Genomic DNA, 241,953 nt, shown 5'->3' on the forward strand with positions numbered 1-241,953 from the left:
CCTGAGTGACCGGGATAGCTGCTGATTTATCTCCCTGCCCCCCTGTCTCTGTCTGCTGCCCAACCGTATCTAGCAATGCGCGATAAGCATATGCCAAGGCCCAGCTCACTGCAATGATCTTTTTCTCCTTAGGGTCATCCTGGTACTTCTCTTTCAGATATTTCCCCACCTCAGCTGGGTTCTGAATTTGTTCATGGGGAAAGTCCCAGACTATAGGCTCAGAGAATTCCTTCAGGATTTGGCCCATATTCTCCCATTTCCCACACCACTTAGGATTTTCCACACCTGGGTCTATTCCTGAGTCAGGGATCTCATCAGCCCGTCTAGAAATCTCAGCCCTCATTCTAGAGATGCAGCAGACTATGTAGAGGAAGCTTACCAGATTGAGTACCAGAAAGATGGTCTCTTTAACATTCAGGGGAAACTGAACATCCTCCAATAGTGATGTAACAGATTCAGAAGAGAAGAAGGAAAGCAAAGGCTGAAAAGCCTCACCCCCTGCTCCTCCTCTAACCAACTGGATGCATAACCATAACCATGAACCATTCACACCTGGAGCAGACCCCAACATGTTTATAAACTTCTTACAAGCTATTACCACCAAGCCCAGCAGGATAGCTATTCTGGTCACTGCCCCTCTGCTGTAAAAGCTACGTATTAGGGACAATACAAGAGCTATTTCTGGATAAGAAAATAAACCCAGGGACCATAGAGGTATAAAGATCTCAAAAAACCCTAGGGACCAGAAATGCAGGCAAGCCTTCACCCCAATAGACATTATAAATTCAAAAAGCATGTCTATTAACTGCTTTATACTAACACAGAATAATGGTAACCAAAATACACTCAAAACAGGGTTTTTCCACTCTCTCTCGAGCCCCACGTTGGGCGCCAAAATTTGTCCTAGTTTAGGGCAAATTTGGGAGAGAATCCCCAAAAAGGGCTTCTCCAAAAAACAAACCCACACGCCCCTCCCCCAACCGGTTCAGGAAGAATTCCTCGGAGAGAAGTGGAAAGAACCTGTTTATTTTATAAGCACAGCACCCCCCAGCACACACAATGAACAGTACCGGATGACACCACTCTTCCACTGCTCTGACAAAGATGACAAATTCAGAAAAGTCTCTCCTGGGGGTTTGCTCTGTTATCAGTCCCTCCGGCGCTGAGGCAGCTGCTGCAGTCACAAGGTGTAAACTCACTCGCTCCGTGTTCCAAATCCCAGTCCGGAGTAGTTGACAGGTCCAACGGGGTGGGGGGAACAGTCCAGAAAGGAATTTGGACTGTTTAGCTAAATTAACTAATGGCGGGGGGGAAAAGAAAGCAAGAGCAAGCAAAGCAGAAGCGAAGCAGAAGCAAGAGCGAAAGCAAAAAGCAGGGGCAAAAAGCAAAAAGCAGCAACATGCACTGGTGCTATCTGGATGTCCCGCCGAGTGGCTGATAAGAGGCCAAAACAAAACCTTCACTCCACCAGTCTTAAAGGCACAGAACATAATATCCAGCATAAATTACACACACACGAATGGGGATAACAGTCACCCTAGGACAGCCTGGCAAGGACAGAATCCCAGTAAGCACACTGTGTCCAGACATGCAGAGAGAGCCAAGGATGCCCTGGCACGCCATCTTCCCTATCCCCTGGGAATTTTTTATATTTAATTAGAAGAGAGTTAAGGAGAAAGACAAGTGCATGTGTAGGAGTAAACCATCACCCGGGCAGCTGATTTCCTCCATGCAGGAGGCAGAAGCAAAGGAACATTTAATCCTGCTGTCTGAGCATGGCCAAATTGAGATCTACAGGGACTTCTCTGTGCAAATGCTGTATGGCAACAAACAGCCTGGGTAACAGGATAAGCTTTATCTGAACAATCAGCCACTTCAGTGCAGCCTTCCAGGGCCACTCGAACTGGCCAGCAAGGGGTCGCCTGGGGACAACTCCTCCAGCCTGGTAGGAGAGTCAAGAAAAGGAACTGCTGCAGAGCAGCCTGGGATGTGGCTGGATTTGGGCAACATTGCTAAAAATCCTCAGAGAGACCCCCCTTTGCTTAGAAAGTGCCCTGTTACCTCCCTGCCTTGCCAAAGCCCTTCTGCTGCCGCTCCAGGGCGCGAGGCTGAGGCTCCCTGCTCCCTGCCATCAGCCCAGCAGCCAGGGGCCCTCAGCACAGCAGCCCTGGCACCCCGAGCAGGGCAGGGCCCAGCCTCCCTGCCGGCGACCCGCCTGCCTTCTGAGAGCTCCTGTGAGCACAGGGATATTAATGATGCTGCCTTTTGATATGCAAACAGAGTGCTCATTACGCCTCTGCCCCACATCCTCTGAGCGCTTAATTAAAGAGTGTGCAGCAGGCAGAAAATTATCGTCGCCTGCAAAATAAACCAGCACCACTCGGATGGCTTCGCTCTCCCCCTCCAAAGCACGTGCAGCCAGCCCTGGCAGCAGCAGCACGGATGGACAGGTGGATCCACGTTGCCTGATGCTCAGGCGGGTGAATCCCGAGCTCCTGCGCCTGCACAGCCATAACCTGCAGTGTGGGAAGCTGCTGCCAGGCCACAGTGGCTGCGCTGGAATCAGACAGGTTCAGGGCAGCTGTGGCATATGGGACAAACACAAAGCTCTGGGACCACAAAGGCACCAGTGCCACCTGCCAGCACCATGCTGCTCTTTGTCCAAGTTCTCCCAGGCTCTAGGTGAGCAGAAGAGATCCAATTCCATCAGCTCAGGGGAGGAAGGCCTTCCCCAGACCCTGCCTGGATGCTCACCACTGGAAGCAGAGATGGGAACAGGTTATTTTAGTGCTGAGCTTCATGGTGTCTCTGTGTTCCCAGGGAGACCTGGACTCACCACTGCCCTTTGCAGGGAGGACAGTGATGTCCAGGTGTCCGTGATGGTGAGCCCTGGGGAGCTGCTGCTGCTGCAGCCCAGCAGCAAGGCAAGGTTAGGAGGGCTGATGTGCAAAAAGCCGGTGCTTTGACCCATGCCACTGCTCTGCTGAGGGAAGGGGCTCTTCCCAGGCCCATCCCCCCGATTAATCTCACCATGCTCCAGAGTCTTGTCTTGCAAACAGTCATCAGCTTTTTAGGGCTCTGAATCCAGTCTTTGCAGAAAGAAGCAAGTGCCTGCAGCAACCGAAACAGCTCAAAGGGAAGGGTGGGAGTCAGAGCCCACAATTTCCTTCTGCTCCAACTAAACGAGCAATCAAATTAACCTGATAGTGAGCTGAGGGAGACTGCCCTGACCCACTTTCCCTCCCAGGTGGGTTCACGTTTAACCCAAGAGGGCACTGGTCACGGTGGCCCCCAGGGGCTCCCTGTCCCCACTTTGCTGGACCAGAACCTCAGCCGTGACTATCCATCAGAGGATGATGCTTGAAAGTCTGGATTCCAGCACATGGCTTTCCTCCCTCCAGGTGAATAAGAGAGGGGAACAGAGGACAGCAATTTACTCTTGTGTGGGTTTGGGCACATTTTGGGTGTCCCCCTGTCTTGTGGCAAATCTTCCGTATCTGAGCAGGGATCTGCTTGGAGAAAAAGCACTGCCCTTAGCCAGAAGGACACATTGCTTTTTTCCCTTGCCATTTTCTGGGATACAGACTGCATTTGTTGATGCTGTTGGGAAACAGAGATTACTGCAGAAATTAGTAACTCCCACTCACTCCTCTCATAGAGCTGGTTAGAAATGACAGAAGCAGCAGGTGCCCTGTGGACAGTAATGGACTCACTGTATCCCTTTCCACCCAAAAAACACTGCCTGGTTTTTTGGGAAATGGAGAACTTCCTGAAGGCAGGCTTAGGAGCTGCCTGATGCTTTGGAGAAAGATCACTGCTTTGTTCTTTTGCCCATCAATATAAAAGCAAACCCCAATCATGCTGTACGCACTTGCACAACCCAAGTTGTGCTACATGGGCACAAGCATCACTTCTCCCTGGCCTCCCAGGACAGGCTGTGACTGCTGCTTGCCTGAGAAGGTGCTTCAGATACCCACCTGTTTGCTCCTTCTCTTCCCTTGTTCCAAGGCAGAGGTGTTTCTGTGCCCTGGGAAGGAGGCCCTCTCCATGGCAGGATGTTGCTCTCTGCAGCTGGAGCAGCTCAGCGCTGTGGGACAGACTGACCCCAGTGTCTTCCACACATCCAGCAAGGACGTGCTGCGAGTGGGATCTAAGCAGCCCCTCATGTACCTCAACTGCTCCCAGTTGTTCCTGTAGCCTTTCTCCCACACCTCCAGCCTTTGGGGACCTTGCTGCAACTCGGAAGGGCCATAACTCCCACGTCAGCAGCTCTGCACAGCTCCAGGGAATGCACTGCCCCTGCCCTTCAGCCTCCCTCCCGCTCCTCCCGCAAGCAGTGCAATCCATCTCCTCATCTCAGGACTTGCCCTGCCATCCATCACTGACTGCCTGAGCACATTATCCTTCACTTCTCCAGACAGCGGTCGAGGAAGGCAGCTGGCACCAAGGAGCTCCTCTGCTGAACCCCAGGCACGCTCACGCCTTGGCCCTGTGGGGCTGTGCTGCAGGGCTGCAGCTCTGCTGGTTCGAACTCTCCAAAGACCAACAAAGTCCGTGGAGCTGCCTGGCACTGTGGGCACCACCTGTGATCCTTGGAGATGGAAGTTGTGCCAGATGGGACGTCCTGAATACCACCACTGTGGACCACAGCCAGCCAAACCCTCCATGTCCTGGCTAGTCCCCCCAGGGCTGCAGTATGGGTTATGTGCTGCCAGGAGGGAGCTCAGTGCCCTCTCTTTGAGGGAGGGTGACAGGGAGGCTGGGAGTGCCCAGCAGCCCAGAGCACAGACGGGGGCACAGGCATGTCAGAGAGGATGGGGCCAGTTTTTGCCCAGCACTTGAATGATTTTGCCCAAGACCATAAAATTTCAGAGGCAGAAGCCTATTCCTTACTCTGGTATTTCTCCCTGATGCCACTTCATTGAGTTTCCCTTACATTCTTTGACTTTTCCACTCCTCCATGCAGGGGCTTTTGCCTGCAGCACCCCTGCATTCCAGGGTCTGCACTCCTTGTGCTGCTCCCCTGTAAACCCTCCCGACAGCCAGGCACAGCCTTCCTACACATGCCACAGCTGCCCTCCTGAGCCCCCCACCCACCAATCCCTCCTTCCCTCCCTGCCAGAGCAGTTCTAGCCCCTTCGTGCGCTCTGGGGGGAGCAGTGGGCAAACATGAGAAACATAACAGCCCTGACTGATCTAGCAGAGAAATGACAGCAGGGAAATCCCAGTGCTTCCACCTCTGAGATTTCCACAATAACACCTCCTGTGGCAGGGATGTCTCCATGGGGGCATTGCTGTTCCAGGGCTCCTAGGGATTTGACCCAATCTGACCTGGTATCACAGATGTGGTAAACAGAGGAAAAAAACATTTTGAAAGGCTAAAAAGAATCACAGCTTCTGGTGGTATATTACAGACATCAAAACACCAATTCTGACAAATATGTGGTTTAATGTGAGGCAGTAGTAATAGGTGCTACAAATTTAAATACCTCACTGCACACTCAGTACACGCAGCACTTTGGATTAATATGCATTTAGTACAACGCACCAGTATATATTTGTATTGAATTGCTGCACTTCTGTGTGCATGCTAATATGAAATGGCAACATTCAAATGCCAGCGCTTAATCTGGAGCTTTCAAAGACCCTAATGCAATGTTTTGGAGAAGCACCCAATGACCAGAGGGTGGTCAGGCCCTGCTGGCTCACGTTGGTGGGTCCTTCAAGTTTGGAAGAGCAGGAAAGGACAAACAGTCTTGGTTCTCAGATAATGCTTTTTGGGGTGACTTGACATGGACACATCCCAAGGGACAGGCTCACCCACGCCCTCTCTGAGCAGCTCCCTCCTGGGGACAGATGTCTCAGCTCCTGCTGCTCAGCCACCAGCCCTGGCTGGCACTGAGCTCCAAGGTGCCAGTGAGTCACCGGCATGACGTGGAGAATGGAGTCCTCTAGGGATGTCACATTCTCCTTGCTGCCCCTCTGCCCCCAGCAGCCTGGGGAGAGGCCATGCCATGGGCAACCCCACAGCCTGCAGCTCTCTGGCTGGTGCTTGATTCCCTGAGGACTTTTGTCCAGGCTCATGTGAAAGACTTACACTTCTTTCCCAGGGACCATTCTGCAGCCTTGGACCCGGGATTACCAGGCAGCTTCCCACCCACTTTCACTTCTTTCTCTCTAGCTTCATCCCTTTTCTCCCTCCTCCCTTGGGTATTTGCTACCCTGGCTCCATCTCTTAAGCAGACACAAGGCTCCTTTGCTCTCTCCATTCCAGCTTTCCAGCCGGTTCTCCTGCCTTTAAACAAACTGTCCCAGTCTGTTTCAGCCTCTGTCAGCCACCCTGGGCTGGACACGGTACCCCAGGGTGCTGTTGGGGTTCTCTAGGGGCACAGACTGCCCATTCAGTGCCTCAGCCATGCCAAAAACATGCCCAACCTCAAATCCTACTCTCAGTTCCAACCTGCAGTCCTGTAGGGATCCATCATTCTTCCATCCCTAGCAAGACAATGAAACATGACCATCAAGCTTTCCCTTCTCATGCCTCAACCTACCCTTCCCCTGGCAGGTGGATGCCCAGGTCCCTCACACACTTCACAGCCCTGGAAACTGGGTCTGGTGCCACTATTTAAGGAGAAAAATCCCACAAATATCATGGCATCCTCCATCCTTGGAGTTTTGCAAGACCTGACTGGATAATGCCATGAGCAGCCCAGTCTGGCCCCATAGCTGATCCTGATTTGAGGAGGAGGTAGGACTTGAAACCCCCTGAAGTCCCTGTGAGTTTTCTTCTGGCCCTAAGCCCCTGCCCACACAAACTTGAGAGGTGGTCCCAGACCTTTCCCAAGCTGCAAGGGGCTAAACTTTGCTCAGGTTGGTGGCAGCATCTTCTTTGAAGTTGTCCCCTCACAGCCAGAAGCTCCCTCCTCCAAGGTCCCCCTGCTTCACAGGCCCTTTCCAACCTTCCCCTTTTCTGACTCCCTGAGGGACCCCCGTCTCCCTGGCAGTGCAAGGCTCCCACCATGGTGCTGAGTGAGAGCTGCCTTGTCAGAGATGGGAGGCACACATTGCCGGCTGGGGGAGCTGAATAAAATGAGCAGAAAATGTGTTGAAGCCTTTTCCACTTTTTTATGGCTGACAAATTAGTTTTACATTAAGTTTTTTATGTGCTTGGCTTGTTGGCTCTGCTTGGAGCATGGTAGGAGCAGGCAGCGCAGGGGGAGAGGGGACAGCAGTGGGGGCAGCAGGGACAGGTGGCATCGTGCTGCAGCAGATGGTGCCTGTGCATGTTGGATGCAACCCCACTGTCAGATGGCTCAGGCTGCCCCAGCTCCAGGAGAAAGCAATGAGCCTTCTCACCTGTTCTCCCAGGGCTTTGGGGACTACTGCCTCGGGCCAGGAGGAAGAGGGCACAGACTTCCAGGGGGGACTGGGCAATACACAAACCCACTCAGGTCCAGTCAGACACCTGGTTTTGTCCCTTCCCCTGGTAGCCACTCATGAGCCTTTGAGAGCAGGGCATTGTCCCAGTTCCACCTCTTCATCTGGCAAAGAGGGTGGGTACAGTCCATCCCCAGCGAGTGCCTGAAATCCCTGCTTCACTCTCCTCTTCCTCTCCAACTGCTACAGGAAGTCAGAAGAAACCTTGACTCTGCAAGCACCATGATGGTCTCTGATTCCATCCTTAGGAAGCCACAGGAGGGTTCCCTTGGTCCTGGAATAGCAGCAGGCAGGTGAAAGCCACAATGCAATGAGATGGAACCCAATGAATTCTTGGGAAAGGGCAGTCTCATCAAACCCAAAATATCACCCCTCAGTTTCCATCGAATTGCTGCCAGCTCTGGACCAGTTCTAGAGGGGGTGGCTCATAGATGAGGCACAGCCAGCTCAGAGGAGGCTGTTTAAACTACAGCAGACCCCGAGCTGCTGTAGTTTACACTGGGGAATAAATCCAAGCCTTTCATCTATCCATCCTCAGGGGTTTTAAGTGTCTCCTTGCTTGCAGGGGTTAGAAAAGCGAGTGTTTTCAAAGGGAAGCGAAGGGATAGCAAAAAAAAGCCTCCACAGCTGGGAGCAAAGAGCAGCTTTTGTGGAAGTCACGCAAAGAGAGAAATCAATACAGCTCTAAAACAGGCATGACAAAAGAACAAGTGGAAAAATCAAGTGGCCCACCAAATCAAACTGGAAGGTCCAAGCAAGGAGCTTCACAGCTGCCTGGCACAACAGGAGAAGCTACTGAGGAAGAACAAAGATAGAGTAAGAGCTCAAAATATGTGGGGCAACAAAATGGCTCAAGACATCACACTTCCAGTATCAAGCCTCCACGAGTTCTGCTGTGGAGCTCAAGGCAGTGCTCTCTGCAGAGATTTCCTGGACCTGTCTGGGGAGCCAGCAAGGCCCTGTGCCTCAGCTGACCTCTTGTGCTGGTGCCTCCTGCTCCATGTGTGACCCTTCCTTCTTTCTGACTTCACTGCATGCTATCAAAGCACGCTCCTCAGGGAAGGATCAGGCCCTGAGACAGTCCTGAGATTGTTGCTGGCTGCTGTGAGAACAGTGCACAAACACAATGTACCCTGTCATTCACTTTTGCAGCCATGTACCTTTTTCATCGGCACCCCCTGGAGGGGCCAGGCTGGAGGTGTCCCAGCCCAGGGACCCCGCTCATTGCTTTGGCCTGCGAGGACCCAAGACATCCTCTTGCCCTCCTCCGGGGCACCAGGCAGCGTGCCTGCCCTAGACAGCGTCCTTGCCTGCTCCTGTCACGGCACTGGGTCAGCAGCCTGGGAATTGGTTCCAGTGTTATGCCTGGAGGAGAAGCAGCACCAAGATGCAGACTCAGCACAAGAGGTGTCCTGTGGGGAAAAAGGCTGCTTCCCTGTTCCCCCTCCAGCACAGCCAAAAGCATGGGCAAGCCCTGAGCAAGGGCAGGGAAGCAGGAAGCAGCAGGAGGTCTTAGGGAGCTGGGTGAACTTGGAAGGCACCTCCTGAACCTGTATCATAGAGCTAATCCAGGATTTTGATGCTCAGGTAGTGACAGCAGTAGCCACAGGCACACAAGTAGAAGTCTCAAGTGAAAACTCCCATGGACCCCAGGCAGGCTGTGCCCCATGCCGCAGTGCTGTAGCCTCTTTGGCTGCCTGGTGCCCAACCTAAGCTCCCACATGGCCTTCATGGTCCCATGGGACCATCCAGAACTCCTTACTGGCATCTTGAGCAAAGCCCTGACCTTCCACCCTCTTCCCCAGCCTGTCTTGCAGGGGAAGCCCAATTATCAAGCAGCCTGCGGGCCCAGGAAGGGAGCGAGCCGTGAGAGCAGTGGGGGCGGCAGGGCGGGAGATGGCCCCGGCCCGGCTGCCCCGGCTGCCCGGCTGGAGACGGGGCTGCTGCGGCTCCCTGAGAGGGTTCACTGTGGGCAGGGCTGGAGCAGGGACGCTGGTGCATGGAGGGGCTGGGTGCCGCTGGCAGCCCCGAGCTCGCAGAGCACCTTGAGAGGGCTGCTTTGAATCGCTGCCTACAGCCAGGAGCTGCAGCGGGATGAGGCACCTGGCATGCGCTTCTGCGGCTCCCAAATGAGAGCAGCCTCGGCTCTGCCCCTCCTGCCCCGGGCCCTGCCGGTCCCGCCACCCTGGCACAGCATCCCGTCTCTTTGAGCTCTCCAGACGTGACTTGCTGCTCCTGCCCAGCCCCTCCATGTGAAGCTGCAACTCTGCTCAGCAAGGCCACCACCACTGCAGTGCTCCTCAAAGCAGCTGATGGGATACAGCTGGGTGCATCCAGCCTGGCTGGGGAGGGAACAGTGGCAGGACGCCAGCTCTCGCTGGCCCTTGGAGTTCCTGCAGCCACCAGTAAACACACGTGAGGCCCCTGCAGCCACCAGTACACACAGGGATCAGAGGAAGGAAGGGCGCCTGCTTGGGGAAGCTGGCCCCAAGGCTTCCGGCACCTGCAGCCAAGGGAGGCCAGGCTGGGACGTACCTCGCAGGGTGCCAGAGGCGAGTCCCCCAGCTCTCCCACCCTACACTCATGAGAGGTGTGTCACAGGAAAAATTACTTCCACAGTGACCTGGCTGCATGACCTGTCAGACTTTAAACAGCATTTTCCCTCTGAGCCCTGGAGCCAGGTCCTGGGCCAGGACACACGGGCAGTGTTTCAGCGATTGGGGTTTCAGGGCAGGGTGAAGCAGCAGCTCCCCACCTTTGCCAGCACAGACCCAGTGGAAAGCAGGTTCATCCCTTTCCCTCCCAGGGCAGCCCTGCACACTAGCAAGGAGCAGTGCACTGCCAGTGAGGAAACCTTTTCAGGCTCGTGGATGCCATGGGGTTTTGGGGAGGGGGCATGGAGCTGGTACCCAACACTGCATAGGGGATTCAGAGCACACACTGCTGCACCCTCTGAGCAGCAGCTGGAGGAGGCAGGGTCCCCTTGGGGACCCATCTGCCCTTAGAGAGACAGGCAGCTGCTTGGGCTAAGCTTGCAGGGGCAATGTCACCAGCTCTTGAGCAATGTCACCAACTCATGTGCATCCCGGTTACATGCAGGCTCCCACAGAGGCTTTGTGAACTTGAGGCAGTTTAGGATGAAATGAGAGACTCCACTGATGCTAAGGTAATTTAAGGTTCTGTGGAAGTGAGACAACCACATGAGAAGGGCTGGGGAGGTGGAGGGGATGCTGTGCATGCCGGGGCCATGGGTCACACCCGGCTCTCCAGCAGAGACACAGCTCTGGGATGCTCCAGTACTGCTGCCCTGGGCACTCTGCCTGAGACAGTGCTTGTCTCTTGGGGTCAGGGCTGAGGACACAGCAGGTCCCATCACCTCCTGCTGCTGCATGGCCAGGCCAGCAGCCCCTTCCTGGGCAAGCACCCTGATCCCTTATGGCAGACATGCCCTCACCAGTGGAATCCCTGAGCTGGAATAGAGGCAAAACTATCTCAGGACAGAACTGTAGCCCTCCAGTCAGACTTTTCTCTAGTCTCAAGTACTGCAGACAGGATGTAGCAGCCTCCACACTTTCCCTGGGGACTGGCCAGTTCCTCTCAGGGTGTCTCTGCTCTGTGGGGATCCCTATCAAATGTGGTGGTCATGGTCGTACCAACCTCACAGCAACTTAAAAACCCCCAAAGCACTGCAAGTAACAAACAGCACCACATACAATCTGAGACCTTGCATCCTTTTTTTCCAAAATGGGAAAATAATCTGACCCAAAATGCCTGAATGCTGAGACAGACCTGTTCTAAGATCCAGCAGAGCCTATACCTTCCTCTCAGGCCAGCATCCCAGCCTTGGCAGTTCGCAAGGAGGGGCTCTCATTTCCCCCTACACACAGGACACAAGGCATCCAGGCCTAGCAGGTGGCAGGCTGTTCCCTGTCTTAGTCCTTGCAGAGTCTTTTAATGGAAATACTAAGGTTGGTATGGATGCTAGACAAATGCAAACTCGTGTGTATGAACTGGGGGAAAAGCAGAACCGGGGCTAAAAGAAGGGCTGTATTAATAAGCAAGGATGCATTTCTACCTAGTCAAGCAGAGCACCACCAATCCCAGGTCTGATAAGCCTCAGGACAAATGCTGTGTTAGCAGAAGACAGCAGCATGTTATTACTTCCTGTTAACCCAGTAGGAACATAGTTGCAAAAGACAACTTTGAACAGACAGACAATATCTGTCCAAAAATCTAGTTCAGGATTTCCTAGCAAGAGAAATGCAGGAATCATAGGGGGGACCCAGCAACCAGCATTCCCTGTCCTCTGGGTCACAGAGATCCTGGAGATCCCTTGGGGACACATATCTTGGTGTTTGTACATAAGAGAAGATGAATGGGGAAACACATTAGAGATTTTGTATAATAAAGTCACCTTCCCCTCGGTAAGACCTTGCTGTCTTGCACCATGATTGAATGATCCCCGCTCTTCAGTCTCTGACAGGAATTTTCAGGACATGTGAGTGTGTGAATGTGGAGCACCTTACCCTGGCATGGCACGAAGGCAGCACTCGTGGCTGGCTTTGACAGCCCTGTCATTTGTTCTGGGATCAAAGCAACCCATGTACCTGATGGCACCAAGTGTTTCTGAGAGATAGTTTCTGAGGGTTTTTTCTACCTCTGTGAGGAAGCTGGGAAGGCTCTGTGGGGCTGTCAGGGAGGCAGCAGCCCAGGACTGGTTAGGAAGGGGTGTAGGTTGTCAAAAAGACAAACTGCTCTTTAACCAGGCTTTCAATCTCCAGTCTTCACTGACACTTTCACAAATCCCCGTTTTTCAGTACAGTGAAATATGGAGTGTCTTGGTAAATTCCCACCCAGCCTCTCTGCAGATTCATACTATGTGAATGAATTGTGTTAAAAACACCAGAAGCAGCACTAAAGTTACTACTGTATTTCTAACTCCCAAGGAAATGGGACTACAAAAGATACAAGCTGAGTAAAAGCGTTGACTTGGATACAGCATGATTTATGGGGCATATTTAACACCGTGAAGGCTGAAGCACACCTTTAAAGAGAAGAAAACAAAAATACAAAGATATGTGTAAGTCCAATACGGCATTTGATACTGGCTTGGGGTCTCCAGCAGTAGACGATTTTCCTCTTGACCTCAGCCTCAAGGGAGGTGGGAACAGGCCTGGGAGGGATGACCTAGGGGCTGAGCAAAGCTGGGGGAGAGCTGCACTATGTCCCATTTATGTTATTTTCTGTGCTAGGAGTAAGGCAGACCCCAGGAGCTTATACAGTTTTACCTTTTCCAGGGAGGTTTCTCAGGAGCAAGATGGGATGCTAGGGGGATGACCAGCCCAGGCTGTTATGGGTCACAGTGTGCTAAGCAGGTGTGCTGAGCCAAGGCAGGATCCTTAGCTGAGTTAGCACAGCTGCTCTCACCGTCAGTCCTGGGATGCTCTCTGTGCTTGTGGGTATGTGCTTTCAAACAGACATCAGGCAGGCTGGAGAGACCAGCAAGAATCATTAAAAGCCCAGAAAACTCTGCTTCAGTATGAGAGATAAAGAAGTTTAGTCTATTTAACTTCTCAGAGAGAAGGTTAAGAGGTGCCTTGATCATGATCTATTAATACCTACACAGGAGAAATAGTTCAGATAGTAGATAGCTCTTTAATCTAATAGACAAAGGCATAATGTGATCCAGTGGCTGGAAGCCAAAACTCAATGTCTCCAGCCTAGAAATAAGGGGAATGTTTCACCATCAGGCACATCAAGCTCTGGAACAACTCACTCACAGCAGCAAAGGCAGCTCTCCTGAGACAAAGGTGTGCCCATGCTGAAAGGTCTGGTGCAGGAATTACTGGGTACAAGGCTGTAGCCTGTCACCCACAGGGCAAGGCTGAGCAGCCACCATGACTATTTGCACAGAAAATCTGGGACTTTACAAATGAGTGGTTGATTGAGTTTATTTTTGTATAGAGGAGGAGAATCTCTCCCACCATGCCTGCCCAGCAATTTAAAACTGATCTGTAGCCACGATTCTGTGAGTATGCCAAAGTGACTGCATAACATTGAGCCAGTTACTTTTGTCCTCATCCATTTCCTTTACCTTATGTGTTATATTGACTTCCTGTGGCTCTTGGGAGGGCAAACTGAAGAAGAAGAGGGAGTGAAAGGCAGGGGTAAATAAACACATCCTTGGGACATTGCCACTCCTGCACACACAGAATTTATAAGCTGCTCAAGAGAAGGGATTATAGCATGAGCTGTTTATCTCCCCTTCTGAACTACAGAAGCATGATAAGTGTCAAGTATTTTGTTAAAGCTTCTACATGAAGGCCAATGAGAAAGAACATTTTCTGAAAGTCAGGTGTCCCCAAAATATTCCAGTCTCTATCCCTTAAGATCAAGGTATCCAAAACATCACTCTGCGAGAAATCTCGGCTGGCGCTCCTGCGGGGCATAGGAACGATTTCAGTAACCCCGTCGGGCTCTGGCAGACTTTAGAAACTCCTCGGAGGGAGGTTTGCACCCTCCAGCCCTTCAAAGGGAGCCACAGGGCGGGGAGAAGGCAGCGGCAGCCCCGCTCCGCCGCAGCCCTCCCGCGGCTCCCAGCCTGCTGCAGTGCCCCGGCCGCGGCCGCGCTGCTGCCGGGCGGCCGCCAGCGAGCCAACAGCAGCTCCTCCTGTGCCTCACACCTCCCCATCCTCCGGGGACGGCAGCAAAGTTTTTACCTTCTCGGCCCTTCCAGAGAGGCGCTTCCTTCCAGCATGGAAAGCCTGATCCAGGCGGGAGGGCTCCTGCGCTGCTGCCGGAGCGGCTGCTGGCACTGCAGCCCAGGGACAGCCTCCCCTCCTCCGGCAGAACAAACCCGTAGCACGCAGGTGGGCTTACAAACACTACACTGCCATCTGACACGGACTTGCAAAATGCCGTGCTTAAGCACACAAATAATGTTTTCTATTAGTTTGCCTTTAAATTTACGTGCCTTAATGAATTGCTCTTCATGTTACGGACGCTTTGCAGGATATACGGGGTATGTAACGTGGCCAGGTTACTGACGGAATCATAACTTTTCTCCCGACTGCATTTGGAGTGATTAGAACAGTAACCTTCATATCACCTTAACAGCCACGTTGATATTTTATTACATATATTCCCAAACATGTTGTTAAGGTAGGTTTTTTTGACCTTTAGAGAAGAAAATACAAACCCTTTACAGAAATCTGTTGCTGAAGAGCATGGAAAACGGGTATTTTCAAACTGCATTTTGGCTCAGATGAAAATTTACAAGGTGAGTTTACTTGACTCACCAAGTCACCAGCAGTCTCTCTGCTCTCCTGCCTGGAGCCACACAGGGGAAAAATGATGCCTTTTAAACAGAACCAAATTTTCTTGATGAGGGTAAGGTACAGCCACAGCAGTCCTTCCCTCTGAAAACAAACTGACCACAAACACATACCACAGAGCCTAATTAATATTTTAATGCTTAACAGTCAGAGATAGAGAGCTGTAAATATGTACTAACAAACAGCATCTTTCTAGATTAACACTTAAAATACCAGGGCAGCATCAGAAAACACGATCATGCCCAGCTGAAATCCGCAGAAGCATCTGTTTCTCCTTCAACTCTGGTTTTATTCCTCTTTTTTTTGCACTATTCTCTCAAATTGCTTTCTTTCATATGAGACAGCCTCTACAGCACCTGTGGGTACGAGTCCAAGTATCTCTGGACTGTTCCAAGTCATGGGACACCCTGGATTTCTGCAGATGAATTTTAGAGCAGTCTCAGTGATGTGTAAGAGAGGAACAAACCCTGACTCCTTGGAAAGACTGGGAAGCACGCAGGTCTTGTATTCTTACTGCGAGCCCCTTGATTTCTTCCTGGCACTGGTCCCTGGATTGGTTTATACCCCCTTTGGCCAAACTCCTTGAAATCCTGCCATTCCTGCACTTCCATTGCCTTGGCCCCAGTGGGAGTGGAGCACAGCCATGGCTGTGGGCCAGCTGGATGCCTGCTCGCAGCTGCTCCCCACCGCTCGCTGGAGGTGCCAGCTAAGTGGGAGCACAGGTCAGGTGCATGCCATGGGCACCTGGAGCTGTCCAGGGCCTGTAAGCCACACAGGGTGGCACTTGGGGCCATTGCACAGATACCAGGTGGGCTACGCCATGGCAAATGAATCAGCAGGAAGGGGATGGCCTGAGCCAGCACATCACCTGAGAAGCACCAGCAACAGAAACCCCAGGGCCACCGGCTTGTTTCCAGCAGCAGCTGGTGGCATGGCTCCTTCCCAGCTCCAGGAAGAGTCAGACAGGCAGGAGCCTCAGTCCTTGTCCTTTGCAAGGCGTAGGAAAACAAGCGAGAGAGAGTGGCTTCAGGGCTTTCTCATTCAAAACAGGGATACACCAATGCAACAGCACTGTATGGTGAATGCTACAATGGGGAGCTGTTGCTATGGTGAGGGAAATAATATTTAAGCACCAACTGTTTATAAATATAAAATCCCTACAAAGTTTTCTAAAATTAGATTAAGAGGGCTAGGGCTGTCAGGATATTGTAAAAAACTTGAGAAATACCAGTATTTTTGGACACACAAGATCTGAGTACTCCTAAAACAGCAAATGTAAGTCCAAAATGCTAAACAACAAACGTGACAATCTGCCGTTGTTCTTCCTGAGTTTTAAAGGCAATCTCATAGCTCTGAACTCACTGTCGCAGCCTGGCAGGCCTCTGAGAGTGGAAGGCGAGCCCAGTGTTCCCAGGGATTTATTCTTCTCTTGACTCAAGCGCAGCGCAGAGACTTGGGCCCCACTGCTACTCATAGCCTGCTCTCTGCCAAGTGTAGTTCCGAGCGGCTGCTGAACATGCTCGGGTCCTGTGATCCCACAGTTACGTGTTGCAAATCCGAGAGTCAGAGAAAAAAATTTGGAAACCCCTGAGCTGGGAAGGCAGCTCCTTGCAGAGCTCAAGATTTTTCAGAAGATGCATGTTGCTCATGTGGGTGTAAGAAGAAAACTGCTGTGCCCAGTGCCCAGGCAGCTCCAAACATGCCTCAAATAAAACAGGGATATAAAAAATGAATATCCGTTGTTGCATCCCCAGGATCATAACCTGTCTTTTGCTGGCAGCTGCCATTTCAGCAGAGCTGCAGTTAAACTGCTAAAAATGCAGTTTAGTTGGCAAGCGCTAGGTAAGAGGGAAACATTCGAAAGTTGCCAAGAGTAAATGTCTGACCTGTTTCTAGGGGTCGAACAGAAGCAGAAGGAGGAATGTGACTGTCAGAACGCAGCCACTTCAGCTGCTCTGACACACTCCCATGTTTCTTTTCTCTGTCCATCCTGTCCCACCTTCCAAGGTGGGATGGACGGTGGGAAGGTGCCCTCACCTGCCAGTATTTTTGCACTGGCACCACTGAGGATGGTTTTGGACCCTGCTTGTAGCGGTGAGCCCTGATTTAGGCGGCACAGGGAGGATTCCTGGCGTTGGAGAATCAGTCCCCATGACAATATTTTTTTTGATGAGCAAAGGCCACGGGAAAACGAGGGGATGAATGTGCACCATCATCACTACTAAGTCCGGCAGGGCTCGAGGGGCCGCTGGTGCCCCAGCAGCGGGGCGAGAGGACGGTGTGAGTGACCCGCTGCCCTGCGTCCAGCCGGTCCGCAGAGATCCCCTGTCCCTACCAGCACCCAGCCTGGGGGTCACATCTCACGGGGGGAGCCTCACCGGGCCCCCTCCCGCCCCAGCGACGGGAGGGGCTCTGGCCGCTCCGGCCGGGCGCCTTGGAGAGGTAAATAAGGAAAGGGGAGTTTCCTGCCCGGCAAAGCCGGGGAGCCCGGCGGCCGGGCTGGGGTGTGCGGGCGGCGCGGCGCGGCGCGGGCAGCACGGGGCGGCGCGGAGCGGAGCGGAGGCTCTGCCGGAGCCGATGCCGGTGCCTGGCGCTGTGCTGCGTGTGCCCGTGCGCGCTGCCGGCCGGAGGGAGGAAGGGAGGGAGGAAGGGAGGGAGGGAAGCGGCGCAGCCCCCTCGCCGCCCGCCCCTCGCCCGGCGCGGCGCGGAGGGCGTGGAGAGGCGGCCCCGCTCGGCGGGTGCCCGCTCGGGCAGGGCAAGGCAGGGCGGCAGCGCGGGCAGGGCTGAGCCCCCGCAGCGCCGCCCGCTGAGCTCCGCCGGCTGCCGCCCCCGGGCCGGGCCGGGCTGGGCCGGGCTCGGCGTCCCCCGCCCCAGGATCCGCGGCCGGGGATGCTGGGGACAGCCCGCCGGGGCGTTCCGCCAGGTAAGGGGCGCCGGGGGTGGGGGGAGAGCGGCGCAGAGCGGCGGGGGTGCCCGGGGGTGGCGGGCTGGGGCTCTCTCGTAACCCTTTCCGCGCCACCAACTTTCCAAGGCAGAGAGACGTCATCCGCAGCGGCGGGAAGGACTTTTCCCGCTGGTGCCCAGCCTGGCTGCGGCGGGACCCCGGCCCGGGCTGCGAGCGCCCATGGGGAGCCGCCGCCCGGGGCTGCCTTAGCGGCGGGGGCACAGCAGCCCTGGCCCCAGACCCCCGGGGGAACGAGCTGCCGCGAAACTTGGGCTGCTGTTGGGCGAGGAGCTGCGCCTGGAGCAAGTGAGTAAGTCCCCGGTGGCACAGGGAGGCCAGATGCCCTGCCCGGCCGCGTAGCCGCGCCAGCCGGCGGAGCAAATGCCCCGGCGTTTGCTGTCAGACCTCCAGGCGGTCTTAGAAACCTGCCGTGAGGGCTCAGGCTGACGAGGAGACCTCGCAGAGCGGGGTGCAAGCACGCCATAGCATGGAGCGATCCTACGGGAAAGCTGTGCGGTTCGAGATTTGGGCTCTTGACGCGGCGGTAGGTTAGGGACGTTGCAAAAAGAGTGTTTTGAGGTGGTGAATGAGCGCGTTCATCCCAAAAGAGCCTTCCCAGCTCCTGGCAGGGAGTGCTCTGCGAGTGAGCAGGCACCAGCAGGCTGGTGGATGGCTCAGGGGAAGGCGGAGAGCACAAAACCCCCTGTATTTGGTTTACCGAGGCGTTCGCATCCTCGGGAAGAGGTAGATGCAGTTCAGCGGATGAGGGATAAACAGGCACAGGTGGATGTTGCGATAAGAAAACTCTGGGACCGGCTGGGGTTGGCATTACTTGGTAGTGATTAATTAACTGAAAATGTGTATGCTGTGTGCCAGTAGGAAAGAGACTGATTCCCTGTTGAAAGACCTGCGATTGTTTAAGTGCTGATCAAAGCGGGCAGTAATCTTCTGGTGTTAAAGGATCTGTCGGTCCCTCTGAAATGCAGAGGGAAAGAACAGAGATAGGGGAACAGGGGACATGCCAGGTGGCTTTGAGCACAGGAGTCCTGTGCCTTACCGTAAGAAAAGTGCTGCAGGAGGTGATGAATGCAAAAGCAGAATGAGTCTGGGGGCACGAAGCACCTCCACTTGGCACACGGTGAGGCACCAGAGGAAGGTGGCGGGCACAAGTCCCAGTTGGCATTTGGAGCTGTGACTGTAGGGAAGCTCTAATCCTGTACGGCTGAAGAGGAGGCAAGGCTGAAAATTCATTTCCACCACGTCAGGATCTCATGTTGGTGGGGCTTGCTGAGCGGGAGGCTTGGGGGCAGAGACCAGCCCTGCTCACGTGTCTGTGATGGTGCCCAGAGTCAAGTAGGGGATAGGGGACAGCTCAGTGCTGCTTTTTCTCAGTGGTCTCTCTTTCCTGTGGGGAGTGGTGGGGTGCAGCGAGCCAGCGCCCAGGCTGGGTGGCCATAGGTGTGTTTGGTGTCCGCCAGCCTTTGCAGAGCCAACAGCATGACTAAGCCACTGCGACCAAATGGGTGCTTGCACCCCACCAGAAGCCTGTTTTTTCTGCCTCAGTGGCCACAACGTTGTACAGGATGAACTCTTTGCTCAATGGGAGAACACTGGGATGTGTTAGGGCCTTTGCCAGTGGGTCGCTGGCTGAGAGTTGTTTTGCAAACCCGTGACTTAACTTTTGTGCCTGGGTGGTGATGTGGGGAGGAGTGGGGCTGCAGAAGGGAGCTGCTGGCTGGGTAGGAAGGCACCACAGGGTGCTGGCTGCCACTTGTCCCCTCCAGCATCCCTCAACCAGCCGTACTGCTCTGGGCAGGGCATGCAGGGCTGTTACATGCTGGGCAGGGGACAGAGGCGCAGGTGCAGGGCTGAGCAGGCGCTGAAGTTGGTGCTATGAACTCTCTGGGTGACTAGGCATGCATGAGTCTCTGGGTGGGGGAAGGGAAAGGGGAAAGAGGGGTTGTCTGCCATGAGTCACATTTTGGGATGTGTCCCCTGGTGAGCCTGCTGCAGTCTCACTTGTGTCAGGAGGGGGTTTTGCCTTATAACTCATGGCCTTGTGCAGGGTGTGCCGTGTGCTCCTCTGTGCCAGTGTGCCTGTGCCCAGCGTGCAGGCAGGTGGGCAGGCAGCCCTGCCCACTCCCGCAGTCATCCACCCCTCTCCCTGGCACTGAGACCCCGGCCCGGAGCTTCTCAGGCGATCACTGCTCACAGTTGTGTTTTCCAGCTGGTCCCAAAGTCCTGAGTCACTCTGCCGTTTCCATGGAAACAGCCTTGCTGGCGGGAATCGGTTTTGGGGGTAGAGGGTGCCGGTAGCTGGACTGGCACCAGGCAGGCCTGCGGGAAGAACTGGCAAGGCTCAGGCACTGCTCCAGTGTGCCAGGGCTTTTGCAAAGGCTGGAGCAGGCACCTCTGTCGCACAGACCCTCACACCTTCTTCAGCTCTCTTTTCCCTTCCTTCCTGCCATGGGGAAGCAGAGAGGTTTTCCTGACAGTGGAAAGGGAGCTCAGGATGAGCCCAGCCAGGCTGAGGATACAGCTTCTGGGGAGCTGTTGAGAGATGGGGACAGCCTGGAAGGCAACCAAAAAGAGCAGGGTTCTTTTTGACTGCCCTGTGAGAGAGCCTTCAGAGCAGCAGTAGCAGTAACTGCAAGGGCTCCTGCCTCAAGCTGCCATCACCTCTGAGTTGCCTGAACACGGCCACCTCCGGGGAGCAAGGGAACCCGCAGGGAAGGCTTGGGGCAGGAGTCAAGGCAGCTGCCCATGTGGAGATGCTGTGGGAGCACCCCACGAGGACGAGAGTGCCACAGTGCCGTGAGGCACTGCCCTGTCTAACACCTAGCTGCTTTTGGAGCAGAGGAGACCTGTGAGTGGTACCGACCCCTGCAACTTCCCCACGGACTCCAGCCTGCCTGGCAGCGCCTGAACTCAGCTGCCAGTGCAGCCTTCAGTGCCACGGCCTGGCTGCATGACTCCAAAAGCAGGTAATTCCCATCAAACCTAGGAAGACCATGCCCAGAAGAGGAGCCCCCGGTCCCGGTCCCTGCTGCACGATGGCTGGCCGGCCGCATTCACTGCTCCCAGCACCGCACCGGTGACTCACAGATGCCATTCAGCTTAATTCATCACCTCCGATCTCCCCGGCACTCCGGGGCTGTCTTGCTGGCTTCTTGCCTGCTCATCTCCCTCAGAGCAGTGCTGGGAGTCAGCGGAGGAGGAGGAGGAGGAGGAGGAGGAGGAAGGCAGGTGATTACGCGTCCGTCCGCTGCTGTTGGCAGGTGCACAGGGTGGGGGAGGTTGCGCTGCCTGTGCCCATCCTTTCCCTTCCTCTAGGCTCAAGGCTGCGGGAAGTGGGGCAGGGGAGAGGAAAGGCTCAGCACCTTCCTCTTCTAACAGACAATGCTCCTGTCCCTGTGCCAGGCCCTGGCTGGCCTCTTGCTGCACTTAGAGCCGTTTGCCGGATGCTGTGTATCCCTTGTGGACAGCCTGGTCCCAGTGCGACTGCAGGCAGCTGCACAGAAATGCAGGCAAGGCAGCAGAGTGCTGTCTGTCATGCCGTGTCCACAAGGGGGTTAGGGTTGGGAAAGGGGCAGTGGTGGCCCCAGCACAGTCCCAAAAGAGCCCATGTGCCTTGTGGCAGGCCCCTTGCAGCACCACAGTGCCAGGGGCTGGAAGGTGTGAGTGATGTACCCCCACCCCATGTTCTGTCTCATAGTCCCAAGTGCCTGGAGGGACACACTGAGCTCGGCTCCCACCCTTGGGCTGCATTTGCTCATCATCTTTGGTGGAGCTGAGCTGGAGACAGAGCAGAGGGTGATTTTGACTGAGAACACTTCCAGCACAGAAACATCTAGGAGGCCAGTGTATTGGATGACTCCCATGGTCTGGGGCTGAGGAGCCAAAACGATCCATGCCTCACACAGGACTCTTAGATGCAGCTCCATGTGGGCATGGCCCTCTCTCAGCTGCTGTCTGAGCTGCTGGCCCTGGCTATCAGGCCAATTTAAGAACAAGGTTCCTCAGGGCAGGAATGGGAGTGTGAGCAGCTGTCCTGCTGTGCCTGTGTGCAGGACACATCCTCCTGGGGCAGGTTGGCTGCAGCCACTGCTCAGCCGGCCCCTCCGAGCCTTGTGGAGCCCGGCACAGCTCCTCCTTGGCAGGTGGTCACACCAGCCTGGCTCTGTCTGATGGATGAACAAGAAAGGCAGTGGGAGTAAAAGTGTTCCTCAGTTGTCCTGGCAGCTCCCAGGTGCTATGTGATTTTGCTGCCCCAGGAGCTCCTCCAGAGCACCCAGCTGCCAGTGGCCACTGTCCCTGGAGTCCAGGGCTGGATTGAGCAGGAACTGCAGCCCCTCAGGGACAGACAGTGATGGGAGGAGGCAGAAGAGCCAGCTGGGAGGTGAGAGGAGGCTCTGGCTGGCTTTAAAGGCCACAGATGAGACATCAGGGAGGGAAGCCTTCTCTCAAAACCTTCCCCTCCCTGGTTGCAGCTCAGCAGATGGGCAGGACACATGTCAAGGGGCAGCAAAGGCTGAAGCTGGGCAGTGGTTTAGCACTTGCTCAGCCAAGGAGGTGAATCAATGCCCCGTTTTTTCCCCTCTGCCACTTGGGACATTGCAAAGGGGAATGGGTCAGTGTGGGTGGAGAACCTGAAATGCTCACAGCCAGTGAGTGATCTGGTGGGAATTGGGACCAAGAAGGCATCTGGTCTCTGGTTTGCCTTTTCTGGGGAGCCGGTAGCAGGTTTCTGCTATAACCAGGACAATCTGAGTCTCATCTGCTCCGGCATCCCTCAGCAATGAAGCAAAGAGTAGGGGTTGAGTGGTGTGTGAGGGATGCAGTGTGGTTGGCCATGACTAGAGAGCAGGAAAGCATTCCCACTACAGCTCCACTTAGGGAGCATGCAGAAGATACCTGGGCCAGGAGATGCCGGCAGGGACTCTCCTGTCCTGTTCTGCCTTACTAGACCTGGAAAAACACTTTATCCAAGGGAGAGAATATCCCATGTGGACAGTGGGGCTGAGTTTCCCCATTGCAGGGTGGGTAACCCAAATCCAGCAGCAGCAACAGCCAAGCATCTCTGACTTCAGTCCTCCAGCCATGGGCCACAATCCTTGGTAGGCAGCAGTCCAGGTGAAAGCAACCTGTATTCAAAGTGTCCTTTTGGGTCTAAAGCACAGCTCTTAGTGCACAGACACAGGGAGTGCTGGTGGGCAGCTGCATGCAACAGCTGTGCCAGCCCCCCTGTCCTGAGGTCCTGCTCTAAACCTGTGCTCCCAGTGAGAGGTCTCTCGAGTTGATAGTTCCTGAAGCTTCCTGCCTCCACAAATCAGCTGGGGCAATGAGTAAACAACAAAAATATTAGTTTTAAAAAAGCAAGGCTTTTTTACTCACCTTTTTTGCTCACTCTGAGCTGCCCTCCTGGTGTCACTTGCTGGCTGACAGGATCTCCCCAGGGTGTGGAACATATTGAGGACATGGGAACAACACATCGTGGCAGCTGCTATGGGCTCTGCAGGGACCACACCAGGAACACTGCGCTGTCCCAAGCCCATCAGGGATTTCAATGTGCTCTGGGTTCTAGCAGCCCTCACATGCTGAAATCCATCGCTGGAGCACTGGTCTCCCTCAGAGACCTTGTTCCAGCAGCAACAGCACTGGCTCTGACAGTCCCGCCCACAGTGACCTGGTGCTGGGGCTGAGCAGGGGACCAGGCACTCACTATGAGCTTGGGGCCAGCATGTTGTTCTCCCTGGGGACCCACAGAGAGCAGGCAAGAGGAAGCAATGGCAGTGATGATACAGTGGGCTCTGCTGGGCGAGCAGCAGAGATACTTGGGTCTTGTCCCCTTAGTTTGCTGGAGGTGGATGGGCAGGTGAATGTACCACACTGTGGGAGGAGAGACATGGAAGGAAGATGGGCAAGGGAAAATGGGTGCAGGGGAGCTTCAAAACCATTGCTCATACTGGTGTGTCTTCCACATACAGGTGTTTTAGCTTGTTTGGAGTTTCTGGGATGCATCCTCTATGTTCCATCTCCCAGCCCCACCGATCCCCCAAGAGCAATAGTATGTGGATATGAAATGCCTGTGCTTTGGAGAGCAGCAGGCAGTCCATGAACATTATTTGGTTAGTGAACAGGGGGAATACTGAAGCACCACCACAGTTACATCCCCTCCCAGCAATGTGGCAGCTCCCCAGGCATGACAGGTCCTCCCCCCTCATCATGGTCCCATACAACAGTCCTGCTCAGTTTCCCCTACCCTTGCCTGTGTTGCAGCAGCAAGGCAAGGCTAGCACTACTGAGGTTGCTCTTTGCAACTACAGCCCCACTCTTCCTTGCACCCATCCCTGACGCCAAGTGCTACTGCCCTGGTTGGCAATAGAGTATGGAAGAGATGCAGTTTCGCATGCTTCCTCCTTTGTAGTATTGTTTTTCCCCTCTGGTGCTCAGAATAGGAGAGCCCTGAATCCCGGAGCGGAGCAGGATCTTACCAGCCCCATGAGCTCATTGCTGAGGGCACAGCTCTGGCTGCACTTGTCCCCAGAGGCTGACAGACCGAGATGGCTGTTGGACCTCTGTGCAAAGAGGTTTGCAGCTCCAGGAGAGACACTGCCACTCTCCCAGGCAGGAGGTTGCTGGCCTGGATGGGCCATGCCTTATCCTGACAGCTGAACAGAATGGATGGAGACATGATAGCACCATCCCCTGACCTTTCCCTGCCACAGCTCCTGCACTGGCTTTCCAAGTGACAAGTGACTCACAAGGCAGCTGGGGAAGAGAGTTCGCAGCAGCTGGATGGAGACAGACGGTGTTACCACCAGGTTCTAACATCCCCTGCCTGGGTTGCAGTACATGGGGTGAGCTATGGGCCACAAGATTTATGTACACTCACCACCTGGAAGGAACAGGGCTGAAGTGCTGGCTGAACATGTTTCTCCAGGCTTGCCAGCCTCTGCCTTTTATTTTTCTTGTCTGAAATGGGGTTCGACAGTGTGTGACTGGGATTCACATGGTTATGACTGATGGACGTACATTAGGAGGGCATTTGTTGGTACCTGCATTAGTTGGATACTTGGCAGTCCATGCTCAACCTGTGAATTCTCTGTTGGGTTGCAGACACCAAGACGACCTGCGAAGAAGCTCCATGAAGGTGACCAGCCATGCAATGTTCCTGGAAGGCTGTACTCCTCCTAGCCTTGGCATCCATTGCAATCCAGTACACAGCAATCCGGACCTTCACTGCCAAGTCCTTCCATAGCTGCCCTATCCCTAATCCTGTGAACTGCAGCCTGAGCCAGGACACTGATGTGGCTGACAGGCTGTGTGATGAGAATCCCACTTTCCCATACAACCTCTCCAGGAAGACTCATGTTCTCATCCTTGCTACCACCCGCAGCGGCTCCTCATTTGTCGGGCAGCTGTTCAACCAGCACTTCGATGTCTTCTATTTATTTGAGCCCCTCTACCATGTCCAGTACACCCTGATCCCAAAGCTGACCCAGAGCAAGAGTACGACAGACAGACGGGTCATGCTGGGCGCCAGCCGAGACCTGCTGAGGAGCCTGTATGACTGCGACCTCTACTTCCTGGAGAACTACATCAAGCCCCAGCCTATCAACCACACCACCGACCGCCTCTTCCGCAGGGGAGCCAGCAAGGCCCTGTGCTCACCACCTGTATGTGAGTCCCTGGGAGCTGTGGATCTCCACTTGGAGGAAGGAGACTGCGTGAAGAAGTGTGGGACCTTGAACCTGACGCTGGCCACTGAGTCCTGCAGAGAGCACGGCCATGTGGCCATCAAAACCGTACGGGTGCCCGAGGTCAGTGACCTCCGGGCCCTGGTGGAGGACCCGCGGCTGAACCTGAAGGTCATCCAGCTGGTGAGGGACCCCCGGGGGATCCTGGCATCCCGGAGTGAGACCTTCCGAGACACCTACAGGCTGTGGAGGATCTGGGATGGCACTGGCAGGAAGCCATACAACCTGGATGTGACCCAGCTCACCACAGTGTGCGAGGACTTCTGGAACTCTGTGTCCACCGGCCTCAACCGGCCACCATGGCTCAAGGGCAAGTACATGCTGGTGCGGTACGAAGACCTGGCCAGGAACCCCATGAAAAAGACTGAGGAGATCTATGATTTTCTGGGCATCCCCATGGACAGCAACGTCGAGCGCTGGATACAGAACAACACCCGAGGAGACAGGTCCTCCTCCAAACACAAGTACGGGACTGTGCGCAACTCGGCGGCGACGGCGGAGAAGTGGCGCTTCCGTCTGTCCTACGAGATCGTGGCGTTCACCCAGCACGCCTGCCAACAGGTGCTGGCGCAGCTCGGCTACAAAACTGCTGGCTCTGAGGAGGAGCTGAAGAACCTCTCCATCAGCCTGGTGGAGGAGAGAGACTTCCTGCCCTTCTCCTAAGGCAGCTCCAACGGGCCTGGTTTTGATGCGTGCTGTTTCTAACTGATGCCTTATTTTATTTTCTTTCCTTTTGTTTCCCCCTTTTTCTCTCTCTCGTCTTTTTCTCTCCAAAATTTGCACTAAACCTTGAGCGGGAATCTCAAAGGCCGAGTCCAGGGGAAGTGACTGCTGCCCCTCAATACATTTTGGATGCCAGGAGGAGTTGGGTCTCTCCAATCAAGAGCTAGAACTCTGGATGGGTAACAATGTTTACAAAACACACAAAATGTATAAAGCAACCTTCAAGCTTTCCAAACCGAAGGGTGTCTGGGGTACTGTACTTTTGCACTGTTTACTTTTACAATGTAAGAGGTAAATATAAATATAATTTATGAATGGTGTCATCCCCTCCAGAATAACTCCCCCTGCCCCCAATGAACACGTTAGACTGGAAGCTGAAAGTGGAACAACCTCCTCATTTTTGATCTCAGTCCGACATGTCTGTCTGTTTAAGTCCTGTTATTGGGCTGGGCAGTTGGTCAGCTGCTCCTACATGGTTGTTTGGTAACACCTGTGATATTTCTTTGTGCCAAAAACCCACTAAAAGGAAGAAAAAAGAAAAAAAAAGGGAAAAAAGCGATTGGGTCATTTGGTAAAAGCCCAACACATTTAATGCTTTATTTCTGTGTTTTCTGTAAATAAAAGTGCAATAAAACTGACCTGGGGGTGAACTTCAACTGAAAGACCTCAGCAAGTATACTGGGGTGGATGCATCACCAGGCAAACAGCAGCATCTCCTGGTTTGCCCAACTCCTGCGAGGCGGGAGCGAGGCTGGGAGTGGGTAGGACAAGGCTAGGGGAGGAGACACCACAGCCCCCAGGGTGGCAGGGAGCTGCAGCTGCCTCCAGGCCTGTGCATGTTTGCATCTGAAGTGTGTCAAAATGCAAGCAGTTAAGCCAAAAGCAAGAACCCATGGTTATTTACTGACCTGAAAACTTGTTGGTTTGCATGGGGGCCTGAGACTTGCTGGAGTGCCTGACTCCAGAGTGCTAATGGCACCAGCAGAGTGAACCCATTCCCATGAGGCTGACCCCCACCATGTCTGACAGTGCTGATGCCAGTGCTGGCATGGCCTACCCTGGAGGACAGGGAAGGTGCTCTGGTGCAGGTCATGAAACTGCCAGAATGGAAATGAACGAACAAGATGATCCTGGCAATACACAACTATTCCTTCATGAGCTGCCTGCTGCCTGCAAGACACCTGGGCCTGGGCAGGTGTCACGGCTGTAGCTGGCATGCAGCTGCCAGATAAATATGGCCATGTTCTAGGCTGGCTGAGTTTGGAGGTCTGATATGGCCACATTTATCTGGAGGTCTGATATGGCCACATTTATCTAGCATGCCAGCTGCAACCATGACAGGCAGGTCAGAAAGCTGCTGAATGGGGGACCCAGGCATGCAGGGCAGGAACACTGAAAGCCTTACACATGACACTGCTGGTCTACTTGATCCCCATCTTATGAAACAGCTGGCCAGCTCCTCCAACCCAGCTGGCACAGTCCCAACAGTTGAGCCCTCAAGACACGTCCTGCAGACCACAAGCAGCTGCAGATGGGAAGCCACTGGGGCCAGTCTCCTGGGTAGAGAGGACAAAAGTGGCCCAGAAGTTTTACAGTTGCTCCTGGAGCCAGGCAGGGCAGTGACTCACAAAGAGATGAGACCACAACTTGTGACATTACTCACAGCTGCACACTCCCAGCTTTGAGCCCGCTCCCGGCCCAGAGGTGTCTGAGCCACCCACAGCCCACCTACCTGGGCAGGTCTTCTCTCCAAAGGTCTCTTCTGAGCTCTGCTGCCCACCAGCTTTTGCTCCACTCTTTCTTGGGAGAAGACTGGGTGCTGCAGTTGTACACAGGGGGATGGGGCACACTGCCTGAGACAGGACAAAGCTGTAACTATAGATGATTTTGCACCATCCTTTTACCCCTAAAAGACCTCTGGAGGAGCAGCTTGTTAGTGGTGTTCTGCGACTTGGCTTAATGCGGCAAACCAGCTGGGCTGCAGGAAAGGTGAGAAGCTGTGAAGTACCTGAGAGCTTCTCAGGGCTCATGGCTCCAGCACCTGTACTTCACCTGTGCTGTCTGCAAGGCTACATGGATGGTTCCAGCTCTGGGAGGAGGAATGGGGGAATAGCCTGCACTTGCTGCGGGATGGGCATTTTACTCATCTCCCTCCCCACAGCGGGCATAGGGGCAGCCCCTGGAAGAGACCACGTCCCCAGGTGTCTTCACCTACCTGTCACTGCCAAACCTGCTCCTGCCACCAGCTTGGTGCCTCCCAAGCCCCACTGCCTGGCTGAGTCTGCAAGCGAGGACTGAGGAACGGGGCAGGTGGCAGAGGTGGCTGCAGACAGCCTTACTGGTGCACTGTGTGCTGCTCTTCCCAAGCAGCTGGCAGCAAATTGCCAACCAAATAAATGGCTTGATTGCCCTGTTATTAGTTACTAAATTAATCCTTTTGTCAGCACTTAACAAATGCTGAGCTGTTGGCTCCTGGCCTCGACCCAGTAAAAGGGACACCCTGTCTTATGGCTGATCCAGCCCTGCCCAGCCACTGGCCTGCAATCCTCCCTGAGGGCTGTGCATTCCCAGGAGCACTACGTGGCTCTGCCCTGGGTTAAGTGCCCGTGGAGCAGATGAGGTGCCTGGAGATGCTGGCTGTGCCCCCCAGCACCAACACTGCCAGCCAGCCAGCAGAGGGTCAGGCTGCTCCACGGGGGCTCGTTGCAGCCCTGGGGAGGGATGTCAAACCCCCATCTGTGCAGAAGGAGCAGGCTGCTGTGAGGAGAATTTGCTTCCTCAGTTGGGAAAAGCAGCTATGCAAACCTGCCTGAAGGAACAGCGGCTATAGAGGCAAAATTTCCCATCTTCAGCTGCTGAGATCCCACTTTCAGGGCTAGGCCAGCTGTCCCCAGCCTGAAAGCCCTCTTATGCACTGGTCTTTAAACCAACACAAAAAATTGAGTTTAGAAGTCTTATCCAAACTGTTCTTACCATTCCAATCAGGAAAGGTGCCTGCAGCAAAATGGCTTTTGAACCACACTTGAAAGCTATGTCCTAGTTTAAGCAGGGACGGAGATTCTGCCTTGCTTGGTGCCTCATCTAGAGCCCTTAGGGGAGAGATCTAATTTCCCAAGGAATCTCTAACATCTTCCTTCAATTGTGCTTCCACTCCTCATTTCCCCCCACCAGGAACAAGAGCCAGCATAATCACGGTTTTTATCCTCAAATTTTACTGTAATTAAAATACAGAGATGCAGAATATTCCCAGAAACACACTGCAAAACAAACCAAGCAAACAAATTCAGTAGGAAACCAATTACAGACAATGAAATGATAAAGAACAAAAGTGTTCTCTGGAGCCCAGCACAGTGCATAGGACCGCGTGGCCAGAGTTTTGAGTTGCCAAAGGCCTCCTCAGCTCCTACAGAAGCAGAGTTGGGCCCTGGCTCTGCGGCTCTCTCTAACAATCTCCATATTCCCACTCATGCTGTTGTTTTTACAAGGATGACTTTGCAATGGAGACACGGAAATGACCCACCCACAGGGATAAGAGCCAACAAGGGAACCCAGAGAAAAAAAAAACAGGTTAAGATTTTCCACACACAAAACACAAGGGGACAGAGAGGGGTGGAAGACATGCACTTCTCTCCCAGCCAGGGGAGCTGCGGGGGCAATCACCCTCTGCCCTCCCAGACACTGCGAGTGTGGATGTTTCATGAAGGTCTCACCAAAAGCTTTGGGGAGCTCTATCCACGGGCAAGACCAAAAGCTAAGGGAGATATAAAAAAAGTAAAGGATAATGAGATTAAGGTCAGGGAAAAGGGAGGAGAAGATGCACCTGTGGCTCTCCTTTCAGCCAGGACATGTTTGTCAGGCACAGGGAACAGCCAGGCAAGGTGGGACACAGGGCTGCGAACATGGCCACATCCCACCTCCACTGTGGGGGAGACCCAGCCCCATCATGGGGAGATCATGACAAAAGCCTGGGGGAGATTTGGGAAGGGTGGGTGATAAGAAGGGAGCTGACCTGATGCTTCAACCATCCACTGATCTACCTAAATGCAAATTGCTAGCAATCATCATTACTATGGAAGTAGGGCACAAGCCAGGCATATGCCACCACCACACACCAAAACCTACATTGACTCACTCCCCTTTCTGTGCCCTTCCCTAGGACAAACCCCATTGCACTCATCTTCTGATTTAAAGCCTGTCCTAAGAAACAAATTCTTTCCATGCTCCTTGTTTTCTTGTTCCATCACTCAACTCCTCTTGTCACACCACTCTCTCCTCATCTTCTGTGTATCAACTCCCTTTAATCCTTCCCTCTACCCCGATGTCACCCCCTCCTATTTCGTACCAAGCCACCCCATCCAGTAGCCATGGGATTTATGCACAACACAGTTTCTGTCCTTTGTACCACGAATGGGCAGTGAGAGAAGGGCTGCACTGGTGGCCCAGGTGGCTGGAGGAGGAAAGATAGGGCATCTGACAAGAGCCAACAACTTCCCCATCCAATCCAGATCCACTGTCCTGCAACCAAAGCTGTCAGAAGACATCTTTACTTTTAGACTGGGAAGACTGACCCTGTTTTCCCTCTGCTCTGGCACCAAAAATGCCCACAAAAGCAGGCTGGGACTGGGTCACCATGGTGAACTGAGCAGGCCTAGCACAGACTTTCTTAAAGCCTTAGAGTCCTGGAGAGTCACTTATTCCTGAATGCCTGTTTAGCAGTGTGAGGCCTTGTTTTTGGAGTAGAATTAATCTTCTACCCCTGCCTGCTAATTTGATCTCTTTCTGCTCATGGTCCCTGAGCTGTGCTATAGCTAGGCTGTAAGAGCAGCAATTTAGGCTGTGAGTTCTCCTCCCCAGCTCATCTCTTCTTCTCCAGGCCATCCTGCATGGAAATGGCACTTCCAGACAAATGATAGGCTTTACTCTATTCCGTGCAAGGATGCACAGAAGAGAAGAAATAAAAATATGGGAAACCCTCAGGGCCCCAGTGGCCTTCCTTACATCACCTTTATCCCATTTGCCATGCCTGCTGTGTACATACAGGGCCTGCAGACAACAGCTTGGGCAGGAGGTACTGCCTCCCCCAGCAAGAGACTGTGTGAGACACTATTTAGCCTGAAGCACAATCAGCCTCCCACCACCCACCCAGGGCTGGCTGCTGAAGGCTCTTACATTCTATCTTCTCCTGTCCAAGACCTAGGAGAGACATTGAGGAAGAAGATTCTTCTGTCCCAATTGGCCAGAAGCTATCTTTCTCAGAGGGTTGGTGACAACACGGCTGGTTACACACAAGCAGCTTTCAGCTTTGGGGCTAGAGCTCGCTTCAGATGCAGTCTGTGATCTGGAATAAGAGATGAGTTGTGCTCAGGGAGAGCAGTGAGCAGAAATCCACGTGGTACAAACCGTCCTCTGGCTTTCCAGGGCATTCGAGACAAAGGGAGAACAGACAAGACTTCTTCTGGCCTTGACAACTGCCACGAGCATCCCAGCAAAGTACAGGCACACATCAAGGCCTGATCTTTCTGTGAAGCCACTGCCTTCAGAGACAAAACCGGCATGTCAGGGTCAACTTGGCCTCCACCAGAACAAAGGACACAAAGTGAGGAAATGCACACACCTACCAAATGCTGCTTCCTCTTCAGAAACAAAAATGTAAGTCAAACCTTTCTCATGCTATCAAGAGTAGCAAACTGTGGAGATCAGCAGCTTCTTACCACTGCAAACAGCAGGGCTACCTAGCAAAGGGTATGGAGAGTGACTAACACCAGCATGATTATCAGGGGGACACAGCAACATACATCCTAAACTGTGGATTTAATAAAGGTCAGAACGAAAACTGCATCACAAGCTCAAGAACATTCAGCAAAAATGGTGGCGGGGGTGTGTGTGTTATACTTAAATATTCCCTGATGTCTAAGTCCTAAGCACAAGAGAGCAGTCAGGAAGTGCAACGACCTCCAAGGGGAAATGAAGATCAAGAAAGTTGGCTTCAATGTCCAAAAGATAGGGCTGAGAGAAAACAAACAGCACAGACAGGAGAAAGGGGATTTTTCACATTCCTTTGGTTTCAATAAACTATGCTCTTGGGCAACAGAGGGCAAAACATCCTCTAAAACGTGATTTTTCTTTTGACCAGGACCCTATATAAAAACTATATGCTGACAGTGCCAAAGATGACTGTGTGAACTCCTTTGTGGCAGTGGCACAGGTTTGTTTCCCTGGCTGAAGACATGCCTGTGGACTTACACGTACACACGCACGCTAACACAGATGCATGTTTATAAAATACACAAGCACAAGCACTGCTTCACTTGCCTATGCATCCAACACCTACAGACCTAGGCAAATCACCTGCCAAAGCCAGGAGCAGCAGAGTTAATGGTGGAGCCTGTGGCTTTCCTCATCCCAAGAATTACAGGGGACCTTGGAGGGAGTGGTGAGAGCACGTTTGCGTTTGTATGTGTGGGTACAATGCCACATGGCCCCTGAGCATCATGGGCCAGGCTGAGGATGGCTGTGACTCCCAGATGGATGCAGGTGTCTGGGTTTCTGCGGCACTACGACTATGGGTGGGCTACTTAGTGCAACATGGTCCTTTAGAGGAGCCGGGCTGGGGCCGCAGGAGCAGCGTGCAGAAGAGGAGTTGCTGGTGCCCTGTGCAGGCTAACTGCTGTTGGAGCACGCTCAGCCCCTTGGGAAGTGTTCTCCCACATGGTGCAGCCCACTCACACCCAGGCCTCCACTCCCAGGGTGCTGAGTCGTGGGGAGAGCAAGACTCTCAGCTTCCCCTCCATCCCTGCAGCAGAATTTGGATGGCATTTGGGAACACACTTGCTCCTGGTTACTAGTGACGTCTGTGGTGTGAGTGTGGCCAAGAGACAAAATGCCCTTGTTGCAGAGTGGGAAACTGGAAGGACTTCAAGGGTCAAACAGAAGGCCTGGTCTCTCTGTGGAACATCACCGCCTGTACTGCAGTATCACAGAGGCCTGGCAAGTGTCAGTGTCTGCTCCTTCCCCAGATGGGAACACACAGCAGCTTTCATATTCTTCCCGCTCACCAAGAAAATCTGTGTAGAAGTTGATGGTCTGGGATGTATCATGCTCTGGTGTGGCATCACCCCAGAGCTGCTCTGCTGAGGGTTGAGGGTTCCCTCTCTGAAGGGTTCAATTCAGCTGGGGAGTAAGTGACTGGGAGCAGCTTGTGGGGATGGGCCCTGCAAAGGAAAGGTAAGAGGTGCAGGGCAGGAGGGAGGCTTCCCCCTCTTCACAGTTTATCTCCTTTGTGTCACTGGGTCTTCTGCAGTTCTCTGCCAGGCACACCTCCCAAACACACCTTCCAGAGGGAAGGGGTGTTTCAGAGGCTGTCTTCCCAGCTGAAGTTGAATTTGACTACACAACCCACACTTCAAGCCAGGCATAATTCCCCCCCATCCCTTGTTACTCCCTTCACTTCCAGGCAGATGGAGCCTGATGCCTTCTCCCGTCCCTCCATGCTTACAAGAACAAGAAGGCAGGAAGGAAACTACAAGACAGAGACAACCGTGCCTTTAAAGTCCTCAGAGTGAAGATGGTTCCCAGTAGGTGATGGGAGTGAAAGGCATTGACAGCGGCTCTGTGAGCTCTGAGCTAGGCAGGCGGTGCTGAGCGGGCTGCAGCCAGAGTCTGCTCGGGTGCTCGACCCTCCCTGAAGCGGCTGGTTCCAACTCAGAGAGGTGCTGGGTAGGGGGACAGTATGGGCAGGTTGATCTTTTGGAAGGGAGCCGTGACAGGGATTAGTCAGCCTTGTCTTTCTTCTTTGCAGCGAACGGGACTTTGCTGGCGACCGCGCTGCCCACAGCTCCGACGCCGCCGGTCACTGCTGAGACGCTGCCCTTCACCAGTCCAACGCCAGCAGCGGGGACACTGGTCACAGCTGTTTTGGTGAGCTCCAGACTCTTGCTGCCCACCCAGGCAACTCCTCCCAGTGTGGCCCCCACAGCTCCCCGGGTGATACTGAATAGGCCTCCTGTCACTCTCCAGATGACTCCTGCCTGCTGCTGTGGGTGGTCCTTGCTGGCATCTGTGAGGAGAGAGAGAAAGAGAATGTTAGAAGTGGTCATGCTTGAGACTTCCTGGGCACCCCTTCCAGCTGAGGATGGTTGTCCTGGCACATGGCACATTCTTTTATGTGCACAATGCCTTGCCTTGCAGCCCTAGACTTCTTGGTGCCTGAAGGAGAAACCAAGGCAATCCCAGGCCTATGGCAGAGCAGGAAAGGACTTTGAGAGGGTAAGAGTGGGAACAGAATTGCATGTGTGACAGAGAAGGGAAAAAGGCAGGTCAGTTACAGCCCCAAACTTGCAAGCCTTTGTGCTGCAGTGCAAAGCAAATCCCACTTTGCAAGAGATATAATTCCCCTCCCATGCGTGTTGGCTAATGTCAGTAAATCACAAAGACTAATGCTAGCACAGGAGACGAGAACTACAGACAGCAGCAGCTGATGTTTGTGTGGCCTGCAGGTCCTCAGAAGCATCTGTTTGGAAGCAGGTCTGGGCTCGTGTCAGATGTGGAACTGAAGCACAGCACAGACTTATCTGCGAGAGTGGTAATTGAGTGAGCAGAGATAGCAAACTGCAGTAAAGATACAGTGACAGAAACGTCACCTCGGGTTGTACAAGCCCTCCAGAGATCCCAGCTATGTATTTAATAGTGTTAAGACAGTGCTTAAGTTACTACACTGTGTCACTGCTGGTTTACCTGTGCCAGCTGGATCAAGGCCAGCATGATATACCCACCCAAGCTGCCATCACACCTGCCCACAACACTGCAGATATAATGTTCACAGCTCAACCACTTCTTGGGAAATGGTTGACTCTGAACTGCTTCTCACGGGATTAAAACCTGACAACTCTCCTGCTGGCCTGCACACAACCCTCTCCCTCTGCATCAGCTAACAAAGTGTGCAGGCAGCAAAGCAAGAGCAGCTCTTTTCATGGGCCAAGGTATTTGGATACTCTGACTTCTGATTCACTGCCAGTTCTGTCCATGAGATGAGTTATTAATAATTGAAAAACACAATAAAGCAATCCCAGCAGGAAAAAAAAGGAGTGTGTTCACCCTGAAATCCACGGGGAGCTGGTGTCGAAAGTTTGCAGATCCAACTATGAGAATTCATTGTCTGCTTTTATTATTCCACTGTAACTTGTGCTGTGTTTAAACACAAGTGACAGCACCCACAAAAGTAGAGGTGGTGGGCAGGTGATATCAAATCCATTGAAGTTTCCATTCTGGGATGGTGATTCAGTTCAGAAAGTGGCCAGTCCACCCAACCTGTTAATCTTCCTAATTCTCCAGCATGAAATAATGCCTCTCACCTCTTAGTGTAAGAAAATAGCTTTAGCTGGGGTAATGAATATTGTATTTCCTGCTCTGTTCCAAAGACAGCAAAGTGGTGAATATTTGTGCTTCTGCAACTGCAGATGGTGCTAAGCGGGAATAATTTTTAGATGGACAACAAATCGTGTCATAGGAGCAGAAAACCTAAATGTTTATAGGCTCTGTTGCCCCTCCCTCAATGATTCACAAAGTGAGCATCAGCAAAAAAATGCAGACAAAAAAGGTAAAAAAAAAAGGCAGAAAATGAGTTAGGTCTGTAAAAAGCTAAATAGTAGTTACTTGAGAATGATGCTGGCACATATTCGGTTATCCAACAGTTTTGTTAGATCTTTTCCTGAAGGATGGAAGCTCCCATGGCTTTATTCACTGGAGCATCTTGTTAGGTGGAGAGGACTACAGAAAGATATTGCTGCCTGTTCAATCACTGCAGTTTTGTTATATTTGCATAAAGTGATAGCAGACTCCAATTTTTTGTGAAAGCATCCAGATCCTACTTATCACAGCCCAGCAGAAGGGGCTGAAATATTCCCCATTAGCCTAAGAGGAATCCTAATACAACACCAAGGGTCTCCATGTCAGAAAAACATGGGAGTAGCAATGTTGGGGCCCTGCTGTGATCACCATGGCAAGGGTGCCATGCCTTTTCAAGCCATAGTGTTTGTGGAGCTGTAGACTCTTTGACTCTCTCAATCCTAACCCTAAATCAGAATCTTGGTGTGATGATCCTTCCCTAGGTATTTTTGTCCTGGATTTCTCTAAAATTCTGCAGAGTTTGGAGTTTTCTTGGATTCACACATTTTCCTCATAGCTTTTCCCAGTCTGAACAGAGGTCTCCCTTGGGCAGGGAGTCTGATATTCACTGGCTGTGATGACTTGGAATAAGCCTTAAATTGCACATCTATCTGATAACATGGACTGAAATATGGAGAAGGGCCAGTACAGAGTTTCCAGTGTACAGTTCTACCCAGTACACAGCCTATTCTTTACCTATTCCTCAACAGTTTCTCAAGAGGTTTTCTTTTTCTCTTCTCCCTCAGTGTTACTGAGACCCATCGGCTCCATCTCCAGTTTAGCTGCTAGTCCTCAACTGCTCCACAGTGCTTATCCAGTACAGCCATTTCTGTGTTTTGTCTGCAGTCCAAGGGCAGGAAGAACTGAGGGGTCCAGAAATCCATGCAACTGTAAAGCAGGACAAGGTAAAAGCTAGAGTGGTCCTCCAAACAACCACTGTTCTTCAAGGATAGCAGGTCTTGTATTCCTGCTCCCCCGTGCGAGGAAAGGGATCCTTTGTGTCCCAGAGGACTGCAATGCAGAAGCTTTGGGCATTAAACACCTACTGGCATGCTCAGCTGCAGAACCAAGACCTATATCAATGTAGCAATAATCTTTCTGGCTCTCCCCCAGTAAAACTGCATCTTAGGCTACCTGGAACCTATCTGTAGGGAGATTTATGCCTCTGGAGCTGCCCAGCTATCTGAACTGCACTAATGTAAGAATCTCTTACACGGAATGGGAATGCCTACAGGTGGACAGCCTATGGACCAGAGAGAAGGTGGCAACTGCAGACGAGACTGAGGGAGGACTCTGCCAGCAGAGAGGAGAACATATTGGACAAAGTGTCAGGAAACACTAATGAAGACAAGGCAAGGACAAAGGTTCTTTCTGCTTAAGCTTGGCAGAGACAACAAAGCTACAGCGCACTGGAGCACCAGTGCTTGCACACTGTCTGCACCCGCTCTCACAGGCATAAGGGATGGAAGATCTGGCCCTGGGAGGATGGAAGGCTGCTGCAGAAGCACTCTTAACAGCTCCAACACAAAGCAGAAGGTGTACCACACCAAAAAACCCCCAAACCTATCAACCAAATATACAAAAAAACCCAAACCAAAACCCAGAGATGCTCAGGTTTGAATAGATTTGAACAGAAAAAGATAAATCCCTGGTGACCCCAACCACAAGGGACCATATCCTAACCTGGTGGCAAGCTGAAATGGGTCATATTTGTTCTATATTCCAGATGATGCGTTGAAAGCTTTCAAGCTATCCCTGGTTAGTTTGTCTTCAGGATTGCAATAAACCCCACAGTAAGCTGTCATGTAAGATAAGCATCAGATTTACAGTGCAAATTAGTCTCTCAGACAATGGAGCGAGCTAAGCATTTTGTTGGCACAGAGGAGTCCAGATTAAGAGCAAGACAGACAGCAGAGATGAAATACTCAAAATAATCAGAGAGACAGACACACTGCCTAAGCAGGGGAACAGTTCTGTTCCCTGGAGCTGGCTGCAGCCCATGCTCTTCATGAAAGCTCTTCACAACCTTTTTCCTCTCCATCAATGACCTGGCCTTTTCAAGGGTCCCTTCAGCTTCACTTCACCCCATGACAACTTAGAACAGAAGAATAAGTAGGAGAAAAGAGTTGATTAAAAGGCTCTCCTGTATCAGTGCCTGCATTCTGGGCTGGGGCTGGCACCCAAACAACAGAGGTGTCTCCCCACACTCTCCTCCTTGGCCACCACCACCTGCACTCCCTGCTGGCTTCTCTGCCAGAGCAGGGGTCCTGCCCACTGGGGCAGTTCTTCTCACCTGATCCTAACAGCACCTGTGAATCAGGCAGAAGTGAGATGGTTAATAACAGATACAACTTTCTGTGCTGCCATGACACTTTTCAGAGCTTTGCACGGCAGTCATTTGGAGAGACAAAATGCAAGCCTGTGCTGGTGCCCAGTACAAACTGCACAGGCACTGCTCTTGCCCTCAGCCCCTGCCAGCAGCTGATATGACAGGCAGGGTGAACTCTTTACTTTAAGAAGGACTTCTGCAAGTTGCTCTTTCCTACTAACTTATAAAAACAGCCCCAAGCCAGGAAAGCAGTGTCAGAGAGCAGCACTAGTTTTGCATCTTTCCATTCCTGCTGGGCTCCAGACAAAGCAGCCAGGCTGCTCAGAGGCCTACTAAAAACAGTCAATGTCATCAGTCTGTCCCTCAGCAGATGTGAGAGGAAGGGGTGAGGTCACTAGTTCAAACCTGAATTACTCCTCTGACAGCTATAAAGTGGCCACTGGTTGATTTAGGCAGGTTCCCTCACCTAGAAAAATGTTTGGTCTGGAGGAACAAGCAGGGGATGGAGGGTCAACTACTCACAGAGTTTAGTTCCATCTTTTCCCAGCTCTTTTTTAAGCAACACTGAGGAAGTCATTCTGACCTTTACTGTTTCTGCCCCACTGTGACTGAAAATGTGTGATTTTCTGAAAGCCTTGGTTGTTGAGTCACAAACAAGCATATATGGGAGAGAAGTTTCCAGTCCTGATGTTTCTTGGAGAAAAAACTGAAAGCTTGATTCAAGTGCACTCTTAATGCTCTGAGAACCCCAAGTGGATTATTGTTATTTTTAACCTTGTGACTTTTTCAAGCCTACCTCAATTTGAAATGCATGGGGCTGGCACTGATGTTTCTCTTCCCTTTCTGTAAAGCAAAACTGAAGTTAATGATCCCCATTTCCTTGTATTGCCGTGCTGTCATGAAGGTTAATTAGGTACAGTTGGTGCAGTGCTTTAAACAAGGAAATTGTACTTGTATCATCATGACTGGCACTGATATGATTCCTGTTCCCATTCTCAGTGAAGACACCAATGACAACTTCCAGTTTATCTCTGGACAGGTTTCCAATTTCCAGACAAATCACAAAGATGAAAAGAAAACTTGCCCCACCCCCATGCACACCAGCCTGCTATTGTGGGGCTACACAAGTTCATCCTGCAGCCGAGACCTTCCTTCGGGTGATGCGCTCCTCGGCTGGCACAAGCAGCTGAAGCAGGCAGAGACCACTCTGACTGCTGGGCACAAATGAAATCTCACTGTCCATCACCTAGCAGGACCCTTCTCCAGAGAATGACCAACACTGCCTTCTTCCAAGCCCTGCCTGCTGCTGGAGAAAGCTTAGCTGAATCTTGCAGGTCACATCTGTAACAAGCATTTACATCTGGGAGGAAGGAACTGCTGCTCATGTCCTTTTTGTCATTTTTGGATCAAAGATCGAGATCCTGCAGTGTCACAGGCAAAATGTTAAAGGGAGAGCTACAGAGTGCTTGTTCTTCAAACACTCGTGCTTCATTCCTGCCATCAGTCCCATGTTGCAGCTGTTGGAAAAGGCTTTGCAGGCTCAGCAGCTGGGCTCTACCAGCCCTGCTCTGCCCAGGCACCAAATGCTACAAACCACGATGGCTGCCACCAGCAAAAAGCCTAGAAATGCCACATGGAGTTTAGCCCTGGAGTTTTAAACTTTAACTCTGCAATCAGCAAGATGTACTCCTCTCTCTGCAACATGACTGTTCAGGAAGCTGCTGCACACAGCAAAATGGGGCAGCTGTCTCCGCAGCCCAGCTCACCCCAGGGCTCTTCACTGGCACAATGAGCTTTAATTGTTCCTTGCACATGCCCCAGGAGCAGTGTTAACTGCTGAAGCATCTACCTTGAAGCACTGAGAGACAGGGTTCAGGAGGGTAAAAGAACAGTGATATGGAGTGGCTTGTTTTCCTCAGCTGAGCCCTGGGGGAGAAACTGCCAAAGCTCTGACTCTGGAAGTGTGAGGCTTGGTTGGTTGGGAGCTTCCTGACTCTCTTTGTTGGGAAGCTTCGTGTCACCAAAACAGAAGCTCTTTGTAAAAACATGACGATATTCTTCAAACTTTCACAGAAGAAAGCATTCAGGGAGATTGGCTCAGAGCAGGTATTAACCCATGGTCAAGGGATTTGACCAGGCTTGAGTCAGCACAAGGACACTGCCAGCCACACATGCGCGCGCACACACACACACACACACACACACACACACACACACACACACACACACACACACACACACACACACACAATGGCCTAAGCACAGCTATTTGCACTTTTTTTTTAACTGTTTCATTTTCCGAGATGACATACTAATTGGGGGAGAAGCATAAACTTATCCTCTCACTTCCTAAGTGCTTTCAAATACCAGAGCCAGGATCTCCTCTGACATGGGTTTCTGTTTCTTGAAGTATAGTTGTTCCTTTGCTTTGCCATTCCTTTGCAGGAGGTGACTGGGTTTTTTGATCCAGAAATATCTCTTTTATATAGGTATGACATTTTGTCAGGAACAGCCAGAGTCTCCTTCAATCAGGATTTCCTGGGACCCTTTGATTCTTACAAGACTTCAGCTACTCTGGTGCATAGAGATGAAGACAGGATGAAGCTGAAGACAGGATGTTCCACAGTCCAGAAGTAATGGTCCATGTGCTCCAGAAAAACACAAGTGAGATGCCAGACAGGTAATATCATCTACTAGAAAGGATGTGGACAAGGCAGAAGCCTTGAGACCCAGCTCTGTTCTCAGCATTATTGCTGACAGCTGTGTCTCCTCTGCTTCCTCTCCATGTTCCTGGCTTGTTTCAGCCATGGATGGTGGGACTGCCCAGACAACGTGCTGGGGATCCTGCATCACCTGCAGTGGAGTGGGCTGGCAGGCAGGAGTTAATCCCAGCTCTTTGAAGCACAGCAAGCTGGGAAAGGAAGGATTCCACCCTTTGCAGAGGGCAAACTAATGAACACTAACTGGCTGGCCATGTGGTACTTAGAAACAATCTCCCAGCTCCCACTGACATACTTAGCCTCTCATCTCAGAGAGAAACAAATGCACACCAGGACAAAGTTCTTCGAAGCTTGCCATCCTTCTGATGCAGCTCACAAGGGCTTAAGGATAAGGATTTACCCTTTCTGTAGGCAGCTGGTTCAAGACTCTTGTGTCATTTGATGTAAATATAATCTCTTACTATGGTGTATGGTTGTAAGAAAGATGAGCCCACAGGAGAGAACTAGAGCAAAACTACCTGTGGTGTTGGCCCTTCAGGAAGAAAGGAATCTGGACATTTCCCCTTCTATCTCCATTGCAATATCTCTCTCCATGTGGAATAGATACAGAAACAGGCTTTTGCTGCTGGCCAGACACGTCACTAAAGAGCCTACAGGATGTTTCAAGGCTGCTGACAGAGTGGAAATATGATCTCGAAAGGCGAGAGATTCCAGCTTGCCACAAAGAACTGAGCACGGTGACTGCTTCCTCCCTACCCTCACCACCCTCTGGGCCCTGGGCTAGAAAATGCACTGGTGCATTATGTTAAGTATGAACAGCAAGGGACAGCTATCAGCTGGGCTCTACCTTTCCTGTACTTGTGTTAGAAGCATCAAAAGCGGCCAGCAGACTTGACTTGTTTGAACTTTATGTTCCTGCCTGTCGTCAATTTCCACTTTTTGCTCCACCTACAAGCACTTGGAGCAGTTAAGTGGCTTGCTTAAAAGCTTGGCAAGAAGGAGCACATAAAGCTCCACCAATGGCTCCTTTTCCTTTTGGAGTCTCATCCCTGCTACACTGAGATTTTGGATCACAAGGACAGGAATCACCTCTTGCCATGAATATGGACTCTTGAGCCCACTTGGGGATCTGTGGGTGGAACAGGAGTAATCCAGCAAACTCAACGATTTTCAGTGGCCTCAAGCTTTAAAGGTTCGAGGAGGAGAGCTTTCCAACAGAAAAATTTATTCCTTACAAATAACCCTTCCTAGCATTTGTGCCCAGGATGAAGAGACCATCTTTTTAAGCTTGCTCTTTGACCCATGCTAGCTCAGCTCTTGTCAGGGCACATCACCTCCTCTGTCAATTCTGTAGCAGTGGTTGCACATTCTTCACTGAGCTGTTTTCAGCTGCTTGTGATAGTACCTGGCACAAAAAGACCACAAATGAATCAGAGGATCTTGTTAAACAGTCTTGTTAATTCAGCTCTGATAAAGACACAGGAGGAAAAAAAAATCAATATTTGTAAAGTGAAAAAGGACAAAATCCATAGAGAAATAAAGGTAATTTTCACGGTGCTATGAGGCCCTTACAAACAATGGAGAGCAAATAACATAATCCAAGCTTATGTAAGAAATAACTTTTCTTCCATGCTCCAGTGCTACCCAGTGGATTTTAAACAAAGGCAGACTCCATTGAGCCTCCTCTGTCCAGTGAGGCTAAAAGTCCTTCCCACGACAGTATTGCTAACTCACAATTTATCAAAAAAGCACATGAAGTAAGGTCCCAGCAGCAGCCTGGGGAGAAGCATAGAAGTGAGACTAAGGAACAGGAAGGTGCTCTAGGCTGCCAAGATCAGACATCAAAAGTCCCCTCTGTTCACAAACTGCCATGAAAATTTGGTGTACTCTGCCATTATATTATCAAAGGCTTAATCTCTTAATCTTGTTATGGTAACTTGAGCATTTTATAGCTGAGATATCCAAGAATTTATCCAAAAATATTCCTAGTAAAGTTGGGAACGTATCCTGCCTTGGTAGTAGGGAGGGATCCAGGTCCAGATATTTCATTTTTCCACTCCTGGAGCAGTTGAGCAATGGATGCTGATGCTGTTCAGCGGGATGGCTGGCACCAGTGAAATATTCAGAAGTTCTGCATTTATTCTGATTATGTGTTCCCTACTCCTCTCCAAGGCACATGGAATAATTGAAGAAAAAAAAAATGAATGGCAGCTCAAAAAGCAAAGGCACAAATTTTAAATGACCTTTGACTCAAAGAAATGACCTGTTCATCCCAGAGGCTATCCAGGGGTCTTTCTGTCTATCCAAAGGATAACAAGGCAGTTAAGCTAAAAGCTGCATCCTACAGAAGCAGCTGAGGCGGGGATTCACTGGGGAGGTACAGATATGCTTGCCTGCTCATGCTCCAGTATGCCAGGAACAGGCAGGATAGGCCTTTATTATTCTGCTAGAGGAAGGTGATTTGATGGCCTTGTCTCAAAATCTCAGTTTCACATCTCAGCTGACAAGGGGAGAGCACTGCAGTCATGAGTGGGCAGGTATGCTGCCTCTGGGAGCAAACAAGCAGAGCATCCCTCCCCCACAGCCAGGCTGAACAGAGAAGGGAGGGGACTCATCCGTGTCTCAGACTATTAGATCTATTCCAGTGCAAAAATCATCCCCCAGCTCTGCACCCAAACCTCTCAGTGTCCCCTCACCCCTCACTTCAGAGAGAGCCAGCTGGTGCTACCTGTTGTTTCCTCAGTGAGCCCATCCCCTGGAAATCTCAGCCTGGAATGTATAAATTAGAGATTGCACTAACAGTGCCCAAAGAGACATCAAACCTGGCCTCTACGCTGCACAGACAAAGAGCTGCTGCTTTGGAACATGAACAAGCAAGTGTGACAGTTCCCTTTGCTTCCCTCCATATTCATGTCCTTTCTATTTCCAGGGCAGATTTCAATACAGCACTGCAGGGATGCTATGCACACTTGGCTTTTGGGTGGTTACTGAACTCTCCCTGGTGCTGTAGGTAAATTGGACTCCTTCGACATTGTGGCAGGACTGCCATGGAGCCAGGGTCCAGTCTGGCTCTCAGAAATGCCTGGATACCTAGGCCTTCCTTTAAGATTAGTGCTTCATATAGTTGGAGGAATATCTGGAATCAGAGAGACTCCTGCTTGCTGCCAGAAATCAGTTCTTACACTCTCAGTCTGTCATGGGAGGGCCTGATTAACAGGCTGTGCTTTGTCTGAATGGGAGGAGCCCCTATTGCCTCTTGGCTTTCTCCTGAGCCAGTCTTGACTCTAGCTTGGGATATCCCCTGTCACTGCCTGGAGAAGACCAGCTGACCATAAAGTAGTAGAACCACAGTGTGTGAAGTGAGACAGCCCAATTCCCTCTCTCTCCCAGTTCTAGTTCTCCTGAAGACTTTCTATTCTGCAGTGCATCTCTGTTGCACTGGGAGGGGGAATATCAAACTATCTCCTGTCCATCTCAGCAAGACCTTCCCTAACTCAAAGATGTCCCTTCAGTCTAGTGAACCCAGTTCCCAGCAGGGATTTAATGCATGATCAGTTTCAAAAACATTACTAATACTGCTCTCATTTGCTTTAACAATTGCTGAAAATCTTCCCATATGCCTGACTGGGATAGTGAAGTGCTGCAGAAGGCTGAAAGGCTGGAGAATCCAAGACCCCTCTGGATCACTACCCTTCTCTGGTATCTACCTGTTGTGAAGCAAAGCCAAGCAAAGCCAACTTGGCTGTCAGAACAGGGCTCTGTGAAAAAAAAATCAGCATCACACCTACAGCCGCCTTTCAGGCCTTCAAGTTAAGACATTTACTGTCTTGATTCTGTGATGCAGCCCAGCCTGGCAACGCTGTCATGCTTCTACTATTGGGAAATTTAGAGCAACATTACCCTCCTCTACTGATTCCCCTAAATTTTCTTCTGCAGTTCTGTACACACAGGGGAGCAACAGGGCAGAACAATTGATTCCTTTAAAAATGAGGGAGCATCCAAGGATGCTTTCAAGCACCACACTGCAGAGCTGCAGGATCTATGAGTCAGGCTCTTCCTAGATTTCACATAAGGATTTCCAGCTCAGCCTGTGGTCCCCATGCATGCACATGCTACCCTTCTTCTCGACAGAATAAAACTTTTGAAACTCCAGATCCCACCATGCCACACACTAGCTTGGCTAGTGTAATCATTACAGAAACTTGTTTGCACCTTTATTTTCTTTCCTTTGTTTCTAATCAGATGCATACAGGGAGCAACTGGAGTGACATGAATCTAATCAGAGGCTGATGCCACATCAGAAATCCCATCAAGCTATCTTCCAGTCCCAACAAGCTTTCCCCTGAAACAAACCATCTTGTCATGGCTTGGAGAACCCCTGTGTATATTGTGTTCCCAGCAGGGTTTCTTAGCAGGCTCAGTAGTCAGAAACTGAGTTTTATTTTGCTAACTACAGACAAAAATCTTCTCTATTTAAATACCCTCCTAGCTCTTATTGGTGTTCTTCTGGAGCTTTTCCCTACCAAAACCAACTCTGTATTGAGGGATTCCAGGCAGAAGAATCTTAATTTTCCAACAACACAGAGCTTAAATGGCCCAGGAGCCCCTGCACTTAGCATTTCATGCCTGCTGTGCACAAGCAGGGCTCAGCAGGTGTTGGCTGGAGGGAGCCAGGCAACCTCTGCAAATCCCCTGCTCTCCTGTCAGGAATACAAGTGGAAATCTCCTCCTGACCTGCACCTGAATGATGCCACTGGCAAGAAGGAAGTGCTGGAAGGGCTGGAAGCCTCTGGCCCCAGTGAGCAGCTGGGAGGGGCAGCAGGGTGGGCAAGCCTGCCAGTGCCAGAGAACCAGCCAGCCCTGCCTGGTGCTCCGGAGGAAGAGGGGCGCTGCACACCCCTTGCACTGCCGGCACCAGAAGAGGCAAATTTGGCCCCTCTCCGTGTGTCAAGCAGGCAACCCAGAGACTCTGGCACAAGAAGAAAATGCAGCCACTCCTCAAGCTGTTGACCAGGAGACACTGACAGAGACCCCAGCATAAGAGGAAAATTCAGCTGCTCCTCAATTTATCATCGAGCAGGAGTTGCAGACCGAGGCCCTGGCACCAGGTGCTGCAGTGAAGCTCCTCTGCATGTGGTCTCTGAGGAGAGGGCTGGCAGGGGCAGTGTACTGGGAAGGGCACTGGCCCACAGAGTGGCCACTGGGGAACACATCTCACAGGAGCTCTGGCACATCTGGAAGAGGCAGAGAGAGCCCAGGAGAGCTCCCTGGGCCCAAATCAAACATTCCACCACATTCTGGATGGTGTCCTGGATGAGGTGACACTGTTCTGCTGCCCAGGTTGCAGCAGGGATCTCCACATTCTCCCCATGAGGTAAAAGGCACCCAAGAGCAGGCCAAGAGGGACCTTCAACTAGGAAAATCCAGTTGCCACCACCAGAACTAGCCCAGGCTGCAAAACTTACTACTCCTAAATGCTGAGTCCTGAAATGGACTAAAAGACACACAGTCTCCAACCCCCAACTTCCAAACTGATGTTTAAGAAGTTTTATCAAGCCTCCTGAGGCTGCATTCAAGCATCTCTCCAGCTTGGGGCAATCCTGTGCACGCACAGCTGCATTCTGCCAAGCACTAAAGGCCTCTCTTCCCCTACAGCAACAGCTTGGCTGCCCGTTCCCTAGCTGGCTAAAGGCAGTACCTGGATGCCATCCAAAGGCAGTAAGTTTCTTGCAGCTGAATATGTTTAGTCCCTCTCCTAGGGCATGCTCTCCATTACACAGCTATTGTTTATGACCCCAATTATCTCCCAGAAACTGGTCCTTGCCTGCAGTTAATAACCAAGGCTAAATGATCAAGTGTTAGGGCTCAGGCAAACTGGTTGTTAACTTCTCTGTCAACCAAGTTCAGAGTCTTTTACTGCTATTAGAAACTCAGATTAATGATGCACAACAGAAATGAACTCTCCAGTGACACAGCTAGGTGAGGTTAGGAGAGGGGGGAAAAGAATCACTCCTTTTACCTGGAGGTATCAGCTAAGCAAGGAGGAGATGAGCCACCCTTTAACTCTCTTCTCATCCTCCCTGATGTCTGGGAGACAAATATCAAGGAATGTCTTATTTTGCAGAGTACTTTTACCTTTCTTAGGATCTGGATCATGTGGGCAGATCTGGAAGTGAAATGGGCTCACTGACCAGAAATTGCTTTCAGAAATGTATTAGATTTGCATGGCAAGCTTTTGGTAGCTGGGGTGCCACAGGGCTGGCTTCTGTAAGAGGCTTCCAGAGGTATCCCTCATGTCTGACAGAGCCAGTGCCAGCCCACTACAAGATGGATCCACCACTGGACAAGGGCAAGCCCATCAGCAATGGTGGTAATGCCTCCATGATAACACACTTAAGAAAGGAAAAAAATTATTGCTCAGAAGTACTTGTGGCCAGAGAAGTGAGAATATGTGAAACAACTGCACAGACACCAGGATCAGTGCAGAAGGCGAGGCAGGAGGTGCTCCAGGAACCAAAGCTGAGATTCCCCTGCTGCCTGTGGTGCAGACCTTGGTGGGGCAGCTGTGTCCCTGCAGCCCATGGAGGTCAACAGGGGTGCAGAGATCCTCCTGCAGCCCCAGAGGACCCCAGGCTGGAGCAGGTGGATGCCCAAAGGAGGCTGTGACCTGCTGGAAACCCAGGCAGAGACAGGCTCCTGGCAGAACCTGAGGACCCACGGAGTGAGGAGCCCAGGCTGGAGCAGGTTTGCTGGTTGGACCTGTGACCCTGTGGCAGATCCACGTTGGACACTGCTCTCGAGGGACTGCAACTCATGGAAAGGGACCCACACTGGAGCAGTTTGTGAAGAACTGTGGTTTGTGGGAAGGACTCATGTTGAAGAAGTTTGTAGAGCACTGTCTCCTTGGGTGAGACCTCACACTGGACCAGGGGAAGGAGTCTTTCCCCTGAGGAGGAAACAGCAGCAGGAACCACGTGATGAACTGACCATAATCCCCATTCCTGTCTCCCTGCATCTCTGGTGGGGAGAAGGTAGGGAATTGGGAATAAAGTTAAGCATGGGAAGGAGGGAGGGGTGGGGGGGAAGAATGTGTTAAAGATTTGTTTTACTTCTCATTATCCTACTTTGATTTTGCTTTGTAATAAATTAAATAATCCCATCATGTTGAATCTGTTTTGCTTGTGATGTTAATCAGTGAGTGATCTTTCCCCATGCTTATCTCAACTCGGGTTTTCATTATATTTTCTCTCCCCTGTCCTGTTGAGAAGGGGAGTGAAAGAGTGGCTTTGGTGGGCACCTGGCATCCAGCAGGGTCAAACCAATACAAGGGACCACTTCCAAACTGTAATTCCTACCCTAATATTTCAGATTCCCAACAGTTAACAAGGACTGGTGAATTCTGCAAGCCCCTGCAGGGCAGGAAAGCAAGATCTCACTTGAGAAAGAAAGGCTGTATAGAACAAACATGCATAGAAAGGAATCTCAGGTTTCAAAGGCAGATCTACAGCCAATGACAGATGTATTGTTAGCCTTTCCCAGCCTACTCCTCACTGGTTCATCTGTAAAACACCTCTCCAACAACTCCTCAGAAAATAGTAGTTTCAATCCAGAAAATGCTGATGCTGAATCCGTTTCACAGATCTTTCTGAACACTAATGGGACACCATCACCCTTGTGCTTACAGGGGCCACTAGGTGTCTTAGAGGACATAATCTCAAGAGATTCACCAACTTCTACCCATAGAGTACAGAAGCCTGACTCTGGGGAATTACCACTATGGCCTTGGTAGTTGGTTTGACCCAATCCACACAGAGACACTCTGAGAGTACCAGAAAAATAAACCCAGGCACTGCAGCTGTGCAACCCTGGGGTCTGGGACAAATGGACAATGACATAGGAAGAGTAGCTAGAACAAGCACAAGGATTTATGTCTGTATATACATAACAGTAGGACTTGGTGCCTACAAATGACTTTGGGTGTGATGAGCTCACTCCCTGAATCTTGGAGTATGACTATCTCCTCCTGCCACCACAGATATGCAGGGAATGGGAACAGAAAGGCCTGTTGAAAGGCCTTCTGCAGCCAACCTCTCCTGCTCAGATATCTGTCCCTTCAGCTCTCTTCTGGGACAGATGATACTCTAGATTCCTTCTTTTCAAAATCTGCCAGACAAGGTCCAAAAGACATTTATTCTCCTACCACTCCATACATAAGCTCAGAAAAGGCAGACAAGGAAGGAAGATTTGGAACAGAAGAAGGCACTTTTCCCTATCTGATCAACTGCTGGATGATAGAAGGCCACAGATGTGTGTCACCATGTGTGCCAGCCAGGTAAAGATGGATGCCTCTTCTATCAGTAGATGGTGAAGGAAACACAGTGATACAGGAGGAAATAGATTTTTCTGGTGGTGTGAAGAAGATGCAAGGATCATCCTACACTTACAGAGCCGCACTCAAAGCATGCAACTTTTCTCGCAGAAGTCTGCTAGTACTTTTTCTGTCCTGCCCAATCCATTCCCAGCTGCAACCTTCATATCCATGTGAACACTAATGAAAATGGAGTGCTATTTATAGTGTTTGGGCTGCCATCAAGGGAGAGGCTCTGTCAGTAGACACATCAGCACTCAGATGCCCTAAGAGACATCTGAAGTGCAACTGGAAGAAGCACAAACAAACGCTTTGGTGTGAGGCCATGCCTGTAAGACAACAGCCATCAGCTAGGGAGCTTGTGGGCTGGCATGGTCCCGAGGGAAGCTCAGTGGCTGCTGAGTCCTCAGCTGCCATCCTCCACCAGGGCTTGGCAAAAGCAACCTGGCCACCACTCCTTGAGACTGCTCAGGCAGTTTTAAAAACACACTCCTTCATCCTTATGCATGGATTTACTTATTCATGTATTCTCAACAGAAGCACCAACAGCCATAATTGGATCCATTACTGGGTTATTAGAGCTCTCAGTCACTGCCTCTGCAGCTTCACATGGGTGCTGGGGGAATGCACAGGAAGAACAAACAGGGCAGAGGCATGGCCAGTGGCAGGGGCTTTAAAAATCCATTAAGTTGTTGCTGTGGCAACTAAAACAAAATTTCTGGCAGGAGCTACTATATGTGGAGAACTGTAAATTTCTCCATTTGTGGAAAACATTGGTCATGTCTCTGAAAGGGAGGTGGAGGAGAGACAGAAAGAATGGCTCTTTTCAGAGACTGTTACAGCAAGAGCCAAAACCAGTCTGCTTACAAATTTATTCTTATGGCAAGCCCTGAGGATGGTTGGATTCCACATACCAGAGCTTCCCAGGACGCAGTGCACCAAGACAGAGCTGGCATGTTTGGAGGAGCATTTCTAGGTATTCAGTCCAGTTGGTCTTGAATGCCAGGAAAACCACTGAACTGCAGCACAGACACAGCACTGCAGTCCACTCACTTCTACCTTCACCTTCCTCCCCTGCCCCACAACCTGTCCAGGCTCTCCATGGAAAATTGAAACTTGTCTGGGAATTAGCTTTCACTAAGATGATAGATTCTGGAACACCAAAGTTTCCATCTGCAAACAGTGGGAAATGAAAAGGCAGCTGTTGGGTCTGGAAAAACTAAAATCTGTCTAGAAGGGCTGTTTGTGGTCTCAGAAAACACCACAAGTGTTTCAAGAGTGGTCAGCAGGGCAGTAACCACCTGGATGAAGTGTCATGTATCCCAGGTTAGGAAGGTGTCCACTACTTTAGCATCACAACAGGGGTTGCAAACTTTCAGGCATCTCAAGTTCACTTTTAATTATAATGTAAGACCTGCAAATGCAGAATCAGTGTTGATTTAATGTTGATTGATTTACGCTAAGCAAGCTGTGCTGTGCCACCTGTTTAATTTCTGGGAGACCTCCCAGATCATGTCTGAGCCTACTTAGCTAACAGACCAACGGCCCCACACCCAAGCTTTCCTGTTCAGGATCACTGTTCATCAGTTTGTTACTCAGGAAGTAACTCACTCAGTTAGGAAATTCAGAACAGCACAGATTCCTGATGTGTAATGCTGAATCCTCTCAAGTTTAGTGTATAGGTTGGAGCTACCTAATGGGCACTTTGCAAAAAGATTCAAGAGTGACAGTGGATGCTGCCAGCAGAAAATTTGCCTACTGAGAGACATTGTATAGGCAAAATGACTGATGACAATATCCAGCTTTTCTCTGGAGTCAGCAACTTAACTACAAAGACTTTATTGCAAGTTAGACTCACTTGTGGGATTGATTTCCACTGTGAAAGGAGGAGCAGAGGGAACGGGAGGACAAAGATATGGGGACTGGTGTTGGGTCAGCACACGGGAGTGGCATCCAAGCTGCCCCATTATAATGCTACCAGTCTCCTCTCCTCTGTCCCCTGGTGACAAGAGAGGCTCACAGCTTCCTGACCCTGGCTCTTGTGGCCCACATGACTTCACTGCATTAATGATCTCAGTGAGAATTTTTTAAGCTGATTGACAGAAACCTGGAAAAAAACCACCTAGGAGCTATGAAATTGCACCATTGCCAAAGGGGAGCTTAATACAGGGCAGAAAAGAGGCACTGGCTAAAGGCACTGGAGGTCATTAAATAGACACCCCAGGTCTAGTCTGTACAGCATTAAGGATTGTGGTGAGTCTCTGAAGTCAAGGTAAGAAATTAATACTTACAAAGCTCAGTGAGGCTTATGCTTACAATAGAACATTAATTATCCTGTTAATCAAAGTAAAAATCCTTCAGTTTTGCAAATCCAGCCAGCAAAAGGCTGCAGATCCACAGCTCAGACATTTAACCCCCAGCTACCCTATATGCTAGAAAGCAAATGAATAGAAAGGTTGGAAAGGTTTTGAAAATTTAATCCACTCTACCTCCTTAAAACCTTCTGCCTTCATTTCTACCTTACACTACTTGGATAAGAAACTGTTAACAAGGAGGTTTAGAGAAAAAATATAGGACGCTACCTGCCTGTAGCTTTTAAAATCTCAGATCTGTAGTATATGAATGTTGTTTGTCTAGACAAAAATCTTTTGTTGGCATAAACATCCCCCTCAGTCCATACTTCTGTCATGCACTGAAGTGTATATCATATATCAAAACCTTACATATTTTATTCTGGTCAATGCAGTTCACTGTGTGGTTACTTCCAGTAAACAACAGAATTTTCTTCACTGCAAACTACTTCTTTTAAAGTAGCTTGCTGCTTTGAGACACACAGACTTTGGTTTAAATGCTACAGTAAGGAAGGAAAAAATCAGTCTATCAAACATGAAAAAGGCAGACCACACACAGATCACTTCTCAATTTTCAGAGTCACTGATGCAGTGAGGATATATGTAGCTTGAGAACAGGCTTGTCACTGGCTTTGGATGGTGAAAGATCAGCAGCAGTTAAGGTTGGCTGGGAAATTTTCACTGTGCACAAATGACAATTTGAGTCTTGACATTATAGCTGTTAACACCTGCATCTAAGCATTTCCCAAATTAGAAGCAGTCCTAGGTCTTGAAAAAAAGAGCCTGCTCTCATAAATTAGGACCCTATCATAGCTAATTAGGTAAGTACAAGTTTTACTTTAAATTCATAATTTTGAGGGCAGACCCTCATTTGTTTGGAACAAATTTTTAATTATGAAGAATTAAACAGTAGAAATTATAGTGAAGCACACAAGTTATACATATGATGTCTCTGACTCTGGAAGTATCAAATATGGAGAGTGTTTTTTTCAGGCTGATCTTCCCATATGCAAATATAAAACCACAGGATAATAATTTTCAGTCTGCCAGTATCAGGTATGGTAGTGGAGGTGCCACAGCTAAGCACACTTTTTTTTTTGTTATTATTAAAGTAACTAGATCCTATTTTAGAAACAGGTTATTTACCCTAGTATTTGTACTTGGATATCTAAATATCATACTGGTTTTTTGCTTAGAAACTTAATTTGCAGCCTACATTTATTCATGGGCCATTTATACCCATTTCCTCTTGTGGCAATGTTGTCTTCCAGTTTAAATTGCAGTTCTCCCTCTCTGGTGTTTACCCCTCTGACGTGTTTATAGAGAGCATTCATATCTCCTCTCAGCGTCTGTTTTACTGGATTAAACAAGCCAAACACTTCTAGTTCTCATGTATACAATGGATTCTGCACTGTCCCCCTAGAGCCTTTCCCTCTATCTACATGGCAGTCTAATGTTGATTTCCTTGCATGTGGTGTTTGGTAGTGTTCAGAGAACTGACAAAGCCATGATACTGCCTTCTCCCTCAAGGGACAGCTTACCTTATACAATCTAGAATTGCATTTGGTTTTCAGTATACTGATAGGGTATAGGAGTTTCTTTAATTAACTAACATACTCCAACCTCTAACTCTTCTCTTCCCTCAACCCCCTAATGAGCTCTCAGTTTATATCACACTTCTTGTTAGCAGTAGTTAGGTCACAGTCTTTTTTTTTCCTGGTACTGTTAACAAATGTTACATTTCTATTATATTTGCCATTAGTCATCAGTTTTTTGCTGTATGACATCCAAGCATTACTCTCAGTAATGGCAATATTCTAATTGCTTTGTATCAGGCGTTTTCATATATCCATAACCAATGAAAAATCTGTGCTGGAATCTAGAAATGGTGCCAGTCATCCCAGGCAAGTACCTGTTCCAGACTAGGAAGAGGATTGGTTTTCCTCCAGCTCCAGCCTCCACCAACTGAGAAAACCACCCACTATTTCATCAGCATGTGATCTCCTCCTGGTATGGGCACAAGCTGCATTTTGCAACTCCCAGAGACTCCAAAAACCTCTTACAAACATACTGAATCCTGGCTGTGACTGGAGACTTTGGGAAGAAGCCCAGGTGCTGGTTTTGCATCAGTCTGGTTGCAAAGACAGAAGAGGGAACTGTCCTGCCCCGACAGTGCACTGAGTTTTCTGAGTAGCAGCCAACCTTCCAACTCCATGCATAGAGAGAACCACTCAAAGAAGATCAAGCATAGCTTTCTTGGTCCTCCAAGCTCTTACTGCTTTTCATTTTTTGAACCTATTGAGCTCTAGGCTTTTCACAATTTTCTCCTTACAGTACCTGTTGTTTGCTTTTGGAGGGTGGGAAGAGAAGCGGCTTTCTTCCACAGCTATCATACCAGAGGCATTTGCAGCCCTTGGGCTACAAAATTACTTTCCTTCTCTAATTCCCTCTCATTTCTCCACTTCTACTTGTTTTGTTGAGTTGAAATTCTTGAGAGCAGCATGGCATTGTGACTACAGCACTCATCAGAGACTGCAGGATGCAACTCTAAAATACAGCAACGGTACTATTACTTCTCTCAGATCACTCACAGCCTTGCTACCATAACAAAAGGCATGTGGAAATGCTTATCAATAACATTGATTACAACCCAGATGCTTAGGCTGGCTAAGTATTCTCTAGTGCTCAAGAAAGCTGGATGAGAGTGATAGTCTTGCTCTAACAGGACTCAAGTTGTTTTAGATGACTTTGGCCCAAAAAGCAAATTGGTTTAATTAATACCCTATCCATATGGGCCTGTAAGATGAAGAGCAGATGAAGCTCTTGTGAGAAAGGAAGAGAACAGAAAAGCCTGGTCCTGAGACGGCTGTTTCCAAACCTGTTTACTGAACTATTAGTGAGGATGGCTTCTCTTTAATTTATTTACATAGAATGTTTCTGTAACCATCTGCTCTTAAGCTAAACGAAAAATTATCATCTTTCTCCTGCTGCTGTGGAGACTCCCTTGGATATTCTTAATAATACAAAAAAATCCATCATTTTAATGCAGACAGCTTGGCTAATAAAAATGTACCATTAGTAATTATGCCACAAATACAATGCAAACAAGCAGCCTTTCCCTGAACAGGCCAAGCATAAAACACCTCTTTCACCACCAGGGGCCAGAGATGATGGTGCTTGGCTTCTCAATTCTCTACCACCAAAGAGAAGAGGGCAGTTTAATGAAGCTACCATTACTGACTTCTTTAACAAGCTTTAGGTGCTTCAGTCAAACCTGCCCAGGCCCCATTTTCCTAGGGAGTTTTTCTGTTAACGCAAAGCCAGATTCCTGAAGAGGGCTATCTTGGTGTCCCAGCTTCTACAGTCCTCACAGTGTCAGAACCCTTTATGGCTCTGATGCATCCACCTTTGCAGTGAAGCAGGCTGATGCAACTGACCCCAGTTAACAGATGGGAAACTGAGGCAGAAAGCAACTGAAAAGGACCAGCAAAGATGATGAAAGAAAGCAGTTCAGCAACAAAGTCAGTGCAAGCTGTGAAACCATTAATGAGCAATTGAAAGCATCACTCTAAGTTGGGCCCTCTTAAAAAAGCCCCCCAAAGGCAGTTTACTAATAAATGGAAGGACAGCACTATTGGCCCATCTGTTGCCTGACACCACTTCAGTGTGGCCAGTGCCAGAGTAGCAGGCGTGAAACCCAGATGCTGGTTCTCATTGACTGCTGCTGGCTTCTACAAATGGCAGCAAATCACTTAACCTCCACAGGTCAGTTTTCTCCCCCAAAAGAAGAAGTAAAATACTTAGAGATTCAGGGATGAATGAAAGAAAAACAAGCCAAAGCAACAGAGGATGAAATACTGTATTCTTTAAACAAGTGCTAAGGGAAAAGGAGTGAGATTACGCCTCAAATTATATCAATAAAATATGAACAAACCTCTTTACTAAATAATTCAATTGATAAAGAAATGTGTTTAAAGAAATCTAATCAATGTCTTGGGGATTTCAGACACTTCTGCAGAGAGATGAACATTCTGAGAAATAAAATGCGAACAAATTGTAAGGCCAGTACATGTCCTGAATTCTTGTAGCCCAGAGGTCTGGCAGCTCCCACATGATGCATGAAGAAATGGGAGTGGCACTGGTGGCTGGGCAGGGGGCTGCTGAAGGGTCACTCATGGGAGCACACTTGAAACAAAAGATTTAGTCATAACTGTCTGTTGATCCTAATTTCCTTTGCTTCTGTGTCTCAGTCCATAAAATGGGGCTAGGGAAAGTCTGCTGTGGGATCCTGGGATGGGTCATATCTGCATTTCATTTCAAAAGCTAAAGATGCACAAGGAAGGGAATTTCTTTGCTAGGCAGGCAGGAAAAGTGAGCTACAATGGATGACACCAGGCAGGCATTAATTGATTCCTCTGTGAAAGTTTTTTACTGCAGAAAAGCGTCAAAGCTGGTGCATCACAGGACAGATCATGCAAAAACATAACCAGCAATTTCCTGAGCTACAGCTGAGGAAGCAATCCATGCAGAAGGAGATGGAGCTGTGGCTGAGAGCCAGTCCAAGAAATGCAGAGAAATATAGGAGCTTTACCCGCTGATGTTTTATACTGAGGTTAGAGATGCAGAGAGATCATTGACATGGATGGTATCTCGCCCATGAAGGGGATTATAAAGAATAAGCCATGCTACTTTTAAAAACAATGCTTTGGATAGCTGAAGAGCAGACCTTGGCTCGGTTAGGGCTGCTAGGGAAGATTGACAACTGGTGCATAGGGATCAGCTACTTTAGCTGCACTCCTATCTACACAGAGGCTGCAAGCTGCAGAGCTGAAATGGGTTCAGGGAAGCTATCAAATTCCCTAGCCCGATCCCCAAATCTGTCAGGGTTTGTGAGTGATGAGCTGCAAGCAGAAGTAAGGTGAAAGGGAGGCTGTTGTGCTACAACAGATAGCAGTTACTCAACCCCCACCTCATCACCATTTTTGCCTTGTATTGTTTCAAGGCCTATTAATATTCATAAGAGCAGTTTTATTGTGTTTGCACTTTTCTATCATGCTCGCAGGCCTGATCCCTTCTTGCCTTAATAGGATGCAAACCTCATGAAATCAGATCTTATTAGCCAAACTCCATCAGACACCCTCAGCAGCACAGTACCTCAGTCCCCTCTCCTGCTAAAGTGAAAGGGAAGCCTTTCATGGTGTTGACATGTGTAGAACTCTTAATCTAATACGACATTTCAATCTTAAGAGCAGAAATGAACAGGAGTAAAACACAGTGCAGGGAAAGCCACTGAATGCTGCTGAGTCAAGCCCCACAGCATCGCAGCCAAGAGATGCAGAAGTCTTTAGGAAAAAACTTTCTAATCCTGGCTTGCAATAAACTCGATCGAACAAAGGCGCTGGTTCATTAACATCTTTATCTCACTGACAGAAGACTGCTGACTTACCCCCAAATTAGTTCCTCCAAACTGTCTTAGACCACAAATTTCTTGGCTTTCTCCCACATGGTAGTGATTCTATTGAGGTATACAACCTCACCTCTGGGGGCTTTGCACCAAGAAAACTGAAGGGAATGAGCAAGAAAAGGCAGCACTGAGAAGCAGTGATCTTATCCACCATCTCTGCTTCCTGCCCCTCCTAAGCATTTAACCTACTGTCTTGACCAACATGCATAAATTTTCAACTCCTGGTCTTGCAGAGCTGAGAGAGGAGGAGGAGATTGGAACCTGCAGTGCAGCACCAATGAGGATGCTCTGCACTTCCATGACATGTGCCTTGAGTCCTGCCTTATGTCTGCTCCACTGTAACGACAATGCCATAGATTGATTTTTCCAGATCTCAGGTGAAGTCTGTGCCTCTGGCAGGAAGAAAAATCATTGCTGAAGATGGAAAGTGAACAGATTTGTAAGTCAGAGAGTGAAAACAAACACAAAATGTAGTGTCACACTGCTGCTCAGTCATTTTCCTAAATAGAACAGTACATTAACAGAATAATTTCAAAAGTATTTCCAGCTCCAGTAGCTAACAAGGGCCTTGATAGGAAGCTCTTACTCAAAGAATAAGAGCTGCTCAGATTTTGACCCCAAACTGCCCAAATCCTTTCTGCTTAATTCATGACCACACTGGATCAACAATAACTGATAGCAATTTGATAGAAAATTGGTGACCTAATACTCTGGACACTTTGCCAATCAGGTTTGATACAGAATGGTTCTGTGGTGTATATCTCCCACTCTCAATACAAGCAAGCATGAGCTCTTGCCCAAGATCACATCTTATTCAATAATGGTTAAGAAAATGAGACTAGGCCCATATGGATCCTAATTGCTGACAGCAGAGCTGGGATTCAGTCATAGCCTTTCTTGCTGTGGAGGGGTAAAAATAACCCACATTATCAAAAGGTCACAAGTGCAAGAGCTCAGGAGTATATTATCTTTAATAATTTCTAGTTACAGGCTTTAAAACATCATTTTAAAAAATCTGTTATGTGAACATCAAAGGAAGAGAGAAATCTGCTGCTATTATTATCTAATCAAACTTACAGCAAGGAAATTTAGCCATACTGTACGACCATTACCTCTAACTACAAGGATTCTTCTGAATGAGATGATTAAGGGGAACTGGTACTGTGACCAAAGGACAGCTGTGAAGTTTCAAAAAAATACTCAGATATTTAGATTTTCAACTTACTGTAACAGGTATGTGCTGTAATTTATAGCCAGTTGAAACTGCAAAAGTTAGCTGGACAAGAGCAGATTATTGTATCGACTAAGGCTTTGTACAAGGGTACCACCCCAATTCAGCATCCCAATGTATAGGGTTGGGAGGGACTGGGAATTCTGATACATAGGACAGCTTCAGGAACACTGTTCATCTCAGCTTAAATGCCACTTTCTCTGAATCAAGATATCTCTGATTAATTTACAGACCTCACAAAAGGTTCCTCTAAAAGTGGGAATAGATTCTCCATAGGAATAGGTTCTTGGAGCAGAATTACAGGATACTGCAGCAGCTGCTACCTCAAGGTTGTATGTGCAGCACACTGAACTCATCCCAGCAGAGTATGATAAAGAATGCCCTCTGGATCCCAGATATCTTAAACAAATGCAAGCTTTCCCAAGCCTTTCAATCAGTGTCACAGACACAAAACCACCCCTCAATACCATGTGGCTGTCGTTACTTGTGTAGTGCCTGGAGAAAAAGATGTGTTGTGCTTTCCCTGTTGCATTCAACTAAAACTTTAAGAAACCTGTTCCTCAAGCTGTGCCAACATCATTTAAGTTGTTGGTGCGCAAACAAGGAGGTAAACAACAGCAACCACAAAAAAATCGTGTTAATTTCAAGCTCCATTAGAAATGCAGGGTTTTGCAGCAAGAAAAATCAATGTTTGTCCACTGGAAAAAAATAAACAACCAGCACTGATAGGAACAAAGGGCTGTTTTTAAGAGGATGTAAAAATCTTGGTACTCAATATCCTCTGAGCTGGGGAAAAATTATTTTCTTATCATAGAGACTACTTGTTTCTGACACAGGGAGTATTTTCATGTGAATTATCCAGTCCCAGATACTGTCTGGCAATGTTATCCTTCTTTATACATCTGATCATCCTCCCTGGCCTCATTCAGGGAAGCAGCATTTTAATTTCTGAGAAATAGCAGGTCTCTATTAGACCCACAGTTTGTTCATCTTTAGGAAAAATCACAGCCATTTGCTGCCATGACTATGTTAATTTGTTTAAATGCAGCAAAACTCAAAAGCTCTAGGCCCTCCCAAAGCACCAGTGTGCATTAGGCTAAACTGCAGTCTACCTCATGTCGAATTCACCAAACATCAGGGCTGCTGCCTGATGGGAAAATCCCAAGACTTGCACTCCCCAGCAGCCTATTTGTGTGCTTGGGGCCAGACCCTGCCCTTGGCTATGCAAACCCAGGAGGCTTCTCTCCCTTTTAATGGGTTCTGCATGACCAGGAGCTTGCCCCTATGGCAGAAATCAGCTCTACTGAGTTGCTTGGAGCATGGTGACCAATCCACCCCCTGCAGTTGCCATCTAGAGCACTTATTTTTCCTTATAGAAGCACTGAAATAACTTCCTGGGCAAAAAGAGAAAAAAAAAAGAAAAAAAGAAAAGAAAAGGCAAGCCAGAAAGCCCAAACTACTCTGTTCAAAATAAACCAGATATCATCATTTTTCTACCCTTTGCTGGACATTATTAGTTCCCTGCTGACACAGTCCAGCACGGACAAAGTGACAACTGTGTATTATTGCATGAGGAGGCTGCAGCTAGAGAAAGTATATGATATCAGCTGTGTTCTCCTGTCACTGGCTGGAAGTTAAACACTCCTTGCCTGCAGGTATTCCTACAGGAGTGTGAAGACTAAAGTTCATCCAGAGATGAAATCTAGCTATTCTGCTCAGCAGTCCTAAAGCAAAGAGAGATCTCACTGCCAAAAACCAAGAAATAATTCCCCTTTGTTTTCAACAGATTGTCTGTCCTCACTGTCAAGAATGAAAAATATCCCAGAGAAGATGCATTTAGCAGAGATGACACATTAAATGACCCATACCAGGGAGGGCTGATACCATCCTCTGGCAAGTGCACCTTAATTTTCTATGAGAAGTATCACGTCGTGTCTCAGCTTTCAACAACCCAAGAATCTCAAAGTAAAGTGGAACTCGTGGAAATCAGAGAACCAAGATCAAAATGAAATGCACCTAACACTTTGAGTTAAAGCCTGTCTCTAAGTGTTGGAGGGTTTCTCACCTCGTATCTCAGTTATGAGGAGGAATCCTGCTACTACTGAAAAGACCAACACCTGACAATGAAATGTGTAACCCAGATCAGAAACAGATTTAATGTACAGCACTGGTATGTGTAAGCTTCCCCCTCCACTTGCAAAGTTAACCAGTTGCTTTGCAGCTTGACTTCCTTCATGTTTTTAAATGAGCTATAGCAGAAGTGAAGATGCTCAGTCTCCAATATAGACAAATCCTACTGGGATATCAAGGAGAAAACATAGGCTAACACGTGCCAGGGATCCACTGAAGTCTCAGATTGTATCAATAAGTAAACAGACAGCTTTGCAACTTTTACCAACAGATAAGAATGATGTACACTTCAACAGCAATACAGCATCTGTTATGCACTATCAACTAAAGAAAAGGCTCGGCAGTTCTGGTGGAGGAGGGTAAGGTCAGTAGCTGAAGAGATTCAACAGCTCTTGCTTCAGAGAACAAGCACAGCCATGTGTCAATTCATTCACAAATTCAGACACCAATTTAGGCTAAGTCTGTCTTTAATTTATAACTTTCTGCATTTTGACAGCCCTTTGGGACTGTTAATTCATTTGGTGTCTGTAGAGTATGTATCAAAGGATGGAAAAAAACCCAGCCCAAATATATTATCCAGGCAGCAAGGTGGAGGGAAGACACCTTTGGTAGGAAGGCTTTTTTTCTCCCCCAATGAAAGGACTTACTTTTCTTTAACCTAAAATACTTAGATGTAAGGTTCAAAGGTGATTTTTCATTACAAAGCTCTATTTCTAACCCAACAATTCCTCAAAAGATTAACCTCTCATATTCAAATTTCACAGTCCTGCACCCTCTTCAAAGACACTCGTTTCTTGGGACACTTGATCAAATTGCTTCTGACCTTTTCCAGTATGCTGAGAAGCAGTGAGGAAAGCAAGAGGGAGAAGGTTGGTAGGGGAGGCATATGGAGAACAGGAAAAATTCTCATAGAAGAAGAATTTTTGTTAGCCTATTCTTGAACAGCTCCACAATCAAAAGGTTTTGAAGTATAAATTGGCATGGAAATATTTCTGCCTGAAGGATTTCAAAGAATAATCCTGGAAGGGTTCCTTGGGCATGGCCGGACTCCAGTGGGAATTAGTTTTCATTTGACCCAATTATACATGTTTAAAAAGCACATGCTGACTATGCCTGTGGGGTTTTCTGCTAAGCTCATTAAAGAGTTGATTTTGTCCTGCACCAAGTTCTACCTCAGCCCTGAAAAATGCTTCGTAAAACCATGAGACTCATAAAAGTCCACAGGACACTGCATATTCCTTTAAGTTAAGCAGGTGTCTTTGTGCCTTGCTGGATTAGACTTGACCTGTGGTTTTCCATGAATTCAACCTTTGGTTCCAGAATGGCTTTCTAACAGAGATCTTGATCTCTCTGAAATTTTGCACATGGCATTTTGCAAATGTCTACAAATATTAAGTTATCTTAACAAACTTTGCAAACCCATTCAAAATAATCCAGACCTGGTCCCAAGCTATATACTAGTAATGATGATGATGATAATAATAACAATAATACCACTCAAAGTATGTTGAAACAGATATATTAAGAAAAAAAAATTAAACTGCTTCTGGAGTACTATATACTAAGTTACTGTTTTGCTGAATGGACTTATTTTAGCTTTTTTTTCTATGCAAAAATAATTAAAAATGCAATGGAGGAATAAGTGGAATTAAAGCATTCTCCCTGCCAGCTCAGGATTCTCACCATCAATACCTTCACAAGACTGCAAGAAGCACGACTAAGGGCATTGGCCTCAAAACACTCTCTAACTTGTTAGGAAAGGAACTTAAAGAATGGAAAGCCCTCTGACCCGAAAGGATGGATTTGCATCTGCCTCTCCTATTTTCTGCATGAGCACTTAAACTAGAAGTCTTCCACAGGCAGGATAGGATTCAGATAGTAATTTCTTGTAATATCTCCTTACCTCCCCCTTGCTGTTTCCTCAATGAACATTACTAGAAAATAGAGGTTTACATGAGAAAATGGTTAAGTAATTACCTCCCATCCCTTTCCTCAAACATACTTACATTATAAAAAATGTTGCCAAGCTCAACTAAATATGTAAAATACTTACAGTTAAAAGAACGTAATTTAAATTTTAGTATAAGCAGACTGACCTTAACAGACCAGAGATGGACTTTATTTCCTGAGGGAAAAGGGAAGTTGAATCACACGAAGGGTTAATGCAAGACTGCAGTTAATTTAGATCCCTATTTATTTACCCTATTCCCTGCATTACAGCTAAGGAGTACTGCATTCAGCTTATGTATGAATAGTCAAATCAGGTACATCATTAACTGCCTCAGCTTCAGGAAAGAACATGTCTAATAAGGTTACTAGCAAAATTATTAGTGCAAATTATTTACGGAGAATGTCTGTAAGAGGTCCAACTCAGACACCCCATGACAATGAAAACAGGGAAACATAGCACAAGAAAATTAAAATCCTACAAATGTTTCTAAACTTGCATACAAATTACCATATTCCATTATAATGTTTTATTTGAGAACTCTTGCCATAGTATTATTAGATATGATATTGTAATGCAAATGCAGCAAAAAGCAGAGATGGGATTTCTCTGCAAAAACTGATGATATGTAATTTCAGAATTTTGTATAGTTTCTCTTGCCTCCTTAGTGTTCTCTTGCTTTCTCTTCAGGTCTCCAGAGTCCTGTACTCTCTATTGAGCCATGGTAGGGCACAGACTATGAAGTTCAGGCTCAGTATAAACTGCTCACACTGGAGCCCTACGACTCTTGGAAAGCACAATAAATACAGAAACTGCTACTGGACCCCAAACTGTTGCAATAGTAAGAGTTTACAAGCCATCTACTGAAGATAACTTGTCATGTATTTTCACATTTCCATCTGGGGGTGAGGGAGGCAGGGGGAGAAAGCCATGGTTGCATGAATGAAGCACTAGGGGCCACACAAACTATTCCTCTGCTGGCAACAGCTGCCACTAAAGGAGAAGTTGGAGGAAGAACAGACCCATTGGGTAAATCCACTTCCTGCAAGCACCAAAAGGTCCAAATCTTCTGTGAACCATGAAACAGACAAACAATTGTTTGATAGAAATATAATCCAAGAAAATAAAAGCTCTGCTCAGCTTAGCAGTGAAACATACTGGTTATATGACCTGTTGGAGGAATAAATCTGCAGCATGCACCAATTACATCCAGACTGTGATGTGAAAAATCTCCCAAAATGGTTCCTGAGGAAGCAACATAACGTTTAACATGAAAAAATTTACCGTATGCTGGGACATTGCATTTCAAGGGTCACTGTTGTTGCAGTTTAATTGCCTGCCCTGTAAGTACTGCCCAGACATTGTCTTACACTGATGTACTATTCTGCTCCATGAACTGAGGTCCTGCCAAGCTTCGAGCAATCTTTTAGAAGTCAGCCATTAGATTTCTTCATCAGGATGCCTTTGAAAGGAATGATGTAAGACCAAACACAAAAACTGGGCATTAAGGAGTGGGAGCACTTTGGAAAATGCACTACAACATGAATCCACTCATACAGAATTGTAGATAGACTTTTGTAAAAAATGGGATTTTGTCTGATTATTTCTTTGTAAAGGAGTAGAAGAAAGTGCATGAAATGTGAAAGAAAAATGAAGGTTCTCTAATGACATTTGGAAATCAGTGGACAGCAGGCAAACCTTCTACCTCTCACATCAGTTAAAGGGCCATCAAGGTCTGCATAGTCCTGCCATTATTCTCTAGTTGTGTGAGCTCAGGGAAGCAATGGAGATCTGGGAAGCAAGAGCTAGATAAACAAACAAACCCACATACTGAAGCTTTCCTAATGCCGTTACAATCTTCTGCATTTTTCTGGTGGTCACTCTGAAGATTTTCTCTCTCTTTGCTCTACCTCCTGCTTCATTTCAGCTGTTTCCACTCCAGGAAGACCTGCTTCCATGGGTACCATGAACAAATCCTTCCCAATACATCAGCTAAAGGCAGGCAAACAAGAAGCACTCTAGCCAGTACAACCATGCAGTGCATCACCTTGCACAGCATCTCTCTTCCTCTGGACTTCTGTAAACTTTCTGGAGAAGAGATCTTCATTTATTTGTCATGTCCAATAGTGAAAGAGAGAATGAGAAGATCTGAAGAGGCGACTTCCATCTAGCTTCCTGACAGTCACAGAAATAATGAACAGTAGTAAAGCTGATTCATGGCAGGAGATGCAGAGCAGAGGCTCATACAATTATTGTTTAAGCTTAGGTCTGAAGACAAGAATGCAGAACTGTGTCTGCAAAGCACAGGAGGAACACTGAGATGAAACCTGTTCACTGTTTTGAAACATGTCCACAGAAGTATTGTTTTGCTCTCAAAAGTTACAAAGGAGAAGGAAGCAGGGAATAAACAGAAACCACATAAAGAAAATTTCCCATAGATGTTTCCTTAGGATTTTTGCAGCTACCGTCTGGTTTGAAATGAAGGGTTTAATTCCATAAGTTCACAAGTACAACACATTTTATAAGTAGGAACAGGAAGGGGATGTGGTTTGGCACCAGGGTAAGAATTTAGGCAAGTATGCTGTTAGTCTGTGTTCCAGACACAGAATTAACATCTCATGAATGAATCATGCCATACAGACTGACAATCTGACAAAGCTAACCTGAGCTACACCAAGAAATCAGGTCTCTAGAACTACCTAGTCCTTTGTCTTAATCTGTGCCTCTGTCTGGCACCTTTTCATCCCTGACACAGTTTGTTTGTGCAGTTATGGTCTCCAGGCCCACAATGGTGAAGCACGGGTGACACTCATTTTGAAACAAGCAAAAATCCTGCAGCATGGGCTGTCTGAACACATTTGGTTGGTGTCTGTGTCAGAGATGGTTGTGCTCTGATAGGAAAGATCTAAAAAGGCACTGGAGAGTGAAGCATCTGAATAAGAGACAGAGCCAGACAGATGAGCAAAGTCCTTACATTACTGTTTGTCCCTGACTAAGTCTAGCCTGAGAAGAGGAGTTGTGTACCAGGGATTAGATTCAGTAGAAATAAGAACCATTACAGTTTGTGCATTAAAGGGATCAGGCAGCACCTGTGACCAGCACTCGGAGCATATCAATTCTGCATTTCCATGCCTGTGGCACCAGAGGAAAAACAACGTTATGGCTACAACTGAATCATACTCTTTTGATGATTCATTCACAACAACCCTAGGGCACAATAAAATATTGTGGCTTCCACAGTCTGCTGTCTCTCATAAGGGCTGAAATTTCAGACAGCCATGACTTGAGTTCAGATGCGTTGCTAATGCATCACTTGGGCATTGCTGTCAGCATGGGGAGGGGAGGAAAAAAAGAAAGAAAGTGAAAAGGGTTTCACATTTGGGCTTTGTGAGGTGAAGGCAGAGGAGATATTCTAACGTGCATCACAGAGCCACACTAAATAACAGCACATACAGGTCCTTGGGAAAAAACACTTCCCCAAACACCTGGAAAAAACGTTGTTCTAAGAACCTTAGCAGAGATGAAGGCTCAGAGGGGAAGAGAAGAGCTAGGATAAGCACAGTGTTCAAGGTGACAAAAAGTTCAGGCGTCTCTTTACAAAGCCAGAGAGGCTTTCTTTCATCATGGCAAGGGACATTACACCACTGGGGACAGAGCTACCTGGCAGACTCACTGTTGTGATCCCAGTCAGGCATCATGCTTTCACACTGGACAACAGTAAATCTTAAACACACCTATACAAGGAACTTTCAGCCCATAATTTGATACATCTGGTTTTCCTTCTTATTCACCAAGCACAACTTGTTACAAGGCTGGCTGCAAAAATTTTGATCTGGTTTAAAGTCGTTGCAAATGCTTTCCACAGCCTGTTGTTCTATATGCAAGCACTGTGCCAGTGTGGTGGGTTTCAAACTATGTCCTGTAGAGGGGTGGGTCATTTGTATTGTGACTGTCCATCTTCAGAGTCACTGGCAGCAAAAGGGTGATAGTGAAGAGAAAAAGGAACTTGTGGCTTCCAAGAGTAGTAGAGCTGGGCCACAACTTCCTGCAAGAGTTCCAGGACAAGACTCAGTCATAATAATAATTGTCTAAGATACAGCACCTTGCTTTTACTCTTCTGGAAAGATTTACTTTCTGCCTGCTGAGTTCACCTTTCTGCTAACTAGAGTTTTCTTAGGCAGATGCAACTGTGTAGTCCTTGAGCTGCCCATGACACAGCCACTCCTTCCCAAGCACATCTCTCCCACTTCTTCTCCTGCACTTCCACAGCAGGTTCACAACAACATCTTCTTGAGAAGATATTCCCCAAGATCATGTTTTCCTAAGTTCAGAACAGTGGCACAAGAGACTATCAAACAGTTTATTAGGATGCAGAGTTTAGAGTGGGGGAATGAAGTGACAGATGAAAGAAAAGGTTTGGGATGTGGATGCAATTTCCAGTATGAAAACAAGTTACATTCTGAACTTAGCAATTTAATTCAGTCTTCAAAACTCATGCTCCTTTGAACATTCAACTCAAAGATAACATTTTGTGGGTAAGAGGGCTGGCAAAGCTTAAGTGCAGTGAAACCCACCAAATGCCAATGGGAATGACAAAAGTCACTCTTAAATTAATATGTGCACTCATGCAATGGGGCTCATGTCACAAAATAACTGAGGAATAGAATTGTTCTCACACTCCCTGATTGGTACCTCTTAAAATAGGAGGAAAGTGGTCTTTGCTGAAGAGATGGGGGTTGCACTAAGTTCATACAATAAAACAAATTTTAGGCACTCAGTCTTCTGTGTTAGAGCAACTTGCTATTATTAAGCAATAACTCCTTGAAAATACAGCAACCAAAGTGAAAACAAATAGCTCAGAAATGCAAGGCATCCAGGAGTTAATTTTTCTAAGTAACAGAGAAGCAGAATCCACCTACATTTCTGACATCTTCCATTAGTAAGTTTTCTAGATGAGCAATTCATGACACTGAAGAAACGAGATCATTAGAATGTGAAATGAAGGCTGATGGATGGAGACTGTAGCAAAGAAAATGATAAATCATGATCTGAGCTACAGATGTGCAATTTTGGAGAACGTGGCTTCTTCTGACTCGACCGGATCGTGTTAGACCACAGCTTTCCAATTACATCCCTCTGCATTCTTCTGCTGTGAAATTAAACCAGGGATGTAGCCCTCATGAATGAACAATAACCAAGAAGGAACAAAGAAGTTCTAAATATGCTACTGTATAAATCAACGTGGAGTACACATCTACAATACTATGCACAATTGTGATTTTCTTCCACCCTGAAAAGAGCATAATAGAACTAGATAAAATAATGTTGCAATTCTGTTGGTTGAGAGTTACAAAGCAGCTTCCAGATGAGAATGAAATAAATAGATCTCTGAAGCTTGGAAAAGATATGGCTGAGGATGAATATGATAGAAAGCTTTAAAACCATGAATGGTATACAGAAATTGAATAGGGGATGATTATTCATTATTTTTTATACCACCCAAACTAGGAGGCAGCCAGTAAAATGATCAAGCAGCAGGTTTAAAAAAAACGAAAAAGGATTTTTTAAAAATAACACACACTTGAACTGGGGAATTAGACCACGGATTTCTCTGGAGGTCAAAACTATAAATGGCTCTAAATGTAGTGAGATAAATTCATTGAAGACAAGTCTATCAGTGACTATCAGACATGATGGCTGAGATGGAGTATTTGGCTCAGAAAATGCCTAAAATGCAGATTGCTATAAATTAGAAAGATACATTGGGGAATATTCACCCCAAACCTCCTCTAACAGTGGAGTGGAAAACACACAATAACACTTAAAAGTCTCAAAAGCACCTCACTTTGAAGGCAAGTCTGATCACTGACCCAGGCAGATTCCCTGTGCCTGTGGAATGGCATGCCTAGTATCATAGATCACCCTGGGAGTGCCAGCTGGAAAGAGATTTAAGAATAGGATTAATCAATTTCACTAGATTACAGAACAAAGGCAATTATTTGGATTATACAACTGAGAGGGAAAACAGGTACAGTAATTCTGAAGGAGCTCTGCCATAGATTTTCATTGTCTCCTTGGATCTTGGGAAGTGCCTGTTTTGTGCAGTTTTCTGGGGAAAGGGGGAAAACAACAAAGCACATTAATATCTACTTCAAACTTCATTCTGATTTTCTGCTCTGGATTCTGTTCAGTGCTTCCTCCCACATCCAGGTGTAGAGGACAAACCCAGCAACACTTCACTACTGAGTATTATTTCAGAGAACTAAGCTGGAGATGCTTTCTAAGCACTGGCACAGAGGGCTTGAATTCACAATGCAGAATGGTGTCTCACGCATTCAAATCACGACTTAGAAGTACAGTTTCACTAAACATCTTGAATTTTTTTTCCTTAGGGCATTTTTTCTTAAGGCATCTGATACTGCCTTTCTTATCCCTCACCTACTCTTTAATACAGGTAAGTACACTATCCTACAGCCATAGTTTAATGACATATAGGAGGTAGGCAAAGGCAACAACCCTAAATGCATCTGGGGGCAAGTTCGCCTTTGGTTGTTGGGGGAGACTTTTTAGATGCATTGATTTTTTTTATTATTTACTACATGCTTGGATTATCACAGATTAGGCTGCTTCCCTAGACAACAAAATCCTCTTTCTGATCTCAGAGTGTCGTACGAATCACCAAGCATAAAACGCATTCATGCTATAATGATTTTCTGATAATCTCATGACCTCTAACAGAGTGCACGATGCAGCCAGATATGGTACACATCACATTAATATTGCTGACAACTCACTTGACAACAGGCTTTACACATCATCACCTTTTTCCTACAATACAAGCAAAATATCCCAAGCTCATCTGGAAGTTTTTCTTAGCTGTTCAAAGCAGTTTGGGGTAAACTGCATTACACTTAAGTGTTTCAACACTACTATCACAGAATCAGAGAAAAATTCATATACCATTGCACTTGTGTTTTTCAACTTGTCTTTGGCAGCACAGAGACCAAACATCATACACACACCAGACAGGTGTCTGTTCTATGCAGAACCCTGCTTTCCCAGTGGAGGGACAACCCTGTAAAAAGTCATCTGTGTAAAGCATCAGAGTAACAGCTCAATTATTTGAGCAATATGAGGAACCTATATTGTCACTTAATATACACATGCATAATTTTCCTGATGCAACTTGCCATTGAGCTCCTTGTTTTTCTCATTTCACTTCCTACATTCAAAATGTCACCAGCCATCACTTCCCAATAGGCATGTCACACTGAAAAAGGCCAGTGACTCCCAGACACTAATTTTTTTCTGGCACATTAGGTGTGTATGAAATCCTTTCAGGCCCAGTGTCTCTAAAGACAATGTTGCTCAGGTCTCCATGGCCTTCCTGAAAGGTCCCTAGGACTGTCTGTGACATATCACGGTTCTCAGTCTCTGCGAGACAGGGCAGTTGCCATCCAGAACTTCATCTCCTCAAGGCCAGTATCTCTTTCCTACCCTTCAGTCTTCAGCATTTTGACTTCTTAAGGTGTTTGTGAATTCTTGATTAAACCTTCATTCCAAGCTCTGAAGTGACAGGGGTCCAGCACAGTCTCACTAGGGGTCAGGCAGCCTGAAGAGCCAGTGCCAGGAGCTCTTAATATTGGTATGGCCTCAGAATTCATTTGGCGCTTTTGCCTTCTATTTCACCTTAAACTTGGATAAACAATAACTGGGGTGCCAGCCTGGGATCATTGTTCTCTCATGCACTTTCTTACCGCATTCTCACTGGATTTGCTTAGGCTGCAAGCTCTAGTGGGACAGAAAAAACATCTCTCATATTCTGGGGAAAAGCTAATTCACATTGCCAACGACAATAGGTTTCAGTAAAAATTCTGCACGTGCAAGAATTGTGGAATTAGGTACAACCTGACAGTATTTGGTCCTAATATCGGTGTCATTTTCAGAATGATCTGGTTTGGAAGAGTTACCAGCAAAGCAAAGAGACAGCACCCACACAGTGGGATTCCATGGACTCACATTTGCCTTCACTCTCAAGCTTCTTGCAGTCATTGAGAAAACGCTGAAACCAATCTTTTCATGCAAGATTTCTCGCCAGGGAACTGATCCTGTGAATGGCATGGACAATGCTGGGTGTGAGTAAACTAGAGTACAGGCTCAGGAGAGCCAGGCTGCAGCGCCATGAAAGGAGACAACTACCAGGGCAAACACGAATCTGAAGCAAAGAGACAGTTCTTTTCCTCCCAGAACTGCTCAGCTTTGTGTTTTGCCAATCAGGAAGTCAGAGTGCACACAGAAAAGCAAACATCTAGTGATCATAAAAAAATGTTACATTTCAGACACATCAATTTGCAAGCATCCTCCCTGTGAACAGCTTCTGCTACTTACATTTTTCTTTTAAGTGTAATGAAAATAAAACTATTGCACATTAAACCAGAAGAAGATGCTGTGTTATCTTATTTTCTTCATTGTTGTCCCTGAAGTATCAGCCTCATCATAAACAATCCTTTTGTCTTCCAGGTACACCACAAACAAATATCTGCAGACAAAACCATTTCCAGCTCTTTTTTTGTGAGTTCTTTGCACCCTGTAGTGCATTATCTCTAAAACGTCTTCCAAAGATCAAATCCATCCCACGGTTCCTATAAAAGGTCACGTTTTGCAATGTAGCCTACAGAACAATGACATTTCAAGGATCAAAGAAAAGGTTAAAATATTCCTATAAATCTATTCTTGGGACTTTTAAGTATTTTCTACGCAGAGGGAAATGTCATTTTTCTTCAGGAGCAACTGAGGGCTCTGTGATGGGTAACGGGTCTGTTACGTTTTATATGGCGAAAGAAAGATGCACTTCATTCCCCAGCTCATGCAAATGAAACCTAATTTAATTTTAAACTTCATTTATTTATTTAGATTTAATCTAAAACTCCCACATCAAAGCAAACAGAAAAACAACAAATACTATTGGGGCCTTAATAAAAAGAAATTGCGGCAAGCCAAAATAAAACTCAGAGGAGCAGCTTCTGCATAACGTTATAAATTATGGCCTTGTAGAGCACCCCAGCCCGTGAAATCCTTTACTCAGTCAGGCTGACGCCAAGTGAATGCTGAGGATTTAATTCAGTCACTTAATGCGCTGTAAATCTGAGTTGGCATTGAATTTTGAGATCTGGAGCTTGGTGGTTAGAATAACAGCAGCGAGGTGGAGAAGCTTTTGTGGCGAGAAAGCAGACGGTACCCTCTCCGGGCTCCCAGGAGGCCATTTCCAGGTTCTAAATGAAATGAGCTTATGGCTCCCACTCACTTCTTAATTAGCGCTAAATTACACTCACACAGACGGCAGATACTGTACACAGGGGAAAGAAAGTGGCAGGCTAGAGAAGACTGGGAGATAGTGAGAAGCCACACTTCCCATTCCCCCTGTTCACAGTAGCATGACTGTCTCACCCCTGCTGCTCGGGTCCCTCTGGCTCACGTTACATTTCTAACTTCACACGTTCTTCACTTGAAAATACTTGTAAAAGGGAAACGGAATGGCTCAGGAATCAGAAGGAAGATATAAAACTTCATTGTTTCAGCTGGAATTGGATTTATTCACACCAGTTCCTAGTCCGTCAAAACTCTCCACAACAAAAATCTAAATACTGCAGAATCTAATGGGCTGCCTCACTCTTGGCAGTCTCACCAGCACCACACGGAGGACCAAACAATCAACCCAGTCTTCAATTCCTGCACACCAAGGATGAAACCCATTGGCAAGAGAAGCACTGTGCATTTTAGCCTGTTTTGAGGTTCACAGTTACAAAGCAGAACAGTTGTAAAGCAAAACTATTTAACTTTATAGTGCTGCCATGAAAATCTTTAGGAGGAAGGTATTGAGGGCACGAACCTCATAATGGCCAGAAGAGAAGCTTACCTCATACCTGACCAATGGGAATTCTTCAGAAAGGAAAACAATGTTCCCCCAGCTTCCCTTATGAGTCTGAGATCCTTCTCTTTCGTATTTCTGGCTACAGCTTAGGTAACTGGCCTCTGCTCCTTCTTGTAAACATCAATGTTTGGCTGGCATCGGTGCCAATAGTGGCTTTATGGGGCACCTCAGCAGAGTCAGGCTAAAACCAGGACACCAGGAACCAAGTTTGACAACATTCTGATCACCCACAGAACCTTGCAGACCTATTTGGAGGCATCCAGCACACAGACCACAAATACTCCTGCTCAGCCCAGACTCAACCTCCAGATGAATTTGCAGATGCTTTCCTGTTACACAGACTGTTTTTGTGAATTCCAAATGCTGCATAAAGCCATACACAGAATAGCTGAGACCACTGTGACATGTTCTAATTGTAGTTCTAATCATCCATGTTCTAATTATCTTCAAACTCAGTTACAGGTTACCTCAGATGTTTCTGACTCTAGATGGAGAAAGCCCACCCCAAGCATCTGGGACTATCCCCATACTCTTCTGCATGGCCATATAATTTTCATAATTTATTGAACTCATTCACTGTTTGCTGTTGCTTTTTGTTGGGTTGGGTTTTTTTGGTTTTTTGTTTTATATTTCCCTTCTTTCTCTGGATCTTCCTTGCTTACTAATTACCAGTCATTGAATCATGCCAGAAGACTTTCCAGACTGAACTGCTGAAAGGTTTATTTCTGTACTTCCTCCTCTTTCCTCATGTCCATATATCCTCACTTATCATGCTAATTGTGTAAATTCTGGACACGCTCAGAATTGCACCAGACTTCCTATTTGTGTCTTTTCCAAATGCTGAAGCATCCAATTCTGCTCTGTGTTCTCCTTACACAGATAGTTTATATCCACTTTATAATCTAGACAGAACCCCTGCAATTCTTAGAACCCCATGTCAGATCTTAGTAATCATAATCTACAGACAGGACTTAAGTGAGCTGTGACTAGGACACAAAGGATTTTTAGCCCTAAGAGCCTCTTTGATATACAGAAATAGTTGTACAATAGAGAATGTGCTTGTGCAAAAGAAGTCATTGGACATATAAGGACCCGTAAGACCAGGGCTCACTTGTCTTTTGTCCTGTCTAGTGCTTACAAAACATGAGGACATGAGCAAAAGATTCCTACCTTCAGCACAGTGCTAATAAAGACTTCCAGCTATAACAAAAATAAACAAAAAACAAAACAACCCCCCCCCAACGTCGTCCCAAAAAACCTGAAACCAAACCAAAAAACCCCCTAAAAGTTAAGAAAACTATACTATTGCAGAATTGCCTTCATTATTTCTACTAGATGACTTTGCTCTGTAAAGCAACACTGTATTCTGTTCCACTTTCTTAAAATAAACAATTGGTCTAATGCTTGTCAACAAAGCTCCATTTTCAATCACCCAGAGAGACAAGGCGAAGCACATCTTGCAGCGCTCCTATCGCTATAAGAAGGGTTCGGGGGCACTTCAAGCTGAGAATTTCTTTTGCTTTGCCTTAGAGTGATTTGCTGCCTAAGATGACAGATTTGTGTTGACAACTGGACCTTATGAGTTTAAGGAAATCCTAAAGCAAGAAGGGAATATTTATTGACAAGCTTATGTCATGCTCGGATCCAAAATTCTCCTCCTCCTATACCAGAGCACCCATTAAAACAATGATAACTGGAGATGACAACACAGTGGCTAACAGGAGAGTGGATGGTGTAAGAGCAGATCACCTTGCACAGCTTGATTCAGAATGCTACACATCTGTCACAGAAAGAGTAATGATAGTTTTCTGCTTTCAACGGGACTTGTGGCATTTACTTTTTGTATTGAATGTTATACCTTCACCTTCTGCAGAGTCAGGCTGAGCAGAGAAAAAAAGCACCAACGAGGATTTCAGCAAAGAAAAAACTACCAGGGATGCAATGAAAAAAAAAAAAAAATCAATCAAACTTTCCCTTCTACTAACGAATAAACCATAATCCTACCTGCACATAATGTAGAACATCTTTGAACTTTACAGTGCTGCCAGGATTAAAGGAGATTAATTTTTTAAAAATGGAAAAGATATGATTCTTCAACATGTATAAGGCACAGGCAGCAGCGGAGCTCTATAGTTTGAGCTGAGAAGCAATTTGCATTATGCGTGTGAGGGGAGGGAAGTAGGCAGTTGCTCACCTGCGCTGCCACACGATCTTTACAATCAACAGACATAGAAAAGACACACTGAAAAAGGCAAAAATTTGCAGGGAATTCGGAAGACAGGCTGCCCTGTCCCCTTCTTTTAGAAAACTCCAAGAATAAATCAAAGAAAGATGAAGAGAGAACAAGTGCTGGGAGCTGTCAGCACACTGCAGTTTTCGGCTGCTCAGTTTCCACACCAGGGAATCAAGGATCCATTTCATGTGCTGACCTGACCAAGGAAAATGACACTGAAGGACAGGGACATGTAGGAGGGTTGCTAGCTTAGAGTTAGTAGTACCAAAGGTCTTGGAACTGGTCTGAATAAATCAGCACAATTAGACTCCACTTACAGTCTTTATGCGCTACCACAATATAAATATTTAATGAGAAGCATGATGACTACCAGATCATTATTAATCTGCAGCTAAGCAGTATTACTGAAAAAGCAGAGCTTTTGGACAAGACAAGCTATTCCAAGAAGTTACACAGGAACACTAGACCATACTTTTAGAACAAAGACACTTGGAAAATTTGGCACTATAACTGCACATGCTTTGGAGGTAGAGATTCCAGGGAAGAGGCAGAAGAAACTCAGATAATGTGAAAAACAAGCCCCCAGCTGAGACCATCTTCTCCATTTTGCTCAGATGCCAAAGAGATCATGGCATAGGGTGGACAGCAGGAGCTCCCTGGAGAGCATGGGTGAGAGAGGAAGGGCCAGACCTACAGGTAGGAAAGAAGGAGCTGGGAAGGTCTTCAGAAATGAGACCGAGTTGGAACCTGGAAACCCTTCAAATGCTTTCCATTTCAAGAGTAGGGAAGACGTAGACTTTAGCAAGATGAGTACTTTTGGTTCAAATGTGAAATACAGCCCTTATAAGAGACATTATAAGAAATATAAGGCTTTAAAAGATTTTTTTAAAAGGCTTTACAGAGAAAAGCAGATTCCAGCTAAAGCAATGTCCTTAAAGTGGCTAATGAAATTCTTTAAAATTCTGAGACATGAGATAAAAGACACAGGAGGACGTTGGAAACGAGAAGTTAAATTACAGAACTTCCTCAAAGCAGAGGAAATTGGTCTCTGTAGTTCAAAAGATAAAAAGCATACGGAAACTAAAATAGAGGCTTAAAAAAAGCCTTTTAAGTTGCAGTGGGTATGCTTTCAGCAAGGTACCCCTTTCTCACATTTTGACTGTATGTTTGTATATAAATAGGATTTCCTAATAAAAAAGGTCCATTAACAAACATAAACTTACAAGATTAATTTATTAGAAGAAGAGTTTATAAGAAGTTCTGGGCCATTAGAAGTGTTAGTAGCATGGCAAAAGACCAGACCCAACCGCCAGATGAGGATGGCCATGTTCTCCCCTACCAGGTAACATTCCAGTCTGATAAGAAGAGAGTCAAGACAGAAGGCATGTTGCATGACAGGACAGTAGCAATTTAACAAAGCACTGAGCACAGAAGCCAGCAAGAGCTGTTGAACACAAGCACGGTGCTGCCTGCCCTCAGGGCACACAGATGAGGGAGCATCGGGGACACAGCACACTCGTAGGGCGCACAGATGGTACACGCAGTAACGTCTGTTAAAGGGGTGCCAAATGTACAGGCAAATGTCAATGAAGGCACCCTTTGCTTTCATTTGCAAACCAGGGAGCTGGGCTGGGAGGTGCTGTGTAGTACCTTGCCATATTGAATCTGCATTTGTAGGACTGTATCTCAGCCCTAGGCAGGATGGTGCAGGAAATGTACTGTTCTTTCAGGGAAGCAGGAGAAGAGACAGCTCAGGTTTCCACCCTGGACCTGCTCACTGTCTTACAATGACAGGTTCCTGAAGAGACACAAATTTTCAAGGAAAGGCATAGGTTATCTGGAGATTAAAGACAAATTGCCATAAACCTTTAAACTCCTTTCTTCCCTCCTAATTTTGTTAGTCTCTTCTGTGTGGTGGAGATGAGGCACTGTATCCTGGGCTGGGAATGTCACAGTCAGATAGAAATGCACAGCTGCACTATCCTTCTTCACCAGAGCTCTGGCTGCCAAGCTGACAACCAGGGAAGCCAGACTAAAAAGCTGCTTGCAGAGACAGTAGACACCTGACAAAAAGTCACCCTGGCTTGGCTGATAAGGCACTGTTGCAGCACACAGCATTCTTCTCAGTTGTCAGAAGAGGTCCTTCCTGAAAATCTTCTCACAGAAGGGAAGGCATGCAGACTCTCTTTGTTTCAGGAGGACAGAGAAAGCAAAAAGCTGAGGAAATGCATTATGGAAAACCAAGGTATTATATTATTATGACGACACCTATAGGATTATAGAATTTTAGAATGGTTTGGGTTGGAAGGGACCTTGAAGAGCATCCAGATCCAGAGCATCCCTGACATGGGGAGGGACACCTTCCACTAGACCAGTTTGCTCAAAGTCCCATTCAGTCTTGCCTTGAACACTTCCAGTGATGGGGCATCCACAATCTCACTTGGTTACCTGTTCCAGTGCTTCACCACCCTCACAGTAAAGAACTTATTCTTAACATCTAATCTAAAACTACTCTCAGTTTGAAGCCATTCTGTCACTACTGGAGGGTTGCAATAAAATCTTCCTGGAGCCTTCTCTTCTCCAGGCTGAACAGCTCCACCTCTTTCACCTTGTCTACACAGGAGAAGTGCTCCAGGCCTCTGATCATCTTCCTCACTTTCCCCTGGGCTTGATCCAGCAAGTCCATGTTCTTCTCATATTGGAGACTGCAGAGCTGGACTCAGTACTTCAAGTTGGGGTCTCATGAAAATGGAGTAGAGGGGCAGAATCATCTCCCTCAGCCTGCTGTTCACACTGGTTTTGGTGCAGGCCAGCACATGGTTGGCTTTCTGGGCTGCAGGAGCATGAGCTAGGTCATGTTGAGCTTCTCATACACTAACACCCCACAGTCCTTCTCCTCGGGGCTGTTCTCAATCCATTCTTTGCCTAGCCTGTGTTTGCACACAGGATTGCCCCAAGCCAGGTGCAGAACCTTGCACTTGGCTGTGTTGAACTTCATGAGGTTCACACAGACCCATCTCTCAAGCCTGCCAAGGTCCCTCTGGAAGTCATCCTTTCCCTCCAGAGTGTCAGTGACAGCACAGAGCCTGGTGCTGTCAGAGCCTTGCCAAGGCTGCGCTCAGTCCCGCTGTCCATGTCACCGACACCGGTGTTCAACAGTGCCGGTCCCAGTACCAAGCCCTGGGGAACAGCACTCGTCACTGATCTCCACCTGGACATTGAGCCATGGGCCACAACTCTTTGAGTGTGCCCATCAATTCCCTCTCCACCAAGTGATCCAAGTAAGTTGTATCTCCATGCCTGCTACTGACTGAGCTTGTGTTTTGGTGCTTCCATAAGACAAGCACTTTTAGAGAAATGCGAAGTCTCCTGGAGTTAGCAGTCTTCTTTCTAGAAGCAGGCTGGGCTGTTTTGAAGTACTCTGCAGAACTAGAAAAGCCACAACCCAAGATGGATTAAGTTGGAAAAAGATATTATCTATGACTCCACAAACACAGACCTCTAGGCAGTTATATTACAGTACTGGGGAGACACAAGGATGTGGTATGGGACCCTGGCAAAGCGGTGTAACCTGCCTCTAATAGCTCAAGTTACACACAGGAAGGATGGGATACAAAGTAGAAATTGTTAAAATCAGACACTAAAGATGAATGGAACTTTTCTAAAGAAAGATATTATACAAGAGGATATTGTTCACTGTGTTCACTGGGTAAACTTGTCCTGAAACTAAAGGATGCCTGACCCATCATAGGAAGTTAAGGGTCAATAACAAATTAATGGGATCAGTGGCTCCATTAGTCTTCCCATAATGAACACCAGCTGAAATCAAACCTTCTTCCCAAAATACTTGAAGACATTTTATATTGGCAGCAAATTTACCTTACTGAACCTGAAATCATATAAAAGTGATTTAAATGCACTGAACTCAAGGCACTCCCTGAAACGCAGAAGGCACTTTGAAACAGTACCACAGCAGAAGGTAGACTGATACCATAAATTAGTGCATTAACCTTCAGCTCTTGGAGAGCTGAGTGAGGTCACCAGGGTAATAAATTTTGGTGTTGCCCCCACAGACTTTGGTGGATATTTGCCTGTTGCAGAAGTTACACAGCATGGCAGCATGCTGCAAATGGCATCATCCACTCAGAAATAGCACACAGCTGGGACAGATGGGGATAGCACAAGCAAAGCTATTCTGAGCTTTCAGCCTTGGAGAAAAGGATGGATAAACAGAAATAGAATATGAAGTTTACAACAATGGAGAATTAAGGAGTGCTGGAAAATTATGGGACATGACATGCCCATTTCCTGCTCTGACTTCCTTTCCTTTTCTGGTTTGCATTCACAATTCCAGCTTTTATCTGATCTCCTTCACACAAAAGTCCATGCAAGCAGTAATGAAACCAGGCTTAACTGTTCATATTACCAAACTGAAATGGCACTTTCATTACGTCCAGTGAGCTAAAAAGACTGGCTAGCACAAATTACCAGCTGCATTCCTACCTCTCCTGATTTCACTGATTTCTGCAGTTAAGACACAAAATAAGATGCCTGAACAGCAGTTTGGGAGTTATATATTCAGCCTGCTCATCACGCACAGACTGGAGGTAGCTTTTGAAAATATTTTATTTCCCATGGAGGCACTTAAAAGAAATAGCCAGATTCTCAGTGGGAGCTGGATATTGCCCTCATGTTAACAACTTTTGAAAACAACTGGTGAAAAAACCAGACTTCAGGGCAAATGTAGTACTTCTGGAAGTCAGGCTGCCATTACCCAGACGTGACTATTGTCCAGTGTGAAAAAAAATCTTGAGCACACTTAAGAGCAATGAGGATATATTTTCAATCTCAGAAAGACTCATCTCTGTGAAGACCTAGGGCTTCCTGTGTCTTGGTAAGAAAAGAAAGCATGAATTACAGCCAGATTGTTGCTGAGGGACTGCTTTAAACTAAACCTATGTTCTCCAGAAACCAAGCACTGAGGGAATTAAACAATAAACCCAAGCAGTATTTTCTCACTTATTATTGATTTATTCCCTTGTGTTGCAGGTAAGGAAAGGGAAAAAAGGAAAAGAGGGAAAGTAAGAAATCCTGGTAAGCAAATATTCCTCCACAGCTCATATGCACTCCTCATATCAGCGTGCAGGACAATACCAGCAGTCAGCACCGTGCCACAGCTGTGGTTTTAAGAACAAAAGGAAAGCATGCAGATCACCTGGAGGTTTGGGATCATGTGAGAAGAGTCTTTCTGTAGCACTCAACCTCCTGCCAGAGCACATTCCTCCAGTGGGATCCTGCCATGTTTTATAGCAGAAGAGACAATCTATTTCATTGCACATGTGCTCATACCTGTACTGCTGTCAGGACCTCAACATGTTTTCCCCAGAGTGCACTTGGTTCTGAACACACCTAGAATCTGGCAAAGCCACAGAAAGCAGTGCAACTGGTCCTCCCTCTCCACCAAAAATGACACCAACTGTGGCATTGTTGTGTTGGCTTTATGGAAAAAATAACTTTTAAGCTACTCACAACACAATTCCTTAGCTCATTAGCTCTGGCTAACAGCTGGAGCTCACCTCAGCTGTGTTTGCCTGGACATTCTCAATTCTGTGTATTTTACACTGTGAACTTACTTTAATTATTGAGTGGGGAACTCAGGTGCCAGATGTAAAACTAAACTCATTACTCTTCCACAAATCAATGTGGAGGAGACTGTTGAAGGATGCTGCTACAGAAACACCCAGGATTGCACACAGTGTCCCACAGAGTCCCACAGAGACCCATATGCTAATTCAAATGAGATCTTCTGAATTTTTTACTGAGAATTTCCATTTTCCATTTAAATACCTTGTGACTCTATGTTCTTTGCCAGTGAAATTGCTAAAAATGGCATGAAATTGAATGCCCTCCCAGCATACACAACCTCACAAGACTGATAAAGCAAATGCTGATACTGAAACTAGACAAGATTAAATTCTATTATTTAGAGTGTAACAGTTTGTAATTAGGGCAGCACTGGTCTTTGTTGGAAATGTGGACTGTTTTTGTATCAAATGCTCTAGAAGGATCATCAAATTCTATCACTTTTTCATAGCTTTGAATAAAGATTTTATCATATACCAGGGAACTTTCTTTAATAAACACTTAAACTAATCCTATTAATATTGAATAACTATTATTCAATATGATAATAAAAAATATACAAAATAAACCTAAAAATATTGAATAACTCCCTGCTAATCTGCAGATGCCATACCACAGCAAACCCAAGATGCTGAAAAGGACAGAATGGTTCACTGAAAGTTTCTGCTCAAATACAACTCTTTGTTACAAAGAAATTGCACTGGAGACACTGGACACCAGTGCAGCTTCCTAACTGGCTACCAAAGCCACTGCTTGTGCATTTGCTGTGTGCACCACACACAGCACACAAATAAAAGAGACTATAGTCCTATTTGCTTTGTGATTTGCATTTCACAGTGGCAACAGGACAGGCCAAACAAAGCATTTCCTGAATAACAATTATTTATTCTCAGACAATTAAAGCACTTTGATTTAGCTTTTATTTATATCAGGGTGGGAAGGAATATGCTGTAACTGCTCAAGAACACGGATCCTTACATGGTTCTTTCTGTTTTATAATAAACCAGAAACTATTTAACTAATACCTGTTCAAGTAATTAACCTATTATAAAGAAAAAGTAAGTCAATGCACCAAGGTTATGCATCTAAAAGAACTTTGTTTCTTTCATTTAAATTTCAAAGTTGATGTCAATGTTGTTTCATATCTACAAAGACAATTATTTCATGCACTGTCACGTTACTTGCAAATCATCACAAATACACCAGGGTCTACAAGGATGCTGATTTCAAAGTGCATTGATATTCCACAGTCTTCTCCCTCTGTAGTATCTGAATGGATTGGATTCCCTAGTCTAGCTTTCAGTTATTAAGCTTTTCCTTCTTCCAGATGAAGAGAATGAATACACAATGTAGATATGTTATGTGATCCTTGGCTTTTCAAGGTTTGATCCCTGTAACAGCAGACTCTCTCTGAATTGTGTTGCTCATTTTTATATGGACTGACTTTTGCAGTCTCACAGCTCTCTGTGAAGAGATGCTCCTGTGCAGGACTGACACCATACAGTAAAAAGCTGACAGTCTGAAGAATAGCACATTCTTGTGCACTATTCCTCTTTTCTTCTTTTCATACTGTGTTGCTTCAAAGATGTTGCTTCAGATAACTGAAGATCAGCTGTCCCAGGTTTACATCAACCTTCATGCTGGTATAAACAAAACTGCTTAAAATTTTCCAAGTTGAGTACTGTGTTTCAGTAAGAGCTTGTTGTTTGGCTCCTTCTGATTCTTTTGAAAATAATTAGCCACAATAAGAACCTTACAGTGCTCAAGAGCTGTCCTTTGTAGCTTGGACCTCTAGAAAATGAAGTTGCTTCCTAACATAAATTCAAAACACTATCTATTTTAAAATGTTTAAAAGCATTTCTTGTGTCATGCAGTATTATTCCATAGATTAAGACTTTGTCCTCTGTACAGAGAAAGTGGCAGAGGTTCTTTTTATTCAGAGTGAAGAATCTTATCATAAATAATTCTGATGCTTCATCCTTTGCTTAAATTGAATCTCCATTAGATCACCCTAAACAATTATCCATATTCCTGTTACTTTCAAACTCCAAATACAGTTACAGCACGTCTTATAAATTGCCTTGTAGTCAAGTTACACCTATGTAAGATTTTCAATGTCTGTTCTCCTAAGTCACTCCCACGCACTCTTTAGTCATCACTGCTGTTTCTCTGCATGGGGTTTTCACTATGAATGTATAAGCAGATACAGATAACAAAGACATTTTGTGTTGTCTTGTAAAGTGCAACAATTGAGCTCACTTATGGGGACATAGTACTGAAAAAGACCTAGCGAAATTATTTATTTACAGGCCATGACTGCACCACCATGGATAGCTCTGGTACACAAGAACAAACATCTGAGGCTGGTGAGCAGAAGGGGAGTGCAATGACAGCCAAGCTCTGAAATAAGAGCTTGCAATGAAGTCAAAAGCCTGATGGTTTTTGTAAAGAGTTATGATTCTGACCATTTTTCTATTTCCCAGGCAACAGTGTGCACCCGCTATCCTCAGAAAGCAATGTACTTGTTGCATAAGCAGTTGCTGTATTGGTTCCCTACTTTCTTGGTGACCAACCTTAGAGATAAGCTTTCCATTTCAAATACCACAGTGAGGCTGTTACAGGCAAGATCTTGACACACACGCAAAACCTGCTGCAAAAGTCACGTCACGCTTTCCTGAACCAACAGCTCAGTACATGCTTTTTCTGATACACACATTTTGTTCACAAAGATACCTCATGGACCCAATGACACTAAGAAAATGACTTTGGTTTATGGTTGACACAGATCAGACCCTATCAGGCATCCTTTAGAAATGTAAGCAAGAGAACTCTTCCTAAAGCCCTGCATCCAATCCCACATGCCAGCAGCTGCCCCTTGCCGCAAGCGGATGGAGTGGGAACGTGCACATCACAATGAGCTACAGAGCAAATCCTGCTATCTGATGAGCCTTTCCCACGCAATTCTTCCCCCTCCCGGAAAGCCAGAAAAGTAGTGCAGATAGTTCTTAGTTCTTTTCAGTCCAAAGAGAGCCCATCCTCAAGCACTGCTTCTTAACAGGTGGACAACTCCCAAAATTCAACAGTAGGAAACACTTTACCTTTAACAAGCTCCAGCCACTCTAACCAGATTGTCAATAAACAGAGCATATTGCACAGATGGACTAATAACGCAACCCTAATTCAATTGCCTACAACCATCTTCTGTGCACACTCTATTAAAAGCAGCCATTCGGCTTGCAGCAGCTCAGAAACGAGGACAGGGTCCCTTCGGTAGGAGAGCAGGGAGGAACACTGACTTTGATCAGCTGGCAGCTGTGAGGCAGCTCCCTCAGCACCACGCTGACAAGTTGCCTGCAAACCTCACCCCAGTGTGTGGTGGCCTGCAGCCACCTCAGTGGGGAAAGCAGTTTGCTCTTTGTCCTTGGCTAACTTTTCAGCTGTGTGGCTTTTAAGTGACTCAGTTACCTGCATGAGAAGTCTGACAGCCTCACCCACCATCCTGCATCGATATCTGTATCTGAAGAGATAATTCAACAGCAAACACTCAAGTGCTGGTAACCTGCATTCTCCTCCTTGCCCTGTTGTCTTAAGGGCAGAATGAAGGCTCCCAAAGATGGTGTCCCAGAATTATGGTCAGGTCATGGTGTGACTTGCTGGTCTTTAGCTTATATTCAACTTCTGCATTGATTTCCATATGCTTGCTTTCTCTCAACACAAACTAGGCAGCAGTATGAGCAAGGTTTAGGTATAGGAAAGAGCGACAGGAACTAAAACCCGCTGGTATTATTTTCAAAGTTTGTTCTACCTCTTTTAAAATAAGACTGCCAGAAGCCACAGGCTGATGCATAACATTCATCATTATCTTTTGCAGACAGTACCTTTGAAGTGCACAAGATTCAAATCAGTTGCAAATAGGGGACCTGAGGCCCATTGACAGCCATGCTGCTTGGGGCCAGGAAAGTCCAAAGAGCTGGCTCATGCTTCCATCTGCACTCCAGACTGAAGGGATGTAACACAGGCCACGAAGAGGTGGCTCTCTTTCCAAATGCCATTTCCCTGTCTGCCCTGGATTCAAAGTCAGAGCTACACAGTACCTGACACAAAGCACACCAGCACAGCACACGTGCACAGTGAGGACTAATTAGAAGATGAGTTTGAGAAGAGCTTTTCATGTCATCTGCTGTTTGTGTTTCCTGCCTTGCTGTGAGAGCATCCCAGAGCCTCCATGCTTCTTCAGAGAGGAATGTATTTATACAGAGCCATGACAATTTTTACTTCTCCCTTTATCTCCTTTCAGGAATTGACATGTGCTCTTTGCAGTCTGCCCCTTTGAGCATCCTCTCCTCCTCTCTCTGCTCCTGGATGGTGTTAATATCCCTAGGAGAACCCATAGCTGCTGAGCACCCCTTTGAAGTTAATGTGACTGGATGGTCTGTTGTGGCCAGCTGGGATCTATCCACCCCACGCTCATGGCCAAAAGCTCTCTCTAGCCCATGGCTTAGAGGGATTAGCTACTTCTTTGCTACTTCCCCTACTTCATTTTTAATATGTAATTTACTTTAGCATTACCCTGGGGCAAAAATTACTCAACGTTGCCACAGATGCCATTCAGGGTAAGGGCTTGGATTTTTGCAGCAGCTATCTTCTCCTCTGACATCTTGACAAGCTGTTGGACAGAACTGGTTGAGAACTAGCAGCACTGTTTGCACTTCCAAGAGGTCTTTTACAAGACACCCACAAGAGAGAAGGCCAGTGGATGAGTAACTGACAAGAAGAGATTTTTATGTTAATACAGCCATGTCTGTGTGTTTTTTAAGCAGTATGTTCAGGAAAAAAAAAAAAAAGGCTGTGCATTTACAACCAGTTCTTTTGAAAAAGCAGATGCAATAGCAATAGAAAAATCAATTTAGTCAAAGAATTCATTGTGATAATATAAAAATTAATTGAATCCAGTGCCTGTGATAGGCTCAATAAACCGAGCTAGAACTAAGCATTATGTACATAGAGAGTTCTCTCAATTCCTTCCAAAGGGGGGGGCTGAGGATTAAACACTCTGTTTTAAAGGATTAGGGCTGTCCAGATACTACCCCACTGCTGACCTGAAGCAATGTTCCCTTTTTTAGCAAAAAAAACCAGGGAAAAGTGTAATTTCAAAACAGGTGGCATGGAAGGAGAAAGCATTTAACATGTTCTAGATAGTCTTTCCAGCTCATTTCACCTGTGATCCATGTAAAATCTGAGATTCAGTGCAGTAATTCACTGCAATACTTATGGACCTCAAAATGGTTAAAAATGAGCAAAGATAGAGATGTCTGACAGACAGGAATTTAGCTGACTGATCTTGCATGCAGATAATGAGCCAAAAAAAAAAAAGTTACTGCAAAAAGGAAAAATGTCTATCAAAGTCCAAGTATGCTAATTATCAAGAATTTAATGGAAACTCACTTCCTGACAAATTGCATGTTAGCAAATGAGGCAGACAGCTGAATATCTTAATATCAGGTCTCTCTAGGGGAAAAAATAAAATTTAAAAAAAAAAGATTGTTTTCTACATTAAAAAAAGTATCATTAGAAAAGTTAGCTGGGGCTAGATGAGCCCTTGGGAAATAAGGCAATGCACTGCTCATTTCAAGAATAGATGGTGATGCTTCTAACAGAGACCTGCAGCCAGGTCCATCATCCCATAATAACCCAATTAAAGAGTTATCACTCATGAAAGGGAGACAGACTAGTTGAAGAGACACAACAGGTAACATGACAAGTGAGCTAGGCCAGCTGACAAGTACTCCAGTGAGTCAAGCCTAAGAGAAAAGGGAAGTTCTGAACACGAGTGAAGTGATTAGAGAGAGCCAACGTCCCCTGCTCCATGATGTTGACAGCACAGGTTACACTGACTGAACTGACTGCCAGAGAACACGCAAGACTCGCTTTCCTTTCATTAATTTCTTCTATTGCTTCACAAAGTCCTAGGCAAAGGGCATTTGGTTCTGTGCAGACACTTAGGAGTGGGTCCTTCAGAAAGCGTGACTGACCAGGCTTCTACACTCACAGCTATGGATAACCTTGGAGTTTTGCAAGAAGAACAAACAGCTTGATGAAAATCCCATCGCTCAAGGAACTAGCTGTATTCATATCAATAGTTCTGAATACAGTAACACTTGGCTAAGTCTCCAAAGCTTTTCAAAGGTACAGTCAGAAAAGGCTCACTAAGTTTTAAAAATATACTAACTTAGAAAGAAAGGAATTTTAGAAAGAAAGGAATTTGCTAATTTATCATTTGGTCACTGCAAAGTTTCACAATTCACAAACTTATGGTATTAGAGACTCACAAGGTACTGTGGTTTGGGTAGTGATTCAGAAACTATGAAGTTCTGCTTTGTGGGTGGTGGTTATCAGTGGGAAAAGTAAAGTAAGGTAACACAAATCCAGTAATCCTCTTTCACGGGAAAGTGAAGTCAACCAGATTACCTCCAGCTGGATAAGAATACACATACAAGAAGCTATTCCAGTTTGGTGGACACAGATGGGCTAGGTCATGAATCAGAGCCCTCAGTTTGAATTCAGTGTTGTTCCCTGAATACTAGCTTTCACTCGCCTGTATCTGTAGCAAGAAGCAGGAAACATACTGCAGCAGGGAAAAAAAAAAAAAAAAAAGAGGGAATTTGCATTAAATGAAGAAATCCATAAAGTAGTAGCTCTTCCCACCCTATCACTGGCCAAAGACTTCCTAAAAGATCAACAAACCTGACAATGCTGGTAAAAGGCAGATCTCAGAACAGCAATTGCTTCAGAAACTTTCTGGGGACCAGCAAGCTTTGCAAGAAGCATTAGACAACACCTAGAAATTTTGACTAACAAACAACTTCATCCCTGCTACCACCACACACTAAAAATGATTTACTAGAAGGAACTGTAATCCTTTAACAACCAGCTTTAAGTTTCTGTTCAGTTGGGCAGTTTTAAACCAATTCTTAACTGTTCATTTTCATATGTAAGGATGAGACCACCCTGGGTTTCAAATTTAGACAACTAATACAGTTTTCCATCTGAGATCAAAGACAGGGGTTGAACAAGGAGGCTGTGAACATGGGGGATCAGAAAGTGCTGATGTCCTCAGAAGCAGCTGTCCTGAATGTAAGGCACCAGAGAGGGGGAAAACACCACCAGCAACTCAGATTAAGATGAGTATATCTAAAGTCTCAGTCACAAACATCTCCAGCTGGCTCACAGAATTAAATGGGGGATTTAATTGGCACTATAGAAGAACTGCATTAATTCTTATTTTCAAGGACAGTGATAAACCTTCAATTTCACATATAGCAAGGATATTAACCAGAATATCTCACTGTCTTTAAAAGGGAGCCAGGACTGTGACGGCAGAATAAGTGAAATCCCACACCTGCCAAGGGAAAAGGAAAAACTCCCATTCTATAACTGATCACTCCTTCCTTTGAGCTTAGGAAGATTCCATTCTCTGTTTATCAGTTACTATTACTGTATTTACATGATCCACTCCTCCTCTCCTAATCCTGCCCTGCTGTGTTAGCTGCCAGCAATCTCTTTTGCAGGAGGTCAGTGTCAGGGCTGGCCTGGAATCACACTGTGAGGTGCCAACACTTGGCATTGCAGCCAAACTGCTGGGACATGTGTGGTGGGATGGCAGATAACACAGCTGGTTTACTCTGCCTAATGCTGCACGAAATCTTTGGGACATCTGTACATTCTGTAACTTTTGGTAACAGTACTGAAGTTACTAAGAACTAACCACAAAAGCCTCCAAAAATCAGCACAAATCTAATGGCCTTCTAAGGCACTCAAATTGCTGTCAGCATTTGATTTAAAAAACAACAAAATAAGGCAATTTATAGTTTATAAACCCTAAATTCCAGTGGTCTCTGATGTGTGACAGAACTAACATAACACCATTATAAAAATATTTAAGAAGGAAACAAACATGAGAGAATGCAGTTGAAACTGCAGAGATGCACATTGTCATAGCCACATTTGCTGAAATCCAACCAGAGCACCAGGTTTCAACAGTCCAGCTGTTTGGGAAAAGGGACCAGAAGATCTAAGAAGACCTCAGGATCCAACCAGATTAAGAATGGTGCTTTGGATGGAGAAGCATGAGGAATTCTGAATAGTAACATTAAAGTTTTGGCAATCCTTAAATCTGAAGCCAGTTACAAATCCCTCTCCAGTACCAAAGTTCCTGGTAGTGGATGAGTGCTGGAGAGATAAAACTACCCCTACCAGATGCAGGTACTTTGTAATGTCAGTGTGGCACTAACTGTAGTTCAGTCCCTTCCACTGCAGCCCAACCTTAATGTCTGGATGAGGGGATGCAGTGCACCTTCAGTAAATTCATACATGACACCAAATTGGGCAGGAGTGTTGATCTGCTGGAGGGTAGGAATACTCTGCAGAGGGACCTGTACAGGCTGGATTGGTGGGCTGAGGCCAGCTGTATGAGCTTCAACAAGGTGAAGTGCTGGATCCTGCATTTGGATCACAACAACCCCAGGCAGCACTACGGGCTGGGGGAGGTGTGGATGGAAAGCTGTGCAGCAGAAAAGGACCTGGGGGGGTGCTGGCTGACAGCAGCTGAACATGATCCAGTGTGTGTGTGTGTGTCCAGGTGGCCAAGAAGGCCAGTGGCATGCTGGCCTGTGTCAGCAATAGTGTGGCAAGCAGGACCACACAAGTGATAGCATCCTTGTACTCAGCACTGGTGAGGCCACTCCTCAAGTGCTGTGTCCAGTTGTGGGACCCACACTACAAGAGGAACACAGAAGTTGTGGAGCAGGAGAGACCTTATTGCTCTCTACAACTCCCTGGTGAAGCCAGGTGGGGGTCAGCCTCCTCTCCCAGCCAAGCAGCAACAGGATAAGAGGAACATTGCCTCCAGCTGTGCCAGGGAAGATTCAGGCCAGACATTGGGAGGGATTTCTTCATGAAAAGGCTTGTTAAAGATTGAAATGAACTGCCCGTGAAGATGGTGGAGTCTCCAACCCTGAAGGTGTTCAAGGAACAACATGATGTGGCACTCAGTGCCATGGTCTAGTTGACAAGGTGGCAATCAGTCAAAGGTTGGACTTGATGATCTCAGAGGTCTTTTCCAAGCTAAATGATTCTGTGTTTCTGTGATGTATTTAAACATGAAGGGAAAAGTTTACAAAACAGTGAATATAAAAAGAAGGTAGGAAAAAAACCAAACAGAGCAAGGGAGCATGGCCAAATTTCAAAGGTTACATTAGAAACTGAATTTCTTAGCAAGTTCTTCATCAACACAGCTATTGCTCAGGGTGGCAGGGATGGTGACACATGTGAGGGAACACACAAATCCTATTTCAGATCAGATGTAAATAAAACTCTCCACTCTAAATCTTGCTGATGTACAAAGTTGCTGGAAAGACGAACATTTCATGAGACCACAGCTTCCCTCACAGTTTCCCATCATTACCCTTGGGCAGGTAAAGTGCTTGTTGATTCTTCCAGGGACCCTCACACCAAATACCAACATCAGCCTGTTCCCAAAGCCCCTCCTATTCCTCTTTGAGTGCTTTTGAAGGAGTCCCTGCCACAGAAAGGAGACTCTGGAAAGAAAGAGCTGAATCTAAATGGTGCATGCAGTGAAAATCCAGGGACCAACAGACTAGCCAGCAGGCAGGACAGTCTTGTGGTCAGTGGAGATTTGCAGGAGTAGGAAGCACAGATTTATGTGTTCTTATCTATGGCTGAGGTTGATGTGTTGCCTAGTAAAAATGTACTAGACTGGGTCACAGATGCATTCAAGTGGCTGGAGGCTTAGATAAGCAAGGTAAGTTCTTTCAGTAAGTAAACCTCCCAGAGCCCACAAGAAGGTAGACTATACACTAGCCAGAGAAACAGATGGCTTCTCTCCACCCAAATACTCACCTCTTCATCCCCAGTGTGATCTCTGTGTCCTCACGGGCCATGCACATGGCAGAATAAACCTTCTGCCTTTTTAGTAGCCAAGAAAGATGGGTTTGCTTTCACCTTTCAGCACAAATTCCAAAGGCGAAAGGGAGGTGTAGGGAGAGACAACATTTTGACAGTATACAATAATAAAAAAATGACAGAAGGCACAGACAGAGGAGCAAAGAGCCTCCCTGCTTCCCATGCACAATCACAGATGAAAGGGAATGGACGACATTCCCTTTCAGATCAGGCAGCAGCAGGCTGCATGCAGAACAGACAGTGCACTGCCTTGTTCCACTGGGACCACCAAGTATTGAAGAGTATGCATGCAGTTGCTACAGCAGTTCCAGGCTTTTCCTGAATTCTTAGCTAGCACAGATAAAGACAGTTGGAGTTTTTCTGATGTTACTGTAAAGGGTAATAATCTAGCTTTAAATTACCCATGCTGTGACCACATTTGGGCTAGCTGACACTCTGCAAAAGGCAATCCCCCGCCTCCATCACAAAGTGGGTCATTAATTAAGGATCTTCCACTCTCCAGACTGTACCTGCAAAGTGGACAAGTGATTTTGCTGCAGGGCAATATTCAACACAGTGACCCATTAAACCTACTCAGCCAGAACAAACTAAGTAGCAGTTGGAATTTACAAATGGAGCAAGACCTCCAAGGACTTTGTGGGTGGCACAGGAAAATCCTAGCATCCATCAGCTGAGATCCACTGCTTCATTTACATTTCACAGCTGCCCAGTAATTTCTAGCATGGAAAACATGAAATAGCTGTTGAAAGATCCAGTCCAGTTCTCAGGAGATAACATCTGCACCACATTACTCAGTAGGCCAAGGATGAAACTTCCACTTAAGGAAATCTTCACTATGCAGGAAAGGTAGAAGAGCATGAGGCAGGTAGCAGTACATGCAGCTACATTCATTCCTGCTGGAAAGGCAGAAGCGTGTGGGGCAAGTGTAAGTACATGCACCTGCCAGGTACACATCTGCTATCAGTTGGTGTTTGGTGTGCTGGTTCCTTCTTTCTCAAAACAGCTTTGAGCTGCTTTGGAAAACAGAGATGGAAAGAGGTTTTAGGACTGGGAAGGGATGATGTGAAGGTTAGTTATCCCATCAGGAATTGCTCATTCCTTCTTAACCCAGTTAACTGTCCCCTCCTTGAAGTATCTTTCAACTGCCCCAGCTCAAGGGCTGTGGCGTCCCTTGAGTCCTTCCCCTTTTCCTGCCTCCCACTCTGCTTCTGTGAGCATTATCACTGTTCTCCTCTCCAACGCTTGTGACATCAAACTTCGCTAACCTTTCTCGTCCTCTTCTTCTACTCTAAATCAAAACTTTTACCAGCCTTTTTTCTCTTCCTCATGGAAACAGTATCCTGGCCAGAGGTACTGTCACAATAAGCACTGTTTTCTGAAGCCCCATGGGAAAGATGGGATCATTACATGCCAGGACGCGTGCTCAGTCCATCATTATGCAAGTCAGTGCCGGAGCCATTTTGTTTCAATTTGCTTCTCTTCAGGGCCCAAAGATCTGCTCACTCATTATACTAAATGAAGTGGTTTCCCAGCTTGAAAGTGCATTTTTTAAAATCCTACTCTGCTTAATGATTCTTTTTGTTAATTTTAAATAGATTTTTAGAATCATTCTTTCTGCTGGTAAAGGACCCACAGCAATGGAAACTGTGTGTGGAGTTTCAGCTCCATGTAATGCATCCTTAATGACTCAAATATTTATTTCAAGAAACTTCTCTGTATATGCACAGGTGAGATGTATTTCACACTCCTGATTAACACAGAATATCAACCAGCACAGGAACTGTGAAAACTTTTCATTACAGGAAGTGAAGAATCAGAGATGTTGCACAGAGCATTGGAACCTGAAATTCAAACTCATGCTGTCACAGCATTGCAACAGGTATTGCAGGTGACAGGTCTGTTGCTCAGGATCTGGCTGCAAGGGAAATCCAACCTCAGAGATCACTTCCTAAAGGTTGCCAGCTGTGAGTCTGATCAGTCTGTTGATGGGCACTGATAGGGCACAGGTGTTCAGGGAAAGTCCAGATGTCAACACAGACCAAATGTCTCCCCCACACCTGGCTCCTTCCAGAAGAAGGTCATAGACTGTGACAGCCCTTTTTTAGAGCTGTCTTCAGTGAGGGCAGGGACTGTTCTGCCCTGGTGAGGAGCTGTTCCAGTAGATGCTCCTGCTGTTCAGCCACTCCCCACAAAGGCTGTGGGGCCAGGGAGATGTGCTGGCACAACCACAGTTCAGCACAGAAGAGCCCAAATGACCTCAGAGGAGCTGCTTCCTCAGAGCCGCATTTCAGGATGAAGCTAGGTTAAGATGAAAACTGATAAACTGCAGGAGCAATGGAGCTACCTTCATCTTACCTCAGAAGAGCTTGTCCTGTGCTCTCCATGCTGGGGACAAGCCAGACTGCATGGCATTAACTGCCGTGATGTAATTATTGCACATACAGAAGGAGGCATTGGAGACACTCTCCTCTTTGCTAGCAGGGTTGAATGCTGTTAATAGTTAAGCCATATAAAAAAAATTTATTTTGAACTGGCAAAAGATGCAGGAAGACAATCCATCTAATGAGGTGTTTGTGTCACAATTTTACTCCTCTGCTTCCCTGTTGCATTCACTTGATGAATTTCATCTTAGAACACAGACAAGTCCTTTGGACCAGAAACTCTCTTGCCATAAGCATGTAAAGCACACACCATCAAACTCACCTGAACCTGGTGCCACGAGGTCCTATCTGATACAAACCATAAAATCTTAAAATTTGAACAAATCTGAAATAGTATCACACCTAGTCAGCATCTAGCATACATCCAAAACAAAAAGACCTGAGAACCAAGCATGTTTAGGCTCCCTGTGGGGGATAAAAAATTGGGAACTCTGTGAGAATCAATACATGACAAATGCTTAAGAGCCCATAAAATGCTAAAATCAAAGTAGTGAGAGACAGGGGACTACTAAGTGACATTCAAACTGCATGTGACATTGCATGCTACAGACACAATATTCCATTAATATGCAATAATATTTAAATAGTCACTTCAGTGAATATTTGTCATCACTCAAATAACCATACGTTCAAACGTAACAGCAAAAAATACTCGTACCCCTTCAGGATTTAATGGGAGGTTTGTAGGGCGGTAATTCTCTCTTGGCCAGCTAATTTAATCCTTGGACTAACAAGTGTTCAGCTCACCTTCCAAGCCTTGTATTTCCTACAAGCACTGTCTGCTTTTACACATGAAACTGGAGCAATAATTCAAATTATTTACTCACCTTTCAAAGGGGACTGTATTTTAAAAAGGGTTGAAGTACAGGAGTGCAATCAGGAGCACTGTGACAAGTTACCTTGTGGAAAGTGCACGGCTCACAATATTCCTGGGCAGCTGTTCTTCACTTCAAAGTGGAACCTACAGTTTGTACCTCAAAGCTATACCATATAAAGCTAGATTTCCTATTGATTGCTTCTCATAGCAATGGTAAACACTAGAGCTAGTGCTAAAATTAACCAAGCTGCAGCAGTTGGCTAATTTTATTAAGTTTGGGTACTGAAAAGCCCCAAAGACTTATAGAGTGGACTTCAATATTTCTGTTTAACAATTTGCATCCCTTACTGTCTCTCCTAATGTGTTTATGCCTGTTTAATCTTCTGTAAACTCTTATCTCTGCCCTTCTGATGTATACAAAGTACATTTGAAGAGGGCAGCAAACAGAAATGAAAATTCATGCTAAACAGAATTCAACACATCCCTCGAAGGAAACATTTGCTGCGCACAGTCTACACTGAGTGCAAAATGCCACATGGTGCAAGATGGGGTTCACAAACACCAAGCCAGACTACAGCAAAAACCCCACATTAAAGCCTGCCTCAGGCAACCAGTTATTATTTCAAGATACACCTCTGAAAAACACTGATGCAAAAGATGTTATCAGTTTTGCCACACGTTCAGTTTTTCAAAGTCAATTCCATTGTCTAAGCAAAACTGGGCATGTTTCTGGCTGTTGTCATGTGAATTTTCAATTCATAGAGTAAGGGGAAAGAAAATAATTTTGTTGCTTTGATGAAGACGCCTTGCACGTTTTGACAAACTCAAGTCCCTCCAGGGTGCTTACTGGCCATGAAGCTCTTTCATATCTCATTCATTATCAGAGAGAGACAGGAAAACACTTCCTCATTTCTCTTGCGAATGAGTAAATTAGTGAAAACCACAGAGACTCAGATTCATTAAAAGTGATGGAGTGAGACTGGCTGCAGCCGCTGCACAGTGGGGACCGTGCTGAGCTGACTCAGTGCAGTCTGCCTGGCAAATGCAGGTAAAAAGATTAACTGGAAATTTCTCTACTGAAGCACTAACTGCCTACTGCAGCCAAATTCCAAGACAGCTTGAGGCTGTAAAACCTGAACTCAGAGCCCTCAACTCAAAAGCTAGTTGAATGTGTCGTGTTCCTCAGCTCCATCACTGCACAGAGTTTTAGATGCCCATATGCTAGACCTGCATTTCCCTGCTAGTTTCAAGCCAATGCTATTACCATCACCAACTGTTATAGCTTCTACTAAGTGACAGCCGATGGCTAATATTTCTGAAGCATCTTCCCTCTCAAGTTTGCCAGAAGAAGAAAAAGCCCCTAAAACCCTGGGGATTAACTTCAAGACCAGCTGTCTCACATTACAAAGAAAGGAAATGCTTGAGATGCAAGTGAAGTGGGACAAGCCATTTAAAACAAGCTAAGCCAAACCTCTATCATTCCACTAAAAATTTGCTAAAAACTGCTTTTCCTGAGATTTTCACTGTTGCTGTGTACCTCCACGATCAACAGCATCAAAGAAACAAGAATGAAAATGCTGATGGCAGTTCCAACTCCTGCCTGTGTGGTGCCTGGTCTTGCCTGAACAGAGTGGCAGGAGTGTCATTGCCTGATAAGGTTTTGTTAGATTACGGGTCATATCTGCTAGTTTTCACTGGTGATGCTCACAGGAGCAGGATAATGGCTGATAAAACCTTATGTTACAATTGTATGTGAATACCCTGAAACCCACAGGGAGAAGAATCAGAGTGAACTGTGGGTTATAGCAGCAGCCTTTAATTTCAGAAGTAGGACTGCAAAGGAGGAGGAGTAATTGGAATCACTCTACTCTACACCATAATGTCTTCACACCAGCGGACAGCATGATGCATACCAGCCCCATGTTCAGCCCTCAAGTCAGGCTCTAAGCTCTCTGCCAGCAATAACTGATTATCTGGCAGTAGGTTCAAGAGAAGCCTAAACCTGGCAGTAGAGGGACTGCTGTGGTCTGTGACTTCAGCATAGCCTGATTTCTAAATGTGGCACGCTATCTATCTATGTTATGTTTGACTCAATCTACTGTTCCAAGTCTTTCAGCTTTATACCTTTTTCTTCATAGCCCCTGCTGACCTCAAAGATGGCAAAATCAAGTTACTGGCAAGTTATTTATTCAAGTGTAAGTTTTGATTCCCATGATGAGTTAAAAAAAATCCACATGGATTAGATTGCCATAAGATCTCCAACCAGGTGGCATAACCCTGTTTGGATGACTTAACACAACTGACTTCTAGCTCTACTTAGCTCAAATTTCCAGAAAATCTATCTTCCTACTGAGTGTCATATTATATTGCACATGCTCCTTTTCCAATGCTTCCTCTCAGAGAAAGCTCTGATCCTTTTGTAAGCTGTTCTCTGGGGAACCCTATCACCTCATGAAGCTCACATCTCACAACCTCAGGAGTCATGGGCATTTCACAAATTACTGGATCAGATATGTGAAAACGTGAGAATTTGGAACATCCAGCATACAACTCAGCCACCTAAGTCCTGTTACTGGAGTATCCATTATTCTGCTCTGCTAACTTCCATGGAAACCAGGAAATAACATCCATGCTGAGCTGTGTGCCAAGTCAATCCTTAGAAAGACACAAGGAATGGCAACACAGTCAGAGGAGAATGAGGTAGGAACATGGTAACCACCTTGTCTTTTTACACAATTCAGCAAAACAGTCAGCCTCTGATGTGGAAGGGTAAGAAAATATAACCCCAAGGGTCTTGCTCCTACTGGGCATCACAAGGGATGAGGCAGTACTTTCTTCTATTTTTGAGGTAATTACAAACCTTTTTCTCACTGCAAACTAGTAGGCACAATGCTTCTGGTGAAAATAATTCAAACCACCCCTTCTCCAAGATGACTGATAAGACAACAGAACAGTGAAGCTGACATGCAAGTGGGCTGGGATATAATGGGGAGGGAAGAGATGAACAGCTGCTCTCTGACAAGATGCCTGATGTATGCTGCCAACAAAACAACGCCAACTACAGATAAGTCATCTCAAGTCAGCAGATAGCAAAGCCATGAAGGCTAAAAAAGCTTATTTTCAGGGGGGAAGACAGAACACTGCATGATGTAGAAGGAATGATGCTGCCCACAATGTGTACATGAATATACCTCTGGTGCATGTAATGCTGTGCAACTCGCAGACACACTACATGTCCTATTACAAAATACATTACTTTGAGCTGCACAACCCCAAAACCACCTTTATTTCACAGCCCATTGCCAGTGTTCTTCTGGGCAGCAAGTTAGTCTACACAAGTTATTCTCTCACCAGTACTCAGGAGATATATGGGCTGCACTTCCCTTTGATGTTTGGAAAGGAAAACCAATTCTAAATTACATATAATTTCTAAATAAATGCTATGCTTAAAAGCAACATTTCACCATTAGCAGAAGTAGTTTTCTTAAACAAGGCTGTCATAAAACAGCTGCTGTGTTCCTTTTGAGAGGCAGCTATACTTCAGCAGTGGGAAACTTGACTCCCACATTGTCAGCAAAATTGTGGCCTTGCTCCAAAGTGTGGTGGTGTCCTTATGAGGTAGATCTAGGGCAATGTGGAGCTGTTCTGCTGATTCAAGGCAACGTCCCCAAGGGAAAAATCATGTATTTCTGGCAGAAATGTCAGATGAATACCCCGCTCTTGGAGCTTGCTGACTGACAGAAATGGGTGTGTAGATCTGGGGTCACAGGTTTCTTTTTGTCCAACCAAATCCACCTCAGCTCTACAAAAAGATGCCAATACACATTGGGAGGAAACAATGCATCTGACTGATGCTGTGCCTCTGCACATCAAATATGATGCAAGAAGTGAAAGATAGGAAAGAGGATGAAATGAGAGCAATGTTTGAAACTTTCAGGTATAAAAGACTGGATAAAATATGAGGTTTTTTTCTTTTTGCTCCTGTTACAAAGAAAGCAAAAAACACCAAACTTGTTTAGAGCCAGCTGGATTCAGTGGCTGTACCCCACCTCCAGTATAATCCACCAGGATTATGGAGATGGCAAAGGGCCCTGAGCTACTACTGGAAAGCTGCTGTTTAACCTCCTAGCAAGGACTCAGCTCTTCATTTCTTTGCTTTTGCAGGCTTGTGTGAGATGCGTGTGTAGCATCATTCTCTGCTTCACAAAAAATGTCTGTACTTGAAACTTCTGCTTATTTACTTACTTGAAGTGCTTAGCCTCTAAGAAAGCCCTCATACACCACACAGACCAAACATTTCATCTTTCTTTGTTGTTGCAGAACTTTTAACAGAGAAGCATAGTGTGTGAAAGAGGGAATCTTGTGTTTGCCAATTCATACAACTGACCCATTCAATCTTGTCTGTTTCCAACCCTCCAGCACTTAGGCTTATACAAAAAAAAAAAAAATTAGAAACAAAAGCATTAAAAAAACTAAATATATACACTATGGCAAATTTACTCAAGATTCACTTCTGAGGGATCCTCACAGACATGGACAATGCCTTTTTTTGTTGCTTTTTTTTTATAATTCTCTGGTCAATAATGAAAACCAGGATTGCCAAGAAATACATAATTCAGCCTTAACCCAAACTCGGTGACTTCATGCTAAGCTTTTATAAAGAAATCAGCCAAACAATTACAGAGTAACATTTAAGAACTAAATCTATGTGTAATCTGTCCCTGGCTAGCCATCTTCTTTCAAAAGGGAAAAAAATACACCCCAATTAAAACTCCTCTCAGCGCACAACTGTAACCATAGCAGTGCTACCACAAGACATCTGGTTCCAGCAAGTTCCCCAGCTGCTGGCTTGCTCTACATCAACTATGATGCAGGGAGTTTTCCCTCAGTCCCTTGCATTGCATCACATGCTGTCAGGGTCAGGGTTACATGAAAAAAAATCTGATTCCAGCTATTTGTTTTCACCAAAGCTTCAATTCTTTCACTCCAAGAACTGAAAACATGAATTCAGTTGTGGAGAAGCAAAGCACAGAAAATCTGCAACGCAGACTCAGGCAGACTTCAGATGGAGGTAGATGAACATGAAAGGATACAAAGCCTCCAATTTAACAAGCCAAATCCTTCCACTGTGAGCAGCAAAGGCAGAACAAAGTGGTTACTGTATGACCAAGACTATACAAGATGGCTTTATTCCTGTTTGTGTTGAGATAGTCACTTGTTTAAAACCACTACCTCAAATATTTCGAAAGCCCAGTGACCTCACCTCACCAGTCAGTCTATGGAAAACTCATTCACAACTCTGCCAAGAGCACTCCAAAGACAAATCATGCTGGGATGAACAAAGGCAACACTGATCCTTCCTCCCCTTTTTATGCATACGACACTGCTTCTCAATATTTCATATCAATACTTTTTCAATCTCAGTTACTCCTCTGCAAGAACTTCTGTTCTGATGCATAAATCATAACGAATGCAAGTAGTGCACCAGTAAAGCCAGTAACTTCCCATCTGCAGGATACAGACAATATCAGCTACTGTCTACCTGTTTGTTCACTGGCTTCCTTGCAGTGGTTTGTTTACAGTCACTCCTCAAGTGCCAGTGAGCCAAAGAAAACGTCTTTAATGCAGTGCTGCAGCAATATCAGCCCTTTGCCTGTGGCTGACACAATTATTTTGACCACAGTTATTTTTCTGTTATGCTGAGATGAAGCATGCTGGTGTCATCTGAGCTCAAAGACCCAGAAACTCACCCTGAGAGTCTTTCACATGTGTCTCACCCACTACTTTGGGACTGTAAACAAACTTGCACTGAAGTAAAAGCTGCAAAAATTAAAACTGATTACTTCTGTTCAAGCTCACAAAGACATTTTCCAATCAACAGGTTGGAATATCCTGTTGATTGGAAATATCAAAAATATCTAAAATCAACAGGTACTCGTCCAGTGTGGCCTTACACAATGTTTTTCCAAACAAAACTATTGGATAAAAATCTCTCTAGACATTCTAATTTAATCATAAAAGCATTCTGTATTCGACCTAAGTATTACACGTACCTTCATATATGAATAAAAAAGAAGAAAGCTGAGGGATAAAGAATTGACCATGCGAAAGAAGCTGGGGAGAAGATGAAGGGGTACAACCAATTTGGACAACACAGTCAGCGTATGGAGATAAATTATACCTCCCACTGTTACACAGGAATGTCCCAGGCTATGCTAGGAACTGCAATGCAGAAATCTGCACATATGTATTTACTCCCCATGGCTGGGAGAAGATGACAGTGGGTTGAGAATGAAGCAACACGAAATCTGGATAGCTCAGTCCTGGCTTGGATGATTTTGTTAAAAGAAAGAGACCAGGACATGAACGGTCATGCCCAGTGGTAAAGATCAATGTCTGCAACTTTGGATGCAGAACATAAACAGGAACTAGAAAGTAAGGTTTAAGTCACAATATAAGATGAGGGAAAGGACACACACAGGACAGAACAACAGGCAGAAGGCTCAGCTGTTAGGCTGAGAAGCTGCCTTTAATTCAGCTTTCATTACTCACCAAAACCAGTAACTCAACCACATCTACCACTGTTGAGCTGTAAGGCCAGCTTACCTTGTGACTGCTTCACACCTCAGCTGAGGGGCAACTGGTCTTTAGGCCAAGGGTCACTGTCATTGTTTAAAGAGAAAATAATTCACTCGTTGTGAGGGAAACGAAGGTGAGTGATCTGATTGGCATGGCATATTACACTTGGCTTTATAAGAAACTAATTGCAGTTGTTTAAACCTGTTTATTTTTCTGTTGAGTGATGGCTACAGATGAAAATTTTTCAAACCTCTAGAGAGTGGGTGCAGTTAGGAAAGAACAATTCGTTACTTAATTTACCAGTGCACTCCACATGGGCAATTTATGGGTAAGTCTGAGTTTAGAAAAATATAACAGAGAAGAATATAGCATTTTATATATTAATTTTTATAAGAGAGAGGTGGTGGGGGTAGCAGTAGATTTGGAATAACACATGGTCTTCAGTAAAGCAAAAAGACTCAGCTGTCAACAGGCACGAATTCTGGGGGCTGCAAGCAGAAAACGGGTGCGCCCACAAAGTGTGAGGGCGCACAAAAGGAGGCGGCTGACTCAGCAGCTGTGCAAGTATCTTCCCTAACTGCAACAAAAATCCTCGTTCCTGGAGGATGACACGTTCTCCTGGTGCTGTAGCTCTCTGAAAACCCAATTACTCCATCCAGTTTGATCCATATTAGGTATGCCTCAGTGATGGATAAGCTGGGCAATAATTCTATCTGCATGAACTCTCATTGGAAGAGTGAGCCCCCAGCAGCAAAAACAATCAAAAAGCAAGCTGGAGCAAGGCTAATCCATTTAAGCGAGACTAAAACAGTCTTTATTATTAATAATAATAAAAAATAGGCTTAACTAGTGATGCTAGAAATTATCTGTGTCGGTCAAGCAAAGCACAGATCACGCAGCTACTGAGTGTAACCAGATCCGTGGGTAAGGAAGGAAGAAAAAGGGAACGGGAACTGAGGACACTTGGAAAAAGACAATATACTATCAGCTCTCTGAGTCTCTCACAGCATTTCATTGGCTTCACCCCATCAACTCAGAAATCAAAGAGCTTCAAGCATCAGACATTTGCGTCTGCTCCATCTTCATCACAGCCAGACAGAGCACTGCGATTAAAAGAATGGAGAAATAAGGAGCTTACAGATTCACTTTCCTCAGCTGATACGGCGACTCACAGCACCGAGGTATCGATCCACAGGTCTGGCCTCTGCCGATAACTACACGCCACGGGGGTTAATTTAACTCCCCACCACCTGGCACTGCCTCAGACACTTTGCAGAGAACAGCTATAAATTATATAGCACTCCAAAGCTACAGAGCAGGAGAGCATTTTTTCAACACATTTCTTTTGTTACCCATCCTCCTGCAAACAGATCTGCTTTGCTGCTTCTAAGTCTCATTTGTTTCCTTCCTGAACTTATATTGCAGTTATCTACTCAAGCACAAACTGCTCACAGGACACTGTAAATTAGAGTCACAGAAAGGAAAAAAAGGTAAAAAAAAAGTAGCCCTCCAAAACAGCCAGTCATTTTTGTCTAATATACCAGAATACAGACATGCATAGACATGCATGTGTACGCACCAAGGAAAGCAATTTCTGCAAGGAAGGCAAAGTAAACATGCAACTAATCTTCATCCTAAAGATATGCTGGTGATTTCAGAAATAGCAGTACCTTGAAAGAGTATAACAGTGAAAAGTGAAAGGGCACAGACAGAATTTCTTATAGTGATAGCTCCTCCACTTCAATATGGCAGTGTTGTACAGCAAAGGGCAATTTGGAAAAAAAAAAAAAATCAAAGTCTCATTTTAAAACTTCCTTCACCCAGTCCTAACTCGTACCTGGTTTACCATAAACAAACCCTTAAAGGTCTGTGATGAAATTTAGTCCAGTTCCATCCTTGCAAACGTTTTGATTACATGAAATAGATGTCTGAGTTTAATAGATGCTCACCATGGTATCTCTCAGCAAAATTTCAGGTTAATATAATCTCATGGCAGAACTGAAGATCTGACTACCCATTAAACTCTATGCTCCTAAAATGTTAACCATCAGATTTATGCTCATGATCTTTCCTAAAAGTCCATCTTTTCCATTCAGCCTATGTACAAGCTACTGCACAAATCTTACTGATATCACTGTATGTTTCTGAATCTAGGTAAACATTTCCCTTGGATATTACATGGTAGAGCAACTGTTATCATGTACTTTCAGTTGTGGTAACCTGTCAAATGTTATATTGATGCATGGCCAAAAACCTTTCCTCTTGGAGGGAATCCTTAATTGAGTCCAAGGAAACAGAACTTTGTTTGATTGCTTCTTTTTTGTTTGTTTGTTTGTTTGGTGGAGTTTTTTTGTTTTGTTTTGTTTTTTTGAAACACAATTTAGCCCATGTGTCTTCTCTTTACTTGTAGTGATCACCAGACCCTTTACCAAGTTATTGTATTTTCAGACATTTTTGCAGTTTAAGACATCCTCCCATTTCCCTGGCACTCAGGTATGAGCTCCAGTTTAAAATCTGAGAATTACAAGAGAAATTGCCAGATACCAGTATTTTACATTGGCATTTCAGCTTTTGAAATGCTTGGGTTAGAAGTATTTAAAAATAAAATTCTGTTTTATGCAGTCTGTTACCTCTCCCTGCAGCCCTGCTACAGAGGCTTAGCTCAGAGTATAAAAATTCCCATGTTCCCGAATCAGTGAGAGACTGTCAAGCCTGCTCCTCTATCTCTGACAATAGTCAATACCAGAAAATTTAGATAAGAGTGCAAAACCACACTGGAGCAGACTATTACAGAATATTCTGCACACAGTAAAACTTCTCCCTTCCCCCTTACTCCTTTAATTTCAAGTGCTGTGCAGTTTTCTTAAGGATATAAAATTCTTTCTCTACCATCAGTGATGATTGCTTCCCAAGCAGAGGAAACTAACCATGCCTGCCTGAAAGGGAGAACAGGACTTCTATCTGATGGAGAGTGACTACTGTTCTTCAGACTCTCCTGAGTTAATATGGCTTATTTCACCTAGGGTATGTCTGCAATTAAGGGAAACTTAGGCAAGGTAAGCCAAATTAAGTACAGGTGTAAGTTTAAGGTGCATTAACTAAGGAACTCCCATACAGATGTTTCCAGTCAGAAGTCAAAATGAGTCTGAGCAAGCTAATGAGAACTCAGAGCAATTTATTTCTTGAGCGTGTTGAAGGGGTTTAGTGAGTTCTAATATATCTGAAATTCAACTCTTTTCATTAACTACTTAACCAAGTACTCCTGGGTAGACAGGCCTATGAAATCTGTATGTGACAGTCCTTGCTGAACCTTTAAAAGTCCCTCACACACTTGTGCTTCTCCTGAACGTGGCATGTGAACAAATGGAGGAAAAGACTAATTCATCTTTGTGCGTAATTTTGTCAGATCCTGTGTAGACGCTTGCTCAGGGCTGAGATTTGTTAGTAGCAGACAGAAAAAGAAGATACATACCTCAGCTTGAGATTTTGGCAATCTTCTGCATATAAGCATGTGTAAAATGTAGCATAACAGCCTTTTCATTTCATCTCATTCTTATCTGTGATGCTTTTAGAAACCAAAGTACGACATTTGTGCATTTCGTGATTATAATTTTATTGACAGAAGAAGATATAATAGTTACATCTAATGTATCCCTAAGGGTTGATAATTGGATGTAGATTGTATTCTGGGATGGCAGATCTGACATAAATGCATCTAAATCTCTGAAATAGACTGGAATGTGATGGGCCAGAAGGTAAAGGCAGGAGAATGATGCATTAGGTATGAATATAATATGCACTTTCATTTCATCATTTCCAGCAAAATTTAATAGTTACATTCACTCACTGTCCCACTACAGTCTCCTCTCAAAACTATATAGCAAATAAACAAAAGGAGGGAATGAAGACTGTGAAAAAATATGAGTAGTGCTGGGGCTCTGTAATTTCTACAAGGAGACAAGAAGTATTAGGTTATGAACTCAGTCTCATTCACAACCACCATTTTCTGAGCGTGGACTACAAATCAGAACATTATCCCTTGGCTTTGAAGCATTCATTAGGCAACAGCAGCAACTGGAAGTATCACTGGTCAGCCATGCTGCTACCTCTTTCTGGCCAGCAGAAAGCTGCAGAACGAGCAGGCAGAAGGGCAAGAGAGACACATCTCCCACCTGGTGGTTTGATTCTCCGACTAACACGAAATGGCTTTTGCAAGGACACACCAAAATCCTGGGAAACCCAGTGCTTGTCTTTTTTTATTGACTGCAGGGTGAAGTTAGGATGTGTAACACTGGGGGTGAAAGGAGCATTGTGAGACACAAAGGGATAGTAAAGTATCTCTGGGGACTCAGGAAAAGACCCAACCCCCTGGAAGAGGAGGCACTACCCTCTCAGCTATACAGGAAGGGTTAGATTTAATTTCTCAGTGCTGTAAGTGGTTCTATACAGAGATGACAGCTAAACTAGTTTTAACCAGTTATCCTGCCTATTAAAAGCTGCGCAGCTACATTTAGCACCAAAGTCCTTATGTGGAAATTCACCTACGCACTGTACAGAACAAGTGTATGGCTCACCTGCCAGAATACTGAAGGAAAGCCTACAGAAGTCAGCAGGTGTCTAGATGCAAAACAAGGTGTGTCCACAGGTGAGTGGCAGTTCATCCAATGCCACTCCAGAATTCCATACATTCTCTGGAATGAAACCAAGAGGCTTTTCAGATTTTGCTCCAGAGCAAACAAGAAAGTTCCTAAGAGCTCCCAAGTCATTTAGTGGTCAGAGCTCTCACCTAGTCTCGAAAAGTGAAGTCCAATCCCTGGTTTTAATTCAGGGAGAGGATGAAACTGAATTGTGTTCTCTTACATGGCAAGTTACAGTACTGAACATAGAAAGGAGTCTCTCAAATTTTACTTGAAATTCCTCCCTGGAAACAAGATACTATTCCAATGAAAGTTTCCACAGTGCAAACCATTTTTGTTTGTGAAACCATCATTTCATAAGTATTTCATTTTCTCAAAATGCCTTCAGGTAGCTTCAGGAATGAGATTTCTGAAATGTCCTGTTGCAATCCCTGTTTCACTGTCTGTGCCACATTGCCCACCAGACTGAGAAGCAGCCTACAGTAAAAGCACATGAAAGATCACTTGTGAAGACAAGTGCAAAGTTTTGATCTAGCAAAAAAACCTGCAAGTTAATTTAGTTTTCAATTCAAGGGATTTAAGAGAGATGCAGGTTTCTTCTATTTCAGTAGAAGGTCCATCACCACATTTGCTGCAACTCTCACAAACCAATATACTACAGCACTGTTAAGAGAAGTGCTTGGGCTTCACTGTCAAAAATGTTTTTGTCTGTTGCATTAACACTGACAGCTCTAAAGGTGATTTTTAAGTGCAGAGATTTGTTTTTCCTTACAGAATATTACTCCGTATTTTCCAGCCTTTGCAATTTAAAGACCCCTGAAGGTATTTTCCAGGATAGGTGCAGAGCCTTATAAGCAAGCCTGAGTCCACAGTCAATTGATTTCTCTTAGTTGCTCTTAACAGACTCCCACTGCTCCCTCTCAATTAGCACGTGTCCCCAAGGGCCCACTGATGGCAACTTGAAGGCTGCTGCTCTGCCACAGCAAGCCAGTTCAAGGGTTGTTTACACAGAGCACAGTACCAGCCTGATGCTGGTGTAGGAAGCTGTATGCCTCCACCAAGTTCAAGAAAACCTGTGGCAGCACGGCAGAGAAGGCAGTCAGAAATCTGGTCAAGTTAGAAATCTTTTTAAACATTGTACTTCTGGAAATACATATAAGTTACAAATTAATAAGTATCAAGGATCGTGACAATCAGAGCATATCCTGTTCTGCTGATAAAGAAATCCTTCAAGTAGAAATGACTTGTGGAGCCAGCCAGGTTTTTTCCTACAAAAGCTTACGCTAAAAAAGCCCCAGCTAAGCAAAGCAGAATGGGAGCTGAGATCCAAGTGAAGCATCATCTCCACTCTAGAGAAACCCCACCACAAGCACATACAACAGCATTAGAATGCTGCTGCCACCTGTAGTTAACCACCGGCTTTACCCACCCCGATCCCAGTTACAGAGGGAGGGACACAGCTGCTTAATTGGCTCATACAATATTCAAAGGTGAGCCAAAACATTTTCCCAGTTGATGCACACCCACTTCTTATTATCAAAGCAGCTTGTCAACATGCCTGCAAAATAATGCCGTGGGAAAAGAGCAGAGGTTAATCTGTAAAAGGGGCACGACAACTGATGACGACCCACAGCTGCTGCCTCTGGCAGCCAGTCCATGCAAAGCAGGTCAGCAGCTCCACTGGGAAGACTAGGCTCAGGCTGGCTGAGGGTTCATAAAACAGATTCTCCTGCCTCAAAATCACTTTAATCAACTCTGACTATGGAAAAAGCAACTCTGGAGCTGCTGAGACACTCAAGAACAACAGGAGCACACCAGTACAAGAAAAAAGCCCACTAAGTATGCCTAGAGTGTCAGCTAAGAGCTTCAATCTGTGCTTCCAAAGACAAAGTAACACAAAATTAAAGTCACCAAAAAGCCCAATCACTTTAATTTGTCCACAAGGGCAGTAAGTGTCATAAAAAAGGAAATTCAGGTAAATCATGGAAATTACCAAGCTTCAAAACACTGTATTGTATTGAGACAGAGACATTTCAGAGGGAATCTGGTAAAGGAAACACAACTGGCAGAGAACCACTCAGGCAGGAAGTACTGACTCTGCTTTCAAGCAGCTTCTGGCAGAATTCTGCCCTGTACCAACTCCTTTGGCAATTTTATTGTGAGATACTGAAGAAAAAAATACAATTCTTAACTATCAGACGTACGTAAAAGATTATTTTACCACATGAAAAGACCAAGAAGAGAGGAGGCAAGAAGAGTTCAGGAGAGCCCAGTGCTGCCAAAGAATCAGCTGCTTGCTCACCCTCTCATCACACCTCCCCGGAGGGAGTGTTTGCTGCAGGTACCAGGTACCCAGCACACCACCTACAGACAAAAGCAGAATGATGAGGAGCTACATTTGAACGAGAACAGACAATGAGGAAAGCTGCCCAAAAGCTTCAGTTGCATCAGCCTGGTGTTTCCCAGTGGTTTCCACTGCCAAGGGAAGAAAGATGTGGTGATCTTCTGCACGCACCGTTTGCCTACTCAATTGTTACTGCTCGTTCAAGCTTTGTCTTTCATACACTACCCCATATTTCACCTGTCAGAATGGGGGAGGAATCTGATTAGCTTCTAGAAGCAGTTTAAGCAATAAGGGCACGGTAGACTGCATTTCTGGGCAGCAAAAGGCCACCTTGGGTACTATGACAAGGCATTCACTACCTGATTGCATAGATTAAGGAGGAACCTGGCTCTTTTGTCTCTTCAGAGTGTGTGCAGCTCCCATTAGCATTAATGAAAGCTGCGTACAGGCACTGAGAGCCTGCCAAACAAGTGACAAACAGCAGCTTTGCATTCAGCATACATGAGCAAAAAGGGGGCACATGACACTCAGCCATCTATTGCAAGCACCTGACAACTATTTAAACATTGAGTCAAATCCAGGAGTTTTATATTAAAAAATGATGTCTAAAACATTCACTGGGAAAGCAACAAGAATACGATACATACCCTGCCACATATTTCTGCGTGGAGAGGATAGTTCCAAAATGATGTATGGTAATATAAATAACAAAACACCAAAACAATGGCTTTTTTTTTTCCCCAGAGATTGCCCAGGCTATAAATCCTCAGACTTAAACTAAGCCAAGTTCTAATAAATGATCCATTTTATTCTTCACATTGAATATTCAATTTTTTGGCCTACACATTAGGTGTGAAGTTGGAATAAAAGTATAACCACTATTTAAAAAAAAAAAAAACCAAAACAAAACGACAAACAAATGAAATTACTCCCCATCTTTGACTTGACATTGAGACACGTTTCAAAAGGAAACAAGAATTTCTCAGTCTCCACCGTGTGGAAGAGGAAGCACTTTATTTCCTAGAGCAGCTTTTCCTAGGAAATGCCATTCCTCTACTGGGAAGGTTTGAGCAAGCATCCACAGTACAACCTACGTCAGTAGAAATTTGTTGGGGCTGTCAGCCAGACAATCAGCATCAAGGACTGTCATCTAGAACCTGAAAACCAGGAGCAGCCAAACCAGCATTTTGTTCATTTCATGCCTTGCAGGTGGCCTAGGCTGCACTTAAAGATTTTATGCACAATTTCCACCCCTGTTCCCCAGCCTGGGGCTGGGAGAGAATGTTACCAATTAAAGGAGCAAATATCAATGATTCTATGCTGTAAAAAGAGATATTACTACTAACATCTGCAGTTTTATGCTGTACAGAAAAACAGTTCCTCAAATGATAATAACAGTAGAAATAATAATACAATGCAGTGTGAGTTTATTGAATACAATACATTCTACAAAGCCCCAGATAGGTTGTTAAATATTTAACAAACACAAATATTTAGTATTTAATAAGAACTAGGTATTAATGGAAATAAAAAGTAATGGGCATTTTCCTGATGCTTCCAAAATTAATTCCAATCAAATGATGCCCATCTAGAAGTGATATCAGAAACGCTGCTCAAAACTGGGGCATCCAAGATGTTCAAAACTGTTGTAAGGCAAATGCTGGTCATTTTTTCATCAATTCATAGTTATTTTAACAGTGGCTAAAGTTAATTGAAACAAATTCTTAATAAATAGTAACAAATTTACCTTCCCACCCTCAGAGATTGTTGGAAGGATTAGTCGATATTTGCTCACAGATTTCAAGTTGGAAATACTGTATGAATGCAATTATAATATTCTTACAGAACCCTTCTTTAGCAGCTTACTCTTGTCTGTAATTAGATGCAGTGATCAGATTATATTTTATATTACAGCAGTGTTTTCCTTTATCAACATTCAGTAAGTGGCTCCAGAGGGCACCTATGGCCTTTTAATGACTGCACTCTTTTTCAGTTAGCAACCATCAAATAGAGTAATCACAGCCACAAAGAAAATGAAGTAACCTGCAGGTATACACACAGCAAAAAGCAGAATGCTCCCCTACTTTAACTGAATGGGCTTTGAGAAATTAGCTAATGATAATTTTAATAATGAAAGAGATGCTCAACATCCTTGGCTGCTTTATCCACAAACAGCCCTGTAGGAAACTTCCCACCCTTGTTCACTCCACAAATGAAGTTGGTGGCAGACTGCAGAGCAACCTTCCCTTTTATTTCTCACCTCCTGGAAGTGACAGGCTGTGTTTCACAAGTTCTTGCCACATATTTTCTCTACATGGTCCTCCCTCAAATAGAGTTGAGGAGGCTTATTTCTAATGGAGACTGGTAATCTCCTACCAGTACTATAGTAACAGGAAGGAAACAAATAGCAAAAAAGACAATCAGACTGGTTCTCACTGTGCACTGAAGGATACAGTGTCAGAAATCATATTCTCACTGTCTGCTCTATGTCCCTGACTGAAATAATCTAAGCAGGAGAGGAAAGGTTCCTGAGAAATACATCAGCAGCAAAATTACATGAGGTTTGTGCCTTTGGAGAAGATGGGTTCAGTGCTGATTGCTCTTGTGGGATGAAGACAGCACAGCTGCTCTTGTATTAGTTGCTCAGGGTCACACGCTTCCACCTACAGAACTGCTGCTCACAGATACACATGGCACAGAATCTCTGGCCATGAGAGGCCAGTGGGAGCCCAAAATGGCATTCCATCACTAGCCTAGACACAGCTGATTGTCCTTGCAGGCCTGCATTTCTCTATGTCCTGCTGTACCTGCCTGTGGAGGCTTTAACCAACCATGCTCTAAATATACCAGAGGAAGATAAAAAGGATGCACTTCTCTCATCTCTTTTTTTTTTTCCCTCCCCTTTCCTCCTTCCAAGGCTCTGAAACATGTACACTCTCTGCATCACATGACAAGAAAGGACAATCTGCAACATGCAAAATGGGAAGGAGCATCTTATTCTGTTGTATATAAATCCCAGAAGATCATGTGTGTGGGATACAAATAAAACCTGTGCCTTTTTTAGCAAAATCTGACTGCCAATGTTTTAACACAACAACAAAAAAAAATTAAAGATTTCTGAGGCAGCCCAAATAAAAGCCTTGCAGGCTGAATGTGATAGATCTTCTTTTCCAATTCTACACTTCTCTCTCGGTCACACTACGAATGCAAGAGGGAGGCTGCAGGGTATTTGTTTCCAGCCATCAATAAATAAGTGAAGTCTGTTTCAATTCCTCTAAACCAATCAGCTAAAAAAGATTGAAACCAGCTACCATTTGATGCTACTGTGACAGGTAAAGGAGAGGGACTGAACATGGCTGAAATATTTATCTTTCTGAAAGGCTTTCACTGATTCAGGGAAGCAACATCACCAAAATATGCAAGCATGACAGTCCAGGGCAGAACTAGATTTTAGACCTGCTACAGAGCAGTCCATAACAGCCATGTTTCTCTAGTTTAAGATTAAAGACTCACAGGAAAGCTGGTGCTACTAATTTCCAGATTTCCTGCTAATCCATGAACTAAGACTAGAAGAACACTGAAACCATCAATGTTTCAAGCCAAAGCAGTGTTTGAAATGTGTCACTTTTGCAGCCATTTTTAGTCCCAGGCCAAATGGCATGGTCACAATTTACATTTACTCTCACTAATGCAGAGCTTTAAATAGGGGTTTTTCAGCCTTAAATCAGTGTCAGCCCATTACTAAGGGAGCATATAGCAGTCAGGAATTTAATGGATTTAAAGGGTGGATGTATTGATGGCTGTGAAGTGGAGACTATTTATCCTGTAAATACTGTAACAGCTAAGACAGCCCATTGTAATTTATTTGTATCAAACGCTACTCTAGGCAAGGGCTGGCAGCTGCAGGTTCTGTTACTGGAAGAGATGTGGGACTGAGGGGCCGCAGGGGCTGCTGCTGTAGGCATGGCTGCTGGGGGTGACCTACAGCTGGGAACCTGCTCTTGCACCTTTCACCCTTGCTAACCAGGATTCCTTCTCTGAGTAAGGCAGGCACATAAACATGCCTTCAGGTCTAGTCTCCAAGCTGTGCTACCTGGCTTTCTCCATGCACTGTCATGTATGACTTGGAAGAGCTGCATGGTTCAGGCTAAACTGTGGGGATTCCCAGCCTAGGACAGGAGAGAGATCATCAGCAAGCCACTGTTCCATCTGGAAAGCACTACATTGGAAATATGTAGTTTAAATTGAAAGTCACCACAGCCATTTTCAGTACTCTTGGACAGGCTGAGATGTCAGAAAGCTGGGATGCTTGCTTCCCCCTCCTGCCCTTGTCAAACCTCAGAAAATGACCTTGATACAAAATTTTAGAAGTAGGAAAGATGGATTTTTCAGCCAACCAGTAGCACATCCAATAACTATTGAACTGTTCTGGCTGGATAGGAGCCTGAGAACATCTTAAAGCCCCTAGCTTAGTGATTCCCAGTCTCCAAATTGTTCAGTTCTGTATAACCTTTCAACTGAATTATCTGAGAAAAAAATTGGGAGATAATCCCAATGATTTCCACATAAAACCCTGCTAGGCCCTGTGAGCATTAGAAGACTGGAGTGGGAATGAGAGGGAGGGAGGGAGGAAGACAGTAAATACTGCACACTTTATTTTCCTTCAAGGAGTACAAAATTTATAGTTCTCTTTTAGATTTTTTTTCCTAAGATTTGTTTACTCTGCTTTGTTATCAAGCCAACTAGGATGCAAACTTACCTCCTGCCTGCACAAAAAGATGTCCGCAGGCAAGCGGCAGACCTGCTGTTTCTCATTCCATGCAAAGGATGCTGCAAGTCAGCATTCTCTATTAGATGCTCTTTCAGCAATAACCCTAGTACTGGCTTTCCCTGAAGCTACAATTTTATTCTTTTTGACCACAGAAACACTTTGCTTTTACATAAAAATATTTAATAGTAATTTAGTGATCAATACTTACATGTTTAGGCAAATGCCTCAGCTCCCAGGAAGAAAGGGATGCTAATTTTGAGAACTCTCAAGTATGTGAAATCCAGAACATGTCTCCAAGGGCTGCCTTGCCTCTTGGTCAGCAGTCTCCCTGAAGCCACTGAAGTTGTCACTGAGACTCTCTCCAATTGCAAGACACATGTGTCAGGTTACAATCTAAAAGTAGAGGTGTGCGTGGACATGCTGAAATACTCAGGTCAGTTCAATGCACTTCAAGGCACCAAAATTCATCGACACTACCTCTCATTTTGTTGCTAGCATACAAGAAGTTGTTCTAGAAGGAACTTGATACAAAAATACAGAGATGCTTTAAAGCTGCTACAAGAGGTACCAAGACTTCAATTCTCACATGTTACTAAAAAAAAAGAAGCTCTTCCACTTTCCCATTCTTGGCTGTTAACTCTCATTTGTTTAGATGCCAGCACACTACACTTCATAAAAATTAACACTTTTTTTTTTTTTTAAACACTTACAAGCTTATTTTCCTCTTGCCTGTACCAGCTGTTTATCTCCTGACTTGATGATTCTCTTTGGAAATGTGAGTTGACATCTGGGTATGAGCGGATGCCGTAAATTGCCTGCATTTCTGTCTACTTATGCAAGCAAAGATTAGTTCCTCCAACTAGAGAAGCATCTCTCCCAAGAATGCTAACATTATGATACATAACAACCCTCTTCTTTCACTGCTATTACCCCTTTCTTTTCATTCAAGTACCTTTTCTTTTGCTGAAGGCAAAGCAATGCATTAAGGCACTAGGCAATACAAATAAACATAGTTTAAAGAGAAAGCTTTCCAGAAAGTTCTTTTTATCACTTTCAATAGGCAGTAAGGAGTAGGTGTGAATGAAATACAGATCCCTTGTCAGAGGACACAAGGTGAAGTGAATCCATGGGCTCTGCCTAACTGAGCAGCTGAGGAAGCCTCTGGTCTGGATCCAATTCTTTCCCAGGATAGAAAAAATAGGAAAGGGAGAGGCAGCTCCATAAAGCACCAGGTACTTCAATGTGACTCTGGCTTGTTCATTTGACCTGTCAGAGGAAAATACTCCATATTTGTTTGCCTTCATGCTCACTCTTAGCAATTTTTAACAGCTTTTACAGTTTGAGGTATCCCATGCTTGGATAACAGCAGGGGACATACACATAACGCATTTCCTCATACCTCATGCATTCCCACAGAACTTTACAGAGTATAGGACTGCTTCTGTGTCTTCCAAAACCCAATACACAGGAGAATCCACCTTCTCCATCCTCTCAAAGGACGACACATTGAGACACTGGCAAGATAACATATGAAAGGCACCATTTTGCCAAAGGCTTCCAGTTAAACTGTTCCTCCTTAAGCCAGCTGGTTGTTAGCAGGATGAGGAAATCAACAGATGCACCTGAGATATACTACACACTACTCATCCTATTTCAAGCTTTAAAGGTTAAAGCCAACACCTTAAATTATATGAGGAATGCAAGGCAGGCATGGAACTGAAGTGACACAAGCTCCCTTGAGAGAAATGTGTCTCAGACAAGGAACAACACTGTCAGAAGCAGTTTTACACATAATCCTTCCAGACAGAAAATCAACACTTCGAGGTTTATTCCATGACTCTTGGATTTGGGAGAATCAATGAGTAACACAGTGGTCTCCCAAAAACAAAATAGTAACTGTTTTTCATAAGCTGAGAGGGGATTTTTTTGTGTACTAAATTGTACACAAAAAAAAAAAATTACACTAATTTTTGTGTACTGTCAAAACTTTTTTTAAGCCTTCCACACCCAAAGCAGGGAAAACTCTGGCATTCTTTGTAGTTGGAAAAGCTTTCTGAGCTCTAACTTATAAATAATAACCCTGAAAAAAAATCCCACCATGATGAGCAGAAAAGAAAGCACAGAGCAGCATGGAATAAGCTGTGCAATTGTGGTTTCTATTGAAGTTATTATTTATCTACCATGGGATATGGAGTATAGTGAGGAATAGAAATGAAGAAAAGGAGGAGGAAAGCGAGTTGGGTCTCTGCCCAGAGAAGGAGGATGCTATTTAGTTGAACAAGAATCAGCTCCACAGAAACGCTGATGGACGGTTGGGAAATATTGTGCTGTTACGAAGGGGGAAAATACCATACATAACTTTTATAGGCTGTTACATACCAATGATCCCTTAGCCTCTGCTTAAAGGCAGCTTACCATTGTGGTGTTAACACTGCTGAGAAAAGGAGCTGATGCAACCAGGCCTTCTACCCATTATGAGTATTCATTGCCACTTTGATAACTTTATAGTGGCAGGAGCTCTAGCTGATCCTTCTAGTACAGAAAGGACTGCTCCAAATGCTCAAAGCTCAGGCCATCTCATTTTAGAGTCACCTTACAACCTTGTTTCTACATTTCAGGAGGGAAGCCAAGTCCTACACAGACATCTGGAGACACTATGGGAAGCAAAAATCATGACCACTGAGGAGCAAATGTATGTAGGTTATGCTACAACGTAATAGAATAAAATAGTTTTGACGTAAGGAAAGGGAAAGCGAGAGGCACACTTTGCTATTAAATTACATAAACACTGCTTTGATTGAACTGAGACTCCCCTATCAACAGATCAACTTGCTTGCTCACTTATGTCCTCCTGCTTCACACTGTTCCCCCACACACTCTCTCTTCCAAAACAGCCTCCCTTACTCATTTAGCTTGTTCAACCATACGGGAAAATGTTTCTGAAAATAAACCAGTTTTGACATTATTCTGACATCTTAAATTTTTGCTTTACCCAACAGCCCAAGTTACTGCTCCATCCAAAGCAGAGCATTCAGATATGTTCAGAACGAGGCAGATCTGTTTGCATGATGTGTTATTTGAAAAAGGGCTAAATTATTGGTGATTCCCAAAGCCCAGGAGACAGTAATCAAAGGAAGCACTACAGACACAAACTGTTCATGGAGCCTCATTCATGTATTATGCTTATCCATTGCAAGCTTGCTGGTCACATGGCTATTTTTCCATTTCGTTTTTGAATTACTTACCTAGAGATGAGTATGGTTCCAAGCAGAGATAAAGAAATGTCTCCAGGAACGCAACAAAACAGAAAGAATCAGGAATTTTAGAGCTTTCCCTACTTTTTCAGTGTCCTTCCCACCTTGCTTGTAGTCACACTTTCTGACAGCAGCAGTTTTCCATAGAAATAGTGTGACATGGGGCTTGATGCAACATAGACCTGGGATTTGCTAATGCATTGAACAATTTGGAGAAGTGAAAGGCAAAAATCCTTTTTGAGCACAGGCAGCTCTAGCTCTCTTCTCACAGGAGACAGAGCAAAATGAAGGATAGTGAAGGAGACTGGGGGAATAGAAAGAAGATTTAAAGAATGAAACAGCAATGCCACTGACATTCGCCTCACTCTTCTGCTTATACCAAATAAAGAGAGATGGAAAAACAATCCTGACCCAAGGACTTTATTAGGTGTCTTGAAGTAGATAAAAAAAGAGCAAGAGTGCACATACACCTCTGAACAGGGTCCAGCAACTAACTACTTGTCCTCCCACAAGACATGTATACAAACCAGATGGCTTGCTGGACACACAAGTGGTGATCCTCTCTAGGTTTTCACTACAGGAGTAGGTATCTCTTCTGTGTCTATGTAGTCCCCACTGCAATAGGGTATTGATCCTAAGTAGGTGACTCTGCAGACAGACCTTCTGTAGGTGGGCTGTGCCACAGCCCACCCTACAGCCCTCTGATCCAGAACAGACCTTGCAGCCCATGTTGGCTTCCCTCAGCCAGTAAGGTGATCACCACATGCACAAAGACTGCTCCTCTGCCAAGAAACACCCCCACTCCCTGCAAAGCACTTGGTATGTCACAGAAGTGTAATTAAAAAGTATAAGCATCACTGCCTCCTATTTAGTATTATTTGGATTGAGGGGCAATGAAGAAGCTCTCCATTACTAATAAGAAAAATAACTAAAACCTCTGAAAAGGCCTGATAGCTCACCAACACAGGGCAAAGCTCTGCAAGAACAAGTGTCCCCATGGGAACTGGCAAGTACAGTGCACAGAAAAATGAGAACTGTTTGAATTAACAGGGAACATTTGCTCTAAATAAAAGCTATTTTGAGGAATTAAAGCAAACAAATGTCAGCTCCATGTAGCGGCATGTTGGGATGTGATGTGCTGTAATGTGTTGTGACACTTCACTTCATAAATTAAAGCTCTTTTTTCTCCCCCAGGGAAAGAGAATTCAAGTGCAGTCAAACACTTGCACTTGGAAGGTCTGCAGGCTTGACACTTACCCGTTTGTGACTCCACTGATCCCCCTGAGAGGGGACACCTTCGTGCCTGCCCTGTTGGCTCCTCTGTCCTCCCTTGGCCCCAGGAAAGAGCCATACAAGAAGCCTGGAGCTCACAAGCAGACAGCAATGCCATCGCCTCACCGTGGCTGCCAAGCTCCAGATAACACTCATCAATGGACAAGGTAAAACCAGCTGATGTCACAGCCAAAACTCTTGGTCTGAGCTTACACTTATTTCATATCCTACTTATCCGTCCAAGTACACAGCATTCATTTGAGATATTTACTGTATATGAAGGTACCAGTCTCACAAGACTAACTGTGGAATGAAAGGCCAAAACCCACCCACTTAGAATATCATCCCACTGGCATGATTCAGAGATAAAATGAGTGTGGGCTCAAGCAAGTGTCATCACTCAGTTCTCTGGCACTGAAAGTTGAACTGCACAACGGTAACCCTATTGCTAAACAAAACCAGTTCAACACAAGGGCTGTAATGCTCTGTGAAGAAAGAAGACAATTCTGCTTTCCTCATGGCCAGCACAGAGGAGCCCACATACCATTCATGGTTCTTTGTCATACCTAAGTCTTTGGGAAGACCTTCAAAAATAAAGAAAAAGGAAACCAAATGAGAAAAAGACATAAGAAATAAGACAGTCTAGATGACCTTGTTTGTAAAAAAAGAAAACAACCAAGCACTACCACTTTCTTCAGAGCATTCAGCATTTTCCAGTCACTGCCTGGAAGGTGCCAATAATGAGCTCAGATCTGTACAACATACAGAGACACCAAGGCAGCTCATTAATTAGAAATGAAACACACAAAGCCAAAAGACACCATGAAATTATACCAGTAGTCAACTTTAGCTCTTCTATCTCCTCTTATTTTCTGCATACAAAATCCAGAGAAAATGGTCTTAAATTTGAGTATTAACTCAAAATGGAGCCCAAGAGGGTTTTTGTGACGGTGCCCCACAAAACCAGAAGTATAGGCTACAGTAAGATGCAACAAAGCTGAGTAAGATGTAGTCACAAATCCCTTTTTAAGATCCTTGATGTGCAGTTACCGTTTTGCAGTAACAAAGACTGAGGCACGGCTATAATTGCAGCATAGCATTCAACTGCATCTCTTACTAATGTGCTGAACATTTAAAGGTAAATGTAACACAAGCCAAAGCTTGCTCCAAGTGTGCCATTGCATCCTTCCAGTGCAGCCATGGCAAATGATGCTTATGTGAGGAAAGGTAAGGCTGCCTCCTTGTGTGGTGTGCACAGCAGGGACACCGTTACCTCCCAGAAGCTGATACCTGGTGGGAAAAGATGCTCAGAAAGCAGCCTCTGCACCTTAGCATGTCCATAAAAAAACTTTGCCAAGCACGAGGATGCAACCGTGTTCTGGCCTGGACAGGCAGTTTTAGAGGCAGCACAGTCCCAACACACCACCCTGGATGAGACCTCAGCCCTCACTCCCTCCTGGGCGCTTGTCCCACTGCTGGTACCACCACAGCTGCAGGGCAGCACCGCTCATGGTGCCTAAGCCCCACAGAAATAAGCTAAGGAATCTAAGCCAATGAGTATGGCAATGACCTCTTACATTTCCTCCTTCCCCTCATAATTCTCAGCCTGTGCAGTGCAATGTCAGATGGAAATTCCAGTGTAAGTCCCAAAACCAGCACAGCCATGTCACTGAAGGTATGTCCCTGAGTTCATTAGCCTTGTATCTCACCCACCCCTGTAGACCAATTGCTTCCAGTTTTGGAGCAAACCTGCCCACAACTACCTCACAAGTTTTCATATCATAAGGTGTGGATGTGCTCTTTTAAATATTCAGGGGAGCCTCACCCAATACACCACCTCTGATGGAAAGAAAGAGCCCTTACCTGCAGATCTCCACAATGTCACTTCTATTTCTGTAGTTAGGCTGTAGGAACAATGAGAAAAAGTTTTCTGCCGAAAGCTACCAGAGGTCTTTCTTATGCTGTGAAATGGTTTGTTAGCTTAAGATGACAAACTCTTTCTAAAAAAGTTAACAGCAGTATTCTGCCTGAGTTGGGCTGTAGCAGGACTATCCTTTTCAGCAGGAACTCTGTGACTACCCACACAGACAGGCTCACCAAAGAAAGATTGCTGCTTAAACCTGAAGTCTTTGATCTATTGCCTAAACTCTCAAGCAATAAGGGACACTCTGCTCCACTTGTAAGCTCAGACCACTACTAGGCTCAGATAGATGCATCCCCAGAGTTCTCAAGGGAACATTTCAAAGTTTTAATAGCAGTGCCAGCTGTTCTTTATAAGCTGAAGGCAACGACACTTCATTTTTTAAATGGAGGCAGATTCTGATTTATAAATATAAAAATTGAATGTATGCAAAAGCACAACCCTTCTTCTCTTTGCGCATACACAATTCAGATAAGTGAACTGATCAGTCACCAAACTGAGCTGAAAGTCATTACACCAAAGAAAAGACCTTGCTTGCCTAACCTCAATCCAGAATGAATCTAAACCTCTACTTTCCAACCCTCTGAATATGAATAGGGACAGCATGAATACGCTGACAGGTCTTTTATTACAGCTAGAGGGTGTAGCAATAATTAAAAACCAAATCTTGTATGTATGCAGCTAAGACACTTCCCAAAGAAATACACTTGACTTCGTCTTTTTTGCAAGATTAGGTTGTCAAAATGGTATTTTTTTAAGTCAGTAAGATAGCAGAACACCTGGGATTTCCACATAAAGGAAGCTTAGAGAAATTGCAAAAGGAACAGGTGACTAGTGTTGTTCTCCAAACTTACCTGTACTAGTCTGTGCATGTAACTGTGTGCAAAACACAAGAGCTCAGTGTTGCAGCTAAAATGTGACACATAGAGATAGGCAATTTCCAATTCACAGTTTCTTCAGCAACAATTCACTTCTACAAAGCCTGCATCCATGTGGGGAAAACAGCCAGCAACACACTGGCATTTGGACCAAGCTGCTGTAGGAGCCCTAACACTTGTAGGTTTACTACTTCAATTAGGAGGTGAAACATAACCCTCCACCTACATCATTCTAACTAATTTCTCAGCCGATCTTTTGAGCTCTGCAAAGAGCACATTTCTCACTGAGCACTACAGGTAGCACAAGCAAGTGTGTGAAGTCAAAAGGGATATGAATTATTAAAAAGTCTGAACAACGGAGGTTGAAGGGGAAAAACAGAGAGAAGAAAAGCTCTTTTTTAACTAAGGAATGACAACATAGTTATTTTAAAGCATTCAAAAAGGTCTTTCCAGGTTGCAACAAATGGTGAAAGAGAAAAAGCCTGCACATTGAGGGTTCTGGCAGACTTTAGATAAGGGCAAGGGCACATGGAGAACATTAGCTTTGGGATGGGGCTCATCTCCTGTGTTCAGAGAGGCTTTTCCCATGAATTTCACAACTTTGCTGCTGTCTGGTCACAAATCTGGAGAGAGAATACAAAAATAAAGCAAATTTATGTCTGACTATTTCAATTCCAAATGTGAACATCAAGCAGCAGCCATACTGTGTCTCAGACAGTGCTTCAGAAAAATCAGCTAATCCCAAGGTCTCTGTTAATCAAACTTATCCTCATTGTGCTTGGGAGCTGTTTTCACATGTGTCACCCTAGAAGACTTCACAGCTTTATCTATAAACTGCTTTCAGCATATTTTTGACCAATAATAACAACAACAACTTTTCCTAGCATAATAGCTTGCTTATCAATTTAGAAATGGCAGTGGGCTAATACCTGGTGCTAGAGCAGTAGCTGTAGGCAGTATCTCAGAATGGCTCCTCAGGTGTTATTTGCACAGACACCTGCACTCAGCAGGTCACTCTGCCCTGGCCTAGCAGGTCACAAAGGTTTTGCCACACTGCTACAGAACTCATCATCTACATCTCACTTTCAAACCACAACCTCGTATCTGCTGCTAAATGCAATACTTTCAAAGATAATAACTGAATAGCCCATGTTAATAGCCCACTCCCCTTTTTGTTAGGCTCCTGAGGGATTCCAGGCATCTGCTTAATGCTTTCCTTCTCTAGGGATTTATATTTTCCCATATGCTACTGAGCTGCAAGTTGAACAGTTGTGTTGTACCCCACATGCCTGGCAGAAGAACAAAACGTGATGGAAAGTTGAATTATTGGCTCTCAGTCTTTAAGACTTCAGTTTTTCCTCATTTTCAGAACACTTTTTTTTTCCATCTGTCCTGCTCCTTCTTTTCATAAGAATACTGTTGCCTGAGTCAAGAGAGAAGCAAAGACAACCTATATTAGGTCAAGCAAATTGCAGCAGTGGGCAGCCCAGCTGGGGTCCTCATCATGGACAAGCAGTTGTGTGCTGCAGACAGCTTTACCTGGGATTGCAGAGTGCCCCTGCCAGGCTCCTATCAAGGCACAGAGGACAAAAAAGTATCTCTAATAAGCTCCATTTTCCTGAATTGTTGAGGAGGAGGAGATAGAAAATCATTCCTGTAACACCTCTGGAAAATTTGAAGAGGTTATTGCTATGGAAACTGCTCCAGCAAAGCAGGTGCAGAAAAGGGGAGCAGCAGAGAGATGCATGGTGCTCAGAAGAGAAATTCTTAACACCTGAAATTAAACCCTGCACACCTCTGGCAATGCAATCTATTTTGGATAACATCAACAATCTGCCCTTGGTTTTGTATCAACAAAACCACAGGTAAGTGACAATGAAATGAACACATTAGGCTGTGCAGAAGAGCACTGGCTGCAGAACCATACTAAAAACAATACACACCACTACATACGGCAGCAAAGAAAATCTGGCATAGAATAGGACTACGTGTTTTTAACTCCAGCTGAACTAATGCAAACCTTACAGTGGAGCTTGTCGAATACAAGCAGGGAAGCAATAGAGTTGCTTTTCATCAGCCTTTGATGGTAAAATAAAGCTAGGTTGGAGGAAGCCTTTAGCACAAGAATGGAACAGGGGAGCTCTGATTGTGCCATACCAATGGCTGCGCCACAGAAAGAAAATACCCTACTGAAATGGGGACAGAAAAAGGAATTGTTCAGTGAAGAAAGAAAAATCAGTTAAAAATGAGGTGACAAACAAGAAGCTCTTTGAAAAAGACTTTACCTACAAAAAAACCCTGTGAATCCACATCTATGGCTTTGTGTCAGTTTTAATACTGGATATGAAAGTTCTTCCTTCAAGCATACATGCCTATGTGTATACTTACATTTTTTCCTCCACAAGAGTGTGGCCCCAAGTGTCCCCAAGGATACTGTGAGTGACAAACACATCAGTTGATGGGTAAGGAAATGGCTCACAGGTTGAGCACAAAGGGTGATACTGAATGAGTTTACATCAGGCTGGCAACTGGTCACTAATGGGTTGGATATTAGGAAAAGGTTTTTCACCCAGAAGGTGGTTTGGGCACTGGGGACAGGCTCCCAATAAGGTGGTCACAGCACCAGCCTGACAGAGTTCAAGAGGTATTTGGACAATATTCTTGGGCACATGTGTGGCTTCTGGGGATGATCCTGAGCAGGGCCAGGAGCTGGAAAAAGTGATTCCTGTGAATCCCTTCCAAATGAGCACATCCTGTGATTCTAAATGTAATATTCAATCACCACAGCACAGTTTTTATATGTGTTTAAATGTTCTGCTAAATTAAGGCTCGTGCCTATACAAACCATCCACAGTAAACTGGAGGTTTTGCATGAAAGATGGAGTCTTTTCTGGTGCAACTATGTCATTTTGGGGAACTGAAAATCTTTAGATGAACTCTTTCCTAATGCAGGATATATTACCAAGAAATGGGAGGGAGTGAAGAACTACTACACTAAGAAATCTTTTGAGGTCTTCATATCATCAGGAAAATAAAAGCCAAGCCCCTGGGGTAGATTTAACAATGTGCCTTTAACTTGGCTCGTTTCCTTTTTGGCTGCATGAACATCTGTAATCCTCAAATTCCTGTCACTATTCCCACCAGCTGGTGAAACTGAAACTGAACCAGCAGAGGAAGTCTGAGCCCTGCTAGCACATTGAAAAATATAACACCATTGGGCATGACACAGCTCCACCACGATATAAAACCATGCAGTGCATTTGCAAATTTAAATAAATGCAAACCATAAACCAAAACATTTCAGAGACACAACTGTAAGGCATGGATGGGATGAATTGTTTGCCTTTCCTTACCAGAAAAATCATGCAAAGGTAACAGTAAAGGTCTCCCCTAGGAAGGCAGAGGTGATGTAAACTACTCCGGGCTGCTAAGGGTTAACCTCACACTGGCAGCATGTTTTCAGTCAAGTGTCTAAGCTTCTGCTAGACGGGAATTTTACAAATAAACTTACAGGCTTTGCAGATCAATTTCTACTTGGTTTTATCACTCTTTTCTCCTGAACAGACTCACTGCATCTCAGTTTCTTTTTCAGATGCATTTTAAAATTTTAGTGCCATTTTTTAAACAATACAGCCCCCCCAGTACTTGACACCACATATGGAGCTTTGGTAGTATTTGTATTTCCATCAAGAGTATTTAGTAATAAACAGCTATGAAAAACATTACCCCCGGGCTCCAGCACTGAGGAGCATGCAGTACAGACGTTCACTGGCTGAATACTCAGCAAGCATTTAAATGATAATATTACATTAGAGTGGTGGCTGTAGCTGTGTAAATAATTGTGCATTGTCCCTGCTCATTGATTTATTTTCATATGTGCACACGTACACGTCTGAAAAAGCACTTAAAAAAAATTCAAAACCCAGACAGCGATAATCTAATAAACTCCAAAGTGAATCAATAGACTACTTAACAGCAGAGAGATAAACTGCATTTAATAAGAGTTAGAAGGGATGGAGAGAAGGCTGTGCAAGATTCAGCCAGCAATACCAGAAGCACAGAGACTCAGAGACTGAGAGAGAGAGAGAGAAGCCTGAGGTGGGTGGAGAGGGAGACCAGGGAGGCAGCACAGGGAGCAGAGCACTTTTGAAAAAAACCTTCCGGTTTTCAAAGTGCTGTTTACACAGAAATAGGAGTCAGGAGATTTCCTGACAGACAAAAAAAAAAAAGTAACAGAACCCAGTAAATATTCAGGACAGGATGACCTTCAAAGGAGCTCTCAACAGCTGATAAATTTAGTTTCTGCTAATGCAGGGGCTCTCACACAGCTGTGCAGCAGTCATCTAAAAACTGGGTCTCATACAGTTGTGACATGGAGGTTCCCTTGTGAGAAAGCACTGAACATTTTTATTCCAAAGTTATTTCTAGGGACTCATGGCATTTAAAGTTATTGAAACTGAGGCACAAAAATTAAGTGATGTGCCAAAATTTACAAAGCATCAGTAGCAGAGCTGAAACTGGGTTTATTTCACTGGACTGTCAGTCCTGTTCACCGGCAATTTTTTCTGTTTTCACTGTGCCCTACAATCTTTAAGATAAAGAACTGACTGCAGAAGGTTACAGATTCCTGCATGCAATGAAAGCAGCACACTAAACGAGAAAGTAATGTACAGCAGAACCACCTCTTCAATACATATGAGGACACTGTAGCACAATCTCTTCATAGTGTGTCTTTGACTTACAATTCATAACTACCCTCCTCTTAGCTGTGTCAGCAAAAAGGCCAAAATTGGAACAGACATGGGATCAAACTGTTTCACTGCTTCTTCCCATGTTAAGTATTTCAAGCAAATATGAAGAGGTTGGAGGATGCCAAAGAATTATCTCCTTTGTTTATTTCTTCTTACAAATGGACATTTATGCACATCTAGTATAGAGACAACACTGTAGTATTTCAGGAATTCTGATACATTACATTTCTTTATTAGTACTAAACAAAACCTTGCAAGGCACTGTCATTGTGATTCTGTGTCACAAGCTCTCCCTGACAGCAAGAGCCTGAAAGAAACTTTAAAATGTTTAGAGAACAACTGGGTGGATTCATCTCTGAAACTATTGCTTCTCAGTCAGCAGAAGAAACAGATGAGACACCACCTGAACTACTCTGTTTCTCTCATGTCTGGCACTCATGCTCTGATTCTCCCCTTAGCTGCACAGTCTGTAAAAATTATTATTAGACAAACATAGTTCAAATATCTTATCCTGAACCTACAGTCTGAGTCTCATACAATCTGGTTGTACCCAGTGCCAGGCTAAGTCTTATTTTCAGTCTCACATTTATTAAACTACCTCAGACCAAAGAACTCCAACCATGCCAGTTTGACAGAACCAATTTTCAGGTTTAATATCCACACTCGAGGCCCATTATCTAAGGCTGCAGCACCAAGGTGCTCTTGCTCTTCAGGGAAGGTATGCAAAACACACAGAAAAGATTTAGCAAAGCCTTCTGTAAAGTCTTAAACACATGGAGCCCAGCATATTTTAAAAATAAACTGAGTGTAACACTCTTCACTGTACCACATCCTTTTCTTCCAAACCTTAGCAGAAGGAAGGAGAAGGAGGGAGATGTCTTAGCTGTAGTAAGAAAAACGAAGTTTTCCACTCCCTCAAAGACCAACTTCTTATAATCCCATCCTAGTGAAAATTCAGTGAAATAAACCATCTTCTAGTGTCTTATAATGTTTGGGAATTTCCCGGGACTGAAAAAAAAGTATTACATGGAACCAACCACACTGAAATGCTAGATCAACTCTTTTCAGCAAAGGTGTTTTCTTAAGTTCTAGTCAACCTCAACACAGACAGTAAAAGTGTCAAACTACACAGCTATGGGCCTCTCCTTTACCTTCTATCTCTCCCTTCCAAATAACACTTTACATTTTCTTATTTTCTTTCCAGTGATTTTTCTAGTCTGTTCATCAAAGCAGCAGAATGAATGTCATCACCATTGACACAATAACTGTGAGGTGTGGATGCACCTCACAATAACGTGGTGATGAACTGGCAAGCAGGACCAACTTACCATTGCCAGGCAGCACAGACTGTGCTCTCACACCAAGTTCTCTCCTCCATCTTTAAGCCACATGTTCTGCTGCAATGGTATCTGGATAATGAGCAGGTGTATTGACACTCACATCCATGGATGAGCTACAGATCATGCTGCCTTTCAGCAGAGGTTATCCTGTCCAGGCTACTTCCAAACACAGCAGCAAGTACTTCTGCCAGCAGACCTACCACTCCTTCCAGGTGTCTCTGAGCATTCACAGCTCATTAACACCACAGATGATGACTTAATCAAAGACAGGCTTTGAAGGAAGTCACAAGGTTGGGTCAGGAAGAGTAGGAAAGGGAGGAACAGGGCAGACCACCAATCTGCTGATGTTGGCAGAGTGGTGCTTTATTTCCCAAAACCCCAGTTTTTCTTCCTTCAGTCCCAGTCGCACTAGAAGTGGCACTTTGGAGGTACAGCTAGCTACTGTAAGAGCAAGAAATAAAAAGCTGTGGCATATGAAAACAAAATACAAAACAAACAAATAAAAATAAAAAGGGAGAGCGAGAAGGAGGAAACAAAGTTTTAGGTTAGTTCCTCTGATTTTACACTGATAAAATAATTTGAAGTAACTTCTGTTTTCAAGCTGAGAGGAAAAAAAAAAAAACCACACCATGAACAAATCAGCATGGATTTGCAATCATACTTTTTCTCCTGTCTCATTGAGCAATCCAAAGTCCCAGCTACTTCATTTCTCCCTGAGTCATACATATGAAGTATTCTGCCAAAAAAAGCAAGTGAAGATTCATCTGTCCTAGGGATTACTGGATTAAAATCTCCAAATCCAGCACTACCATCAGATCCTTTCCTTAAGAGTGTATTAAACACATTTAAACAGTATCATTTTATTGCTGGGAAAGTCTATGGCTTCCCTTGCCCTGCCTCCATTCTCTTTTCCTTTCTTTTGGGAAACAGCAATTAGTAAGGGAACAGAACAGTGTCACTAGCTGCACAGCCCTACTGCTTCTCACTACACTGAAATGTAAGTGAATGTTGTATGTACTGAATGGAAACTGAAAACCAAGATTGCTTCAAAGCAAGGTAGAACCCAGCATCTTGTCTCAAGGAGTTGATTGCACATACACCTGCCTTGAGAACATAAAGCAAATGGGCTGTCCCACCTGTTGTGCCATGGATTGAAAAAGGAAGGGGAAAAAAAGCAGGCCCAAATACACAGCTTTTTGGCACAGCAGAAAACAACACTTGAATGCAGTGATTCAGTTGAAAGAGCAGCTCAGATTTACACAGGTAATTACAGCATCCAAGCACGAACACAACCCTATCTCACACTGAATCTCTTCAGTATCCCAACACACCCAGACAGGAGATGAAAAAAAACAGAGAAAGGGGAGAGACATTTTGTAGTCTGTCAGTCAGCAAATTCACAGAAAGGAGACAGATCTACAGTTAATGCAAAGCAAAGGAGCTATGGTGACACTGATGACTGTGCAGTTCGGCACAGAGATCCCCTCTCACAGTTAGCATGTAGTCCACCTGTAAGGAATAGTCACAGACTATTTAACAAGGTGCTAGCCAAGTCTCTTCTCTAAGCCATGGAAAACGAAGCAACATGCATACTTATGACTCCAGACAGCACAGGCTAGTAATAAGCATACTCAAAAGGAAAGCTAAAAAAAACAGTAAGCAGAGAAAAGGAGAGGCAGAAGACCAGATGATAGAAGAAATGCATATAAGTTGTTATATAGGAAAGAATTAGGGAAAAGGATTGAAAATGACAGTCAAGTAATGATAAAAAAAAAGCACAGTGACAAGCTAATCACTTGCCACTGGAGCAACCCTCACCCTCCCAAATTCAACTTCAGCAGACAAAGAAAAAGGAAAGATACAGCAATTAAATATTTTCCTTTTACCAGGTGCTAAGAATTTTAAAGGTACAGTCTAGAAAACAGAATTAATTGAACCCAAATTACTTTTGTTATGTGCACTGAAATTAGAGTACCTCAATTCCAGATGCTTAAATAGCATCAAGTTCATTAGTTCCATGTATTTTCACCACAGAATTCTCTCCATTCTAATCAAGTAATTCAATAAAATTAATTGCATTTGTATTTGATTAATGAAAATACACATTTTGTTAAAGCAACCATATAACAAAAGCCTGGGTTCAGATTGCTCTCTAGCTGCTTACACAATTTCACTTGAAAATAGCAAAGATTTGAAAAACCATTCACAGTGAAGAAGAGTAAGGGCAGGTCAGCACAGCCCTCAAGTCAGTCAGGGACACTCATCCATAGATTTTGCTTCAGGCTTCCCTGGCAGCACTGGAATTCCAGTTCACCTTACTTCCTCATCTCAAATGAAGTTGACAGCATGAATAGGGGTTGTGAAGAAACTGGAGGACATCTGTGGCTGCTACCTTTTTCTGCTATATTCACTGGTTTTGGTGATCACATTCATGACTGTATTGACATCTCACAATGAATGAAGTTAATTTGGTTTCCCTAAGGCTTTCCTCAGTTCAAAAGCAATGAACAAGCAAACTGTGCATGCTCTACTGGTAGGCAGCATTAGAGGGCATCTAGATTAGCTGTAGAAAAAGGGCAGAGAACAATGAAACAACATGCTTATTTCTGCCTGAAAACTTAGGTAATTTATTGGCCCTGAAGGTCACTGCCAGTTTACAAGAAGGATATGTTTTTCTAGCTTATCTGGACTAAGATAAAGCAATGAAATGTAGGAAAGAAGCTTTTCTGTACAGTGAGTCGTATCAATTAGCTTATGTTGATAGGAAATACAAACACATTTGATCATACATCATTCAAGGGGACTTTTTACTTAATAAAAATGCAAAGTATGTTTTTAGAAGGATTTACAGCTCCTTTCTGCTCACTAATCAACCATTTACTGGCCTTTATAAACCAGAAAGCTCCCTGATGTCCCAAGAGGGCACAACACACTTGAAAGAAGACAAGACTGTCAGTGCTTATTTCCAGCTCTGCTATGTTCCTTATCACTTACTTCCAGCTGCAATCCTGCATCTTTACAATAAAAGTGGAAAAAGGTCTCTCTCTGTCATATTATGTACATTCTACCCTTTTGAACATAATCATTATCCTCATAAAAAACAATTGCCAGAACATAGGCCCTCAGTTCCACCCAGACTGGTTACCTGGCAGATGACTAGTGAATCTGGAGGCTCTCTGTGAGCAAAAGACTTGATATTCTTCAGCCCCACAATGGAATTACAGCTGTGTCATGCCCATGGTTGACATGATTCAGAGCAGAACTAAGGAGCCTGAAACAAGCTAAGTTTATAATCTCTTGGTGTTGAAGCAGGCACACACGCACATTGAAGGCAAATGCTCACAGGGCAATTTAAAAGGTCAAACACATACTTAATCCACCCAGAGTATTGTCAAGGGGAAACTGGTTTCTTGGATTTGGATAGATTTTTTTATCCAACACACACCACATCTAGTCTATAGCGGTTTGCAAAAGTCAGTTTCAGGAAATGACTGATGCTTCCTTTCTGAAAAATCCCAGTGCCTCTGGCTGCAGTATCACGAATAGGCAAAGCTGCCACAAGCTGACATTGCTGCTGAAAGCAGCCCTTCCTCCCTACCCCAGCCTCTTCTTATCACCCTTAGGCTTACCCTTGGCCCTGACTAAAAACCCCATGTCAGCTCCTCAATTTGATTTACCATAAAGTTGCACATACTTTTACACTAGCAAAAGAGATGAACTAGAGAACAAATGGTTGGGGGAGAAATTACTCCTGTCAGAAGCAAAGTTGACTGAAAACATTATCTTAACAGAGTCAAATCACAGCTAAAATACCCAGTGAAATTTAGAAATTGCTTTATCACAGGAAGCAGAAAGTCTTCAAGCTTCTTCTGAAAGCAGTTCTGTCATCAAATCTTTACTCATATGAGCTCTGTTCTGCTTACAAACAGCTACATGCATACACAACTGTATGGATGTAATTACGCACCACCTGGTACACCTAACCAGGAAGATTCCAGTAGAGCCCAAAGCTGAGCTTCTTCTCCTGAAAACAAGGAATCTGCTTCACAGTTGTCAGTGTGTTTAACATAAAAGCTGAGAACACATGGCACTATAGCTGTCCTTAATAAGAAGATGCTCTAAACCCTGTTTGGCATCAGTAGGATGTGTTTACTTAAAACAAAGCCACAAACAAAAATGCATAAGTCCCGAACCCAGCAACAACAACAAATAAAACCTGTTCCATTTCATATAGACTACATCATCTCCTGAGTTTGTGACAAGCATCGACAGATAGAACAGTGACCTTATGTAAATTGAGCCAAGCCTACACACAGTAGTACGAAATTACTTTCAATCAGGAATTGGCTGCTTTCCCACACTATAATCTGCACTTTTGAGAACAATTATATTTCATCCCAACATGGAAGCCTTACATTTTACATTACAGAAATTTTCTTTCAAACTGGCAAACAAAAAGCACCACAACATTTATGGAGGAGCAAAGCTAGTTGGCCTGGAGAACTGTTATGCTTGTAACTTTCAAACCCAGAAATAATCATCACAAAGCTTATGAAGTCTCAAGCAAAGGAGAACTTTTGCATGACAAACAAATTGACATCATTTTGGAAATGGTCACTGCCCTGAAAACTGAATTCATGCTAAGAAAATACCTCATGATTTACTTCACAAACAGCATTTCCAAACAACTCCAGCTGGTGCCCCCATATAGCACAAGCAAGTCAACGCTGCTGACTGCAAAGAGAGACACGGCTGGAGCTGAACTGGCAGCCTGCAGTATGGAACCAGGGAATCAGTCAGCTTGGATGAGGCCTCCTCAAACATCAACCGCTCTCCTCAAAGTACAATTAATCTAAGTAGAGGTTGGCTATATACATAAATGAGATTGATCATCTTCCATAAAATCATCAGGATAAGTTAAAAAAATAGGCCCTATCAACAAAAAGACAGTCTAAAACCAGCAAGCCAGTCTAACTGTGCCATGTTCAACCTTTTGCAAAGTTCAAACAGAGTTCCTGAGAACTTTGTATGGCCCCACAGGCTCTTTGCCTGACAAGCACCTAATAAAACGTCCTCCTAATTTAGTGATTATTTTTGTAGAAAGCATTATTTTGCTCCATCAAAAGTACCACACCTTCCCCTGCAGTTTCCAGCCAGGACTTGTTTTCTTGCTCTCTTTCCCCTGGGCTCCCATTGTCCTCCCTCTGTGCTGCCCCATGCAGGTGGGCAGCAAAAGGGGCTGAGGCAGCTGGACATGAGCGAGCTGAACAGCTGCTGACTTGGCAGGAAGATAAATGGCTGGAACAACTCTTCCATATCCTGGGACTCTTCAAAGGCAAGGGCCTTAAATGGCCCTTCAAGCTGAGACCTTGGAATATGGGCCAGGTCACACAGATAAGGGAAATTAGGGCTATTCACAAATATAATTGACACATGAAAAAATGATGAGCATTTTACCAGTAACTATTTTCAGCAATGACTACCTGCATCTGCTTGCACAGAGTGGTACATCTTATATAACAACAGCCTAAATTAACACTGCTTCATCTTTCAGAAGGTTGAGAAGATCTCTTCAGCTCCTCTGTGCCTTCCAGTACACGTGACCCTGCTAGAGATGCATCAGCAGGGGAATCTCACTTTTTTATCATCTTTTTTAAACAAGCTTTTATGCTGCTGATAGTGGCTCCTCATAAAAAGGCAGAGTAGACAACCTTTGATGAGAACTGATAGGCATGCCCAGGATTGAATTAAATCAGGTATTAGATCACTGGTCCAAGGCTGACATTCTGCCCCAATGGTGGCAAGTCCAGAACATACAGATTTATTTGATTCTCCTGCCTTCAAGGAAGCATGGTGATGGGTTCCCTGCTACCAGCTGAACCACCATGGCTGAAGGTATAATATCAATCAGACCAGCACACTGACTGTCCTCAGTATCTTCCCTATGCCCTTAATTAGGAGAATTATCAATTGCTGAAAAGCTACCTTTGCATTTTGGTATTCTGTATCAAAAAAAAATAAACCAAAGTTCACAAAAACTGCATTTGCAAAATAGCTCCAAAACCAGTAACCTACACTAATTCCACGAAAAAGACAACAGTTGCAGTCCTATGGTCCCAATATAGAAAATACATTTCTAATACAGATAACATGAAGCAAAAAATCATTAAAAATACGACAAGAATTTTTTAGTACAGCAACAAAGGTATTATACTCTTGTGAGCGTCTGTGTGAAAAGTTCAGTTCAAAGTCATACAGGCATCATGAAATCAAAATCTCTCACAAGATCCAAACATAGAAAATCCCTTTATAAATCCACCTTGACCACATACTCTACAACAAACCTGTCACAGTCATATAAAAAACTGCTTCTGGGATCTCTGCAGTTCATTAGCACAAAAGCTGTAGGGGAAGAAAGGTTGAGTACAAGAGCTTCTCACAAAACATTCCTTTCTATTTAGTTAGAAAGTGAAAATACCATAAGCACATTTCAAAAAGTAAGAACTAATCCTTGTTTAAGAAGACTCCTTAATAAAAATAAAAAGTGTCTCCTTTTAAGATTTTCTCTCTTTTACTCAGTGCATTGGCAAGTACTTGATAGTACTGGGTATTTCTTTTCTTTATTTTAATTTCTTTCCTCAGCTTTGACATCCAGGCTGTCACCAAATGTGTGTTCAGGCTCCACACTGCAAACAGACCTGCTGCTGAACTGTATTTTATGGGCCTTGTTTGCTGAGACCTCTTGAACCCTCAGCAAGATGGATTCTCCCACCTATCGAGGACAACCTGATAGTACAGGTGGGAACCCTGGAACTGATCAGTGAAAACCATAATGCTATTTATGAGTGAGCAAAATAAGGGAAAGATTAAAGAACACTTTAAACTTTGAAATTAACAGTGAGCTTGCCATTTAAGTCTGACAGAACTCAAGGTTGTGCTAAATGATATATACAACAGTAATGAAAAACTCCCTCCTGGGCCATTCTACATGCTGTTTGCTCTCAGATGATTTTCATACACTTTCTTCAAAAAAACAGAACAACAAAAGATTTCTTGAAAGTCATCACAGGTCTTGAAAATTCATTATGTTTATAATCTGAAGCAACTTAGCCTTCTTCTCATAGCACTGTCAGTATATTGGGTTTTGTCACAAAGCCTGCGATATTAGCATTCTGTATAAAGCTTAAGCTCCCAGACTTGCATGATGAGAGGAGAATCTCATCTGGAGTATGAAGAAAAAAAAAAAAGCTTGAGTGTGTGATCATTAAGAACAAAAATATAAATGATGTGCATTTTTATATAAGATCTGCAACTGCAGCACCTTATTATTGTGGCAACCTCAGAACTTGGGTTCAAAGGCTACGAAGAGATTTCATTCTCATCCATGTCTGGGGTCTGAAATTCCTGAATCTCATTTCTTTTCATGGTAAGACTCTGTCCTGTCTACAGACCACAAGTGAAGGTCTCAAATGCCTAACTCCAATTCATTTAGTTGTGGATATATATTTTAACTACTATTACAGAATGAACATCTTTTGCCTCAAGCCTTCACTCTCACTTAAGGATCAAGAAGTGCATCATCAGCCAGCTGAAGTGCAGGATTTATTCTTGTCATAAGTCTATCTCAAAGCATGCACTACAGACACTGGGAGTTCTGATGTGATGGGAGTATAAATGTCTTATTTCATTCCTCCATATCTGTAGTCTAATATTCTCAGCTTTTATATTCTGCTTAACAAGTAATAAACTGGAAAGAAAAACTGTAAGTCCCAGCTTATGCTACGTCATGGTTTGGAAAATCTGGCAATGTACAGATAAAGAATCATCCACAGCACTGAAGATCATCTCTGTACATCTGTGAGGCTAAAACCTCCATTTTTCAATGTACAGCTTGTTTAGTCTCTGCTTCAGATGGCACTTGTCATGTTCAGAATCTTCCTATGACCATCCCTCACTAGATGATCTGTTTAGCTGTGTAGCCCAGCTGTTCTGGTTGATAAAGTAGCTCTTTAACTGATGTGCATTCATCCAAAGAGACAATTACTGAAACTTGAGAACCTTCAGTTAATTGACCACCAATAAATATAAGGACACCTCTCCAGGACTCTCTTCCTGATTCAGAGGAGAAACCATAAGAGCAAGATGACCCTGGATTCCCTCTCTGGCACACTCGGTTAAGGGAGACAAGGCAGTTCAACCATCCGAGTGTCCAGGTAATCAGTATTACTTGCAGAGCCAAGCAACTCAGGTGTCACATCTCAGTTCTCTGATAAATTGCAGACCAGCACCTCAAACACTGTCTAAATGCAAAGAGAGAGCACGTACCTGAACTGCCCTTTGACTTGAAAAGATTAAAATTACATGAGAAAAATAAAAAGGTTCTCAGAAGGGAAAAAAAAAATCAAGTTTATAAATTACAAAAGAATCAAATTACGTATTTAAAATTTCAGAAGTAAAAAAAAAAAGGAAAAAATACAAAACATTACATATGCCATTATGTCATGAATCTGAATGTGTCAAATCCCAAGCAAAGAGAAGTTGTAGGGTTTTTTTGAAAAATAAAATTGTATGTAAAATCTATTAAAAACTGTGTTATGAGTTTCTTGGCTGGGGAGCAGTGTTTCTCAATGAACAGAAGAGAATTATTTGGGGAACTACCAACCACAGCTGTTACTCTCCTGTTTTTAGAGCACACCAGAAACCACATAAGGAAAGAAACGGGAAGGTCAGAGCTCTTTTAATGATCATTTAACAGCTGAGCAGAAGCAGGGTACACTGCATGACATAGAGTTTATCTCTCAGGTCACTAAAAAGTGCACAGCTTTGCAAGATGGATGGTGCCAGCAAAGCCATCACACAGGCAGAGCAGGGAGACAGACACCTTCTTGTCCCTGCATTTTTCATTCAACGGCAAAATGCGATCTTTCCAACGTTCAACCACAGAGTCAAGCAAGACAGTAGAATAATTTATAAGGCAAGCCCTTTAAGCATCTCTCAGACATCAGTAAATATAAATGTCTCAGTGGAGCACAACCAATTTTAGGTCCCTGCCTCCTTCCCAAATCTAAGTTCCTTCAGAGAACTGTGTGCTCTCTATTGGACACAGATGTTAAATGTCAATGATCAGCATCTTCCTAATAGGAAACAGGCTTATCTAAAGAAAATGTGCAAACCTTTGCCACCTGCAAGGCAGTAAATAAACACCAGCTTTTTTTTTTTTTTAGAATCCTTCAGAATAATATGGAAATTAGACCACTGCTTAATCAATCAGTCACAAGCCTCTCACAAAATACACAGAATAATTATGTGCTTTCAGAAACCCAGCAATAAATGTACATTTTATTTTTAAAATATTACTAAGATTTGGTCAGTGAATTGATCCTTCACTCACTGGCAGCATAGGCACCTCCCCCTGTGGTCCCTGCCACATGCAGCATCTTTTCTAACCATGTTCTCCATTAGCCTAACCAGAAAACATTTTCCCTCTGTTGTTTACCTCTGTCTTTTTAGCCTCTCACCTTTGGCATTTCATTATTCTCACTAAATAACATGGAACTGTATTTTAAAAATCAGTTTGCAAGGGAAGAAAAAGGAACTGCACAGTCCCTTTGGTGCAGATGAAAGTTCTTTGCTCTCCTGGGTCACCAGCTAGCAGAGATCCATCCACACAGGTTAAAGCAGCCACTTAAAGAAAAACCTCTCTTTGTTGAAACAGCAGCAGTATGAAATATGGAACCTTTATCACAGCTGCTGTGCAGAGTTAATCCATTAACTCTCCTTTCCCTTCTGCCTCTTTTCTTTCAATTTCTAGGTCAAGCTATCAGGTTTCATTCTGCTAACCAAAAGAGGGGATTTAACACAGCTTCCAAGCAATCCTGTGCTATGAATCAACCCCAGCTTTTACAAAACTTACCATACAGAAAGGCATATTCAAAAGATGGCTGCAAGGAAGCACTGCAAGATGGTAAAATAAGTCATGCAGGAGCATCAAGGCAGAAGAAATCAGGTGGGCAAGATCTCACAGGAGGACAAAACCTGCCCTGCTGCTGGCTGAGTTCTCAGCAGGCAGCAGGACCTGCTGTGGCAGTGCCTGCTAAGAGCCACAACAAACACCCAAGTGTGTGATGGTGCTCAGGGACCCACTGCAACAGCCCTGGGAGAGCTCTGACGGGGCTAACAGTCAAAGGCTTTCTGTAGTCTGTTTCTTCAGGCTCTTTATTTAGACTACACCCTACCACTACTACATTTGGAGCTATCAGCCAGTTTTCAAATGGTAAAACCGTGGCTTTACCATTTATTTTTACAACGTAGGGCATAGTGTAGGATGGGTGCATTTCCAGCAATTTCTGGCAGCTCCTTCTGACAGTACTTTATGATTTCTTCAACCCTGTATTTTGGCCACCACTGACTCTTCCCTTTTGCGTATTTCCTCCCTTTTTTACTTCAAAGTCTGTCAGGAGACTAAAAGGTGGGAACATCCTCATTACCATTCCAGACACAAAGTCGTCTTTTATGTCACCACCTAGACAATATTATCTTTATTTCAACACCTCTGAATACTCTCATTAGGCTGTTTTCTCTCAGATCTGTGATCTGTTTTCTGCTGTAGCTAAATGTCATAAAAAGCTGGCATTACCAGGCAGACAATCTTTCCCAGTCACCCCTCCAGTTCTCTTTGATGTAGCACACTGGGTTTCTGGGAAATCCACTAGAACCAGATTGGCAACTGGTAGACACACCTCCTGGTGTATTTTTTAAAAAAATTAAACCCCGCTACTAGCCCCTCTCCCCCCCCACAAATTTCTACGCTGAATGACAATTAGGTTTTCCCTGTTATTTTCAGCAAGTGCAAGGGCATCAGTGAGGCTATCAGCTACACTTTAAAATTCTGCATTTTAATCCAATTTGTCACCCTTAACACTTACTAAATTTAGCTAATGTAAGAGCAGCCCTGTTTGCCAATCCAATTCATGATATTGGACTAAAATGCTGAGACTTCCAGATTTGCAGGAAAAGTTGCCTTTATCTCTCTTTCTTCTCAGGATAACATGCACAGTAAATAGTAGTATTTGTGTTCCTGAGAAAACTGATCTGAGGTAAGTGGCCTCTTCAGATTCATCTTCTCCAGCTGACTAAACCATCTACATAACACCTGAGTTAAAGAGAACAAAACCAGATGTGCCCTTAGCAGTCTCACACATCCTTTTCTAACCTTATTCAGGACATTTCTGATGGTGCACCTCCATGGGACAGACTGCCCCAGCAGATGGGCTGTGCAAGTTAAATTCAACTATTCAGTTATGTAAAAGCCTGCACACTTGTCCCTTCCACATGTTTCTATTCTAATTTGAAATTCCACTACTATTGGAAATTAGTTTAGTTAGGGCCTGAACTGTGAGATGCTGTTCAGGCTGTTGGAGCTGTGGTTGCACAAAAGCTGTACCCTCCCTCCTGCACATCTGTGTGTACACTCACTGATGCAGAAGGGGATTTCAGGGGTCTCTGGTCAGCTTGACTTTTCTCCCACTGCAACTGGGTCTGTTAGAGGATGTCAATACAGGAGTTAAAACCTGCCACCTTCCACCTCCCCTACATTTTTTGTTGGAGACAGGAATGAAAAATCACATGAGGAAACAACAGCTTTATTTTTTAAATTGCTTAAATTTTAGGTCACGTTTGGCATTGGCATAGTTTTCCTTCTTCATCAATATTAAATATAATTTGAACTATGTCCAGATGTTCCCTTTTTCATAAACAAAACACATGAGCTCAGCATCAGGGCTTACCCTTCACTGGAGGGACTGAGAAGTTTGAACTATTGCACTACAAATCTGTTAGAAATGCCTATGAAACTGCTGGCTGTCCTATCATGTCACACCACTGTAACAGGGCTCTATGTCACCATTACTTGCATTATTCCAATTCCAGCACAACTGCTGTATAACTGAACTGAATAATCCATGAGACAGTCACTAAAGGTAGGTATCCTGTCAGGATGTGATGTGTCTAAGACTTTCACCTGAAAGAGCACGGCTCCCAAGAATAAGGAGTTCTAACTGCCCAGCTGCCTCTCCTCTGCCTTAGTACTCTAAGTCCAACTGTGCATGTCCTGGCAGCAAAAGAAAATTGTAACTGCTGTTTTAAAACCTGTAACATCCCTACAACAGTTGTTAAACATATAAAGAATGAACTTTTATTCCAGATATCCAGATATGTAGGCACTTTCCAAGATTAGAGGCAAATACATGTGTTCTGGCAACACTTTTTCCAATAAAAGTGCCTTTTTGTGGTCCTTGTAATTCTGGAAATTACCTAATGCAGGCAAGGCTGTTATTTGAAAAAGATGTGTAAAACTCAAGGTTATGATCTGTAGTCCCAACCTTACAGAGCTGTAACCACTTGGACAAATACTTGCTCCTCTGAACAATCACATGCACTTCATTACTACTCTCTACATGCCACATAATGCATATAATGAATTCTCCATATAATGAATTTGATGACAAAGGAAAAAAATAAAAAGATTCTAAACCATAGCAATAGTGAGAGGAGCAGAAAACTGACAAGACTGGAGGAACGTAAAAGGTGCTATCCAAGGGATTTATGGATTGTACAAAAATGCACACGTCTGGGAGGCTCTAAGCAACAAGGCATTTAGATTATAGTATGCACAAAAATATTCACATAAAGAAAAAGCAACGAGTCTGTGCATGCAGTGCAAATGCTGCTATTGCCTGAATTTTGAGCATAAAAATATGTGAAGGACAATATTCTCAGGCTTTTTTTCACATTGCATGCTCAGATGGTAGAAAGGAATGCTAGGAAGAAAACTCCATATATAACACCAAGATCCAGAGGGCTTGTCTTCTATTGAAGTATAAGGACTACAAATCAAGAGTATTTGTCTTCATGTTTTTTTCTGAGCTGGACACCTTTTCTTACCAAGGTCATACAATAAATCAGGTAAAAGATCTTCAAGAAATCATACTGTAAGCCAGTCTTCACTGGAAGATGCAAAATCACTTCTTATCACATGGAAGCACTTGCATGATGAATTTTAGCTTCTTACTGAAAGTGCAATTTTAGTGATGCAACACAGCTCTGAAAAACCCTACACGCTGTCTTCAGACATTTTATTCACCCCTCTTGTGCTCAGAGAAGCCCCCTTAAAATTTCTCAAATGCATTTACCTTTGGGGGAAAGCAAGCCTAAGAATTTAATGCCTAGGCTGACAAGGAAAGCAAAATTAAGTGACTGAAAGCAGGTTATTAAACTGGGAATACTGAGGTAACTGTAGATCCTGTATATGTGAGGTCATATCATTTATGTCAAATAGACACATGTAAAGATACATATCACAGGGGGGCAAAAATGTGTGCCATTCCCACAGGTAACAATGTACCTCAGTTCCAGCTGCCTGAGGTTTCCTCTGCACCATAAACTTCACTATGGTAAAGGCATAACTTCACTATGCAGTGGCTCTTATGGGTAACACAAGTTAAACATGAAAGCACAAGTACTAAAACAACATATTTTGCTGCACATTTAAACATAAGCCATTATAAAGTGAACTTACTCCTGATTTACTACATACTTCCTCTCTATTATTTCAGAATAGAGTTTTGACTTCACAGAGGAAGCCTGAAATATGAAAGTGGATTGTGGGTTGGAATCAAGAATACAACTTCAATATGATGGAAAAGCACTCATTTAGCTTTCCTTGTGAAGTCTGAAATGAGACAGGCTAATTATATGTGGGAAATGTGTCCTATCCCGGAAGACAATGACTATTAAGGGGTTTATCAGAAAGAACATGTCAGAAACAGATTTTCCAGCAACTGCCTTGTAACTACATTGAAATGAACATGTGTAAAAATGTGCACGTTTCTATCTAAAGCATCACCAAAAAGCCAGAATCTGTCCAAAAGTTATTATCAATTGATATATAATTTGAAGAGCATATAAACATGAGAAGACATGACAAACCATTCTCCTCCTACTTAACCAGGTTTATAAATGGGCTGGTCACTTAGAAAGAAAAAAAGGAAAACAGCCAGTTTCTAGAGTCTACTTTCAGAACACCTCTAGCTTGTGCAATCCTAAAGAAGATTCACTATTTGGTATGGAAAACAAGAGATGGGCAATGCATTGGATTGTTTTTCTGAGTGTTTCAGGTACACACAGTCCCAAACTCCAACTGTCACAATAATCCTTGCCATCAGGTGAAAGGGACAGCCAGAGTCATACTTCTGCAGTTTTCAGAAATAACAAGCCCCTTGAAATTTCCTGGCTAAAGGTCTGTTTAACTAGGGTCAAACTTCTCACTCTAAGTTTCAGGATATCTTAACAGCTGCCAAAGCTAGATGCCAAAAGCTGAACTCCAAGATGTATATTTGGACACCAAAAATCACCAACTCCTCATACACACAGAAGAGAGCCCACTAAAACCAATATGAAAAACAGATGCCTAGTGCTTCTGAAAACACTGAGTTATGTGTCAGTGGACCAACAATAACTTAAACCCAGCTATCAGCGGAGGAATAAGGTTGCTTTGCTTTTTGTGGAAAACAGTCAAAAAGGCACAGTGAAATCAGCACAGATTTATGTGAAAAATGCATGTTATAACTTAAAAATAGCATTACTGCTGCATAAAATGATACTGCCAATAAAAGCGTCATTTTTCTGAATAGCAGTGTATTAGTCATCCTCTGATGCCTAACAAAGAGAAAACTGGACAAGCTGCAAGAAAGACCAACTGTGATGGATACTGAAGAGATGCTAACAAAACTGTTTCAGGCTTTATACTTACTGTGTCAGTGCTTTAAGTCCACCTGCTTCCAAAGACTCTCCTATCATTTGTCTTGCATACAATTATATCTCAGAAGGTGGGTGCATTTCTTCTACCTTTCATCACTCTTCTGGCTAGGGATCTCTGTGGGTCTATCAAGGACCAAACAAAATGAACTGCTATAAATGGCAGCTGTAGTCAAGTGATTAAAAAAAGAAAGAAAAAAGTCAGTAATTCAAGTTTCAGAGAGGTATAAGGACAAAATTTCTCTAGCAGTTTCAGGATTGCACAAATCACAAAAGGACAGATTTTTAAAAGAAAATAAAAAGAGTCAGGTACTGAAATACTATCAAAAGTCAATGCAGGTGGAAAGCCAGCATCTTTATTGTCTCCTGAGAATTTAAGGCTTGAGGGAACAGCAAACTCTTGCTTTCCTTTGATGCACTGGATATAGCTACTGAAGCCCATCTATTGCTTCTCATTCAGTTCCATGCAACATATCACAAGTTATTTTGTAGGGCAAGACGATCATTAGGAACAGGCATTGTTGTTAACTAACATCAGCAAATACCTGCAGGAATGGCAAACCTATTGTGAAATAATGGACGTGAAGCCCTTTTAAAAAAAACTTGGTATTTGCATATCTTTATTAATAGTAAAACACATTAATGAGCAAAAACTGGTGTAGCAAGGAACCTCTCAGAGGCTCTCGGGGGATTAATTATTATAGACTTATTTGAAATAAAACCGTTGAAAAGGACACATGAAATGTAATCCAGGGCAAGGGAAACTCCCTATTTAAAGAAATGCTTCTCTCTCATACCAGTGATGAGCTTTCTACACTTGTTTTGTAAATACAAAATTACAATGATTCCAAAAGATATGGAAGGCCTGAATCGTAGTTTTTCCATTTCTTGCTTATTGCCATATAATGAAGGAACCCATCAACCTAAGAAGGTGACCTTGCATGATTCAGCAAAATAGGAAGTTCACCTAGGAAGTGGTAACAATAATTTTGCCATCCAGCAATGGTTTGCCTAAAATCTGCCTCTCATAAGGCCATGTTTACCTCAGATCAGAGACCATCTTTGCTGAACATCACCGGACAAATGATTGATGCTACCAGCAATAAAATTTTGAAGCTGGAGTGAATGAGGACATGACAGAAACATTAAAGACTTAATCTAAATACTCATCTTGGAAAGGTTTACTTGAGGAACATCCCCAAAGATCCTAAATAAGATATGCTCTCTTGCCAACAAGTGTTGTGCAAACTGTCTAATTAGGAGATGCTCTCAGCTGCCAGACACAGGCTGCTTCACAACCTGGCATTTCTGCCTAATCACTGTAAAGGAGATATGTCCCAATCTTTTTAAGATGCCCACTGCAGTTTCCCTTGTTGAAATGCCAGACATTCTTTTCAACAAATGCGCCTAAGCAGTATTTGAGTTTATCTTCTAATTAATTCACCTGGCAATATCATTAATTAAATGCAGATTCTTCCCTGTTTATTACAAGACCCCTAATTTCCACTTCCTTCACCAGATTTAATTATCACTGGAGTTAGTTGAAGCTCCTGCCTCTTGTATCCTACAAAGAGTGATGTTACTTTTGCCATGAACTGCTGTAACAACCAACTAGGACACGTTCACTGGCTTTTCATAGCATGGGGAGCTGAAGGAGGGAGAGCTCTCAAGTCAAAGAGATCTCTCACAGTTTAGTGTAGAAGCCAAGCTGGAAGAATCATAAAGAAAGAGATGATGCTCTTTGGTGGCACATAACCGTCCTGCATGAAATTTACAACTGGTTTCCCATAATGTCTCCCCTTTTATAGCATAATTATCACAGAGTAATTTACAATCAGCCTCGCCAGTTGCATTAACAGTCTCTTGCAAGTTTATAAAAAGAAGATTGTAGCAAAAAATGTCAATTAAAACCACATTAAAACAGATGCACTGTGAGAGACATCCAGGTTCCAGTCCCAGCTTGCAGGAGGAACAGGTGGCACATGCAGCCTCCACAACTTGCTCAGCACTCTTCAGGGCCGAGCAAAGACAGAACCCAAAGGACTAAAGAGGGAGCTTCTTACTGGGTTGAAAGGTGATCTCTAGGATGTAAAAAGAACAGAGGATAATTAAAAGAAATAGTAAATTGTCTTGAGGATTCAAAAAGAGCAGGAGACATCTCAGCTACTTGACACTGCAAGAATAATACAAATTTCTCTGATTTGGTACAGCTACTTCCTAATTACGTGAAGGCTGGGATCAGAAACTTCTTTCTGAGCTCAGAAAGTATACTAACAGCTACACACATCCTCCAGGTTATTGTACATGTCAAAAAACCCCCACCAATACTGTGCTAATTAGCACAAAATTAATTAATGTAAATATAACTAAGGCAGAGATGTAGTTAGTTGTGAGAATCATGCTAACCTTCTTTCACTCTGCCTGATTAAAGCAGGGATCTGAAGAAAGCAAGACAGGGGTAGCAAATTGTTTGTAGCAACAGTTAACCTCAAGTGGATGTTATCCTCAGAGAAGGGAAGCAAAAGAGGAGTGGAGAAAGGGCTTGTGCTGACAGTGCTGATGGTCCATTACCTACAGCAGTACTGCTGCCCAAATGATCAAACTCAGGTTTAGCAGCAGTACATCTTCTCACTCTACAAGGAAGGAATAGAAGGGGCTTGATCTAGCTTATCAATTTTGAGCTTTTAGTCCAACTGACAAGAATCTACTCATTAACAGAGACCTAAGATCTGAAAGAATTCATATTGCTGACTTACCATATCACCCAAACATAACCTCCAGATTCCCTAATTGCTCTTGTGTTTCTCTTCACATCACTTGAGCAAGGGAATCAAGGATATTAAGACCATTTTCGCTCAGTTGATTAAAAGAATACAAACTACACTAGCTGAAAGCCTTTAAAAGCCCAATAGGCTTATGAAAAAAGGTGAGGTCATTATGCTCTGGTATTCTTCTCAGCTGCCCTCAGCGGGTATCAGTCATCATTACGGCACTTGGAATCATAATGGACTCCAACAGTTTAATAATGATTGCAACACCCTTCCTAATGAGGTTGGTGCTGCCCTCTGATGTGAATATTCATAAAACTGGGCTGATAATGGGTTCTGTCTTGATTAGCAGGCTGTGGTTCTGTATCATGTTTGAGAGACATCTTTTGATGCAAAAAAAAAAATCAAATTAAATCCTTGTTTCAAGCTGAGTAAATGAATTTGACTTTAGGTGATCAAGAGGGGAAAAACTTCTAATTAGAGACGCAAGCAATCATCTTGTTCAGTGTTCTTTCAAAGAAGGGCTATAGGGACACAGAATCCTAATAAACCTTCCCTCAATCACATTTTAGATAAATGTTAAGGATTAAAATTAAATGTAATTAAAGTTTGTTAATCTGATATGGTTTCCACTGATAGTCCTTCATTTTTTTTTCTTTGCCCTGTTATCCTTTGCTTAGTCCTGAGTCCCTCTCCTCTCTTACTACCAATATCATCTCATCCACCAAGGAAGGCAGAAAGGCAAACTGCTGCTTGGGATATCAGATCCCAGCTGTAATGAAATCGATGGTTTGGCACTTGCTCACACCACACTGCCCCCACACTGCATACGGCAGTCACTGTTGCATCTGCTTTGAACACAGGGGTTTTCAGTTTCCATCACAGCAGAATCAGAAGTATGTTCCAAGTAATTAACACACCAACACTTCTGTTTCCTTTTTTTGGAGGCAGAGGTGGGCACCTAGTCCTCTCTTTGCAGTTATTGACAACTTCACCTCAACACTAGAAAGGTAAATGAAATTAGGCTCCAAATATTAGGATTTAAGCTTCTGACCATTAAGTTAATAGAAAGACTTCCATTTTTTCCTACATCCAGAATGAGGCCATTACACCCTCTGGGATGCCCTTGAAGCCAGCCGACCCACAGAGCTGGAATTCATGGGATTACCCTTACAAGTAAGGAGTTTCCTGTCAAATAAAACAAAAATTGCAGTTATCCTGCTGTTAATCTAGCCGGGTGGAAAGAGACTGATTTGAGCTAAGCTGCTGCTCGCTTTTGCAAAGAAAAGAAACCAAACATTTATCCCTCTCTGTTCACACAAGATGTTCACTGCACAACAGGAAAAAGAACAGGACAGGTTCTTTGTTCACCAGTAAGAACTGGACTAGACTGGAGGAATAATAATAATGATAATAATAGCAATAATGATATTGATGATGATGATAATAATAATAATAATAATAATGGTTTTGCACTCCAACATCAGAGTCACAGCAGAAAGAAGTCTGCAAAGGGAAGGGATTTCTTTCCAAATCCCTCTAATGGGCAAAAGGAGGAGAAACAAAAGGAAGAACCGGAAGCGACTCTAAACGAAGGAAGGTCTTTCATTCACAGTACAAAACCTGCAACTGATGCCGAGTACCTCCAAACCTCTAATAAGGTGTTAATTTGAGCTATCTATCCCATTGCAGCTTCATGTAGTGCTGATCTGAATAAAGGGGACAAGACTGCCAAAACCACAGAGCGAACAACATCTAAGAGCCAGGTTTTCCCCTGCTCTCCTCCATTTATAATCAGCCAGAATTAACTTGGGCAAAACATGCCTTCCCACGCCTGCTTGGATGCTCAAAAGCGTGATGAAATAATGAATTCGCTACGGCATTCAGGCCTCTGCCCTCGCAGGCCGAGTCCCCTTCGTTAGCGCTCGCTCCGCCGCTCCCGGCCAGCGGTGTTTGGAACCCGCGGCACGTAGGTGCCGCACGCCGGAGCGCTCGGTAGCGGCGAGCAGCTGCTGTGTCACTGCCGGGGCTCTCCTGCGGCAGACCTGTCACCGGCCTCGGCAGCTCCGTGCCAAGCCCACAGACCACCGGGGGCCAGCAAGCAGATGGCTTATCTCAAAGTCTAATTATCGGTGCAGACTGAAAAGCTTGCAGCCGAGAGCAGCGTGGGGCAGGACTCTGCTGGGTTACTGTTTAGGGGAAATGGTGGCAAAATAGGATGGGTTAAGGATGGATGACAGATTTTCCTGCCGGGCTTCCAAGTGCACCACAAGGTGTTAGGAAAAGCAGGGCTGAGTTCTGGTTTAGGTTCTGCTGACGTCTGGCTTGTTGCGAACAACACCCTAGGAAACATGAAATGGCTTTTACAGAAACAAAATCAAAATCCTCCTACCGTTCTTTTCAGGTTTTGCAGAAAATGGTGCAGCAGGAATTAACTATACTTCCTTCTCTTTTGTCTGCGGTAAACACTGCATGCTGCACTGAGCTGCACAGACCAGAACAGACAGCTCAGAACAGATTCCACCCATACCTTTTTTCTTCCTGAGCTTGCAATTAAAAGACCCCAAAAATAAGTGAGCTAGCAAATCAATTTAAACCTGTTTCATTCACTATAAGAAAAGAACAACAACATCGGCGGCCATATTAAAATTAGAAACCAGCCAAGAAGTTCTAGGCTTTGTTTTTAAATCTAGGCAAATTTAGAGCTAATTCTCAGCTCCAATTAAGAAGATAGTTAGGCTGACCCAAGGAGAAATCAGCCCAGCATGCCAATACCTCTCTGTGCCTGTCAAACAACCACCTCAACGTCCTTGGGCTAGCTTGAGACATCCCTGTTCTGCACTGGACCTTGTTTGTGGCACTGCCTGCTCTCCAGCAGCAGTAGGTACTGAGTCCTGTCCTCGATGCCATTGATCTCATACCTCCTCCTCCATCTGCAAAAGCTCTAGGTTTCATCATCTAGAAGAGTGTGGATGAGGCTAGAAGTCAAGGAACTCATTTCAGTTTGGAAAAAACAGACTGCCCTTTCCCCTTTGCGATAAATGACAAGTTGAACACTATCTTATCAGTAACACTGTGCCCCAAACTGTGGTGAAAACCATCAGTTTTCTTTCAATTGAGTTAGTTATCCTTCTGTATCTGAAAATGCTAATAACTGCTTTATTCCTGTTCAGAACTATGACAATAAGAAATTCTCCAATGACGGAACAAAAGCCTGATTGTGGCAACTCCTACAAAGGACTGGGAAGCCACAAAAGCAATGAGAACTGCATTATAAGAGATGGCCTTAGTGAGACAGACACCAATGAAACTATTTAAATGAAAACATGAGGAAAGGAAGACATATCTGAAACTCAAGCAAAATATTCCTTAATTCTGGAAATTAATTGCAGTATTAATGAAGAAGACAAAAAGGACCATATGTTGTTACATGAAAATGGCAATGTGCTGTTACATGACAGCCACATGGCTGAGGGTATCCCAAGGCTTTCAAAGAGGAGAGCATTTGTACTGACATCATGAATTAACATTTGTATGTATTGTCTTCTACAGCCTCGAAGCAACCAACATTTGTTTTACAACTCAGTATGTCACCAATTCTGTGTGTTTCCCACTAACCTGCCTTTTTGCACTCGTGTGCAAAACAGTCTGTGACAGGCATTTAGAAACTCCATTCCACACAGCCAGGCATCAGACTAGAGGAGAACAGCAGCAGGAGATTGCTCACCCCATCTTCAAGGTTAGGGAGATGTAACTGGACACAGAAGGGGAAGGCAGAAGACTACCCTCTAGCTGAGTATCTGCCTACCAAGAATTTTGTAAAATGCATTATGCTAATTAAAGAGAGACCATAAAATGTTAGTATGACTTGACAAATAAGCTGCTTATTCCATTCTACAGCTTATTCTAAGTGTGCCCCACAGTAAGTTGGAGCAACCTGGGCATGACGTAAATCAGCACGTTGGCAGCACTCTCCAACAGGCTGCCTCCCAGTCAGGGGCTGGAAATGCTACAGTGAGAGAGCTCTGCAGAACACAGCATAGATCTGCTCAGGCCATCTGAGGGGCCATCTCTGAGCAGCTAGTTTGAGAGTAAGATGTCCAGAGCAGCTGCAGTTCAAAGGAGGTTTGCACCTGCCACACTAACAACACACCACTGCTGCTGCTGCTTCTGTGACCCTAATACAAATGCCTTTGGAGGTGTTCCCATGCTCGGGTATATTCAGTGCTTCATTTGTTTCTCCTGAGCAGTACAAACAGACCAAACATGGGGCAAGGACTGGAACTTCAACACAAGGCATTAATAGGACTATGTAACATTTGTACCTCAAGATTTCAATTTTACAATAAAGGTGTCAATAAAAAAAGGAAGAGGAAGTTAAGTTACTGTCAGTAAAGCATTCCTAATTACATATCACCCGTGTCTCTAAGAGCCTGTTTGACTTCAAAGTTCACAGTATCTTTCCAATAATTCTACCACCTCCCACAATTGCACAAAATACCATAGTTATAAAAGTATTCTATAAAAGGAAACTTATACTGGAATGCATAGGCACAGTGAGATACAAAGCACTGGCTGAAAGGAACAATGGGCAGGACTCAGCAGAGTGCTTTCCACAGCAATCATTATCAGATGTTTACAGGCAGATTCTGAAAAGCACATAAAGGAATTAACTAGCCTAAAAGAAACATCAGTTATATCCTAAAGCAAGAACCTTGGATTTTATTTTTTTTTAAGTGAGAATGTTTGAAAAATGGATCAGACCAAAACCCCAACTTGTCCAGTATCTCTCTCACTTGGTTACAACGCCTGGGCACAAATGAAGGGGCGAACAAGGCAAGTTTACAGTGGATTATACTTCTTCTGTACACTCTCCTAGCTTCTGGTATTTCCAGGTAAGGCATTTGAACTAAGCTACGCCTGGTAACCTTGTGTTTAATATGTCCTGATGGATTTTTCTTTCTCAAATTCTTCTTTTCACTTTTCAGACCTATGTGAACTTTTGCATCAAAATAACCCATGGCACTAAGATACCAGTTTACAGATGCTTTGAGGGAAAAGAAACATTGCCTTTCATTGGTTCAAGAACTTTTTAATCATCTCCAGTTCCTGTATGAGGAGACATAGTGAACAACTGTTCTGTTTTGATATCCACAATTTAAGAAGCCTGTATCCCAGATTTCCTCCACATAGTTTCACAGTACAGAGACTCAGTCTACTTGAATACAGAAATTGTTGTAAACCTTGCATTATATTTGTCACTTTATATCTTTCCCTGTCTTTTTTTTTTTTCCCCTGAGACGGAGGGATTGATGATAGAAGGGACAAAGGAACACAAGCCACACAAAAAACTTGAGATGAGGATGCTCCATGAATTTATTCAGCGCTATAATTATGTTTTCAGTTTTATTTTGTGTTCCTCTCCTAACAGTCACTAACATTCCTAACACGAAGTTTGGCTTTTGAAGCCTATTTGATTTTGAATTCTATTTATATTCATAAAAAACTGAACGCCCGGTCTCAAATCTTATTACAATGCTCTGAGTCTCAGCAAACTTCTTTCTGCCCCATTCTTCCTAAGGTCGGTTTGGATGGTCATTGAGTTCAGTCAGGATTCTCTTCATTTCACCAGTGAGTCTAACTTATTAACTTATATTCAAAGGTAATACCTAAGAGCAATATATTAGTATTTATCTTTTTTCTACCTCAAAAAATCTTGTGCTAAATTTCCTTGGGAGAAAAGGGGAGCGAGACTGGATTAATCCATTGCTTATATTCTCCCCAAAGCTTGACAGACAGTCTAGATGTGACATCCTGAGTGTCAAAATAATGGTAGTTCTGTCACAACTAGAATAAGTAAGCCCTTCCATAAATTACACAGGCTACTCGTGGCCTTTGAAGACACATCCAAAAATGAAGGAACAGCTCTGCTCCAAAACCACCTACAGTGTTTAGCCAGTGTACCAAGTCCTGCTTACATGTAGCTCATGTTGCATAGTCAGGACACCTCAGGCTCACTCTGCTAAAACCACAGCACTTTTAAAGCAGGTCTTCATAAATCCCTAGCTTTAAGCAGCAGAGCTACCAGAGAGCTCCACTCAGGTGTTCAGTGATCACTATTCTCATCAATGTCAGCAGATGACACTGGTTTTCAGCTCCAGTTCATCTGACTCTCCATGGTTTCCCAGCTACTCAGTCACCTCCACAGAGCTCCAGTAGAAGCAATATTGTGAAGTGTTTAACCTCATTTAGTTTTTTCCTCCCCAACAGTTTCAGGTTGAGACTGAGACAAATGTGCCATTAAGCATTCCTTGCTATGTCACCTACTTCAGTTATTTTACTGCTAGAAAGAATAAGAATTTTTCATCTTCCTTCAAAACACAGAAGTAAATAATTGTGCTTTGAACTCTCACCTTACCAAGCCTTTGATTTCTACCTTTGAAAAACTTGAACATTTAGAGGTCTAGCCCATATATGTCTCCATTTTTTTAAATAGATCTTTTATAGATCCCTAGTCTTGTAGAAACAGACCTGAAATCTTGTGAAGGCACTCTTGTCACAAGATTAGCATTAATATTCCTACAACAAAGAAAGATTATTAAACAAGGTGCAGAAGACTGTTGTGGACACACCTAAGGATAATTCCAGAATTTCTTACTATAAAAATACAGCTAAACATTTTGACAGAGAAACTTTAGGAAAGACAAGTATTCCTCTCTCCTTGCCTTTCCCTACTATTCTCTCTGCAGGTTCAAAGCAGCATCTGATGAACTCAAGTACTCTGAGAGGAACATTGTACAACATGCTACATCCCGAAAGGCACCTGTGATTAAAGGTGCCTGATAAAAATATTTCATGGTAGATTCTTGATTGCCTCACACTTGGTCTCTAACACAGGAGACAGATGAAATCAATATTGCACTATATAGTTCCAACTCAGTAAAGCAGAATAGTCACATTCTACTTGCTTACATGAATATAAATTAATTTAATCAATAAATGAGTATAAATTGAAATATATTTTTGCAGAAGCATCAGGCACAGATGTCTACAGCCTATCCACTCACAAGGAGAAAGTAAGATTAAAAAAATCTAATAGCAAAGTGAGAATATTATGTCTATACTTTTATTGCTATATTTCTTCTACTTTATTCCTTCTCTTCCCCTCACTTTTGGCTTCTCCTTCTAGTTGCTAGGAATTTCAGAAGAATCAGCAAGTTTAATCACTGGATGGGCCATTAGCTGGTCAATATAAATCTCTTTTTTCAGTGTCAGAAAATGGTCTTGCTCTAGTAAAGACTGACCTGCAGAGCATAAAATACTCAACCAGGAAGATACCCCATACACATTAGAAATAGATAATTATGCAGTAAAATACTCTCACATTTAAAATGTAATTAGGGAGAGATGCATTGACTTACTTTGAATGTGTCTGTTGCTTTGAACATTGGCTAAATGGTCCAATTTCCCAAGCACACTACCCATTACCAACAAATCCAAAGTATTTCAAGCAGACACGATACACAATAATGAATTTCAGCTGCTCTCTCTAACTTCATTTGCATCCATAATGTAATGGAAACCTTACCTGTGCTAACTACGATTTTTTACCTGTCACAGCAAGCTGGATGCCTTGTTCAGTAACAATTACCATGCACTTCTCCCAGGAACAATAAATCAGTCTCTTGTTTTGTCACTATTCATGGCAACCTACAGCTTTTTCATAGTTTTAGGAGACTATCCCAATTTTTAGACACATAGGAATGAAACCTGTCTTTTGCAAAATCCAGTAAGTTATGTGGTAAACTGGAATCCAGTTGCTACTGGCAGGTGCAGGAGCAGCTGGGCCAAGAGCACAAGCACAGTTCCTTCACTGTAGTCTCAGAATACTCACAGGGTGTCAGTAACAGCCAGCTCATGCAAGGTGACAAACACACACCTTGCTGGAGAGTTAGGGCAGCACTGGAGCCTTTGCTATCTGCTGGGCCATGACCTGGAATTTTGTGCAGCATCTCTGGACAGGTGAGGTCCTGGGAAGGGTTTGGATCCAGAGTCTCTCAGGCAGGGCTAAGACTTGCAAAATTAAATTTATTTGAATCAAGGAGCTAGTCTGTATAACTTGATTTGGATGAAAATATATGTGTCGAAATTAAATGGAACCATGCCTAACTTAGAGAATTAAATTCTTGCACTGCAGAGCAAATGCATACAAAGCCTGTCTGTGTAGGGCATATTTGCTATGGGAAGCCAACCACAACCATTTCTAAGTTAATTAATGTTTGGTGTTAACAGATGCTTCATAACTGAGCTGCCATTTTCAAAATTCCTGCTCTTGTGCTGTTGAGTCATTTGAACAAAGCAAACGAAGCAAAGTGTTTCACTCAACAATGGTTTCACTGATAATCACATTCCTGGAGCTGTTCTTCAGCTTTCTTACACTGTACTTCTGGGATATCAAATTTCTTGGGGTTCTTGAGACCAAGACTTATTCCTAGTGCTGAAAACAGTAGTGTTCTGTGACCCATGACTACACCTATGTAATACTCTGAGGGACTTCAGGCTGTAAGTTTGACAATTAAGAAATGAATCAAAAATCCAGGTAACTATTTTTTCCTGTTTTCTCTAATTTGTTTCTCTAAGCAAAGATCTTCATTTCCTTTTTTCATAGCCTGAAAAATAACAGGAGGGGAAAATACATATTACCCTTTTTATTCTGTTCTCAAGTTCTGAATAAAGCTATGGGTCCTTTTCTTTACTACAGATTTTCAAAGCTGTGAAGATTTTATTGTTTGTTTTGTTGGTTTTTTCTTTAACTTATGCTACCCAACTGTGAAGGAGATAGAGAGAAAAATCAAATGATATCTACAGATGGGCAGTGAGCCAAGCAACATGGTGAGCAAGAAAATCCAGTGGGGTCCTCTTCCTCACCCCACCTGATTCAAGAAAATCCAGAATACACCCAGTCAAGGATAATCATGGGGGCAGGAGGTGCCCCATGAAGTGCAAAGCATATTAATTTTTTGGTTTTGCTAGGACAGGTTGTTGGGAAAAGGCAGAGCAGGAGGGCTACCCAATGCAGGATGACTCACAAGCTCATTGTTACAGTTCCCCAGGGATAAACACAGTTTTCTCTGGTGAAATCAGAGTACGCAGAAAATTTACATGACTGATGAATGGGTAACACAAGAATATTCTACTCATTTCTCTTCTAAATAGGCAACTAAACCAAGATAACTTATCTATTTTTTATGTGCAAACCTTACATTAAAAAAAAAATTGAAGGTACCCATTTTTTAAGTAACATGAAATATGACTATTAAAACATATTCCAGTCAATGAGTTACTCAAAAATTATTCTAATAGTCATTATTGCTGAACTTGAACATTGTGATTCATCACCTTAATTCTGAAGACTTTGTGTTCCCTGACTAGGCTTCCTAACCACTCTACTGAAAATACACAAAGGGCTTTCTGCAACTGCTTCCTTCAATTACATTTCAGAATGATGAAAATACTTCCAATACTTCACCAGTCTTAAACAAATGATGAAATCCAGGACAGACTTCCAGAAGAGAAATGCTGGCTTTGCCAACTGCACCGTGCCTTTGATTTCCTTGGTTATGAAGGGCTACATTTTAACACCTTCTTACAGGAAGGTAAAACCTGGAGCAAAACTCAGAAGAGGTTCCTAATACAAGCAATGGCAGCTCCAGAGGAGCTCCTAGCATTACAGTTTACCCAGAGCTCACTTGTTGCCTCAGCTTTCACCAGTATTCTCTGACTGCAGTAAACTCAAGCGAAATGAAGATGACAAGGGCAACAGAAATATATATATTTTTTTTAATCTTTGAAAGTAAATCCAAACATTTTGTAAAAGAAATTTCCCAATGAAGCATGACACAGAAGCGAGGTATCTTTGGATATTTTGGCAAGTCTCTTGAAACAATCTCCACCCTGAGCAAGAAGTGACAGCAATCATCTTGGCTCTGCTTAAGGAAAACTCCCAGTGGTGAACTACACAAGTTCCATGGCACACATCCACCTTAAAAGACTGACCATCATAAAACAAACCCAAATTCTTCCTCTTTTAAAATACAGTTGAGGAAAAGCAAGAATACTACAGTTCGCAAAAGCAAATTTTAGTGGCAAGTAAATACCACATAATGAGGAAGAAATGGGAAGAGAGAATACAAAGTTTTTGGCAGTGGGAAAAAGGAAAGAGCCTGGATAGGAGGGAGGGCAATTCCACTGGGAATATGAAATGGAAAGGGCATTTTAAGGGAAGAAAGATGAGAAGCACATGTGAAGGGGGAGAACATGTAAAGCAGAACAAAGGCTGCATTTAGGTGAGAACAGAACTGTGTGGGTGATTTCTTTTTAGATGGCAGGACACCAGATACCAGCTAGGTAGCTCACTACTGTTTTTCTAAGTGTCTTAGGTTTCTAACATCATTCATTGCTTTTTCATTAATGTGGCCTTTCCTTTACTGTTTTGCTTCATTGAAGCTAGGTAGTTCAGTGCCTATGAAGATTACACCTCTGACCTGAACTGGATGGGTAAGAGATTTATTCACAGCGCACTTTAAATTATTATAGTGAACTCACTGTCCAGTGGCTGCCTATTCCCCATCACATCCATTATCAATAGCTATCAAATCCTCTAAAACACAGCAGCTCTTCAGAAACAGGGATATTTTCCATACAGAAAGAACACATCAGACTTGAGTACTGCACACAGATACTCAGCCACATGATCAATGTTAATCATGTCTTAGCAAAATTCCGTCGCTCAATGCGGTTTTATATCTGCTTACACAATACAGCACAGTTAACTAATATGTTTATCAGAATCACGCAGGAGGAAATGACACTACAAACCACTTGTCCATATTGACTTTCTTTTTGTTCTAAGCATGCCAACAAGTCATTATTCGAGACTATTTATTTGTAAGTAAACAGCTACATGACCTGAACTTTAAATCAAACCAAACTTTGAGCCTGTATATAGCAATATTTCTTTAAAAAGATCAGTCATCAATACTGTATGTTATGTAATGCTAGCAGATCACATTACTGTATACCCGTATCTTTCGTAATTAATTTTTCTAAATATTACTTCTGAAAGTCCTAATATGGTCTACATATAAATCTTCTCTAGTCTGCTCTACTGGATAGTCATCCCTGACTGCCATTTTGGAATATCTTGATCTGAGTTATGCATCCATTCAATTGCTTTTCCTGGTTAATTTTAATTTTTAAGTAAGTTTAGCATACAAAAAACGTCAAAAAAAGTTAATTTAAAGAAAGCGTTAGTTGTTTCTTTACATGTGTTAGCATATTTAGATGTTGAATGGTGTACATCACAGGACAACTGAAAGCCCCCTCCAATAATAGTGCAGAAGGTACATAAAGGTTTGCTATTTCTTCTTATCTTTTGTAGGATGCACTACAGGAACAACAAGGAATAAATATTATGATAGCCCACAAAACAAATGAGTAGCTAGTGCTGGAAGATAATACTGAAAGAGCAAAGACATTAAAAATCTTGCACCTATCAGATCTAGATGCTTCTCATATATATATATATATATATATATATATACACACACACATATATATATATATAGGTATAATATGTGCATGCATATATATTTTACAATGCTACAAAACAAAACTTGAATCAAGGAGGTAGAAATAAATTTTTTAATTAGAAAATTTCTTCTTTCAGGGGTAAACCCTAAGCCATTAGATGAATATGCTTACGGTTGCTTTCACTGTTAAAATCAGACAAGGTTTTTGCTTCAGGGAACTAATGTACAGGAACTTGTTCAAAGTAAAGGAATGAATGCAGGCCCAAGATAAACTGGGCAGGCTCAATCTCAGAAATAAATTAAAGTGCTGAGCTCACCTAAATTCCTTTGCAGCAAGATGGACAATTTTTTTTTTTCCTTTATGTCACGGTAACTAATTTTCATTACAATTAAGTGGATTTTTCTTGTTTATATTTAAATCAGACATTGAAACCAACACCATGTTGTTTTGTGATACTGTCTACATATAATCTCCCTGTTCCAAAGGAAATTAGCTGTCCTCTTAGTAGAATCTCTCATGAAGATTTCCAAGTTTTCCCCACTTTTTTGCTGTCTCAGGCTCCCCAAGAATTCTTGTTTTCCTTTTGTCTCTTTTAACTACAAAGAAACCTAAGAAACTCAGATACAGTCACTCAAACCTTCCTCCTTCCTTTTTCATTCTTATTTTGTCTCTGATAACTCACTCTGATTCCTCTGCTGTCCCTTTTTCTAATCCATCCAGATATCAGCAGCTTCAGGCTATCCATTTCCCTTGTTTCCAGTCTTCACTGCACAAACTCAGACTCCTTCACTGCTGCCAGCAAGGACATTTCACCATTGCTTGCCCTCTTACTTTCAACTCCCAGTTGCTTGTCCACTTAGACTTTTCACTTCTATTTCTTAGACTCCACCTTTGTCTGACAGGTTTTATAGGACATCCATTTCACTGAAAACATATGAAAACTTTGGTACAGCTAACTCCTGGAGCTTAATGCAATACCCCCAGCTACTGGTTTCATCTGTCAGAACACACCTATAAGAGGTAAGTTTAGGGATAGCTGAATAGGTTTGTATTTCTATTTAATTATGGCAGAATTTACAAGAACTTAATCAGAAGTGAAACAGAAGTTAAAGTACAGGAAGTAAACAGAAGAGCAGTCCAATGCCAGATCATTATTGACCAGAGAAGGTCCTGAGAAGCTTGGAAGGTGGTAGTAAGCTAGAGCCCTATGGGCAATGAAGGATGTACTTATGGTATGCATGCTGCATTGATTTTCATATTTTATTCAGGAGGTCTTTGTGCAAAAACTTCTAGTTTGTGAATACTGGGTCATATGGACCTGGCTGGGCAAATACCATCTGGGCAGATTAAAGGGATCTGAAAGCAATTGGGTCAATAAAATCATAAGAAGAGATACTAAGAGTAATAGTTTTTGTTTGCCTTAGACTGATAAATATTAAAAATACTTGACCTAGTTGTGGATGGACATGTTATGCCCTTGTAGGAAAAACTGTCTAATTAATTTTAATTTTATTCAGACCACATATTTATGTCTTCTTCCAGTCCCAAGCAGCGATGGTCATTTTCTGTAAATAGCACAGAAAGGACACCTACTCTCTATTCAGTGAGGATAACTCAAAACCAGATACAATAGAAAAACACACTCATTTTAGAGGAGGCAGACATCAGGCATGTGTTTCTCTAGGAAGAATATTTCTTAAAGCTGAAGTTCCTAAAGTATGGCTATTCCTACAAGGCAAAGAAAACTTTCAGATAGACTATAGCTGAGCTCTTAATGATTGCTTCTCTTTCATTAGCTGGGGGTAGGAAGAGTAAGTAAAGGACTGCAAACGTATTCATGACTGTCATTAGCAAAAATGGCACTGTGCAAATCAATTTCCAGGGATCCTGCTAGGATGGGCTTTCTAATTAGTCCATCATTAGACAGCTAACTTCTCACCACTTCTCAGACATCAAATAGTCCATCACCAACACATCACCCCAGTTAACAAGGAGAATTTTAATGAAAGCAAGTTAAATCGGCTTTCACCACAGAAAACAGACAATAGGCTTTGTTACTAATCTTTCCCTATCCTCATTTCTATTTGTTATTTTAGTTTCTGTTCTTATAAACCTTTTAGTTTGCATCAATAATTTTTTAGCCTTCTTTCACTAAAGAATAGAGCAGCTGTAGGATGGAGGGGGTGGGGGAAAATGCTCAGATAAAGCCAAATAAGGTACAAGCTGAGATTGCTTCTGGGTATTTCAGAGCTTTCCATCTTATGATGCTGAAGAGAAATGTCAGCTTGCTGCTTGTGGTTTTAAATGGAAACAGCCTGTGAAAAGCATTTGACTGATTGGCTCAGCAGTGTGGTTTAGATGTGCTTCCACCATGGTCATCCTGCTTCACACAGGGCAGGTGCTCCATTCCAAATGGTGGGGATTGGGCTTGAAAAATCCTATCAAGCAGGCACAAAAAAGGAAACTCCCCCAAGATTTTAGAAGTACCTCGACAAACAGATACCCAAAGGAACAAAAGAATGCTTAACAAAGATGAAAAATATCTCCCTGAACAGTGCAGTCATCTCAGTATTTGAGTAACAACTTCAGTATTTATAATTTTTTTAATTGAGGGGAAAACATTTAAAAGCCTGAATTCAACATGGACATGTCCTTAATTTAAAATAGCTGTTCCTGCCTGAAGGAAAATCTGCTGCCCTACTGTTCAGACACAAGTCTGCCCATACCAATTTTCAGGTTTTCTGTATTTCACCTCCCTTTCTTCTTTATTACCAAGGACATTTACATGAAACAGCATTTTTGCTTTTAAGAGTTCATCTGTTCCTGCTGCTTATCCCCCCACCTGAAGTCATAATCCTCTATTTGTGATGACATAATAATTTCCACTGCAACCAATTGTGATGCCACAAACGGAGGATTATGACTTTAGGTTGCAAATAAACAGCAGGAACAGATGAACACTTAAGAAACAAAGATCCTGTTTTCATGCAAATGTCTTTTGTCATCAAGAACAAGGTTAGAGAAATTCAGAAAATATATGATAAGAGCAAGCCAGCAAAATGGGTACTAAAGAAAAACTCTCCAAATTTTCCAGGAGGCATTCAGCTGCTCTTTCAAATTAACTTCCTACATAACTAGGAATTTTAAATGTTTCTGAAACATAGGTAACTTTCTATTTGATTGAATTGCCAGCATAATGTGATCTGAATTATTGACATCTCACCAGCAGGGCTCAGGCACTTTGCTATAGGGGTCATGATGGGATGAAAAGCCCCCAGATAGTGGGAACAGAGGGAAATCATCAGAAATAGGGCCAAGAGAATATTGGTTTCTAATGTCAAAGCTTAGCTGGGCTATTTTTCTCCCCCTTCTTCAAAACCAAAAATTCTCCAATTTCAGAAGTATCACTAACTGAAGAAATATTCAGGTGATCCAAACAGCATGAGCAGCAGAAGCAATTTGTGTTTTAATTTAGTTGGATCAGCTTTGAGGTTGCTGCAGTTATAATTACAGGGCTGCAACGAATGAAGTTCCCTCTAAATTTAGTCTGAACACAGCCTATAAGATGCAGTCCAAAAGGACACACCTAACAAAGCAGAGAAAGCATTTTTGCTCTGGTTAATGAATGGATAGGAAAAAATGAATCCATGAAGAAGAAAAACATCTGAATGTATCTTTCCTCTTGGAATAAAACCAACTCTTAAGCAAAATAGTTTAATAAAAATTATCTACATTCTCACTATGAAATTTTTGCTTTAAAATGGCAGGTATTCTAGAAATAAGTATTCAAAATACTGGCTCAAAAAACATTTTTTATGTTAATAAATGGTTTAGGTTCACTGTATTTGTTTTCAGCTCAGATGTGCTCGTAACATCAGCACAGCGTGATGGTCAGAACTGCTCTCCCACTTCATGAGAAGTAGAACTGGGATGGATGGATGGATGGATGGATGGATGGATGGATGGATGGATGGATGGATGGATGGATGGATTGATGGATGGATGGATGACCATACTTCTCTCTCAATAAAGTTTTCAGAAATGGGGGGAGAGTGAGTGTTAGGGGAGCGGGGACTGGCTGTTGAATGTGTGAGTGTACATTAATTTATTTTACAGTGAGCATACATTTAAATATTTTACTATTGGAAGTAGTAAATATACATACTGGCCATACTAAGCATTCACCTGCTGTAAAGTTTCCCATCTGGGACTTTTGTCCATGTGAACCATGGGGGCTCTCAAATGCAAACTGCTGTGCCCCTCTAAAGCCAGGAACGTGGCCTGACACACACCCCAAGAGCACACACCAAATGGGACAGGGGCTCAGCACTCTGGCATCTTGTGTTGAAATGTCACCTCCTGTCCTGAAATGGATCTGAGAGAACAAGGCAGGTAACCCTAATGGGATTTCTCATTTGTTTTTACTTTTCAAAGATGCGGGGACCTTGGCTTAGATCTATCCAGCCTAGTTTTAAGTAGCTGACTGAACCCCTGGATGAAAGGCACAATTTTCCTTATCCTCCTACACAAACAGGACCTCCAGAAGATGATTCACACCAAGTTCTGAATCACCCTTGTGAAGTGCCTCACTGACCCCAGAAGGAAGGGAATGATGAACATTTACAAAGGGCGATGTCTACATGTACACACCACTCAGCTCTCCAGTTCCTGAGCAATCTAATTCCATCCCACAAAATGTGTTGCCCACTCAGACATACAACCGATGATCCATGGTCTTCCAGGGCTAGCAGCAAACTTTTCAGCCTGCCACTCACAGCACTATGTTCAGACAACCATTCTGTGGAGTCTGCTGAGAAGCAGGGGAAAAGAAATTATCCTGCTATTACACTGTCACATTTCATGAACATCCTAAGGTCTAATTTCTGAGAGTATTTAAAAAAAAATTTAGGCAAACTACACCTTTATCTTCTGGTTTTTATTGCATAAGTTTGCTTATTTTGGTTTTAAAGTAGTATTTTACCAACCTAATTGAAATTCAGAAAGAAAAGAGAGGAAAAAAGAACGTAAAACCAAAGGTGCCATTTTATAAGAATTTCTTTTTTAAAATGTATTCATCCATACAGCTGCTCCTTTAAGCCAACAGCAGTGCTCAAAGAAGCACAGAAATCAAATCTCCGAAAACTGGTGTTTAATAATTAAGCTACATAAATTGAACATAATTAAGTTATACCAGCTGGGGATGTGCTATGTGTGTTTGAATGATGAGGTCAGCAGTAAAAAGCAAAACAAAATAGATGATAAGAAATTTCTATACAATATTCCAGTTACATTAAATGTGCCAAGATATTCAGACTCTAAAACAGCCTTAAATAGGTCCAGGAAGCTAGTTTATATTTAAAATTAATTTAATAGATCAAATTTAAAAGTGAAATATTAAAAATTAAAATATCTCTCCATTATTGCCAGTTCAATAAAATGGAAAGGAAGAGGGACAAATTAAACAATTTCATTCTCAAATCTGCTTGCAGTTTTTGATGTGACCCCAAGCCATAATTCTCAAATCATCACAGAAGAAAAATTACCCATTCTTGATAGTCTCTAAAAAATGTTTTTTTTAAGAAAACTGACTTTGCTTTTACTACTAGATCTCATAGAGAATTGTTCATAGAAATTTGGACCCAGAAGGCTAAATCATAGTATTTTATACACTTGAAAAGACATATACAGTGTCCAAAATGTCTCATCCATAAAAGCACTTGAGACAAATCTGCAGTCAAACATCAAGTGCCAAAAAGAAAGGAAAAAAAAACAAGCCAACAAATAAAAGTAATCCAAACCCCATACAAACAAACAAACAAAAACCCAAAACAAACACCAAACCACAAATAAAAGGGATACAAGAAATTATAAAAAGCCATTTAGTGTATCCATTGTCTACAGAAGACTCAAGGTTTATGGTTTTCCTGAGAAAAATCCAACAGCAGATGAGAAAGAAATCCAACAATCAAGATTCCATGACTCCTAATCTACTTCAGAATTTGACAGAATTCTTTGTTAGAAGTATTTCTAACTTGCATCTATATCCCAACTTGCATCTACCTTACTAGAGCAGTTTAGAGTTCTTTACCATTTTTCCTACCCACCCTGTAAACAAAGGATTTTAAAATTCTTTTCAGCAGACTTTTAAGTGTTTGAAGATTATTTTTAAAATCTCCTCTCCCATCTTTTCTTCTTTAAATTAACCAACCCAGATATTTCAGTTCTCTTCCAAACACCAAGTTATCTAAGACTGATCATCCTCACTGCTCTCCTCTGCACTCCCACTGCTTCACCTCCTCCCTGGAGGATGCCCAGAACAAAACACCACACTTGAGCTTAGGCCTTAGGGATTACTTCATGAGGCTTCTTGTGTGCACTCTGACATCCTTTTCACAGTTTAACCCTTCAGTCTTGGTAGACCACAAAGTAAACACTATCATCAGACCTTTCTTCTGCAGAACTGCCCACTAGCCAGTTATTCTCTACTCTGAGTTCAATATATTTTATGTTCCTTATTACTCTAAAGTCTAAATTGATGCTTTTCTTTACATGGTGTCATCCCACTTTCCTCTCAAACTACTTCCCCTGCCTGCTAAGATTATGCTCAATTCTCACTCTGTCCTTCAACATATTTGCAGTCCCTCCCAAGTGCACATCATTTACATACTTAGTAGCTGTAATCCAGATGACAGAATGAAAAGCACTAATGAATGTGCTGAGTATTACTGGTCCAGAACTATCTCTCTCCCTTCAAGAGTGACTCAATGAGTACAACAAGAAGCCTGACTTTACACTCTTGACACAGGAGATCCAGTTCTTTTCCAGGTACAAATGCTACATCAGGAATCTTCTACTTTATTTCTCAACATAGATCTTTGGCAGACACTTGAACTGCCCAGAAAATGATACCCAGATACTATTAAACATGCTAGTGAAATTTATACTGGCAGAGACAAACACAGCAATCTACTGTCTCCTCACCAGAGAACCTCTGTCTCAAGCTTTATCTGAGAATGCACATTTATGTATGAGCAGATGTATCTTCACATACAAGGCAGTTAAAATGAACACACTAGTAACAAATTCAAGTGTTGAACGTTTGGATAGGCACCAAAAAACCCCAGTGTTTTAGTCTTTCTACAACCAAAAAACCAGAGATTCTTAATACAACTGCACTGTGTTCATTGTACATTAACTACTTTTTCTATTCCTGATAAAGATGGGGACAGACTTGGCTTTAGCTTCTCTACACCTCAAGTGAATCCAGGCATTTGATTATGTCCACAGAAAGGAAATACTTTGACAGGCTTCATCAAGTTAAACACATTATTTATGCATCCATCCCTACTACAGCTCTTTGATTTTATCTGACTTTAGAGAAATTGAGAAAAAGGCATCATTTCTTCTTCAGAAGATAAAGTACATTAACTAATGACAGTGCTTTACTGAGACTTTTTTTTTTTATAAAGTCTGCTAAAGTACATGTTCAGTGACCACCTACAGCAGGATCAAACACTGAACTTGAGATACCAGCCACTGTTAAAGTGGTTATAAAGGAAATAAGTAATTTTATTTGTCCTGGAATTCAAAAACTTGTAACTTGATTTTTTTGAACTCAGGAATGCATCTAGCTCATTAGGATTACTATACATGCCATATATATTTTTAATATAGTGTCAGGAAAGAAAAGACATCTGCTAAAACAGAATGGCAATAAAAACATTAGGTGGACATCTATCTGCCTACCTTAGAAACTCAATACAGTATTGTTGTAATTTACTCCCAATAAATGATCATCAATTAATCTTTTTACACGAGAAGTTTATAGTGATAAACATCTGATTTTAAAGTTGTGAAAATAACTGGAAAACAACTACATGCAGAATGCCTTCCAAAAGTATAGCACAAGGAAGATGTTTTGTTTCCCATGTTAATCTCTGCAAAATTATGTACTGAGAAAAGAAAGTCCTTGCTCAGCTCACATCAATGTAAGCATTGCAGTAAACTGCAGTAACTGTGGAAAAGGCTGGCCCTGCTGATGCACTGAGAGCTCTTCGTTTTAAAGAGGATTTCACACATTCTAAGCTTCTTCAATCAAAGAGGAAATCAATGTTTACCACCCAGAGCAATACACGGAATTAGTTCTCATCCAACCTCTGAAAAGTCATTTATTTTCTATCCTTGAAAGAGCTCTACCTCTCAGAAAGTTAGAATGCATTGAGTAAGGTCTCTACAAATAATCTTTAATCCTCCATTTCAAAGTCTTCACTCTACCTCCACAACTTACATTTGGGTGAATAATAACTTTTCTAAAAGAGAATTGTATATTCTAAAAGCTTGTTTTTAACCAGGTAATAAAACTGTAACCATTAATAAGGGGCCTTTGCTTCCAAGGGAGATCCATTGGAAATACTACTTCCCCCGAAGCACTTGCTAGAAATTAAGTGTTTCACAATTTATAATCAAAGAACCAAATCAGATACAAGTCACAAGCTAAATTTCTTGTCAATGATAACAAAAAGATTGGAGAGATATGCAATATCAGCCATCACAAATATGAGAGAGAAGCTTACATGTTAATAAAGCTGACATTGCAAATCCCTTTGCATTTAGGCCTCTATCCATGTTATATTGCTGTTGTCATTTATGAACTTGTGATCCATTACAAATGTACAAGTCAACAGAGCATGCCAGCTGAATTTAGATACAAATGACAGATCACAAACATCTACTGACCTTTCTGCCAGAGGCAGGATCAGTAGGAGGGGGAGGGGTTCTACTTCTCCATTTTAACTACATGCCATAAAAGCAGAAATTGGAAAACAATTCCTCTACTGTCTTCCCAGCTATTAAAATACTTTAGTTCTGGAAAACTCTTTCCAGCACTACTGCTAAACATTCCAGGATTACACAAACATTAGGTTCATACACCTGAGGAGTCAGTGGAAGCTATTCCCTCACCATTACCATTATTCTTTGCTCCTCTGCTAACACAAAATGCACATTAAACACACATATGAAGGATGATGTTTGATGACTGTCCATATTTGAAGTTGATTCATTGCAAACAAAACGTTACCAGGACTAACACACCATCTAACAAACCACAGGCTTGCAGCTTTCAGGCAGGCTGGATAAACTTGTTCAAATGTGAAACTCAGCCCATGTCCTGTGAGATCACCCCCATTTCATCAGCCACTCACTGCCATAAGGACCACATAAGCCAACAGCCTGAGAGCTTTGACTGTTCCAAGAACTCAGAGCTTCTGCTCCTCAGCATAACTTTCATGGACAATCTTGACATAATTATCTACATTTAAAATCTCTTCTGCAGATTGTTAGCAATTTTTATGTCTGCTTCTTAAAATTCAGATGGGAATCCCACAGCTTGACAAGTTTTAACTTCTTCATCTCTTGAATGAAGAGTTCTGGATATGGAAAGAATAAATAGTCAAAAAGTGCTTTAATGGACTAGATCACAGTTTCTGTGAAAACTACTGATGTTCAATTTAGCATGATCAGATTTATTTTTAAAAATTTAGATCTACATCTCCAAATCATCTTTAGAGGGAACAAAATAGCACAGCAGTATTACTGGGAAATGCTGCATTATTAAAACTATAAATCCCTCCAAAATGAAGACAAGTAATTTCACTTTTTTTTCCAGTGTTGAGAAGAGTAAAATGGTTTCCCAGAATTTCAGTAGACAAATTAACACCTTAAAACCAAAACACTTTAGTTGAATAACACTTTATTCAACTAAAGCAAGTGTCTTGTTGCCTTTCTTGTTTCTCTGAGGAATAATGGGTGCTCTCTACAGACATATAGGTTTGTAAAACACATGCTCAAAGCAGTCAAATTCATGTCTTTAAACCAACATATTCTCAAGGTACCCAAGCTTTAACTGCATTTAACTGCTGTCTGAAACACCCAATTAGCAAGTCTGCTTTCCTGAATCACCGTTGAAGTGACCCAACAATTAAAAGGTGCTCATATACCGCATCAGAAAATGAGTTTACAATTTAAGTAACTTACTAAATTAGGAGTTAAATTGTCCACAGATCAGTATAGATTAAGGGCATTTTTTTGTTTGGGGTTTTGTTTGGTTTGTTAACTGCACTAAAAAGGAAGTCTTTTTACTACTGAGTTAATTTAGGGCATAATTTTCAGAGACATGCATCCACAGCATGTGTGTGTTACAGCACCTAATTAAAACACAATCAATCAACTGCTGCTCTTGCTCAGAAAAGTTACAGCAAAATTCTGAACTCTAATTTCCATCAGGAAAAAAAAGTACATTATGCCTGCCCCTCCTCCACACCCCCAGTTCTTTCAAGGCAGTCTTTCAGTCTCCCCTTTCTATAGCTGCACATGAAAATTACTGCTTTTCCTTTCTTCTTATGTATATACCTATACATATAAAAAACCCCATTGTCTCCCTATATATATCTTTTATACATAGTGTTTCACCTGTTATTTAGTTTTCTGGCATGCCTAGGCTTTACCCTTGGTTTCATTTAAATTCCACAGCCTGAGAAGAGCATACGTATTAGCAAGACATGGAACCATTTGTTTCAGCCTTGCCTGAGAACTCAAGCTGGGGGGCTGATCTAGCAGAGGGCACCTGCCCTGCTGAGAAAGCCCAGTGCACACAGCGGCACCAGCAAGCAGGTCACACACCACATGGAAACAGGTCACAGTTCAAGGAAGTTGTGGCAAATGCCTCCATCCCACCAAAGGGAATAGAACTAAATATTTACATGTCAGCTCTCTTGTCCTGGAATAGATCTATAGAACACACACTATATTTTCTATGTGTTAAATGGACACACATTTGCAAAGTGAATGCTTTAAAAAAATGCTTCAGTATGTGCCAAGGTTACAATCTGTTGTGTGACCACTGCAGCTCTGTTGTGTGACCACAGCAAGCTTGACTGTGCCTCAAGTGATAAGCTCCAAAGACATTTCAACCTTTCTTTCAGGACTGCTTTCAGTGTTTACATCTCGCTTCTGTGACTGCTGGGGCAGACCCGCTGTCTGCTGGCGCAGTCTCACCTCTGTTGGGCACCTTTTCCTTTCCATTTACAATGTGTCTTTCTCTTATTGCTTTAGCCATGGTCTTCCTTCCTCAGGCTTCCCACCTCCAAAGGGAGCCTGAACCTTTGTTTTCTCCTAACTTCCCTATCCTTCCAGCAGCAAAAAGAGCAGAGAAACAGAAGCAACAACGTATCATAATTTAGCAATGGTGCGCTGGCTTAAGAGTCCCTATCTGTCAGACTTCCAAGGCAAATATGAAGAAAAAAAACTTTTTGGTCACTTTTTCATCCAGTAGGCAAAAAAATACCAAGACAGGAGAAGTTCAAAAGGAAGGAGAAAACAAAGACCTATTTCAAAAGGCAGCAAATACCTGTAACTCTGTCCCAAGTACTGTCATAAGGGATTTTGCAGCATGAGGAAGAAATATACACACATCTGCTAACTTCATTTTTGAGAAGCTAGGAAGCAGATTTGTTTCCATTTCATCTCCATCTGATTTGGGTGCTCAGTAGGCATCTGTGTGTGTTTCAGGACAGATTTACAAATGAGCAGTATTTTGACCTTGGTAGCACCTATGCAAAGCCCAAGCAAAAACTGCTCTGTATTTACTCCAGTGTTTGAGAGCACTTGATTTGCTGTCATCACAAGCCTCCCACTCCATACTTTTATTCTCTCCTCGGCAGAGACTATACACTGATTGCTCAAGCAAGGAGATGGCAAGGTAAGACTGATTTTGGGATGGATATGCAGTACAAAAGCAGCAAAAGATATGACCAAATCAGGTAGGAAAGCTTAAAAAAACAGTTGCAGAGAGAGAGACCAGGCAGCTGTAAGAGCTCAGAAATTGTGGGAGCAGAGAACAGAGGACTCCAGTCTAGACTGTCAAACCTGGGACTCAGAAAGAACCACTGCCAAACACTTTCCCCAACATCATCTCTTGCTTTTTTGAGCAAACCTGTTGTGAGGTAAAAATTCTATTTCATGCTCTGACCTCCATGTTTTCCTTTCCTGGGGGGGAGGGTGGGGGTCTGGACACATGCACAGAGTAACACTGTAGGAGGCAAACAAAGCTCCAAGATGCCAGGGAATGGACCACTCCATGGGCCCCTGTTCTTAGTACAATGGTATGAACAGCAGCCAAAATGCTGTGACCTGCTCATGTTTGATGTTAAATCATCTACAAGAATTTGGAGAGGAAGGAAACTTTATAACTATGCCACTGCCTCACAGTCCAGTCACAATGCCAGGAGGTGTTTTTGCCATTCTCTATAATGAGATATACAGTCTAATTCCTAGAACAATCTACAAATTTTGGTTAATAAATGCTATGCAAATACACTGGCCTAACACTCTAGTGATATCCTCAAACCTTCCAGCTCTGCTTCATGGCACATTTCAGTTGCAATATCTGACTTTTTATTACAAGTTATCAATTCATACTACATTGATAAGAAGCATATTATCACCCATAATATGTGGAGTTCATTTTCTGTGACTATTTCTGAGTTTAACACAGTTGTTGCTGCTATGGAGGAGTGCACTCAATGACCCAGCAGTTCCTCCTATCTGTATACTCATGTGCTCATATACAAAAGAGTGATAATGCTATGCAAGTTGAGAGTCCCTTGCTAACACTTACTGTGATGTCAACTCTCCTTTTTCAGAGCATGTGCTATTTGGAGGTGTTAAAACAATGCAATTCAAGAGCTAAAATGCATTTAATAAGATAAAAACAAGCAGTGAACATTACCCCTCTACATGCACCACTGGAGTTTTCAAACGCTTTTCATTATCCAGCATATTTCACTTATTTTTACCTAGATAGTTTTAGAACTGCCTTAAAAATCACATCCTCCTCTATTAGAGATACTCATTTCAAAGGCTGCAGAGCACTGAGACACATGGATGCAATCAGCTTAGTGATGGGCATGACTCACAGAAAGCTACACTCCCAGGGCATTCTCACCAGTTTTACTGGGGAGTTGACACATGCAGTATCTGGCTGTTAAGTGGGATCTTCCAGCCACATCTGTGTTCACTGCAGGGAAGGCTGGTACTTCTGTTAGCAGATGGCAGCTGACCACTTCCCTGTGTTGACCAAATGGGAACTGAATACCCACAACATTGACTGAAATTGGGACAATTTTACTGGGAGCATTAGAGAATTATGTTAACAAATAGCTAAGGAAATGACATTTAACTTCCTATTCATGTCTTTTCCCAGTTTTCACTTAAACATAGTGAACAGCTTTTAACAGGCCATGGTCATTATGCTGCACAAGGACCTTTGAAGAAGAGTTCTGGATCATTCCCCCTCTCTCCTCTACTTTCAGTACTTCTTTACCAGAGCTTTGGCTGAGAGGGTTCTTCCCCCGGGAATGGAACTGGTTTTGTATAGTTGTCTGAGAAGCCCCCAGGACCACTCCTTTCTGCAGGTAGCTACAAGACATCTCTGTCCTTCCAGGTCAACAGCAGGTAAAGTCTTTGGCTGAGATCAGTAACGCGGGAGAAAGCCTGGGCTCCTTTACAAACACAGTGTTTGAATAAAGAGAGCATGCCAGCCTCTTTCTGGGACAGAAACTGCACTGGCTGGTGCTTCTTTTCAAAGGCTTCAGAGAAACCTGATCCATGTAAATGATCAAAGCCAGTCCTTTGTCAGTAAAAGAGAAGACCATACTGAGAAGTTATAATTAATAACACTTGCAACTTATTAAGCATGGGAAAACTCTATAATGTCCCATGGGGATTAGGCAGCTAGAATGGGTTTGGATTTTGTTGGGGGTAGATTTTTAATTGCCTTAAATATTTAAACTGAAAGGTTGAACAGCAGAAATGAGGGATATATATGGACATAAGTTGTTCTAAGGACAGAAAGAGGTTTTGAGAATGAGTCCCCAAACCTCACTGTGCTGCTCAAATCACAGCTACCCCACTGGAGACATGAACATTTCTGTACCCTGCTTGCGGTCAAGCACCAAATCCACTGGCTTTACATGGTCTGCACAAGGAAAAAGAACAAGGTGATAGTACCAGCCACTTGCATGGCAATGCTTGGTTAGCATGAAAATGTAAAAGAAAAACAAAACAAAACCAAGCAAACAAAACCACCAAATCACAGACTAACAAACTGTGTCTAAATTTCATCAATCTACTCAAAGTTTAAATAGTACCCCTGAGATCTCTCCAGGTGGAAATCAATTTAGTCCACTGAAGGGGGGCAAGGGAGGAATTAGCACTACAAGCATACAGGCCCCCTAAATTGTTCCATTAATTCATTTGCTGACTCAGTATGCAGGGCTAAACAAGTTTTTCCCCAAAGTCATGAGACTTCAGATGAAAAGAAGCAAAATAAAAAGAGGCAGCCATGAGTAACATAAAAAAACCACACAGAAGCAGATAAATGAAGACAGGAAAATATTTACTGTTTTGAAGTTAAAGAATGAGATGGCAAGATAATAACCTGTCAATCAATACCTGCTAAGTGTCTTGGGAGAGGCAGTAAAATATACTGTTCAAGATGTTAGCAAGAACATAACTCTGGAGAGAACAGAGTCTTGGTATGATGAAAAGCTTCCAGAGTTAGAAGAATGAGAATATGGCATACTCTTCAAGGCAAGAGTGCAAGCACCCATTCCTGGATAAATATTCAGAAATAAAAAAGATAAGTCTTCATAAATATTCAGTAGAGACAGTCTCACACTCCACAAGGACTCAGGAGAGAGTAGTTGACCAGACATGTCTTCAGTACCTCTTATAACTGGCATTGAATTAGTCTGTAAAATCTAATCAGAGCTGAAGTAGGGACATCTATAGAATAATTCCAGCACCAATACAAAAGAAGCCTCCCTGGAACTGTAAGAGGTCATTTTAGCTGAACTGCAGGCTGCATCACTCTAAAACACATCCTCAGTTTATCTACAGAGGAGATGCAATAGGGACAGGAGCCTCAGGAAAGCAAACAAAGGTAGCAAACAAAGAACAGTAGTTAGGACTAAAATTCAGCTTACTTGCTCATAAAGCCCTGTTGCAGGTGGCAGTGCTAACAAGATGGATGAGTAATACTGTGTGACTCTGGTAACTGGTAAACAGATCTGGGAAAGTTCAGCAGTTAAGTCACTCTCAGGAGCATGAAAAACTTTGATTTCAGATCTTGCTCTCCATATATTACCCAAGAGGCATGAGACAAGCCCATGTTACCAATTTAAACAGCATTCAGTGCCAGATACTCAATCTGATTATGAACTTTGTCCATTCATTTAATCATTACGTTATGACTGAGTTTTTCTTTAGTCCTACCATCAAGAGCCTTTCAAACCCATTTATACCCCACATCCCTCCAAAGCATCTGGGCGCTGCTTTAGAGATTCTCATGTAGCATTAACATTGTTCTACAGAAACTACGGAAGTGACCATAGCTCTTTTTTTTCCATCTAGAGGAGGACTGCATACCGATTTGAGCTCTAATGAAGCATAACAAAACTGAAAAGAAGAACAGTTTCTCAGAGATCCACCTCAGCCTTAAGCTGGCAGAGGCACACAGGACAAAGAATCCTTAGAGGTGCATGCACTGCTGAAGTCAGAGCTGTAAACACCTGGCTCCAGCTATTGGTTTGTGTGGGTGGAGACAAAGCCACTTTAAAGCACTGCAGATGCTTAGGGCAAAAGGGCTCCAAACGTCTTTCACAACATTTCAGGTTACCTGGGCAGGATCAGTGTGAAGCTCTCTGATCAGTAACATTCAGCACTGCTCCAGCTCCAGTACTTCTCATGCCTATTCTTGCCTATCTGCCTGGTGTTCTCTAAGACCTTGATTTCCCAGTTCAAGCAAAACCCCAGACACAATTCTAAAGCTTGGCAAGTAAACTCACACATCCTGTGCTTCTGCACACAACAGCTGCAGATTTATAAGCTAATTCTCCTGCTAAAAGCAAGACTCTGTGCTTTGTGGACTCAGCCTTACGGATCACGCCATGAAGACAGCTAAGCAACTCCCAGCTGACTTCATGTTCTTTCCTGGCTCCTACTGAATGGGAAGTGAGGATTGTCCAGGTCCCATTTGTTTATGCAGTTCTCATTCACTCTTGGACAGAACACTTTGATGCCCATGCTTCTTCTATGCTTGCCCTTCTGCCTTTATACTTTTTTCCACATTGCACACATTTTTAAAGTTAAAATTATCTGACTGCCTACATCATTGGGTACCTTTATGATTATTTTTATTGAGATATATTTTAATTTCTTATAATCTCAAGTCTTGAAATAAACTCTATTGGGAACTAGTAAAACCAGAGGTTAAACACAGAAAATAAGGGGTTTTGTTTGGGTTTTTTTGTTTGCAGATGTAGTACAGATATCAATTTTATTTGGCACAAAAGCTACTCTAGCACATCAGAAGGTAAAATTTAACTCCTTACAACAATTTTATCCAAGATGGAAAGTCAAAGCATTTCCATTACTTCAAAGAAAAATTATTTTAATCTGAGGATAATTAAACAAAGTGTTTCATGCTACACATCACAATTGCTACATGTGATGCCATACAAAAAATACCAATGCAGTAACTTCCCTTGTAGAAAAGGAACAAAACCAAGAATAACCCTGGCTACAAAGGAATTACCTCATTACACATTATATAGGTCAATGGAAACAGAAAAGAAAACCCTGCAAAAGCAATTCATCATTACCTTCCACAGAACACTGATTTTTTTAAGAAATGTTTGTATATGTTCTCTTAACAACTTCAATTGGCCCTGTGTTTTCTATAGGCTCAGAGATGCTCACAGCGGTGTCACCGAGGCAGACTCTCCATGAAGCTCCATAACAGAAGCACACTTGTGTGAGGAAAAAATAATTCCCACATGTTACCAGGGGAGATATTCAAACTTCTGCAATTTGGTATCCAGTTGTTTTGTAATAAGACCAGATAGAACTAAAAGGTTTTGGGCGGCAGGTGGACTTAGAAAACAAAGGTGTGAATGATTCACACAGAGACGTTTTGTCCTCTAACAATTAATTATCAAGGGCTGTCAACACAAGAGTGACTTTACATCGAGAAACAATCAAAGGCCAGCCACCACTCATTAACTTTTAAAGATTATGAGCGAGCTGGAGGCAAAACACGTGACAACTACATAACACTTCTGAACCCTGATTTTCCCACTCTAAAAAATCTAAACCACTGTGGATTTATTTGTTTACAAGCTTTTGAAAAAATCCATTTTACACATCTCAGCAGGGAAGAAGATCACAGCCTCCACTTCCACCTGCCTGGAGTGGAGCCTTCACAGCTGTAGCACTACATTAGGTCAAGGCACTGCAGCAGGGACAGGAGGAGCTCTGCTGCCACCCCACCCTCCTGCCAACAAAAAGACACTTCCCAGCCACCTGCTGTGATGCTGAACATAAAGCCCAGCACAAGAGAATCACAAATTCCCCTATGCTGCAGTTTCTGTCAGGATGGAAATACTTTGTTTCACTGCTACAAATGTAACTGTACCCACACTTGTCATTGGTATCACAGTCCTACTACAGAACCACTCCTGAGAAGAAATTATTTCTGACCCTACCATAAGATTTGCCCTATATGCAGTAACTAAGGTGCACTCACGGAAAAAATAAAAGGCAGTGCACCAAGGCAGCTGTTCTGTGAGAAATTACAGCAGTATGTGAACATGTTACTAATCAGTATCATAATACACAACAAAGCCAGTGGCTACAGGTTTAACCAAAGCAGTTTTAGAACAAGTGCAAAACTTCACCTTCTTTTAATGTAGTCTAAGTATGTGCAGAAATTCTAACACAAATCAGCAGACCAAAATAATAGCCATCTTAGAATACAGAAATATGGGCTGGCATAGCTAAGTGCATGAATTTTTTTTCAAGTACTGTAGGAAAAGAAAAGAGTGACAAAAGGGAGAGGAGAAAGATGAGTAGGTAGCATAGGTTCTACAAACAAGCCTCTCCACTTTTTGTACAGAGATTTCAGCAGAAAAGTATTTTAAAAATATATAAATAACCAGATGATAAAACTGTGAGCAAAGAGCAGCACTGAGTTCACAAGCATTAAATGTCACAAAGTCTTGCCCGCTTTCTTTTGGTAAAATTACTGCACTAAGTGAGTGAAAGGGATCTAAGAGATGCAGTTTTCAACAACTGCAGGTCAAATCCATCTAATACTCTGAATTAGCAATGTCTGAAGTAACATCTTTTTGTCCCTTATCCCTCACAGATATTAGATTCTCATTTGTCTAACTTGTGTCAGGACACATCTTTTCAGCAAAAATAGCAGAGACCAACACTGAAAACCACATAAGAATATTGGTGCTGCACTCAACTAGCTGGCATTTAGACTTACAAGTATTTTGCCCCAGAGGAGCATATCTAATTTCTGTCCTATGGAACACTGCTGTCTTTCACATAAAAGCAATACTCTCAGAGGCAACACACAGCTATTTCAATACTATTTAATTTACCTGAGAGATGAAGAGCTTAAAAAATCTCAATCGGAGACAGGGCCAGGACTGCAAAACATGATAGATGAAAAATAAATACAAGGCTGTGCACTATAAGTTTTTCTTCTTGTGAAATGGATTATTAAGAATACAGTGGGGCTGTCAGCAACATATTCATCTAGTATATGCCCTTTTTAAAACATTCTCTTCTCAGTGTTTTTGCTCTATCTTTTGAGCATGCCCTTTCAAGGAAAACATCAGAGCTGACACAGCTGAGTTGTCATCTACAAACAAACACTGCAAAAAGAGTCTATATCCTTCTCACTTCTTCTCTTGCAAAATCTATAGAAAACCCTTACACATAGTATATGATAGATATTTTTATACAAGCATGTTTTAGCACTCACAAAGGCAAGCTCATACACTCAAAGTCCAGCAGAGAGAAGGCAGATGCTGTTAAAACCTTCAGACAGAGCCCTGATGACATGCCTCAGCTCTGACCTGCAGTCCAGCTACAGTTCTGACCCCTCGTGTTAAATTTAGCTCTGTGTCAGTTTCTCTTATTCCTGGACTAGAAGAAGCTGTTGAAGGCCAATTCTAGTCCACTTCTCCACCACTTCTCTGACACTGTACATCACACCTAATTTGCAAGCTCCCCAATTCTGTTATTCCTCTCCTGAGACTCATTTCAGCAGACTGATGCTGTGCTGCACTATGTACTCCCGAGCAACACAGAGTATATTGTGAACCAAAAGCAATTAAGATCTCATCTAGAACCACCAATTTCACTTGAGCTAAAAAAAAAAAAAATGCATTTCATATTGGATGCTGCACTTCCAACACATTACTAAGAAAACAGCGATGAGAAACTGAAAGTTTGAGGGTGGGATGAAAGCATGCATTAACTGAACCTAAATTCAGAGTTTGGGTTTTGCATTTCTCCTGTTACTACAGGAACACAGTTTCAGGAAAACTGTGAAGAAATACTGTAGGTGTGAATTTTTCAGACCCACACTATTCTTACTGCCACTAAATCCATGGCCAGCTGCAGTGATCTTGCAGTTAGGTGTGAAAATTGTTGTCATTTTTTTTAGATGCTACAGATTATGCAGGCTTTGAGTAATTGATACTTTTCATATCACTAGACCATTTTCTAACAAACAAGCTAAAATGAGACAGTTAAAAACAATGAGCCATTGCAGAAGCTCTTCTGCAGGATCAAATATTGGACATGAAGACTGTATTACCCCTGGTTTTCACAAAGCAGCAGCCTCCCTTGTCTCACAAGGACCTGATCCCTACCTGAACACTCATAATTCAACACTTTATGTTATTACTATTTAAACACTGAAACACAGGAGTTTTTCTGCAAACAAATTTCAAATTGCCCACTGCTATGAGTCACTATGGTGGGTTGACCAGCCACAACCTTTACCTTTTAAGCTTGGAAATAGCCACTGAAAGTTTATGAGTATTTCAAAAGTATCATGAATAGTCATTAATGCAGAGATCCTTTTCTTCTGACTATCATTAGAAATTCAAATTCCAACAACTGCCAACCCCACTGCAGTCTCATCTTGAGGGAAAGCAGAGATAGAACTGACTGTCCCCAAAGAGTTATCCAAACAGCTCACCTTTAAAAGGTTGTGACATGAAAGTGACAAAGACAGAATATTTTCTAACAAAAGGAACAGAAGGTTGAAATAATAAAATATACTCAGTGTTTGCCATAATCAATTCTGAGGTGGAAGAAAACAATAGGATTTTGATTGCTGTATAATTCTGCTAGTCACAGAAGAAAAAGACAGGAAGCATATGCAAATAAAACACAGAGTTTTAATTTTGAGCACCAATTTTTAGCACCTAAACCAGGGATTGTGTTCATCAAAAAGGTCAGTCCTGAAGCTCAAGAAGGAAATTGTGACTAATCTCTTTGCAGTCTCAAGGATCCAAATTGCTGACATGCTCTACTGCCCTTTTACACAAGAAGTTAAGAGATTCTAACTGCAAGAGGAGACACTTAGTACAAGGACCAATAATTTAACTAGCCTCAGGAGGACTTCTCATCATTTTATATGGAAGGTTATATGGCCCTGCCTGATAAAAACAAGGTACCAGACTCGCACATTATGACATAGGATGAAAATACAGAAAGCAAACTCATCCATACACATTTTTAGGAAAAGCTAGAAGAAGCCATGTTTCTTCTGAAGGCTGTTCATAGGTTTCAGATCATAAAAATACCAAGTCATTGATCAATTTTTTTATTTTACAATGGAAATATTACAGCTGAGTTAAAACAAAGTGTCTGTATCAAACATTAGAACTTCTGAAGTGAATGTTCATGGTTACAGGAGGCCAGCACCACTGCTTTCAACACTCTTTCCTGTTGCTTCCCTAAGGCAGAAAAGGAATTAGTCTGGAAGGTTAAAGCACATAGTCCCGGCTTTTCAAGTTCAAAAAAAAAAAAAAAAAAAAAAAAAAAAAAAAAAAAAAATCACTTGAGTCCTGGACACGCATCTGTGTACTTGGTTAGAATCTCAAAATACTGCCAAATTCATCTACAGTCCAGATGTTTGACAGAGCTTGTCAGCATTTAGCAGCTTATAAGGTCCCATGGCTGAACCTTTATTATCAGCTATTAAAAATACTAGGCAGTGCCTAAGCTGTAATGCTTGAACTTCAGAAGGGAAAGCTAAAACTACTTTTTGTAAGTTTGGACTTGAAAAATGTCTGGTCTGGAAAAAACCTTCCAGAGTCCACAGAGTATAGGCTCTTTACAAAGCAGTCTATTACCTACTTTTGACAGCTCAGGAGGCAATTTATGCAACTGAAGTGCAGAAACAAGCCGACAAAGTTGATTCTGACGCAAAAGAAATTAAAATGTAGAGACCTAAAGTCCTGATTGATACAGTGAATTGAAAACAGCAGCCAAGTTAGCTGACTCTGCGAGACACTCTGCTTAAACAACACTTCAAGTCATTTTAATAAACATTTTAAGGCATCACCACCACCAGTGAGCAGCAGGAGCCTTGCAAGTGATACAGAATCTGTTAAAACTCTATTTATATCCTACCTGCAGAGTGACAATATAATCACATTCTAGCTTTGTATTGTTCATTACAGAGACAGCATTACGTGACCAAAGATAAGACTGACAGTGGACACCTACATGCAGCTGGAATCTTAGAAAAGGTAAATAAGATTTGTTCCCCTCAAAACCTTTGCTTTTATTTTAAACTGGGTTATTTAAATCTTCCTTTTGCAAGAGTCCAGATTCTGGTCAATTTTGACAGAAATGTACCACACTGTCGGTAAGATTGATTTTCAGATTAGGGCATAACTTGAATGTGTTTAGAAACTAAGCATACAATAACCGACCATCAAGAGATTCTATGCAGTAGAGACTCACAGAACCCAGGAACACAAGGAAAAGATGTACCCTGGGAAAAAAAAAAGATGTCCATAAAGCTCTTAGGAACTCTGGCCTGTAACAAAAGACTGAAACCTCACATGTGTAGGCTGTGACCTTTGAGCAACAGAAGACAATACCAAAATTACTTCTGGTTTTCTCAAGATCATCAAAAGTAAATCCGTCAAGTCACCATTTCGTTAAAAAGTGGCATCATAATGAAAACAGCGTTCTAGGACTTTACTGCCTTAAATCACTTCTATAAACCTTGCTTAAAAATATTGGGAACTGTTTATAAAGTATAATAGTAGGTTGTGGATCTGCAGCTGTACAACATCCCATATAGTCAATACAAGGAGATGAAGAATCTTCTAGGAGACAATCCAGAACAATTACAGAAGGCTCTTGCTTTATTGTCTCCCTTGGGAAAATGTTTCTCTTTCCTTCCACTGATTGTGGAGAGTCACGGGAAATAAAGCAGCACAAATACGACCAAAAAAAATTATAAAGACTAAAAAGTTTTATCTTAAAATCTCTTCCAAATACCAGAACATCAGGACATGAATACACTGGTAGCAACACACATAAATTAGAGATGGCCACAGCTTGACAACTCTTCGTTTTCCCATCTTGGCCTAGCTTGTTAGTTTTTACCTGCATCACAGGTGCTCAGAACACATGGACTTTCCCTGGCAGGGATGATAATCCTGCATTTTGGCAGACAGAGACAATGCTGTCATGACAAGTCCCCAGAGAACAGCATGGGCACAGCACATGACAACATCTAGCAGCTGTGAAAAATCTGTATTGGCTGGCTTCTCAGGGTTCAGTGACTTGCTAGTTACAAACAAGCTGTGACTTTCAGGATTAAAGTTTATCATTGCATCTGGTATTTTCTGATGGGAGAGACTTGGAGAACCTCTTGGATGGAAGGTCTTTCAAGTCTGATTGCCAAGATACTATTCCTTTTTGTGGTTTGGCTGCCAGGACCAGTAACTTGAATTTGACTGGTGAACCGATGCTTAGAATCTGTAATTGGTGATTACCTATTTTTTGGGATAATTTTAAAATTAATGAGCTATTCTCTGCATGGAAGTTAGGAGGAATATAATCCAGCAGCTAATTATATAATGGTTTTTCCTTCTCATTTCTAACAGCTCTTCCAACAATACAGTATCTCTAAAACATCTTTTACAATGTCTTTCTGTCCATCTAGTCCAAGAAAAAAATTCAATATTCACATGACCACAGACTGGATAAGCAAAGTAGGACACACTTCACAGCAGAATGCAAAGACAGAAGCAGAGTGATGTTTGCTAAAGCTTGTCTCCACTATCAATGAGGGAAAGAAGAATAGTAGCAAGCAAGGAACAAATTACAAGTTTTTAAAAAATAAAAGCCAACATAAAGCCAATAATGAACTTTTACTGTTGATTTCTAGCAATACATCAAAGCAGATCTGTAAGGCTATCTGCAGTACAAAAGCCAGTCCCACCTACTGTGCTAGCTATTGGTACAACTCCAGTCTTCAGGACAACTGCAGAGAGTGTTGCTGTAGGTACTCACAGGCACATGATCACTAGAACCCATCTATATAAATGGTTTATAATAGATCTCTGTCAGGTGACTGCAGCCTTGTGCCTGTGGACAGCTGGGACACAGGAAGCTAATCTGCTCTAGTTCAGCTCACAGGAGCTTTTGCATCAAGGGAATATTTTTAAGGGATGGAAATTAAAGTTTGTCTGCTCATCATTGAATCAGACTTCTGCACCAATATGTGCCTGAGACTCCAAGAGACCCCAAAAGGCTTTTTAGCAAAAGCATCAAAAATCACATACTCTCCACTTTGAGGAACAGGACTTATTTTTACAAAAGTAAAAAGAAAAAAAAATAGAAAGGAAAAAAACAAAACTATTTTGTGAACAGTCTAAAACAGTGCCACACAAAAAAATGCAGTAGGTTTGATTGCAATGTGTATGCTGTGGGATTTAAAAGTGCCACCTGAAGCTCTCCAGTACTTCATGCACAATCCAGAAGTCACCTGAATATGATGTCACCTGTGAACTGCCTTTACTTGTGGGTAAGAACTGCTAACAGATGTGAGGCAGAATGTTGCCTCCAGCGTATAGATTCTTTTTAAACATGAGCCATACAGCTCTCACCAACAACGATCTGGTTGCCTCATGAATGCAGATAGTTCTATAAAAGAAACAGAGCTGCAGATTAAGGGAGAAGAAAAGATTGTAAACTTTCCTTTGAAATCTGTCCCTAATTTGCTTGCTTATGGAGGGTGAAAAATTAAAATTCAGAACATTAAGTCAAAATCAAATCCTACAGGATACTTTTCCTAGAGCATTTTGAACTTGAAATATTTGTTGTTGAACAATTTGTTTCCTTTCTCCCTCTCTGCCCCTTCTCCTGCATTCAACAGTACCACCTCTGATTGTACTGTATCCTTAAACTTCTTTACTTCGGATGTCTTTCAGCTTTTGGTAATCTCCCTAGTTGTGTCATGGCAACAAGCATAAGATGCAGGCTTCAGTCAGTTATACAATTGCTCAAGTCACTTCAATTATCTGGTCCTACAGAGACCTAGAAAGTCACCACTGGATCCCTTGGTCAATATAGATAAAGCTGTGCCATGAAGTAACTCCATCTTGAGAGCAGATGCATCCTGAGTGATGCTCAAGCATCAGAAGCCACAGGATCTCAGGCTAATGGAATCTCTGTTTCCACACACGCTGTGTCTTTATCGCATTCCTCCTTCATCTCCCTATTAAAATGCAATAGCAAACAGGGGCCTATTGTAATTCATAAAGTAAGTCAATCTTCGAATTCTTGATTCATTTTTGTAGACTTCACAGGTTTCAACTTCTGTCTCTGCAGGGAACTAAAGACCTTCACTCAATTCTGTATTATTAAACACAAATATATAAATGCTGCCATTTGGTCTGAAAGTGATAATAGCAGAGAAAGTCAGTTATTTGTGTTGCTGCATAGCAAAGAGTTGTCTTAACACAGAGACACAAGAGGCTTAGACAAAGACTTTGTGGAAGCCTAAAGCTTCCATTTCCTTCTTTATAGATTTAAACACATTGGAAAATGGTTTGTTTCATGCTATAATACATCTCCATCTCCCAGATGGAAGATTTCAGGTTAGACAAGCAAGATGATTGCCTCAAGCATCTGCCAAGGCTCCTGTATACCCAGACCTCTCATAGTTCTCCAAATACCCATGCCAAACAGTCAACTGCACAGTGGTTGGTTGATGAGTAGGTAATTAGACTAGGAAATGGCTACACAGACATTCAGTGACCAATTGCTTACAGGATTTTTGAAGAGCATTCAAACAAGGCATAGGACAACTACTGTCTAAAGGGAAGTGAGTAAGAACAACAGCCTGAAGAAATCATGGGGGCTAAGATGTATCATGAGGACATACACATTGAGAAGACAGAGACAATTCAAATGACATCCCAAGATCAAATCAAAATAATATTTTTCCATTTTTATATCTGCTGGAACTAAACCAGAAGAATACAGAGAAAGTGGAACACGGCAGAAACTAAAGCAAAAAACTTACCCATCCAATTTATGCAGATCATACGTTTTCTTCTTTGGTCAAACTACTATAAAACACATTCCAACAACCTAGCTGCACCCTACAAGTACAGGACCATTGACTGCAAAGGCTTTTGTATTGTTGAATGAAACTGACATAATCATGTCAAGCATAAACAAGAGAGTCCATGCTCAATGTGATATGTTTCTCAGCATAAATGCAAAGCAAAGTTAACTTTGTTTTGCCTGACTGAAACATACACCTATGTATGTAACCCATTTAAAGAAGGCTTTGAAAGCTGATGCTGGGAAGCTCTAAAGCTCTGTATTCCCTACTTACATATATGACATATAATTAGGTCATTTGTTACAAAATCTTAACATGATTTATTATTTTATTAAGGCTACTTTTAGAAAACCAGATCAAGAGGTTGGCTCGATTAGTCAAGAACCATACAAGCACATTTGAAAAATCAGAGACTTACCACCACACCGATCTCTGGGAACAATAAGATGATCTCAGACGGAAGAAACACAAAAACCTAACAACTCTTCAGCTGTTTTAAGGACTCTTATTCTTAAAACAGGCTGGAAGTTGTGACACTATACTCTTGTTTTCCTAGCTCTGCAATCATGACCCTCTGTATGCCACTCTGCTCTTCTGTTTTCATATGTATGAAATTGATCTACTTATCCTTGGTATCAAGCCACTGATTTGACAGAAGTGCTGCAAGTATTACTTTAGTGTTTGCAAAAGTACTTAAACACTTTCATGTGGAAACTGCTGAAGGCAGACAGAGGATTACATGACATTCTCTGCAGCTAACCTGCTTTTAAAGGAATATTAGGGTGGGGATTGCTTCTAGGCAGAGAACTTCTACATTTAGTTTCAGCCTGAAAGCACTTCAAACATCTGAGTTTGAGGATAAGTCACTCACTGGGGAGATCTATAATGGAAAGGCTGAGCTAAAAGTACTGTATAGAAGTCCTGCTGGTTGATACTACCATTTTCAGACAAAGTCTTCTATGAAGACTGAAGAAAAGACACAGTAAATTACATTGCAGATATACCTGTAACTACACAAGGTTCAGCTTTCTCTCAAAAGCAACACATGGGAGGAACAGCTTAGCTTGCAAAGATCATTACTAAAGTTTAGAGAGCAAGCACAATGCCCACAGTAATGTCTTAAGAGAAAAAGTATTTTCACCACTGCCAGAGTCACTTGAGAGCTTTAAATACCCTGCATTACTTTGCCTCTTAATAAAGAGTTCCCTTTCATCAGATGAAAAAGCTATTTCTGTGTCCTTGCAGAAACAGAAAAAAACATTAAATAGCCCATTCCACAACAACAATCTCCTAAATAAAACTGATTTTCAACAGTAAATCAGATATCCTGTTTATTCTTAACAACAGTGGGAAAGTGCAGTTTGGAATCCTATGATAAATCTGAGAATACCAATCCCACCATGACTGCACTGTGTTCCTTTCAAAGGAATGATTTTCTCCACCATTCCAAACCTTCTTCAAAGTTTCACTATGAGATAAAGGCTGCTCTGAGCAGAAGGCAGAGTGGTGTAATTCAGCTTGAGCACCCAACTCAGAGTGTATTAGAACTGCACAACTGACACGATGGCTCACTGGGAAAGAACCAAGTCCAAAAACAATGCATTACAACCCTTATTTGGTCTAGTCTAGGGAGCTTACTCCTTTGTGCAGGAACAGAATGCATGTTTCTGGAACATTTCAGACTGCATCACAATTTTAAGGTTATAAATGCTGCTTTGGACAGTCAGAGTAAGTTGTCAGAGTAGGAGGTGGAATATTAAGGATTCCCTGCCTACATCACTCTCTTGCTGTGTAGTTTCAGACAACTCAGTAAGCTTCTTTTTTAGTCAGTCTTCTAGCCCAGGAAGCAGGATTACCTGTGTTTCCCTTCTCAGAAGTCACAGGAATCAACACTTAGAGAAGACTTGCAACAATGCCATAAGCAAAGCACACACAGAAATGGCCAGATCTTTCTTCTTCTAAAGACAACTAGTGCAGCAGTTTGTGTGCTTTGGACTAGGCAGAAAGGGGGGCAGGACATGAAGGGCTGTGACAGCCATACTCTGCCTATGTCTGCTGCACACCTCAGTCTCTTCCCCCTGAAGTGTCAGCTTTACTACGCACAGAGCATTTACAGACATCTCCCCAGGAAGTTCACAGCCAGGAGAAAAAATGAATTTAACTCTACCCTTAAGAGTTTGTAAATTGAAAGTTTATTAAAAACAAACAATTAATATGCAAATACCAAGGCAACTTTGTTCCCAATCTGCTGTGGCTGATAAGACAATCTACAGGGCACCTTGTCACAACATAGCTTCATCTTTATACTGTGAACACTTCCTTTGTATCAGTCTTAAGATCTCTCTGCAGTCTGGCAAGTTCAGAGAAGACGCCAAAGGAAGGAAAATTAGACAATTACATGAGAATTAGTCAACCAACTAGTTCCCGCCTCCACTTTGCTGTTCTAAAGAACTTTAGCTGAACTAAGGCAGCTTGTCTGCCCATATACAACTTATTATCTACTACAGATTTTGATTTCTATATTAATAGTGATTACATATTCAAATGTTACTTTTGAAAGATTAACACACACACCAAAAAAAATCCAGTAGAATCCTTCAGCAACAATGACACAATCCATGGAGGTGACTGACATACCAGAAATTTATTCAGGTTAGAAAAGGAGATGAATGATGGACTTTGAAGGACATGCCCTTTTTTAGGCAGTATATGCTTGAAGAGATTAAAGTTACCTGACACAAGGAAGAATCACAATAATTTTATCCAAGTAAAAGATTTTACAAGTTTCTCTCACTTAGGTGAAGTTCATCCTTCATATGAGTAATAGCAAGTAATCAGTCTTACTTGGAGAAAAATAAAGCTATCTTTCACTGAGGAGGAAAACGTGTCATGAAGGAGATAATATACCAGCATGGCTATGAAAGAAAACAGTCTGCTAATCCTGATGAACAGTGTATTCTCTTTAAGAGAATTCAACACAGTTATGGTGGATTGGCTGCCACTGTCCTGCCTGAGCCCATATTGAAACACAACAAACATGAGGACAAGGGCCAAACTCAATCATACATTATCAGTGAGATATGTTGTATCCTGGGTTTTGCAGATTTAATGTCCACCAAGTAGGTAAAATTAATACATTCCCCATTGCCCTGTTTTGTCTGAACAGGTACACAACTCTTCTGATGGCATGGCCTTACACACTCACATGAGTTTTGCTGCTCTGTTATTCTGGATTGAGGGGTCATTCCAAGCATGAGCATGCATTTAAGACTGTACTAGAGTCTAGCTACTCAAGAAATTAATTTCTACTATAAGTGGTCTAAAGAACTGGAAACAAGCATCAATTCACTTGTGAAACTCACCATATTGGACAAGCTGTGATTTAGTTTAAGAGTGTGAGCTAAGACTGGGAAGCAAGATAAAAGATAATCAATACATGAGACTTCTTTCAACTTCAACATTTGTTTTCTAGACTATTTTTAAAAAGTCTTCCAAGGCCTTTGTTTATTTTCTCCTAGTGGTAGAAATCATTCAATGCCCAAAGGCATAATCAGATCGTTTGAAGTAAAAAAAAAAAGAAGCCTGTCTTTGGGTAAGGATCTCTCTTATTTTATTTCTGATATTGGGTACACATACATGATCATAAACACATTCATTTCAAGGTGTGTGTATTCATCAAGCTTTATTATTCTAATGAACACATTCATGCCACTTTGCAAAGATGGGGCACCCACTGTAACACATTTTCATTCTTTCACTGAAAAGCAACAATTTAAATGATTGTGCTCCTTATGCCTATGGCTCAAGGACCAGAGCCAGCAGCTCAAAGGAGACAGAACATTAGCACAACACAGTGAAGAAACTTGCTCTCTCATCTTGAGCTTTTTCCATTGATCTAACACCCTATGCAAAGTAGTAAGAGTGAATTTATTAAAGACAATAAAGTAGTTCATGGGATTAAGGCAATGCTTTAGTGCTACAACTCAATAATGAAGGCAACAATCAGCAAGCAGATCAGATTTTCCACACAGTGCTAATTAATAGGAGAAAGATATGAAGGAAAAAAAATCTACACACAAAATGCAAAACAAAAAAAATCTGAGACACTGCCCCATCTCTGAAAAGCTATTTCAGTCATGGCTTACTCTAACAAGGTCTATACAAAAGAAACACAAAGAAGGAATTTCACACAGCTCTCCCCAGATCCATTCCTGTTTGTACAGGGTATCAACAAACAGGGAAGCTCTCAAGAGGGAGGGAAGCAACCTCTCTGCTAGTTTGCAGGCACATTTTTAATTCACTTTTTCTTCAAGAAGCACTCAAAAAGCCTCTAAACATCAACCAAAATAGCCATGTTTCCCATCTCAAGGAACACAGAAAACATTTACAGATATGATACAACAAAAAAGCAATAAAGACACAGACAGAAAGACCACCAAGAGCAGCAGCAACAATACCTGCTGAATTTTCAGCAAAGGTTTATATATAGAGTGCCAGAGTACTTTTTTTTTGTTTTCTTAAGAGATAAACGGAGTGAATAAACATCAACCACAAAATTAAGTGGCTGTGTTCTGGTAGCCATCCTGAAGGAGAATTATGAATAGCTCAGTTTCCCCACCTCACTATTCATACAACTCCCCAAATCTACCAGATCTGTTATAACAGATGCATTGCAATATCTGAACACGGCACATTGTGCGAGAGGAAACGGTACAGATCAAATCACCTTGAACAAATCTGTAAATTCAAGATTTCCTATGAGAAAAGGCCTGGCCCCACAAAAGCTACTCATCTGTTTTTATCCCTTAGACAGCCTGGCATAGCATCTGCACCATGCTTCATCTCCCCCTCTTTCTCCCTCCCGAATAGTTCACTGCACACAGAAATGAGTCAGGATGATATTGCAGCCTATGGCTATGACAAACATCTTTAGACTATTTTTGTTCTTTGATATTATGAATGTATTTGATATCCACAACCAAAGCTGTAATTGAATTTGAGGGGGGAGGAAAAGGCCTATTTTCTTTGCCTGCTGCAATGGTAGTTGAAACCAACAACAATAATCTGCCAGCACAAAACACAAGAATGACAATCATATCTGACACCATTTTCCAGGCCAAGATGATGATGGGTGGATGAACAAATCAGTCTGGACAATCTCATGCTGCAGCATTAACAAACACCACAAGAGTCTAATGTTTCATGACCCAAGCATCAGCTGAAGGATGGACAGGATGACTACTAAGTCTTTTCCACCTTTAACCTCATTTCATTAAAATTACAAAATCAAACACCTGCCTTGGACCTGAAAACTAACTCTGCTAGGCTACCACTTGCATTAAATCTGTCAGAAAGTTACACAGTCCTTTCACACAGGGACTGTTTGCCTTAAAAACCATATACTCAGCCACAGAAAGGACAAGCCACAGGAAGAAACAATGTTGTGAGATGAGGTGGCAAGGAAAATACGTTAATTATGCTTCCTTAGTGTACAACCAGATTTAAGAACTCCTTTCCCAAAATTAAAACACAGTGAGAACTCATCTGAATCATACCACTGCATCTCTGCTGCAACTCTGTTCGAGTCAAATTTGACATCATCCTAAAGTTCTTGAAGTGTCATGTCCACCCACCAAAAAAGGATTAGAAATGGATTCCCAGCAAAGTAATATGGGAAGCATCAAGGTGAGAACTGGTAGAGCCAGTCTTTATTGAAGAAACACTGGATCATTTTAAGATTTAGAAGTTAGCAAAAGTTTGTCTGGAAGGTGTACAGTCACTTCCCACTGTGCAACATGACATCTTGTACTAGGGCCAGGATTTCACTTCATTCAAAACTGGAATTGCTCCATTTCACTTTTTTCCTTGATCCAAGACCGCCAATGTTCATATTTTTACTCTGAACACAAACAATACAACCAAACAATACCCAGAACATTAGAAATCAGTACCAGTACACTCTCACAATATTCATGTTTTCTGTGCTTCTTTGCAGCCTGCTAGCCTTGTACATTGGCCCTTATACAGCCTATCTACTCCAGCACCAGCTGATGCCAAGTTCTTCCTCAAAAAATGTCAGATCAAAGCAGTTACTTTTTGAGGTTTTGAGTTAGATTTTGGGTTGCTTGTTTGGGGGGCGAGGGAAGGGGGAGTGGCAATGTCAGTTGATACTGAAAATGCTTGAAAGAATCACACCAATGTAATGGTTTCCCCTGCCTTGAGAAGGTAAGATTCAGGGAAAGGGTCCCACCACCACTTACTTTATGCTGCTGCTTCCAGCCTAGGGTAAAGTACCCCAAAGAGAGTTTCTGGCTTCCAGCTAGATCATACTCTGTGGAGAGCTGGATAATTAATGAAATGGAAACAAAGAATTCCCTCCCTCCCACACAGGCTACAACCACTGCCTTCCTGAACTAATATTCTCTTAGTACTTGACTTTATAATAACCTAAATGAACAAGAGTACAACCAGCTTCCATTACTGATCATAGTTTTCATCAGCCAAAATTATTTGCAGTTGTTCTCATTTTAAGTATCCTACTTTACCTGCTAACTTTGAGTGCCTGTTTAAACTATATTAAGCTTAATTACTGCATGTGTGCCACCAGAATATGCTCTAATTTTCTTACACCTGTTCTTATGGTGTGGGCAACATTACTCTTCTCCAGAGACACAGGGAACTCATAAAAGTAGAAAAATAACTCGCCTCCTATTTCTCCACCCACATCTGCATAGCTACCTTAAAGTAAAAGGCTTAACATCACAGACATACTGTTTCTGTATATGTAACAATTTGAGGAAGTACCAATATCCTCAGTATTAGCATGAAAAAGAGCAAAAATAGACAACTTTGTAAAATTATATGCTGCCTATTCTACCTAACAACAGAGCCTAGAGGAAAAGAGTAGAAACTAGGGTCATTGATGGTTATTGAAGTCCAAGATATGGTTTATCCTGCAGATACTCACAGAGTTTCACTAGCATTACAAATGATTCCTGGAACAAAGACCCAAGGACACCAATGCTTCTTGCTGTAGTGAAAGCTGACAAGCCTTTGGAAGCCTTCTGTCTAGCTGTGCTCACTGACACTAATGTACAGAACAGCACGGCCTGCCTTAGTGCATGGCAGATCTACAGTGTATCAATCTCATCAGCACTAAAGATAACCAAAAAGTATGAAGAAAAATGCTGCTCTGGCTTACAGTTTCTCAAAACTGGAGGGGGAATTGAGACTGGAGAAAGAAAAAAAAATCTGTCACTACAGACCTGATGTTAGAGGCAGAGATGAGACGGACAAGGAACTTGTTTCTCCATGCAGAATAGTCTAACCCTGTCTGTCCCTCACACAGCCTCCTGAAAGCCAGCAGACCCTAAACTCCTCACAGCAGACCTCTCTTCTCAACTACCTAACCCACTCTTTTATAACACCCCTCCTTATTGGACATAGCTGTGACCTACAAGGGGCATGGCTGGTTTTGGTAATTAGTACAACTGCAACTCATCAGGGGCTAGGTTACTTGCAATCCATCGTCCTACGGAATGTCACCCCACAATGCAGGGAGCACAGACTCAGACACTGCACTGCTAAATCAGCATGAGCTAGGATAACTACTCTTATCAGAGTGAAGACTTCAGCATGGCTGCCTTGTAATACAGAAAAATAGCCTAAACTTCTGCTCTCACTGTGGGACAAGATTACATTATCCATAGGCTTCTGAGCAAAAGCCATAGAGTACTGTGTGAAGAAGCACTACTCCAGCCTATAGTCAAACAAAATACAATACAACAAGGTCTCACAGTGCTAGATTAAACTTAGGAAAATTTTAGAATCATAAAAACTGCCAGATGACACATGTTAGGAAGAAACTGAATGACAGGAGCATCAGAGCTCTCATACTGCTTTGTTACAAGTGCCTCTGCACTGTTTGGATTTAAATGCAGAGTTGGCAGGCTGGATTTATTTTCATGTTATTTGAAGTTAAAAATTTAGAAGAGCTGTCAAAGTAGCAGAGCCCTAGCACAACAGCTGGCTGAGGACAAAGCTACAAACAGAACTGAAGCAAGAGAATTTGACTTTATAATTTATATAAATAAATATAATTTCTAAGTAATAAGTTTGCTATCTTTTACCTTCAAGAAATGTTGTAAAGAAAGAGGGTGCCAAACTACAGTGTAATGTACACAGCTCCATGACCAGGTTGTAATGTTCTGAGAACTGCAAAGATGAACATTCTGGACATGGCAAAGCATTTCACACTGTCCCACATGACATCCTTGTCTCAGATTGGGGAGGCACGGGCTGATTTGACAGATGGATGACTTGGTGGACAAGCAACTGGTGGGATGGTCACACTCAAAGAGTTGTGGCCCATGGCTCAATGTCCAGGTGGAGATCAGTGACGAGTGCTGTTCCCCAGGGCTTGGTACTGGGACCGGCACTGTTGAACACCGTTGTTGGTGACATGGACAGCGGGACTGAGCGCAGCCTCGGCAAGGCTCTGACAGCACCAGGCTCTGTGCTGTCACTGACACTCTGGAGGGAAAGGATGACTTCCAGAGGGACCCTGGCAGGCTTGAGAGATGAGTTTGTGTGAACCTCATAAAGTACAACATGGCCAGTGGAAGGTCCTGCACATTGGTTGGGGCAATCCCAAGTACAAATACATGCTAGCAGAAAATGGATTGCTAACAGCCCTGAGGAGAAGAACTGGGGGGGACTGTGGGAGGAGAGGCTCAGCATGACCCGGCTGTGTGCTCCTGCAGCCCAGAAAGCCAACCATATCCTGGGCTGCGCCAAAAGCTGTGTGGACAGCAGGTTGAGGGAGATGACTCTGCTTCTCTACTCCACATTGGTGAGACCTCTCTTGAAGCACTGCATCCAGCTCTGGAGTCTCCAACATAAGAAGGGCATAGACCTGTTGGAGAAAGTCCAGAGGAGGGCAAGAAAGATGATCTAAAGGGCTGGAGCACTTCTCCTGTGAAGACAGGCTGAGGAAGTTGGGGTTATTCAGTCTGGAGGATAGAAGGCTCTGGGGGATCTTACAGCAACCTTCCAGTACCTTAATAGGGAGTCTTGAAGAAAGCTGGAGAGGAATTTCTACAAAGGCATGTAGTTATAAGGACAAAGGGAATGTCTTTAAACTGGAAGAGGGTAGGCTTATTTTAGATATTAAGGAGAAATTTTTCACTATGTAGGTGGTGAGGCACTGAGACATCCCATACAAGTTGTGGATGCCCCATCCTTGGACGTGTTCAACATCCAGGCTGGATGGAGCTTTAACCAACCTAGTCTAGTGGAAGAACCACCACACATATGCCAACTTACTGGGGCCAAGCAGCCAACAATCCTCCTGATCTACATAAATAGAAGCCTCACCACTAAACAATAACATAATCTGAAAGGTTTCAAACGTGTTAACAGGGATGAAAAGCAAGGGGTTTGAAATGCCACATTCCCTCCTCTACACATCTTCAGGATTTTATTTTGAGAACATACTGGAGTGCCAACATCCTTCTGTCTTCAGGCTACTAAAAATGACAATTTGGCTCTATGACCTAAAACCATGCTACGAATGAGGTGACTTCTGAAAGCATGCTGTACCTTCAAAAAAAAATCACCAGGAAAATACACATGGGAATGTTACCACTTTCAGGGGTCACAACCTCCATTACAAAGCCCAGGAAGCATGTGCGTGTACCTTATATCACAAACCAGCTCAAACTCACCTTTTTCAGCACCTTAAGACAGTGAAGTGAACTGGTCTGAAGCAGCTAAAAAAAGGGATGCACTTTCCATTATTTTCTATCACTATGGTTAGTGATAGTCACAGCAAAACCAAATGGCAGTAGCTGTTGCTCCTAAACGCATCAGATCTTAAACTTTACTTAAGATCTAAGCACACTGCTTAAGATCTCAGTTTAACAGTTGTCTATTTTGATTTTAAAGATAACTGCTCAACAAGCAGAACTGGGAAAGCTAATGGGAAGGAAGAAATTATAGTTATACAGTTACACTGTATTGATATACAAATAACAAAATAAACAAAATAACTTCAGATGACTTTCAGAAGAACACCATTATAGCATTCCCTGCCTAAGTTATCCTCAGACACATATGAGACATGGTGAGGTTTTACTTCTAAATTAAGAGAAGGTTTCTCACATGTCCAAGGTACACTATGGCCTAGCAATGCTTGACCTGTTGCAATAGCATATTGGTTAATTATTCTGAAATCAAAATGATATGTTATTACCAAATAGACACTGTGAGATGAATCCTCTTGTTACATGGAGTGACCAAAGGAGCTATCAAACAAGCTCTCCAAAGGGAAATTTAATTCAGCCAACATTACAAGTGGGGGAAATGTACCAGCTTGGAACCATGTGGATTCACTTTTGGAACCTGGCAACAAAGTTATTCCCACAAAAGAATCATTGTTCTGGATTGTTATTGTGTGAGAGAAGGAAAAGGTTTTTCCTTCTCCTTTCTGCCAATCACACATAATACAGTTTTATGCAATGGAATAATTTGCTTCCTTTTGCCTGTGCAGTGGTCACTACCCTTTATTTTTGTGCCAATTCAATATTATGTTTGCCCTAAGATAATTTTTTCTTTAACCTAACAAAGTGTTTATTCCCCCCATTCTGAATGTAATTTTTAACATATATGTATTTGCAGTTAGAAGGGCATACAGAGTGTTGTTTTACAATCTCTACACGCTAGCAGTAAAGCAGCAAGGCAGTCACCACTAGACAAGAGACTTATTCACAAATTACACTCCTTTACTGCTGCTCTCAATACCATCTTTCTCAACAACCAAATTCATAAAACTGAAGGAGGGATACTCATCATACCAAGTTAGTTACATGTCTCTATGATTATCAATTCAGAGTCTTTCTGACTGTGTTCAGCTTCTGCAGCTTAGAGGCTGTCTTTCTGCTTTAAGAGACAGAAATGCATTTATTTTGTTCATGACACCAAAATTCCAGGGTTTTCTGAACCACTGGTTAGTTTACCCTAGGTATTAAACACCTGTCAGACAGTACCAGAATTCAGCTGCAAGGCAACACTCACCACCTTTGCTGTGACTAGTGTTTAATTTCTTTTTGGCATTTTATTCACCAGGGAGTTTCTGCTTTGTTTTTTCCCTTCTACAAATTTTTGTAAGTTTCAGCAAACAGGGGAGTTAGGTATTCTGTACAGGACAAATTAGGAACCTGATGACCAGTTACTGAGAATTCACCTTGAATTTCAGTGGGCACAGTTGCTGGAGTCAGGCAGGCAAACACACCTGATGAACAAACAAAAGAGTTTCCCACCCTCTTCTCCCGTACAAAAGCAAAGGGTAAGGTACACCAGTAGATTCAAGACATATAGATGTTGCATCATTGTTTGATAAGTATGTGCTGTTTCAATATTCCCTAGATGTCAATTTATCCAAGCTCATTATGACAAACTCAAAATCAAAACGGAAGTACAAACATTCTTCATATCTCTTTCCTGCAAGAAGACACTAGTTGTCTAAAACTGCCAGAGGAACTCAGAGGAACTATGTAGCATTCTCCAAGTATGCAAAAATACCTAAAATTTGAGAGTGCTGCTCCTAAATACCCCTAGCATTTTAAAAGACAGCCAAAAGAGCTAGAATGGTTGTCAGTGACAAGTAGGTAACATCCCCTTTGCTGCAACACAGGAATTGGATTTTTTTTTTCCTCTCCAAAAAGTCCTTGGGAAGCTAAAGAGAAATGACAGACACTCTGCAGTCTTGGGTGTGCTACTCTTCATGCAGGGGAGGGAAAGGTGTTGAGTGATAAAGGGCTTCAGAAAAAATCTCCGTTCCATATCAAGGGAAAGCAGATGAGCCCCATGCCAGAAAAGCCAGATTGTAAGAGACAGAGATGCACTCTGGGACCACTTGCAAGCAAACCTGGTAGCAACTGTGATTCACACTAGCACATATGCTTGTTTTGCTGTTGAAATCTCAGTCAGGGACCCCATAATCCTAAAGAAGGAACTCTAATACAAGGAATAAGACAAACCGTAAAATAAAAATATCATTTTCATCTGTAAAAAGCAAAATATTGCATGTGTTAAAGGGCTACATAAACAGGCAACATCTAACAGAATGGTGAGCTACCAAGCAGGAAAACTAACTTCTAGTACCTGGTGCATCAAATGTTAGTGAAGACCTTGAAAGATCTCTTTTCTACATCCAGGATATTAGCTTCAGAGATGAAACCCTAACTTCATGTTTTCAGAAAAAAAGTTTAAGAGATTTTTGAACTATAGGATTAAATTATTTAAACATGTTTCACCATATTTCTCATTGCAAGATAAACTGAAATCTGTTAATAAAAAAAATATTAGGACATTCTTTACAACCCATGTTGAAAACAACAGATCACAGTGATAAAAACCATAAGCAGAAAACAACTTTCTCCAAACATTACTGTTCTTGTATTTCTTGCAATCTGTAACATAACAAGGTGAATTAAGGACAAAATAGCAGTTCCTCTGTTCTGCTCCTGGGAAACATAACTTCAAACCATCATTTTAAATGCAGTTTTCAAATATATATTATTTAATACAGTAGCAACACACTGCACCTTACAACAGTGCTGCTCTTGTTAATGAAGTTTGCAGTGCTTTAAGAAAAATGTGAAGAGAAGTGCTTTCAGCAGAATCATTACACATTAAAAATTAAGGAATCAAAAAAGGAAGCACAGCTCAGCACACTTGTGATAAACATATTTCTCATTTAAACAGATCCAAAACAGCATCCTACCCTTAAAGCTGGTAACAGATGACTAAAATGTGTGAACAGCATCGTTCGTCAGTGTTTAGCCACCTTTTCTTTTTGCACTCATGATGTTAAAAAAAAATTGAAAAAATGACACAAGAGGAGGGGAACAGGGGAAGAAAGTAAGCACTAACAATTTATGGATCAGCCACAACTGATTTAATCCAAATGGCTTTTGAACAGAGATGGCATTAGAAAATCCAAAAATTCAAATAACTTATTAAAGAAAGCATCCTCTTTCCTTTCCCTAACAAACTACTGTCATCTCTTTACCTCTCTCCAGCTGGACTGCAGACCTCATGAGGAGCCATAACAAATTAGTTCATGGCTGTGTAAGCTTCTGCTTCATTACACAGCATAATGATAATTCAGGGAAGAAACTCCAGCCCTGCTCTCTTTACACCCCTTCTAACTCCCTATAGGAAGCACTGTCTTCTAGTGATTTTGTTAATGGGTAGCAAGTTTATCTGATATTCAGTCTTTTATTAAAACTTCCTAATTGCTTTTAATTTTTAAAATAAATTGAAGAAGATTGATGACTAAAAGGGGAAAAAGGTCTATCTTGTTCCAAGGGCAACACATGCAGCTAGGAATATGGCCTCAAAAAGAGCCCAGTACATCTGTGAGCATTCAGACAGGGCACAGCCCTAATGATGGTGAGCAGAGCTCCTAATGGGTCAGTGAGGGGAAGCCTAGATACTGAACAAAACCACAATTTTGTTGCAGAGTTAAGACTGCAATTCCAGCTTACACCCTAGAGATCTAAGAAAAGCCATGAGTGTATCTCTCAGGCTGGTGTAAGTGTATGCTATCATCTTTCAGCACCACTTGGTATCATTGCCTGCCAGGCTGTAATTAAGTTCTGACCCAAAACTGTACTTTAAAAAGGACAGATTTCAAACCACTGCCCCCTAAAATGTAACAAGGTGCAGAAGCCACCAACAAGTTATTGACAGTCAGGGTGCTACTGATGTCTCAAATGCTGCACCATCTCAGAAGGACCAGTCTGCAAAGGCAGGAGAAGTGGCTAACACACTATGCACGTATTCAGGATTTCTGAACCAGTGATAAACACACACCGTTCCCCAAGGAGCACTGCAAATGTATATAGCATGTGGCTAAACATCTGCAACAGAGATTGCAACTCTTCAGCTGAGGAATATCAAGAGTTTCACAGGCAGAAGGAGATCTCACACAGCTTCATCCTTGTTTGCTAAGCAACACTCTTGGTCCTCAGCTGCTGTGGCAGAGAGCTGTTTCCCAAGCTTTCCTTTTCAATTTCTCTACAGGGAAATACCTTCGTTTGAGAACTAATATTTATATCAGCTTCCTCATTTTTAAAGAGCCACAGCCATTGCTCTGCAAACCTATTTGGACTACATGCAAAGCTGCCTTAAAATGCATGCATTAGATCCTCTAAGTTGCTTTGGCCTCAGTTTCTTTCTCAACTGGAGGAAGAAAGAGACCTGCAGCCAACATGACCATCTTTATGCTTCCTCAAAAATCTGCTGCTCACCTGACATTTTCTAATATATCTCTTTATTTCCACTTGTAGATAGTTTACAGTTCTCTGTCCCACTAATGAGAAAACAATTTTAGTTGTTCATACACACAAGAGAATTTGCAAAACACTCCCCATCTAACTTGAGTCAAACAAAAAACCCAGAGCTCTCACAGATGTTTGACTAGTCATGCCAGAAAATATTTTCTCATTTCCGAATATGACCTAAAACTTCCTTTTTGCAATATTCTATATTCAATAGCTGCGGATGCCTCTTAGCTTACAGCTCTTTGAGAAACATATCAAGGTGGTCAATTTTTTGCAACTTTCAGACCATGTGATGTTGCAGCAAAAAGCAGCTTTATAACAGATCCTGGTTTGGTCACTTTACAGTCACACGGTTATGGCACCAGCTACAATGCTCTGCATTGCCTCTGCCAGGAAGGAAAACAGAGGATAGAGAGGAGGCGGGATTGTATGTGCCACATGTCTTTTGTCTAGTACTTTTTGAAGGTTCTCTGTTTAGATAATAAATAATTAATAAATTTAATTTATTAAAGCAGTATTTATTTAAGTAATAATAAGCTTAAAATCCCTCCATATCTTTATTAGTACAATACAATATTTCCTCCATATAGATGGAAAATGTGGAACCACTTTTGGTACAACATATTTAAATATCACAGCTTCTGTTTACCTTAATTTTTAAACTAGAGCAACCACATCTACTTTACTTTTCAACCGAGAAGTGGACAAATGAACACAGCCACCTACTGTATGAATTTCAGGGGCTAAACCTGCAACATGGGATCTTAAACGACTGATAAAATCAGAAAACATGACACAAACCAGGAAAACTGAAGAAACAAGAACATCCTGTTTTTGTAGGTAAAACAATGTTCATCATCCCTCTGAGTTCTCTGACCCTCATTCATGCATAGAGACTTCATTCTTTCCCAGTAATCGCTCTTTGAGATTACACGAAAAGTCCATGAAGCCAGAGAAAAAGTGATAGGACACCAGTAAATGAAGCATGAGTCATTATTGTCTGCCATCACTCAAGCACATGAATGTGAATGCTGGCACAAGCCTAGACATTAAATGCACTGATGACACTGACTCATAGGGTGCAGCAGTTACCTATCAATGTAGTCATCATCCTCTCTGTACTTCAAGCTTCAAGTGCACTCTGTAATAATGAGATTCTTCATGCTCTAGACAAATTCAGCAGAGGAAGGCCTGAGGCTCCACATCAATTCCGTTTGTGTCAATGGCTTACAGAAAAAAAAAGAAAAAGCAGACCTACCAAACTTCAAATCCTTTAAGTGTGAAAGAAAAAAAAAATTGCAGTTTATTGTATCTTTAACCCTTCCAAACCCACTATGGAAGTAGAACCAAATAAAGCAAGGAGAGGAGGACAGGGAATGTTAAAACCAGCTCCTTCTCCTCTGGGAAAAAGCCAGTAAAACACACCAAAACAACCACCTCTTCCTTAATATTACCTCATCCTGAAATGAAGCACAAGAGAGATTCAATTCTAAAACAGATCAAGACAAGTGAGGTTATAATAATAAATAAAAGTGAGGTTGTGGGAAACCAACATGGGTATAGGGCTGCATGTATGTAATGGATGTACAGTAATCTCAGATACACGCTTTTGCCTGATGCAATAGCTAAAGGAAAAATAATATTTTTCTAAGATGGTAAAGAGGAAATGAAGGGTAAAATACTGATGCTTTTCAAGTCAGCAGAATTTTTGAAATCAACTTCAAATGGATTGACTATTTAACCTGAAGAGATGCTAAAATTAATATTTAAACTCATCAGCATGAAAAACACTGTAACTGTTTCTTTGGAAAACAGTGGTAACAAATTCTGGCTCAATGAAAATTGCTACAATCTCCTCTATCACAACTCATTAAAGATCGAAATGTCTGTAATTGAACCATAAATCTCCTTTGTTCTTAGAGAGACTAACTGAATAAAACAAAACTGTAGATATTTACAGTGATATACTTAGCAGTAACAAAACAAAATATTATTTCAAAGTAATATTATAATGATCTCATATTAAAATCCACATCAGGAAAAAAATGGAAAGAAAGTATGAAGAACAAAGAGAAATGGCTCTAAAACCTGGAGTCCTTGCATGCCAGTCACAAGTTCTCGAGGATAACATTGATACAATTAATAATCAATGAATTAATAACCTTTGGGAAAGAGGGATTATAGTCTCTACTTGGACAGTACCCAAGACATTCTGAGGACTACTTTAATCTAAATTAATACCAGCTTCCCAAGAAACTCTCTGAAGATCATCTTCTAATTTTGAGTCACTGAGGTTACCCAGTGAATCAGAACTAAAACAAGAAGACAGAAAAATGAATTCTATGGAGCAACACAATAGTAACAGCCGGGGAGAGATCTCAGAGATTGTCTCTAACTAATCATTTTACAAAACTGAGTGAAGATCCTGGTAACTATTTGAAAATAATAATACAAAATTTCTCATCTCTCTACATTTGGAATCAAGTTCCTGACCTTTGGCCTTGCAACAGTAAGCACAAGTTACTTTTTGCCTTCTGAATTTGTCATGTAACAAGCAGGAGGTTTCAAATCAATGGCAGGCACATGGCACTGCATGCTCCAAACATGAGTTCATTTATACTGACAAACAAACTTCCTTCCACCTCACACTGATGAGTATTTGAAGGATCTACTCACTCTTACCAACTTGTGTCAGGTAGGGGAGCAGCTCAGGCAACAGCCAGAAGACAAACCTTTCCAAGGCAAATGCAATTCATCATGCATTTGTCAAGAGCATGCAAGAGGAGTACAGTGGGACACAGAAGTGCACAAGATGACAGGGACTGGGAAAAGCAACAATTACTCTACAAATGGGCAAACTCTGGCATAACTTCATAGCACTGAGCCTCCTCATGAGACCAAGAAACATCAACTGAAGCACCACAGCATTGATGACTTTTGCTCTTGGCTTGAACAAGCAGTAAGCACAATGAGAAAACTTCTCATGCCACTCACCATTATAAAGTCCTGCTGACACAGGCCAGAGTAGGTAGAGCTGCTCTCAAGCAGCTCCGTTTTCGATTTTCTGATTAAACTCAAAGGTGGTTGTGCCAATTGTTCCTTTGCCCTGAAGCACATCTCCTGAACATAGAGAAGGGTCTCACTGTAGTTGAGCACTGTTGGGAAAGCTCATGAAGAGTCTGGGGTTGTGGCATGATCAGCATGCTGATGTCCTCAAGCTCTGTACTGCCACTTCCAAAAGGACTGAAATTCAGGAACTGAGCTGTCTTGCCTGGTAGGACATGGAACTTGAAGGACTAACTAGTGGCACTAGATGACCTAGATGAAGGTGCTAGAAGGGTAGATGTAGCATACTGTTGATCAAAGGCTGACTGCTTTACATAATGTAGGCAAGCGTTTTGGGGAAGAGTCTTGAACAAAGGCAACGTTTATCTTACAAAACAAAGTTTCATACACAAGGTTAGTCCCCCAAAAAGAATTAGCTCTGTCCTTCTGACATGTAAAACAAAGATTTCACTTCTTGTATCCAACAACTCCAACACAACACATACAGTGAAACAAATTAAAGGTACAACTCAAGTGAGCTGCTACATGTCAATGGCCCCCAACTTTACGACAGCATTTCTGATAAGCAAAATATTGATTTCCTCCTGTCAACACAGATGGGCAAAAAGCCCTTCCACAGATATTCCCTATTATTTCTGTAAAGACTATCTTTGCTCTCCTTATACTGAGAGGGTCATAGCCTCCCTGTGGAGATGCCTTTATGTTCTGTGTAAAATTGAAACAGGGAACCTAATGGGTCTTGTTAGAGATTAAACTGGCATACTGATACCTAGTTGAAATTGAACTTAACACCTCAGGTTGCTCACGTCAATTTTCTGAAACATGGTGAAAAAAGGTAATTGTCAATTAATGAACCGTTGACTTGGGGTTGGTAGAAATCAATAACATGAAACAGTATGAAACTATACAATCTTAATCAGTATTCTGTGACGAAAAGGCTTGTAGACAGACACAGAGTAATTGGCTGTTCCTTTGTGGCCCATCCTCTAAGCTATACAATTGTCCAATTAAAATATAACATCAGCAGCAACACGGTTGTTTGTTTTGTGGTTTGGGGTTTTTTTTATATGCACTAGGTTATATTTGTTAAATCAAAAGTTGCAGACACTGAAAGAGCATGAACAGAAGGGTAAAACATGAATCAAATCCAAGGGATCAAATTCAGGTCAGATACCACAGTTATGAACCTTAGCCTCCCAATTCACTATCCTTCTAATTATACGTAGAGGCTTGACGATAGAATTCACATCTCTTGGGTTCCACCAGAAACATAACATTGCTCAAGTAGAAATTTCTGTTATAAAATTCTCTCAGGACAACTTCACATCTTTCACAGAAGAAACAAGATCTGTTGCAGGTTAAACTCATTTCCACCAAACAGTAAGCATCCACATAGTCGTACAAAACTAAGAAAAAATACCAAGAGTTCTTGAAGAGGATTAGAAAGGTTAGACGTTCACTACAGAAAGTATGCTCAGGAAAACTTCTCCAGCCCTTTTCCCATCCTCATGATTTATGGTAAAATGAAAGGATTGTATCAAAATAGTCCCACTATGCTGCAGAGCAACAGAAATTCTGGAATGGAAGTTAAAAACCTGCTGCAAGCAGTGTGCCCAGAGGTGTCAGAATAAAGGTCAACATTTCCTTAACTAGACCTACCTACTGAGTTCATTATTGACTAAAGTGTTCTCAGACTAGTTTTGCCTACTTGAAAATTTTATAATATGAGGTAAGAAAAAAAATTTATTACATACTTGCACTGTATCCTGGCCACTAATACTAGAGCAAATTATAGGGGTGTTGGTTGGGTTTTAAACGATAAAGCATGACACTGCTATCTCTAGGACTGAGCAGGATGCACATGATAGAAATAATTAATGTTGGAAAAGACCTCCATGTTCATCAAGTCCAGCCTTTGACTGAACACTACCATGTCAACCAAACCATAGCACTAAATGCCACATTTTTTGTACACTTCCAGGGATGGTGACTCCAGCACCTCTCCAGCCCATTCCAATACTTAATCCCTTTACAGTGAAGAAAATTTTCCTGATGTTCAACCTGAACCTCTCCTGGCACAGCTTGAAGCTATTTTCTCTTCTCCTATCACTAGCTGCCTGGGAGAAAAGACTGACTCTCCCATATAATATGATCTTTTAGATCATAATCCATTCAAATATGCAGCTTGAGGGGAAACAATGAGTCATTTAAAACAACAAAGAAGTAATTTATTTCTTTGACAAGTTAGAAATTAAGCTAGATGGTTCCTTTTTGGCATATGTCATTTGAGACTGTCAGGCACAGCATCATAAGGAGGTAGTCATTCAGACCCAAAGAGGTAGCTTGGTACTTGAAGAATGAATGGCATAACTGAAAATTAAGCTGTCTGTCCCGTGACACAAGAGACCCCAGAAACTGCAGCTGTAATCCAGTCCAACATATTCCAGTAATTCTGACTGATCAGCTGCAAGAAGGAATCCTTCACTTCATGAAGACCGCTCTTCTGCAATCCTTTGTGCTTTATAGGTGTTATACAATAGAATGTATTTCAGATTTCCTTAAATATGGTGGGTAGGTTGGAAACTAATAGCACATGGACAAGCAGTCCTTACAAGCCCATGTTTTTAGCCAATCTTACACAAGTAACCCATGAAACATTTAGGCTACGGATCACGGCAGATTAAGCACATTCATTTTAAGAGAAGGAAAAAAAATCAGAAAAATTATTTTTAGTTATCTTTGGGAGTTGGATCCCGCATGTAAATTCGGACAGTGCCATGCCAGTGCTAAGGGGTTTCCTGGTAGAAACCCACAAACAGGATTTTCTTTTCTCTTTTAGTGAGAAACAACACCAGGTTATCACTTTCAGGCATCTAGATGTTATTATCTCTGATGCAGCCCTTGCAAGAAAATACAGTATGGCTAGCAGAAAAAGGCAAACCAAAGAAAAAATGTTGTACTTAGTAATGATTAAAATTCCAAAGGTTATTTCAAAAGCTTATTTAAGCCCTCTGAGAAGGAAAAGCATGGAAGAAGTGTCAGCATTCCATTAACAATGCACTTATTATCCACCATCAGCTGGAAATACTAGAGAACTTGGCATCTTGTTAACACCAGAATCACTCATTTGATTAGGCATAGATTCTCACCCTCCAAAATGAAATGAATCCTAAGCCTTGAGAACATCGCAGCACATTGGACACTGTCACACAGGCCATTATGGTTTTATTGCACAAGCTAAGCAGCAGCATGGCTACATTTTACAGAGAGACTGGAAAGCTGTATTTGAAGAGCAGCATGAAATTGTTTAATTAAGGACTTTTTTAAAGAATTATTGAACTTATTAAATTTAATGTCAGGCTTGAAATTAAATACCCAAACATATTAAACATTAAAAAAAACCCCAAGAGTGCTACCTTACTGTCTCACAGTATGTCTCAGCTTTATCATGAGATCCATATAGACACAAATAAGGAAAAGGTGAAGAGTTTGGGGAGAGCAAGCAACACAAACTGTATCCAGGGTTCTGGTCTGGGGGCTAAAGCTGGTGGAAAAAATTCAGAATACCTCAGTTGTTCTAGTACCAACACTTTATGGAGAAAAGGGGAAATGCAAAGTAGAACTGGTATTATAGAGAAACTCTATTAAAAAGGTAACAGCTCTTTGGGAAAAGACATTTCTGTAAGGTTATTCCTTTTTTCCCTTTAGAGCCATTATTTTTGGGGTCTACGCAATTAAAACAGCTTCACTGCTATTGGAACATTTACCAGCTCTGTAACTTCCTTATTAGTTAAAAAGTGTACAAATCCTACAACCTGGCTGAATGCTTACAGGGCTTGCTAAAGGTCAGCAAACAGCCATGAAAGCAAAGAGGCAGTGGCAGATTATCTTTTCAAAGTGAAAGAAGGAAAGAATCACTAAAGATAAAAGGGGAAAAAAAGTCAGATGTCCAGTAGCAGCAAAGAGTGTGAAGAAATTAAATCATCCCATCCTGGCAAGCATCCTCATTCTTCTGCAAATACCAAGGCTTTTATCATGCAGCTGTCAAATACCAAGGCACTGTTTATCATGTAATAGGCAAGTGCTAAATTCAGCGGTAGAATTTTCATATTCTGCAAAGGCTTATTTAGACAGATAAAAGGAGGCTCCCTTATAATTATAGATGAATTACAAAAAAAAGAAAAAAATCCCACATGTCCTCCATTAATTTCAGTATGAAGTCCAGTATACTAGATGGCATTTCTATATTCATTTCCTAGTATGTAAAAGTTTTCTATTTTTAATAATAGTACAGCAGACATTGATAAGGAGCAGTCAGCCTCAGAAGATGCAGCTGAGACTTAGAGGGTCCTGTGAAATTAACATGCTACAAGCTTTGATTTGCTGAGATAAAGAGAATAAGATCAGTCTTTTTCAGACACTACTAGTTACATTCAATGCATGTGTCATTAGAGAAAAATCCCTAGAAATGAGGAAGGTAACACAAAGATTTTGTTTCAAGCTGACTACTTGACCTGTTTGCCCCTACTGCCCTCTTAAGTTAGTTCACTGAAGTGTCCTCTGCAACCAACCAGACCAGAGTAACCCCGGAAAAAGATTAAAGGGAAAAAATATCAACCTATTATTAATTTTAATTTCTTAAATCACTATAAACATGCCTCTACTTCAAGAAACTTCCAGAAAACACAGGCAAACTTCCTCAGATACCACAGGTTTTGTGCAACAGTTTTATACCTGCCTTACATTTCATTCAGAAGTTTTAAAGACTTCTGAATGAAGAAGCTGAGATCCCAAGCAAGTCCCAAATCAGCCAGGAACAGAACTCCAAACATATCAGAGAAACAATGACTTGCTGCCCAGCTGCGCAAACGTTCTTAAAACCCCTCAAGTCCTGCAGGTTTCTGCCACACAGTATTCTCTCTGAATGAATGACATGCTGGCTGAGCTCCTGAATATATTTTATTGCCTCTCCAAAGACACTTAGCAGGTATTGATTGACAGGTTATTATCCTGCCATCTCATTTCTTTTATTTCCCACTCTTGCCCCAATGCTACCTGCAAGAAAAAGTAGTGAAAAATTATCTGTCTCCAGTATTTTGAAACAAAAGATATAACTGCCCCTTCTAAAGGACTGACCACTACTACTTTCAATGACATCCACATGACAAGACAGTCATACAGAGCAAACTCAGGATATGGAGATCACGGTCATTAAAGAATCTACATATAGAAGGACCGTATTTGCAAGCAAAGATTCATAAAATTATGTTACAGGAGAAAGAGCATAAATTGGATTGGGGGTGTGTGTGAAATTTTCTCCACTGCTTTTTTTTTTTTTTCTTCTTTGAATTCTTTTAAGTAAAGCCATAGATAGTCCTTTTCCTTGTGACCTGAGAAGATCTCAGATAGCAGAGGAAATTCATGACTCAACTTTCATACAATTCAGTAGCCTTTCCCCCATCCTACCATTACACATATACTAGGCACACATTAAGAGTGCAAGACTGAAAAGGAAAATATTTCTTAAGCCAACTCTGTGGCTGATGGCATTCTGGTCCTGTCAATGTGGCAAATGGAGTCTACCACAGTGTACTCTTCTGTATTGAGAGAGAAATTACTCCTGCCCATCAGTCACAGAGTAGATGAGGTACAAAATCCATTCCCATGATGAATAAATCAGAGTTAAAAAAGGTCAGGATGTCTTCAGTGTCTGCTGGGGACAAATCTCATTTAAGATTATTACGTTCTTGTCAAGACCTTCACCAGAGTCAGTTTACTTACCTCCTTCTTCCCTTCCTATGCTTCCTCCCTCCTTGTCCTAAAGTCACTCAGCTGTGCAAGTATTTATTGCTTTAGTGTTCAACATCACATTGTTTTCTCTAGCAATGTAGGATATCTTGCCCTGCATGTAACAATGAAGACAGCTTTAAGCTCAAATAGTGCCCATTCCAAACTCAGCACTCAAAAAATGGAAAAATACATGGAGTGAGGCTTGCACCCCTCAAACCCACCCTTTAAAGGCTGTGAAACTCCAGTTGCCCAACAGAGATGGATGTCAGAATCTGAGGGCTGGACATCTGAAAGGAAAATTCTGACAAGTTTTAGCAACAAGAACTACATCAGAAGTTAAAAGGTGCTGTGCAATTCAAAGACTACCCTTTCCCTATTTATCAGTTGTAGTGGCCCAAAAATATCCTAGGTACTCCAAGAAAGGTTGAAGATTTGCTTTGCTGTCAACTCATTACTCACAGTTCCATTTTCCAGTGTAGCAGAGAGAAGCAATGTAGCTCAAGTCATCATCTGAGAACAAGAGCTTGTTCAGGACAAAGTGAGGGCAGGGGATGGTTGGCTTCTCTGAGCTAAAAGCTTTCTCATGATCTCAAATCAAACCTATGACTACTAATGGGCTCCAACTAGGTCCTTCTGAGAGGCTGTCAGAATATTTTTTCCAAGCTGTCCTTGCAAAACCCTCCTTATCTCCATCTGAAGCTCTCAATTTTTTTGTGCTGCAAGAAGAAGTCAGGTGAAAAAACACTCTGCTTTAGTACTCTGAAAATAGTTTTTAGCCAGAAGCTACTATAAATTCACAGGACATTTAAAAGAACTGCTGGTATGTCATGACTCCAACTATTTGGAAACACTCTTATTTGCTCCACACTTTAAGTGTCTTTACAGATTTCTGGTCTTGGCTGTAATTCATGACAGCAGCAGGAAAATGAGTGTGTGTGTGTGTGTGTGTGTGTGTATGTGTGTGTGTGTGTCCCCAGCAGCTCTCTTGCTGCTGCTGTTTCCCCTCTAATCTAGTCAGTCCTTGATCTGCAAGCATAAAATTTGTTCCTCTGGGGGAAAAAAATCATTACACACAAAAGGCTTAAAATCTCAACTTGGGAATTAGCAGGTACGTTTAAAGGTATTTTTTCCCCTGGTATTTGCCTCAAATGAAAAGAAAGCAGATACTGATATTGCAGAAGAACAAAATAGCTTTATACAAGGTCTGCTTAGCCCTTCACCAAAATACTTTCTAACAGAGTCAATAATCAATTAAGGAACTACTCTACTTCAGGAACAATTCTACATACAACCTGGAACAAAAGCTTTCAGCTGACAAGAACAGCCCTGCTACAGCCACAGGAGCCGTGTGCTGAAGCAACCACAGCCCCGCGCCCTGCCAGGTGTAGGAGCGCTCCCCTCCCGCACCTCTGGCAGCACGGTCCCTTCCAGGAGGCGCTAACAAGGGCCCTCCCAGGCCACCCAACGCCACGGAATCGTAGGTCAGCAGTTCCACTCAAGAGGATTTGTGAGTTTTTACAAGCATCTGTGCACAGGTCAGAGGGCACATTTTGCTTTAAGTGGAATTGAAAGTGCCCATTGAATCAGCAGAAGGTTTCTCGTTTACACTGGGAAAGCTCATTTCAGGTCTGAAAATAAAGCCAAAGGTTAGCAAGACTTCAACAACCACTGTGCATGCCATGGCTTTCACTCCTTTGATGCTTAGTACCATAAACCCAGCTCCCTGTCTGGGTAACACTACCTCTAAAAACAGCCTGCTCCTGACCGAGAAAGGAGGAATTGTTTCCACAGCAAGGACCCTAACAAGGAGATGAGGTTAAAAATCTTGTAATAAAGAAGGCAATGACAAGGGAATATAAGCTTTGTTACTCTCCACGTCTTATTTGTGAAATTAATTAGTTAATTATGAAATAAGCCCAGACCCATTCTTGCTGTCCCGGAATTTAAGCTGAGGAAAACCGCAAGTGCAATCGCGCGCTGGGATAAAAGCGGCAGCGCCGCGGCTGCCGCCGGGCCCGGGGCGGGCGGGCGGCCCTCGGCAGCCCCCTGCTGGGCGGCGGCCGCAGGGCAGCCCCGCTCCGCGCCGAGCGACACCGCGCCGCCCGCAGGCGCCCACAGCCCCCAGACACAGCGGCCGTCACCGAGGGCGGGCTGCTTGAGCAACGCGGCTCTAAGCTGCCATTTGCCGTTCCCACATTTCGTCGGGAGTGTTTTAACTGCTCGAGACAGCTGAATAAAATGTTTTGGAACAAATATCGGCAATACAGCAGTGAGCTGGGAAGGTGCCGACGCAAGCTCAGGTGAGCAGCGGGTGAGGCCTGTCCCCGTGGAGCCGTGCAGGGCAGGCTGCGCCAGCCCCCACCCTGCTGCACGCTTGGCAGCCGGCTCCTCAATTTAGTTTTAAGTGTTTGTTTTTAATCGCACATGTCGGCATGCCGGGTGGTTAACTTACAATGTGTCACACAAAACAAGAACAAGCCTCCCAGTTAATCAAATACCAACAAAACGTCTCATGTCATATTAATGCTACTTGGATCAGACCCAGGAGGAGTAAAAGCCAAGATCCCTCTGCTTTCCTCACTGTCTTAATCACTGTGCTATACACTGAAGTTGCTAGAAACAGAACATCAAGAGCTGAACTCTTGTATATTATCACAGAAGAGGTTTTAAGAGATGCCTGTGGCTGCATCTCTTCCTCGCTAGAACAAGGAAAAAGCCAGGCGAGCTCTGCAGCGCACACAGAACCCCAAGCCTGTCCTTGCATTCCATACAAGCTCACAGGCACACAACAGGTACTACTCGGTTGGACAAGCTATCCTTCAGTCTCTGGATCGTGGGAATGATGTGAAGGTTCACTCACTCCAGTTACGCCCACTCCAGACAGAGGCATTATGTCTCCATAGGCACTCAGCAGCTTTTGTGCTGGCACCCAGGCACACCTGGCCATACACTGGGGTGAAACTGGTAACCTGCACCCAGAGCTGAATGCAGAATACCTCCTTCAGAAGCTGTGTGAGCACGTGTTAAGATTAAGCCAGTGACCAAACTGTTTTTTAATTAGAGCTGGGTTCAGGTAGTCACAATCTTTTAAATATCTCCTGATATCACAGAAAACAGATTTCTCGCTATAATGTAAAGTAGATTCTTAGACAAAAATCAAACTTAGTAAAAATGATTTTTTATCCTTTTTCAATGTAAAAGTTCAAGATCCATAGACTGGAAGAATTTACCCACTTCCCTGATCAATTGAGCCTAACATTTAGAGAGAAAAAAAAACTCTCAAGATGCTAGGAATAAAATACTGCAACAACAGTAACAGTAACATTCTCGAGCTATAAAAACACTAAACCAAACTTGGAGTCTCAATTTGCATTTCCCAAAGTAAGCCCTAACTTTAACATATTGTAGAAGCAATTAAATCTTGGAGGTTTGTTCTTTGGCTTTTGTAGGGGGGAGTGGGAGGCACCGGTCTTTTACAAAATTACACTTTCCAGTACTAGATACACACAGACAACTGGCTCAGCCAAAGAGAATGAGTTCACATAGAATTATCCCACTTCTGTATCCAAGAGATACAGGGGAAACCTCTCCCCTTTTTAGGAGAAAACAAACAAATAAAAAAACCCAACCTACCCAAAAAGGCCAGAACACATCACTACCACACACAAATCTCCAGAGAATTTGGGAGGATGGGGAAAGAGGAAGGAAACAAACAGTTTTGGCTTAGAACTTCTGCACAGGACAGAACCTTTATTATTTTGATTATACCTTTACAGTAAAATTTGAGTTTTGGAAAGGTAAAAACAGAGGTCAACAACATTGCTCGTTCCTTAGAATCCTAAATGGATGAACTAGTATTCATTAGGTAAATGCCTAACTGTAAAAATGAGGTCTCATTTGCTAATAAATAAAGTAAGTTATAGTTCAATACTATAAATCAGTTCTTTCAACTGTAACAATATTCCAATACACTCATTTAACAATCCCATATGCTAAGGCCCTCTCACAATTCACAGAAATATTATGGCCAAATTTTTAGCATTATTTGCAAAACAGATGCAATATTTTATATAAAGAATACTTACTTCCTTTTGGATGCCAACTAGAAAAATACATTCATTTTTCATAATACGAGATCCAAAATTATAAAGCCACCTAAACTTTTTAGAGCAGGTATGTCCTCCTGAGTATTACATACTTCGGGCAAAACTTAAAACCAGTAGTATGTTACTGGTAGAGAGAGAGAGCATAATAGGAGACAAAATGCAGCCTTAGATAAATTCTCTAACCACATAAGAATCAGATAGATAGAAAGAGGACAGATTCCCCATAATATGCCAAAGAAATGCATCACAATAGTTTAATAATCCAAAACATTAATAAGGAACATGCATTGGTCTTCAGTGTGTTCAGAAAATAAAGAAGAGAGAGAATTACACATGCCCATACTAGCGCAAGACCATTTTCTGTAAAAATTGCTCTAGAATTCCACCCAGTTTCAAATTAGATTATTTTCTCCTAGAATATTATCCTAGAGGGTGAGCAAACTGACACAAAACCCCTCACTTTACAGCTCATTCAGAATTTCATAAACAGCCTTGAAAAAAACACTATTCCTCGGAATCAGATTGGTTTTTGTGATCCAAACTGGTAAGTCCAGAAGAGGCCAGATTGATGCAATTTTGCAATCATACTGGTAATCAAAGTAGTGGTTCAAATTGTTCACAAACAGCTGAAATCAAGGCAGGCAGCCAGGCTGAGACTACAGATGTTTATGAAATGTTAACTGGGCATTTCACTCGGTTCTGAGGCAGAATTAACAGCCTCATGTACCGACCTTATGATTTAATTGCCTGCTATAATACTCTGATAGTTTAGCAGTTCAAGATATCATCATTGTTAACACACTGATATATTGATTCAATTTCACTCCTGACCTGGATTTACTGCATTACTCATTCTTATTTAGTACTTCAGACTGTAGCTATATGTAAAAGCGAGACTTACTTGACTCTTCTTTTAGTCCATTAGGAACAAGCAGGAACTGCTTCCTTTTTCAGCTTTCAAACAGGATGATAACTACAAGCCTGAAAGATTGATTGTGCTGCTTTTGGCTGGGGTAGAGTTAATTTTCTTCACAGCAGCTGGCATGGGGCTATGTTCTGGATTTGTGCTGAAAACAGTGATGATAATATAGAGATGTTTTTATTATTGCTAAGCAAGACTTACACAGAAAAGCCAAAGTATCTTCTGGTTTTCATACTGCCACAGTGGTGAGGGAACTGGGGGCGCATGGGAGGTTGAGAGGACAAAGCCAGGACAGGTGACCCCAGCGGACCAAAGGGATATTCCAGACCATATGGCATCATGCTCAGCATATAAAATGCAGGGAAGAAGAACAAAGTGGGGGATTTTTGGAGCGATTATATTTGTCTTCCCAGGGCCTTGCTCTCCTGGGGATGGGTGAGCATCTGTCTGCTCATGGGAAACAGTAAATTAATTCCATTTTTTGCTTTGCTAGCATGCACAGCTTTTGTTTCCCCTATTAAACTGTCTTTATCTCAACACAGGAGTTTTCTAACTTTTATCCTTCTGATTCCTTCTGCAAGCCCACTCGTGAGTGAGTGAGTGAGCGAGCAGCTGTGTGGGCCTTGGCTGCTGACTCAGGTTAAGCCATAACATTTATTTAAGAACAATTGTCTGCATCTTTTCGTTAATGTATTTGCCCCCTTAAATAAAAAATACATAGTAAAAGAACATATATTCTTTTACACCCTTTCATATCTCTCTAACCAGCATAAAAACAGTGACAAATGTCTGCCACTTCAGCCAGGTACTAAGATACACAGTACAAACCGCTATTGCTAGAAAAAAAACACATTCACTAGCAATTGACCAAGATGTATCTTCTGACAGAGGCTTCCCACTGACCTTTCACACTGAAGTATCTTTTCATTTGGATCTCACACTTTTCTTACAGCTACTGTCTCCAGGCAAATGGTAAAACTACTGTTGCCCCATCCTATGGGCAAAGACCCTCAGGGAAAACCAGATGGCTACTCACACATTGCACAATATCATTGTATTACAAGATCCAATGATAAGAGGTTTCCCACACTTAAGTTATGAGAACCTTTCTTCTGCAATCCACCAGGCACTTGGAGGCTATTTATGCTGCCCTTAACAGCATATGCTGTGCACACATACAACATTTAGTGACAGAATGATTTGCAGGGCATGGAGTAGGCTAGAAAAAAGGGATGCTGAGCTGTCAAAGAAACCTCTCATTAAATCATATGAAAATAGTGGAGAGGGAAGGATAGGACATAGGGAGAAGTGGAATAAAACCAATTTAAATAGCTTTCATGCTATTTGTAGAAGACAATGTAACATAGCTGCTTAATGGAAGATGCCTGTTGTCAGCAAAAAGCATACACCAAGAGGAATACAGATGGGTGGGGTCTGAGAGAGGGAGAAAGGGGTACACACAGTCACTGTTTATTAATCACATTTCAGATTGTCAATTTCCCCCAGAGAACTAAATTAAATAAAGCATGAATAAGCCAATATAGCCAATGGAGAATATAAAGAAGAGCCCCAGCTTCACTAAAACAATGATGATAAATTTAATAGAAACACATTAGAACTTTTGAAGGATATGAAAGTGTTTTATAATCTAACAGAAATACGAAGCCAGACTTTGTGCACAAGACTGAGCTGACACTACAGGTCATTGCTTTTGCAGAAACAAGAACTGGTTTGGCCAACAGAAGAGCACTGCTGAAAGGAATTGTGCCTCAGAGACAGATGATACTGAAACGTTGCTCTTCAGCCTCAGGGCATTTACAGAAGTAGCTCAGGAAATGCTTTTACAGATGAGAGGACATGCCAGGTACATAAAGTCCCAGTTCCAAAGAACAGACAGCCTCACTGCTAATTTCTTTTCCTGCTTTTTAAGAAATCTGCCTTTCTGTTTAAGGTTATCTGACAAGTCCAATCACCTTTTTGAGGACTCAAAAAGATGAAAAAAAAAAATAAAGAGAGAAATGGACAAGTTATGTATCAGGCAAAGTGTTTTATTATTTACACATTACGATCACAATTTCTGATTCAATTTTCAAGTATCTGCCACCTATAAAAGCCCAAAACCTTACAGTTTGCTTTTTCACCATCCTCATTTATAAAGAAGAATAGTAATTTCTGTTTCATACACAAATAATACTGTGGTTCAAGGAAGGCCAAACTACTTGACTAGAGCCCCAGTTAAGCCACAGAGTTAAGAATCATAGAATATCCTGGGTTGGAAGGGACGCAAAGATCATCAAAGTACAGCTCCTGGCCCTGCATAGGACAAGCTCAAGAATCACACCATGTGCCTGAGAGCACTGTTCAGACACCTCTTGAACTCTGTCAGGCTTGGTGCTGGGACGAGTTCTCTGGGGAGCCTGTTCCAGTGCCCAGCCATGCTCTGGGGGAAGCACCTTTTCCATACCCAATGCAAACTTCCCCTGATTCAGTGTCTGCCCCTCCTTCTCCACTCACAATGAAGCTGCAGCCTGCGATGACATCTCCCCTCAGTCTTCTCCAAGCTGAAGGAACCAAGTGACCTCAGCCTCCCCTCATACGGCTTCCCTCCAGGCCCTTCATCATTCTCATGGCCCTTCTTTGGATGCTCTCTAATAGTTAAATGTCTTTCTTACATTGTGGTGCCCAAAACTGCACACAGAACTTGGGTTGTGCCAGAACAGAATGGGACAATCCCCTCCCTTGCCCGGTTCGTGATGCTGTCCCTGATGCACCCCAGGGCATTGTTGGCCCTTCTGGCTGCCAGGCCACACTCCTGGGATAGATTATAGCTGTCCCTTTCCCAGTCTTTTGCTTCTGTTACATGACCACAGAACTGCAGAGGTCAATCCAGGCTGACTGGCAATTAGAAAAAAAAAGCAGATCATTTAAAGAGGTCCTCTGTGGAAGGATTTGACTGTGGGGCGTTATGAGGCAGCACACTGAAGAGTGGTTTGACTCAGGAAAGTAGAGGAGGGCTAGTAGATACCACAGCTTTGCATCTGCCAGCTTCACAGAACTTCAAGATACTGGTCTGGTAGACTACGTACACACATACTTCCCTAAGTATGTAATACACAACACTAAGGCACACAGACAACTTTTTAAAGTTACTTTACACCACAAAAAGCAACCTAATTTAGCAGAAAGCTTGGTACTGAAAGGAAATTGAACTGCTATTAACTGCCTCGTTTTCCAAGGTCATTTCTTTGAGGTTCTTTGGATATGGGCAGCTGGGAGACAGACATACTAAATATAACTTGCAATAAGAAAATACAAAACAGTACAGATAAAGTTTGTATAATTTAAATCTTGGTATAGCAATTGCTGCAGCAGACATTTGGCCCAACAATAACTGGAAAAGTGCCACCCATTCATCAAAACTAGATCTGTTTATAGGCATATACCTTTTTGAAATTAAACACCTGTATCATAGACTTCAGCTGAAGGTCTCATCACAGATTAAATACCTGAAAAGGCATGTTCCTCTGGCATCTGCTGGTTTCAATAAACTGTCATATTCTTATAAGTGAATACACCAACATGAAGTTAACAGTTTAATTAACTTCAGGCATTTCAAATGGATGGTAGTACCTCAACCAAAACACAATTGTACTTGATTTTAGTTCAATCCATACAAATCTAGGTCAAATGTTGATAGCGAAACTCAATCCTGAATGAGCAATCCACAAAACTCCCAGATTCTTTGGATTGGAGATTCTCAAACTGTGGATAAGGAGTCCTAAAGCTTCCTGCAGAAGCATGCAATATAGAATTATCCTGCAGAAGATATAAAACAGCAAAGACTACATGCATCCATGGAGGCAGATTATAAGGCTCACACAAGATACTATGTTCTAAACTCCTGCAAATCATCTGATTTACAGTAACTATCTCTGTGTATTCTTTACCCACAGCAAGTGTAAAACAATTTGAATTAAGAACACCACAGTTATTTGGAAAGGAAATTTCCCAAGATCTGTTATATACTGTGGAGCTGCTAAGACCCATTGCTTTTAATAAAACTTTACTCCACAAGGCCCAATCTGTCTGCAACAAGGAAGGAACATCTCTGCTGGGTCTGAAAACTACAGAAGAGGTAGCAGACGGCTCAGACACAAGACTCAGGCTTATTGCCAAACTGATCATAGCAGGTTGGCTGATAAAATCTTCATTCTTAGTACTTAAAGGCCACGGAAGAAAGCACTGGTTTGTAATCTCCCAAGAGGGACTATCACTGTTAACCAGAGGCAAGGTTTTGCAACTAGACCATACTACCTTGAAATGAGTTTTAGTATATGCAGTACTACTTAGTAATGCATGGCCAAAACAAACTACAGCCATGCCCCAGTATCAACAAAGTAGACACTCCTGAAATGTGTCATTTTTAGCAGTTTGACAGAGTAAAACTACTTTTCCCACCAAAATTAGTGTAATAAATGGGATATACATGCAGCAAAGAAGGTACTGACGTTTCCTAATGGAGAACGTCAAAAAAGATTTAATCACCAGATTTCATTGCTATCCCTTTTCTTGATTAATTCAATGGAAAAGGACAGAAAAGTGAAGTGATCATATCAATTAACACTGCACTGTATTAAATGATCAGCAACAGAACTCTGAAGTGGAGAATAAAGAAGCAACAGATACAGCAAGGTGTTGCTGTACTTGAGTAACTAAATCTAGTTCTCCCACTGCAATCACACTTCCATTTAACATTCAAGATCACACACAATCTACATGAAAGTAGCTCAGACGCGTGGCAGCACAGATAAGCCACAGTGAATTTCTTGCAAAGAAGGAAGCAGTTCATACCATTTAGAGCAGTGCACTCCTCTGCAGAGCCCACTGCCCTTCACCAGCTGCTGATGGCAAACCTGCCCTACACAGCGTGCTCTGGGAAGTGCTAAGCACAGCAGCACTCCAGATGCTAACTGCTACTGCTCCCCTGTGCCTGCCTTTCAAATGAGGGGATAAAAAAAGTATGTCACAAGGATCATAGAGATACTAAAGATGAAGGTAGAATAAAAAAAACCCCGTGAATTTGGCAGATGGATCACGATGTCAAGAGGTAAAGTATAGTTAGGGCATAAACAGCCTTCTTGCGGCAGAGTGTGGGAGCTTCCCTCGTGACACCACCACAAGGCAGCTCAGGGGAGAGGAGCGAATAGCTTTGAACACTTTCTCCTGGCGGCGGGGACGTGCGAGCGCAGCCCGGAGCGCGGGCTCGGGCCGGCCGCGGCATGGCCGGGCCTGCAGCGCCCCCGCGCGGCCGCCGCTCCTCACGGCGGGCACCGCGCAGCAGCGCCGCCCTGGGAACGCAACCGCGCCACCGAGCAAAAAGCTCCTTGTGGGATCTAATACCGTGCACGGGATCCGGCAGGAGCTGTACTTCTAACTCATTTACTCTGTTGACTTTGTTAAATACAAAAAAAGTTAAATTTAACAGCAGACAAAACAATCAGATTCAGGTGATACACAGATACCAGCTTCCGTCTTGGCATTTCTCTTGCCTCAAATACTGCCAGGCTGCCACACCACACTTGGGACTAACATCTGCTATTCCACATCAGTTGGTGGACTGGTATGGAAGGATGGACATGATGGACATGTAAAATTGTCCCATTATTTGTAGAAGGCCATTGTGCAGCACTGTTCAGAAATATGACAATCCATGAAGGGAAAAGTTTTATTTTATTGCAATGCATACATAGAACAGTGCTTCCAATTCCCCTCCTTTCAGAAAGGCAGTAGATATGCTGTGCAAGATGGGAAATAAAGTTACTATGATGCAATCTGGGGAAAAAATGGATTGTGCTAGACAGAGAGACTCTGGAGAACCTTCCATCCCTTATGCACTCATTACTAGAAGGCAAGCAGACATGTCTCCAATTCATAGATCCCAGGAAACAAGACTGCAGTAGTCACAACAACATTGTTTCAAGTATTGCAAAGCATCTGATTTAACTTAGGAAAGTGCTGTCAGAAGAAACAAGAAATCTGAAGAGCAGCAAAGATAAGATAGTACTCTGAATGGTATTTAAGTCAAAGAACTTCAGAGTTCTTTTTTTTTCATGAGGTATTTGCAATGATTCCTGCAACTACATGTTCTTTATAGTAATTCTGGTAAGTCTATGTTGGTCAACAGCAGCTTCTAAAGAACACTTCTGTTACTGAACTCCACCAATATCCAAAGTCAGCTATAAATTCAGCATAATCCTGATTGCTCTCCTTCAGGACAAATTTTCCACTTCTTCTGTCAAGCAGACTCTAGTTTTAGATGTGCTCTCAACATCCCTTCTATTTTGCTACTCTTGAGGTCATTGTAAATTCAAAATGTACATACTGAGCTCAGACTTTATCTACTGTATCACTGCTTCATCAAATCAGCTCAACTGCTACAGTTCTTTTTCCTCACACCAGCATGTGGGTATATCCAGACCACATACTTCTCCCAGACCAACCAATAAGTCACAGAAGTAGAATATTAACACCAACATATTTCATTGTCATTCAAACCAGCAGGGCTGCAGGCAGAAGAACTTCCTTTCATTTTAAAAAGTAAGTTTGCAAAAATACTGAGCCACATTGAAAAAAGCTCTTTTGATTATACAAGTAAAAGCCACAGTCCAAAATCTAAGTCTATTCCTGATAAACTGTTGAGACAAGATGGGTTTTACATTCCAGTATATAGTCTCCAGGCTCATGTAATCATCAGCTTCAGCTAGTGACTAGAATTCTTACTTCAATGAACTGTCATTACATGCTGACTTGGCATTGCTTACAAAGAAAGGAGGGAAAGGGAATATTAATATTATAACCTCCATGTATCTATAGAATAATCACAACATCCTCCACACTTATTTCCTTCTGGCTTTATAAGAGTTGCAAAAGAAACCTACCTTTCACTTACCTCTATATACCGTAACTGCCAACACAAAGTATATGAAACGGCAGAACAGGAAATAACAGCTTAATAAGAAAACTTTAACAGAATGCTCAACAAGAAGGGATGGGTGCAGCAACTTCCTAAAACCATCCACTTGGATCATATTAACTTTAAGAATGGCTGTCAGTATAAATGCTGTATCAGCACCTTTTCTCTTAAAGGAAAAATGTAAAACACATTTATGTTTCCCAGAGACCTGTCATGGTATTTTAACAGTAAGTTGCTAATAAGGATCTCAGCACTCTCTGGGCTGTTTAAGCCATCCACAGTGATTATGAGTGATTGTGTTTTAGAAGCCAATGAACTGAAGACAAAGCTCAGGGTGTATTATCACTTGCAGCAATGTTAGCAGCTTCTATTCAAAAGAAAGTAACACTTATTTTGCTGCATATATTCAATGTCTGTGACTTTTGCACAGTGGGGGGAAAAAATCTGTTCCCTGTATAAATCCAGGGCATGTCATTGCAAACAAGGTTTTTAATTAAAATTGGCATCTTTGAGCCTCCTGCTGACGGACAGCATCTCATTGCCTCCTCCTCAGATGGCTAAACTGGCTTCCAAGAGAGACAGTGCAAAGAAACAAAATCACTAGAATACCTAACTTTGACAAGTCTCTGCTGGGGACAATTTCAATAGCAGTAAGTTACAGAGAGGGATAAAGAGAGAAAAGAGGACTGCTTAGGATGCCTCCCCTAATGAAGACTCAAAACATCACAAACAAGACAGTAGAGGAAGCATTTTATTCCTAAGCCTGAACACAGGATGATCAAGCAGGACAATTTTAATCAGAAGCCATATTGTTAAAGAGAATGCAGAACTGTGTCTGCACCTCAGTGGGTAAAGCCTTCCTTTGAATGCAAAAGAAGGCTTAGGGGCTGGCTAGACCTCTGGCTGGGAGATTGGCTAAACTGTCAGCTCTGACAAAGCTTTATCCCCCTCAGAAAACAGGCAGATACAGGCTCAAGTCAGACAGATAAATCAGACTTCTTGGCCAGAACATTTTCTTCAATTGATTGCAAAGAGTTTATACTGAGTGCCAGCACTGTACCTTCGGGAGGCTCTTCCCGCAGATGAGGAGGCAATTCTTCACTTGTAGTCTCAGTTTCATCATCCACCATCTGTGTTTCTAAGCTAGGGCCCTGCAGAACAGAATAGCAAGAGGAGGTAAATTGCAGAAAGTTCAGACAGGAACCACAAAAATGGTTACAGGACTAGAGAATATGCCAGCCAGTAAGGACACAAGAAGCTCACTTTAGCTGATGAGAAAGAAATAGCTGGGAGATTTGTTTGCAGTCAAACTACAGAAAGGAGAAACTTAAAAAAAAATAAAAAGAAAGAAAAGACTTTTCAAGACAGCACACAAAGGATCTTAATTTCTTAATTGACTGAAAACCAGTAAAGCACAATTTCTAAATTACTGTTTCCAAAACACATAACGCAATAATACATTAAAATTTCCATTTATCAAGGATAGCAGCAGACCCACCACCAACTGGAATTTCTGGGGAAAAAACTTCTCTTTGTTTTATCAAGACTAGATTCTAAAATGCCACTTGTTTCAAAGGAAAACAAAGCAAACTGGCTTACAATCTTCTAACCTATGCAGGTCCATTGACTGTAAAGTTTTCCCCTACAAGCTCAATACATCCATTTATGCCTCCAAGTGTAATATGCCAGACTAACCATTCCTGAAAAACTACTGGGCTACTCTCCCAAGTTTTGCATTTCCATGTTCCAGCCTTCTTGATCCTGTAAAGAGCCTGCAATGTTACTGCTGGAAGGACATGAGCAGAGCTAAAAGATTTGCAGCTGAACTCACTTTACACACACAATATTTTCATGACATGTGGAGCTATAAAAGTGTAGTTGCTTTTTCAGTTTCAAACTATCAGAGGAAAAAAACCCATCATCTTCTTCCACCCAACTAACCTTTTTTTTTTTAAGTTCCAGAAGAGTAAACACTAGGCATAGCTAGAGGGCTCCCTTAAAAAAAAAAAAAAAACAACTAATTTTCTTTGCAATGTTAGTACAGTGAAGAGTAAAATGACAAACTTAGCAGTCATTAGGAAATGAAGCTTTTGTGCACTTTGAAAACATGACTGGGTTTGTAGTCTGAACTATCTAAAATGTGTACTAACATACACAGCTGGAATGTTACAGAAGTACAGCTGGTACATCAACAGCTTGCAAAATGTTATTATTGTAAGTGAGGAAGAAAAGGGGCTCATGGCCCTAAAGTTGCAGTATTTCATTTCATTTTTTCCAAACCCTGTGACTGAGAGGTTACCCTCAACAGCATTGGCTACTTTCTCTCTTTCCTCAATTTGCACATTATGAAAAGTAACACACCTGTCAAATTCCATCCTTTGCACAAGTAGTTCACATTTTCATCCATTCCCCTTTTTTTTTTTTTCAACCAAATGGACATGAAAACAAAAAGTACCACCATACTTTTCAGATGTTTTACAGCAGGGAAAAAAGAGACCACCCAGGTGAAGTGTGCAGGTCTACTGTGATGGTGCCAGGGTCAGAATCTAGATTTCTGCCATCCATGACTATGCAAGTTTTACCTAGGCTATTTACCTATTTCTCCTTGCTTAAAACACACAGTACCAACATTGCCCAGTTTTGGTCAGTGAAGAGTTCAAACATTAAGTCATGCCTTGTAGTAGCCATCACAGAAAGGGAATAAAGTGTTTACCACATGGTACACATGGGAAAGTAGTTAAATTGCCTTAGTCCAATTAAAAAAAATAATCCCAGGAGCCAGTAATCAAGACCTAACCATCTCCTCACATCAGCTAAATGATGTGGTCCAGATTTTAAGAATATGTAAATAATTTGGGTAAGAGCAACAAGTTGAATATAAAGTATGTATTTGAGTAAGTTTCTACACCAACTGGCAATATGTGAACTGACACTTCCTTCCCACCCATCAGTGCCACAGAGAGAAAAGAAAAAGGGAAGATGAAGCTACAACAGTATACCAGATCAGAAGATTCATTTTTCATATAAAACGTGTGGACATGTAAGATATGAGGCACCAATATGTGCCTTGGAAATGTTCTGAACCACAACTATGGAACTCCTAAACTAGAAGGGGTCTTGAATGTGAATCCTGTGCCTGTACTTTCTGGTTTACAGGAATAAAATTGCTTTAATTTCTTAAAACAAGTAAGAGCCATCTGCACATACCAGCTATATGCTGCTCAAGGAGACAATCCAACCTCCAGGGACTGAGGAAAAGCCAGTAAGAAAAGCTTTGTCTTCCCTTCTTCAGGATAGTCAGTATTCTCAATTTCTTAAGAGACAAACCTGGTCAGTAGCTTCTCCCAATGACAGCCCATTATAAGTGGTGCTCCTTTGGGTTACAGTTGTTGTCATATACATAAATACAAGGAGGATGCAAAATGCTACCCAAAGTGAGTGGTGGCATTATGGTTTTTTCTTCCTCACGTATGAACTACTACTGCTTGGTGTTTACTAGCAATACAATGCTCCAGTATGGTGGATATCACTGACTACACTTACTCCAAAACAAAGATTTATCTTAGCTGAAGGTCAACCTTCTACCAAGCTAGCATTAACAAATCCAGCTGCGAGAAAAACAGAGCCCATTACAGACCATCATGAAGTCCATGGCTGAGATGCTGTTTGCCATCACCAATTTCCCTCCAACTGAAAACTTTTAACACTTGCTACTGGAATACCACAGAAGAAAAATGCTCAATCCAAGACTACTGCTCCTACAGTACTTGCTGAATATCTAAAAGAAATGACCAGAATTTTTGAGGATTTTTTTTTCACTACTCAAAACCACTTAATCATAACACAGCATATTTTAACTGCACTTGGCATACACTTCTTGTATGATTTTGAGAATTCTTCCCAAACAAAAAAACTATTTACTTTTTTTTTCCTCAATTTAATGTTAAAAAGGAAAACAGTCTAAACTGAAGCATGGACATGTCAGGTAATCCCCAATTTTAATTTTTTCAATTATTGCTTTGCAAGAAACTTTGCAATCTTGAGATTTCCTAGTTCCTAAAATAAAGTTCAAAATGTTTTCTACAGAATAACTCTCAGCTCACTGATATCACAATATATATATTCACCTATGATACTGAGAGCTTCTGAAAGTAGTCTTGTAAACATCAGTTTATCAGACTTCAGCATGCCTGTCTAATCGCTGAGGCCAGTGAATAAGTGTGCATGGTACTGAGATTCACTCATGAAAATGTGAAACAGTTAACAGTACATGAATCTCTAGGTTCTCATATACATATCCAGAAGTAATATTTAAGGCTCAAACACTGACAGGTGTCATTAACAAGATTACAAAGTCTTTTTACAATAGCTTTTTTTTTCTTGTGTTAGCATGTCCATTGCTTTTTTAGTTACATCTGCTGAGTTCAATTCACTTGATCTGCTGCAAGCTTGGTAATGAACATTTACCATATCTACAGTTCTAGCAGCACAGGCATTTATAGCAATCAAAAAAAAAAAAAAAAAATCCAGGAAATTATCTTCTGAGAAGGTTTGTAACTATGCTAAGGTTGAGTCCAACAACTTTGTCTCAACCCTTCTTTTAACAGTATCATTTCAAGAATGAGGTATCAGTTGCGTCTTCTTTTTTCATTTTTAAGGATCCATGACAGACAAGTAGGGCAATGGGATGCACACAACTATGTAAGTTACTGGCTTGCAGGTTCAATAATAATCCTCTGGCGCTGCAGTGGTGGCAGAAAGAATGTACACAGGTTGCTTCTGCTTTGACACTCCCTCAGGAGCATCTGGGATCCAGAAAGGTGTATCAACAGTTCAGAAACATCAGCAGATATTACTGTACAATATTCTTTTGATTATTTAGGTTTGTATAGCCTCTTAAATTGGGAATGAGTTTCCATTCCTCACTAGAACCACTGGAGAAGCACAAACTTAAATAGGTATTATTACAGAAAGTTAGGTTATGGCACAGAGCCTAAGAATATATAACAAAGAAAAACCTCTTAGCTCTTCAAAGACAGTCCCTGCCCTCAACAAGCAAGCACTTCATACAATCCCTTGATGAGTACTTGACTAGGAGCACCATTAAGGCTTAGTGGCAATTTTTGTCATATTTTAACACCATCTCCAAGCTGAACAAATAAACTCAAGCAGAGGCAACACCTGCCCTTCCAAAATGAAGTTAAAGATGTGAGATTTCAAGGTAGCTCACTCTGTTCCTGCCAACAGTTTCAATGAAGTCTTAAGGAAGCTGAAAAGCTTTGTATGACCTCAGCAAATGATAAAGATCAAGAGCAAAATCCTATAGGAGTTCTCACAGAAACTGAGAAACATACAATCAACTGTTCTGATCACACTGCATGACTACTGACCTTACAATGCAGTTTAGCCCAAATGCTGTGGACTGCAGTGCCCTGGCAAACTAGTGTTTGTGGATTTATAACGTGTTTCCTAGAAGGCTGTGTATTTATGGATGGAGAGGGCTGCCAGTACTGAACTAAACAAGTGTGACAAATTGCAGACAAGCATTTCAGAGTATACCTCATGCTCTTCCACAGGATACAATATTTTGAGAATAATCCTGACCAGAAGTTCAGCTATACACTCAGATTTTCAGTATATTTAAAGGCTGTACATTTTACAAGTGGTGTAGTAAATGCATGCATGACAGAAAGCAAGTTCCAATGCAGTCAGGGTCAGCATTTTCCACAAGGTACAGAGTTATGTTTATGACACTGAAACCAAGAGCTCCATTTATCACCACATTTGTACTAACAAGTGATACCAGCATGCTCAATCACAAAAAAAGCCATACTACCTCAATCTCAGGAGAGTAATAAGTACTCAAAATACCCACACAGTACAGGAGCAATCCCAACACCAAGTGATCAGTGTCAGCTCATTTTGCTCATAAGTCAATTCCAACATGAGACTGTCACTGCAAATGACCCAATATGGCTCAGCTTTCTAAAGAGTCATCTCAAAGCAACCAAAAAATCCTACCTGCACCACCACCACTTTTAGGCCTTTTAGACTCTATTTTTATACTTAGCATAATATTAATTATGGTATATAAATCTTAAACTGAAGTCTGTCAATTGACTGTTCACTGAGTCAGGAATTCATTTTGTTAATGAGCAGCAAAATACAAAACTCCAAAACAAAGTCCAAGGAGGGCAACTATGAGGGAGGGCAATCAAATTTTAAAATGTTTATATACATCTTGTGAAAAATTATTAATGAAATTGAACATGTTTGGGACAAATAACTTCAAATTTCCTTCAAAGAACCGTGTATCTTACAAATCTGCTCCTTCTCGCCATTCCTACTCTACTCACAAAAGACAAAAAAAAATTTTTTAATCCCCAACCATAAGCAGAACCAGAAGGAAATTGGAAATACGCCATGTAAATACTCTTCTCCCTTATACTCAAACTTATAAGTAATCTTTTTCCCCTTTCAGAACAGAAGCTGGAGGAATCTAAAGCTCATAGTCATGGATTCAGCAAAGTTTACTCTCTCAGTTCTGAGACTACACTTTAGAAATAATTCTAAGATCTGCTGCTTTAACTACTACTTTCCCTATGCATTTTCAAGTGAAAATGGTATTTATATCCTCATGTAAACCTTCATATTCCCATTCTTGCTTCTAAACACTTTATTCCAGTTTCTCCTTTCTGAAATTATTCTTCATTCATTTACATTCTGGACTTGAGCCTAGAATCTTACTTCTTCCATGGTAAGAAACTGCCTCATTCCTCCTAAAGCCTCTCCTTAAGAGCCCAGAAGGTCAGACTTGCTTCTTTCTATGCAAATCCTCAACTGCCAGCATAAATCACATGTCCTCTGTCCTGCCTAACAGTGACTTTCAGACCTGGCATTCTATGTAGGCACAAGTCCAATAAAGCAATTAAGCAGAGGAAAATTTGTGTCAGCCCAGGCTTCATACCTCCACATCTGTGATTTCCCTTGTAAGCTGCCCAGCACAAGGCCAATGCCTTTTTTATACAGTATCAAATATATGTCAAGTGAAATCATAGAGGCACCCCTAAAGAATGACAAGACTCAGTGTTTCTTTTTGTGTGGAGAAACAAGTGAGGTAATCCCCAAACACAGGACAGTTTGTTAAGTGCTTTGGGATGCTAAAGTACCCCAGTGAAAGCATTGGCTATTTAGGTATCAGGTTTAAAGAATACTTATTTCAAATCCACAAGACTAAAACCCACAGTTTCCAGCACATCAGCATATTTTGCCCCTTCCTAACACCACAAAATCAAAACCCCAGCTCTTCTCATCCCAACTTCACTTTCTCCAAACACGTGAGAGATGATACATGCTGAATGTTCTCAGATGCCAAAGGGCTTGTCAGATCCAGTAACAATGAAACTGACCTTCATCAGGCTTTCCTAAAATGACATCACTAATGACACTGTTAATGTGGGATCTCTCCTCTATCTCTCACTGTTATAAAGTTTCTCAGAACTTATCTTGGATATTTCATGTTTAAACAAATTAAATTGTTCCATCTTCCATATCTGAAAATGGCTTGTGGCTCGCAATGCCATTTCTGCTTTTTACAAAATTACATAAGGTCTCTATTCCTACAGAAAAAAAAAGGCGGGCTGTTGTTTAAAGTAAAATAAAAATTAAACAACCAGCCACTGTGTAGGTAGTTTAACACGATGACAACCTTTTCCAGGGAGCTGAGGACCTACAAGTACTTCAGCTGAAGCACATAACCACCCAACCATCTCCTTATTCTCTGCTGCTCAGACACTGGGAACAAGTTAACAACGATCACTGTACTTTTGTTAGGCAGTTTGCAGCTGCAGCTTTTACTTCAGCAATGAATTTTCAGCACATTAAGGAATTAAGACTTTAATTTAGAGTTTTCTAAATGCAATAGGAACATTCCATTGAATCTGCCATCATTATTGATTGCACATCCACATTTTTGGGATTTCCAATGTCAGTTGGATTTTTCCTGTAGAGGGAATAAAATTGATCTGCAACTTTTTTTTTTTTTTTTGTTTCTTTCCTCTATGTTTAAGAAAGCCTCTTGATTGATGCTTTGCTTTTAATTTTGCAAAACGAAGTTCACTTATAGTGAGAGCTTCTGTGCCAGGTTTCAGCCCAAGGGGAATTTGAGCTGCAGTTATAAATCCCCTGGAACACTAAAGGAAGGTACAGAAATAGAAGTGCTGAGGATGACAGTAGTGTAAAATTGTAGGACTTTGTTCAAAGTACACGGTAACAAAGAATAGAAAAATTGCTTAGATTACTTGCTCTTTCCTGAGTTTGGACAAACAGATTAGGGAGGCTACAATTTTAACACTTAATTTTGTCTTGACAACAGGACTGGTGGAGAGAAGCAATGACAACATGATTTAATGTTGCAAATGCCAAGTTAAGATTGAGTTCTATTCTCAGCAGAACAGTCAAATCCTATTTTTACAGCAATAAAACAACTTTGTACTGTCAGTAATCCAAATTAGGGTTTATTTGGCATAAATAAATTTTCAAGAGTACTAATGACACCACCGTCATTGCTCCATTCAGCAAGCCAGTAAACTGATGGTTTACACTTTCCATGTTCATGTTTTGTATGGGATGGATAGCACCATTTATACAACAAACAGCCAATACAGTCTGCTCAGTGGCAGACCAGACAGTTCTGGATTTTGAATTAATTATTGTATTGAATTTTGTCTTGATCGACCATTTATTTTCCATCTAGATTTTATCTACTACATCACTGTTAGCACAGAAAAAATGTAAGAGTGGTTTTCAAAATCTAAACCAAGCAAATCACATTTCATTTGATCATGTACTGACCTGGCCCAAAGAGAATAACTAACATACTATACTATATTATAACATATTGTAACTATACTATAACACACTATAAATGTACTTTTCCAGCTTGGTCCTTGACAGACGGATTTAGTGATTAATGCCAGTTTTAGTCTGCCTGAACAAATGAGATAATGCACTCTACATAAAGAATATTCTCCATTTTCCTAACAAGAGGTGGAAGAGTCACTCTAGGGAGCTGCAGACAGCATGAGAAATTTGTCTGAAAAATGAGAAGTCCTTTGCCTAATGATATAGGCATATATGACAAAGGTCATTAAGATTTTCTCAACCGTGCTAGAGACTGATAACGTAACAACCTTTTCACTATCCTCAGTACGGTCATAATAAATAAAACAATAACAACAAAAAACCTCATGGAAAGACGCATTAAGCAGAATTCTATAACTATGGTTTCATATGACTCAATTTCCATGCATTTATTTCCTTAAAAGTGCACTGCTACTGTTTTAGCTTGAATGAGCTGAAATTTTAGTAATTTTCAAGAGCTTTTACAGCGAGAACATCTGAATTTTTATTATAAGACTTGAATTCAAAGTACATAAGCATTTATACAGCTTGAAAAATATGAGCATTCTCCCCCAAGAGTCACAAGAGACATCACTGCAAGAGTTTGAAACACAAGTCATCTTGCCAAAAATCTTAATTTCCTTTTGAAAAATTTGACTAAAACAAAAAGCTGTAAATTCATTTGAAGTTAAAAAGTTGTTTCAAAACATTCAAAAGTAATTTTAGATGCTAGAAATTGAGGATAAATATAAAATATTTTATTCAGGACAGAACTTACTCCCATCTTTATTTCATTAGGTATTTCAAAATGCATTTTCTGCATTTGGTAATTAGCTAGGAGATTGTATTATGATTTATTTATCACACAACTTTTCAATTTATTCTGTTCATGGCTAGGTAGTTAAATATTTCCTTCCTTACAAATTAGTTTTGAACTCACATCAGAGCTTTTCAAGATCAGTATTCCTTGTCATTCTATGCACTTATTGTAGTACTTTAAGGAAGAAACATTTCAGATGAAATATTTACTAACTCTACAGAACAAAAGCTACATCTTCTGGTACTGAGCCCTGCAATTTCACACCTAGCCTGCACAGTCAAAACTTGACTGTCAGAAGCACTACCAGCAGTAACACCCCCTTTATTTCAGGCTCCATAGAGAGCTCTTTTTCTCCCAAACTCACTCCAAGAAGTAGTAAGAAAGGTCACAACTTGCTGCATACAAGAGTCCAACCAGAGTTACCACACTCAGCAACCAAACAGCCATTGGATGGAAAAAACACTTGAGTGCTATGAACACAAGCAACACACTAGTAAGAATTCATTCAGCAAGAAATAACTTTTGGTAACTGCTGCCTTCTACTTTGAAGATCTGTAAGATGCAAAGGTTCTCCCTCAAAAATGTTTTTAGAATGAATCAAAGCCCAATAATTGCAGTAGACCTTGAGCAGCTCTGCAGACATATTAAGACCAAGATTTACTAGCACCAGCACAAGCCACTTCTGTGACGCTTGCTAAGTTCAATCAGAACATTCTTTTGAAGAAACTTAAGAGCTCTACTATTTGTGCCATCTATGTAAGAATATACCTTTGCCCAGAACTTCAAAGGTATGCAACCCTTTCCCATCTCTCTGAAATTCAGCTGAAATATTGGAAAACAAAACCACTACAAGGTTTGTAAGGCAGTTCAGCAATAAAGAAAAACAGATGTGACCAATCACAGGCAAATATTTCAATCAAAATTATCTACAGAATATGTACTCCATATTCGATGTACCTTTATGTAACTTTTACTCTATCACTTACATTCACGCTCCTCCTCATTCCTAGACCATATTTAGGACTACGTGCTTGGAAAACAAAATATTACTATATACTCTATAGAAAGCAATAACTCTTGTCTCTTATTTTATAAGCTGTTCCTTTCCCAAGCACTTACCATTTCAACTATAAAGAGGCCTGCTAAACAAGATTGGACACATGTAAAAAAAAAAAAAAGATTACATATACATAATTTTGACAGAACAACCCACGACATCCTTAAGGAACAGAGCTGTCTGTAAACACAAGCAAGAAAAATATTTACTTGATCTTTCCATGAATTTGATACTGCATCTTCAAAACATCTTGCCTTATTCTGATCTCTAAAATTTATCTGTCAACACTCACTATCACAGGCAGTCAAAAAAAAAAGAACTATAGGCAGTAAGTTCACATTCGTTCTCTTAAATATAGCTTTAAGTTTCTCGAAGTAAAATGTCACATTTATGACACTTGTCGTATCCCAAACTACATAACTTAACTGTGAGTACATGCCAAAGCACCATAAGCTCTCACTCATTCTACTTTGAAGAATCCTTTCCATAAAGAGGGGACCAGCTACTTAAATCACAGTTTGAGCTTACTTTCACAAACAAGAACTTCAATATGACCTGGCACTCTCAATGCCTTTCATTTCTCTGATTTTGGATTTAGGTTAGCCCAGTGACAGCAGCAGTGTTAGAAGCAGTCACCAGAGCAGAACCATACCAGGAACTATCCTAATGCCTCAGCTCATTCACTCATTGAAGATACAGCATGAAGAGCTTCCGTTAGCAAGGGCACAAGAACCTTCTCCAGTGCTTCCTACAACTTGAGAAATCCAGCATTTAGCCACAAGAGATGAATACTAGAAATATACTATGTTGTGGGACAGAAATTAGCAGCTGACTGATAACCAAACCCCTGCCTATCTCCCCACTGCCCTAATAAATGGAACCGCCCTCCCCACAGAACAGGCACAGCACCCAGGCTCCTAATGCAGCCTGAAAAGGTGTATTTCCTTGGCATCAGGACAATCTGCCCTTGAAGGAAAGCAAACTTTATTGATATATTCAAAAGGTATCACTTATTACTACACACAGAAAAGGTCCACCTCCTGACACAATCTGAGCTGCTTGCCTCTCACTCCTGTCCTATAAAGCAGGAAAAGGGATTTAACCAGTTTTGTACTTTGCATAGCCTGGAAGAGCCCAGAGATACCATCCTTCACACAGACACAGCTCAATGGACATGGGAACAGAAATAAAGTGCACATAAAGACTATCCTGAATCCAGTCCAGCTTCAACACCAAGTTTTAATGCACTGCTTTGCCATACTACTTTACTTCACTCTACCTTTTCAACAGGATACTTATTGATTGTTTTAAAAATAAACTACATCAGGCTTCAGTTTCCTCAGTAATGGTCAGCATTAGTAATGGATCCTGAAAGGATCACTCCTACAGCAGAGACCATCCCCTGATGTTACCACTTACTTCCCTTTGCCTGCTCCTTCCCTTCCCTAAGTAGGCAGACCATTTTGATACACACTAGCATTAAACTGTTGTCTTTTGACTGCTCTGCCTTCTCAGCAACATGCTAAACAGCATCAATGAGCTCAGCAACAAACCAACGCTGCCAGAAACACACAAACTCAAATGTATTTCCCAAGATGTAACAATAATTAGGGGAGAAACTGACGCAATGACTTTTGAAAAGCTTCGTTTTGATGTCTTCCCTGCAATGATCAAAACCTTAAACTTATTTGTTTTAAAGTCACACTGAACTATTCACAAGCAGGCCCATAAAAGAGATTCAGATCCAAGTCACACCAAACAGACACCTCTCCCTTCCCTTCACTTCTCCTTTCCTTACCCTTTTAAAGGGGTGGCAATACTGCACATTTCAATGCATTCCACTTGTTAAATGAAAAGATAATTATCCCCACCCTCAGCTTAAGAATTTAAATCACGCATCTGCAATGATCTTACCTAGAAGAAACTTGAAGCAACTCCTACAGCAAAAGGTGGCACACATGGGAAGAAATGTGCACTGAAAGAAATTACCCACTCTGAGAAAAAAAGTGAATCGTTTCGTACTGAAAAGCTCTACACAGTGCTTATACCTGAAAAATTGGTTAAAAACAAACTGACAACTTTTCCCCCAAACACACTCACTTTCCTTGTAGTCAGAACATGATTCCACTCACATTTTGTTCTATTTTTGAATGAACTCATCTTAAATAGCCATGAGCTTTCCCCACTCTACTGGAGCAAAAAAGGAATTCAGCAGAAGTAATGGTCTTAGCAAGAATGAGCAGCTGTTTACTCCGCATGCAATAAAACAGAGGAAGGAAATCTTTTCAGTTTTGACCTCAAACTGGATGTACTGTTCAGATAGCACTCTGAGGTTTTTGTTTTACAGTGTAAGTCAACAAATCACCCTAAGCCATAGTGCTGTTTATCAATAACGTTCTCAATACATACGTTTTATTGTCCTACACTATTAGAACTAAGAAACACTCAGAGAGAAACAAAAAAATACACATTTTACTATCAGGCTTTGTACAAATGCACAGCAAAATACACACTGCATAGAAGGACACGCTCTTTTTACATATATTTATTTCATGTATACAAAGGCTGCCCCTTTTCTTTCACCCACCAGCTGTGCAGATATTATTTTTAAGAGCCCCTGGTGCCCAGAGACAATTGTTAAGCCCAGTGATTGCCACAGATGCACCTCCCAGAACCCAACGCCTGCACAAGCTGATGAACTTCTAACACACGACTTAACTCAGAGGCTTGGAGGAAGGCCTGAGCAAAATTTCTCCATCGGGATTGGGACAAACCTATAGAGTTTCTGCCTCAAAGATCTTACAACCTAGCTAATACATTTTTTATTTTACTGCTAGACAAATTCAGGAGACAGGGAATGCCTGGTGTGCCTCAAGTTTCAGACTGATTATTGAGAGAAAAGCACTTAAAAAGTCACACGTCTGAAAATTAAAGAGATATGACAACATAAAGTGAAGAAAAAGCAATACAACAGCATTACTGACTCCTAACCAACACAACAGAAGATACAACCTGACATCTGAGTGTTATATATTACTACTTCTATAGTCCAGCCAGCCTCAGCCACCCACACCAATAGCCGGCTCAGGTTAGACATTCTCCATCCTAACAGTTTTCCACAGCAAACTACGGAGAAAGGCGACGATCTCCGCCAGGCTTAGGGAAGGGCCTGCGAGAGCAGCAGCACAGGTGAGCACCGGAGCACCCGGCCGCACACCAAGGCACGAACCCCACGGCCGCCGGGGAGCGAAACCGCCCACGAGATGCTGGAGATGAGGGCAGATGCCCGGGGAAGGAGGGCAATTTCTCCGTGGAGACACCAGGCTAGAAGGGCAGCGGGGGCAGGCAGCCTCCCCCGGCTCCCACGCTATTCCCTTCCCGTCTCAGCGCCGTAGGAAACGAGCCGGGTTTTCATGGAGAGAAGGGGGAATAGTCCGTCCAGGGAGACGGACCCAAGAAGCGACACCGCAGCCCCCGCGAAGTTGGAAGCTTCTGGAAGTTGTGTACTTGGTTACAAGCGCGCACGGCCGCCACCACCTCCCGCCAGCGGCTACCGCCGGGCCCGGCCCCCGCCCCCCCGCAGCCGCCGGGAGCCGCCGCGGCCCAGCCGAACCCCCCGCCCCGGGGACAGCCGCCAGCATCACCTTCATGCCGCGTCTCCCGGAGCACCGCCCGGCGGGGATGGAGGGAGAGCGGGCGGCCGGCGGCTGCGTGCCCGTCTCCCCCGGCGCTGGGGCTCCGGCTCCTCCTGCCCGATGTAAACACACACCGGCGGGCGGGGGGAGGCTGGGCCGGGGGGCAGCGCCATGGCAACCCGGCCGGAAGAGGAAGCGCGGGGGTCAGGGGCGCCATGTTGGCGGGGGGCTCGGGGCTGACGGTGATGCTGAGGGGGGCTCGGAGCCGGCACCTCACAACGGAGCCAGGGCTCCGCGCAGCCCGCACCGAGACACCCCGCCAGGCAACACCCTGCCTGACACGGCAAGCGAAGTGCTTCACCTGTGGTACATGCTGGCCCCTTCCAATCCAGTGAAAACTGCTGGGAATGCAGCGAAGGGAGATGAATTGACTCAGCCTTAAGTCAAACACGGAAGCAGCGTTGGTTTGGCCAAGATAAGGAGCCAGTTCTCCGAGCGCTGCCCTCGCTACAGGCCTGCTGGCATTCACAGAATCAAATTGAATCGATTAGGTTGGAAAAGATTATGATATCACTGAGTCTAACGTAAGCACCCCCATGTCAGCTAGACAATGCCGCTAAATGCCACATCCAGTCTTAACTCCAAGGACAGTGACTCCACCGCCTCCCTTGTCAATCCATTCCCGTGTCTAACCACCATTATTGTAAAGAAATTCCTCTTAATGTCCAACCTAAACCCCCCCTGGTCTACCTTGAGTCCACGTCCTCTCATCTTGTCACTTGTTACCAGGGAGAAGGGATTGACCTCCAGCTGGCGACAGCCTCTGGTCAGGGACTGTAGAGAAAGGTCACCCTGAGCCTCCTTTTCTCCAGGCTAAACATCCCCATGTCCTTCAGCCGCTCCTCCAGACCCCTCACCCGCTGGACAAGGATCCCTGTCACAAGCTGGGTGCCCGGGGGGCGTGGGGCTTCCGAGCCCTCTCCTCCCGCTGTCCTCAGCCAAGGGAGCATGGCTCCAGCCCGCGGGATGGGGGCTGTGCCCACGCTGCTGCTTCACACGAGGGACTGCAGCTTGGTGGCAAAGATAGAAGAGCCTGGACATCATCTTTGGGGTCTAAAGTTTTATTTCTCGTGTATTGCTTTAAAACTATTGCTGAGCACAACCGCACACATAGGTAGAAGCATGTTCTGCTAGTGGATGGTTTGGTGCAATGAGGCAAGCCAGACAAAGGAAAACAAAGAGTGGTTTGAAGTTATGATTCCTGAAATAGGGAGAGAAAACTACTTAAAGTGAATGACGGTGATTAAGAGCTCATTTTTCTCTGATTTAATATTATTCTACATATGAGGTTGAGTTAATATGTAGAGAATATAACTAACTCAACAAGTGGTTGAATCCAAAAGAGGAAAGCCTGCTTTTGTTCCATTTTTTAACTTCTTGACTAAGAAATGTTGCAATTTCTTCTCTAAAGAAGTACCCTAGGCACATATATATGTCTTTTGAGACATTCTGGAATACAGTGGGCCCTATGTAGTCAGAAACCATAAAAGGAAAAATTACCTCATTTAAAGTCTAGGAATACCTTCTCTCAGGGCACAGTTAATTTTCTGTTTGTCCCATACTGTCATTTCTAATTGCAGAACCTCCTTGCAGTGATAGTATAAGACCAGTTTCCATTTTTGAGTTTAAAAGGAAACTCTTGAAAGACACCAAAGTCATTCCCTCACCTCACATGGGCTGACAATTAAAAAGATTCATTTCCTTTGCTTTTCACAACAAATCGATGCCTTACATAATTATCTGCATCACTTCTTAGAGGAAGTATTCTGCAGCCGTTTCCTGGCGCAGACTCTCATAGCAGAATTTATAATTTCTTATGCAAATATAAAGATACTTCACAAGCATGTGAATCTTTGCAGAAGAGCAGTAGTGGAAGCCAGTGAATTCAGCGAAAGTTTCAAATACCACACTAATTTCTACAGATCTGCACATATATGTGTGTGCATCTATATTAGAGATACGAAACTAACAGTAATAATATAACCGAAATATAAGTCCTTCCTTCAAAACAAATAAAATTTATATAAAATAATCTTGTCAATAGTATCAGTAGAATTATATTAAATTTTTAATTGTATAATGCAAATCCATATTTTGGTGGGTAGAAAGAAGATTATATAAAGTTTGTGTTGAGTTTAACATGTTAATTATAGCCTGATTAACAATAAAATAATATTCCCTAAAGTATAAAGGGTTAAAGAGAACAATATCTTTTCCCTCATCCAGGTTAAATGATTCATTCTAGTTCAAAATGCAACTTTCTCCACTTAAAATAGTGAATTTCAGATGAACGTAAGTTTTTCCTCAGCAAGTTCCTAAGCCCATAAAATAAAATAGATTGAAGTGCAATCTTTTAAATAATTTAACTTTAGGTTGTAATGTTTGCATTGTCTGCAGAACAGTTCAAGAATGTTCCAGCTGAAAAATCAGAAAATTCTGAATGATAGACAAGCGGGGGGGGGGGGGGGGGTGCAGGCAAAGAATGGGAAAGCATTTTGTTTACTTTGTGCTAAGCACATAAAGAACTTTATTTGTGAAACTATTTCAGCAGCACCAAAATTATTACTTAGTTCCATCCAAAAGGATTTAGTCCATTTAATGCATTCCAGTCCTGGTGTGGTGAGATTCACCTGCAAAGTGCTTCAGTGTCTCTGCTGAAGCAAAATGGCTAATATATATGCTTCCACAAACTCCACTTTTTGTAAATTAAAAGTGATGTCTTTTCATGGAGAAATTCCTCTCCCAGCCTTCATGAAGTATGGACCAACAGAGGAGATTTGTCTGCCTAGATTTGGTAACAGTACATTCCCAAACTACTCATTAGAAGAAGAAAGAGTTTTTTAGAAGTCACCATGTTTTGTGTAGGGGTGAATATGTGAAAGAGTGATGTTCAGGTATATTTTTTTCTGTGTAGACTAGAAAGTCATTTTGCACCTGAGGAGCAGGCTAACAGCTTCTCCGGGTCATGTTTACTAACTTCAGCACTTTTTGCCTGTGCTGATAGCATACACTGGCTCAGAGATAAGAACCATAACAACTGAAGTCCCAAATTCACACCCTACAATGACAGAGCTTTCCCTTAGATGTATTTGAAAAGACTGAGATAACTAATGATGGTTTTACAGTACTCAGGTGGACAGAAACATTAAAACAGAGATAATTGATACTAGATTAGACTGCTGCAAGGTTCAATTTCACCTGAGTGCAGGTGGCTGCCATCATCAAGTAGAATAGGCCTGCTTTGTTACCCCAGTTTAGTTCCATTTTTTCATCCCTAGGTTCTTAAGTCATATTCTTGCCCTGTGTGACATTTGAGCAGCCTTATCATTGCCTGCTGTTAAAAAGCATAATGCAGCAAAACGAAATGAAAGCACCAGGTGGTGTAAGACAGGAAAATAATGCACACTAATAATTTATTGAAACAGGTGATCACAGTATGGTGGTAGTAGTTGGCTCATGTTAAAGGGTCCTGCTAGAAAGGAAATTATTTCCAGACAATAAAGCTGCTGGTTAGTAATGACTGGAGCTTTTATAACTCCTCCAGACATCTCTGTTCCAGATGAAAAAAATGCCCTTAGTTGAGCAAAGAAATTTGCCATTGGCCTTTTTAAGCATCCCAAGAACAACCAACAAAATAGCCACAGCTTTGCAAAGACATGAGCATTACTTTTGCTCATGCTGTATCTTGGTGAAGGACTTGTGTACTGAGACCTACCCTTACTTTGTATGCTTTACAGGTATCTGTAGCTGTCAGTACAGCAACATTTGATTCTCTCTTGCTTAACTTCACATCTACAACATCCCTGCAAGGTAGGGAGGTACTTGCTGCACTGGGTAGCTATACTGGAGATATTGGAGAATATTCCAACTCGAGGAGAGAATTAATAAAATTCTCACTGGCACAAAGTTCAGCTGAAGGCACAAAGGTAACTAAACCAAAGGAAGCTATACAACCACAGCAGTCAGTTGCATAAACACCACCCTACACTGGAATCCAAACGAGGTATCAGCTGCCACAGAAAACATTTGTTGCAGAGCAAGGAGCATCATTTAGCCTCCTACATCCTGGACTGGTAACAGCCTAATTCAGGAACTGACTCCTTTTAAGGAGTTGCTGTTCATTTTCAAACACCCTTAAATCCTAATGGTGTAACAAGAAAAGCGTAGACAGTCTTGTGTTTTGGCTGCATCGTCGGATTCAGAGTTGTAGAAAGCACCATTTAGAGGTCCACAGGTTTCCATGTGCCCTCTCCTGTGAAGGGCCTGTGTTACTCAAGCTGAGGAATTTGACATGCCAAAAGCTCATATGCAGCCGGGTTTTTTTCCTCTGTGCAAACTTCAGCATTTCACATGGCATTTAAGCATTAGGTGCAAAGTGTACAGGTATGTTTAAATGCAAAATAATGGCTCAGTGTTACATGAAATAAAGATAAGCTACAGTTCCCTCTGGGCAGTGGGAAGTCTTTTTATCAGGAAATAGGAGATGTATCAAGAAAAGGAATGGAATCAAGTGTAAACAAGTAGTCAGCATATTCCTGAATGCTTTGTCAGGGGATGGTAACAATAGGAGATTTATTAGTGGTTTCTGAAATAAGCTATAACTGGATTTGGCATATTACATCTGGGTCTTGCTCATGGAATGTTGTTATTAAACTGCAAAGGTTCTGTTGTCATTATATTGCAAAGGTTCCATATTGCTAGAGCTTCATACCTCCCTGATGTTTCTCCTAGGCAGCTCCTCTAAGCACTAACTCTTCCTTCTTCTTGCAGTAGCCAACTAACTCCAATTCCCCCTCAACCAACCAACCTACTCTTTTACAAAACTCTTCTTCTTCTTAACTACAGCTGTGGCCTGTTAAAGTCAGGCCAGTTCCTAATCTCTAATTGGCTGAGCTGCAACGCCTTAGTGGTAAGATTACTTTCTTTACTACTTTTAATTTCTTATATTGTATCCCCCTACAATGGAAGGAAGAGATTTTGATGTATCTGTGATAAAATAAAAATGTGTTACACTCCTCATGTATCAGGCACATTTTTTGACCATATATCCCTCTTATTGGGAAAGTTCTTACCTAAAATCCATTTCAAATCTCTATTAAAGATCCTTCTTACAGAGGTAGAGCACTTACCCAATATCTCATAGAGCTGTAATCAGACTGCCCAGTTCTCTGAATGCAAATGCTTTTTGCTCAGTTGTGTAAAATCCTGAACTCCAAACATCAGCTTGGCTTATTATTTTTTGTTCTTTGTTGTATTTCTTTATAGTCCTTTGAAAGAGCATTGTTAAATGAGGCAAGCTGTTTAATGCCTGTGACAGAGCCTCTCCCAGCCTGTTACATGACAAGAAAATAAATACACTGAAGGTGATATGAGGAGTCACTGACTATCGACATGGTCTGCTTGTTCTCAGAGCACCAAGAAAGAATGGGTTTCTATTTCACTATGGCAGGAGGTGTTTCATGAGGCTTCTATTAAACAGACAAGCACTTCCACCAACAGATGATGGCATCTTCTAGTGAGATTTTGTACAAAATGGGTTGTATAAAAAAAGGGCACATTGTTGGCAACCAAGGATTCTTAGAGCTTGATTTTTCACCTACATCTTCTGTCATGCACATCCCTGCAAACAATAGGTAGAAAATGCTACACTACAAGGATGGCATAAAAGATAAAGCAAGAGCCCTTATAGAAGCATAACTATAATGGCTGCATTTCTTGCATCTCCTGCTCATTAGATAATGAGTTATAGGAGCGTTCAGACATTAAATTTAGGACTTCATCATTGAGGTCATACAAAATTCTCACCAATTTCCATAGGATTTTTCTTTTGTTTCAGTACAATAGGAATACATCAGATACCACATCTATTTAACTCTCAAATTGGTCAAGATTTTTTTTTTTTGTCTGAAGACAAAATTATTTTTAATTATAATTCATGCTTTTTGAGAATGAAGAAGATACTAATTTTAGTTTAGATTTAAAATGTAAAAAAGGTAGACAGCTTGTTCATGTAGTATATGGTTAACTTTGAATCACTGAGAAAAATAAACTAACAAGATTTGAAATCACTTCATACCAAATAAACTGTGAAAGCATCTATATTTAAACGTTTCCAAAATTAAAATTCAAATGAGATTAATTGCAAAATCCAGCCTAAAAAGTGACTGAAAGCTGCATTTCATCAAAAGCCATGTGTTTGGCAATAAAAGCAGGTTTTGATAATTTTAATAAGGGAAAAAAAATCCTGAAATAAGCAAGTTTGAACTTTTGGCTTCACTTAAACAAAGCTGCTATATTTAATATGCCTTTAGTTACAGAGCAGAAAGGCAATTTAATTTTTATGTAGGCTTCAAAGTCTTGCAATAGAAAACTGTTTCTGCCAAAATGCCAGAATACATAACTGGATTCACATATGGGCTTCCCAGATTTCAGGAATTTTCAGATTCATTTTTACTTTGAACTCATGCCAAAGACTTGGAACTGTACAGACAGCAAAGCCCTGCTAGTAGATTCTGCTGGCATTTGGAATCACCAGTGATTTTTTTCCTCAGGATGTCAGAACAAGGCTCTTGGTAATAATTCACCCTTATCATGAACAATAAAACACCCCTATCATGAACAATAAAATTCATATGATGGTTGCTCTCTTTACAGAGTATTTTTGACCTGTTTAAGTACTTTTTTTCCACCTACACAGACAGTAAATTCTTTTACAGAAAGGAGACACTGACATGATAATGCTTGCAGAGTTATGGTGTTTCCTATAATCTGTGCTTCTGGCCAACATCCTCTAATGAATTTATCATCCATTGTGTGATCTCCCCTCTCTGGGGTAAAGTTTCTTCTCAATGTTGACAAAAGGGATGAAAAATCAACTAGCTGCCTTCAAGCCTAAAATCTGTGGTCCAGAAACAATACTAGTGTCTCTGAACTGAGATACACATTTATTCCAACATAAATTGTACCTCACAGTGTTAAGACATAAAGAAATATTGACTTGGTCAGCCTTCTGCTGAGTTTCTGTGCTCCTTTTGAGTAGGTGGAGTTTTCCTTTCCCTTGTTCTTTTAGAGATGAAAGATTAACATCAGTGGCTTGTTTCTCTGCTGGGCACTGTGTGAACTTTCCTAAGAGCTACAGGTGTAGTTTGGGCTGTAGTTAAGTCCAGATCTGCTTGTCCACTGCAGCTTTAACCAACTCTCCCTGTCCTGCCCTCTTACTCCCTCTCCCAGGTCATCCTTCAACCCTGACCACTGATCCACTGCCCTGCATTAGATCCATATTAATGCTCCAAGACACCCTCTGGAATAGTGACAGTGTTGTAGAACTGCAACACTAGGAAACAGGCAGAGACCATCTAGCTGGGAATCTATAGCAAAAAGAAAAATGACAGTCAGTGTCACCACATTGACACAGTAACTGCCAGAGATGCTTCACTTCTCACACAGGCACATCTTGTGTAGCTTTTAAAACTACCCACATTCAACAGCTTCTGCTCAAAACAAGTTTCCACCAAGAGCAGCTGACAATACACTTTAATATTGATGGGAAAGTCCAATCACTAGGCAAAAAAAAAAAAAAAATCTAAAATTCCCCCAGACAGCATCCACAGAGGTAAGTCTGTGTTCAAGCTGCCTAGCATGTCAGGCTAGGGCAGATGTCAGCACCTGGAATGGTGTCTAGAGTGTTGGACACTTCAAACCAGCTATATGTAATCCCAGAATGACTAATATTAAACAAAGAATAGGGTTCCTTTATTTGGTGTAATATGCAAGCCATGTGTAGGTTTTGCAGTTTTACAGTCAGCACAGATATTGCAAGCTGCCACAGGTGACTGACTCTCTTCTTAAAGGTTAGGGTTAGAGCAAGTCCCAGTCTTCAGATGATAAATGAACTCCAGACGACTGTCATTCTGTAGGTGCTGGTCTCACTTCAATAAGAGCAGAGACTCTCAGATAATTACTTGAAGCAAAAGCTGCATGAAAGAGGGAGAATTAAACCATGCACTGGGTTAATGCATGCTGTATGAACAGGAATGATTGGGGCACACATATTAAAAAAAAAAAAATGCCTGGAAGTACATTAGTCAAAGGATCCACTCTCGTGTATTTCTGAATATTTAATTGGAGTTGCACACAAAGTGGGTGACAACAATGCTTCAGAGCTGATGATATAATACATAACCATCATTTTGACAGGAATCCAGTTCCATCTCAGACCCAGCTCACAGCAGTGGATTGGAGGGGGTGGGGGAGTGAGATTCATACCTTGGCTTCACCACAAAACAACACAAGAAGTATTTTGCACAGACTGTTTAAATGCTTGTTACAGATTTCATACACTCTTAAAAAACCCCTTGCAGAGCAAATATTTGTTAGTGTTTGTTTGCTTAGGTGCTTGCAACAGACACTGCCCCTATGCAAAAGTCTGTGTTTCTGTGTTTATGCATTTATGCTTTTGTGCCTGCATATGGGGATTAGCATGAACAGTTAATCCTTTTTTTGAGCCTATTGAAATGTGGTGGGGCCATTAGTGCCATGAAAGGGAACTTTCATCTCCTTCATGCTATTCTCCACTAATGGGCTGTGCCTTGATAATTATAGCTCTAAAAGGAAAAAAATTGACCTCAGCTTGCCTATTGTAGAGCTACCATGGAGATAGGATACCAGCATTGCCCTGGAGATAAAAGCACAGGCAAGTTATATGGATTCTAGTAACTGTTGAAAAATATATGAGCTATTTAAAAAGCAAAATGCTAAAGGTGTCAGTTCTCCACTGCAGCAGGGAAAGTGCTAAGTTTGTATAGCAGAACTGCATAAAATGCTGTGGCAATCCCACAGCTGTCAGAAAGCACAGGTTCAGATACAACAGACTCAGATTCTGTCACCATATTTTTCTCTTCTTTCCTTGCTTTAATTTTACTGTTTATGAGGTATCTGGTTCTTCAGGTGACAGAGAGAGCAATGTATCCTTATATAGTGGTTTGAGCTCCTTTTAATCTGCAGGAGAAAGACAGTGACCAACTGAATTTTGATATATTTTCCTAGCAGAACATGGGCATCTAAAATATCTGACTTAAATATCAACCAGCACTAAGATTCTACAGCAGGTTTGCAGATTTACCTGTTTCAGGTTTGACCTTAATTTCTGTCTAAAAATGAGGTAATAGCACCCAGATGATTTGTAAGTGCTTACAAGAGAATGCTTAAAAACTGGAGGTTCTGTTCCTTTGCCAAATATTGCTTGTCAGGAATGTGTAGCAATTCACATAGAGAGTGAGGATGTGGGACTCAGTTCTCATTCTACTACTGAGAGAGTCAGCATCTAAATTTCTTTATTGATGAAATGCAGCTACTCACTCCACTTTTCAGTGAAATATTTTAATATAGTTTCATAATAATTTGAATGAGACATGCTAAAAAAATTCTGTACATTATTATCCACTTGTACATTTTTTGACCTTTTTTTAGCTTAGCAGTGTAGTCCCAAAACATGTGCTGTCCCTACAAATATTCAAAGAAACTGAACCTATTTGATTTCTGAAGTATCAGCCTGACAGATTTATGAAAGAAATGTTTTGCTTTCTCCCAGGTGCTCAATGCTTACCTAGTATGAAATTTCATCTGAAAATAATCTCTTCTGTATGAAGCCATTTTTCTTGCTTGCCCTGAAAGCTGCTGTGGAAATGCATGTACATGTATATATGTTTCTGTGTTTTTATAAAGTCCAAATTCTTGTTGCAGAGAAAGACCAGAAAAATGCACACTTGTAATATGAACCTTTAACAATATTCCCAACAAGCAAAAAAGTTAGACAAAAGGAGCAACTAAAGGAAAAAAAACTTGAAAATGGCAAGAAAATATAATTATCTGAAATAGAAATAAGATGTGTACTAGACTTTGTAAAAATGCAACAATCATGCTTAGACACAGGAAACAGCAGAAATAAAGAATGGAAGATCTGAAGAGTGAAAATAAAAAGCAGTGGCAATTCTGACAAATGGCATCATATAACATGGGTTAAATGAGAATTAAAAAAAAAACAACACAAAAAATCAATCAAACTTGATGGAATCAATAGATAAGCAAGTAGTAAAGGAGAAGATAAGGTTACTGCAATAAAGCTATGCATCCCTTAAGTTGATGTGCTACAGAATAGGGATGTTCCTGGTAAAACATTCCTTACTGGAGTTGGTCTGAAGAAATCTCACATTTTGATACAATATCTCAGAGAAAATATCACTGCTGACAAGAAAGAGTTTTAGCACAAATCAGTGCAGTAAATAGTAACAACTTTCTAGGAGCAGATGATGCTCACCCAGGAGTTCAGAGGCAACTTACATATGAAACTGCTTGGCTGCTGAGTGAGCTCAGTAAGCTCTGCTTAAATCACCACAGGACCAGAGCTACAGGAAAGTTCCATCAAACTTTAAAAAGCATCCAGGATGAGCAATTGCCTTTTTTCCATACTGTGTCTTTGGCCTGGTCTTGGTCTCTTTCCTGGACCATAGATCTATGCTGTGTCCTTGTCTTTAGTCTTGTCTCTGCCTTCAGCTTCTGGATGCAATCCACATCAAACAGGCTGTGCTCCTCACCGGAGCCCCCCTTACAGAGTCACCCTTCTCAGGCAGTTCCCTTCTGGCCCATTTGTCTTGGTTCTCTTTCAAGGAAAATCAGGAAAGGGGTAATGACCTATGCTGTGTAGTTTAAGTAAAGCTAGAACAGAGTAGGAGGATTTTTTGGGTTCCATAGTAAAAGCTCCTAGGAGGACTCATCAATAAAACAAATCTTGGGATTTGAGAATCTTAGAGAAAATGGTGCCATTAAATGGCCCATTTTCCTAATGGGCCATCATAGCACCTCAGAAGCACATTATGGTGTTTGTGTGTATAACCTGTGTGTCTGGAGGAGGTGTGTACTGCAGCCACAAGCTGCAGAAGCTAAACCAAAGTTTTGAGAAGGTTCAGGCTAAAACTGATGCATCACTTCTCAGCATAGCTTACAGGACAGACTCTTCATGCCTGTAAGCATTTTCTGGAGGAAGCAGTTAGTGATCCCTGCTGAGACAGGGATCAAAGGAGCAAACAGGCTGTGAGTGGTGATGGGGCATTCCTGGCTGTTTCTGGAAATGTGTCCCACTTGTACAAATGGCAAACCACTAGAGAGCAGCATTAAATCAGGACTTCTGCTACGTGTCTGAACATAAAACAATGCTTTAGTGTGATGTTTGCAGTTGGACACTGGTTTCAGACCAGATTTTACCAGAACCAGGGAAGCTATAGACCAGCCAATCCCATCTGGCTCAAACACTGAAAACAGCCTTTGTAGTCTCCAGGAACCCAACTTTCCCCATGCATCAAGTTCAAAAGCCATAGTAAAGTTCTCTTCAGCCTACAGTTACTGCAAATCAGAGAAAACCGACTGTCCTGGAAATGCTGCAGCTGATTCCTGTCTCTAGGCATCATCTGGGGCTGAGGCTCACTGACCCCTGGAGTTATCTCCAGTGCAAAGTCTTTGGAGTTGTGCTTCTCCTTTCCAACATGATGGTATCATTGTGACACTGGAAAGGTAAAGTGGTGGTAAAATAGCAGAGATCACACTGCTGCAGGAGGTCTGGGAGGAGCAGAGTCTGCACATATGATGGTTTTAAACTGATTTCAGCATAGTGCAGTATTGACACTGGTGATTTTTTCTTTTAATGAATAAATATTTCTTTTAAATTAAAACATACCCAAAATGTGGAAGTATGTCAATATATGCAGTGGAATAAAATGCTGTAACATACACTTCAATTGATTGATTATAATAAAACTAGCATTCAAAGGTTTTTTGTATCAAGTGAATGCTTTGCTCAAAACATTTTCTGTGGAAGGTTGGCTTTTGCTGTCAGGTAACTGAGACAAAGTAAGGACCAGAGACCAGATTTAAACCTTATTTTTGTGATTCTGACCTTTTCTGCAAAAGCCAAAACACTTTTGCACTTGATCAAGGTCAATGATTTAATTATTCTAAACTGATTAACTGACTGACAACTCAAAAGCAGGAAAGCTCATTTTCTTCTCTCAATCAGTTAATGAGGCATGAATTGCATGCTTTCACTAATCCTAGCATCCTGAAAGACAAAATATCTGTAAACATTTAACCCTTAAATATCATAATTTTAAACACAAAGGATTTTTTTGTGTATGTTTTTGTTGTTTAACTCTTTTCAACCTGTTATAATGTAGTTTGATGGCTTCATTTAATGGTGACATTTTAAAATGCTCTTCCATAGAACCTAACTTCTCCCTAAATGCAGAGCTGTTCAAAACAGCCTTGAAAAGAACTGTCATGTAGGAAGTGCAACACTTTCTATAACTGTTACTTTAAAAATTGGGATTT

The 241,953-nt window shown here is 42.7% G+C and overlaps 2 protein-coding genes across 3 annotated transcripts; one reads left to right on the forward strand and one right to left on the reverse strand.

The window, feature by feature from the left end:
• Positions 1-17,581: 17,581 nt before the first annotated feature.
• Positions 17,582-26,836, forward strand: CHST1 (carbohydrate sulfotransferase 1). The gene is made up of 2 exons (XM_059849451.1): positions 17,582-17,694; positions 24,835-26,836. Exon 2 carries the CDS (start codon positions 24,879-24,881, stop codon positions 26,136-26,138), a length of 1,260 nt encoding a protein of 419 aa, XP_059705434.1. The 5' UTR covers positions 17,582-17,694; positions 24,835-24,878; the 3' UTR covers positions 26,139-26,836.
• A 2,551-nt stretch (positions 26,837-29,387) lies between these two features.
• Positions 29,388-229,990, reverse strand: LOC132328957 (transmembrane protein 263-like). Of its 2 annotated transcripts, none has more exons than XM_059849453.1 (3): positions 229,877-229,990; positions 216,163-216,253; positions 29,388-34,254 (listed from the first exon to the last, which is right to left on the reverse strand). In XM_059849453.1, the coding sequence occupies exons 2-3, from the start codon at positions 216,230-216,232 to the stop codon at positions 33,968-33,970; spliced, it is 357 nt and encodes a 118-aa protein (XP_059705436.1). In that variant the 5' UTR covers positions 216,233-216,253; positions 229,877-229,990; the 3' UTR covers positions 29,388-33,967. The 2 variants fall into 2 exon arrangements, with proteins under 2 accessions (XP_059705436.1, XP_059705435.1); XM_059849452.1 differs by lacking the exon at positions 229,877-229,990 and adding an exon at positions 229,525-229,671.
• Between the last annotated feature and the right edge of the window lie 11,963 nt (positions 229,991-241,953).

Source organism: Haemorhous mexicanus, chromosome 6 (genome assembly GCF_027477595.1).
Source record: "Haemorhous mexicanus isolate bHaeMex1 chromosome 6, bHaeMex1.pri, whole genome shotgun sequence".
Classification (NCBI taxonomy): Eukaryota; Metazoa; Chordata; class Aves; order Passeriformes; family Fringillidae; genus Haemorhous; species Haemorhous mexicanus.

Excerpts from the sequence above, each read along its gene's own strand:
- LOC132328957 (XM_059849452.1), bottom strand. Across the intron at positions 34,255-216,162 it reads GCGGGAAGAGCCTCCCGAAG|ATGCCAGCAAGGACCACCCA; the intron begins GTACAGTGCTGG and ends CTCTCCTCACAG.
- CHST1 (XM_059849451.1), top strand. The coding sequence starts at position 24,879 with ATGCAATGTTCCTGGAAGGCTGTACTCCTCCTAGCCTTGGCATCCATT.